The following is a 274,206-nucleotide window of genomic DNA, read 5'->3' on the forward strand; positions in this document are numbered from 1 at the left end:
TATAAGATATAGAATAGATCGGCCAGGTGTGGTGGCTCAGGCCTGTAATCACAGCACTTTGGGAGGCTGAGGTGGGTGGATCACGAGGTCAGGATGGTTGAGACCAGCCTAACCAACATGGGGAAACCCCATCTCTACTAAAAATATAAAAATTAGCCAGGCGTGGTGGCATGCGCCTGTAATCCCAGCTACTGAGGAGGCTGAGGCCGGAGAATCGCTTGAACCCAGGAGGCGGGGGTTGCAGTGAGCCGAGATCGTGCCATTGCACTCCAGCCTGGGCAACAGAGTGAGACTCCGTCTCGAAAAAAAAAAAAAAAAAGAAAAAGAAAAAGAATAGATCTTCCACAGAGATGCATCCACATATAAAATATAACCATAATAACGGTAAAAACATATTTACACAGTGTTTTTACTTTGCAGCACACATATATCATTTTATCCCATTGAAATCCTTGGCACATGGTTAGGGAAGACATTGTCCCGTTTTATAGACGAGGACACTGAGGAAGAGAGGGCTAGGTGGCATGCCTGCAATGACAGGGCCGGGTGGCAGCAGCACTGGGACAGGAACCAAGATCTTGTCACTCTGAGGCCCAGGCTCCCCAAGGGGCACACGGCAGGGCAATGCCGTCTTGACTTCTCTTTGAAGTCTCTCCATGGCCTTACGCAGGACCTGGAGGCGCTCAGGGCAAAGGCAGTCTTTGTGCACGCACACTTGGCCCACATCAGCCTCCTGGTGGGAAACAGAGACACAGAGGAAATGATGTTTTCTAACACAGGGAAAGAAGCACAGGGCCTGCCTTCAGAAATCAAGGTTGCGTAGACAGAGGGGAACTTTTTACTAGGGCTTCCTCTTGGCCAATTAAACGTAATGACTCATTTCCTTTTTCTTCTGAAAACATACAGCATTTTCTCCTACCGTCCTGAAGGAGGAGAAACCTGGAAGATCGCCACCTAGTGGCCCAGACCATCAAGACCGTGGCTCCTTCTCCCCCTGCTACCCCGCCCCCACTTCATAGGCCGCCTTGCCTATTAGAAAACTGGACGTATACCCCTCACCATGCAGCAAGATAATCTCAAATGGATCAGAAATCCAAAAGTAAAAAATGAAAACAAACAAGTATTAGGAGACACATCGGTGGACTTCTTTATACCCTGGGTGTGGGAAGTCTGTCTATGATTCAAATCCAGATGCAAACCAAAGGGCCTCTGGGTGCTTGCTCCTTCAGCTGAGAGAGGAGCTGGGGGGAAAGGGGATGTGTGTGCAATCTTCACCTCCATGTGGCATCTGCCCTACCCCATTAGAGCTAAGTGACTGTCCCCAACCTGGGCTCCTGGGATCACGCGGAGGGAAACAGATAAAAAACAATTAAACTGACTGGGCCTACTGCCCCCTTTGCCTTCTTGGCAGACAGGAAAAGAGGTCTCAATGCTGTGCCTCACAAAAAGGAAGACACTTAAGATATCAAGGGGCATGGAGCTGGGCACAGTGGCTCCCACCTGCAATCCCAGCACTTTGGAAGGACAGGCAGGAGGATCCTTTGAGTCCAGGAGTTTGAGACCCGCCTGGGCAAAATATTGAGACCCTGTCTCTACAAAAAGTAAAATAAAATAATTAAAAATTAGCTGGGTGCAGCACTGCACCCCTGTAGTCTCAGCTACTCTGAAGGCTGAGGCAGGAGAACCATCTGAGCCAGGAGGTCGAGGCTGCAGTGAGCCAAGATCACACCACTGCACTCCAGCCTGGGCCACAGTGGAAGACCTTGTCTCAAAAAATAAAATAAAAAAAAAAGAAGTTTTTTTTTTCAAATAAAAACTTTAAGAGAGGCATGGAAACCCAGTCCAGGCTCAGCCTGACACCAAAATGAATGCTTTTCTAATGAAAAATAAAATATTCCAATGGAATAAAATAAAGTATTAATAAATTCAACAACTTAAAAAAAAACCTGCTGCATGGCAAGAAAATGGGCACATTGTGAGAAATATTTGCAACATTTTCACAGAAACAGGTTAATCTGTAATATTAGGAATATAACGAACATTTAAATATTGAGGGGAAAAGGCCAAAACTTGATAGAAAATTAGGCAAAAGGCATGAACAAACAGTTCACACACACACATACAAAAATATGTAGATGGACCTTAAAATACAGAAAGATGTTCAACTTCACTCATTATGTTATAAATATATATTAGAACTACATTGAGATACCAATCTTTATAAAATTGACAGAATTTCAGAAGTTTGACCATGCACTCCATTGGCAAGGCTGTAATGATTCTCATAATCATTGGTGGGAATGCAAAATGATACACCCCTGTGGAGGGAATTTGGAAATATCTAGCAAAACTATATACGCAATTTACCCTTTGACTCAGTAATACTAATTCCAGGAATTTATCCTGAAAGTACACTTCTACAAATATAAAACAACGTATTTATAATGTTGTTCACAGAGACATTACTTAAATAGCAAAATATTAGAAACAATTTCATTCAATTAGGATAGTAATTGAATAAACTGTGATGCATTCACACAATGGAGTACTACACAGCTGAAAAGTGTTGGGGAATATTTCTCTGAATTAACATGTAGTAATTTCCAGGATATATTAAGTGAAAAAAATTAAAGTACTAAATAATGGATATATTATGCTACTTTTTTTGTCTAAGAAAGAGAGACACAGGAAGAATAAACCAAAAACAAGCAGTTGCCTATAGGGGATTGGCAGGAATGGAGTGGAAGTAATAAAGATGTGAGTTTACCCTTTCATATTAGTCTGTTCTCATGCTGATAATAAAGACATACCCGAGACTGAGTAATTTGTAAAGGAAAGAGAGTTAATTGATTCATAATTCAGCATGGCTGGGGATGCCTCAGGAAACTTACAATCATGGTGGGAGGGGAAGCGAACACGTCCTTCTTCAGATGGTGGCAGGAAGAAGTGCCAAGCAAAAGGGGGAAAAGCCCCTTATAAAACCACCAATCTTGTGAGAACTCACTCACTATCGCGAGAACAGCAGCATGGGGGTAACCACCGTCATGATTCAATTACCTCCCATCAGGTCCCTCCTACAACTCACAGGGATTATGGGAACTACAGTTCGAGATGAGATTAGGGTGAGGACACAGCCAAACCATATCAAATTCTGAGTATAGTTTTTGATATATAGTTATATATAACTACATATATAATTTTATATATACATATATATAGTTTTGACTTTTGAACCTTGTAAAAGTTTTACATATTTAATTTTTTTTTTTTTTGATGGAGTCTCACTCTGTCATCCAGGCTGGAGTGCAGTGGCATGATCTCAGCTCACTGCAACCTCCAGCTCCCGGGTTCAAGTGATTCTCCTGTCTTAGCCTCCTGAGTAGGTGGGATTACAGGCGTGTGCCACTATACCTGGCTAATTTTTGTATTTTTAGTAGAGATGGGGTTTTGCCATGTTGGCCAAGCTGGTCTCGAACTCTTGACCTCAAGTGATCCACCCACCTTGGCCTCCCAAAGTGCTGGGAATACAGGTGTGAGCCACCACGCCTGGCCCATATTTAAAATTTTTTAAATTTTGAGAGATTTGTCAAAAAGAAAATCTTAAAATTAAATGCAAATATAAACAAATGAACTTAACTGCATATAAAATTAATAATAGAACCATACAGAAAAAAAAAGGTTGAAATGACCTGTGAATACAGTATTCTGACTATCTACCCTTAACCGGATGTATTCTAAGAACAAATAGTACTACAAAGAAGTCTTGAACTTTTCTTAGGCCTGGTGTTGGAAATGGGCTTCTGCACTACCCAGAGAGGGGTCCATTCTGGCTTGTTCTGGATTCCTGTCTTAATTTAAAGGGAAATGTTCACAATGTCCAGAGCCCTTGATGTCCTGCCAGTGAAGGAGGAGGATGTCCTCAAGTTCCTTGCAGCAGGAACCCACTTCGGTGACACTAATTTTGACTTCCAAATGGAACAGTACATCTATAAAATGAAAAGTGGTGGCATCTACATCCTAAATCAGAAGAAGACCTGGGAGAAGCTTCTGCTGGCAGCTCATGCCATTGTTGCCATTGAAAACCCTGCTGATGTCAGTGTCATATCCTCCAGGAAAACTGGCCAGAAAGCCACGCCGTTGTTTGCTGCTGTCACTGGAGCCACTCTTGTTGCTGGCTGCTTCACTCCTAGAACATTCACTAACCAGATACAGGCGGCCTTCCGGGAGCCACAGCTTCTGGTGGTTACTGATCCCAGGGCTGACCACCAGCCCCTCACAGAGGCATCTTACATTAACCTACCTACCATTGCTCTGTGTCACACAGATTCTCCTCTGCACTATGTGGACCTTGCCATTCCATGCAACAACAAGGGAGCTCACTCAGGGGGTTTGACGTGGTAGATGCTAGCCTGGAAAGTCTTGTACATGCCTGGCACCATCTGTGAATGGGAGGTCATGCCTGATCTCTGCTTCCACAGAGATCCTGAAGAGATTGTAAAGAAGAGCAGGCTGCTGCTGGAAAGGCTGTGACCAAGAGGAATTTCAGGATGAATGGACTGCTGCAGCTCCTGAGTCCACTGCTACTTAGCCTGAGGGTGCAGACTGGTCTAAAGGTGGCAGGTGCCCTCTGTGCCTATTCAGCAGCTCCCTACTGAAGACTGGAGCGCTCTGCTTGCCACGGAAGACTAGTCTGCAGCTCCCACTGCTCAGCCACTAAACGTGTAGGAGCAATCACTGAATGGGCTTAAGCTGTTTATCCACAGGCTTTTAAGCACCATGAAAAGAAGGCTGACAGAAATAAACACCAATTTATTTAAAAAAGGAAATGGTAGGCTGGGCGCTGTGGCTCACACCTGAAATCCCAGCACTTTGGGAGGCTGAGGATCACCTGAGGTTGGGAGTTCAAGACCAGCCTGACCAACATGGAGAAACCCCATCTCTACTAAAAATACAAAATTAGCTGGATGTTGTGGCGCATGCCTGTAATCAAAGCTACTCAGGAGGCTGAGGCAGAAGAATCACTTGAATCCAGGAGATGGAGGTTGAGGTGAGCCGAGATTGTGCCATTGCACTCCAGCCTGGGCAACAAGAGTGAAACTCCGTCTCAAAAAAAAAAAAAAAAAAAAGGAAATGGTATTGGAGCAGTCATTGTGAAAGTATTTGGGGTTTATTGTAGAATAGAGCAAATGATTAAATATATTGATGTTTCCTTTTTGCTAATAGGTGTGTTAAAATAAACTAAATAAATGAATGTATTGATGGTGTTGGAAGTCAGAGTTCCCATTGTGGAGGAAGCAAAGATACAAATATGGAATGGAAAGATGAGGAGGAATCCTGTGGAGCTGGGTTTTAATTGGAAGAAATAAAAAAAAAAACACTAGTTTTCTAAAAGTATGCATTTCCTAGCTCTGTCCACTGAAAGGGTTTATTAACAATGGTATCCCAGTAGCAATGAGCAAACCTAGTGGCCAGAGCTTGGTTTCTGAATGCCATTTTCCACTAAAAGAAACCTTGGAGAAATGGCTGATTCCAGACCTGAAGCAGGGAAAATATGAAGTGAGCCACAAAGTAAGGAAGTGCTCAAAGACTGATGGGGTTATGTCAAAAGGATACTGACATCAGCTTGGAGGAACTTCCACTAACCAAATCTGGGACAATCTGACATCAAAAATAAGTTATTGTAGTAGATTGTAATGCAGACCTCAGAAGATTCGCCTCAAGATCCTGGGGGCCCTTCTGTAGGGCTTCTTGACAGCATGGCAACTGGCTTCCCCTAGAACAAGCCGTGTAACAGCTCCCAAAATGAAAACCGTAGTGTTTTTGTAACCTCATCTCAGAAGTGACAGTCTATAACTTCTCACTTATCCTATTCTTTAGAAGCAAGTCACTAAGTCCAACACATACCTAAGGGGAGGGGGAACCCAAGGATGTGGACACCAGGAGGTAGGGACCAATGGGGGCCATCCTAGAGGGCACCCACACCAAGTAATCAAGTATAACCACGTCACCAGTAATGGAACAAATTGACATTATGTGCCTCCTGATACACCACAATGCATGATACAGATATAGTATTCTTGGGAGAAAAGGAAGGACAAAGCAAACAGACAAATCCAGAATGTGGGACACTCTATGAGAGAACCAGTTTGAATTCTTAAAAAGTGTCAATATCATGAAAAAGATAAAATAATTGCCGTAAGTTACAGAAGACTAAAGAGACATGACAAATCAGTGAGATTTGTGACCCTTAAAAAGATTCAGGATCAGACGGGCGTGGTGGCTCACACCTGTAATCCTAGCACTTTGGGAGGCTGAGGCAGGTGGATCACCTGAGGTCAGGAGTTCAAGACCAGCCTGGCCAACATGGTGAAACCCCATCTCTACTAAAAAAAAAAAAAAATTGGCTGGGTGTGGTGGTGGGTGCCTGTAATCCCAGCTATTTGGGAGACTGAAGCAAGAGAATTGCTTGAACCAGGGAGGCAGAGGTTGCACTGAGCCAAGATTGTGCCATTGCACTCCAGCCTGGATGACAAGAGCAAAACTCCATCTCAAAAAGAAAAAAAAAAAGATTCAGGATCAAAAAACAAAAAAAAGCTATAAAAGACACTTTTGAACCAATTTGAACATAGACTACATATTGAACTATTAAGTATATGTTAAATTTGTTGGGTGTGATAACGGTATTACGATGGTGGAAGAGGATCCCTTTCTTCTAAGAGAAACATGCTGAAATATTTATGCGTCAAGTGTACAATATCTGCCAGTTGTTTCAAATAGTTCAGGAAAGCAAAACCAAAACAAAAAGCCTCTAATGTATAAATACATATATAAGTGTGTATATATGTTTGGAAATGTGAAGGATATACTCACGTTCATTGTTCTGCTTTTTCAATTTTTCTAAGTTTAAAGTTTTCCAAATAAAAGGTTGCCGAGGTGGAAGGTGGGAGTGGATATTAGGAATCTTAGGAATTTAATCAAATATTTATGGGAAAGACCCTTGGTATGTGTTGGGCTGCCCTAGGGATTCCAGGGAACCCACAAATGGTCTCTTGGTGGTGCCGTGTACTTGTTGGGGATTCTCTGAGCCAGTGCTCACTCCATGTTGAGAGGTGAAAAGGCAACGTCTTAGTCTGTTTGTGCTATAACAGAATACCTGAGACTGAGTGATTTGTAATGAACAGAACCTTATTAGCTCACAGTTCTGGGGGCTGGGAAGTCCAACTTCGAGGCACCAGCCAGTGAGCACCTTCTTGCTGCATCATCACATGGTGGACAGCAGAAGGGCAAAAGGCAAAAGGGGGTCAAACTGGCCCTTTTATAACTGCATTAGTCATTAGGTCCCATCATTAGCAATCACATTTCAACATGAATTTAGTAGACAAACATTCAAACCATAAGGAGTCAAAGCAGACCTGGATTCTAAACCTTGCTCTGCCCCTTCCTGGCTGTGTGACTTTGGGTAAGTTATTAATCTTCTCTGACCCTCAGTTTCCTCAATTGTGAAGTGAGAGAGATCATGCCTACTCAGCAGGGTTATTTAAATGAGCTAAATAAATAGTACTTCCCTCATATTCATTTCCTTGTACCACCTTCCAAATCACCAGTTTATTCATTCATTAACTGTTTATTGTTATTCCTTACAGTGAGCAAGGGATACAAATCCGAGTCAAGTTACTCTTTACTAACAAAAGATAAGCACTGGGTGTTAAGGAGTGAGGAGTTGCCCCAGAAGACTTCACAGAGGCTGGGCTGCAGGGCAGAGTCTAGGATCATGAGCTTGGTGGCCTGCACAGGTGATGGAAAAGGAGCCTAACCTGCATTGAGGGCCCTCAGGGGCAAAGGTAGTGGGTAGTTCAGGTGTCAGGAGGGTGGCTGGACTGGGGGCATTTGGCAAAGTGGGCAGGGCCAGGTTAGGAAATGGGTTGGGCCCCATGTGAGCAGTGTAGGGCCTTGTCTAGACTGACGGAGTGCCCCTAAAAAATGCATTTCCAAAGATCACTTATTACTGACCGTGACAAGCTTTGATGTTTGGTTCAGAAAATGCAGTAGGTGGAGCTCAGCTGTATTATACTGGTGAAAAACAACAACAACACTTGAATGGATAAATAGAAGGAAGCTATGGACCCTAAATTTTTTTGTGGCCTTTCTCACCACTTTCTTCCCAGAAGGGGAGGAAGAAGCCTGGCTAGGGGATTAGGCCTGACAAAATAGGGCCTGCCTTTGAGAAGGGTGATATTTTTCAGGTAGAGGCACACAAAGAAAAAAAGAAAGAAAGAAGGGAGGCATTGATTGCAGAATAAAGCTCTTCCATCACCTGTTGTCACCATCTCCTTATGCAGCCTCTGTCCACAAGCACCTAATGCCCTTACCCCCACCCTAGACTAGATTGCAGGGACTACCACTTTCTAAATCACATGTTTCTGTAATACATTAATTTTCTTTTTGCCGCCAATGTATATTACTTTTGTAATCTGAAAAAAAAATGACCAGAGAAAGAGAGAAACCCTAAACGTCCAATTCCCATACCAATCTAGAATGATCTTCTTGAAAGAGCTGCTTTCTCCCACATCAGTCCCTCCTATAATCCCTGCCATTGTTGGGCCTCCTCTGCTCCTTTCTCCATATCTAGATTGCCAGAAAGTAAGGGAGAGGAGGGGGCATCACAGTGGCCTGGCTTCAAGCCCTTGCTGGGGGACACATGGAGGACCCCAGCCTGTGCCAGCCCTGGTGCTGAGAACTCCAGGTTCCCAGTCCCTGCGGGGACCCCAGGGCTCACCACTGGGATCCTGGCAGAGCGGCCCCGGGGTGCCCCGGCCAGGGAGCCTCAGCCCCCGCCGGATGTGCACACGCAGAAGGAAGCTTCTTGACTCATGCTAAATCATTTTTCTAAGAACAAAAACTATGTACAAATGAATATTTCCATCTTTATTTCAAATTCTAGGTTTCAACTGCAATATTAATGCTACTCCACAGTGTAATTTACTTGTAATAATATATCATTATTTCTATTTTACAGTTCTCTTCTTAAAGTAGTAAAGCAAATGTTTAAAACAGCACAAATCCGAAGCCCCACAATTCTCCATTCAGGCTCAGAATTTGTGCTCTCCTTTCAGAATGGCACATAATTGAAAACAATGAAAACCCCCGATGTGCTAAATGCTCTAGTCATTAAAGCATTTTTTTACTTTGCAATAAAAGACTGTTCTTGTGGTTGTGGTTATTTATTTATTTATTTTTAGAAACCCCAAACACGCTGCTTCCTGTTCCCAGACTGACATCTGCTGGGGATGTCAGGCTGACCGGCTCCCCGCCAGGCCCGCAGCCGGCTGCCACTCGCGCCCACGAAGGGCAGCGGAGGGACGTGCCCAGGGCGCAACCCGCGGCCTCTGCTGGGCGCTTTCCCTCCGGCTGGCATGCAGGCTCAGGAATTGGCCCTGGAGTCCCCAGTTTCTTTCTGGCTTGTAGCAGCTGAGTTAAATCCCAGAATGGCACTGGCTTGGCACAGGATCCTGGCTGTTGGTGGCTCAGGTGAGGTACTGATGCCCAGGTGAGGATTTGGGGGCAAAAATAGGCACATGGGCAGAGTGGGTGCCCTCTGCATGCTGGATGCTCACGTTTCCTTGCTTTTCTGTGTATCTTTCACTTTTTTCTGTAGTGGTTCCTACGCCTTTGGTAGAACAACTCCCTGTTTAGGCAGCCCTGGGCATCGGGTCCTGTAAGGGAGGATCTCCATCCATCCTCATCAGATTCCAATCGGCCACCTTCAAGCTTAACAACCAGGAACCAAGCTTCCTGTTCCACCCAGAATGAATAGAATGAGGGCCCGTTTGTCTTCTCTTCTAACCCCTCCTGTGTCCCAACCTTGTTGTTGTTTACCCCGTGGCTGGGGCAGGGGGGTGAAGCTGTGAGGGGCTGGAGGAGGGCAATGTTCCTTTTCTGTCTCCTGGAGACGTCCTCCAGCTCTGGGAGCCTCTTACTGTCTGTGAAAGGATGGCACCAAGCCTGAGTCTCTGACGCTGCTCTGGGCAACCCGCCCTTCCAGGCCTTTGCAGGACATTTTCTTTCAAAAAAATTTTTTTAAATATATTTTTTACTTTTCAGGGAATGACGCAGAATATTGCAGAACATTTTCATGAGATGCCCTTGGCCCCTCACAAAGCCAGCATCCTGCCCCAGCCAGCCCCTAACACGCTCTCCTACTCACACCTCCAGGGGGTCTGCATTCCTGCCTCTCTGAACCCTCCCGTTCACCCACATCTGTCCCTTCCTGGCCGTCAGCCTGCCAGCCTGATCACTAGCCTTTCCCTCCCGCTCCCCCGTCTCTTTCCTCTCTGGCCAAACTTCTCACGCCCATCCACAAACAATACTCTCAACGGCAACCCCAACCCACTTAAACACCTTTAATGAAATCTCATCGCCACAGAAAAAGCCCTATCCTTCGGCTTGATGTCCAGAGACAGCATAGCGTAGCCCAGCCCAGCCAGGGTTTCCCAGCGCCTGGGAGCCTACCTTGGGGTCAGGGGAGGTAGATGAAATCATTTTGTGGGGATGAGGTGGGGGCATTAAGAATGGAGTCACTGCATGAGAAAGTGATTGTATTAGTTCAATTTCACACTACTATAAAGATACTACCCGAGACTGCGTAGTTGATAAAGAAATGAGGTTTAATCGACTCACAGTTTCACATGGCTGGGGAGGCCTCAGGAAACTTACAATCATAGAGGAAGGAGAAGCAGGTACCTTCTTCACAAGGCGACAGGAGAGACAGAAAAAGCCCAGGGGGACTGCCATTTATAAAACCAACAGATATCATGTGAAGTCCCTCACTATCACGAGAACGGCATGGAGGAAACCGTCCCCATGATCCAATCGCTTCCCACCAGGTCCCTCCCTCAACACCTGGGATTACAATTCAAGATAAGATTTGGGTGGGGACACAAAGCCTAACCATATCAGTGATTCTGTTATGGAGAAAGTCTGGTTTGGTGTGAGTCAGCTTTTCTTTTTTTTTAATAAACTTTAAATTTCAGAATAGTTGAAGATTTACAGAAAAATTGCAAGAACGTTACATACAGTTCCTAAATACCCAACACCCAGTTTCCTCATTGTTAACATTGCTAGTGGAAGCTTTGAACACCTCCCTGATGCCAGTGACTCTCCTTTCAACAAGGATGCACCTCTGTAGCCACAGCTGGGAGGCTGAGCTGGACTCTAAGAACAAAGCTTTGTATGCAACAAATATATTTTCTGTTACCTTCTAGTTCCAGCAAGTGAGACTACTCATCCACATTCTAAAATCTACAAATCTCTGAAAAATGAAAGCTTTTTTTGTAATGCTGGGGCCAAAGCTCCTTGAGGCAAGCTATATATAGCCTATATCCTACTTGGTATAAATATTCATACATTTCTCTGAGAAATATTTATTGATTCTTTGGCCTCTGGGGGTGTTAGCTACTGCAGGGCGTATGCTCTATATCTCCTTCCTAAATCAGAAAAAAATTTGAATTCCAAAACACATCTGGCACTATAGTTTTCCATTTTATGGTTGTGATATAGTTTAAAAATAAATTTATGCCAGGAGTGGTGGCTCGCACCTGTAATTCCAACACTTTGGGAGGCTGAAGCAGGAGGATCACTTGAGTCTAGGAGCTGGAGATCAGCCTGGGCAACAGAGCAAGACCCTATCTCTATTTATTAAAAAACAAAAATGAAAATCAATAAATAAATTTAGGTAAAAAGAACAAGTCACTTAAAGAAAAACAGTAAATTGTGAATACAAATTACCTGTATTTTTAAGTTTCTCTTTTACTTTTTCCCACTCTTCAAATAAACACACTAATTACTAGCACCAAAAACAGAACAAAGAATCTGCTTTGCCTTCAGGGTCCAATCTAAACTCCTCCATCCCCTGGCAATACCACGGTCCTGCTATATACCAGGCCTGTTCATGCCTCCAGGCCTTTACACGTTCTGCTAGTCTCCTTAAAATGCTTTTCCCACTTCTTTCCCTGGCAAACTCTAGGCCCTTCTTCCAAACTCAGCTCAGATGCTACCTCCTGCAGGAAGCCCTCCCTGGTTGCATCCAGTCTTAATTAAGTGGTCATCCTGTGTGGTCCCATGGTATGCTGCACACAATACTGTAGGTAAGGAAGGGGTTTGACCCCTAGCTCTGCCTCTTTTCAGCTGGATAATTCGGGTCACTTAATTATGCTCACTACGCCTAATTGGTAAGATTAGTAGTGATAGTTACTATTTATTGAATTCATGCATTATTCTAAATGCTTCACATGTGTAAATTCATGTAATCTTCACAACAAACCTGAGAGGTAGAAACTGTTATGATCCCCATTTAACATATTAGGGAATTGAAGCCCTGGGAGGGTAATTCCTTCTCAAAGTCACAATAGGCAGGGGCAGCCAGGACTTCTTCCCCTGTTTCTCTTATTCCCCACTGCAGAGTAGCTAGCGAAGAGCCTATATCACAAGTTACCAGGAGAATAAAATGAGATAGCCCAGGTCAAAGGCTTCATCTTTGCAGGCTACCCCTGGCCAAGCCTGTACTTGATACCCAAGACTTGGCAGGCACTTATTTATCTGCATCTGAAGCTAGCTCAGCCAGGGGGCTGCAAGCCGCTGTTCTCTGCTGCTCCTCTTGGTTTTATCATTGCCTCATTGGAATCTTCCTGCCTGGCCCAAGCTAGGTGGGGCCTCTCCACAGTGCTTTCTACTGTAATCAGTATTTACAATTTTGGCCTCTCCCTCTGAGCTCAGCTGAAAGAAATGTGCCCCACGCACATTTGCCTTTCATCTAGCACCCTGCACAGGGTTTGAACCAAAAGAACTTCATAAACATAAGAAGAATAAACGATGAAATAAATGCATGGATGAAAGGATGGATGGATGAACAAAGAAGGAACGGACACGTTTTTGTCTTTAGAATTTCTAACACATGGACATACCATAACTAGCGCAGAGTGAAAAACATTATCCAGATAACACTCTTCTAACCAGATGTTCAGAGACTGAAAACAAAGGGAAGGAAAGAAAACAGCTCTTTACACAGCATTGCACTGTATGTCTGCACTTGGAGTAAAATAATGTGGTAGTGATATTCAGCTCTCATGGTCCTCCCTTGAGATGGGAAGCTGGAAAAGGAACAGTTGACATTCATGATAAAGCTAAAACATCTTAACGGGCACTGAATAAGTTTGATGTTATAAATGCCATTTATAAGTGAATCTGAGGCAAGATCCTAAACAACAGAGAACAGCTGCGGCACATGAGCCCTTACTGACAGGCTCCAGGCCACACAAGCTCTGGATTTGACGACTGCCACGCTTCAGCACTGGGGCAGGAGCTGCTTATGGAAAAGCTGCATAGATGGCCCAATAACCACCTAAGACAGAAAGCCTATATTTCGATGATTTGCAAAAGGATGAAATGACATTGACATTCAGTTTATTAGATTACTGCTTCTTATCTCCTTTCTCCTCTTTTAAATTTGGCACTAGGAGGATAACATATTCACTAATGATTGTGGTTTTTAAAGGTAAAAATGTTTAATTATGAGATAAGAGGAAATTATTTGCTGGAGAGCACGGAGCAGCCCGTGTGAGTGCGGGAATGGCACCCTTAGGCACTGCTGTTTAATTTACAAGCTATTTATCTCCTCACCTACACCCAGCAGAAACAATTAGCACTTGGTAATTTGTTGATCTTATCTAAGTCATAGGATCTGTTATCATAGTTGCCACCACTGTAAAGGCTACACTATGTGAAATGAACAATTTAGAAATGGCTGGCTATTCAGTCATGCTCATTTAACTTGTTTTGAATTTATTTTAAACTGGTGAAGTCTTCACATTTTGGTCTCACTTCTAAATCAATGCATTAATTTTGGGAGGGATTTTAAGACGTTTTCAGAGACTTGTATTTAATACTATCACAGTGGGGACCAGACTCCTTTTCCAAGGAGCCACCCAGACCCTCAGAAAGCAGTACCTGTGGAAACACAAGTGAACGGCTGAAGAATGATGCGATCTTGTATGAAAGTTTTCAAACAGCCGCCAAGAACAGAAACTCCTCTCCCATCAGCCCTTGGCCCTCCAGGACTCAGCGACTCCAGGTCAGCTGGGATTCCCAGGCTCTACCCTCCCTCCCCTTTCGTACCTAATCCCTTGAAGGGCTGAGATGAAAGTATTTCCAGACTGTCTTACTGTCTGTCACAGACTGTGAGCCCAGAGGTCACTCTGGCACCTCCTTGGCACCCGCTGGTTTTGCAAGAGACCATGGGAAGCACTTGCAGAGTTTCCCTGAACTGTGCCCCACAAAACTGTTCCAAAGTCAAATCAGTGTGGTGGAGGGAAAGGGGGTTTTAGATAGCAACTTGTTTTCATCCCTCCCAATTCCATACCGTTCCTCCCCCATTGAAGCAGGCGGGGCACAGTGCTCATTACCTTCTGGAGGCTGCTGATGGGACGGGAAACAAAGCCAAAGTCCTTGGGAGAATTCAGCTGTTTCTCAAGCAAAGGCTGGATGAAGGGAGAGTGATTTACTCCAGCCTGGAAAGGGTTTTTGAGGAAAGAAGAAAAAGGGAAGGGGAGACAGGAAGAAAAGGAGAAAAGGGAAGGGGAGGAGGAATGCGGCAGGGAAACAGGAGTCTGGAAGAGAAATAGGGGGCGGGGAAAGGAGAGGGGAGCGGGAGGGAGCCAGGGTTTGTGGCTCAGGAGAGTCCCAGGCCCAGCCTGCAAGCAGAGCACCAGGGAGGTGGCAAAGACAAAGTGGTCAGGAAGTGCACCTAGACTGGGCTTGCAAACCCGAATGCTTTCAGGAGTCAGGCAGAACGGGTGAAACAGGCCTGAGAGGCAGTGGGAAATAGCAGAGGCTGAATCACAGGGAGGGAAGCATGCACCCCCACCCAGAGGACGAGGATCCCTTTCCCTCGAGCATCTCCCAGAAACTGAGCTCAGTCCTCAGACCTGGCAGATCCTGTGAACAGGGATTCTGGGCGTCAGAGCAGTGCCTGAGTGGATCTACGAGTGTGAACCAGGTGGTTGCTTGTTGTTGTTTTTTTACCTCATCAATCTGGAAGAAAAGGGAGTCAAAATCAGAAATTAAATAGCTTCTTAGACACTTGGGTCTGTGCACCAAAATTTATACCAACGTCCTATGTTTGGGAAATGTTTATTTCACAAAGTTAAACAAATTTCCTTATTGTGGGACTTCTCAGAAATTTTAACATGATAAGATACTACATTCAGGATCTCAGGGAAAAGGATTCAAAAGATCACTAGTGTGCTGGTAAATTATTAATAACCAACTCAAGGTTTAAATCAGGGATTTCAAAAATCCTAATTTGACTGGGTGCAGCAGCTCATGCCCGTAGTCCCAGTGCATTGGGAGGTCGAAGTACAAGGATGGCATGAGGCCAGAAGTTTGAGACCAGCCTGCTTAACATAGTGAGACAGCCGTCTCTAGAAAAAGTAGGTTAGTAAGGCGCAATGGCCTGTACTTGTAGTCTCAGCTACTCAGGAGGCTGAGGTGGGAGGACTGCTTGAGCCCAGGAGTTTCCGGCTGCAGTGATCTATTAATATGAGAGTGCCACTGCACTCTAGCCCAGGTGACAGAGCGAGACCCTGTGTCTAAAAATAACAACAACTCTGATTGGTAGCACGGCCAATTTTCATGGTGTAAATACTTTGATGGGCCATCCTAGCTCCAGAGCTTCCCTTGGGACTGGCTGAGGCCTTTGATGCTCCACAATTCCCTGATCCCAATGCTAGTTCGTTCGCTCCCCAACAAGCGGTGGTGATCCAGACGGTTCTTTTCCACAATAAACTTCTTGCATGCTAGTGTCTGCCTTGGAGATGTCTCCAGGCAACTTGACCCAAGACTGGTCCTTTTACTCACAGTTATGAGTTATAAAAAGAATTTGCTTCCTTTTTTTTTGAGATTGAGTTTCGCTCTTGTTTTCCAGGCTGGAATGCAATCGCGCAATCTCTGCTCACTGCAACTTCCACCTCCTGGGTTCAAGTGATTCTCCTGACTCAGCCTCCTGAGAAGCTGGGATTACAGGCATGTGCCACCATGCCCGACTAACTTTTTGTATTTTTAATAGAGATGGGGTTTCTCCATGTTGGTCAGGCTGGTCTTGAACCCCCGACCTCCGGTGATCCACCTACCTCGGCCTTCCAAAGTGCTGGGATTACAAGCATGAGCCACTGCACCCCTGCAGAATTTGCTTCTTGATTCATTATGATATTTCTGCATAGTTTGGGTTGATTATGCCTATGCCAGAATCTATGATCTATAAGGCATAACATACAGAAGGAATAAAAGACAGGGTCCCTGTGGTAACCAGCCTCTAAGATGGCCCCAAATGATTCCTGCTTCCTGGTATTCATGACCCTGTGGAGAACTGATCTAGGTACCCAATAGGATATTTTGGAAATGACAGTGTTTGACTCCTGAGCCTGGGTGATAAAAGACCTATGGCTTTTGCCTTGCTCTTGCTTGAGTCACTCACTCCGGAGAAAGCCAGATGCCACGTCATGAGGGCTCTCGAGTGGCTCTGGGAAGTAGCTCCACCAAACAGTCCACATGGTGAGAAGCTGAGTAGCTCCAGTTTGGTGGCCACAAGAGTGAGCTGCCTCGGGAGTACTGTCTGCAGCTCCAGCCCAGCCCTTGGATTGCTGCGCACAGATGAGCTGCTTCCACCGACTTCTGGCTTGCAAAAACTGCTAGATCATAAATGTTATTGTTGTTTTAAGATGTTAAATCTGGGGTGATTTGTTATGCTGCACTATATAACTAATATAGCACCTAATCTATAAGAACTTTATAACTTCACAGGGGAGAAAAGATGGATCTGAATATATAAAACTATGTGAAATAAGCCAGTATGTATGAATCATATACCAACTGTTACAAGTTCTGGGAAATGAGAGGAGGAAATAAAGAGGCTGTACAGTTGACAAACAAGGACCCCCAATTAGGAGGTCAATATTAGAAGAAAAGGGGGTTCGAAGAAAGGCAGGACCACATCTTGGGTTCTCTCCATTTTTGTTTTTTGTTTATTTTTTTGAGACAGGGTCTTGCTCTGTTACCTAGGCCGGAGTGCAGTGGCATGATCTTGGCTCACTGCAGCCTCTGCTCCCGGGCTCAAGTGATCCTCCCACCTCAGCCTTCCTAGCAGCTGGGATGACAGGTGCAAACTACCATGCCTGGCAATTTTTTGTGTATTTTTAGTAGAGACAGGGTTTCACCATGTTGGTCAGGCTAGTCTCAAACTCCTGACCTCCTGATCCGCCCGCCTTGGCCTCCCAAAGTGCTGGAATTACAGGCATTAGCTACCGTGCCCAGCCATTTCCTTTTTGAAGAAACCAAATTCTTGAGGAGTTTATGCAAATATTCTTTGCAAAATGTGAAATGCACTTGAAAATCAAGAATACATCTTTAGCTGGGCACAGTGGCACACACCTATAGTCCCAGCTACTCAGGAGACTGAGGTGGGAAGATTGCTTGAGCACAGGAGATGGAGACTAGCCAACACAGCAAGACCCCAACTAGGCAACACAGCGAGACCCCATCTCTGAAAAAAAAAAAAACCCCTAAAAATAAAAAAATAGATATATCTTTAAAACAACATGTAAGTCAAACAAACTACTTTTGGTAATGTAATTCAGCCTTATAAAAAGTGCAAAAAATTTACCAAAGCACAAAAGTGGTTTACCAGTCTGTTATATACCATCATCTATGCTGGGTTGAGAAATTAAAGGATATTTATGTATCAGATTGATTTAAATTAAAGAATAAAGTAACTCAGTTCCTGGTGAGTTGGTTTCCACATTGGAGCAATGGAGAGACTCCTAAAATAAAGCTAAAATAAAGGATAGCTATTTAGATGAGAGGAGGAAACAAAGAAATAAAAGCTCGTCAACCAACCAGAGAAAATTAGTCCCTTTTTCTAGTCTTCACTGTTTTTCATTTTGCTTTGCTTTGTTTTTTTCAGGAAATTTAAAAGATAGTGGAAGTCAAGATGGTATGGAAATGGTGGCTGGGAAAGCATCCTGGTGCCTTTTCATGTTGCCTGCATCTCGCTCAAGATATCAGTTTCCAATGGAACGAGGAAATCTGTGTTAACCAAATAGAATATTAAAACACACGAACAAACAGCCTGAAAAAAAAAAGTTCAATAAAGTAAATGAACAAATATATAAAACAGATAGCCAACTTTACCAGTAAAGAAATGCAAACTAAACCACAAGGAGATTGAAATGTTAAAAATCGATTGGATTGGTAAAGACTAAAAAGGTTGATAATGCTCAGTAGTTGGGCGTCTGGGAATCCAGCACACCATGGGGTGAGGTGGGAATGTTAACTGGTACAGCCATTTTATTTTATTTTGATTTATGTATATATGTATGTATGCATGTATGTATTTATTTATTTATTTTTAAGACAGAATCTCCCTCTGGCTCCCAGGCCGGAGTGCAGTGGCATGATCTTGGCTCATTGCAACCTCTGCCTCCCAGGTTCAAGCAATTCTCCTGCCTCAGCTTCCCAAGTAGTTGGGACTACAGGTGCGCACAACCATGCCCGACTAATTTCTGTATTTTTATTAGAGATGGGATTTTGCCATGTTGGCCAGGCTGGTCTCTAACTCCTGACCCCAAGTGATCTGCCCGTGGTGGCCTCCCAAAGTGCTGGGATTACAGGCATAAGCCACTGTGCTCGGCCATGGTACAACTGTTTTAGACAGCAATTTGACAGCACCCAGCAATGCATACCCTTTGATCCAGCAATTCCATTCCCAGGAATTTATCCTAAATGTGAAATTATATGTAGAAGCTCAGGCATATTCACTGCAGCCTTTTGGGAATAATGGAAAAATTAGAAATCTCAATGTACACAAGAGAGGGCTGGCTAAGTAAACAAATTAATGAGAACAAACACGTGGTGCCTGCTTAGTCTGTGCCAGCACTGTTCTAGGAGCTCTATGCACATGAAGTCACGTGATCTCTCAAGATCGCTTAGACTTGGTTCCTGTTTTAGGATAGTTCAGCCTTACAAACAAATATCACTCAGCCATCAAAAAGCTCAGGAATAGGTCCAGATGTGCTGACACAAAAAATACTCATAATGTGGAAGTGATACAAGGAAGTTTCAGGGAATGCTATGGAGCACAATCTCATTTATGATTTAAAAATAGACTGTGCATACATGTTTATATTTATACAGAAAATGCCTGGAAAGATAAACCAGAAAGAAACAGTTAACAGAGAAATCCTCTGGAGAAAGCCAGGGAAGGGAGGAGAACCCTCCGTTTTTACCTAATATCTTTCTTTTTGGTTTTATTTTTAAAAAATAAAGCCCAGAGTCAGCCAAACTGCAAAGGCTGAGGTCACAATTCCTAACCCTGCTTTCATTTTTGACACTAACCTCATCTTTGGGGGATTCCCCAAAGTACTCTCGGATTGGATAATTCACTAGGAGGACCTGCTGAATTTATTGAAAGCTATTATACTCATGGTTTTGATTTATTATAGAGAAAAAATACAGATTAGAATTAGCCAAAGAAAGAGACACACAGGGCAGTCTGGGAGGCTTATCAAACATGAAGCTTCCATTGTCCTCTCCTGTGGAGTTAGAACACATTACCTTCCTGCCATCTATGTGTGAGGATACACCTTGAGTACTGTCAACCAAAGAGGTGCAAGCAAATTTCAGTGTCCAGAGTTTTTATTGGAGATTCATTCTGTAGGCCTGATGGGTTTATTGATTGCCCACATGGCTGATCTCATTCTGAAAGTCAACTGACACTACATGACCCAAATTCTCACCCTAAATCACACTGCTGGGTCTTTCTGGCATGGCCAGCATGTACCCTAGGATCCAGTGTGGTTATCCCCTCCCCTAAACCAAGATACTCTTATAAGTTATGACTGAGGTTAATCCCAGAAGCTGAGGGCAAAGGCCAGATCACACTCTGGGCAAGACCAAATGCTTTACTACACATTGTTAGAATGAAGACATGGAATAGCCATGTGGCTAATTGTTTTTCCATGTACTGCCTGGTGCATGGGCTAGTTTCTAAGTTGTGTGTTTATGTAAGATGATTGATCTTCACTGAGACGCTCTGATCATGTGGACTTTTGTGTTTTCTTAGATTCTGTATTTGTCTGTTTGGTATTCATTAGTCACCAGGCAAAATTAACGGCCATGATTATTTCTATTTCCTCTGCAATCCAGCTTTCCCAGCTGCACAAAAATCATATTGCAAACCCTCTAACCAATCATTTGAGTCCATACTCCCAAACACTTCCTTATCTCACTCTTACACACCAGCCAATATTTCCTCTGCCTGAAATCACCCAGGGCCAGGTACCAGACAACTACAGACCACTCCTATAGCCCAGAGCCCACCAAAATTATTTGAAATAGCCAATCCTACACTGTTTCTCCTGCCCTGCCTTGTTTTTCCCAAGGAAACCACAACAAACGCTGTGGCCTGGGCTTTCTACTCACCACTTCTCCTTCCTGACCTAACCTGGTGCTTCCCCATGTGGCCCTGCATGCATGATGTGCCCTCATCCCTTGGCAAATACAACTCATAAATTCTTCTTCCAATGACATGGCCTCTCCATGTCATCACTCAATCCCCTCCCTGAATTAGAATCTCCAGTAAAATTGAAACAGCTTTGAAACCTCTGATCTACAGGCCTAGGTTTCAGTAGGTCAATAGTCCTTACTGCCTGGTGCAGGCCTGGGCTCATGCATACTTGTTAAATCTAATGAACAGTCTGGGTGTGGTGACTCATGCCTGTAATCCCAGCACTGTGGGAGACCGAGGACAGATTGCTTGAGCCCAGGAGTTTGAGACCAGACTGGGACACATGGCAAAACCCCATCTCTACAAAAAATATGAAAATTACTCAGGCATGGTGGCATGCACCAGTAGTCCCAGCTACTCAGAAGACTGACACAGGAGCATCACTTCAGCCCAGGAGGTGAGGCTGCAGTGAGCTGTGATGGGGCCACTGTACTTCAGCCTGGGTGACACAGCAAGATCCCGTCTCAAAAAAAAAAAAAAAATCTAATAAATTTTACACTATCAGTTTTTGCTCTAGTGATGCAGGAGATAAATTATTCATCTTGCTTAATGCAATCAGTACTTGACGTGGAATTTGAAAATATGTTCAATAAGCCACTGTCAGAAATCCTCATCAGCCTACATATCTGCACTGTAAAAGTTCCGTCCTAACTTGTTCAGTGTTCTGTCATCAGCCTCCTTTCTCCTCCTCCTTCTTCCCCACACCCTGCCCCTAATTCATTTAGTTAAGCAAATAACCTGTATCCACTGCCAATAACTAAATCTGCCTGGACCACCTTAGAAGCTAAAACCCAGAATGAAAAAAAAAAAAATTATGCTTCTTTCATTTGGGCTTGTTGCATGGTTTACTTTAGGCTCTGAGTAAGTGCTATTTTATTATTGTTTTTGCTTGTTACTATTGGGATTTCTGGAACTGATTTTAATATAAATGCCTTAATTGTACTCTCAGGAAAAGATATGAAAACAGAAAACCTGATAAACTAAAGATGTACATTTGATAGTTGATTCTGTAACTCTCCACATTGTTGTCAACTGTGAAACTGACTTAGCAGTCCCCAGGATGAGGTCTGGCCATATTCCCACATTTTCAGGGACACAAGGTGTAAAGCTATGAATGAACTGGAAAGGACAAAAAGTGTGAAAAAATATCAACAAATTTAAGCCTCTAGTGATAAATATGGGTAAAGTGCTGAAGTGATAAACAAGTAAGGTTAACAAAGGCCAAGCCATAAAGGATGAGGAATATTTTGGGTTTTAATAATACAGGTGAGTTTTTACAGAAAAAAAGTTACTGCCTCAGGCAAGAGTAACTGTTTATGGTGGGTTTCCAATAATTCTCAAAGTTTGATCCAATTAAGAACTCAAATTCTGAACCAGAAAATTTAAAAAACATTTTAAAGAAGAAAACCTTAAAATAGCTATTTAGGCTGGGCATAGTGGCTCATGCCTATAATCCTAGCACTTTTGGGAGGTCGAGGTGGGAGGATCACTTGAGGTCAGGAGTTTGAGACCAGCCTGGGCAACATAGCAAGACCCCATCTCTACAAAAAGATAAAAAAATTGTTGGGCATGGTGGTGGTATATGCCTGTAGTCCTAGCTACTTGGGAGGCTGATGCAGTAGGATCACTTGAGACCAAGAGATTAGGGCTGCTTTGCTTTTGTAATACTCTTGGGTTTTAACAGTACTTAACAAGCTAGTAAGGAACCATGGCTTTACAGTCAAGTGGGGGATGGGGAATTGTTTTCGCTAAGCCAGGATAAACAGTGTTAGTTATATATGCTCTTGAGCATAGCAAGTTCTGTGAACTCAGATGTATCTGGAGGCTTTTAGCTGCAAGTTACAGAATATTCAACTACAAGTGACTGAAATCATGAGGGCATTTAATTCTTATACAAAAGATGACGTCTGTGGGCGGCTGCTCTGATCCAGATTGGCTAAGGGAGTCTAGGGGCTGCTTCTCTGCCTCTTGGTTTTCCCCTTCCATAGCTCCAAATACAGTTCTTCCTCAAATCTATTTTCAAATAAAAAAAAGGAATGATGTCCAGAGGGTCCTGGAATTCACCCCACGCCCTCGCAGCAGCAGGAGAGCAAATGGATAGCTTGGCCAGGCACTGTGGCTCACGCCTGTAATCCCAGCACTTTGGGAGGCTGAGGCGGGTGGATCACTTGAGCCCAGGAGGCAAAGGTTGCAGTGAGCAATGCCTGCACTCCAGCCAGGGCAACAGAGCAAGACCCTGTCTCAAAACATTAAAAAAAGGAGACAAAATGGATAGCTTTTCTTGTCTCCCTTTTTGTATCAGGGAGGAAAAATTTCCCTGGCAAAGCTTTGCCAAGCCTGCTCCCCAGACCCTCATACTTTCCAGGCCAGAGCTGGCTCACCTGCCTAGCCCCATCACTGGCAAAGGAGGAGTGGGATATCATGATGAATTTAGAGCCATAATGATTAATTTCCTAAAGCTGAGCACACTTGCTGTCTATGGAGCAAAATGAGATTTTGTTGGCAAGGAAAAGGGGGGTGTGGTGGGTTTGTGAGATGGCGACGGTTAAACAATCGATAGTGTTTGTGATGTCTGGAGGCATCAACAGGTGAAAGGTGGGACCCTGGTCCCAATGCCTGAGTTCGTCATTACTATTCAACGAGTGCATAATAAGGATATACATCTTCCATTTGCTATATTGTCAAATTGGATAAAGCCCTCAGTCAAACCAGATATCCTACATGGCTTTGTAGGAGTTAAGCCACAGAATAGGCTCCTTCCTTGGAAATAAAACTTGACCAAGTCTCTTCCCTAGAAATACAGTTCTTCATTAAATCTGTTTTCAAGTTTAAAGCAGTGATGTCCCAAGGTCCCTGGAATTCACCCCAAAGTGACACAAATACAATAAGCCAAATGGCTGAAATCACTTACACACAACATTTGACCAAAGCAAATCAGCTTGCTCTCATGCTGTGATCAGAAGAGCAGCAAACTGGAGGCTTTGTTTGAAGCAAAAAGAACACTGAATTCTACAGACAAGGACCCTCAGTGGGAGAAGAGAGATATTAGTAAACAGGGTTAGTTAATCCACTCAGACAGGAGCCTCAAAAGTTCAAGCGGTGGTCTCTTGCCTGCACTTCCATAGGATTTCAAAGGATTGCAGTGAGAGGCCGCAAACCAAACACGTCACTCTCCGCAGCCCCTGTCCCATTTATATCATTGATATCAGCAGCCAGGACTGCTCTATTCTACAAAAGGGACGGAACTTTCTCGAAGAAGTGTAGTTGTCCCAAATAGAGACTGCTCAGATTTGGCGGGCCTCTTGAGAGCAAGAACTGAGGAATCTTATCACAAAAATGGGAAGATAAAAGGCAGAGCCTAAAGAGAGATGACTGAAACCCTCGTATTTTTTATTCCCTGGAGCAAAGTAAAGAATGGGCGTGGAGGAGTCAGAGGGCCTGGTTCTCCTAGGACTGACCCCCGCTGGGAAGCGCTGTAGACCACCCAGGTTGATAAAATGTTGTCACCCTGTGAAAGTAACACAATCCAGTAACTAAAGCGTTCATGAACGGGGCCCTGCAGGGTTCTGTGTTAGCTCTTGGAATCTAAGTTCAAAAAACAAAAAACGACAGGGCACTTTGAAGAGGGCTGTGTCAAAGTTTCTCCTTTCCCTTCACACCCACTCCTTCCACACCTGCTCTGCTGATGGCGTTCACTCCAACTTCATTAAGAAAATGGAAGCTACACATCTAGCCCTGCCTTCCCTTCTATTTACTGGAAGCATTCCTGCTTCTACCAAACGCCAGTCCCTCCACCTATGCTCCAGTTCTTATCCCCTGTAGCTTCTTAAGGACTGGTCTCTTTTGTCACCCCTCTCCCTCTTGCTTCATCAGCCTCCAGCTCTCCTCCTCTCGGGAACATTCCCCTCAACATCCAGACATGCCCTGGCACGCTCCACTGCTAAAAAATCTACAGCCAACCAACCAACCAACCAACAAAAAAACCTCTTTGCTTCCCATCTCCCCCATTTCCATTTCTCTTGTCCCCTTTATGGCAAAACTTCTCAAAAGAATAATCTGAACTTGCTTTCACATTAAACAGAACTTGTCCAGCAGTACCTTTTTTTTTTGAGTCAGGGTCTTGCTCTGTCACTCAGGGTGAAAAGCAGTGACACAACCATCACAGCCAGCTAATTTTTATTTTTTATTTTTTGGTAGAGACAGAGTCTTGCTATGTTACCCAGGCTGATCTTAAACTCCTGGCCTCAAGTGATACTCCCACCTTGGCCTCTCAAAGTGCTGGATTTTTTTTTTCTTGTTTTCTTTCTTTTTTTTTTTTTTTTTTGTTGAGGTGGAGTCTCGCTCTGTCGCCTAGGCTGGAGTGTGGTGGCACGATCTCGACTCACTGCAAGCTCTGCCTCCCGGCTTCACGCCATTCTCCTGCCTCAGCCTCCTGAATAGCTGGGACTACAGGCGCCCGCCACCTCACCAGGCTCATTTTTGTATTTTTAGTAGAGATGGTATTTCACCATGTTGGCCAATCTGGTCTCAAACTCCTAACCTCAGGTGATCCGCCCACCTCAGCCTCCCAAAGTGCTGGGATTATAGGCATGAGCCACCGTGCCCCACCCTCAAGCAGCACATCTTTCATCTTCATTTTTTGCAACTGTTCAGCAACATTTGCTCTCTTCTTGAAACCGTTTCTGTCTCCCGGTTGCTCTGACACTATCCTCTCTTGGTTTGTTCCTCTCTCATTGGCTTCTTCTTTTTTTTTTTTTTTTTAAGACAAGATCTCACTCTGTTGCCCAGGCTGCAGTGCAGTGGCACCATTTCTGCTCACTGCAACCTCTGCCCCCTGAGATCAAGGGATCCTCCCACCTCAGCCTCCTGAGTAGCTGGGATTACAGCTGTGCACCAGCACACCTGGCTAATTTTTGTACTTTTAGTAGAAAGGGGGTTTCACCATGTTGGCCAGGCTGATCTCAAACTCCTGGCCTCAAGCGATCTGCCCGCCTCAGCCTCCCAAAGTGCTGGGATTACAGGCGTGGGCCACCGCGCCTGGCCTTGGTAGTTTTTTTTTTTTTTTTTTTGCTGCGATTTGCTGGCCTCTCCTCTTTCCAGAGACGTTTTGCATAAGGCTCATTCCTGGACCCTCTCGTCTTCTCTTTCTGTTCTCACCTGTCTAGGTGAGCTATTCTAGCCCTCAGGTTTTAAGTAATATCCATATAGTAATGATTGTAAATTTATATACCTGCTTCCTCAAACTTTCCTCTGAGCTTCAGACACAACAATTGGTCTTGGTATCTACCCAGTCTGATATCTACCCAAGGGTGTTTAATGGCCATCTCCAACCTATCCTCAAGACATTTAATTGGGTTGTTCATTTTCTTATTTTTGAGTTTGAAGTTCTTTGTATATTTTGGATAACAGTCCAGAAATGTTCTTTATCAGAACGTCCTTTGCAAATATTTTCTCCCAGTCTGTAGCTTGTCTTCTCATTCTCTTGACAGTTTTTCACAGAGAAGGTTTTAATTCTAATGCAGGCCAGCTTATCAATTCTTTCTTTTGTGGATTAGGTCTTTCGTGTTGTATCTAAAAAAAGTCATCGCCAAACCCAAGCTCATCTAGGTTTTCTCCTGTGTTATCTTCTAGGAGTTTTATAGTTTTGTGTTTTACCTTTAGGTCTATGATTCATTTTGAGTTAATTTTTGTAAAAAGAGTAAGGTCTGTGTGTTGAGATTTGGTTTTTTGCATGTGAATGTCCAGTTGTTCCAGCACTATTTGTTGAAAAGGCTATCTCTGCTCCATTTTATTGCCTTTGCTCCTTTGTCAAAAATCAGTTGACTACATTCATGTGGGTCTTTTTCTGGGCTCTCCATTTTGTTCTATTGATTTTTTGTGTGTGTGTCTATTTTTCGCCAGCACCACACTTTCTTGATTACTGTAGCTTTATAATAAGTTTTTTTTTTCTTTCTTTTTGAGACCGAGTTTCACTCTTATTGCCCAGGCTGGAGTGCAATGGCATGATCTCAGCTCACTGCAACCTCTGCCTCCCAGGTTCAAGTGATTCTCCTGCCTCAGCCTCCTGAGTAGCTGGGATTACAGGCACATGCCACCATCCCCACCTAATTTTGTACTTTTAGCAGAGGCGGGTTTTCTCCATGTTGGTCAGGCTGGTCTGGAACTCTTGACCTCAGGTGATCCACCCGCCTTGACCTTCCGAAGTGCTGGGATTATAGGCGATTACAGGCGTGAGCCACCGCACTTGGCCTCTTTTTTTTTTTTTTTTTTGAGACACAGTCTCACTCTGTTGCCCAGGCTGGAGTGCCATGGTACAATCTCTGCTCACTGCAACCTCTGCCTCCTGGGTTCAAGCAATCCTCCTACCTCAGCCTCCGGAGTAGCTGGGATTACAGGCACTCACCACCACACCCAGCTAATTTTTATATTTTTAGTAGAGATGGGGTTTCACTATGTTGGCCAAGGTGGTCTCAAACTCCTGGTCTCAAGTGATCCACCCACCTTGGCCTCACGAAGTGCTGGGATTATAGGTGTGAGCCACAGCCCCTGGCTGCTTTATGGTAAGTCTTGAAGTCAGGTAGTGTCATCTACATTCAAAACAGACTCTTGATTCCCACCTCCGCACACACTCTCACACCTGTTTGACCCCCAAGTCTTTCCCATCTCAGTCAGTGGCACCACCATGCATCCACGTGCTTAGGCTAAAAACCTACAAATCATTCTTGATTCTTTCCTTCCCAACTTGCACCCAGCCCATCAGTATGTCTTCTCAATCCTTCCTCCAGGGAACAGTGCAAATCAGGTTGCATCTGTTTCTACTAAGTTCGAGAGTGAATCTCATTAGTACTACTATAACTGTTGTACCTTTTGTCCTCTACAATGGAACAGGCGTGAGTGACCACACTCGCCCCGAGTGGGTTTTTTATGACACGTTGAAATCAGATGGGGATGAAGCTTCAGTGTAAATCTCTTAGGAGAAAAGTAAAGCCCTGCACTGTCCAATTCAGTAGCCTCAAGCCATATGACATCACTGAGCACTGGAAACGTGGCTAGTTGGAATCCAGATGTGTTGTAAGTATAAAATATACTCTAGGTTTTTTTTTTTTTTTTTTTTTTGAGACAGAGTCTCGCTCTGTCGCCCAGGCTGGAGTGCAGTGGCGCAATCTCGGCTCACTGCAAGCTCCGCCTCCCGGGTTCACGCCATTCTCCTGCCTCAGCCTCTCCGAGTAGCTGGGACTACAGGCGCCCGCCACCACGCCCGGCTAATTTTTTGTATTTTTAGTAGAGACGGGGTTTCACCGTGGTCTCGATCTCCTGACCTCGTGATCCGCCCGCCTCGGCCTCCCAAAGTGCTGGGATTACAAGCGTGAGCCACCGCGCCCGGCAAAATATACTCTAGGTTTTAAAAACTTGCTATGAAAGTAAGTATTCTAAAATATCTTATTAATAATTTTAGGTGGATTACATGTTAAAATGACAAAATTTTGGACATATTGAGTTAATAAATCATTAATATGAATTTTGTTTCCTTTTAAAAATGTGGTTTTGCTGGGCATGGTGGCTTATGCCTGTAGTCCCAGCTACTGGGGAGGCTGAGGCAGGAGAATGGCGTGAACCCGGGAGGCGGAGCTTGCAGTGAGCGGAGCTCGCGCCTCTGGACTCCAGCCTGGGCGACGGAGAGAGACTCTGCCCCCCCCCCCCAAAAAAAAAAAAAAAAAAAAGAGCCAAAGCCAAAAATGTGGTTGCTAGGAACGTTTAAATTACATGTATGTGCCCCGTTATGGGTCTATCAGGCCACGCTGCCCTGGATAGTCATGGCCGTAGGCTGCAGTTCTCTGGCCCCTGACCTCCCTGCTCCCCTCGGCCTCTCCTCCTCCTCTCCTCTGTACGTCAGCCAGCACCTCAGCTTCGTCCTCACAGGGGGCTCTCACGACTGGAAAGACTTGGTAAGATGGCAGAGGGATTCGGAAGCCAGGTTATTTTTCAAAGTCTAGCTCTCATGTTCAAAAGCCTCTAATGGCTGTCTATTTCAGTTAGAATAAAATCCCAGTTCTTTATCATACATGCAAGGTCCTGCCTGATCCCCCTCTCTCATTGTGCTTCAGGCTCTTTCCTGTCTCACAGCCTCTACGTTTGCTGGTCCTCCTGCCTCGGAGGCTCCCACCACACTCGCTTTGACGGCTGGATCATTTCCACTTAAGTCTTGGCTTAAATGAATTATCATTTAACTTAAGTTATCAAATATGATGTAATAATTCTAGATGCATTTTTACATTGCTTTCAAATCTTTAGTTCAGCTCTTTAAGAGAAAATTACACAACAAGATATATAGGATGATCCAATTAATATGTAGATGTATACAAATTTGTAAATATATTGATAACTATTTAGAAGGATACATACCAGTTAACTGAGGTTACCTCTGGGGTCACACTTTATTGTTCTGCAAGGTACTTTTTCACAAAGCAGTGTGATTAAGAAATCTCTGTATGCCAGCTTATATAAGATGTAATTTATTCTTTTTTTTTTTTTTTTTTTTGAGATGGAGTCTTGCTTTGTCACCCAGGTTGGAGTGCCGTGGCGTGATCTTGGCTCACTGGAACCTCCAACTCCTGGGTTCATGCAATTCTTCTGCCTCAGCCTCCCAAGTAGCTGGGATGACAGGCGTGCATCACCACACCTGGCTAATTTTTGTATTTTTAGTAGAGACAGGGTTTCACCATGTTGGTCAGGCTGGTCTCAAACTCCTGACCTCAAGTGATCCGCCCACCTCGGCCTCCCAAAGTGCTGGGATTACAGGCATAAGCCACCACACCCAGCCAAGGATGTACTTGATTCTTTTAATGGCCGACAGTATTCTTTTGTATGGATATATTACAGTTCATGTCACCATTTTTCTGTATTGATGCACATTTAAATAGTTTCCAATTGTTTTTGCTACTACAATGGAATCTTACTATAACTGATATGTATTTCAATTCTTTGCATCATAGAAAATGATTTACCTTCTCTTCTATAGGAGCCAGTTCTTTATTATAGTTTGAAATCATATTATAGTATGAAATAATATACTCTGTTCAATTGTGAAGTGGTCATTCTAAGCATGAACAATTTTTTTGTGTGCACTTTATATATTGATATAATTTCTAGTCAACATCTTTAAAATTTTACTGAACCTATGCATTTTATGAAGCCTCAATATTCTCATTTCTTTAGGATGAGTACTCCCTTATGATTCTTCTGGTACTAATAATTTGGAGAAGAGAGAGTAAGGTTAAAAAAAAAAGAGAGAACCACAAGGATCTGTTTGTTTTCTCATCTCTACTTACCCTTAATCATTTACTTTTTTTTTTTTTTTTAAAAAGAAACTGCTTCTGAGTGTACTAGGCAGGATTCAATGGGAAAATCATGAATTGCTGAAAATTTTCAAGCTTATTTGATCAAAACTGATGGAATCTTCATTGTACTCACCCAACCTTGTTTTATTCATTAAGGCCAATATGAATCATTCAATGCAAAGAATGCTATACTGTACTGGTTTTAAAATTATGGACAATCAATCTTTCTTTTTACAGAGGAAATAATTAGCTCTGCAATTTTGGTTAGGTAATTTATCTGTATCTGTACAAGAAAATGAATAATGGCAGAGAAAACCAGAGATGTACACAGGCTGCAGCCAGATCATCAGCTGTTAAGCTGAGATGTTTGGACCTCCTGACTCTTCTTTTTTTCTTGGTTGTCCAAGACCCCCTAAAGCACTTCAGTAACACTGTGTTCAATAGAATTTTGTGGCTACTCTGAAAGTCTAATCACAATTTTCTGTGAGAAAATTAATTCCAACTTACAAATAACTAATTTATAAATTAATTTTTGGCAGTTCATTATTTCACTACTGGTCATTGTGGTTAGTATTATTTAATCTAGCTATGTGACTTCAGGTAAGCCACTTAATCTTCCGCCTTCTCAGTAACTTCTTTCACAGTAGATGAGTTAAGCAAGATACTCTCAAACGACATTTTCAGTCTGAAAATTCAATGATTTACCTGAAATCCTGACGTGTTATTAGCAAGATGTCAACACTTACCACTCAATACCCAAATTTCCTTTCAGAGTATTCTTTAGCAACATTAAAAGATTAACATTTCTTCCTCAGGGTAGGTAAAGTAACAGAAAAACATGCTCCGTAATTTCCTTGTGTGTTATATATAAAGATTGGGCCTGTTAATGGTGCTTCCTTTTAGGTGATGTTAAAAAGAACTGTACGGGAATTGGCATTTATTGAGCGGCTTATATCTGGAATTCTCCTCAGTTCTTTGATACACACATTAACGTTATCTTCATTATACATAGGAAGAATATAAGGCCGGAAGAGTTAACTCACACAAGATGATATCTAAGTGGTGGAAGTGGAATCTGATTCCAGATCTGATCAAAAGCTCTTTTCACTCTATAAAGCTGTGTTCATAACACAACAGGAGCTATAAACTCCAAATATAGTATAATGGAAACAAGTACAGAAAACGTGTCTACATATTTGCTAGCGTAAAAAGCTAAGCTGTTAACGACGGAAATATGGTAGCTCAAATACAGTAGCTTAAAGAACACTCAAATTCATTTTTCTTTTTCTTTCAGGTACCAGCCCCAAGGTAAGCAGCCAAGTTACTGGGTATCTCTGCTCCCCACAGTCATACAGAGACCCAAGTTGCTGCCATGCTGCTCCACTGTCCCCTGGGTGTTGTCACCGTATGCATTAACGATACGTGCTCTTCCAGAGCATGTGAGGGGAGCACGCATCCAGGTGTGTAAGATCTATCTCTGGAATCAGCCTGCATCACTTTGTTCATATTCCACCGATGAGAACTTAGCCATGTGGCCTTCATCTGGCCGCAAGGAATCTGGGAAACAGTCTGCAGCAGGACAGCCATGCATCCCTCTGTACTCTACTCAAATTAGAAAGAGGAACGCGTTCTGGTAGACAACTAGCACCCCCTCAGACCTGCTCCAATATCCTTTCCTCAGCATTAAATCAACATAGACAGGATCAAACAATCTGCAAATAACCCCCTTCAAACAGATAGGAGTTTATTATGATCCTGAACACAGTGTTTTATAAAACTGTATCAAGAGGACCAGGGAAATATGCTATCATGTAACTAAATGAAGACGTGACCTATTCCTTGTACCCTATGGCAACCAAAATGCGTTATCTCACCAGAAAAAAAAAAAAAGAAAAGCAATTTATAAGACCAGAGGAAGAAGAGTCAAAGAATAGGACATCTCACTGTTTGTCCATCTTTCCCAGGTTCTGTGGAAACAGAACGCACTGATTCACTGATGAGCTCCGTGGAGCTTCAAACACAGGCCACATACACAGGCATCTTATGAAGACTGCTTCCTACTTAGTTGCTTGCCAAAGTGTGAAAGCAACTCTATAATCCAGAGTAAGAAAGAAGATACAGAAATGTTCCCCTGGAATGGCATCGAATAAGCCATTCTCTGATACAAGCAGCATACATTTAGAATGAAAGGAGGAGATGGATTGGAGAATCCCAACTCATATGACTGAGTTCCTTTCCTTTTTATTTTTTATTTTTTGTAGACAGGGTATTGCTATGTTGCCCAGGTTGGTCTCAAACTACTGGGCCCGCCTCGGCCTTCCAAAGTGCTGGGATTACAGGCGTGAGGTAATGTGCCTGGCCAGTTCCTCTAAGGTTTCATTAAGAAGTCTGTTGCTCATTCTAAACCTGGTGGAATTCTGTGATGCTGATTAGGCAAATCGTTATCTCCTATTCTCATGTTTCTTTAGAAGAAATACCCATAATTTAGTATTTGTGCTCATGTTTTCATTGTGACCTTACAGAGAAAGAATAATAAACTGACTTGATTAAGTAGACAAAAGTATCCTCAATCGGGGACATCCACTGAGAGAGAGATCCTGGAAGTGATTTCCTAAAGAACATTAATGTTGCTCTCTTCTAATTTTACAAAGCAACATTCTATAGTTTTGTCTCTTGAGTGGACACAAGAAGCAAGCACCTCAAACAAGTGAAAAGAATTGCTAACATTTATTGAGCACTTAACTAGGTACTAAGTAGCTTTAGCCTTTTCCATGTATACATAAAGTTAATTTAACCCTCACAAAAACCCCATGAGAGTGGTCCTATTATCCCCATTTTACAGGCGAGGAAACAGATTCTGAATGGTTAAGTAGCTTGTATAACTAAGGTCACAGAACTAGGAAGTGGTACAGTCAGGTACAGATCCTGGCCTCCTGACTTCCGAGGATGGGCCTTAACCAGCATCTGTTACCGATATATCAGGAACATCTACTGTAAATGAAAAACTTGCCATTCTAATTTATAAATTAGGCTCTTAGATGTTTGGGAAGTGTTATAACACAGCATTGCTGAGCTGAAGAAAATCAGTTCCCAGACCTGCAGAGCCAAAGAGCAGATTAGATGTGTGGTTTGAGAACTCTGTGAAGTGCCTGCTGCCTGGGTGGTCACGTGAGTCCCTTTTTTATATTTCCTCATTGCAACACAAGGCTTTTCACTGAAGCACTAATTTACAAGTGGTTTGGGATATTCATAGACCATGAAGGTGATTCAAGAACGGTCAGTTTTTATAAGGGGCCCAAAACCAGTTAGGAGACAAAAAAGTCACTCAAAAGTCAAACCTAGCTCTTTTATTTTATCACCACAGTGTATTTTACAAGCTTAAAATAAGTTGAAATGAATTTTCCCAGCTAAAGTAGTTTGCCATTAGGAACAACCAATATTTCTCAAGTTTCTCGTAAAATAAAAACAGCATCAAGTGAATTTAAGTAGACGAATCAGAACAATAGAAGAGGCAGGAGGAGAAGATACCGTCTCTGACTCTGAATGAAAGGAGACGGGGTTGTTACAAAGGAGCTTTGGAAATATACGCAGACAACTAGAGACAAACATCAAACTGGAATTCTAATATAGGAATATTGATGAATCATGAGTAAGGGGACTTATTCCACCAATGAAACTGGCAAGTTATAAGTGAACAGAGGCTTCACTCATAACTAAGTTAGCGACGAAAACTATTTGTGCTTCCTTGGGAGATCTGGCTCTGCTCTGAGCCATGCACAAAATGCATGTTATGAAGGTAACATGATAAAACACAACTAAATGCTATCACAAACTTTCTTCAAGCATTGGGCACAAGCCTTCTCAAGTTTCTCTCTCTCTTTGGAGACAGGGTCTCACTCTATTGCCCAGGCTGGAGTGCAGTGGCATGATCATGGCTCACAGCAGCCTCCACCTCCCAGGCTCAAGTAATCGATCAATCCTCCCATCTCAGCCTCCTAAGTAGCTGGGACTACAGGTGTGTGCCATGATGCCCAGGTAATTTTTGTATATGTATATTTTTTTATGTAGAGATGATGTTTCATGATGTTGCACAGGCTGGTCTCAAACTCCTGTGCTCAAGTGATCCTCCCACCTCGGCCTCCCAAAGTGTTGGGATTACAGGTGTGAGCCACCACGCCTGGCCTCAAATCTTTTAACCATAAATTTGATTAAGATGGAGCTACAGATACATGCAAAAATATTTACATAACATCCTAAAATATATTAACTATATCAATATTAAGAGAGGGAAAACGTTTAGATATAGGCATACATGTGATTACATGTGTAACAGTTCTTGGAATTCTCGACTTTTGGAGAAAATGAAATTTTGTATATGTACATACAATGTTGCAGAACTTCTAACCAAATTAAACATTTTTAACATTTATTTTCAGCCGCTAATGAATGCAGTTACCTCAAAACTAACTCCTTTCTCTTATTAATGGTTCTGTTGTACAATGTGCAATTTACCACATTAGAAGCTGGACAAAGTAAAATTACATGATCCTAATGTCTTTTTACTGAATTCAAACTTCTTTAAGAAGTCTATGCAATTTACTTTGGAGAAGACCCAAAAGCAAGATATTTGATTCTTTCTTATACTGCTGAAATCCCTAACAAGCCACTAATCTACACATTACTCCAATACAGAAATAGATATAACACGGATTTTTCACAGCAAACTTTGTCAGCTATACCTGTAGCCTAGTTTATTTGTTTTACTTAGTTCTTTTTAAAAACGCTTTATTAGTTTTATTCTTATTTCTCTGCTGCAGTTTACTCATTTTTATGTTAGCAAAAGATCACTATTTGATCTTCTGCTCTCACTGGAGAGCTTCTAAATTATATTCACGACTCAACCTCATCCTCTTTAAATATCCTAAGTATAGCCAAATCTCCTTTAAAAAATCACCCCTTTTCTTGCCTCTTGTGCTACATTTGGTAACTTTCTATTTTAAGTTTGTGTGTGTTCTAATACTTCTGCATCTTTAAAGTCCCAAAGCGATACAGTACAGGCAAAGGCTGGCCGGGTATGAATCTGCATTCCATGGAAATGGTCCTGTGATCACAGAAGAGCACAAAAGGGCAGAGGATGAGGACAAGGAAGGGAGGTCTCACAGGAGTGGAAACATGGGAGAGAAAGGGAGGCTCAGGGCTGAGAGAGCTTTAAGGCCATCATCACCAGAGAAGGCTAAGTGGCAAAGGGTCTCCAAATTACCAATTTGTTCTAGTCTTTCTTTTGGAATTTTCTGCTACAATGTTAAGAAGTGCTTAACTTACCCATACTACCACTTCAACTGCTCTCAAGTATCTGAAGAGTAAGAATGAAAGAATTTTTAAAATTTTCGAAGTCTGATTTCAGTATTTCAAAATCAGTGTATGAACTTTTACACACATTGCTGAATTGAAGCAAAACATAACCCACCAGACATCAATGGGTCAGTTTTTACAATTTAATAATTTCAAAGGAAAGATTAAAAGTGAACCTCTTTTCAATATGGTCAGAACAACAATAACAAACAAAATTCTTTAATTTTTGAAACAGAATTTTCTTCTTTGTGGTCAGAGTCACCTATCTCATATCCCTCATAGTATCATTGCTATCATCTTTCAATAAATGTTGATCCATAAATTAATTAACTTTTTTGAGACAAATCCCTGGTATACTATTCTTCTGATTCCCATGAAAGACTCACTTTTAAGATACAATTGCAGCTGCCCCACACTGCCAGTTACTGTGTCACAGACACGCCTTAAAATTCTGTAATCAGCAACCACCAGGTGCCGTATCGCATTCAGCACACCACAGTCAGTCAATACAGACATCCCCAAACACACCAACGCTGGTTTTGTCAAATGTTTTATTGAGTGTAGACATCTGGAGTACTGTAAAACATGCATTATCTGTAGATTCAAAAAGGAGCAAGCCACATTGTCCTCACTGTCAAATGTGTCAGGCTTGGCATACATGATGGAGATTAATGAAGTATCATGAGAGTAATATGGTTCCTGAAAAGCTTCTACAATTTGGAGTAGGGTCTTAATCACGTGAAAAGCAAAGCTGTTCACATTTAGTGAACTTGCATTTCATGGGGGGGGGGGTACACAGTATTTTAATTTTAAAACAAATAAAAATGATTTGTTTGTCAAAGACTCCCATCTCCCCAACTTTATTTGTCGCATTGGTTTTCAGAAATTTTAATTTTTAAAAAATCAGATGCCTTTTGGAAGTGGTATGTTTATCTGAGCAATAACTAAATTTTATTTCTTCTTCGGTTGTTGAGGTGTGTTAAATTTGAAGAAGATAATATCTCCATCTTCAACAACATAATTTCTGCCTTGTTGCCTGTACTTTCCAGCAGCCTGCAAACAGAAAACATACAGGAAATGAGTTACTATTTTACAACTAAATACATGGGGTAAATGGTGGCAGCAGATATAAAAAGTATTATACTACTTGGGTGATATAAAAAAAGAAAAAATGAAATATAGGAAGGCATACAAGTTCAAAACTAGACTTGGAGAGAAGCAAAGTATTCTTGATTTGGGCAGAACTAGATTTTCCATATATACATAATCATAATGTATTCTCCACTAAATTGTTGGTACATAAATGTAATTATACCAATATCATTAAGTTTCATTACATGCTGTTTATGGTACATTTCTGATGTGTCTGCAAACATCCAGCAAGTCACTGTAACAAAACAGATCAAACCAGGCAGAAAGAAAAAGACTATATAACTAGTTAAAAGCTGCTTTATTTGCTTAAAGAAATCCTTTGGTGACACTGGTGATGCCAAAAATATAGTTGGTGTAAGGAAAATTATGATCAGTTGTTGTGTAAGATTCTGAACTATTTCCTTGTAGTTTTTAAAATTTAGTTTTGACAATGTCTATACATAGAAGTATGTACTAGAATTCATCATACGGTTTCCTGACTAATGGCCCTAGTTACAAGGAGACTCTAACAGGTTGCAGTTGCAAAGACAGATATTTCTTCCACTTGTAAATTAGTCGGCAAAGCAACTGATTCCACCTGCTGGTATGCAGATCCAGACAGGCGATCTGCTGGTAATTTTAATAGAAGCAAGCAGCAGTTCCAGAAAACCAGGTTTAGTCCATGGCATGAACTTTACTTCACCATAAGTAAAACAGGCTCTGCAGCACCCACACTTAACACCGCACACAGCTGACATGGTCCCACATGACCCCACCATCGACTCCTCAACAATAAGGACTTGAGGATCTTTTGGGGGAAATTCTCAAAAGTATTTCCCTTCTGTTAGAATGCATTGAGAAGAAACCTTTGCCCAACAGGATTAGTGCTTCTCTTTGAAGATATTGATAAGAATGTTCAAAGCCAAGTGAAATTATACTAATCTGTAACAAAAACACTAATAAAGATCATACATCTGAGGGTAAAATCAACAAACCAGATTGCAGAGCCCTAGTGAGCATATTTTCAATTATCTAGACCACATATAAAACTGTTCTGATTTTAACAGAATATAAATATATGAAGAATATATAAAGCTTATTTCTAAAAAGCCAATGTAACGTACCCTACAATTAAAGGCGTGTGTGTGTGTGTGTATGTGTGTATATATATACATACACACATATACATATATAAATACATATACACACATATATAAATACATATATTCACATGTTTTTATAAAGACATGCAATGTATTGAAGGCCATAAGCTACTTATTTCTAGAATCTATAGCCTGCTGTTATAAAACTATACAGACAATATAAATCAAGTACATATTGACATAACATATTAATGTAACTTTATATACTTTGTTACCACTCAAGTTTACTATTAAAAGTGACAGTGTTCCTTTAAATTCTCTAGAGACCATTTAATCCATTTCCACTGCTATCAGAAACACTGGTTGAAAAAAAAATCAATACCCATTTGTGAATCTTGAGTATGTATTAAACAAGACACGTCTAACCAGTTCATTTGCACTTGAAAGCAGCCATCTGTAGAAGCCAGCTTTGCCTAAGCAGATATGATTGCTAATAATGTGATATCCCTGTAGACTACAAAGCCCACACAGAGCTATTCAGTATATAGTTCACAGCGCTGGCATTAAATTAGTTATGCTGCACTGGTGTTAGAAATACATATACATACATACATACATACACATATACACAATCTTGCTCTCAAATCTAAAACCTACTTGATAATCTGCAAGTAAACATTTGTTGAATAAAGGAGTATAGAGCAATTCATAAATGCTTCATTTTACCTGGACTTCAAATTTTGAAATATTAGTTTTGGAGGTTAAAACAACGTAAAATATTTAATGGTATCCTAGGTGAAAATGTCAGAGCCAACCTTTTCCAATTTATAGTATAAAAGCTGCCAGTTCATGGTAAATCGTCTTACAAGCAGGAAATATTATTTTATTGGATATTATAAAGTTTCTCTCAATTGTTAAAGGAAATATTTACAATTCATCTATCAAGTTTATTACAACATAGATCTACTAAGGATTAGTAAACAGGCTTACCATTTTAAGAGTACAAAAAAAGAAGCATCTGATCTCTGAATTCTAGTAATAGAAAATATCCTCATTTTTATCTTCCTTATGAAAAAGAGATATGCCAACATGATGTAGCATGTTGACAAATAATCTGAGATTTTTGTTCAAGTCTAATTAGTATTCCTGACGAAGTTCAATCTCAGTATTTGCATACCTACCTATATCTATACAGATGCCACCATCTAAAAATTAACAACTGTGTTTACTTGTAAACTGTTACTCCTTCCACTCTTTTAAAAAAACAAAATGGTTCTCATTCAACACTGAACCGATTATGCCAAGATTTTCCCCCTCCTCTTCCTGGTGTTCCAACAGTTCTATTAAAGTCCTGCTGTTCGGTATGACCTTTCCAATGATACCAATGAAAATAAACTAAACCTGAAATAAACTTTCTTGTGTTCCTTTCAACTTATGAAATAGTAAACACAAGAATCTTCTTTAAATTCTATAACATTTACTATGGTAGTCTTCAAATACTAAATTAAAGAACCTTCCTACAATGTAAGTTTAACCAGCTAATCTATCTATATTAGAGATTGCTAGATTTCTCTAACATCTAATAAATCAAACAAAATTAATTTTGCAACAGAATTTATATTTAAAAAGTCATCTACTACTCATGTATAAAACTGCTTCACTATTAGTGTCTGCAAACCAAATTATCCTTATTAGCTAAAATAAAGCACAATTTTGGACCTGCCCTCTAGTGTTGAGAAAGCAAATCAAATCCCCAAGTATCTTTAAACAACAAACAAGTAAAAGCATGAAGTTTTAGAAAGAACAGCTTTTATTTAACTAAGTTTCTATCTCTATTCTTGAAGTAATTATAAGCATATATATTATACTTCAGATATTCAAATGTAATAAGTGTAATTTTTCACTGGCCATGAGTGAACAAATTCTTTGAAATTATTTACAATTACTTAAACCTAATTTATTTTATTTTCAATTATAGAAAAAAACCTCCACAAAACTGCTGACAATTCACACATTTTTAAAACGATCTAAAAGTATGTAAACATCTATAGCTCTTCAGTCAGTTGATAGTAACACTAAACGCTGATCATCTTATTACTTTATGTTAGACTACACTCAGTTTGAAAGATAATTATCATTCATTTTTATCATGAATAACTTCACATCAGTGGAAACATTGTGAAATACAAAAATAAAAATAATTCTTTACCTTGACTGCATTTTCAGAACCTTCCTCTTTAAAATCTTCGTATTTCATTACTTCAGCCATAATGAATCCCTTTTCAAAATCTGTGTGAATCTTTCCTGCAGCCTGAGGAGCCTTAGTCCCTTTCTTTGAAAAGAAAGACCAAAGAAAACTAATTGCATTTAAGATGATTGATTGTAAGCATAGAGTTTCTTTTCTCTGATCTGCAGTTGGGCTCAACTAGAACTTAGTTTAATATCTGTTAAGATGTCAGGTATACAATTAGTACATTTTCAACACTAGGTAGTATCTGTGCAGCAGGTTTAGCACAGATAGATCAGTAGATATTAAAGAAGCGTAGCTTTGTTTTTCCTGACAGTCATCCACTGTTTTATTGATTTAGAAGCAGTGGTCTGGTTTTGGTGTAGGTTTCATTTCGATTTTCTATTCTTCACAGTGGAAAAAAAAATAGATTTTTAAGTAACTTTCAAGCTGAATTATCAAAGGTTTTAAAAAGATAAAAAGCTCTCAAAATTTCAGCTCATCTAAAGAATATATAAAAATCAATATACAAAGGGACATTTTAAAGGCATTTCCAACAAATCATGTTGGAAATCTACATTCAGCAAATAATTGTGAAACTCTCAAAAAATTTCGATAATAAAATTTTTGAACATTTTGCATAATATTCCCTGCCTCTAACCATCATGAAGGAAATTCAAGTTGATATAGGGAGAGAAATGTCTTATAATTACCCCATATGTTATATTACAAGGATATATATTCCACACACACATAACCATGGAAAGAAATTTGAGAAATAACGGTGACCTAAAGGCTGCTTAATAAAGCATGTTAAAGTGATAAGGAGTCTGACACTAGAAAGCACAGTTTTTATAGTAAAAGATGTATTGGGTTAATATGGCTACTCACTGATGCTTACCTGACTAAATATCTTAGCACATTAAATCACGGATACTTACAATCAGCCTTAAGATAAACCAGCTTTCACATTTTCAAGCCCAGAACATGCTATCTTTCCTACCTCCACATACTTAAGTTAGAAAGTTTTAAGGCTTTAAAATACATCTTTAAAATATATAGTAAAAATAAATCCTGGCAATTTGTTTACCAACTTGGATTTGCTTTGACATTATTTTTTAAATCTATATAAAAGGACCTTGGTTAGAAGTCAATCAAACATTTTTTTACAAAGGGGAGAGGAGATAAAAGAAAAGTAAATCTCACATTCACACAAGGCATTTAACATTATGTTAACTGCCTCCATGTTTCTATCCATATTAAATCAAAATACATGTAACAATAAATTACAGTAGTCACTGAAAACAGGAATTAAAGCACCACTAAAATTTATCGTATAGCATATATTTAAAAAGTATAATAAAAGACTGAATAAGACACTATTTCTAAAAGTTCTGGTATTATTTTTATATTCTGCAACATACTATTTAGTATCACATATATTTCAAAATATTTTTCAATAGTAACTACTATGTTACAATATATTTAAATTTAAAAGCAAACCATTACAGTTCAGTTTCTATTGTCCTCTGGGAATAAATTAGTCATTCTCTGTGGTCGTATTCAGTATACATCAATTTTTAAAATACATATCACATTTTTAAAGAAGACTGAACATATAACACTAAAAATAAACATTACTTCTATGAATTCAAATTTAAAAAGGCATGAATTATTACACGTCGAGTTTAGCTTTTTGAGCCCAACTGTGTATCTATGAAGAGCATAATGATGTCATATTGCTTTTATTGCTGAAAATGTAATCCGAGCAAAGCAAAGGAGGAAAGAACCACCCGCAACCCAAACAAACTTAGCGAATACAAAATGAAAAGCAACATCAATTTCACTGCAGACAAACCCAGTCACACAGATTAAGCAAGCACAATACTGGTGCGTCTTATCTCTGACCACAGGAGGAGGGTAGACAGATTCTACAGGATGAAGAAATTCAGACTATGTAATAGGCAGAATCAATTGTTACCTGCCTCAATCAATGCCGCTCCACTTTCACTGTTCAGCAGCTCACAAATAATTAAAGTTATCCTGGACAAAAACCTCATCTGTAATGACTAGCTAACCGCCACCATGACAAACTTCAAAGTCAGTGATATCAATCTGAATTCAATAGTGTGGAACTGGATATAGCTGATGAATAAGTATGAATCTTACCCTGATGGTCCATGCACGCACTTCATCTGGGCCTGCAGTGAAAAAGTATTCTAGTTGGAGTGCTGCAAACCCAGCCTTAATGATCTTTGGCAAAGCACTGAAATCAAATGAAACAAATTCACCCAACACATAAGTTGATTGTGCCAGAAATTGGTTTAGAGCTAAAATTATTCATTTCAAGCAGAAAATGTTGAAGATATTAGTAAATGACCATTCATCTTTCAGAATACACTTGAAGGGGTCGGAAAGCAAGTAATTGTTTTTAAAAACCTCTCTTCTAAAATTGGTTTTAATTGTATTAGCCTGAAGATATTATTTTGAATTGTTTACTATTTAAAAAAAAGAAAAATTATGACTATTTTCATCCAAAATTAATTATATCCAGGACCTGGGCCACAAAAGCAAAATTATTTGATTGAAATCTGATATTTAAACAATATATTACTGTTACTCAGAAAAAATTATGGCAACTGATTCACCCTTTCCCCTCCCCCACTGAACATGACGAAAGAGTTTTGGCGATCATTCCTTCTCAAAAATATACATAACTAATACCTATGTTATAATTAAAACACTGTACGGAGATGACAGATGACAGTTAAAAACTTAATTTAAAATAAATCTTTTCACTCTGTCTCATGGTAAAGAAAGGAGAAGATTCCCTCTTTATAATGGTAATTACTCTGTCATTTATTATTCTATCAGCGCAAGCAATTAAATTACTGCAAGGAAATAGTTGATAATAAAGTGTAGGGAAAATGAATGCTAATTAACCTTTGTGTCATGTTCGCTTCCAGATACTTCTGTCTCTCCTCAGCACTCAATTCTTGCAACTTGAGTTCCAAGGCCCCACTAAAAGGAATGACCAAAGCACCTGGGTCATACTTGTCCACCCACTCTTTAATTTTTATCAACCTGTAGACAAAAAAGGGCACAACATTATCTTGTAGTGCATGCATGACTGTACCACATTCATTATTATCAAGTAGCACATACATATTCATAAGAATTGCACGGTTTTATGATGCCATCTTTTTGTGTATAGCTTTCCAAGGTCAAGGCATTAACAGGCAGCAACTGCTTCAGGTATACGCCATAATATTTTACTGTAACCTAGTTTTACTTTACCACATTATCTATGGAAACTATTATACAAATATTTAAAAACTTTTTTTAGTTACACTAAAATTGTTCAGCATTAACACCTGTACCCTTGAATAACACTTCCATTTTATAATTTTTTGTTTTCCTTACTTTACAAAGTAAATTTTTAAAAGGAGAAGACATAAAGTTCTGTTTGTACAGGAATCATACCTAAAAATATCAGCTAATTCTGAAGAGCCCTTCACAAATAAATAATTTGTTCCACCCAGATATCTATATGCCTGGTTTAGTTCCTTCATGGACTAACAGAACTCACAGTGGTCACTGGATTTGAGGAAGATTTTTGCTAGCCAGAACAAGCACGTGCAGAAATACAGATTTACAAATATAGTCGATCACGTATGCAGCTCTATGAACCTGACTTTTGTGAGAACAAGAATAACAGAACTGCAGAAGAAAGAAATTCCTTTAATCACAAAGGATTTGGAAAGCCAAATCAGTTAGGAAACTGATCCTAGTTGTTACCTGCAAAGACATTATTGAGTCATTTTTTTTTCCTTCCAAAGCATGGAGTATTTGGCAAAGTAGTAATTAGAACATAAATGAAATAAGTGTAGTGAATATATTAATTAGGTTCAGAGCCTAACACTTTCCTAGCTTTTTATTACTGGACAGGTTACTGAACGTTTCTAAGCCTCAGTTTCCTCACTTGTAAAAATAGAGATAATAATAGTACATATTATATTATAAGGAACCTAGAAAAGCCTGCAAATACAAAAGAATTAACAGGAGTTACTATTATTAATTTTCCTTCTCAGATAATCATAGCATACATTCCTATGAATCTGGAACTGAGTTTAGTATGAGACTATACATTCCATTACAATTTTTATAAAATTATGCTATAGGCTTACATAATTCCACTAGCCTGCTATATTTAGACACAAAGGTTTTAATAGTTATTATGGCAAAATGCTGTGGCAGAAGTCCTTTAAATAATTAATGTAAATGCTACTTCAGGGGAAAAGAAAAACAAGAACTAAGTCACAAATCCATCAGTGGCAGGGGAGCAGTTATCACAAAATTAAGACTATGGCCCACTGAGCAGGATTTAGGATGGGAGAAAGGAATGAAAAACAATCACACAAGAGTTTGTATGTGTTTGTTATACAAAGGTAACTATTTAATATGTTATTTGTGGTTTTCAATCTTCATAATAGTATTTTTTCTTTTGTTCATATCTCAAAAAATGGACCAAGCCCTACGATTTATGTTGCCTTTAAAATAAAATTCAAACTAGATGTTTTCTTATCCAAAATTATGAAGGACAGGTTAAAAAAAAGATGCGGGGACTGAAATTGGTGCTTCTGCCTCTGATAACATTATGGTATTCTAAGTTACTTCACAGACTTACACTATTCAAACAAAAGTCTATATTCAAATGTTATCATCAATGGTTTAGTAACATACTTTTATTATACAAGTTAAAATCAAATATGTAATTTTAAAAAAGCAGATCACATACCAAATAGATTCAATGAAAGTGAAATAAAACAAGCCCATGTAAAAGAAGAATATAAAAATATCACACACACTTTATTTCATAAATGTGGTCAACAGAACTAATAAAACTAGAACTGTTATGAAACAAGATAAGAAATAATTACTTTAGCTAACACATCAATTCAGAATAACAATAGTCCTACCCTGTCATTTTAACAGCCTTTCCTGCAGAGTTCTCAGAGGGATTATTTGCATTCCTCAGGTGTTCTATTGTACAATTCAAATGAATAAAGACTTACAAATCATTCCTCTACCGCCAATGTGAGACTTTGATCTGGTGAATACACTATTGTACCTTAACTATAATTGGCAAAAAACCTGACAGTGTAGAGCATCACAAGCTTAATAACAAAGGAGAATATCTCAAAGTGTTGACAGATGATCTTCATAATGCAGAAGCAGAGCTGGTACATTTTAGCAGTAAATGAGCACTGAGGTCTAAAGGTCTCTAAAGTGACTGACATCAGACCTGCTATAGCCTCACTAAAAGAAAAAGGTACCGTAGCACTCTCCCGTAAAGTGAGTTAGGCTCTTTGCCTGCCAGCTTCACTTTTGTGACTTTCACTATCATAGAAAACACAGGGAAGATGAAAAGTGAGTGAGGTTCTTTGGCTGTCTGCTTTACTTTTGTGACTTTCACTATCAAACAAAAGTGGGAAATGTCCCAAAGTGATTTTTAATTACATCTATGAAATAAACCTAGGGTAATTAACAATATTATTTGATTTCAAGAGTATAGACTGAAATATATGTGGTGTATCTATTAGGTCTGATGGTTACAAAAGTGTGATAATGAGGCCAAGATCACAAGTCTGAACCCCATGGGGACCAGTTACCTTTTGCAGAAAAATGTCTATTCTCTTGCTACAAACCATACTCCAAACTATAGCTAGTCATCTCAAAAATGTGTGCTATTGGCATGAGGGATATAGAAAATTAAAGTTGAGCTCAGTACCACTACTAGAAAAACAATTCCAAGCCATTCTGTCGAAGTGCCTGAATAATAATCTCTATGTACAAATGTTAGCAAATGTCTAAAGAAAGTCATCCAATTGCTAGTGATCAAAATAATAATGATATTGTCAAAGAATATCAAATTTTATGGTGGGTGGGAGGAGAAGGAACAGTAAAGATAGTAGACCCCTAAAGAGTTAAACTGTAAAGCCTTTCATAGACTTCATTTTGCAAATCTGTCTGAGCAGATTACTGCAAAGGGATCCATCCTTCCTCATAAGCAGCCAAAGCCACATTTGATTTCCTCAGTCTTAGGAGTAACAAATGGAAAGTGGAAATGCCATTAGTTGTATTTTTCTCCCCAGTAGTGATTCCACAGCAAGGGGACAAAGAAGGGACAACTAGTTTTAAGACGAAAAGGATGATACTTTGAGATACACTGGCAGGTTGTGGTCTACAGTAGGAGCCCTCAACCCCTGGACCATGGACCGGTACCAGGCCGTGGCCTGTTAGGAATCAGGCTGCACAGCAGGAGGTGAGTGGGGAACAAGCGTTACCACTTGAGCCCCGCCTCCTGTCTGTCAGATCAGCGGCAGCATTAGATTCTCATAGGAGCCCAAACCCTATCGTGAATTGCACATGCAAGGGATCTAGGTTGTGCGCTCCTTACGAGAATCTAATGCCTGATGATCTGAGGTGGAACAGTTCCATCCCGAAACCACGCCCTCATCACCCACCCATGGAAAAATTGTCTTCCATGAAACCAGTGCCTGGTGCCAACAAGGTCGGGGACCGCTGGTCTACAGATTCTTCGGCAGAATGAGACCATTAGTATTAAATTAATATCAAATTTCCAAAAGATCATGTCTCAAATTTACTTTTAGCCTTGTAATCTGACTTTCTTAGCCAGTCTTAAAATTCCAGATCCCAAAATTTGATTTTCCCAGGGTTAGTTTACATTGTTTTTTTGTTTTTTTTTTTTTGAGATGGAGTCTCGCTGTCACCCAGGCTAGAGTGCAGTGGCACAATCTTGGCTCACTGCAAGCTCCGCCTCCTGGGTTCATGCCATTCTCCTGCCTCAGCCTCCCGAGTAGCTGGGACTACAGGCACCCATCACCACGCCCGGCTAATTTTTTTGTATTTTTAGTAGAGATGGGGTTTCACCTTATTAGCCAGGATGGTCTTGATTTCCTGACCTCGTGATCTGCCCGCCTTGGCCTCCCAAAGTGCTGGGATTACAGGTGTGAGCCACTGCGCCCGGCCTTACATTGTTTATATTTCTTTTCCCAGACATGAATTTTATTACTAAACATTCTATTTGTTTCTTCTAGATCTACTTGCTTTAACTGGGTAATATTTTAAACTTGTTTAATACGTTCTTTGTCCCTTTCAACATTAATTTGCAAGTTCTTTTCAGACTGCTTTGACTTATAGTTTCTTGAGTATAACTCCCCTCTCAAATTCCCCTGTCCCCATTTGTCATCTGCTAATGATCTTTCAGGACAGTTGGTTCCTGCATATGGGCTATATTTGTGTATGTGTGGTCATTTTGGCAGCTGCAGTTATGTTCCAAGGGAGTTTGGTGGTCCCCAGGATTGAGAAGTATCTATGGGGTAGTCTCGTGGTTACTTCTTTTAGGCAGAGATCTACGGAGGGTCCTGGGATCCAGGGAAGTTTTATTAATGTTTTTAGGCTTAGTGTTTCTGCACTAGGTTATGGGTAATGCATCTTACAGTGCAGTCTCAGTTTCTAATTTCCTGAGAATAACAGTTTCCTCCCTTGTTTGGAAGCAGGGAGGGGTATTTTTCTAGTATCTGGTCATGGAAATGACAGCTTCTTCTGGGCTTTATGAGTGGGCCTCGCTCCAGTTATCTACAGCCTGGAAACTGTTCCTTGACTCTTATTCCTATGTGGACACTAAAGCCTCACATATGGTAGCCCCCATTTTTCCGATGGGGATATGTTTCAAGACCCTCAGTGGATGCCTAAACCCTCGGACAGTACCAAGCCCTATATATACTATGTTTTTTCCTGAAGCTGAAAACTTTCCACCTTTTCACTTAAAGGAAGCACTTTATGGCTTCTCTTTGGCATATCCAAATTGCCAGCATCATACACTTAATAATGCCTTTGGGGCCATTATTAAGTAAATTAAGGGATGCTTGAACACAAGCACCATGATACCTTGACAGTCTGGATAACCAAGACGGCTACTAAGTGACTAATGGGCAGCTCGCATCCACAGTGGATACGCTGGACAAAGGTACAGTTCACATTCGGGGGTGGTGGTTCAGGATTTCATCAAACTACTCAGAGCAGTGTGTAATTTAACACTTAGAAATTGTTTATTTTTGCCCATTTAGTATTTTCAGACTGTGGTTGACAGCGGGAACTGAAACGGCAGAAAGCAAAACTGCAGATAAGGGGGAGCTGCTATATTAGCTCAGTTTTCTCTGAAGGCCGTGCACTGTCAACTTCATTCTCTACTGTTACTGAGTTTCGTTCTTGTTTTTGGCACCTAGAGAGTCCTTTTCTTGCTTTCAAGTCCTATTGTATATTCTTTTTTCTTTCTTTCTTTTTTTTTTGAGACGAAGTCTTGCTCTGTCGCCAGGCTGGTGTGCAGTGGCGTGATCTCGGCTCACTGCAACCTCTACCTCCCAGGTTCAAGTGATTCTCCTGTCTCAGCCTCCCAAGTAGCTGGGATTATAGGTGCCCGCCACCACACCCAGACAATTCATGTATTTTAGTAGAGATGGGGTTTCACCATGTTGGCCAAGACGGTCTCGGTCTCTTGACCTCAGGTGATCCACCTGCCTCGGCCTCCCAAAGTGCTGGGATTGCAGGCATGAGCCACTGAGCTTGGCCCCTATTGTATATTCTAAAACTACCACACCATCATCAATACCAATTTTTTCTGGTTATTGTATCTGGTGTTTCTACGTATTAGGAACAAGAAGGAAGGAGGCTTCCGGTATTGGCCCAGTTCACCATCTTAACAGGAAGCACTTCATACTACAGTTAAATGTCCATTCTATAACGTTCTAATACAATAGCTTTCAAACTTTTTTTTGACCACATCCCCCTAGTAAAAAATAGATTTTACACTTTGACTCAAACATATGGTATACAAACATATTATTTTCACACACATTATAAAGGGAACAGAGAAATCCCAGTAGTGCTATTTGGTATTTTGCATAAAATCCAAAACTAAATTCTTGCAACTTAAAACACAACCCTGAAATAGTTTTCTCCAGCATATGTTAATAAGAAATTTATCGTATTATTTTCCCCACCTCATGCCTTTCTAACCTTTCAACTACCTCTAGCCACTCAAATTCTGATTATAATTTCTGAAAATCCTTTAAAGATGGGTCAATCGAACAATAAAGCCAAGTTATATTACCATTTATGGCATCTTTGTTGATATACATTAGGACATTCTCAAATTTGATTTTTTTAATACCAAAGTATACTTAAAATATTTTTTAAAATGTTGCATATGGTATTATTAGACATTTACAAACACCTTATATAGTTACCTGTTTGAACTTACATCTTCACTTTAAAAATAAATCAACAGTGATATCTTGCTTCTCTCATTGTATATAACTGGTGTCAAGAACCACATCTCAATATACACAAAATGATGCAACTTACATAAAAGAGGCTCCAGGGCTGGTTAATTAAGTAACTTAGCATCATTCAGTCATTAAGGACTTGGCTTTTACTAAGCTAGCTCCCCTCATGTTGTCCGTGGTATGGATGTACCATTAATCCAGGGGGTTCTGTTAAATACTGATGTCATTTCTACTTTTCTCCCTTGAAGGTTTACACTCATTTCTATTACAACTGCTCAGAGTCCCAAAGCATGACTTCAAGATATCAGAGTTCTCTTTACCACTTTCCAAATATGATTACTATAAATTAATGTCAGTTTACAGTATTAACCTGTAAACCTGTTACAGCAGGTTTATAACCTGTACTAAAATCAATACCACAAACAATATACAAACTAAAATATGTCATAAATAATATTCTTTCAAAGTCAAAATTCCAAAATTCTCAACTCTTCAAAATTCTTTGAATAAAATTATTAAAATTCAATACATCTTTACTTTTATTTTACTTCTGCTTATAACCATTTTTTGAACGGAGGTTATTAAGGAATTTTGTGGTGAAAATAAGAAGGAGAAAGAAGAAATACCAAAAAAGTAAATTCTAGTTTAACTGACTAATGTTTGAAAGTCTAATCCCTCTTCTAAAAGAGAGCTAAGGCCGGGCTTGGTGGCTCATGCCTGTAATCCCAGCACTTCGGGAGGCTGAGGCGGGAGGACTGCTTGAGCCCAGGAGTTCAAGGCTACGGTGAGCTATAAGAGCACAATCATACTCCAGCCTGGATGACAGAGTGAGACCCTGTCTCAAAAATAAATAAATAAATAAAGCTCCATCTTCCATACATGTAAGAGACTTCAAGTTTCAATGTTCTTGTCTGACTTCATGGAGTTGTACAGAATAACATAATTGCAACTTTGCTACTCAAAGCATGATCATATCACTTTAGTGTCTGATAGAAATGCAGGAATCTTAGCTGGTCATGGTGATTCGCACATGTAGTCCTAGCTACTTGGGAGGCTGAGGCAGGAGGATCCCTTGAGCCCAGGAGTTGGAGGCTACAGTGAGCTATGATCCTGCCTGGCCAAATGAGTGAGACCCCATCAAAAAGAAAAGAAAAAAGAATAAAAGGAAATGCAGAATCTTAAACCCCACCTCAGATCAGAATCTGCACTTTAACAAGCTCCCTGGGTGATTCATATGCATGCTAAACTTTCAGAAGCACTGAACTAAAGGACTTTGAAAATAAACGCACATGAACTGAAAGTACAAAAATATCTGAGATAACTATGCAGATCAACTGATAAACTAGAGGCAGCTATTGACTACCTATACTGCTGATAGCAGCAAACAATGAGGATAGGAAAATTCCTGCTTATATTTCCCAGGTTCAAAACCAGAAAAGGAAAATGTCACCAAAATTTCAGGAAGTATAAGGAAAATGTTTGCTCTGAATCCTCTGCAATGTCAAAGAAGTCTGGGATTCACATTATTATGGTCAACAGTGTCTTACTTTATAAGACATAATTATTGGCTGGGTGCAGTGGCTCATGCCTGTAATCCCTGGACTTTGGGAGGCCGAGGCAGGGTATTGCTTGAGCTCATGAGTTCGAGACCAGCCTGGGCAACATGGTGAAACAACGTTTCTACAAAAAATACAAAAATTATCCAGGCGTGGTGGCCCATGCCTGTAGTCCCAGCTACTCAGAAGGCTGAGGTGAGAGGATCACTTCAGCCCAGGAGGAGAAGGTTGCAGGGAGTCGAGATCATGCTACTGCACTCTAGCCTTTGCGACAGGGCGAGACTCTGTCTCAAAAAAAAAAGAAGGACATAATTATGCTTTTCTTATCCTAATAACCTCAATACCTGGAAAAACATCTGTAGTAAGTTAGCTTTGGAGTCTAGATTCAGAATATAAGAAGTGATTCCAGCACAGAGGACTGTGAAATCTAAATTTATATCAAGTGAAAGATATATTACCACAAATTGTTCCCTATGAGAACCTCACAGAACTGCTGGCTGAAAAACCCCATTCATTTTAGTGACTATAATAAGGCAGCATGTGTGTGTGTATGTGTAAGAAAATAAATTCTAGAGAAATGGCCATTTCTTTTGCAGCATATAAAAATTGGATTTCAGACTTTGTTTTGAGGATTAACACGCTTTCGGATTCTAGTGATAACTGGAAGGCTACCACAAAATTGAAACGACGAGTGTTACAACAGGCCAGCAACCTTAAAAGCAAATTAGAATGTTTAGCAAAAAGGCTCCACTTAAAAAAAGTTATTTACAATGAATAAATAAACAGGCGGAAAGAAAACATTAGGGTAAATTCCAATTAGTTTGAATTAATCATAGTTCCCCATTCTCCAGCTGGCAAACGGTTTGAGGGGGCATGTGAACCAGTTCTAATAAAAGGAGCCAATGGAGTTTGTGGGAAGGCCTGCTAAGGGACTTCAGGAAAAAGAACCAAAAGGCTCCTCTGGCTCTTAAAAAGAGAAAAGAAGAGGCTCTCTGGTGGAGACTATTTTCGATTTCATCCTTGGAACTCTAGTGGCCATTTTGTGACCGTAAGAAGGGAAGTGGGGAAAGATGGGAAAACCCTTGTTCTTGAAATCATAGGAACATTTAATTAACCAACCCAGGAGACAAACTACCTCAGGTCTTAGGTACTGGGACTATAATCTTTGTAGCTGAAGGCATCCCGATACTGATAGTGATGACATTTAGGGTTATCTTCATGTAAGTATATAACTGTAGCTCCTCTTAACTGGTCTAACTCTAATTTGTTCTTTAAGATAAGAATCTCCTCTAGAGCCTTCCCTGAGCTCCCATGTGGGCCAGAGCTATCACCACATTCCACTGTATACTATAATATTGTCTATAGTTTTCTGTTTATCTCTTCACACTATAGAAAACAATTTGTTGAGGTCGGAGACTGTGGCTTTACTCCTATTATATCCACAGAAATCTCCTAGCACAATGCCTGGTACATAGTGGATGCTCAATTTATTTTCTAAATAGATCATAAGGGGGAAAGAGTTTCAGCTAATACCAAGCTGAGTGACTCCAGGTGGTTATTTAACATCTCTTAGCTTTAATATACTGATCTGCAAACTGGTCTAGATAAGTAGTTTTCAACCTCCTCTGAATTCTGTAAAAGGATTTCCCAAAGTGGAAGGAAGAGAAAGGGTAGGGAGAAAAAGGGAAGAAGGGACAGTAAGGTTTTGGATTTTCCACTCTTGCATTTCAACCAGAAATGCTTCATTTTTATATGATGGGTTTCTGCATAAGACTTAATCTGAAGATTTTATCTGTCATCATCGGTTTTATCTGTTGTTTTTAATGACTCTAAAGTTCACTGGTTAAATTATCTCTTTCAGATGGAAAATTCTGTAACTTTATGGCATATGCCAGAAATTAAACAAGTACAAGTGCTGAAATCTTCAGGTACTTCATTCAGATTTCTGCTTAAATGTTACTTTTCAACATCTTTTAAAAAATAGCAGCCGGGTGTGGTGGCTCATGCCTGTAATCCCAGCACTTTGGGAGGCTGAGGTGGGAGGAACACCTGAGGTCAGGAGTTTGAGACCAGCCTGGCTAACATGGTGAAACACCATCTCTACTATGAGCTGGGTATGGTGGCGGGCACCTGTAGTCCCAGCTACTCAGAGGCTGAGGCAGGAGAATTGCTTAAACCTGGGAGGCGGAGTTGCAGTGAGCCGAGATCGTGCCACTGCACTCCAGCCTGGGAGACAGCGAGACTCTCTCAAAAAAAAAAAAAAAAAAAAAAGCCTCTCCCTTCCCATTTTCTGTCAATCTCTATTCCCTTACATTGACTTATTTTTATTCAGGGCACTTATTATATTATGTACTTAATGTTAACTGTCTTCCACCTGGCATTAGTGGATAGATAAATAGAGAATCGCTTGAACCCGGGAGGCGGAGGTTGCAGTGAGCCAAGATCACGCCTCTGCACTCTAGCCTAGGCAACAAGAGCAAAACTCCATCTCAAAAAAAAAAAAAAAAGAAAAAAGGAAAGGAGAGGAGAGGAGAGGAGAGGAGAGGTGAGGGGAGGGGTTATTGACCAGTTATTGAGCCAAGGAACTTTTTGAATATTTTGTACACTGCAGCAGATCTCCAGCACCACCTATAATAGTGCTTGGCATAAGCAGATGCTCAATAAATGTTGGATCCGTGAATATGAATGAATGAAGTTGAAACTTAATCTAAAAAAGACTAGGTAAAAGAACATTTAGGGCCAGGTGTCTGGGTGGTGGCTCACGCCTGTAATCCCAGCACTTTGGGAGGCAGAGGCAGGCGGATCATTTGAGGCCAGGAGTTTGAGACCAGCCTGGGCAACATGGTGAAACCCTGTCTCTATAAAAAAATACAAAAATTAGGTGTGGTGGCATGCGCCTGTAGTCCCAGTTACTCGGGAGGCTGAGGTGGGAGGATCACCTGAGCCCAGGAGTTTGAGGTTGTAGGTGAGCTGTGATCGCACCACTGCACTCCAGCCTGGGTGATGAGTTAGACTCTGTCTCAAAAAGGACATTCAGAGAAGCATGTATTATTCTTATATACCTTATCTACTTGTCTTCTACCAGAGTCAACCTTTAGAAATTAATATGCTTGTTTAGTTTAGAAATTAGTATGCTTGTTTTTTAGCTGGAACTGTGAAGTGAAAATCACAACAGGACCTGGGGAGGCATATCTGATTGCCATAAGGCTATATATAAAAAATTATAGTACAGTGGGGTTATTTTCATTCCCAGGTTATATCTGTTGCTGGACCTACTACAATTCAAGTCTGAACCATCAAGCTACTAACCACCTCAAGGTTCACTGTGATGTACAAAACAAGCACCTCAAACTTTTAGATCATTCCCGACTCTCTGACTTCTTACTCTGCTTCAAGGCTACTAAGACCTGTGTTCAGACTAAGTGGCCTCCAGCAGGTTACATTTTTGAAACTTTAAAGCAGTGTTTCTCAAAATACAGTTTGTGAACAACCTGTGAATCCAGGCTTTACAAAAAAAGCTAAATTGGCTGGGTGCAATGGCTCACACCTGTAATTCCAGCATTTTGGGAATTTGGTGGGAAGAAGGCTTGGGCCCAGGAATTCAAGAATAGCCTGAGCAACATAGTGAGACCCCATCTCTATGAAAAATAAAATAAAATAAAATAAAATAAAATAATAAAAAACATTAGCCAGGCATGGTGGTGAGCACCTACAGTCAAGCCACCCAGGAGGGTGAGGTGGGAGGATCACTTGAACCCAGGAGAGGCTGCAGTGACCCATGATTGCACCGCTGCACTGCACTACAGCCTGGGTGACAGAAGAAGACCTCTTCTCAAAAACAAAAAACAAAAAACCACCAACCAACCAACCAAACACCGCCAACACCAACAAAAAAACAACTAAATTTACGATCTCTAGAAGCAAGGAATATGCATTTAACTTTTACAACACTTTGTACTCAGACGTCTGAAAAATCACTATTTTTTAATCTGTATCGATTCCTTGTAATTTTATATTCTGGTTGTAAACATTGCACATAGAAACATTCTGTAATTATAGTTGTCAAGAGATATGAAGCCAATATTTGTATCTAGAGACTGTGAAGCTCAGTTAGCTGCAAGAAAATTTCCCAACCCTATATTACGTTCCTATATACAAGATAAAATTATATCTGGCCATGAGGCCCCAGGATAAACTATTTCTCTTTTCCATTTTTGTTCAAAGAGGACAACAACAATAGGCTGATGTAGTTTATAATCAAAATATAAGTTTATAGGGAGAGCCACAAATCTTGATTTAACTACCACTACATATCATTTTCTTAGAATGTGATCAGAGACGGAACTTCCATATCCAAACTATTTGTGAAGATGAAGAAAGTCAAAAGAATCCCTCTGATATATTGGGAGAGATGAGGAGAGGATGCTTAGAATAGAGAGGGCCTGCATCACAGCATGTGTGGCCCAGTGGTATATAAGGAAGAAACACTACCATAAAGAAGACAAAAATGTCAGTAGAGTCTTTCTGAGACTGGCTGAAACTGAAGGGTCTACAAATGACACAGACTAAATTGAGACAGAAATATATTTAACAAAAGAAGTGTAACACTCTTACATGGAAAACTACAAAGAATCACTGAAAGAGATTAGAGAACTAAGTAAATGGAGAGACATCCATGTGAGTAGACTGAAAGACTTAATATTAACACGGCAATGTTCCTCAAACAGATCTGCAGATTCAATGCAGTTCTTTTCAAAATCCCGGATTTTTTCCCCCAGAAACTGACAAGTAAATCCTAAAATTCATATGAAAATGCAAGGGCCAAGAATAGCTAAAACAATCCTGAAAAAGAACAAAGTTGCAGGGCTTACCCTCCCCTCTTTTAAAACTGACTATATAACTACAGTACTTAAGACTCGGCAGCACTGGCGCAAGACTAGATGTAAAGATCCGTGGAAGAGAATTGGGAGTCCAGAAATAAATCCATACACTTATGGTCAACTGATTTTTTAAAAAATTGGGGTAAAGAACACTCGCATTTACTATCTTAACACTTGTAAATTTACCAAGTATACAGTTCAACAGTGTTAACTATACTTACATTGTTGTGCAACGGCGTTCCAGAACTTTTTCATCTTGCAGATCTAAAACTCTATAGCCATTGAATAACACCTTCCTGTTCCCCTGGCAACCACTATTCTACTTCTGTTTTTATGAGTTTGACTACTTTAGAAACTGCACATAAGTGGAATCATATAGTATTTGTCTTTTTGTGACTGGCTTATTTCAGTTAGCATAATGTCCTCAAGGTTCATTCATGTTTTAGCATGTGACATGATTTCCTTAATTTTAAAGCTGAAAAATATTCTATTGTTTGTATGTCTATACTACATTTTCTTTATCCATTCACTTATTGATGGATATTTGGGTTGCTTCTATCGCTAGCTATTGTAAATAATGCTGTAATGAACATGGGTGTGTAAATATCTCTTCAAGAACCTGCTTTCAATTCTTTAGGATATTTACCCAGAAGTGGGTTTGCTGGATCACACAGTAATTCTATGCTTAGCTTTTTGAGGAACCATCAAACTGTTTTCCATAGTGGCTGCATCACGTTTTACATTCCTACCAGTACTGCACAAGGGTTCTAGTTTCTCCACATCTTTGCCAGCACTTGTTATTTCCTGGTTTTTTTTTGTTTTGTTTTGTTTTTGTTGTTGTTGTTTTTATAGTGGCTTCCTAACGGGTGTGGGATGATGTCTCATTGTGGTTTTGATTTGCATTTCTCTTATGATTACTGATGCTGTGCATCTTTTCATGCTTGTTGGCCACTTGTATATCTTCTTTGGAGAAATGTCTACTCAAGTCCTCCGCTCAGGTTTTTAATTGGATGGGTTGTTTGTTGTAAAGTTTATTTATGGTTAATTGATTTTTGACAAAGGTACCAAAACAATTCAATGGGTAAAGAAGAGTCAACAAATGGTGCTTAGACAACTGGATATCCACATACAAAAATTAAAATGGACCAAAGATCTAAATGTAGGAGTTAAAAAGTAAAAAGTTTATGTAACAAAAGATACTATCAAGAAAGTGAAAAGGCAGTCCACAGAATGGGATAAAATATTTGGAAATCATACATATGACAGAGGTCCAGTATCCAGAATATATAAAGAACTCTTATAACTCAACGATAAAAAGACAGAAATTAAGTTTAAAAATAGGCAAATAATTTGAATAGACAGGTCTCCCTGGAGAATATATAATAACAACAACAATATTATATAGCAATAATATAGCAATAAACATAATATAAATATAGCAATAAACATAATAAAAAGGTGTTCATCATTAGTCATTACAAGAATGTAAATCAAAACCAGTGAGATACCACTTCACATCTACTAGGATGATTATAATTAAGAAGACAGACAATAAGTAGTATATCCATACAACAGAATATTATTCAGCAATAAAAAGAAATGAGGTACTGATACACACTACAACATGGGTGAACATTGAAAACACTATGCTAGACACAAAAGGCCACATATTGTATGATTCAATTTATGTGAAATAGCCTCAACAGGCAAACCCAAAGAGACTGAAAGTAGGTTAGTGGTTACCAGGGATTAGGTTGGAGAGGCAATGGGAAATGCTTGTTAATGGGCATGGGTTTCTTTTTTGGGGTGATGAAAATGTTCTGGAATTAGTGATAGGGATACAACAATGTAAATATACTAAAAACCACTGAATTGTGTGCTTTAAAAGGGAGAATTTTGTGTACGTGAATTATATTTAAAAAATAAAACTCCAAAACTAAACTGAGAGCTAATCTAAGAGGCAGGAGAATGGCGTGAACCCGGGAGGCGGAGCTTGCAGTGAGCCGAGATTGCGCCACTGCACTCCAGCCTGGGCGACAGAGCGAGACTCCGTCTCAAAAAAAAAAAGATTACAAAACAGAAATGTTAATATTCCCCACATTATGATCATATGATGTCTGACCTTCCTTTGGAAATAGTCTGGGCCAATAGAAAAAGCAGAGATTTTGGAGTAAGGTGAGTATCAATTCAAATTACAGCTCAATTACATACTAGCTATAAGATCCTGGGGAAGCCATTTAAGCCTCCCCAGCCTCAGTTTAATCATATGTAACAAAAATAATACCTACCCTCACAGGTGGATGTTAGGATTAAAATCCCCCGACTGTAGGAGGCCTGCATACAGTAGCCCCCAATTTTAACTGTCTGCTGTCAGTGAGTGGATCATTCTCAATAGTTACCGTAGAGTTAAAAATACTGTTATATTGCCTATGAATAAAGAATGGGAGCTTTTTTTAAAAATCAGGTCTTGGTTGGGAGTGGTGGCTCACGCCTGTAATCCCAGCACTTTGGGAGGCCAAGGCGGGTGGATCACAAGGTCAGGAGTTCGAGACCAGCCTGGCCAACATGGCGAAACCCCGTCTCTACTAAAAATACAAAAATTGGCCAGGCGTGGTGGCAGGTGCCTGTAATCCCAGCTACTTGGGAGGCTGAGGCAGGAGAATCTGTTGAAACCGGAAAACGAAGGTTGCAGTGAGCCGAAATCGCACCACTACACTCCAGCCTGGGCGAAAGAGCAAAACTCCGTCTCAAAATAAATAAATTAATTAAAAAAAATAAAAATCAGGTCTTTATTTCTGAGAAGTCTTGCCTAACTGAATATTTATAGATAGGGAGGTAACTGGAAGGGAAAGAATTCAAGCACAATGACTGGAAAAATACATTTAAGCAACTACGTGCATTAATAAGCATTATGCTGGATCTTGAGGATGCAACTTTGAAAAAGGAGTGTAGGGGATGGGAAAGGAAAGCAATATATTTAATAGTCTTTTCAGTTACATATATAAAACTTTTTTAGGTTAAATTCAGTTAGAACAAGAAAAACAGAAAAGGAAAGGTTTTTGTTTGTAACAGAGCTGGGATTCTGTGGGGCCAGTAAGAAAGTAAGAAACTCCTGGCTGGGTGCAGTGGCTCATGCTTGTAATCCTAGCACTTTAGGAGGCCGAGGTGGGTGGATCACTTGGGGCCAGGAGTCTGAGACCAGCCTGTAATCCCAGCTACTTGGGAGGCTGAGGCATGAGAACCTGGGTGGTGGAGGTTGCACAGAGCCGAGATCACGCCATTGCACTCCAGCCTGAGCGACAGAGTGAGACTGTCTCAAAAAAAAAAAAAAAAAAAAAAAAAAAAAAAAAAAAAAGTAAGACACTTGCAAGGGAAAGATAAATGTGGATGTGTATGACAGAACCCACTTGCACAGACATCCTTTCCCAAGTGGATCTTTCTTCCTGAAGTTGTTATTAATTCATCCTCTGGAGGGTGCTTCCTTATTCTAATAAAAGAGTCCATTCCATGATCTCATTTATCCAAATCGTCTATTTACCATGTGGGGTATATGTAGTTTCATAAAGGAGTAGACACTGAAGGATACAAAGCCAAGGCAAACGGTCATTGTAAAAAGGGGAAAGTCACTCTTTCTGGATCTTTTTTTTTTTTTTTTTTTGAGACGGAGTCTTGCTCTGTCGCCCAGGCTGGAGTGCAGTGGCGCGATCTCGGCTCACTGCAAGCTCCGCCTCCCGGGTTCACGCCATTCTCCTGCCTCAGCCTCCTGAGTAGCTGGGACTACAGGCGCCCGCCACCACGCCTGGCTAATTTTTTTTTGTATTTTTAGTAGAGACGGGGTTTCACCGTGGTCTTGATCTCCTGACCTTGTGATCCACCCGCCTCAGCCTCCCAAAGTGCTGGGATTACAGGTGTGAGCCACCGCGCCCGGCCTGGATCTTTAGAGAAAAGGAATTTGAGCGCAGGGGAGAAACAAGAAGCACTAAAAAAGGACTGGTGGCTCTTATTCAAGCTTTAATAGTTACAAAGTTTCAATAGTTTAGTTGCAAATAGGCATATGAAACAATTCCTATTGACATATATTTTCAGTGGAACCATGTTAGATGAGAAATAAAATATTTTGGAAAAAAACATTTATATACTTTTCCCTACCAGCAGTATGCATGCAACCTGTGGCAAAACTTTCAGCTGCTTCTGAAAGACTTATTCTTTCTTAAAGAAATGTTTATTTTAACATAATTTGGTGTTTATAGTCTTATACAAAGTGCCACTGGCTTAACGGAATATTCTGACATGAGAAAAGGAAGGATTGGGAAATGTGTGAGGAGAATCATATCCACCAAAATTTGTAGTTGGCTTCATAGCTTATAGTTTTACAAAAAGAAAGAATTTTTGTAAATAAAATACAAAAGTTAATTTATTTTCATTAAAGAAATTCTATAATTAAAGGACTCCCACAAGCAACCTGTTTGCAAAGGAGGTAGTATGGAATATGGTTATAGAACACTGGGGCCAGACAAGAGGGATACTGGCCATGCCATGGAACTTTCTAAAGTCTCAGTTTTCTCACCTATAAATGGAGGTAATAACAGGAGCTACTTCAGAGGGTTATGATGATTAAATGAGGATGTACACGGAAAATGCTTAGCATGATATCTGATACAAGGTAAGTGCTCAACATGTATTAGCTATTATTATTATTTATAAAGTGAAGAATGGCTTCCACAATGTTCAGATCACATTTTCCTAAACAGAATTCTGTTGTATTTACCTGTGATGTGGCTATTAATCAATTTTATCTGAGAAGGCAGGTCTAAGCACTAATCACTTCAAAGGCATCTTTTCTTTCTTTTCCTTCTTAAATTATTCTGTCTGTTGTATAGACAAAGCAAGTTTTGCTATTCATTAAAAGTCACTGCTGAGTGATAATCCTGCAGTTTCTAAGAAGGGGCAAAAAAGCTATGTAGAGTTGCAAATATCGTACAAGAAATAGATTTGAGGTAAACCAGTAGAAAGCATATTTGACTTTGACTTTGTTATATTTTCTTTTTTTCTTTTTTTTTTTTTTGGAGATGGAGTCTTGCTCTGTCACCAGGCTGGAGTGCAGTGGTGCGATTTCGGCTCACTGCAAGCTCTGCCTCCTGGGTTCAAGCAATTGTCCTGCCTCAGCCTCCCGAGTAGCTGGGACTACAGGTGCGTGCCACCATGCCCAGCTAATTTTTGCATTTTTAGTAGACACGGGGCTTCACCATGTTGGCCAGGATAGTCTCCATCTCTTGACCTTATGATCCGCCCGCCTTGGCCTCCTGAAGTGCTGGGGTTACAGGCATGAGCCACTGCACCCAGCCGACTTTGTTGTATTTTCTAAATCAATACCACTCTAAGTAGCCAGTGAAGGAACTATTTGTTACTTGGCCCTGTGTATGAAAAGCTGTTTCATATACTCCATTCTCTGGCCATATTAGGAAAGACAAATACCAATGAAACATTTATTCCTTTGCTACTATCCCCATTGCAAAGTTCTTTCCATCATCCAGACACATTGCCTTTATGTTTACCTACTGTTCACATATAAATTAATTCAATTGAAAATAAATTGCCAAAATAATTTTATTAATGACATATAATAAGCATTCTTGAGTGGTTTCTCATACTTTAAGATTTCTGCTCTTAGTATCAAAATAATCATAAATGAGAAATCAAATGCTATGTAATTGACTTAAGTCCATTTTAAATTTTGTTCCCACAGACACAGAATAGGTTTCCATCTTCTAATAATTAGTCTAACAGTTATTAAATGCACCTTATCTTTCCATCGTAATCAAAGAAATAAAATGAAAACAATATATCACTATTTGTCTATCAAATTGGTAAAGATTAAAACAATAATAACAACCCAGTGTTGGCTGGGGTTAAGACAAATGTATTTTCTTGAATGGCTGCATGAGTGTTTAATGTATTTTATTTTTTAAAAAAGTAAATAACCAAAGCAAGAAACACTGCGGGACCTGGATCAATACCATGTAGTACATCAAAATAATAATATGTCACACAGCAATGAAAATATGTGGAAAAACACTCACGGTAAGTTGAGAATATTTATTCACACAAAAAGTATTTATTAAATATTTACTACGTGTCAGACACTGTGCTAGCTGGGTAATGGGTTGGTGGGAATAAGACAGACAGACATTGTCCTTGTCTTCACAGAGATGACCAAGTCTGCTGTTGACTGACCTCTCTAGGTATTTTGTATGTATATTTATATATACCTGGTAGCAAACAAGGAGACATTAATAACTTTTTTTTTTGGAAACAGGATCTCACTCTGTTGCCCAGGCTGGAGTGCAGTGGCACAATCATGGTTCACTGCAGCCTCAAATTCCTGGGCTTACCAATCCTCCCACCCGTAGCTGGGACTACAGGTATTCACCACCACACATAGCTAATTTTTAAATCAATTTTTTAAGAGACAGAGTCTCACTGTGCTACCTATGCTGGTCTTGAACTCCTGGCTTCAAATGATCCCTGCCTCAGCCTCCAGAAAAAAATATTTTCTATTGAGGTAGAATTAACAAATAATTAAAATGTACAGATCTTAGATGTTCTGTTGAATGAGTTCTGAAAATTTTATATGCACATATAACTATCCCCCCATCAAAGATATGGAACATTTCCACAGAAAGTTCCCCTATGCTCCCTTCCACGAATCCTCACCTTCTTTCCAAGTTGCTCTGTGTATTTTCTTGGTGAGGTGTATAATTTCCACAGCATAAATAGACCACAACTTATCCATTTTCCTATTGATAGACATGTGAGCTGTTTCCAGTTTTGAACTATCATGAATAAAGCTGCTACGCTGTGTAGTAAATGCATGTATAAGATATGAACATGTTTCTATTTCTTTTGAGTAAATACTGAAAGTTGGAATTACTGGATCACAGTATAGATATATGCTTAACTTAAATGAAAACGCCAATTTTCCAAAGCAGTTGTACTACTTTATATTCCCACCAGCAATGCATGACAGTTCCTTTTGTTCCCCTTCCTTATCCACACTTGGTGGTGTTATTTTTATTTTAGCCATTCTATTAAGTATGAAATAATATTCAATTATGATTATAATCTGCCTTTCCATGATGGCTTAAAGATGCTGAGTACTTTTCCATGTTTATTCATTTATCTTCTTTTATAAAGTATATGTTCAAGTCTTGCTCATTTTAAAAGCTGGGTCATTGGTCTTTATATTCTTCATTTGCAGAAAATTTAAAAATATACATTCTGAAAACAAGTCCTGTGTCAGATATTTGTGTTGTGAATATATTTTTGTAGCTGGTGGCTACTCTACTCATTTTCTTAATGATGTTTTTTGATGAACAGAAGTTTTTCAACATAATGAGGTCCATTTTTTTTTTCCTTTTATGGTTAGTGCTTTTTGTGACTTATCCAAGAGATCTTTGCCTATCCTGGGTTGTGAAGATATTCTTCTATGTTTCAATGAAGGATTCTGACATGAGAAAATGGCAGAGTGGAAGTGTTTGAAGCTAATCAGAATGCCCTGCAGAGGAAAAGAAGCAACAGAGTCAAGGACAGTAAGTTAGGAGGCAGTTACCTAATTTCAAAATGAAGTGATGCGGTTTTAGTCTTGCTTGACAAGCAGTGTAACTGAAGAGGAAGAGATGAATAAAGGTGAGATTTAGAAGAAAAAAACATGAAACTTGATTAACTGAATATCATATATAGAAGAAGATATGTTAAAATGATCTGAAGAGCCCAAGCCTAAATGATTCAGAGGGTGCCAATACTAACAAAGACAGGAAAGTCCGAAAGTAGACTCCATTGTGGATATTACTATAGAAAAAATAGGGAGTTTAGTTTTATACATCTTACATTTGGTACGATAAGAGAATATTCAAATGAAGATTTCTTGTTGACAATCAGGAATAATGAAACTTGAAAAGGGCAAAGAGGAGAAACTAAGGCTAGGTTTATAAGTCATTAGCAGAGAGCAATGCTTCTCAAAGTATCATCCAAGTGTCAGCAACATCAATATCACCTGGGAGCACGCTGGACCACTGTCAGGCCCCATCTGAATCAGAAACTCGGAAGGTGAGGTCCCGCAGTCTGTTTTAATAAAGCCTCCAGATGATTCTAATGCACACTAAAGTGTGAGAACCAACAGCACACAAGCTACAGCTGAGGCATAAGCACAGAAGGCAAGTGAAAAAAGTTAACAGAATTCCACAATTACTAATCCCTAGGGAAGAGTCATGGCAGACAGAGAAAACTCAGTAGAGACGAGATTAGAAATGAAAGGCTAATAAGCCTGTCACCCAAAAGCCAAGCAGAAGAGGGTGTCATGAAGTTTCTAAGTTTGGTTTATTCTGAGAGAGAAAGAGACAGAAAGAGAAAAGCACATAGAATGAAAGTGCTCTTTCTCCATTCAAGACCTTCACCCCCAAAATGAGGGTCATATTGTTTTGAGGAAGAACATTAATCATGATCTACTTTCCAGACTAGCTTTCCTTCGAATAAGAGAAATCTGCAGAGTAATAACAAAACATATACTGCTATACAGCCATATGTTTTTGAAAGGGAAAGGAGAAACTGACAGGCATTTTACATATGCAATTTCATTTACTACTTAATGATTTGAGATTGGTATCATTTGTCTACAGTGGTAAATGCAGGATTCAAGCCCATCTAACTTCAAAGTTCCTGATCTTCCTATTGTTTCAAGTTGCCTGTTTATTTTCAAAAACTCAACTTGTGAATTGAGAGCTATACTTTTCAAATGATATTTTTTCCTTCATTTGTACATAGAAGACTGCTGAGCTTTTTATGGAGGCCCAAGTGACAATGAGTAATATGCCACTTTCAAGGAGGAAGGAGAGAAATGAGCAGTAGTGTGAAAGGCAAGCAGGGTCAAAATACGTTGTTGTTCTAAGATTGGAGAAATAACATCATGTTTATATGCTACTGGGGAACATCCACTGAGGGAGGAAGAACTGATGATGCAGGAGAGAGAGATGAACTACTTCAGGAGATGAATGGAGATATATAATCATGTGTACATTTGTATCATGTGTATTTGGCTAATAGCATAACTGGGGGTTAAGCAAATCACTGCACACATTTTTGTGCAGTGAATGGCTTGTATGTTTTTAAATGACTTAAAAAAAAGAAAAATATTTTGTGACAGTGAAATTACATAAAACTCAAATTTCAGTGTCCATAAATAAAATTCTATTCGAACAACGACATGCCCATCTGTTTACACTATTGTCTATGGCTGCTTTTGCATTACAATGACAAAGTTGAGTAGCTACAACAGAGACTGTGTGGTCCCAGACAAAAATATCCTGATCCATTATAGACAGTATGTGCTAACCCTGTCATACACAGCCTATCCACCTGTGCTCTAAACGGTAGATGTATCTAACCAGAATAGATTGACTTCAAATCATCCAAATAGTTTATTAATGAAGACTAAAAGTCAGTGTTGAACAAAGGGGATAAATTCAATGGATTTCATCCAGCCAGCTATTTGATCAATCAACAATATTTACTGAGTCCAGTGCCAAGCATTGGAAATACAAAATGAACAAAACATGCATGGTCCTTATTCTCATGGAATTTAAATTCTTACAAGACAAAAAACAAACAAAACAAAAACAACAGACAAGTAACCAAGATGATACAGCTTGTGATAAGTGCTCCGAAGGAAAGAAACATGATGCTATGATAGAGAACAAAAGGGAGTCTGGGGGCGTTATTCTAGACAAGGCAGTCACACAAGGTGTTCCTGTGGAAGCACAGAGTCAACCATGGTGGGGGGAAGTGGTATGGGTAAAGCAGACCATTAAATACTCTGAGATTTCTGTAGACATAGAAACAGGAGGAGGGAGAAATTTATACATTGTGAAGAGCATATGCAGAGACTACTTTCCCTGATGAATTTTCCAATGGTATTTTTACTACAGAGTACACACGGTGTAATTATATAATGGGTCCAAATGGTTCAGGAACAAAATACAAATTAAAAAAAAAAAAACCACAACACTACATAATTACTTAATTACCCGAAGGATAAGAATGGTTCCAGAGAGCCATTTCTGCTTATCAGGTATATACAGTAACACTTTTGTCTTTTTTAAAATGGGGGAAAAGCATTCCACACAATGTAAGTTTTCAGGATGCTGGCAAATGTGCACATGACAAAGAAAGTATAAATGGTAGGCACTGCTTAAAATAACATTAAGCTTTTCCTACTTTTTAATTCTAAGAACACATTACAACAATTAAATATTGAAATGATCATAAAAGAATAAATACTAGAAAGAGTAGAATATTCTTTGGTTGTAATTCATACATAGCTAATGCAGCATAACATAGCAGTTGAAGCTTGACAAACGATAAGCTATGAACTTTGGGAAAGAGCTAGCGTCACTTGGTTCTTAATTTCTTTGTTGGTATATACCCGCATAACTACTTAAAATACAATCTGTCCATTTTGTGGGATGGTTATGCAGTTTTTTCCATGTTTTAAAATAAATCTTTCATTAACCTGTTTCTAGAGTACAACCAACTTTCTACTTAAAATTTAAGCAGTTTGAAGCAGCACAAAAACTGTTTAGTAGTCTTTTAAATATTTATAAAATAATTATGCAATTCTGGTTTATTTCTCCTGATGAAAAATGATAAAAACACATGATTTTCAACCACTTGAAAAGCCAGACACACGGGTCTATTGAAACATAGGTACAATTCAATGTAATGATTCATAGTGTCTCTAATAAAAAGATTCAGCAGTTCTCAATCGAGACCTTTATTCCTTCTCTGAATAAATGATGCCTGAAATTTTTATTCTTGTTCTAATGGAATTTCAATGGCCTTCACTGCAAATCTACTGGAAATTTTTGCATATTAAGTGGAAAAAATTAAATGATGTTAACCACATTTTAATGTGATTAAGGCTGACAGGGTCATTATTTCTGCTAATCACTCAGTTTAAAAAGCTCAAACAAAACTTTATAACAGACAAGGTTTTTAATTTTATGTATATCTTGTTGAAATAGAAAAAAAAAGGCAGAAGAAAAAGAAGGGAAAAACTACACTACAGTCCTTGAGAAAAATCAATGAGTAGTTCCTACAATTTGCAGATGGGTTTCATTATACTTAATCTGGTGATGTAAAAACAGAAATGCAAAACAATCTTATACTGCACATGATCCTCTGGTTTCTTTCCTTTTAAATATGAAGATGGCAAGAAAATGTACTTTGTAGAATTTTGAGTTCTGTGTTTCCTATTTGCTGCTAAATGAAAACAAATATAGTTTTTTCTTTAGATCTTATAGCAAACTAAAAACAGAATTAATGTATAACACCACCTCAAACAATTCTTCAATGTTCTGTTTTCTAGATTAATCTATGCCATACAACTACGAATATTTCAAATATGTCAGGGTAAACTGAAAATCTTCACTGACAGAAAATCTCCAAAAAGAGTGACCCTAACTGCTATCAGAAGAATAATAAGGATTCTAATGAACAGCAGTACTTATAGATAATCTGTTTGCTGATAAGTTTACTTTTCTCACTGGTTATTCTATACTAGAAGCTTAATATTAAATTAATTCTTTAAGATTGCAGGTGTATTTGATATAATTTTGGTGCTCCAATTGCAAAGGACTGTTTTTAAAAGTACATTATAATATTCTTGAAGCAAAAATGAATACGAACCTAGCCAAAAAGACTTAACCAGTATCTTCTCTAACTTTCTGAGCATTTCAATATTTTCCATAAACGGCAACAATTAAGCTAGGTACACACACACACAACTATACAAGAATGAATCAAATATCTCAGTATCTCTTTTTGTTGGCTGTCAACTGCTTAACCAATACTTGTTGTTGAAAATTATCTTTATCTTTCAGCTATTAAAATGGTAATTTCTAAAAATCATTTGAGGACATATGAAAGTAATATCACTATTCCTAATCTAGTAGTTATAGTGTTTTACAGAAACAAAATTAATTTGCTTTTTAAAAATATGACAAATTGTTTTTAAAAAGAAATACACACCTGAAGTTCAGACAATCTAATTCATACTGATTTATCCCAATCTAGTAAACTTAAACCAAATTCATTAACTAAAAACAAAACATCTCATATATAAACAAGCAAATATATTTTGTATTGTCGTTTTCTAAAGCAGTATGAAACTATGATCATTGCAAATAATAGTCAAACCAACAATTATAAAACTTAAGCTACAGGTGCAGTACCTTTATCCAAAACCCGATCATTCTTTTCATGGTAAATTACTCAATTGCATGCAAATAGATAAATGAGTTTACCTCACTGATCACAATCTAAGCAGCTAACAAAAGCAGAGCACCTGGCCACAAACAAGTCCTTTGAAATGCAATTTAGTATTAAAGTTTGAGAACTTGGTGTTCTGCTTTCATATTAAAAATCATAACCAAACTGTTTTCAGCAAGAAGTTCAGCCGTTTGTGAAGAGAAAGTGATTAGAGTCTAGTAGATTACATAAATATCAAGAAAAGAAGTCAATAATAATGCTGCATTGTGGCCATAATCTTTGGTGTCCATAGATAGAATTATTGTTGAACTATTCTTATTTTAGTGTGCTGCTATGCACTGGTGCATCAACTAATCACCCTCCAGAATTTCTGTGCTCATCTAAAAAGAGTCCCTGCTGAATGTTCTAATGCATCTTATTGTGAATCTTTAGCAAATAAAACTTCATGTATCAGCTCATGATGTGCTTTGCTGCTGGAAAGTCACAGACTCTGTGGGAGGCTCTTTATCTTCCCAGCAGTCAGTTCTCTGAGAACATCAGTGCAGCTACTGTAGTTACCTGTAGATTACTTGTATTTTCTCACATCTGTGTCCAGCAATCTAAACCATGATGATAAAGGGTCATTAGGTTTTGAGTGAGGAAGGGGATGGACTAGACAATTTGCTCTGATAAGCTCCTTGTTGGGAGCTCCAGTTTAGAATGTGAAATGTCGGTTATGTACAGTTTTACACTAAAAGGAAAAAAGGATTTCACTTTTCTGCATTAACAATTAAAAATGATGTGGTTTAATGCCTCACTCTTGTCTACTGACTCACATTTTTTTGGGTACTTTATAATTAAAAGTATTTAAGAGAAATAATTTTCTGTTTGTAAAATGGACGTCCACGCTCTATTAGCCACAAAGAATTCAGGTACAATTACTAAGATAACTGCTGTTTGGAGCACAGCAAAGCAATTTCCCGCAGTGGGACTTACAGTTCAATTTACCAGTTGGGCAAATATTTTGTGCTCTGTAGTGGCCTAGAGAGTTAAAAGCTATAGGTAACATTCGAGTAGTGTTATACTTGGAGAAAAGTTTCTTCAATCTAAATGGATGGTTTAGATTTCAAAGCAAAGACAGTATCCTAAAAACATTTCCCCAAATTAATAGTATAAATTTTAAAACCAACATAAAATACAGTTGTCACAGAAACCCTGACTGACCTCTCGTTCCCCTAAAACAGGGGCTGAGAATTTGGAACTTAGTTATTTTCATATTTGTATTGGATCCTAAATCATTCTGATACTTAATCACATTTTGGAAGTCATCAGCTGATAGAATATACTATATTCTTGATTAGATTATAGAATGAGAATATGAATTGCTTAATTGCAAATGGTTTAGGATAATTGTGTCAGATTATAAAAATATAAAAATAATTTGGACGGGGCATCCTTCAGATATTATATACCATATAGATAGGATAAAAAAGGGAGGTGTTTTAAAGAAAGATAGAGGGGCTTAAAATATGCTCTCTAAATTTACATTCATAATTTACCTCTTTATTTAGGTATGCTTATTGTAGTACAATATTATCTCTTTTCAAAATTTCTACCTATCATCCTTTGAAAGGAAATTTTAAGAGAAAATAGTGACTGCAACAAATAAAATACTGCCTTGCCTCAAAGAACTATGTTAAAATAACAAAAGTATGTGAATAAAAACGTACAATATTTTAAAATGAAACATCAGTGATTTGGTTTTTTTGGAAATAGTTTTAAAATGGTATTCATTTAGACTGTTTGAAGGCTTTCCAATGTTGCTAGGGAAGAAAAATAAAAATACTTATTTTCAAAATTGTTTGCTAGCACTAAACACAAGCAAGCAATATTTTCCAACAGATTAAAGATAATGTAAGCATTTAAAAACTCCTGTTCTTCCTTTCAATTACATGAATTGTCTAAAAGCCTTTGATGAAAGTCTGTAAGATAGAAGATATGTCACAATTATCAATATAGAGACATTTCTTAAAATAAAAATTATCATAAAATATAACATTTTGGTAACTAACATTAACATCCAAAGGCAATATGAGAACTCAAATCCATAATAATTATTCATACACCAAACCACTGTAAACCTAAATCATTTCTGAAGACCTGAATGTGTCAAGAACTTTGACAATTATGACTGGAGCCAGGAAACTGGAGCAGTGCAGAATTTCTTATGAATTTCTCCAGTTACTTTTTATAAATGCTGTCTTGGATGACAGCTTAATGTGTACCACATGCAATATTTATTCTTCTTCAGTGTCAGACTGTCTAGCCATCCAAGGGAATACAAAGAATGTCACTTATTAGGATAAAAGCACAAGGAAGGTAATCAAGGACATATGTAACATCAGCCAATCATGCCCTATTTCAACATCCTATTCCATTCATAACAGTTCAACAATTATTTGCTTACTGATAACTTGCTTTCAGGCTGTTTGTGTTCACCATAATGGTGGTTTGCATTTATTTTGCTCTTTAGAATTGGACACTTGCTGTGCCATACGTGTTTGTCAAAACTTTATATCTTCTGTCAGAAATGGCTTAGAATATCAAATAATTTCTATTTGTCAGGAACTACTAATACAACAATCAGTAACCCTTGATGTTAATAGGGCAGTGAAATAACTATAAAATAGCAAATGCGTAACTACTAAATATTTCATAGCAAAAAAAGTTCATTAAGCGATACATAGTAAGAAAGTAGGTATTATTAGCTAAGCCACACTCACATATCTTCTTATGGCTAAGAATGTTTAATCAGCATTGTTTTTTCTTTTTTTTCTGTTTTCCAAAATTATGAAGCCGACAGAACTTCCCAGTCTACTCCACTGGTCTTTATGCTATATATGCAAAATGTCCAAGATATAGCAAGTTGTACTAAAACTTATACTTGGCCACCAATACATATTTTACTTAGTAACAGATTCAAAAAAAAATAATGTCCCATCAAACACCATAATCATGAACTGTGTAATTGCTGAAACAATTATTTAATTGTGCTTAATCAGAAAATTTCAACCAGATATGGCTTTAACAGTGTATTCTAGTAACATTTAAAAGCTTTTACAAGTACTAATTTCAAGAGATCCACACAACTAAGATGTTTGTCTTTGAATACAGGAAAGGAAACAAATGGTTGATATTCTCCATATCCTCTTTCTTGGTCTCTTTCTTTTCTGTCTCTATTTCAACTTGGCCTGAAGCAGAGCAAGTTCTACGATGCAAGGAATATGCCATGCAAACTATTCTGTATAATTTTTCAAAATAAGACTCAGAAAAAAAAACACTTTTAAATAATAAAAGCATTATCACCCATTTTTATCTTCCAGTCCTAAAATATGATGACAGTTAACAAAATTTTTATTTTAGGTTTGGGGGTACATGTGAAGGTTTGTTACATAAACACGTCACAGGGTTTTTTTGTACCTATCACCCAGGTATTAAGCTCAGTAACCAATAGTTATCCTTTCTGCTCCTCTCTCTCTTCCCACCCTCTTCCCTCAAGTAGACCCCAGTGTCTATTGTTTCATTCTTTGTGTTCATAAGTTCTCATCATTTAGCTCCCACTTATAAGTGAGAACATCTGGTATTCAGTTTTCTATCCCTGTGTTAGTTTGCTAAGGATTTTTTTTTTTTTTTTTGAGACAAAGTCTTGTTCTGTTGCCCAGTCTGGAGTGCAGTGGCGCGGCTCACTTGGCTCACTGCAATCTCTGCCTTTTGGGTTCCATCTCCGCTCACTGCAACCTCCACCTCCCGAGTTCAAATGATTCTCTCATGTTTCAGACTTGCAAGTAGCTGGGATTACAGGCATGTGCCACCACGCTTGGATTTTTTTTTTTTTTTTTTGTATTTTTAGTAGAGACGAGTTTCAACATGTTGCCCAGGCTGGTCTTGAATTCCTGGTCTCAAGTGATGTGCCTGCCTCGGCCTCCCAAAATGCTGGTATTACAGATGTGAGACACCGTGCCCGGCCAATTTTTTTTTGAGATAGGGTGTCACTCTGTCACCCAGGCTGGAGTACACTGGCACAATCAAAGCTTACTGCAGCCTCGAATTCTTGGGCTCAAGCAATCCTTCCACCTCAGCCTCCCACATAGCTGGGACTACAGGTGCAGGCCATCACAAGAGGCTAATTTCTTTTTAATTTCTGTAGAGGCAGGGTCCCACTATATTGCTCAGGCTGGTCTTGAATTCCTGGGCTCAAATGATCTTCCCGCCTCAGCCTCCTGAGTAGCTGGGACTATAGGCGCACGCCACCGTGCCTGGCTAATGTTTTTATTTTTTGTAGACGTAGGATGTACCTATATTGCTTAGGCTGGTCTCGAAATCCTGGCCTTAAATGATCCTCCTGCCTCGGTCTCCCAAAGCACTAAGATTACAGGAGTGAGCCACTGCACTTGGCCTAATTGCAACGTTTTATATAAGCAGGACTCAGTTAAGAGAGTTTATTATGTAATTAGAACTGCCAGGAACTAGCCAATTAACTGTCAATCTATCTATGTTCATACACATACATATGCTTTTCTCTTAGAATTATGAGAATTAAATAAATTATATTTCAAGTCAAACGGATCTGACACAGAATAATTTCTGCCACAGGATAATTTCATTTAATATATGTAACATTTTATTTAATTCTCATAATTCTATAAGAAAATCATTACTCTCTCTGACAGGTGAGGAAACCAAGGGCTATAAGGCAACCAACCAAACAATCTTGAGTCATGCTTATACAAAATATTGCAATTATGTTTGCTCTCCGATAGGTATAAGTTTCTGTGTAATTTTCACTAGGATACAAACAACACAAAAAACTCTTTGTCTACTTTTGTTGCATGAAAAGCATGCTATAAATGCATAAAATGTTTTATACTTTCTCTCAGGAATTTGAGCTAAAAGAAATTTCCAAAATATTTAACTAGGTTTCTTACTTCACTTCTCTGAGCCTTAGGTTCTCATTAGTAAATGGATAGAAATTTGCCTTCCAAGGTTGTTATGGGGATTAAACGAAATGATAGAACATATGTAAACACCCCAAAGTCCAGCATATAATAGATGCTCAACAAATGGTAGTCATCAGTTTTGCCCGACCTGGATGTACATATACATATACATATACAATGTTCATTATATTGCTATGCACTAATATAGTACTAAACCAGAACATTATACAAATCATCCATTTGTATTTCAGCTAATAAAGGAGACATGTACAAACACACACACTCTCACACACTTCCCTACTCCCAAAGTAGTTCTCAAAAACAAATCCAAGTTAGTGAAAATGCAAGGAAACAGAATAAATCAGTACATGGTTAAAAACAAACACAAATAAGAAAAGTGGTTGAAGAAAGTAGTTTTCTTGAGAAAAGTAGCAATAATATGTATTTTCAATAGAAAAATATATAAACTGTTTTATGTACTGTCCCTACAATGGCTATTAAATTGGAAAATAGTTTTTAGAGATAAGTCCATAAAATTAAAGATACAATTTTAGGTACAATTGTTTAAAAAACACTACTCTCAGTTGGCATTTTCTAATTAGGTTATAATGAATTTTTAGTCTCAAATTTTATAGTGCATGAACTGTCTAACAACAAAACCTTACCTAAATGAAATTCACAGTAATAGGAAATGCGACTAGTATATGACATATTTCTCAGGCCTTGTCTGCCTTTCCAGCACCACCAATGCCCCAATGCTGAGATACTATGGCTTAGCAGTTAGTGAGGAACATGAGCTCTGCAGATGAACTGCTTACAATTGAATGTTGGCACCACTGACTGGTTATGTAACTTTGGCCAAGTTCCTTAATCTCTCCATACTTGCTTTTCATTTCCTTAAAATGTGGGTAATAATGGCACCTACTTTACAAGCTTGTTGGGAATCTTAAATATAACTGGCATAAGGTCAACTGTGAAGTGTTGACTGAATGACGACTACTACAAATACAACATTAGGCATACAAATTATCTGCCATTGCTCTACCTTATAGTGCTGTGGTTTGAATGTGCCCCCCAAGGTTCATGTGTTAGGAAGCTTAATCCCCCAATGCAATGGGATTGGGAAGTGGGACCTTTAAGAGGTGGCTAGGTCATGAGGGCTCACCCCTTATGAAGCGATTAACGCTGTAATCATGGGAGTAGGTTAGTTATTTCAGGAGTGGATCCCTGATAAAGAGTTTGACCCACTTTGCTCTCTGTCTCCCACTTGTTTCTGCCTTCTGCTCTTCTGCCATGGGATGACCCTCAGAAGATGCCAGTGACATACTCTCAGGCTTCCTGGGCTCCAGAACCATGAACCAAATAAATTTCTCTTCTTTATAAATTACCTAGTCTGTGGTATCTGTTACAGCAGCAGAAAACAAACTAACACATGTGATATTCTCTCATTTCCCTATTTATTTAACATCAACTCCCTCACCCCATCACTGAAGAATTATTATTATTACTATTTTTGAGATGGAGTTTCACTCTTGTTGCCCAGGCTGGAGTACAATGGCATGATCTTGACTTACTGCAACCTCCGTCTCCCAGGCTCAAGCGATTCTCCTGCCTCAGCCTCCCCAGTAGCTGTGATTACAGGTGCCCGCCACCAAGCCCAGCTAATTTTTTGTATTTTTTAAGTAGAGATGGGTTTTCACCATGTTAGTCAGGTTGGTCTCGAACTCCTGACCTCAGGTGATCCACCCTTCTCGACCTCCCAAAGTGCTGGGATTACAGGCTTAAGCCACTGTGCCCAGTCGAAGAATTATTTTTAACAAATTATGGTCTGCTATAACAGAAAAAGATAAATCCTGTTTATCATATCAATATATAAAAACCAATCTGTGGTTACAGGTATGTTTTTGGGGGGTTTATTCTGTACCACTATTTTAGACTTGGCAATTTCATATAATTTTTAATTTTGGTTTCAATAAGAGCCATTGTATTTTCTCCACCAAAATTTTTATACATGATATTGCTTAAAAATGCAAGCTAAGGTGGGTACTAAAATATATTGCTGTTGCCTCTTAACAATAAGTTATTAAATAGTTAATAAAATTACAAGACAAGGCAAAAACAGCAGCAGCAAATGCTTATTATCCTAAAAATAACACCCACAAATGTTGTCTTGAGGATTGTTCTTTTTAACTAAAATCCTAATTTAGTTTATTAACTAAACAATTAGATGGAAATTAAACTTTCCGAGATAAAACAAAGCAAAATGCTAAAGTTGCTAACGTGATATTTTCAAAGATTTCTGGAGATTCACAAACATATCTTGTACTGTCACTTAGCTGTCAGTCATCCTGTGTGGAACAGTCGCATTCAGGTCAAATGCATCTATTTCTACCACTTACCTGCTCCAAGAACTTGGGCATGTTTTATAATCTTTCCAACCACCTGCCCTATCTATAAAATGGGCATGATAATATCTGCTTGGTAAGTATAATATCATACATCTCAGCAATTTCCAAGCTCAGAATGCCCATCACATAGCAGGAACTCAACAATAAATAACGGTTTGCTATGTATGTCTTTTAGTTTGGTATAAGAAAAGCTAAATCGGCCGGGCGTGGTGGCTCATGCCTGTAATCCCAGCACTTTGGGAGGCCGAGACGGGCGGATCACGAGGTCAGGAGATCAAGACCATCCTGGCTAACACGGTGAAACCCCGTCTCTACTAAAAATACAAAAAAAAAAAAAAATTAGCCGGCCTGGTGGCGGGCGCCTGTAGTCCCAGCTACTGGGAAGGCTGAGACAGGAGAATGGCGTGAACCCGGGAGGCGGAGCTTGCAGTGAGCCAAGATCGCGTCACTGCACTCAAGCCTGGGCGACAGAGCGAGACTCCGCCTCAAAAAAAAAAAAAAAAAAAAAAAAGCTAAATCAATTATATTAAATGGAGGAAGGAGGGAAGCAGGACATACAAAAGAAAAATGACAAAACTTAAAAGTCATGTTTGAAAACTGCTAGTGACCTTCATGTTGGACATCCATATATGTTCCTGGGGAAAATCTTTTAAAATTTCATTTAAAAAGGCTAAAAATGATTACCAATGAACAGATGCTATTTGATCTTTTCCTTTTAAATTTCAAAATGGATTAAATCCAACAACATTTTCCACAGCCCATAATACATTCTTTTAAAAGAATCTCTAAGGAAAATGCTGATTATCACCCAGGAATACTGATGACTACCCCTTGATTTCAATCACAAATATTTAAAGTACTGAAAAGGCACTGCTAAATCTTTGCTAATGGAAAGACAAAGCTTATTTCTCTCTCTGTTGGAGTAACCCATTCCTAAACTAATATGCAGAACTCTTATTCCAGTGATGCAAATGCTTCATTTTGGCCAGGTATAGTGGTTCACACCTGTAATCTCAGCACTTAGAGAGGCCAAGGCAAGTGGATCGCTTGAGCCAAGGAGTTCTAGAGCAGCCTGGGCAACATGGGAAACCCTGACTCTTACAAAAAATACAAAAATTAGCCAGGTGTGGTGGCCTGCGCCTGTCAGGGAGGTCCAGACTGCAGTGAGCTGTGATTGCACCACTGCACTCCAGCCTGGGCAAGAGAGTGAGACCCTGTCTCTGAAAAAAAAAGAAAAGGAAAAAAATGCTTCATTTTAGTAAACATTCAATTCAAGACCAATGTAACAGTGTAATGAGGGCCATCTCGGAATTTGAGGATCAAATGAAATAAAAAAGCTGAAACACCATAAGGCTCTGGACAAATGTTGGCTGCTGTTATTTCTTAATAAAGTTCAATCTACTTCTTTGAAGTCATACATCGAGGGGCTTTTAAAAAGTGCTTCATAATTGGTAGCATGAATCAACAAGTCACTAGACGAGCATGGAAAAGGAAAGACGAAATTTGAAATAAATTGCAATTATTACTTTAAAGGCTGTTTAAAACATTTAGCAATCAAAAATATTTCTGGACTATAAGAAATCAACGAAAGCAAACTAGAAAATACATGATGGTTATTCTTAAAACCCAAATAAAATTTTAGAACACATTTAGAACATGTTTAAAATGTTTCAATGGAATGTACTTAAATAAAAACATATAAGTTCTTTTCAAGTGGTTGTCTTCACATTTTATTCCTTTTTGATGGCCCATTATGCTCTACATCAACTGACTCCTGTTTCCTTCTCTAACTTCTATTCCTATAACTCGTATTCTGTTTTATTCCATCTAGCTACCTCAGAGCCTTTGTACTTGCAGTTTCCTCTCCCTGGACTGAGCTTTCCATGGATTCTCTCATGGCATGCATGTATCCTTATTTCATAAGGTCTTCCCCAGCCGCCCTAACTAAAACAGTTTCCTCTTACTCTGCTTTGTTTTTATTCACGGTCCTAATCATTCCCTGCATTATATTAAATGTCTGTTTCTTGGATGTCTATTACTCCATGAGACTGTAAGTCCTCCAGGAGAAAGGGCTTTTTCTGTTCACCACCTAAGATAACATGACACACAGAAGGGCTTAATAATTCTTAATAATTATTTGCTTAAAAAGGAAAAAGAAAACAGTACCCACCTTCTCAATGAGCTCACAGTCTTCAAAAGGAACATAAATTTGAAATTTGCATTTATAATGACAGTTTTTTATCAAGTTTTGCTTTTCTTGATGTAAAGCATTAAAAAGATAGATTGTACAGCAATGTGCAGTCCCAGCCTTATATAAATAGGAGTATATGCAAAGTTCGTAAGTCGGTTATTTTAAAACACATTTTTAAAAAGCAGAATTTTAAAACTGGTGGTAAAAATGGTCACAGATACAAAAATATTTCTCAAATTGTTCTATTTCTACTACATTGTGAATTAAATAGGCTTTTGAGGGTGAGTGTCACATTCTAATATTTTTGATGGGAAATGCTTTCTAGGTCAATTTAGAATAAAGGAATGTAATAGTTTAAGTAATGTTACTGATCTCAAATACAGATATGCCAATTCACTTTGCTCTTATTCTAGCCAAAGCAACAGCTGCCCAATATGACGAAAGATGGGAAGAAACATGGTGAGACGCAGAAAAGGCTTATTTTCAAGGCCCTGAGATATGGAAGAGGGAATGAGAGTAGGAAAAAAGATCAGGTCTTATCTGTAATCCAGTCCAGAAAAGTTGCTCTTAAATTGGGCTGCAACCTCAGGAATGCTCTGTACACAATTAGGAAAAGTTACCATGGCAAACCTAGATATTTGCATGGGCATCTTTTCTTTATGAATTCATTACACTTCATTAAAATCATAAAATTCTAGCCCTGGAAGGGAAACTTAGAGATGATCTTTAATTCTTTACTAACTTGCACTGCCTCACCCCCAACATATACATACATACATTCATACTCAGAGAGACTGAGATATAGGAAATCACAATGAAACTGTTTTAAAAGGTTTTTAAAAGAATAAACAATTTTCTTTCAAAAATCATGCTACTGTAATATGATTTTACATAAAGACTGTACATATTGTAACAATGTAAACAAAGAATGATTTACTCTAATGGAAGCCAAAGGTGACAATAAAATCTTCTAAGCTGCAAATGGTGAAGTTATAGGGCCCAACCTGAAAGAGGGGATGGGGTTGTAGAGAACATGGCAGTGATATCATGGGAGTCTCACTGTTATATTTATACATGTAATAAATTTTGTTCCTTAATCCAATAACAGAAATAAAAACCGAGGTAATGTATCCAAAAGATGCATTCACAAGGCCAAAACAAGTCTTTTTTCTATTATTGAATACTTTTTGAGCTATAACTAAATTTGGGAAACATTATTTATACAGAACACATTTTATATAAACAATTTCAATGAATTACCTTCTACATGAAAGGCTAAGTAATTTAAATGGCCAAGTTCAAAGAGCTACTTATAGTAGCAAATAAAGACCATAGCACTTGTATTTCAAATTCTAAAGTAGTATTCTTAACACACCAACTCCTTGACAGTATCTACTCCCTAGGTTACAAATAGACCATATTCTCCAGTTTTTTAGGATTCATTTTCCTTATAGAAACAATATTATTAATGGTACCTAACATTTTGGGCTAGCCTTCAAGTCTATTTAACTCATCAAATAGTTACACTACAGCATTAAATCCAAAGGTAGATGCTGTGTCTGGGGAACACGCTGCACAGGAAAGAACAGTAGAGACAAATAATGCTCCTCCTGTCCCACACAAGCAGGACATATTAGGCTGTAAAACACTGACATTGTTCACCTTTCCTTTTCTCCACCCTTCTCCCAGGAAAACCTGTTATTCAAATCCTACAAACTATCTTGAACCTCCATTCTAAATCCTTCCCGAGGTCCTGCCCTATATTTCCCACTCCCAACAGTCCTAAGATTTCTGAGCTTCAAAATTTTCCTCTACCTTCTTCACCAACTACTAAACTCCTGTATTAGTCCATTCTCACATTGCTATAAAGAAATACCTGAGACTGGGTAATTTATAAAGAAAAGAGGTCTAATTGGCTCACGGTTCTGCAGGCTGTGAGGCATGGCTGGGGAGGCCTCAGGAAACTTCCAATCATGGCAAACGTAAAGAGGAAGCAGGCACAGCCGGAGAAGGAGGAAGAGAGCAAAGGGGTAGGTGCTATACACTTTTAAACAACCAGATCTCATGAGAACTCACTCATTATCATGAGAACAGCAAGAAGGAAATCCACCCCTGCAGTCCAATTGTCTCCTACCAGGCCCCTCCTCCAACACTGGGGATTATAATTCAACATGAGATTCGGGCAGGGACACAAATCCAAACCATATCAACTCCGGTTGTAAGAGTGTAGCTCATCCCAACTCAGTGTTTTGGTAACAAAATATGACTCAGAGATCCTTAATCTCTAGTGCAGATTTTTAAGAGGATTGTTTTTGAATTATTCAACAAAGTGAGTAGGGTAGGGAAGCAAAGAAATTCTTTGTGTAGATGAATCATTTGTAATTTGAAGAACACTGTATAGCTATAAACCAAACTTTATATTTCATTTCCTAGATCATAGATGTGTGTACACGTATAGGGAATATATATTTTAATTTCACATGACAGAATCCTAAGGAACACTTATTTTTTAAAAAGTACTTATAAACCTTTTAATCTGTGGAAGCTAGAACAAATTTTATAAAACTTTTCCTGTTTATGTGGAGTGAAATTCTTCAGCTAGTTTGAAAAAGATGAAAGTCCTGACATATTTGATAAATTACATCACTCACAAATCAGTAAGTCAGCAGATGGTGCTAATGAAGATTACAACGGGCACTCCCAAATGTATCACTTTCTTAAATTCAGTGAACCATCTGGCAAATAGAAATCATTGGCTATAAATAGTATTGCAAAAAATACAAACAGGCCAAGGGAAATTCCTAATATGCATAGGGTCAGTAGCATTATGTTCATATAAAAAAAGTGCTTTCGTATAGAATTATCTCTTTCATAAGAAACCAGAAGTGCACTACTGCATTGTTACCTCTTGATAAGAATATGAAATTGTTGAAAGAATATTCAAAACCCATTTAACGAAAACCAAATAGGAATTCACAAATATTATTACATGTAAAAATATATTCAAATGCAAAAGTACATTTGATCAAAAAAAAAAAAAAAGATTCCTGAATGGGCAAAGGTTTTTCCCCATCCCCACTTCTTTCAGCCTTCCATCTCCTGTAATAAAAAGATCATTTTTCTTTATCATATTCTTTTTAATTCTAAAGATTCTGATCAGAGAAAGAAGTAATTCCACAAAATTCATTCACCAAAAATTATTTGAAATCCTAATTCATAGTATAAATAATACTGTTAACAATAAGCTTTATCATAATACAAAGTAATCTTTCCAAAGCAGAATGTCTGTGTTATATTTCTAGTTTAAATGATCTTGTCAGAAACTGATGACCTCCAATACTTCTACAGAAAGTTTTTTATATTTATATGCATACATGTGTTTGTATATATATGCACACATACAGAAATAGGAAATTGTGTGTCAAAAATATACGCACTTCCACCTACATATATACCTGCTGAGATATAGTAGCTGTAATTTTTATAGGCAGCTCAAGAAATCAAGAAAATATATTTATTCCATGATTCCCCCCGAACCAAGCACATAATGTATAGTATTCCCAAACTATTTTTAGTTGTTGTGTACAGATTATGTGGAAAACTAATGAACACACAAAGATGGGAAAGGGGAAGGAACTGAATCATGGTAAAATAAGAATAATAAAACATTTTTCTATTTAAAATGCATTTAGTGAACTTGACACATTGCCCTCCATTATTAAACGACTTAAAAGACTTTCCAAGTATTTGTCTACCTATCTTGAATCAATTTCATCACTCAGATTAACTGACTCATATAATATTACCCAAAAGGTAATGTTAAATGACTATAAGCCCACCAGGGCATATGAAAATGTGTGTATAACACACACACACGCACACACACACACACACACACACACACACACAAACACACAGTCTGCATATCTAAAAGTTTAGTTATATTTTCCAGTTGAACATAAATATGTAGTATAATAAACAATAAAATATAATGATCCTTTATTAATAGCTTCAAGAAAGGTAGGATCACAAAAATGAAACATAATTGATGGCTGGTAGGTGTAAAAAATATCTAAAATTAGTTTGTTCTACTGATTTCATAATTGGATGGCATATTCTACTAACAGAGCAGCAAGGGTGCAAAGATTGAAATTTAAACCCCTAATTAAGCAGTAGTTTGACAGTTCTAATGTCCTGTACCTGCTTGACACCATGACTCAGTAAGCAATCTCAAATGAAAATTAATACCGCGTATAGTATAATCTTAGTTATAAGTAACAGCTGATCGTGTTTAGAAAATGAAAACCTCAAGTGTTCAAAAATGCTTGTGCTCACCAAAAACAACAAAAACTTCTATATAGTTTTATTCATTCAAGAAACAGCAATTTGTAATAATAAAAAATGGTTTGTGGATTCACTTACAACATCTTGATTACTGTCATTTGATCATAACACAACTGCAACCAACCCGGCTGCCATGTCAGCTTCTCTTCAGGGGCTAGGTCTTTAGTCATAAATCAATGAAATGACTAATTCAGTGACTAATGCTTGCAGCCATTCCAGTTTTTGCATCTTACAAAAGGTCAATATAGCTACTCAATAACACAATAGACTTATCTTTCAAAATGCTTCCTTCTTTTCTGGGGTTGAAAAATAACACATTACCATTTACATTTAGGGTGAACTTCAGTAAGTAAAGTGTTCAATACTTCTGAAATGGTGACCTGCTAAAATAACAACAGTTTTAGTCTCCTCTTGTGGACAAAGTCACAAACCTCTCCTCTCCTCTTTCTTGATGGTTTAAAATAGCTTTCCAGAGCTAAAAGACCCATGAAAGTATTTATTACTGTTTCCTGCATCAGTCTTATTTGCTATAGTAACATTACGTATTAATCTTAAAAAATAAAAGCTTTTTATTTTGCTAAAGAAGCAACTAATAATGCAAATGGAGCTTAGATGTAAACATTACCAAAAAACAAGATGCTAACACAATTAAAAGGATTTAGTAGTTAAAATGGATTTTAACTATTTACATCTGCTTTCAGTGTTATAAATGATGAAAACCTAGTGTTCATATCCTTCATAATAAAAATTTATTCTGCACTTTAATACAAAGGCTATGTTGCATAAACAGAGGATTTAAAGCTGTAGCAGAGTGGCTGAATGAAAGGAAAATGGCAATCTTTCTGGCTCCAGTAGATGCCATTCCCTATCACACAATATTTCCCACTCATAAATACATGACAAATACTTCCTCAATCATTTTTTACGAGCAGGGATGCACAGGGGGTAGTCAATGGCTAGCTTGAGGGAAAATAGGAACAGCAGGCGGCAGAAACTGTACAGAAAATGGCTATGTGGTAAATTCTCTTCTGGAACATCACTCAGTTACCCAGTCTTTGATCTTTCAGCTACAATTATACTAACTTCCACAAGATCTGGATCTCTCCCAACCCTCCCCCCAAGACATACACACACCAACCCCAAACCAGATCATTAGTTATACATAAAACCTATTAAGATTTGGTTTTATAAAATAGGATCATTCATACCTCTACATTATTATAAATTAAAATTTGCTATTTAGACAAGGGTTTACTTTCAATTGCCTATAACCATATCATCATCACAACTGGTCTCACAAAAAACATGGGGTGTCTGGCGACAGCTAAATCACAGACTGGCGTCTCCTAAGCAGTCTGTCTACCATTAGGGTCTGGGAAATGGTATTTACTATACAATTAGAGCCAGGGAGTTCTACCTGTAATCATCCAAATACAGGTGTGAGAAGCCCCTTTGGGCAAGGAAACTGACTCATCCCTTTTCATGTAAACTTTGATGTCTGTATTGTTTCAGAGCCTCAAGAAACCTTACCATTCATACCACAATGAGAAGATTTATTAACTGAGGTCAAGTAATAAATTTTAAAATTCATTCCTAAAGGTAACAATTTTTAACACATTAATCATCAAATTCATAAGAATTTGAAAGGAGACAGAACTGATTATTTTAAAGTTAATTACCTGATGGAGGATACTGACCAGCCTGAATGAAATCTTTACGTTAAATTTATGCTTTTTAGAACATTACCAATAAAGAGGCTAAATTCAGCTTCCTATCAGGAACACAAAATGTCTTATAGTAATATCAACAGGGCATTTTTAGTTGCAGTAATTTCACAGAATTTATTCTAATGATTTATTGGAGTTAACCATCTGACATTAATTATTGTTTTGGCTTCCAGTCTATGAATGTTTATTTTTCAGTTTAAAGCCTTCTCACTCTTTGATATCATATGGAAATGAGAATTTTTAATGGAAAATTGAAACCATGTGCATCTAAGTACTTAATGAAGTACAGGGAGAAACAGACAATATATTTTAGGAGAATTCAGATATTTTGCTTTGGATAGTTTTGATTTGTTTGTATGACTCAATAGTATAAAATACTTAAGAGTCCAGTGAGGCAAGTCAAAGTGAGTGGTATGCCAAATGTGGACATGCCCACAGGTACATGAACATATAATTTTCTGAAGTTATCAGTGATAGTAACAAATCTTGTACATTTTGGTTACATGCCAAAAATGACAATCAGTACATGAATGCATAGTTTTTACTTCGATGTACTTTTAAAGCATTTGAAACAGGTACTGGTCTTTCCCCACACACAGCCTTTTTTTTTTGTTTTTAAGCATTCAATTTAGATTTTAAAATTCATGCCCAGCTACAACCCCAAGCGGGTATTTTAAAGTCACTTGTAATATCAACACAGCTAGAAATTCCTAGTGTAAGAAGTTTTATTGTTGTGACTACATTTATTCTCATTTTGCAATGGAAATAATAATGTCTAATAAACTTACATTTGATAAGTAAATATATATAATTCGATATTGCTTACTTAATTCAGTTTTTCTTAAGTTCTCTAACTATAAGTCAATTAGAAGACTCATCTGTGAAGGTAAATACCAAGCACAGCTTTCTCATTCATTTTAAACTTTTTAATAATAAGGAGAAAAATATTAAAATTAAACATTGCCGTTAAGTACATGTATGTGGGTGTGTGTTTGTGTGTGTACAGAGATGATGCATCTGGGTACATCTGGTGAGGAAAAACTTACCATTTGTTTTTCTTTCTAATGTAGTCTTTTTCAGAAAGATTAACCAAGTAGACCATTGGTTTTGAAGTCAAAAATAAGTGTTTATTCAACACTTCAATCTAAAGTGGGAGATGGAGAAAGAATCCCTTTTAAAAGTTTGGTAAATATGGAGTAAATCACTGAAGAATGTGAAAGTAAACATTCCTTAAAACAAGTAGGCATTTTCATTTTTATAATTCTTGTTTCCAAAAGATTAGTGGTTATGAAATATCATGAATGGGGGAAAAGAAAAAAATAACAAGCCCAGGAATAAGCAATCACTGACAGAAATAAAAATTTAGATATAATGGTAAGTGTAAAATAATGACAGCTCTAATTTGTTCCCTAGCAAATCAAAGCAAAGGCAGTAATAGATGGCATGATATTTATAACTTACCTCTTTGTCATTCCAATCATGATAGAAGCGAACAGGTTTCTTTTGATCTATAACCCAGGATTTTACTTTGCACATTATATCCTACACATGATTGAGAAAAAAGTAAATATATATGAATAACTAAACATTTAGATACTAAATATTAAAATAAAAAGTTTTCAAATTTTCAAAATAAAAATAGATTGTTTTAATGAAAGGGGGCTAGGTCACACAAATAATTATTTTCAATATCTCATTTAAAAACCAAACACTAATAAAACATTGTGGCATTAAATTTTTAATGTATAAAATGGACAATATTAGCAAAAATTAGTAACAGCCTGAAAAATGTCAAGACAATTCAATTACATCAAAGACTAAATACAAGAGTTACTACCATTTCAATATTACCTAGTGATGCCATATAGAAGACAAACATGCTATTAGAAAATGGAGTGAGGGGATATACTGAAGAAAGACTAAATTATATTTTTCCCCTAAGAAGAAAAACAAACAAGACAAAATTGAGCCTATTATTGATGATCCAGCCTCCAAAATATTAAATCAACTGACCAAATCCCTTTTTATTTTAAATTAATTTTTTGCCAACACCTTCTCCCTGCCCACTTCTCCCGCAGCCGCACCCCCAATACCCCCAACTCCCCCACCCCCCCAACCTGCCAAAGCCTCCATTACACAATGGCAAGAGCCCTGCACTGGTGACCTCCAACCAGCTGCATTCACTTTCAGAACATCTCTCTCTGCTGGAAATCTAAAGGCCTTTTAGTTAGCAAGCTAGTGTGCATTCAGAAGGAGTAACTGCAGGAAGAGCCCAATGTGCTTTGTTTCTCTGGCCTTTCTTCACAGAAAGATTAATCATCTGTGAAATGGAAACGGCAAACAGCAAGTGACACAAACTGAACCCTTCAAGCCTTTCCTCATCAGTTTTGTGGTTCTGAATCTAAAAGCTGCGTGTGGCAAGGTTCTCCTTACAGGCAGGTGTTAATAAAAGGCTCTGGGGTCTGAAAGGTCAAATTTAGCTCTTCCAGAAGAAGTGCATTTGAGAGTCATCTGGGTTTCTGTTGTTGTTATTAAAGATAATTTATGGATATGTTTTAAATATGCATTTCTCAAAATTTATTGTAACACAATTATTAGTAATCAATTTCCTGGATTTTTTTTCAATGTATTTTACTTTACCATAATCAGTTATTCTCCTTTAAATATCCATTTGTATAAATTATCTCAATATTTAGTATACCTTCCTTCCAAATCTTGCTGTTACCAACAGGAAAAATAAGGAAAAAGCCTTATATCCTTAGATCCTGATTTGAGACCCTCCAGGCAAAGGACTTCCCACAGATTTTAACAAGGAAGGGGCAAGCTGAAAACTTTTAATGAAATCTAACATGTTCTGCTTAAGAATAATCACTTTTACTCTTCTATAACTGAATTTCACTCATAAATGTTTAAAAGTGGCTAATGTAACACCATTTCCTACAAGGAGAAGATCAAAGTGCTATATTACAAATGCATTATGATTAAAAAAGCCCTGTGCAGCCTTGCTATTAACTGTTCTTTAAACCCTAAAAGGCTTCCCATAGATCTCACTTGGCACTGCATATACAACCTTTGACAAGTAATGTAGACCATTTTTATTCATTGCCTAAAATTGTAGGCAATTATGTGCGTCACACTGGCCACCTGCAAATTCTGAATGCCTGCTCTAGTTGTCAGTGCAAAAAACTAATGTCGGAGGGGATTAATCTAGGGGGAGAGAGTCCTCTTTAATGGCTCCAGCAGGTGAAATGGCCCAGCTGGTTACTATGATGAGTGGCCAGAACAGCTTATGTAGAGACACGCAACAAGATTATACAAAAGAAAGAAAAAACAGTGGTACCATCTTATATTTGGTTCCATTAGTTTTTTCAATTAAAGAAAGAAAACAGACAAAAGAAAGCCAAACAAAAAATAGGGGAAGAAATTAAATTTTAATCATATAAAAAGTATAAAATACTTCTGTAACTATAAACATTTTTACAAAACCGCAGAGCCTCAGTAAGTGCTGATCACCAGTGAAGGAATTTCAGTATTTCTCTTTCATTTTAAATTAACTGGACCATTACTTCAGATATAGAAATCTTATCACGAAAGCATTTGGGCATTTGTTTTTTCTCACATTACAAATTATATTACAAATTAGGAGCACTCAAAAAATTTTTTGCAGTCAAGTTTTAATTAAATAGAATTCACTTATAATCAAAGTTCTTGAACAGCATAGTATTCCTTAAAGCCACATTCAAATATTTTTAGAGAAATTTATATATTATAACCTAGTTTTTGAACAGTTGAAATAAAAACATTTTGTACTCAGTGCTCTCTTAATTATTCCCACAAAAGATTTAACAGCCAAGAAAAGACAACTTAGATTTACTAAAAGATGTCAGTTTTGTTTAAGACAAATCAAAAATAGATTTCTTTTCAGATAAGATTATCTTATATAAATGATCAGTATATGGTATAGTTTCAATGTGCTCTTTTTCTTACATAAAGTAAAAATTAATTCTAATTTTAGCAAAAAATTAAAAGATGTTATATTCTTTATCAGAAAAACTTCTAAACAGATGAAAGAAAACATTTGGACTTGTTTGGATATAATACTTATTGGTTGACTGAATTTATTTCCTTATGTTCATATATATAAATACATATATAAATAACGATGGTTAGAACAATAAAAGGTTCCAGTTAACTGAACTTGGTTAACTGGAAAAAAAATGGAATACCCAATGCATTCAGAAGTTGCCTTAGGTTCCATACTTCTTTACTATCATTATATAGAAATACAGATGTAGGGTTACTAAATTGGGCTGTTTTCATAACTTTAACAAATCCCTCATTTTCAAAATAAATTCTGTACATTATAGAGATACATAAAAATTCCCGATCATTTGAACTTTTTGGGTAGACTGCAGTTACATGAGTGGACTAATTCAAGAGGTTACAGTATAATGCTTAAGCATGGGAATAAATCCTAGCCACTTACCAGGTCTGTGACCTACTTCATTGATAAAATGCAGAGGATGAGATCTACCTCCTAGGAAGTGTTGTGAAGATTGAAAGGGATAATGCATATAGTGTTTAGCACAGTTCTTGGCACAGAATGAATTCTCAATAAATGTGAGTAGTTGCCATTGTTGTTATGATTGCTGAAAGATTAAATCACAGTGATCTACAAAATGGCAATATGTTCTCTTGGGTGCTCCTTTAAAGCATATGTACACTTTTCCATCTGTATAATTGTTCACTAGTCCTTTTCTTCAAATTTCTGAGTTACTAAAAATACTAGCTTTTTTCATGAAATCTCAAGTCAGGCTTCTAATCTTACCATTCTGCAAGAACTAGCTCTTGCTAAACGACTATCTTTTAACTGCAAAGAAACTTAACCCAAACTCACCTTGAATACCTCACTCTTCTGCTTTGACTCTTCTTACTCAGAGCTTCACATTTAAAATTAGAAATGCTCTATTTTCTTGATATATTTTATTATTGTTATTGTTAACAGCAACTGTAATGTATTTAGACTCAGAGCTTCATGCGTGACTTGCCTAAATTTCCACAGCTAGTAAGTGGCAGAGATGAGATTCAAATTCAGGTCTAAGTGACTTGGAAGTTCATGTTCTCTTCCATACCCTGGCATATTTGTCTTCCTTACTGCTTTTATAACTGTTCCTTGTTTAGCCTAGACATCCCCCAAGGTTGTTATTCAAAATCCTCATTCTCATTCAGGCTATCAGAGAAATTCAGTATTCTTATTTTTATTATTTGGGTACAATAGCTGATCATTAATCCATGTATCACAAAAATAGTAATTTTTCTTTGCAGACAATTACATAATAATCCGGTCATTTATTATATATTCCTAAAATACTAGACTTCTCTATCTTGGTATCTTCAGTTCCCATAGCAGGAATTATTAACCTATGATCCATAAATAGATTTCAGGGGTTCCTTACCACCCTGAAACTGTACATAAAGTTCTGTTTATGTGCCTTTGAGGGAAGACGGCACATAACTTTCAAATGCTTTTCAAAGGGATCCATAATCCAAAAATCCAAGAACCATGGCTGTTAGTGACTCTGATGGCAATACTCAAATGCCCTACCAACAGCTAATTAAGTAAATGTTCTAGGTCCAGGGACTCCCAGACCAGAGGTTGAGACACTGACCCAAAACATGCTTTAGCCAGACCTTGCACTGAAAATTTCTCTATCCTGTCCAATACTGTACTGATAAAAATTCTTTTATAATGTTTATCTAACATATTCCAGTTAAAATCATAGTAGAGATGTTGGAGAATATTATATATTAAATATATCATTATTCTAAAAGAACTACTTGCTTGAGGGTAAAAAAAATGTTTAGGGAGAAAAATATGGGACTTGTCCTACTAGATATTAAAATAAACCATAGAACTATAGTAATTAGAATAGTATGACACTGGCACAAGAAGACAGATACAGATTAGAAACAATCTAAAAAGCCAGGCATGGTGGCTCATGCTTGTAATCCCAGCATTTTGGGAGGCTGAGGCAGGAGGCTGGCTTGAGGCTAGGAGTTTGAGACCGTCTTGGGCAACAAAGTGAGACCCCATCTCTACAAAAAATAAAAAAATTAAAAAATAACTGGGCGTGGTGGTGTGTGTCTGTAGTTCCAGCTACTCAAGAGGCTGAGGTTGAGGGGAGGATTGCTTGAGTCCAGTATGAGGCTGCAGCAAACTACGATCACACCATGCACTCCAGCCTGGGCAACAGAGCGAGACCCTGTCTCCAAAAAAATAATGAAAGAAATAAACTTTTTTTTTTTTTTTTTTAAAGAAAATCTAGGCCAGGCACAGTGGCTCATGCCTATAATCCTAGCACTTTGGGAAGCCAAGGCAGGTGGATCACCTGAGGTCAGGAGTTTGAGACCAGCTTGGCCATCATAGCGAAACCCCATCTCTACTAAAATAAATAAATAAATAAATTAGCTAGACGTGGTGGCAGGCACCTGTAATCCCATCTACTCGGGAGGCTGAGGCAGTAGAATCACTTGAACCCGGGAGGTGGAGGTTGCAGTGAACCGAGATTGCACCATTGCATTCCAGCCTGGGGGACAAGAGCAAAACTTGTCTCAAAAAAAAAATAAAAATAAAAATAAAATCTAAAAAACCATTAATTGGAGATTTGCTAATTAAGTTGTGGGGCACTGATACAACAGAACACTTTGTAGCCATTAAGATGAGATATATCTATATGTACATTTGCATGGGAAAATGTCCAAAATATACTGCTAAGTGAGAACAGCAGCTTTAGAACAATGGAATATGGTTAAGAATATGGATTTTGGCCATATTCCTCAAGATCTGAGTTCAAGTCTTGGTTCTAACACTTTCTGGCTGAGTAATTTTGGGGAAGTTACCTAACCTCTCTCAGCTTGTTTCTGTAAAACTGTATAACTCCAATAAAATATGGTGATTGTGAAAATAAAACAAGAAAATACATGTAAAACAACTGGCAAGTTCTAAGCACACAGTAAATACTCAATAAATAATAATATTTACGGAGCTGGGCACGGTGGCTCACGCCTGTAATCCCAGCACTTTGGGAGGCTGAGACGGGCGGATCATGAGGTCAGGAGATCGAGACCATCCTGGCTAACATGGTGAAACCCCGTCTCTATTAAAAATACAAAAAATTAGCCAGGCGTGATGGCAGTACCTGTAGTCCCAGCTACTTGGGAGGCTGAGGCAGGAGAATGGTGTGAACCCGGGAGGCGGAGCTTGCAGTGAGCCAAGATGGTGCCACTGCACTCCAGCCTGGGCAACAGAGCAAGACTCCGTCTCAAAAAATATATAAATAAATAAATAATATTTATGGCAGAATGCACAGTGTGATTCCATTTATGGTTCTGAAACTATATATAATATATATATATAGACATACTCAAATAATGAAACTGGTTAGATAACACACTAAATAATTAGCAATAGAAATCTCTAGAAGGTTAGATGCCAGACAGCTTTTCCCTTTCTGCCTTCTATTTAAAACTACAACATTTTAAAAAATTTTAACCAATAGATATCACTGTTATAATAGGAAAAAAATAAGGTATATTCACAGGGTAAGGAGAGAGGGGAAACTTCATCAATTCTCTGCCCACCATCTGTAATCCTAAAATTTGATGGCTAAATGGATAGACTTGGTGGTTTATCAAGGTGACTCACTCTTATTCTGTAATAATTATAACTTCCAAGCTATACTTACCTTCAGGAAAATCTGCCACCACAATTCTAATGCTGATATCCAGATGAACTGACTTATGCTGGTTAGGTAGCTTTAACAAAGACAGCCAACGATGCACTCAGACTACAAGAATTAGGGCAAGGCTTCTGGTTCAAAACAGTCGCTAGAAGTCCACTAATACAGCATCCTTCAACTATTCTCTTTAAACACCCGAAATTGCAGAAAAAAAAATCAAACTAAGCTTTCTCTTATAAAATAGACCTCCACTGTGTATTCTATTAATGACGTTTGGGATCTCTCTGAATCACAGTATTAAGCATTTGTTGCTCTACTAGATAAATGCTGCTATTTATGGAGGCTGGAGTACTGATCCCTGGACAACATCTTTCTATATACCTGAATGACTGAAACTCCCAGAAAAGGATTAGGCAATAATGAACAGAACTAGCAGTAATGCTCTACATGACTATGAGTGTATGGCGGTGAGGGGGACCCCCCAAGAATTAACACAATAGGATAATTCTAGCAATAACTTTGGTAGAATACATGCTGTCAATTGTAGGTTTTCAGTTATATGATTCACTGAAGTAGACAGTAAGACCACCCCCTGAATATAATGTTTCTGGCCCCTGTCTACAATAAAGTGGCAACCAAAATGGACATCAATTTACTTCTGAGGTATAGATCTCAGCAAAGGATCTGGCCATTAGTAAAGAGAAGAAGGCAACTGTCCCTATGATTCCTGAAAATAAGTTTGAATGCATTTTACCATGTTTGAGGAAGGGTCTGGAGGTTGTGGGGAAGCCAACAAATCTGATTTTAATAAAAGGAATACTGATAATTTATGGAAAGTAGAGTCATAGAAAAAACACATCTTTAAAAATGACTGAGAAACAAAAAAACCTCAATGAATTATTTGGCATACTTAGTAGAATGCAAAAAGATAAGAGCATCTATACAATAGGAGCAGATGAACTGACTTATGCTGGTTAGGTAGCTTTAACAAAGACAGCCAACAATCCACTCGAGGTCACAAAAAGATAACAGTGAAGTTAGAAAAAAATGGATGAGATATATCTAGAGAGTTGATAAAAGTACAAATATTTTTAATGAAACCAAAATCAAAGTAGGAAAATACAAGTCCAATCTGGAGACACGACTGATATGGCAGAAGATAATCAATGGTCTATAGGTCAAACTTGAGAAGGGAATATACTGAAGTATAACATACACTCAATATAACATATCTAAGTGCCCAAATGAACTACCAGAGAATGAACACATCTGTAATTATCACTCTGATCAACATATAGAAGATTATTAGTAGTAGAGTTACAATGTTCCACTCCTCTTCAGAGATAATCACTACTTTGGCTTCTTTGCGTCGCAAATTAGCCTGTTATTGAAACTTATAGAGATAATCACACAATATATATTACTTTGCGTCTGGCTTCTTCTGCTCAATATTATTTGTGAATTTATCCATGTCATTTCATGTAGCAGTATTGTGTTTTTCTCTGCAGTATAATATTTCACTGTAGGAATATTGCACAATTTATACGTTCTACTGTTAATGGACATCTAGGCTGTTTACACTTTAAGGCTATTAGGAATAAAGTTGCTATAAACATTCTTGTACATATATTTTGGTAAATTTGTGCATGCATTTCTCTTGAGTATATACCTAAGACTGGAATTGCTTGGTTGTAGGCAAGGCATTTACCCAAACTTCATACATATTGCTAATAAATTTTCAAAAGCAGATGTACTAATTTACACTCCCGTCAGCACTGTATGACAATTTCATTTGCTTCACATTCTTCTCAACACTTGGTATTGTCAGTCTTATTAATTTATGGCAAGTGTATGGTATCTCACCATAGTCTGAATTTGCATTTCTGTGGTGATTAATGAGGAATTTCTTCTTTTGTGAAGTACTTGTTGAAGTCTCTGCATATTTTTCTATCAGGCTGTCTTTTTCTTATTTATTTGTAGGAATTCTTTGTTAGATGCTGCAAATATCTTCTTTCTCTGAGGAATGGTCTTTTATGTTCACGAAAGAGATTCATCTATAATTTTTCTCTCTAACATTGTAAGATTTTGGTATCAGGACTATTCTGATCTCACAAAAGTGTTTCCTCTTTTTCTACTGTTTGGAAGAGTGTGATTGAGACTTTATATATATAGTAAAGTCATCTGGGTCAGGACTTTCCTTTATAGTAAGGTTTAAAATTATGAGTTCAATTTTTTCAATAGATATAAGACTATTTACATTTTTTATTTCTTTTTACACTCATTTTCTTAAGCAGTCTTTTAAATTTGCCCATCTATTTTCAAAATCATTGCCATAAATTGCTTATAATATCCTCTTAGTAGCCTATTGATGTCTACAGAATCTACAGTAACACATTTTCATTCATAATGCTAGTTTTGCTTTTCTTTTTCCCCCTTCACTAGTCTTGCTAAGAATTTATATTTTACTAGTGTTTTCAAATGACGAACTTTTGGCCTTTTTGATCCTTTTTATTACATGCTTCTTTCCTATTTCATTAATATTTACTTTCATTTTAATTGTTTCCCTTTATCTAATTTCTCTGGGTTCCTTTTATTGTTCTTTTTCTAACTCCTTCAGAAGAATACTTTCAGATCACTGATTTCACCTTTCCTTATTTTGAGACATATACATTTATGACTAAATTTATAGAACTTGAGTTTATACATTAGAAAACAACAAATTTTGATATATTGTATGTTCATTATCGTAAACTATTTTCTTTCCATAGTGATTTCTTCTTTGAAACATGACATCTTTTAGAATTATACTGCTTAACTTCCAGACATTTAGACAATTTCTAGTAATCTTCCCATTATTGACTGCTAAGTTTAATTCCATAGTGTTCAGGTAATATATTCTTTATGATTTCAATAATTTGAAATCTGTTTATTTGTTGTATAGCCAATGAAATGGTCAATTTTGGTAAATGTTCCATTTGTACTTGAAAAGAATGTACATTCTACTGTTGTTGGGTGCAGTATCCTATATATGTCAATTAGGTCAAATTCCTTGAGTTGTTTAAATCTTCTATATTCTTTACTAAAATTCTGTCTGCTTATTCTATCAATTACTAAAAGTATTAAGATTTTCTTTTACTACTACAGTTTTTGTTTTATTTTGTCTTTCAATCCTGCCACTTTTTGCACTATGTGTTTTGAGGTTATATTATTATGCATATACAAACTTAAGTTATTGTGCCTCCTGGTATACTGAACATTTGGCATTATAAAATGCCCCTTTTAACTCCTTTAAAGTCTACTTTGATATCGTATACTACACTAACTTTTTTGTTGTTGTTAGGGCTTGCACAGTATATATTTCTCCATTCTTTGCTTTCAACTTTTCTGCATCTTCAACTTACAATGGTTCGTTCGATTTAAGATTTTTTACTTTACTGGGACATAACCGCATTGTAAGTCAAGGAGAATTTGGACCTATGATGGTTTAGCTTATGACTTCTGGGTTTTATGATGGGTTTACTGGGGTATTAGTGCTTTTTGTTTTGACATACAATATTTTCTTTTCTTTTTGAGACACAGACTTACTCTCTCACCCAGGCTGGAGTGCAGTGGTGCAACCTCGACTCACTGCAACCTCCACCTCTCAGGTTCAAGCCATTCTCGTGCCTCGGCCTTCCAAGTAGCTGGGATTACAGGCATGTGCCAAAATGCCCAACTGATTTTTGTATTTTTAGTAGAGACAGGGTTATGCCATGTTGTTTTCTTGGCCTCAAACAATCCACCCACCTCAGCCTCCCAAAGTACTGGGATTACAGGCGTGAGCCACCGCACCAGGCTGAAATACAATATTTTCAACTTATGATGTAACCCCAACGTAAGTCCAGGAGCATCTGTATTTAAGGTGTGTTTCTTGTAAGCAACAGAGAGGTGGACTTTTAAAATCCAATCTGACATTCTTTGTCTTTTTTAATTTTTAAAAAATTTATTGGAGTAAAATACATAAAACATAAAATTAGCCATCTGAACATAATCTAGTACTAAAGCATTTCATACACTCACAATGTTATACAAACCACCTCTATCTAGATCCAAAACATTTCCATCACTCCAAAATAAAGCAATGTATTCATTAAGCAGTTTCTACCCATTATTCCTCCCCCTAGTCTCTGACAACCACCAATATGCAGTTCTGTCTCTATGGATTTGCTTATTCTGAACACTTCGTATATATGGAATCATTCACAATGTGACCTTTTGTGCCTGGCTTCTTTCACATGGCATAATGTTTTTGAGGCTCATGCACATTGTAGTATCAGTACTTCATTCCTTTTCTGCTATTATGAATATTGCCACTATGAACATACATGCATATATATTGTTTGAGTAACTGTGTTGGGTATATACCCAGAAGTAGAATTGCTAGTTCATATGGTAAGTCTATAATTAACTTTTAGAGAAACTGTCAAACTCATTTTTTTTCTTTCCCCAGAGAAAGTACATTTATTTGAAGTTTTATTTTTAACTGACACATAATAACTGTATATGTTTATGGGGCACACTGTGATGTTTTGATACACTTACACTTTGTGTAATGATAAATCAGGGTATTAAGCATATTCATCACCTCATACATTTATCACTACTTTGTAGTAAGAACATTCTTCTGGTTATTTTGAAATATAATCTTTGTCTTTTATTGCAGTATTATAACATATTTACTCCACTACCCTCTCTTACCCTTTCTGTATTATTATCATATATTTTAACTGAACTCTATACATTAAAACATGTTATCATTATTGTTTTGTTTTTACTTTTTATTTTGAAAAAATTTTAAACTTACAGAAAAGCTGTAAGAATAATAAAGGCACAAAGTTCCAGTATGAAATGATGAAAAAGTTCTGAAAATGTATAGGGGTAATGGTTGTACAATATTATAAATGTACTTAATGCTAGTGAATCGTACACTTAAAATGGTTAATGGTATATTTTATGTTATGTATAGTTTACTACAATAAAAAAGTTGTTTTTAAGGAATAGGGAACTTTTGCTTTAGGCTATGTCTTGAAGAATGAGTAAGAAATGGGAATGGGGCCGGACGCGGTGGCTCACGCCTGTAATCCCAGCACTTTGGGAGGCTGAGGCTGGTGGATCACAAGGTCGGGAGATTGAGACCATCCTGGCTAACATGGTGAAATCCCATCTCTACTAAAAATACAAAAATTAGCCAGGTGTGGTGGCGGGCACCTGTAGTCCCAGCTACTCAGGAGGTTGAGGCAGGAGACTGGCGTGAATCCAGGAGGTGGAGTTAGCAGTGAGCTGAGATCGTGCCACTGCACTCCAGCCTGGGCGACAGAGCAAGGTTCCGTTTCCAAAAAAAAAAAAAAAAAAAGAAATGGGAATGGAAGAGCACCAAACAGGTAAAGTTCTGCTAAATGACCTCATGTAAAATCAGTACGTTTAAAGTCCTAAGTTCACTGTCAGGAGAGTTGAGAAAAAAGTAATGGTAAGCCAGGCAAACCCAAATCACAAAGAACTTTGTGAGCCATGGCCTTTATGTTGGCACTATCCCATAGGAAATAGGTAATTTAATCAAGGGAATAACATGATTAGATCTTCATTTTATATTTGTGGAAAACAAGAGCAAGCTACAGACAAAAAGATCAGTTAAACTGCAAAAATAAATTAAGCATAAGTGAGGCTCAAACCAAAGAAGTAGTAATAAAAGAAGGAGGAAGAAAGAGGTATGGGGAATATTCAAGAGATAAAATCAACAGGATGAGATGTAGATGGTACAAAAGAGGAAGGAGTCACATATACAGCTTTTCTGTTAAACAATTTGGTTCAATTAACTGGAGATTATGAGGACTGAGAGTTCAGCCTTACCAAAAATTAGTATCATGTTCTTTTAGAAATGATCTCTTTAAGTCATATATGAATAGACCTGAAAGGACACACAACAGTCTAAAGAGAAGAAAGAGGTAAATGTGACGATAAAAGGAGGAAGAATATATTTTTACAGTACAACCATACCTCAGAGATACTGCAGGTTTAGTTCCAATAAAGTGAGTATCACTATAAAGCAAGTAAAAGTGAGTGCAATAAAGTGAGTATCGCTATAAAGCAAGTCACACAAATTTTTGTTTCCTAGTAAGCATAAGAGTCATACTTACACTACATTGTAGTCTATTAAGTGTGCAATAGCATGTCTACAAAACTAATGTACAAACCTTAATTTAAAAATATTTTTACTAAAAGATGCTAATGATCATCTGCACTTTCAGTGAGTTGTAATCTTTTTGCTGGTGGAGGGTCTTGCCTTAATGTTGATGGCTGCTGACTAATCAGGGTAGTGGTTGCTGAAGGTTGGGTGGCTGTGACAATTTCTTAAAATATGAAAACAACGAAGTTTGCCATATCAATCAACTCTTCCTTTCATAAAAAAATTTCCCTGTGACATGCAACGCTATTTCATAGCATTTTACCCACATTTGAACTTCTCTCAAAACTGAAGCCAAGTGTATGTGATATTCTAAATCCTTTGTTGTCATTTCAACAATATTCACAGCATCTTCACCAGCAGCAGATTCCATCTCAAGAAACCACTTTCTTTGCTCATCCATAACAGGCAACTTCTCATCCATTCAAGTTTTATCATGAGATTACAGCAGTTCCATCATGTCTTCAGGTTCCACATCTACATCTAGTTCTCTTGCTGTTTCCACCACATCTGCAGTTACTTCCTCCACTGAAGTCTTGAGCCTCTCAAAGTCATCCATGTGGGTTTGGAATCAACTCATCCCAAACCCCTATTAATATTGATGTTTTGACCTCTCATGAATCCTGAATATTCTTTTTTTTTTTTTTTTTTTTTTTTTTTTCCTGAGACGAGTCTTGGTCTGTCACCCAGGCTGGAGCGCGGTGGTGTGATCTTGGCTCAATGCAACCTCAGCCTCCCAGGTTCAAGCAATTCTCCTGCCTCAGCCTCTCGAGTAGCTGGGATTATAGGCACGTGCCACCATGCCTGGCTAAATTTTTTATTTTTTTATTTTTTTTATTTTTAGTAGAGACAGGGTTTCACCATGTTGGCCAGGCTGGTCTTGAACTACTGAGCTCGTGATCTACCCTCCTTGGCTTCCCAAAGTGCTGGGATTACAGGCGCGAGCCACCACACCTGGTCATGAATATTCATCTAGAATGGTGAATCCTTTCCAAAAGGTTTTCAATTTATTTTGCCCAGATCCATCAGATAAATCACTACCTATGATAGCTACAGTCTTATGAAATGTATTTCTTAAATAATAAGATAAGAACATCAAAATTATTCCTTGATCTATGGGCTGCAGAATGGATGTTGTCTTAGCAGGCATGAAAACAACATTAACCTCTTAGCACATCTCCATCAGAGCTCTTGAATGATCAGGTACTTTGTCAATGAGCAGTAAGTCTTAATGAAAGGAATCGTTTTTTCTGAGCAGTAGGTCTCAACAGTGGGCTTAAAATATTCAGTAAACCATGCTGTAAACAGATGTGCTGTCATCCAGGTTTTGTTGTTCCACTTATACAGCACAGGCAGAATAGACTTAGTATAACTCTCAAAGGCTCTAGGATTTTCAGAATGGTAATGAGCATTGGTTTCAACTTAAAGTCACCAACCGCATTAGCCCTTAACAAGGGAGTCAGCATATCCTTTGAAGCCAGGCATTGACTTCTCTTCTCAAGCAATTAAAGTCCTAGATGGCCTCTTCTTCCAAGGCTATTTTGTCAGCATTGAACATCTGTTGTTTTCATTGTCTTCATCAATGAATGATCTTAGTTAGACCTTCTGGAGAACTTGCTGCAGCGTCTACATTAGCACTTGCTGCTTCACCTTGCAGTTTTATGTTAGGGCTATGGCTTCTTTTCTTAAACCACATGAAACAACCCCTGTAAGCTTCCAACTTTTCTTCTGCAGCTTCCTCACCTCTCTCAGTTTTCTAACTCTAGAATTAAAGAGAGTTAGGACCTTGCTCTGGACTAGTCCTTCGCTTAAGGGAATATTGCGGATAGTTTGATCTTCTATCAAGAACGCTAAAACTTTCTTCATATTAGCCAGGCATGGTGGTACACACCTATAATCCCAGCTACTTGGGAGGCTGAGGCTAGAGGACTACTTAAGCCCAGGGATTTGGAACCAGCCTGGGCAACACAGTGAGACACCATGTCAAAAAAAAACAAAACAAAAAATCCCTTTCTCCATATCAGCAATAAAGCTGTTTTGCTTTCTTCTCATTCGTGTGTTCTCTGGAGGAGCACTTTTAATTTCCTTCAAGAACTTTTCCTTTGCATTCACAACTTGGCTAACGTGGTGCAAAAGACCTGGCTTTCAGCCTATCTTAGCTGTCAACATGCCTTCCTCACTAAGCTTAATCATTTCTAGCTTTTGATTTAAAATGAGAGATGTGACTCTTCCTTTCACTTGAACACTTAGAAGCCATCGTAGGGGTATTATTAATATTTGGCCCAATTTCAACGTTGCGTCTCAGGGAACACAGACAACCCGGGAGAGGGAGAGAGATGGGAAATGGCCAGTAGGTGGAGCAATCAGAGCACACCCAACATTGATCGACTAAGTTTGCTGTCTTCTATGTGCATCGTTCATGGCTCCCTAAAGCAGTTATAACAGGAACATCAAAGATCACCAGTCAAAGACCACTTTAACAGATACAATAATAACAAAAAGGTTTAAAGTCTTGTAAGAATTACCAAAATGTGACACAGAGACACAAAGGGAGCACATGCTGTTGGAAAAATGGCATTGAGTTGCTCAACACAGCGTTGCCACAAACCTTCAATTTGTAAAACAACTACAAAACCCCCAAAACCCACAATATCTGTGGAATCGAATAAAGTGAAGGTCAATAAAATGAAGTATGCCTGTATGCTACTCTGAATCTTTCAATGTTTGTTAAAAACAAATACCTTAAATATTTCAAAAGTTATGTTAATACCAGTTTTAAAAATTGCCTTAAGAATATAATAAGAAATCTGCTAATAGCTACATATTACTGAGGACATTAATTTTTTACTCAGATGTTTTCAGAAAAAAAGACTCATTAATTATAATTTCTGGTAGTCTTTAGCTCTTCAATTAGCTAATTATTAGTTCTATGAATATTTTCTAAGTATAATGCTTTCCAAATAATTGATGTAAAATAAATTGTTCCTTAAAGCCTCCTAACTTCATTTTTCAAATTTCATTTTTCCAAATGGGATGTACATACACTTAAATAGATTTAAAATTAACCTTGATCTTGATGACTTGATATTATAGATTGAATCCCATTCCTGATACTCAGAAAGTGAACTTATTTGGGAATTAATTAAGACGAAGCCATACTTAGAGGAAGGTGGGCCTTTAAGCCAATATGACTTGTGTCCTTATAAGAAGAGGGAAATTTGGACAGAGACACACAGGAAAGGGGGCCATGTGAAGACTAAGGCAGAGATTGGAGTTCTGCTGTCACAAGGCAAGGGACACCTGGAGCTACCAGAAGCTAGAACTTCTCCCCCAGAGAGGCTTCAGAGAGAGTACGGCCCTCCAACACCCTGACTTCAGACTTCTCATCCTTCAGAACCGGGAAAGAAGACATTGTTGTTTAAAGTCATCCTGTTCGTGGTGCTTGTTACAGCAACCCTAGGAAACGAACACAGTTGGCTGATACCAAGAGAAAATGCTTATCTCACTCCTGCCTTCTTTATTTAGTGCCTGGGTTTTACTTCAGACAGCAAGACTCACTACAAAAGGTGTATCTTGGCCGGGCACAGTGGCTCACGCCTGTAATCCCAGCACTTTGGGAGGCTGAGGTGGGTGGATCACGAGGTCAGGAGTTTGAGACCAGCCTGGCCAATACAGTGAAACCCTGTCTCTACTAAAAATACAAAAATTAGCCGGGTGTGATGGCATGCACCTGTAGTCCCAGCTACTCAGGAGGCTGAGGCAGAAGAATCACTTCAACCAGGGAGGCAGAGGTTGCAGTGAGCCGAGATAGTGCCACTGAACTCCAGCCTGGGCGACAGAGTGAGACTCAGTCTCAAAAAAAAAAAAAGAAAGAAAGAAAAAGGTATATCTTATGTCAGAGTATATCTACCTTGCTCTCAGGAAAAACTCTGCTTTAACATTAAAAAGTCAGCTCATGTTTCATGCTAGAGTACATTTAACCTAAGTCTTTCACGCTTATTGACATAAAAATACAAATGGCATCCAAATCTAGAAACTGGAAACTTAATAGGAAAAGAGGTTTGAATGTTGAATTTCTGAAAGATTACCCAGAAAATAAAGATACATTTAAATGAGCAGGAAGAATCAACATCATTAAAGAATAATAGGTAAATACCTGGTAAACAAAATGACCTGCCTATCTTTCTCATAAATTTCAAGTAGCTATCTCTTTTATATCCATCACATTTTTGTACCTTTAGACCATTTGCTAGAGAACATAAGAAATATATTTCTAAAAGAAACTTCCCTACAGTAACTAGTTGATATCATAATCATATAGGTATCCCTTTTCTTTCTTTTTCTTTTTTTTTTTTTTATTGCTCACTCTGTCTCCCAGCCTGGAGTGCAGTGGCATGATCTCGGCTCACTGCAGCCTCCACCTCCCAGGTTCCAGTGATTCTCCTGCCTCAGCCTCCTCAGTAGGTGAGATTACAGGTGTGCACCACCACGCCTGGCTAATTTTTGTATTTTTAGTCGAGATGGGGTTTCACCATGTTGGCCATGCTGGTCTCAATCTCCTGATCTCAGGCGATCCACCTGCCTTGGCCTCCCAAAGTGCTGGAATTACAGGATTACCCTGCCCAAAATCCCCTTTGCCATCATGGGTCTAGTACATGGTGATGGCTTAAGGTAAGCATCTGTTAGTCTAACTAAATTCTATGCTCAAACCACAAAGACATCAGGCACCAAAGAGTTAACACTCCTAGGAGTAGCCCATAGCCAGTTACTGATATACATTGGTTGACAATTACCCCAGCTTCCTTACTCTTGCCAATGGGGGTAACCTGCTCATTTAGATACTTTGCATTGGTTACTGTCTCTTACTAGTTTCATTTTATTTTATTTTTAAATATATTTTATTTATTTATTTATTTGAGACAGAGTCTCACTCTATCACCAGGCTGGAGTGCAATGGCACAATCTCGGCTCACTGCAACCTCCGCCTCCCGGGTTCAAGCAATTCTTCTGCCTCAGTCTCCAAAGTAGCTGGGATTAGAGGCACCTACCACCAAACCCAGCTAATTTTTGTATTTTTAGTAGGGACAGGGTTTTGCCATGTTGGCTAGGCTGGTCTCAAACTTCTGATCTCAGGTGATCCACCTGCCTCAGCTTCCCAAAGTGCTGGGATTATAGGCGTGAGCCACCACGCCTGGCCAGGGTACCGTTTCTTAAATGCTAAAGACAATTCAATCATATGTAAACTAAAAGCTTCAAGATACATTTTGGAACATTTATTACAATGTTACTAATAATCATTCATTATAATGTGATAGAAAACACATTTGAATATTAAGAACAATGAGGCATGTTTTCATTCCATAAAATATTAAAATGATCTGTCTACTTTAAGAGTGTATTCACTTAGTCAACCCCTATGGAGAACCAGGTCTTTGTATAAACCACTTCTTCAAATCCATGAAAACTGTATGAGTCATTTCGCCAAATCCAGTAAGTTTTTCATCATAAACCACACTTTATTAACACTAAAACTTGAAGACCTACATAGTAATCATGTAAACACTCACTATTACTGCTAACTACTGCTTGCTTAGAACCCCCTAAATAGTGTATCACCATGGCCCTTGGTTGTTTAAAAATAAAGTTTCTTAACAATTTTTTTTAACAGAAATAACTCTTGGTTTCTAAAATTCCATAACAATATTAGATATAGCATATGCATTATTTAAAAAATTTAATCAAGAAAAATAAACTCTTGAGTATCTAAAGAAGCTGTAAATTTTTACTTACATATTCAGGTTTTAGTTTTTTATCTCCTCCTCTCACAGCCACCTTTTCTAGTTTGTCTATAATGGGCCCAATCATTTCCTCATCTTTAAGCTGAAGCTCTTCATGTATTATTTCTATATCTCGAATAGGATCTACACTTCCTTCAACATGCGTGATATCATCATCTTCAAAAGCACCTAAAATGAATTAAAGGGAAGCAATTCAATAAACAAATAATACAGAGGGTTCATTATGATTAGAGTGAAATATTCCTAGAAGGTTAACAAATAAATATAATAAACTACTCTGGCTTCTTGGCAAGTAGGACATAGCATTTTTTCCCCATTTAGTAATACTGAGGCTACTGGCAATAAAACAATAGTTCAAGAGCCTCGATACTTCAAAAATTGATTTAAATAAATAAAATTACGGTCTTTACAAAAACAAGATTATGTTCTAGAACTACTGGCATTTCCAAGTTTGGTATATTAAATGATACTGAATTCCAGGCATGAAAGACGAAGTTCCAAACTGCACTATTAGGGTTTCCAAGGGAAACCAGATTTAGGGAGGGGGGGGTCTGAAATCATCTGGCAGACCTCTTCCCTGCTTCAATCTACTTTATCACTGTGGTTCTGACGGTGATTAGATAATGAACCACTCAGACACACAATTTACACAGCAGCTAATTTCATCGGCCTGATTTGAGGGTATGGTTTTTAGGGGGCTATCAAAGAAGCAGATGAAGGTGCATTTGTCATATATGAGTGACAACCATTCACACTATCTGAACAAAATGATGCTGGCCCTTATTAGAAACACATGCTATTATCACATATTTAAAGTGCAGTTGAAGCCATAATTTCAAATTGCCAACTGGAAACATAAGGGTAAAACAACCAGATATTACTGAAGCATGTGTACTGACTTTATGCCCTTTTGAAGACATAATGTGGCAACATAATTCAACTGGGATTTACTCAAATTACCAGATAAAGAACAGTATCATAAAAAATGAACAAATACTAAGAAATATTACAAACAGAAAGCAATGATATATCCACCAAACAATATGCACATTTATAAACAAATTAATTTCATTAAAACTACCAATTAGATTATAGTCCCAAAATGAGATGTTTTCAAACATAAAGTATCAATTATTTTAGACAGAGGTATCAAAGAAATCATGAGAGAGTTTGATTGAGTTTGGTAAGAGAAACAGTGAACATAGCTCATTCTTAAATACCAAAAACCAAGATACTCTTGATACAAGTTATAAATTGTTTTTAAATATAATTTCCCAGAATTAAAAATAATTAAGTTGTATCTAAATGTGGATTATTCAGTAATAATAATAAAACATAAATATACTATTACAATTAAAGTATAGATATGTAAAGTAATAATTAAGTTTTTTGCATACAAATAATATACTATTTAATGTCAAATTCATATGAGCAAAATTAGCAGAAATGAGGAGCTACATTATGTTTTACTAATAAACACAACAGACAGTGGTTTAAGTAAATTTTTTGAATCTTTGAAAATATGAAGGAAATCTCCCTGAAAGCACAACATTATTTACTTCTTGTCAAGATTTGAGGTATCTTATGCAAATAGCACGATAAAATAGGAAAATAAAAATGGAAGCTTTCTGGCAGTCAAGCAACACAAATAACACTGTAACTTATAGGAGTGACTAAGCTTTCTGTGACACTCAGAATGAAAAATATCCTATATAGTTGTCTCTATGCAGGGTCCAATGACTAACCATAGTGATGTCCTCAACAACATCCCTACAGTAAATGCATTAGCAGGTTTTAAATGGCAATTCTTAATTACAATCCCCAATTTTAACCAAGTGGATAATAGAGAGAAACTTAGTAACTGCAATTCTTCTGAAAGCAAAGAAAACAAAGCCCTCCGATGATCTAAACAAATCCAAAGAAAAAAACAGAATAAAGGAGGAAGGGGAAGAAATCACGTGTCTATCTTGCAACCTTCAAATTATCTTTCAGGTTGGGTGTGGCAGCTCACACCTGTAATCTCAGCTCCTTGGGTGGCCAAGGTGGGAGGATCACTTGAGCCCAGGAGTCCAAGACCAGCCTGGGCAACAAGGCAAGATCCTGTCTCTTCAAGAAACTTTTTAAAAAATATAGTTGGGCATGGTGGTGTGCGCTTATACTCTTGGCTACTGGGGAGGCTAAGGTAGGAGGACTGCTTCAGGTCAGGAGTTAGCGTAATAAGCCATGATCATGCCATTACACTCTAGCCTGGGCAACAGAGCAAGACCTTGTCGAGCAAAAATAAAAACCCACCAAAAAAACCCAAATTATTTTCTAGATTGTACCTTACCTAGACTTTGCCAAGGACTAGCCTAGGAAAGGAGTTATGACTGTATCATCACTAATCTATTCCCCCTACTATAAGAAAAAAACTCAAACCACACACCTTACATACTCTGGTGGCACTGTTGCTCCCTGCCCCAAGGTTAGTATTATGTTATATTCATTTGTATTGTGAGGTGGTAACATAAGTAGAATTTAAATTTATTTCTGAAAAAAAATTGTCAAATATTAAGATAAAAATTAAGTAATGGGAACACTAAGGCTATCCTGTCAAATGGAATACCCTAGAACGGGCCTAGAACAGCCATAAAATAAAAGCTTCCATAAAATTTGGTGGCCATTTGGGTAACTTCTCATTTCTTGGAGCTAAAAAATTGGAGATTCTTTTCCAAAGACATGCTTCTGGGTCAACCAACTTCATCATACACTTAAGTCATAGCATTTTTTTTGCATCTTGCCTTCTTTAGTACAAGATTTAGTGCTTAAGAATATAGTCTTTGAGGCCTGGCATGGTGGCTCACACCTGTAATCCTAACACTTTGGGAGGCTGAGGCAGGAGGATCGCTTGAGCTCAGGAGTTTGAGTCCAGCCTAGGCAACATTGTGAGACCTCGTCCCTAAATAAAAAAATTAGCCATGCATGGTGGTGCACGCCTGTGGTCTCAGCTACTTGGGGACCTGAGGTGGGAGACTGCTTGAACCCGGGAGGTCGAGGCTGCAGTGAGCTGTGATCACGCTGGGTGACAGAGTAAGACCCTGTTAAAAACAAAACAAAACAAAACAAAAAAAAAAACAAAAAAAACCATATATATATATATATATATATATACACACATATATATACACATATATATACATATATATACACATATATATATATACATATATATATGATCAGCAAACCTTTCTGAGTTCACAGAATATATTCCACACACTCAGAAAGGTTTGCTGATCATAGAATCTTAGACAAATTACCTAACCTCTATAGATCCTATCTTCGCATCTTTAAAATGAGGATGCTTCTACCTCTCAGAGAATGGATATGATTAAATCAGATAATATATGTCAAGTGTTCAGCAGAGAGCCCAACACACAAAATTCTTTCAGTGATTGGGGAATATACTATTTTTTTATAATGTAGAAATTACTAATTTAGAAGAATTCCTCAGCAATATACTCAAAACATTAATTTTGAGTAATATAGTTTCATGCTATTCAATTCACCTTGGAAAGGATTAAAATAAACAGAGTTTCTAGGGTTTTTTTTCCCCCAGAAATTCTCACTAGTTCACTAGCACACTTTTACCCTAGTCCATGGCCTAAGTTATTTCAACTTCACATTAACTAAAATAGCATTTAGTTTTAGTGCACTGGTAAATTCAGAGGACAGACTACACTACATTACACTGCAATGCTCGATGAGAAAGTTACTTTCATTACAATTCTCTTTCAATTTGTCTATGTCAAGAAAGTCTCAGTTTAATGCTGTTGGTCTTTAATGTTTATCTTTTTCTCAACAGAGCAAGCCTTAGTCTCAGAGCTTCTGAAAATTAAAAAAAATTAAAAACTGCAATTTTCATTGTATTTATTTTTATTAGCTTCAATTTTGACAAGTGATACTAATTTTCCACTTACATTAGTGACAAAGTTCCCTGTTTAAATAAATTTAGCCAAAAATGTGAGGAATTACGTATAAAGTAACAATCATATATTCTGGTAAAATAACTCCTATCAAGAGAAATGCCTGAAAATACTAACTATAATCATATTGATGATGATAGGATATGAAACGGTTTTTGTGAAATTTATTTTTGGTGCCAGTCTATATAAAATAGGGTAATATGATAGAACACGTATGTGTGTGCTGAGAGGAGTGAAGAGTTGTGCAATACTTCAGCTAGGATAGGCAGGAAGATTTCTCTGAGATGACATCTGAGCCAAATGGCCAGAAGGAGGCAATAATATGAAGATCTGAGGGAAGAGCGTTGTTCTTCTAAGTATAAAAGCCTAAAAATAGCAATAAATTTGAAGTGCTTCAGAAAGAAATATGGTCAGTATAGGTGAACCACGGCAGGGGATGGAAGATAAGAGTTTAAGGTGGAGAGGTAAAGCAGTTCACATACATTTGTAAACCATGAGAGTTTGGATTTTATTCTAGCTGTAATGGGAAGTCTGGATATTGACTGGATAGTTTTAAACAAAGGGAAGGCAGGGTGATAAGATAAGACTTATGATTTAAAGAGGACACTTTAGCTACTTTAAAAAGAACAGATTCCAAGAGAGGAGGCAAGAGTGACTGCAGACAAAGTTAGGAGGTGGCTTTAGTGGTGCCAATGAGTGATAACCAGATGAGTGGTATTCAAATAAGACTGTGGAGAACAAGAGGAGCGTTTGTACTAGGACTATATTTTAGAGACAGGCTAGATGTAGGATGTAGGGTCATGAATGAAGATATAAAATTGACAGTTATCAAATGTGTTTAAAGTAACAAATCTGAGTGACATCACCTAGAGAGAGCACTCCAACACTCAGATGTCTGAGGGAGGAGACGAACTTGGCAAGAGACTGAGAAGGACTGACCTAAAATCAGAGAAAAACTAGGAGTATGCTCTTATGAGAGTGAGGGGAAAAAATGTTTCAAGAAGGAAGGTGTATTCAACCGTCAGATACTATTTAGAGATAAAGACACATACAATTTCTTATAACTCAAGAGTCCAAAAGAGCTAAATTTTAGCTTTTCTAAATTCACTGAGTTTTGAGAACATTTCCTCTTTCTATAAGTGCACTAATTATATAAAGTAAGAAACCCTAAGATTTCCCACAGTCTGTGAAAGTGATCCTATCAGTCAAGAAGGTGGCCTACTTAGAAATCATAGCCACTTCTTTCAAAGGCTCACATTCCAAATAAGATGGCATAAATAAACACCAAAATAAAAAGTATACTTGACCAACTGCAGGATGGTCAACCAACTGACACCACACATACCATCAAGAGCAGCAGAAGAAAACTACGCTCATACAAGCATTAAAATCAAGTCACACATTTTCAAGTTGGGTGACTGAACAACAACAACAAAAAAGGCCAGGTGCGGTGGCTCACGCCTGTAATCCCAGCACTTTGGGAGGCCCAGGTGGGCGGATCACCTGCGGTCAGGAGTTCGAGACCAGCCTGACCGACATGGAGAAAACACGTCTCTACTAAAAATACAAAACTAGCCGGGCATGGTGGTGCACGCCTGTAATCCCCAGCTACCCAGGAGGCTGAGGCAGGAGAACTGCTTGAACCCAGGAGGCAGAGGTTGCGGTGAGCCGAGATCATGCCACTGCACTCCAGCCTGGGCAACAAGAGCAAAACTCTGTCTCAAAAAAAAGAAAGAAAAAGAAAAAAAAATCAAGTCCACATAAGGCTTCAGAATTCTCTCTTTTGGCCTAAAGGATCATTTAAGAACCTATCTTTTGTAAAAATAAAAACATAAAAAAAACCATACCTGAGGTTCAATAATTTCTTCTGTATTATTTCTTTTTCTTTCAAACTCAAAATAAAATTTAGTAGTCTATTTGAAATAGCACATACACTACATGATCACATTTGTATGAAGTCATTTCTCTCTCTTAATGACACTGACCAAATGCTAATGAGAATTTCTGGGAAGTGAGCTACTGAGTAATTTTTAAAAAACTTCTTCATCAGTTTTGTCTCATTTAAACTTTTTATAATAAACATGCATTGTTTATACAAAAACAAGTCATTTTTTATTGTTTGTTTGTTTATTTATTTATTTTTGAGACAGAGTCTTGCTCTGTCGCTCAGGCTGGAGTGCAGTGGTAGGATCTCAGCTCACTGCAACCTCCACCTCCCAGGTTCAAGCAATTCTAGTGCCTCGGCCTCCTGAATAGCTGGGATTTCAGGTGTGTGCCACCATGCGCGGGTTTTTTGTACTTTTAGTAGACAGGATTTTGCCATGTTGGCCGGGCTGGTCTCGAATCCTGGCCTCAAGTGGTCTGCCTGCCTGGCCTTTTTAAGTCACTTTTTAAAAAACACAATAGGCCGGACGTGGTGGCTCACGCCTGTAACCCCAGCACTTTGGGAGGCCGAGGAGGGCAGATAACCTGAGGTCAGGAGTTCTAGACCAGCTTGGCCAACATGGTGAAACCTCATCTCTACTAAAAATACAAAAAATTAGCCAGGCTTGGTGGCATGCGCCTGTGGTCCCAGCTACTTGCAGGGGCTGAGGCAGGAGCACTGCTTGAACCTGGGAGGTGGAGGTTGCAGTGAGCCAAGATGGCTCCACTGCACTCCAGCCGGAGTGACAAGAGTGAGACTACATCTCAAATAAACAAAACAAAAAACACAATAAACAAGTTTAATTTGCACAAGGAGAAATACTCACATAATGGGTAACTAAAATGTAAACTCTCATTTAAAAAACTATTCGTTATAGAAAAAAAATTAACCATAATAGGTTAAGCCGGATTCTATCACAGAGATTTCTTACCCAGCAATCCTACAGTGTTTCCTTTCACAGCAAAGTACTCTTTTCAAACCTTCTTGACTTCTCTCACATTTCTAGTGCTTTCTAGTTCTCCCCTGCTACCTTAACCTTCCCCACTTCACAGGGAAATGCATGCCATTTCTGGAGAGCCAACCCCCTTTTTGTTGTTACCTAACTTTTCCTTCTTCCCAGCAGTAAAATGGACAACATCACCCCTTCTACTATTTCTGGTTAATCTCTCTCCCATCTCTGTGCTGGATATTAGCCCCTCCCAAGGGAGTTTGCACCATAGATTGTTGCTTCTATTTCCTCAGACCTCAATCTATTACACCTCTCTCCTGTATTTGTATCTCCTCCATTTCCACTAATACTTTCTCATCAACATTTAAGCATGCTTAAGATTCTGCATTAAATCAATCATGTCATTCACCCTGGACATTAATTTCCCCACTAGTTATTGCTTTCATTCCTCCAGTTCAGAGCCAAGCTTCTTGAAGTGGCTGTCTACATGTGCTCTCTCCACTTTTTCCGCCTATTTACAACTCAATCCACTATAGTCTGACATATGCCAGCACCAAGCTAACAAACTGATCTTAGAAGGGACATCAGTGATTTGCCTTAATGATTTTAAATCTAACAGCCATTCTATAGGAATCTTGAATGACCACTCAGTAGCACCTAACTTCAGAGCACTAAAATAGTAGTCTCTTTCATTGCTTCTTTCTAACTGCATTCTCCTGATTTTCTTTTATTTTCTCTGGTCATTTCTTTTCTTGTTATAACTTCCCCATAAATGTTGATGTCTTTCTTAGCGCTCTTCTCTTACCCCTCTATTACACTTTCACTAACAGAATCTCCAACTCAGAACTCCCCTGAGTGGCTCCAATATACTCTGAGGCAGTATCAAATGAAATGAACCAAAAAATATTTTTAGTTAGTTATATAAACCGTTTCTAATATAAAATCTATTCACTAAGTGAATAAATGCAAAATGTCAATGCTTACTCTAAAATTATGACTTTTCTAATTTCTGTACCTCCCTTACTGAGGTCCATTCAAAACACATATTTACTTGGTGAGATACATTTGACTATTCCTATGGTACTGGACATTCTGCATGCCACTTATTTATTGGTATGATTTGGCAGAAATGATGAGTTGGCTCTTTTCAATGATTATAAATGGACTGAAGATTAATCAGTTTACTCATTCACTCAAGGCCTGTTCTTACTCCATAAAGATGTGAGTAAAAAGGATAAATCTACACTCTGTTTAGGATGCTGAATCTAACCTGAAGGACTTCAGAAACAAAAATATACTTTGGAAATTCAGAACTTCAGTGAACCGCTTTCCTATATTACTACTGAAACTTGGGTTGTATTCAGTTTTTAGAGTAAAGAATCCCTAGATAGACACAGAAATACATGATGTATTGAAGAGTACAGGCTTTATTCACAGCAATACTTATAAACCATCTGTCATAGAAAACCTGGGCTATAGTTTCAATGTGTTCCACAAAAGTTCATGTGTTGGAAACTTGGTCTCTAATGCAGCAGTGTTGAGAAGTGGGATCTCTGGGAAGTGACTGGGTCATGAGGGCTCTGCCCCGACAATGGATTAAGCCATTCATGGATTTTTGGGTTATCAAGGGGGTGGGCTACTTATCACCAGAGTGGGTTTGTTATAAAAAGTTCAGCCATCTCTTATGAGCTCCACCACCATATGATGACCTGTGCTGTGCTGCCTTGGGACTCTACAGAAAGTCCCCACTAGCAAGAAGACCCTCACCAGCTGCAGCCCGCTGACCTTGTACTTTCCAGGCTCCATGATTGTAAGAAATAAGTTTCTTTTCTTTTTATAAATTACTCAGGCTCAGGTATTCAGTTACAGCAAGAGAAAACAGATTAAGATACCTTGATATTCCACATAGCATGTCTAGAGTTTTCTTGGGAATAAGAGGGTATGTAATCAAAATAGACCTATTTGACTTATGCTTTTTCCATACTCTACCACTATACAATACAGAGATAAAGAATTCCTTGGTATATAAACCACTGCATAAACTGCCACCCTCTCAACACATATGCAAACCACAATATGCCTTGTTAAATATAAGTTTCCCAATTGGAGAAAGCCTCCTTATATATCCAACAATGTGCTAAGTCTGTGAGAATTAAAAACAAAAGTCAAAATAAAAGGATCTTAATCTCAGTAACTGGACAATCTGGTTAGGAAACAAATTGAACCTATTAAAAAGGGAGAGCAATATTCACTAGAAAAGACTTTAAATATAAGCATAATTAATAACAGGTAAGCAGCAAGGCCTTTAAAAATAGAAAAAAATTAGAATAGTTTAAGAAGATGAAGAAAGGCATGACAAGCAACAGGAGAAAGCATCAGATAAAAAATAAAATTTGAAATGAACAAAGCTTACTGGAGAGCTGATCACAGTGAGAAATTGTGTTGAAGAGTAGAAGATGATAAAAGGTGGGCATGGAGGATAGGGAAGTCCAAATATCAGGGTAAGTCTGGAGCTCATCTTCTAGTCAATAGGGAGCCAATCATGAGTGTTACATGAATGAGTAATATAGAAAGCAGTATTTTAGAAAGACTAACCAGAAGTAAAGAACCAGCCAAAAGGGAATCGCTGTTCTCCAAATACAATCAGAACGGCATTAGAATTCTGATGGGACACATGAAAACAGGATGAACAGTGCAAATTAACTCAAGAAAATGATGTCAACCAGATAACCACTTTTCTAAAATGCAAACTTCGGAAAAAGAAATAAAATTATTAGACAAGTACATGGTCATATCAAATCACAGCACCAAAACAAACTATATGCTACATTATTTTACGTTGCTTTCCAGTTTGTCCTATGCGTTAACAGTAAATGTTTTGAGTATTTATATTCTAATCCAGAGTCCCACCACAATCATTCAGAGGTTAGGGGCCAGATTCCTAAACCAATAGAAGATCAATTATTAAATACAATGTTAGAAATCAAGACAAGAATATCCTGCTAAAAAAAACTTTATGTTTTCAAATTTCCAATCCATTCTTCAGAACAAAGTATTACCTTATGTCAGAACTCTGGTTCCCAACTTCCTTATAGTTCTCTAGCTCATTAATATTTCAAGAGGAGGGAGAGAGCTAAACATGCATTGGCAGTTCATTTAATATCTATAGTTTTATTAATAAACACTTGAAAATACAAACTCCTATTTATTTTCCATAAATTACATGACAAAAATTCTTTATTGCATTGGAGTGGGAGTGGGGATGTGAACGGGGCGGGGGACGAGGTATAAAAGCTAGTTATTGCACACTCCAAAAGCTCTGATTTGAAAATATAGTTTAAGCCCTGGTTTACAGAAACACTTTAAAACTCTAGTCTTAATCTAGATAAAGCTCTTTACCATCTTGGCAACAAAAGCAATTTGAGCAAAACCATAATCTAATTTATAGCTCAACTTAAAGCTTGTAATATGTATCTTTGCATTAAGTAAGACGTGTAGTTTTAATCACTTTCCTTAAGTTAGAAAGTGGGGCCCAGCGCAGTGGCTCACGCCTGTAATCCCAGCACTTTGGAAGGCCTGGGCAGGCAGATCACCTAAGGTCAGGAGTTCGAGACCAGCCTGGCCAACATAGTGAAACCCTGTCTTTACTAAAAATACAAAATCAGCCGGGTGTGGTGGTGCCTGTAGTACCAGCTACTCAGCAGGCTGAGGCAGGAGAATTGTTTGAACCCGGGGAGGTGGAGGTTGTAGTGAGTGGAGATTGGGCCACTCCAGCCTGGGTGACAGAGTAAGACTCCGTCTCAAAAAATAAAAATAAAAAAAAGTTAAAAAGTGGGAGAAGAGCATCTCAATTTATTTATTCACTTCAAAAATCAATTTTCCTTTCTTAACAATATCAGGGAACAAGGCAAATTTTAGAATACACAAAATAACTAATAGCACATTCTGCTAACAAGATTCCACTCAAAAAGATGTAGGTTTATGTTTCTAGTCTTCAGAGTTTGAAACAAATGAAAAGAGTTGTATTAATCAGTGAATATATATTTAGATCTCTGGAGAAACAAAGTATTTTGTAAATATATAAAAATGGAAATAATTGGTCTAGTAATGTAAAGTGTTAATTACTTGATGCAAAAGCATAATGGAATAGTATAACTGGAATTGGTAGGTTGTACTGATTTCAATAAGATATCAATCAAAAGTAATCTCTAAAGTCTTTTTGTTTTCCATGGACAAGTCTATTAAAATAGATATAACAAAGGCCATAAAATAATCCAGTCTGTGCTACTGTCTAATCCAGTCTGTCTAATTGTTTAATGCTGGAGTAGAAAACAGAACTACAAGTAGCCAGAAGAATTGGCTTTTGCTTTGCTTCTCTCCCCTCTCCTCTTCCTTCCTCCTCTCTCATTACAGGATAACAGCTCTAAAACTGAATCTAGACCAAGAGGAATAAAACTACCATCCCTTTGACATATTCAAAAGTTGATTAACTTTTCAAAAAGCTTAGTAAAATAAAAGGCATATGTAGCTGACTTTGAGGGACTAGTCCAAAATTAAAGAAATTATAAATGATTCCTACAGGACTTTTACACAAAGTAAACTTATATGGGAGCAATCAAGCAAGGCTGTAAGTAAAAATAATTCCAAATCTTGAGATAAACAGATATTTAGCATAGGAGAGAATAATAAAGTGGGTCAATTCATTTCTGAGAAACCTTAAAAATTGTTATTTTCTTCTAATTTTGAGAGTTCTCTTAAATTAAAAATAATATACCTTTAAGCAGTGAAAAACAATATTGAATAGTAAGATGAGATAAAGAGAAAAAAGCAGGTAGAAAGACATGAAAAACATTAAAATTGGAGCTTATATTTAGTATAGTAGCAATCAAAAAAGCCTTCTAGTTATGACTGACACCACTTAACTGACAAGAAGCAACACATTACAATATTATACAGTGTAATTCTTCTAAATGTATAGAACACCAGAAAATTCTGCCTAAAAGTTACTGGTATTATACTTATATTGTAGATAATTAGACATCCACACCATTAAAGAATCCTTAAAGTCACTTAAAAGTTATGAATTATAACCCAGAGTCAACACCTGTACTTAATTATATTCAATTGCTCAAGGGTTTTAAATTTTTAGTTGCTGCAACATAGCAACTCTTTTCAAAGAAGTAGGCAAAAAAGAAGTATCTTAATGAGAACTAGCATTCGGCTTTCAGCAAGATTTTTCACTTCTTATTCCTTATTATGTAACAGATACTTTAAATGTGTAAAAGGCAAAATTAACCAATGTTATTTTGTTTTTGTTTTGAGACGGGGGTCTTGCTCTGTCGCCCAGGCTGGAGTGCAGTGGCACAATCACAACTCATTGCAGCCTTGATCTCCTGGCCTTAAGTGATCCTACTGCCTCAGCCTCCTGAGTAGGTGGAACTACGAGTGCCTGCCACTGAGTCTGGCTAATTTTTTTTGTTTGTTTTCAGTAGACATGAGGTCTTGTTATCTCGCCCAGGCTGGTCTTGAACTGCTGGGTGGAAGCAATCCTCCCGCCTCAGCTACCCAAAGTGCTGGGATTACACGTGAGCCACTGCACTCAGCCAATCAATGCTATTTTGAATTAATATTGAGATTCTGCCCTACTTCCAATATTGAGCTGACTGTTTCTGTTGTATTTACTCTTTGCAATAGCCATCTCGCTATTTTCTTGACTTACAAAACATCACTTAGCCTTCTGCCTGTAGAAATAGCCCTGTATAAACTGACCTTGCCCTCACCCTTCAAACCTTACCATCACCACTCTCCAGAAATCCTCAGCTCAAGCCAAACTCTTGTGCTGACTCATGAAGGTCAGAAAGTTCCTCATGTTCAACTATCACTGTATTTTTTTCCCACTGTGTTTTTTGGGCCTCAAAGATAAAAAAAATCCTTTCTTTCTATTACAAATTACATCCGTCCTTAAAATGTATAGTTTAGTTTCCCCTCATTTACAAGGCAATTCTAGAGGAATTCAGGTCTAAGAGGTCTCTACCATACCTGAGTCATAGAGGAGTTGTAGAGACTTGTTTGGAATAAAGTACAGTAAAACTGGTGGTTACATATTTTACCTTAAATATGGCTTCTGAGAAAATCCATTTTTACACCTTTCCAAGGAGTCATATTACAAGGAGGAAAAAAATGCAAACACAGAAATTAACAAAAACTAGAATTCTGTCTTTGTTAGCAATACTGTAAGATATGGATAAAGGGGACATGTGAACAATTCATTATTCAAGAAATAAACTAGAGCTTTAATTTTTCTAACATTGGCACCCACAATACCCATTTTCAATCAAACTGAATTACTCTCAATGCTTTCACTTCTCATATTCCATGCTGTTACTCATCCCTCTGCTTGGAATATTCTTCCTCCTCACTTCTGCCTTTCAAAAAAACCTTACATATCTTTCATGGCCTTAATGAAACGTCACTGAAATGGTATCTCCATAGCAATATGCCTTCTCTAACCATACCCTCTATTTGAACTGCCACAATAATCTATCCATTCTATTCATCTGACCTATAGCATGTACATCTAGTGTTAGAATATCTGATTCTATGCCTAGTTACCTAAACTTGGGGATTACGTGTATCTTAAATGTCTTTCTAGTTCCCACCAGTGCCCTGATCAGAGCTGATGCATAACAGGCCCAAAAAAGGGGTGAGCAAAAATACAAGTGAAGACACGACTGAAGAAGGAATCAATGAATGAAAGAATGCCTCGAGCAGTTATTGGCACTTAGAATGAAAAACTGTTAGAGGGAAACTACAGATTCTAGATGAAGCTAAACATGCAGCACAACAGAAAAAGATCAATTTCACAGCACACAATAAGACATTTAGTGAGCATTTCAAAGAAACTAGTGCTAAGCATATCAATCACAAAAATTACTAGAGAAGCAAAGCATAAAACATGGCAAACTACAGACTGCAATAGAAGACACAAGAAATTTCTTGTTATCTCTTCATCCCTGAATTGCTTAACTATTAGTGAAGGACAGACAATTATCTTCTGAAGACTTCTTGGGTGTTTGCATTAGATTACATATTTTAGTAAATACAAACAATTGTTTAAACGTATAAGTCAAATTAAGGAGTGGGAACACATACCTACATACTATAACTAAGACCAATGAATGTAGCAATAAAAAAAGAGAAAAAAGAGAGAGAGAGAAGGGATAGATCAGCATGAATCAGGATTAAGGAGGGGAGGCCCGCATAAAGACGAGGCCTTTCAGGGACAGATATTTGCAAAGGGACGCAGAGAGTAAAGAAGACATTCCAGCAGGATGGAAGTATAACAGAAGTGATTAAGGGTACATACTCTGGAATCAGAACATCTGGATCCAAATCTGGATTTCAGACTGACTGACTAGTTGTTGGATGAATTTCTCCATGCCTTAGTTTCCTCTGTAAAACGTACACAATAACAGTACCTACCTTCTAAGACTGTCCTGAAGATTTACAGTGATAACGTGTGTAAACAGCTTAGGACAGGACCTCATACAAAGCAGGCCCTCAATGTATTAACTATTAAATATATTTATAAATGAAAAGCTAAAGACAAGGTATATACCAGGGTTCCTCAACCTTGGCACTACAAACATTTTGGGACAGATAATTATTTGTTGTGAAGGGCTGACCTGTGCATTGTAGGATGTTTAATGGCACCCCCTAGCCTCTATAAACTAGATGCCAGTAACACACACACACACAAGCACCCCAGCTATAAAGATAAAAAACCTCCAGACATTGCCAACCTAAGTTGAAATGCACTAGTACATACTGAAAGACAAAAATTGTGCTATGTAGTAACCAAAAGATATTACCATAGGTTCAAATGTGTAGATGTCAATTGATGGAAAGGCTCTAACACCGAGCTGAGGAGTTGAAATTTAATCTCTTAGATGAGAAAATTCTATGGAGATTTTCAGAGACGTATTCTTGTGATCTTGCTCATGCTGGCTTGTTTGCTCCCACACTCTTTTTTTTTTTTTTGAGATGGAGTTTTGCTATTGTTGCCCAGGCTGGAGTGCAGTGGCGTCATCTTGGCTCACTGCAACCTCCACCTACTGTGTTCAAGCCATTCTCCTGCCTCAGCCTCCTGAGTAGCTGGGATTACAGGCACCCACCACCACACCCAGCTGATTTTTGTATTTTTAGTAGAGACAGGGTTTCACCATGTTAGCCAGGCTGGTGTCGAACTCCTATTGTCAGATGATCCACCCGCCTCAGCCCTCCAAAGTGCTGGGATTACAGGCATGAGCCACCATGCCCAGCCTGCTCCCACACTCTAAATGATTCTGTCAATTATGTTCAAGATCTAATAGCTTGGAGAGAGACTGACGGTCACAAAGTAGTTGACTGTTGGGTAGTAGTAACAGAAATGACATCAAAATGGTCAAATCTAAAAAAAAAAAAAGAAAACAAAGTAGAATTTACAAAGTTTTTTGGTCTGGTGGACAAGAAGAATGATAACAAACTGAGAAGAAATAAAATGTGGCCTGTCATCCACTTGGAGGTGTATAAATAGTTAAAAAGATATACATTTTAAGAGACATATTTAACAAATGTTTACTGGATGTTAATCACAAAGAGAATGGTGCCAGGAGCTGGAAGGCAAATTTCTGAGATAAGAAAAAGCAGAACACAACTAGTTTCTGCTTTCAAAAGTGATTACAGCCTAACAGGGGAGACAGATCAGTATATAATAAAAATAAGAAAGTAAACCCAAGATGAAGGGGAACAGGGAAGGAGTCAGTATTCACACAAGTTGATGGAAAAAGACAGCCCTCAAGGTTTCAAATTGGAGCACTGGTGTTATGTAGATGCCATTTAAAAGTTATACTAAGAGTCATGTACAGGTTTTGATGAAAGTATAACTATTTTTTAATCCCATATTTAAGTGTATTTTGATGCTGTGAGAAGAGAGAAAATACTGTCTCTGCTGGAATTTGAAACTAGTGTTTAAATGCTTGGAAAATGTAAACATGGGACAGGTATTAATCAGTCAAGTAAATGCATGGCTATTTAAAAATCTATTTTATAACCTTTATTCATAATGTCAACAGATTTTGACTTCTATCTAATTTTTCTAAGATATAGAAGGGGGAATACAGAAATGTAAGAGGGATGACTCACCAAGAACACCTAGTGTTATAATAGGAAGATGATGGTTTGACTAAATCCACATTACACAATAGAGATCACATTCTTGGGTCCAGATGAAAAGTACTGTGATGGTAGATGCCCTGAAACCAGATAATATACCTCACAAAATACACCATTAAATGCATTAACACACAGTTCTAAAATGAGAGTAGAAACATGTAAGAAAGGATAAGACCTAGGGAGATGAAGGACAAGCAAGCAACCACATCCTTTGGGAGCAGACTGTGTAAGGGAGGCCACTGCATCCCCAATACTTTTCTGATGTAACCTACCTCAACTGGCCCAACAAAATGGGTACGATCTACCTGAGATCTTTCTAGAATTTCTACTGCAATCTTATAACATCCTAGTCAGTCTACAAGATCTAGTCCTCAATAGTTAAGCTAGAGCTATCACCACCAGGTGGTGCCAAATCAAAGCCAGTATCAGAATGGATTTGGATGGGCCAGGACCTTGTGACACCCCTTATTCCCCTGTGGTCAGCTGTGCAGGTTCATCCTGTCATTTCATTCACCTAGAAATAAAGTGATCCCATATTTTATGCAAATGAAACTTTTGGATCCACACAACACGTTATGATACAGAAGGGGTGATTATTGTATTATATTCTTGGTGGGAGACAGGCAGTACAACCGGGCTGTTTTAAGACTAATTACAAATGAATACATTTAAAAAATTTCTTTCCTGCTTTATGCTATATTTCATTAATATAAACTCAGATACAGTCTTGAAAGTAATCAGAAAATCATAAATAAGAATGCAGTGTACAAAAAGTTCTGACATCATCAAGACTTTAGTTAAATATGAGTACATTTAATGCATCAAGACTCTTACTGAGGAGCCATGATCTTTACGCCATGATTTTCCACAAAAGTGAAAGGATATTATCACTGATCCTCCTGCAAAAAGTTCAGTGATCCCATTAGCTCTTTTGTCTATAGAACTATTTTGTCTTTAGAGCAAAAGCAGGGGGACTATTGTAATAAAGTAGAGAAATCTCTCCACCTATTTACCCAATGTAAAATCAGAACAACAAAAAAACTATGAATATTTATTTAAAGTCCTCTAAGAATCACCTCAAATTTTCCAGTAAAAGACTTCATGGCAAACTTATTCCCCTCCATTTCCATCTAATCCCCCCCACCATGGGATTTTAGCACTGCTAATATGTTATACCTGTCAAGATCTGATGACTGTATGTTATGTATTCATCTGAACAGAACCACTACACTTAGTTACAGGCTATCATCAACCAATTCATTCTCTTGCTAAAATCAAGTCATCCAATTACTCCTTGACTAATCAAGGCTGTTTTGGCTTTTTCTTTTTTCAAAAGGTACTCAACAGCATAAACAGTTCACTTACAAGAAATGGAAAGGGGCTAATCAGCAGAATTATTGTTTTGCTGCTACAATTTGCAGTATTTAAATTTAGTTGCTGATTGGACTGAAAGTTTTATGATATAGCATATGAAACTAGTTTAATACAACTGTGAAGCTGTGTAGCTGTATTGTCTTGCCACGGCTATATTGGTCTACTTTGTAGGATAAATAAGTGACTACTTTGTTTAAAATAAGGATATTTAAAAATAATAAGTTTTAGTGTACTTTCCCACATACACTCGTTTTATAAACAAAGGTACACAGCTATTCATTCCCCAGTATTGTTTATAAGGTTAGCACCTGCATGCAACACCATACACGTGTGTGTTACATGTGTACAAAAAAACCCACAACTGCTTTGGTTTTTCATCTACATTTATTTTGGATTTTAAGCAATAATAAACTAAGGACAGAATTATCATTTAAGAAAATAAGACTTATCTAAATGTTTAAAATAAATACATGTTACCGCTTATATAATAAAATGATTAACATTACTTCTAAAATGGGGAGTATTACAATTATAAGAACAATTCTGGGTGCCATAAACTATAAAATTATTATCCATCAGTATTGCTATACTTATCTATACAGAATGTCTGAGAGAACATCTAACAGAATGACTAATGTTGGAATATCAGACTAAAGCCTTGAGTTATATTTATTTTATATTTATGTTATGTATATATTTATTACAAAGTATTTAAAGAAAATGTTTTTATATGTCACACCTTGATTAAAATCTTCAGAAAATTTTGGAAAGAGATGAGATCCAGTCTTGAGACTGAGATTTATTTATTTCGTTAAATACAGCGATATATTAACCAAACTAACGAGTTTTACTTCATAGGAGAAAATAAATTTATAAAATGCTATTATATAAAAATAATTTAACTTTTTAAAACCTTAAACCATAAATTCTTTATATCTTGAAATAACAATATACATTAATCATCGACAAGAACATACATCTTAGAAAATACAACATACAAATAGGATTAAAACAATTTCTGAATTTTTTATACATATGCACATACAAGTAACATTTCATATAAGTAATCCTCCATAGGCTTATATTTTGCATATTAAAACCTATCTGGAAATGAAATTCTATACAAAATTGTAAAACTATACTTCCGCTAAATGTCTGATAGGGTTATTCAACTTATAAACATTTCAGAAAAGTCTTGATTTCAGAAATGCATTAACAAGGCATATAAATGCCAGTACATTTCAAACAAATTATTCTCAATTTTTTAAAAATTGCTACCTTTTAATAATATTTTTGAAAAAAGATTCAATCTGGTTATGCTGAGATTCAAAAAAGCAAATAAATTAAAAACCAAAATAAATGAACAGAGAACTAATATTCTTTAAAGATGAACACTTCTCAGAGTAGGCACACCTGCCAATATATTAAAAATAAGTAAAATCAACTACAAAAGTAATAAATCAAATGCCATGGTAGACTTGACTTCTCGAGACAGCATTTTCAAGCCGTCTTTGTGGCTTTGTTTGGCGCCATGGTCCTTTAAGTTTTGTCTTCATAAAGCCCTAACTAGTTGTAATCATTTGCAGCCTAATTGTGGACATTTATCTGCTTTTCTTATGCATAGAACATAGCTATTAAAGCTGAATGGTGATGGTGTGAAGTATAGGTTAAATTGGGTGAAATTAAAGCAAATTACTCCGGGATGTGGAAATCTGAAAATAGAAACCACCAATGATTTGCAACCCTCTTGATGATCAGCTTCACAGAACCCTAAACGACAAGAAAACTTACATATTTTAAAGTTAACTAGGTTTTTAAAAATAATATGTATAAATGTATTTTTAACTACAGCACCTCTTGGTAATGGTGGAAAGATTATTTGTTTAACTCAGCTGCAACGTTAAAAAGATCATGAGTTTCTATTTTAAATAGTGCAGTTCATTTTTTAAATAAGATTTCCATTTCTTCATATAAATTTTTACCTATAAGAATGCATCCAACTATATCACATACATAGTTAATACAATGCCATATAATATTTTGCTAGCTAAGTTTTAATCCTGAATAAAAGTATAAGACACAACATCAGTTATAGTAACAAAAGCAAACTAACAATGTAAACACAAATGTATTATATGTCTATAACTTATATAGGCCTACTTATACACATGCTGTATATAAATACGCATGTGACTAGCATAAAGAAAAATACGCAGTGGCCTAGAAAGAGATGTAAAACAGTAAAATATAAGAACTTTATTTTCATTTATCTAAAATCTTATTGCTTGACTAACAGATTTGGATAAAGACAATAAAAACATATATTGACCAGGAGCAGTGGTTCACGCCTGTAATTAGCGAGGTATGGCAGCACACACCTGTGGTCCTGGCTACTTGGGAAACTGAGATGGGAGGACTGCTTTAGCCCAAGTGTTCGAGGCTGCAGTGAGCTATGATGGCACCACTGCACTCCAGCCTGGGTGACAGACTAAGACTTTGTCTCTTTAAAAAAAAAAAAATACACACACACACACACACACGGATAGATAGACAGACACACATACATATATTTGCACCCTGCATATTCTCTTAGGTAACCAAAGTAGTCGAAAAAATGTACTAGACCACATCTAGATAAGCTTATACTAAAGTAAGAAAAAATTTCTAGCAATGAAACTGATATCCTTCCTTCTTTTATTGACTGCTATGTAAAAAGCATATTTTAGGTACCTAGGGAGAGATGAAATTAAATGACATGGACCATACTGTCAAGGAGTTTACAGTCTAGTTGGACAAATAAGACAAGAATATGTAACTAAACCATGGCATCAAAAAATGATCCTACATGAAGAAGGCTCCTAATCTCAAAGGCAGGAAAAGTGAGCAAACGGGGGACAGAGGGAGTTCACAGAGGATATGGACCTTAAAGGACAAAACTTAGCTACAGGTACAGCAAAGGCAAGGGTGGAATACATAAGGTACATTCAGGACACAGAGTAAATATGTCTGAGGAAAATTTAGAACAGAAAAGAAAGCACTGGAAAACATACTAATGTTTAACAATGAAAAGTATTGAGTACCAGGCAGAAAATGGAATTCCCAGGAAGGCACGAATGTTTTACAAGAGGCAGTAACATAATCAAATGCAATGACCCTCAAACAGTGATACATCTAATTTCTCAAAGGCCATATCACAACTAAAGGTGATATGCCAAAGATGTGGTCCTCTGGAATAACAGCAATACTCGTGGACCTTAAGTCCTTGTCCCATACCAGGCTATGAAGGTATTATTGCTTCCTATTTAATAACTGTATGCTTATGTGTTATCTTTTTGTTTTATAGTTAGTATAGTACAAAATTAAATATTCACTGTAATGTTCAGCTACTGGTAGATTTTTATTTGTGTATATTTTTAAACCATGGCAATCATATATACTTCTAAATAATACTATGATGCTGATAAAACTTAAGTTAGAAATTTAACAAAATACACATAATTATTTTCTGTTTTGTGAAAAATAGACTTTTAACCCCTCTATGGTATAGGAAACCAAGTACTGGGGCAGATCACTAAGTGATATAATTATGGTTAAGAATCACTGCTCCTGTAATCCCAGCACTTTGAGAGGCCGAGGCGGGCGGATCGCTTGAGTACGGGAGTTTGAGACCAGCCTGGGCAATGTGGCGAGACTCCTGTCTCTACAAAAAATACAAAAATTAACTGGGTGTGGTGGAGCGTGTCTGTAGTCCCAGCTACTCAGGAGGCTGAGGTGGAGAATCGATTGAGCCCAAGAGGTCGAGGGTCCAGTGAGCCTTGATAGTGCCACTGCACTCCAGCCTGGGCAACAGAGTGAGACTGTCTCAAAGAAAAGAACCACTGCTCTTAAAGGAAGAGACTGGAAGAAGAAGAAAAGACTGTAACAGTTATTCTCAAAAATCTTCTAGTGTGCAGATGATTCCCAGCCCTCTCCTTGATTCTGGATTACTAGGGAGAAGCCTGAGATTCTGCATTTTAAAGCAAACATATGTCTGAGACAAGTGATTACAGGGTCACACTGATCAGAAAAAGAGAGCCCCAGCAACAATTTATTAGTAAGGGCAGTTAAGTGGTAGTGAAAATAGAATAAGGCAAAAAAAGAAGTACTTCCAGAAAAGACTGATAGAACTTGATGACAGATAACAGCAATAATATAAGGTAAATCAATTTTATTAATTAAAAATAAATAGGCCGGGTGTGGTGGCTCACACTTGTAATCCCAGAACTTTGGGAGGCCAAGGCGGGGGTATCACCTGAGGTCAGGAGTTCAAGACCAGCCTGGCCAACATGGTGAAACTCCGTCTCTGCTAAAACTACAAAAATTAGCTGGGCATGGTGGCAGGCGCCTATAAATCCCAGCTACTTGGGAGGCTGAGGCAGGAGAATCACTTGAACGCAGGAGGCAGAGGTTGCAGTGAGCTGAGATCGTGCCATTGCACTCCAGCCTGGGGGACAAGAACAAGACTTTGTCTCAAAAATAAATAAAAATAAATAAATAAATATATAATTAAATAAATGTTTGGGTGCCTGCTTAGAAAGCTGATCCAAAAAAAAAAAGTTTTTTCATTTAGAGTATAAAACTACTTTATTTAACCAAATAAATAGACTGTTTAAAAATAAACTGAAATGAAACTTTTAAAACGTGGTGGTACAATTTGGCTGTGTCCCCAACCAAATCTCATCTTGAATTGCATTACCCACAATCCTCATGTGTGGTAGTAGGGACCTGGTAGGAGGTAACTGAATCATGGGGGTGGTTACCCCCATTCTGTTCTTGTGATAGTGAGTTCACACAAGATGTGATGGTTTTATAAGGGGCTTTTCCCTTTACTCATTCTGTCTCCTGCCGCCCTGTGAAGAGGTGCCTTCCACCATGCTTGTAAGTTTCCTGAGGCCTCCTCAGCCTCATGCAGAACTGTAAGTCAATTAAACCTCTTTTCTTTATAAATTACCCAGTCTCGGGTATTTTCTTCATAGCAGCATGAAAATAGACTAATACACATAGCATTTAATGAAGTTTCAATTTATCCTATGCCCTGACTTTCTCCCACATGGACAAGGTTAGAGTTGGCACTACACAATACCATTCTGTTTTATGTTTGGTGATCCCACAAAGTAATATATCGGTTTCATTTTCATGAACAATAAGCTTCACCACATATTTAATGAAGAGGAAACACTTTTATTACAATTCTGGTAATGAAATTTCATCAGAATTATACTGCTCTAAGTCTCATAATAGTGTGATGTTTTAAACCAGTATTATGAGGTATTACCAAGATGAGATAAATGTATTTTCAAGGCAAGAATCAAAGTAAATAGGTTCTTAAAATTTTTTAAACGTAAAATTTCACAAGTATTTTCTCCCCTCTCCAAATTCACAGAATTATCAATAACAATTTCAAGTTTATCACTGATAGGTAGAGATTTGTTGTTCAGGCATCTATCTATGCTCTCTTCTAGCTCCCCAACTGCTGCTTAGGAATTTATGTAACTTCAGGTAAGATTATTTTACCTGCTCACAGTGACTACTGAAGGATTGATTGGGCATGTGACTTAAGCTGGCCCAATGGAGGAAATTTCAAAATTTATTGCAAGACTTGAACAAAGTCACTCTTTTTCCTCTGACAGATGTGAAGTAAAAACCACATGGCCAGTGAAATGCAAGAAGCCATGTTACAACCATGAGAGGAATCAGCCAAAAGATGAGTAAAGCTGGCCAAAAGGTAGAGACAGAAAGAAATTAAGACCTTAGGGAAAGTTCTGAGTCAGTGCGCTGATCATGTATTGCATGAAACCATGTATCTTATTTTCTCAGTAATTGCAAGCCAATATATAGACTACCTTTATTTTTTAAGCCATTTTGAACTGGAATTCTACTGTAACTGAAAGTATTACAACTCATATATTAGGCTTCCTACCTAAATAAAACATTGTAATAATGAGTATCTAATGTCCCATATTTAAAATGAGATACAGCAAAAATAAAGGTGGAATGCATAAGGTATATTCAGAAAACAAATATGTCTAAGGAAAATACATCCAACTGACATAAGAGGTGAAAGAAAGGGTATGTTCAGGCCAACAACAGTCCTGTCTTCAGAAATTGTGAGTTCCGCCATTAACTTGCCCAAGGTCATATAGCTAACAACAATCTTTTTCAAAGGTTTCTCCATTTCCAAACACTGATAATATGTACTGAAAAAAATTGTGAAGCAAAATTTCTGACACAAAGAAGGTATAGAACGAATGTTGATCCTATTCTTGCCTTTGCTGGAGAGTCCACGCCAAAGAAATTCTTGTTCCCTTTCATCTAACCAAAGCCTATCCAGTTTAAGTTTTCTTTCTTAAACGTAAAATAATTTGTTTAAATAATGTTTAAGCGCTTATCATATGCAAGAGTATCACCTATCAAAGGACTGGATTAGCTTGTCAAATTAAATAATTTCAGTAACAGAGACAAAAAGAAACACACGTTATAAGAATGAGAATGCTGTTCCTTTATTCATTGTCTAGCAAATGATTTACCATTCATAACTCAAACGTCAGGCTGGGTGCGGTGGCTCACGCCTGTAATCCCAACACTCTGAGAGGCAGAGGCAGGCTGATCACTTGAGGTCAGGAGTTCGAGACCAGTCTGGGCAACATGGTGAAACCCCATCTCCACCAAAAAATACAAAAAAAGTAGCCGGGCATGGTGGCATGTGCCTGTAGTCCCCAGCTACTTGGGAGGCTGAGGCAGGAGAATCACTTGAACCCGGGAGGCAGAGGTCACAGTGAGCAGAGATCGTGCCACTGCACTCCAGCCTGGGCAACGAGACTCCATTAAAAAAAAAAAACAAAAAAACTCAAATGTCACCTCCTATTACTTATTAGAAGATAGTATCTGATAAATTTGTAACTAACTGATGAACATTTAATTTTTGACCTAATTCAGAACATTTCAATTCACATACTAAAAATAAGCCAAATTATTTACAAGTGGGACCAAAATTTACCACCTGCAAAGGAAGAAAATATGACAGAACCTCTGAGAAGCAGTTTCTTAGACAGACTGAGTTTCTTAGACAGAACAGATACTAGATTTGAGCAAGCAGATACAATAAGACAAGGAAGCTCTCCTTAGAGACCCAACTGTGGGAGTCGCAGTACTGGTTCACATACTTGGGAAACATGATCTGAACATGAACTCTCAACAGTAACAACAATAAAGATTGGCAGCCAATTCAAATTCCTTCTGTGTATCACAGATCTAGGTAAATGTTTACTTGAATGGGTCTCTGATCTCCTAGAGGAAAGTCATTTCTATTACTACTATAGCACTGTGCAATAGTGCTTCTTTTTGTCATTTTGCTAAGTATTGCCATTTATATGATTTTAAATATCTACAAAATTCTGTTCTGTAATAACACAGATGTCTACAAAATTTATCTAAGTGAAAATCATAACTATTATCTTTAAAGTATGCGGGCATAAAAATGTGGCAGATTGTATTTCTTGTACTGTTGATTTACCCAACTACTACTCCACCTTATGGCCCCAAATTACCCTGCTAAAATATTGTATTAACTTCTTTAGGAGAATTTAATAAGGGGCCTTCTTTATGGGAAAAATATTTTTAAGTTCCCCTTCTTTCTCCTATAACCCCCGTTTAGTTAAGAATTCACTTAATATCTTTTTTTGTAATAGTGTCATAATAATTGTTATGCAAGATAAAGATTAACTAACATTAAAAGGAGTCAACAATTATGTCTTAAAGAAATTTTGAGTAAACTGAAAAAGAAGAGAGGGAAAGAACCCACAAGTCAACACAACATTTAGCCTATCCCCAGCAAAAAAAAAAGTGCCCCATTAGACATCAGTAAATATAAACTAGTTACAATTTAGTCACTATCATACTGGACTGAATCTTTTACATCTTCTTCAATTCATCCTCAAAGGCTACATGAGAGATAGGACTCTGGCACAAGTAAATTCAGAATTTATAGAAATACAATCTTTAGGCCAGGCGCGGTGGCTCATGCCTATAATCCCAACACTTTGGGAGGCCAAGGTGGGTGGATCATTTGAGGTCAGGAGTTCAAGACCAGCCTGACCAACATGATGAAACCCTGTCTCTACTAAAAATGCAAAAATTAGCTGGCATGGTGGTGCACGCCTGTAATCCCAGCTACTTGGGAGGCTAAGGAAGCAGAATCGCTTGAACCTGTGAGGCGGAAGTTGCAGTGAGCCGAAATTGCGCCATTGCACTCCAGCCTGGGCAACAAGAGCAAAACTTCGTCCAAAATATACATATATAATCCTTATAATTATTGGTTATTCACTTGATAAAATGTATTACATAGTAATTAAGGTGTGATGGTAATAAATTAATACTAAAGATTAAATAGTATGTAATAATATAAGATTATGATTATACTTGGTAGTAAATTAAAATTAACTATAAATCACAAATATTTTTTCCTTAAGGTTCAAACCCCACTGTCTTAGTATGCATGCTATCACTACAGGAAGTAAAGTACTGGTATATAAAACTGATAAGAAGAAGTACTACTGACTTACTAGATAGCCTAAAATTCCAACCAAGGGCTTTCATTTTCAATAATGGCATAGTAAGATCTCACTGGAAAACTACCATTGACCACCCTGGTGGGGAAAAACACTATAAAACACAGACAAGATACAAAAAGCAGCTACCTAAAGGCACTGGAGAGCAAAGGAAATTAGAAAGACTGGTTAGGAGTACATGCTCAAAGAAGGGGAGTTATATGAAGGAAATTCATCTTTTCAAAGCTTTTAGCTCGCAACCAAGTATTGCCAACACAGGGCAAGCTACAGATAAATCACAGTCTTTCTGTCCTGGAGAAGCAGAAAATCAAAGCTAGGGAAACTGTAGTGATGGAAGAATGCAAAGGGAAGAGAAAGAGACAGGAAAAATAGAAAAAATCCCCTCAGTCTACCCACCTCTTTGATTGATACCAGAACCATGCATAGGCAGGTGAGACTCAAAGCAGACCAGCTAACGACAAACTGAAGTGAGACTGGAGCTGCCATCTAAGAAATCGAGGTTGCAGTTCAAGTCCAACTGTCAACTAATACAAAATCAAAAAAAAAAAAAACAAACAAACCCACTACACATATAAGAGAAAAACTGGAACCTAGAATGACCATAACATAACATTCATAATGTCCAGGATACAATCCAAAATTACCTAAGAAAAATCAAGCATAATGCTATCAGAAAACAAGTGAGATTGAATTTGAGATTATCCAGATGCTGAAAGTAGCTGATAAAAAATTTTCAGTGTCTATTAAAACTATCTTCAATAAATAAAAGTAAATTATGCACACAATGAACTGGGAGACAGGCACTCCCAGCAGAGAAATAGAAATGGTGGGAGAGAAGGAAGAAGAGAAGAAAGGAGGGCAGGGTGGAAGGGAGGCAAATTTAGAACTGATAAATACAATATGTATATCTATCTATCTATCTATATAGATATATGGACATAACAGCCAAATTAAGATGACTGAGGAAAAGAATATGTCAAAGATAAATCAACAGAAACTAATCTGAACACACAGAAGACAGAATAAAAATGAACAGAGCCTCAGGGACCTACTAGATAATATAAAATGGTCCAACATGCATACAATTTTTCTTTTTTTTTTTGAGACGGAGTCTCGCCCTCTTGCCCAGGCTGGAGTGCAATGGCGCAATCTCAGCTCACTGCAACCTCAGCCTCCCGGATTCAAGTGATTCTCTCAAGTAGCTGGGATTACAGGCACGCACCACCACGCCCAGCTAATTTTTTGTATCTTTAGTAGAGACGGGGTTTCGCCATGTTGGCCAGGCTGGTCTCGAACTCCTGACCTCATGATCTGCCTGCCTCGGCCTCCCAAAGTACTGGGATTGCAGGTGTGAGCCACTGCACCCAGCCCCAACATGCATATAATTAAAGTCCTAGAAGGAGAAGGGAAAGAGATGGGGAGAAAACAATACTTGAAGAATTAATGAATAAAAATTTACACAATTTATTGAAAGCAATTTACAAATTGAAGTGCAATGCTAAGACATACAATAGCAGAGGTATGACACAAATGTCGAAGGTAAAGAGCAATTCTTGAAAAGGGCAAAAAAAGTTTCAATTAATCATTGATTTTTTCATTACAAATTAAGGACAGAAGAGAGTGCAACAATATTTTTAAAGCGCAGAAAAAAAATTAAACAAACCTGTCAACCAAGAATTTTATATCCAGCAAAAATATTCTCAAAGAATGAATCTTGTAATAAAAACATTTTCAGATGAAAAAAAAACTAGGTGAATTTATTGCCAACAGCCCTGCGCTATAAATTAATGCTATAGAAAGGTCTTCAAAGTTAAAAGAAATGATAAGTAGAACCTAAGATTCTCAGAAAGAAAAGAAGAGCATCAAAAATGGCAAATATCTAAGTAAGTGCAAAAGCCTTTTTGTTTTTCTTTTTATGGATTCCTCATAATACAAATATATGTTTAAACAAAAGCCATTTATGATGTACTAAATGCCACTGAAATGTACATTTTTAAATGGTCAATTTTAGGTAATGTAAATTTTATCTCAATTTTTTAAATTGTGGGATTTACAAAATGTGTAGAGTATTACATACAACTATGGCATAAAAGACAGGGAGGGAATATGGGATTATATACTTCCAAGTTTTCTATATTTTACATGAAGCGATACAATATAAACTGTAAACTAACACGGTGAAACCCCGTCTCTACTAAAAATACATAAAATTAGCCGAGCGTGGTGGCGGGCGCCTGTAGTCCCAGCTACTCCAGAGGCTGGGGCAGAAGAATGGCGTGAACCCAGGAGGCAGAGCTTGCAGTGAGCCGAGATCGCGCCACTGCACTCCAGCCTGGGCGACAGAATGAGACTCCGTCTCAAAAAGAAAGAAAAAAATACAAAAAATAAAAAAATAAAAACAACCACAACAACAAAAAAAGGGCACCTGTAAACAAACTGAAAAGTTAAGGATGTATATTGTAATCACTAGAGCAATCACTTAAAAAAAGTGAAATCTAGTTGGAATCCAAGATGAATATTAAAATAAAATCCTAAGAGATATTCAAATAATCAAAAAAATGTAGAGAAACAGAGGAACAAACCACAGAAGCAACAAATAAAACACAAATAAAAAGATACAAATCCAAACCTATCAAGTCCGTTAGACAATGAAATAAGCACTTTAAAAGGTGTTGACTACCAGAATTGATAATAAAATAGAACACAATCATATGTTCTGTATAAGAGATACATTTTAATATAAAGACATGGCAAGCCCAGTGGCTCACACTAGTAATCCCAACACTTTTGGGAGGCTGAGACAGAAGGATTGCTTGAGGCCAGGAGTTCAAGATCAGCCTAGGCAACATAGCAAGACCCCATTTCTACAAAAACTTAAAACTAAAAAATTAGCCAGGCATGGTGACATGAGCCTGTAGTCCTACTTACTCAAGAGGCTGAAGTGGGAGGATTGCCTGAGTCCAGAAGTTTGAGGCTGCAGTGAACCGTGATTGTGGCACTGCACCCTAGCCTGTGTAACAGCACAAGACTGTCTCCAAACAAACAAACAAACATGGATAGGTTGAAAGTAAACGGATGGAAAACAGTAAGTGTAAGACAGCTATAGTAGCTATATTAATATCAGATTAAATTGATTTCAAAATAAAAAGTACTGCATATTTTTAAATGAGAAAAAAGTAAATTCATCCAAAAGGCATAATATTCACATAAGGCATAATATACATATAATGTGTATGTGCCTAATAACAGCTTCAAATTACAGGAAGCCAAAATTAACAGAGGTGAAGATGAAATGAACAATTCTACAATCAGAACCAGAGATCTTAACACCCTTCTCTTAACTAAATTGATGGAACTAGACGAAAAAATCAGTAAAAACGCAGAAGATATGAACAATGCTATTAATCATCTTGAACGAAATATTTATAGAACATTACATTCAATAATAACAAAACATATTCTTTTCAAGAGCATGTAGCTCATTTGGCCCAGACTACGCATAGCCAAAAAACAAGTCTCAAATTTAAAAGGACTGAAATCACACAGAGGATGATCCCTAACTATAAAAAAAATTAAATTAGAAATCAGTAACAGTAAGAATGCTAGAAAAGCTCCAAATACTTGGAAATACACAAACATTTTAAGAATCAACAGATCAAAGAAGTCACAAGAGAAATAAGGAAATATTTTAAATTAAGGGATAATAAAAATCTAACCTATCAACGTATGTGGGATGCAGCTAAAGCAGTGCTTAGAGAGAAGTTTGTAACTTTAAATAATCATATTAGAAAAGAACCTCCAAAATTAATAATCTGAGTTCTCACCCTAAGAAATTAGAGAAAGAAAAAGTAAATTAAAATCAAACAGGCGTTTGATGGGCAGCAGGAGAGGAGACTGGACTCCAGAGAGCCCTGAGCAGCCCCCAACCACTACTGCCTTCGGTGCCTCACACGGGAGGAGCCGCAGCTGGTGCAGCATGCCCACTCATCACCTCCGCAACCACTGGGGAGACCCAGCAGCCGCCGGCGCCCCCGCCCTCAGCGCTGCCAACAGCCAGCCCAGCACCACGGGCAGCGGCACAGGGAGTGGGGCCCAGGCGGTCTCACATAGACCAGCAGGGACAAGAAAGTCATCACTGTAGAAAGCTGAAACTGGATCCCTTCCTTACACCTTATACAAAAATGAATTCAAGATGGATTAAAGACTTAAATGTGAGACCTAAAACCATTAAAATCCTACAAGAAAACCTAGGCAATACCATTCAGGACATAGGCGTGGGCAAGGACTTCATGTCTAAAACACCGAAAGCAATGGCAACAAAAGCCAAAATTGACAAATGGGATCTAATTAAACTAAAGAGCTTCTGCACAGCAAAAGAAACTACCATCAGTGTGAACAGGCAACCTACAGAATGGGAGAAAATTTTTGCAACCTACTCATCTGACAAAGGGCTAATATCCAGAATTTACAATGAACTCAAACAAGTTTACAAGAAAAAAACAAACAACCCCATCAAAAAGTGGGCAAAGGACACGAACAGACACTTCTCAAAAGAAGACATTTATGCAGCCAAAAAACACATGAAGAAATGCTCATCATCACTGGCCATCAGAGAAATGGAAATCAAAACCACAGTGAGATACCATCTCACACCAGTTAGAATGGCCATCATTAAAAAATCAGGAAACAACAGGTGCTGGAGAGGATGTGGAGAAATAGGAACACTTTTACACTGTTGGTGGGACTGTAAACTAGTTCAACCATTGTGGAAGTCAGTGTGGCGATTCCTCAGGGATCTAGAACTAGAAATACCATTTGACCCAGCCATCCCATTACTGGGTATATACCCAAAGGACTATAAATCATGCTGCTATAAAGACACATGCACACGTATGTTTATTGCGACACTATTCACAATAGCAAAGAGTTGGAACCAACCCAAATGTCCAACAACGATAGACTGGATTAAGAAAATGTGGCACATATACACCATGGAATACTATGCAGCCATAAAAAATGATGAGTTCATGTCCTTTGTAGGGACATGGATGAAACTGGAAAACATCATTCTCAGTAAACTATCGCAAGGACAAAAAACCAAACACCGCATGTTCTCACTCATAGGTGGGAATTGAATAATGAGAACTCATGGACACAGGAAGGGGAACATCACACTCCGGGAACTGTTGTGGGGTGGGGGGAGTGGGGAGGGACAGCATTAGGAGATATACCTAATGCTAAATGACGAGTTAATGGGTGCAGGAAATCAACATGGCACATGGATACATATGTAACAAACCTGCACATTGTGCACATGTACCCTAAAACCTAAAATATAATAAAAAAAAAAAACTATGAGAAAAAAAAAAAAAAGAAGGTCATCACTATGAAAGTTTGGGAACAGTAAAACGGTTCAATGTAAGAAAAGGATATGGATTCATCAACAGGAATGACACCAAGTGAGATGTATTTGTACACCAGACTGCCATAAAGAATAACCCCAAGAAGTACCTTGGCAGTGGAGGAGCTGGAGAGATGTGGAGTTTGATTTGAAGGAGAAAAGAATGCGGAGGCAGCCAATACTGCAGGCCCTGGTGGAGTTCCAGTTCAAGGCAGTAAATATGCAGCCAACTGTACCTTTATAAGCCCCTGTCTACCTCCTAGGGGTCCTCCAGGCAACTGCCAGCAGAATTACCATAATAGTGAGAGTGGCGAAAAGAACCAGGGAAAAGAGTGCTCCCAAAGGCCAGGCCCAACACGCAGGGCCTATGGAAGGAAAAGTTCCCACCTTCCTATATGCGGGCAAGGAAAAGTTCCCCACCTTCCTACCTCCTGACAAGAAGTTCCCACCTTCCTACATGCGGAGACCCTATATGCGGGGAGAAGTGCTGGAGGGTACCCACAACCAGTGGGCAGGGGAACAAGGCAGACCAGTGGGGTGGAGTAGGTATCGGGGAGACAGACCATTATTCTGCAGGCACCCTCTGCCAAAGGTAGTCTAGAGAGGACGGAAATGAAGAGGATAAGGAAAAATCAAGGAGATGATACCCAAGGTCAGCAGCCACCTCAGCAACAGTGCCACTACAACTTCAAGTACCAGTGCAGACAACCTGAAAACTCTTGATATGGTTTGCCTGTTTTGTCTCCTTCAAATCTCATGTTGAAATGTAATCCCCAGTGTTGGAGGTGGGGTCTGGTGGGACATGCTTGGGTCATGGAGGCAGATCCCTCATGAAAGACTTGGTGCTGTCCTCATCATAAGGAGTTCTTGCTCTGAATTCAGTGCGATCTGGTTGTTTAAAGGAGAGTGGCACTCTCTCTAGCTCCATCTCACTTGTTCCCTGTCTAGCCATGTGATATGCCACCTCCCCCTTTGCCTTCTGCCATGACTGTAAGCTCCTGAGGCCTCACCAGAAGCAGATGCTGGTGGCATGCTTCCTGTACAACCTGCAGAACCATGAGCCAAAATAAACTTATTTTGTTTATAAATTACCCAGCTTCAGGTGTTTCTTTATAGCAATGCAAAAATGGACTAACACAACTCTAAACCACAAGACAGCAAAGTGGCGAAAAACGTCAGATCACCAGCAAATAAGGCTCTCAAGGCTGTCTACCACCATCCTGTTCAGTCTTCTAACAAGAAGAAATGAATATAAAGTTCCGGCAATAAGAAATGAACAAAAGATTGGAGCTGAAGACCTTAACTACTTGCTTTTCATCGAATGATCAGATAACTAGAACTATTTGCATTACCTATACAGCGTGAGGTTTTTATTACTTTTACCTAAATGTTTCTTTCTGTTAATAACAAACATATTTTTAAGCCTGTTTTTTTTCTCAATCTGCCTTTAAAGAAAGGTTTTTAAATTGTTTTATATTTGTTCAAGTTAAGATTTTTAAGAACTTCATTTTAAATCTGTGATAAAAGTTTACAACTTGATTTTTTTTGAGTCAAAAAACTGCAAGCACCTGTTAAAAAAGGTCTTAAATAAGTTTAAAATACCCAAATAGGTAGAAAGAAGGAAATAATAAAAGATATGAGAACAAACTGGTGAAATAGGAAATGAACAAAGAAAAAAAAATCAACGAAACTCATAGTCCTTTAAAAAGCTCAATAAAATTGATAAGCCTCTAGATAGACTAATCAAAAAGAAAGACAAAAATTACACTTCATTCTAACATCACAAAGGAAGGAGGAGACATTATAGATCCTAAGTCATTAAACATATGAGAATATTAATAACTTTATGCCCAATAAATTTGACAGCTTAAATGAAGTAATCAAAATACTAGAAAGACAAAAATTACCAAAACTGAACTAAGAAGAAATAGAAAACATGAATAGTCCTACATCAGTTCAAGAAATTGAATCTGAAATAAAAACCTTCCCACAGTCCAGGTGTGGTGGCTCATGCCTGTAATCCCAGCACTTTGGGAGGCCGAGGTGGGCAGATCACCTGAGGCCAGGAGTTCAAGACCAGCCTGGGCAACATGGCAAAACCCCGTCTCTACTAAAAATACAAAAATTAGCCAGGTGTGGTGGTGCACGCCTGTAATCCCAGCTACTAGGGAGGCTGAGGCATGAGAATTGCTTGAACCTGGGAGGCAGAGGTTACAGTGAGCTGAGATCGTACCACTGTACTCCAGCCTGGGTGACAGACTGAGACCCTGTCTCAAAAAAAAAAAAAAAACAAAAAAAACAAAAAAAAACTGCACGCCTAGATGGCTTTACTGGTAAATTTTATCAAGCATTTAGGGGAGAAATAACATGAATCCTCCATAAACTCTTCGAGGAAATCAAAGATAAAATACTTTACAAGTGATTTTACAAGGTTCATATTACCCTGGTATCAAATTCAGACAAAAATTACAAGAAAAGAAAACCACAGAAACAATAATCCCTCATTAATACAGATGTAAAAATCCTTTAAAACATTTTTAGCGAATCAAATTCAAAAGCACACAGGTTTATTTATAATGATGGAGTGAGTTTATCTTGGGAATAACAAAAGCTTACCAATCAAAAATCAGTCTATGTAATTCACCATATTAATAGAATAAAAAAGAAAAACCAGATCATTCCAATAGATAAAAGAAATCATTTGACAAAATTCAACACCTATTCAGGATAAAAACTCTCAGCAAACTAGGAATAACAGATAACTACTTCAACCTGATTAAGGGCTTCTAAAAATAACCTATAATATCACTTATAATAGCAGCAAAATGTTAAATACCTAGGGATAAAATTAACAAAATATGTATAAGATTTGTATTCTGTAACCTATCAAATACTGTTGAGAAGAGACCTAAATAAATTTAAAAAGTTATCACCTTCATGGATTGGTAGTCTCCACTGACAGTTTCAATACAAAGTCAAAAATCAATGAAATTCCAGCAAGCTTTTTTTTCAGGTTCTTAAATTTATACAGAAATGCAAAGAAACTAGAAAAGCTAAAGCAATCTTAAAAAATAGGAAAAGTGTCAGAAGACCTACACTATCTAATTTTAAGACTTACTCTAAAGCTATAATAATCAAGACAGTATGGTATTGCCAAAACAAATAGATCAATGGAATAGAATAGAGTGTGTAAACTGACCTGCACTTGACCTCCTAAACAGTGAATTGATTTTTGACAAGGTGCCAGGTTAATTCAGTGAAAGAAAAGATATTCAACAAATGATTCTGGAAAAACTATGCATCTGTATGGAAGAAAATTAACACCTTACCTCAAGCCATATGCAAAATTAACTAGAAAGATGACAGGCCCGAATGTAAGAGCTAAAGTTATTTAAAATTAAACTTTAACAGAAGAAAATATCTGTAACACTGCGCTGGGTAAAGATTTCTGAACGGGACACAAAAAACACAAATATCAGATAAAATCAACTGATAAAATGAACATCCTAATGAAAAATTTTGTTCTTTCAAAGACAGAATTAAAAAAAAAAAAGCCAGCCATAGACTAGGAGAAAATTTCATATAATGTATACTTGACAAAGAACTTGTATCCAGAATATGTAAAGAACTCTTTCCACTCAAAATGAGACAAACAATCCAATTAAAAATGGACAAAAGATTTAAACTGATACTTCACCAAAGAAGATATACAGTTTGGAAGTACGCAAATGAAAAGATGGTCATCACTAATAGGCTGGAAAATAGAAATGAAAGCCACAATATTCTCTATAATGCCTAAACTAGAAACAATTGACAATATCAAGTGTTAGAAAGGATGTGGAGGAACTGGAATTCATATTGCTGGTGAGAAATCAAAATGTTACAGTCACTTTGGAAAACCATATGACAGTATTTTATAAAGCTAAACATGCAGTTACCATACACTTCAGCTATCCCATTTCTAGATATTTACCCAAAAGAAATAGAAACATATATCCATACAAACATTTCTACACAAATAATTCATAACAGTAAAAACTGGAAACAATTCAAATGTCCACCAGTTAATGAATGGATAAGCAAAGTGATAATATTAAAGGCTACATAGTAATAAGAAAGTATTAATGTACACAATACGAATGAATATCAAAAACATTATGCTAGGTTTTAAAAAAGTCAAACAGAAAAAACTACATACTATATGATACTACATGAAATTCTAAATATGATAAAAATGCAACAATGAAAGCAGATCAGTGAGTACTTAAGGATAAGGGTTAGGGGAGAGGATCAACTACAAAAGGACACAAAGAAGCATTTTAGGATGATTGAAACATTGTGTATTTTGACTGTGACGGTAGATCTACGACTGTGTAGAATAAACTTCATCAAACTGTACACTAAGAATATATGATTTTTGTTACATGTATATTTTACCTTAATGATGTCTGGAGAAGGCACCATACAGACAAACTTGATATACTTACATTATCTTTGATAAGGTTTCATACTTGATCACTAAAGTTCAACATTATAGGCTGATATGAAATTAACTAAGATGGAATTTTACCTATTTTGAAATCTTAATATGGGAGAATAGCAGTTTATAATTTGCTGTTAAATGAATTTCAAAAATTATTTTGGCCTCAGGTTTCTGGAAATAAAAACGAAAGTTGATTTAATAAAAACAAAAATTGGAAAAAATATCAATTTAAAATACATGTCACAAATATGCATAATAAAAAACAATTTGAGGGGAACCAATCTGCTATAGGGGATTAATTACTTTCTACTTCTAATGATTTGGGGACTTTCCTAGACTCATTCTCCATGACCGGGGGCTTTTCTAAACCCATTCTCAGGTGCTCCGTGCTTATGCAAGAAGGCTCTTGAAATAGTACTCTAGGATATTAAAAGCTAAACATTTCACCATGGTAAGGTCTTACACCTAGAGAGACAAAGAGCTTTTTATCACAAAAAAGTGGGAGGTATGGGGATGAATTAAAATAAAGTAAACAATGCATGTTTCTGCAAAAACTTTATTTTCAAAAAGAACCATTTTATTTTAGATGCTAAACTCATCAATTCAAAATTTTGTTTTCAAAAGATTCCCTCAATAAAGCAATTCATTTCTGTGCTATTTAGTTTGCTGTATTTTTACAAGCACCAGACTGAGCAAACCATGATTGAGAGAAGCCATCTTATGCACATTGCTGTTGTCCCACATCATTCAGAACAAACCTTTTTAGATCGTTAACTACCACAGGAGTGCTGATTACACAGGCACCAGCAATTTCCTAACCAATGACCACCTGAACAATGATGTGTTCAGCTTCTCAGACCCTGCAGCCTTTCAAAGGTGAATCATTTCACAGTTTGGAACTAGATCTCCATAGCAACTTCCCTTTGAGGGTTTTAGAATCACCATCCAGTAATTCTATGATCATCAAGCTCAACCATTCCCAATGGTTCTTTTCACAGCAGATGGAAAAGGAAGCCTTGAAATTTTACAGTCTATTTCAAGCAATTCATCTGGCAGCCTATTAGAATTCAAAATATTTCGACCTTCAATCACAAAGCATGTTATCTGAAGCTGTGGTGATCTCAAGTCAAGACAAGCAGACGTTTTAGTCTAATCATCCATGATGAGAAGAGACTGACAAAAACTCTTAATTCAACCACCATCAAAATGCTTATTTTAACTGCATGAAAGTCTTTCAACAGGCAATGAAAACACACCATGTACCATTTTATCACAACCTTCTGTTCAAGGAAAATATGAATTCTGAATATTGACATGCATCTCTGCACTTCTTAGACTGCTTGGAACAAATATGTTTCTTAAAAGTTAGCATAAATCCAATTTAAGAGCACTATTATTCACTGTTGCAAAAGCTAGAAACCTTAAGCAAATAGCAATGGACTTTTGACAAAGTCAGCTAGCTTAATAAAATCAAGTACATTTGGATTTCTTAAATTTTTTTCAGACTTTTGACAAAGTCAGCCAGCTTAATAAAATCAAGTACATCTGGATTTCTTAGTTTTTCCAGACTTTTGACAAAGTCAGCCAGCTTAATAAAATCAAATACATTTGGATTGCTTAAATTTTTTTCAGACACAACCTAAAATGATTAATCAGAAAATTAATATCAACTCCTTAGGAAATTAACATCAATTAAAAGGAAAGAATAGATCTAAAAAAAAACTTAATTTACAAAAAGTTGTTGACTTTTCCCCAATTCAACTAATTCTCTAGTGATTTCAAAATATACTAGCCCTATTTTTAAAACATTGAATTAAACCACATAAAAAAGCTGTACATTTCAAATTGCTACTAAACTACAGTTAATTTATCCAAACTCTCTTTATACCTAAAGTATAAATGCTTTTTGGTATAAAAAGATATAAAAAAACTATGTAATAATTTCATTAATGTTCAGTATTTATTATAGGTATTAGCCAAATACAGGTATTTATTTCAGTATTTATTATAGATGTTTGATGGCATATTATAAGCCTATGCAAAAGTTAAAAACACCTATTTTCTATTTATTACTTAAATCAAAACACAGCTCTCTGGGAAGAACTAAACTAATTTTATGAATAAACTAAATCAAAATAAACACTGGTAAAACAAGACAATTTTAGTTTATAAATCCACTCCTTCCACAAAGGAACACTATAAATAATCACCAGTTCTAAAGCCTCAGTGATTTGGAAAAGAAAGATTGAAATTTAATTAATTTATGAGCAAGAAAAAATATAGTAAACTTACTCTACTTCCTTAAGACAAACATACACTTGATATGATCAAATTGTTACTACTTTCTGCATGCATTATGTCAGCTAACTTAAACTGTCTTTACATGGGCCTATGAACAAAGTACATTTCAAATCAAATATATAGTATATATGCTATTTTCTATTCAACATCTTTAACCTAAGCTTTATACTTGGTTTAAATGTCTAATCACAAAATGAGAAGATAGCAAAATTATTTTATGTTGTGAAACTAGTTCCAAAAAACTTGTACAAACTTGATAAATTCATGACTTCTGAAACTAAGTACAAATTTGCAAAGAAATAAGAAATTTATCAATTATTTCAATAAGAGCAAAATTAAAACTTTGCTCCTCAACAGTATTGACTTTTATTTTCAAAAGTTCTACTTCCACCAGAAAGGAATGAGTACAGCAAGAAAGATGCCATACCTTATCCATTTCTTACTTGCCTTATTTTGTATTGGTTTAGTTTATGATCTGAGCTATATAACTTATGTTAAAACTATATTCGATATTTTAAAGAGCAAATGTGAGTAGAGATTTTAACCAAAGATAAGGCTTAAGTTAAAAGGATAATGAATGAGCAGAAAATTATATGCACATGCATGCACGTGTTTTTTAACTGTAAGTAGTTTATTTTACACATATCCAGGATAAAACATAACCATGAAAAAAAAAACTTGCTAACGAAATTCCTAAAGTACAATTTTATGGTTACAGTTTGATAAACTGTGAGAAATGACTGGCTATTAGTACAATACATCAAAGTTTAAATAAATAGAAACGTCTCAAAATAGTTACGCATGAGTACTCAGTATAATACACTGACTGCAGTTTATTAAAGATTCAAAACTTCATGTCCATATGCTATTCAAATATATATATATATTTGTTAGACTAAAGGCTTATTTGTGGGAACCTTATATTAACTTAGGAATACTTCTTTAAAAAACTCTTCAATATCAACAATATCAATTTATAGGTTCAATACGGAACCTATAAATATTTTTGCCGAATTATCTGAAAAACAGAAAAAGACTCATGTGGGATAAACATATAAAGGTTTTTAGACATATCTACTGGATAACAATATTATAATAAATTTCCTAAAACTACATGCTCCTTACAAAGCAGATTTACTAACATTTACTTACTGACTAAATCTGAATTGTAAAGAAGTTCATCATTTGTCTTAATTGTTCCACTGGGCTTCGAACTTCTTAAGGACAGATATATTATGAATTTTACTAACCCAGATCTTAGGGTTTTACATCTGACACTGTGAGCACTTAATAAATGTTTGCTATCAATTATTAGACAGTAGTGATAGCTGTAATTGAAACATTCCTTGTTTCTGAAACATTCTGCACTGGCAACTTTTCACTTGCAAGTCACATAATGAGAACCAGAAATAGAAACAGATTAATTTAATGAAAAAGCATAATAAAATAGAAAAATATCTTGATAGAGCTTCATTTTTTACTTTTATCTTCTCCTTTCCTCACAAATTTATAAGAAATCTGCTTCTAGGTTACAAGCTAACATAAAACTACTGAGTCTAACAGCCTAGGGCAACCTTAAGTTTATTTTATAACATATAATCAAGCAACATACTGTAATTGAAGCACACTGAAAACAGCAGTTACTAGCTAATTAACATTAGCAGAAACATTTTTCTCAATGAAGTTTAAAAAAATCTAAAGATTCCATAATAAAATATAGTTTGTTATAAATATTATATTTATGTGGAAAACTATTAATATTTTACCTTCAGTCTAATACTGAGACAATTATAAAACAAATGTATCCATTTCTATTCTTATTAATAGCTTTATCTGCATTTTGACTACAAAATGCTGGGATCAGATAAGTAAAACCAGACTACTCAGCTTTAAGTACAGCACCAGAAATCCAGCCATATAATCTGAGTACAAATTTGTTGTATGTGTGTTAGTGCTCTATTTCTTCAATCAATATAGCAAAAGTGTAGTTACCACAGTACTTGACCTCTGACTGGGGCAGCAATCTAAAGGAAAGCACCTCTAGCAAATGTGCTATTCCTCAGATAAGACAGCAGGATGCAGTATAATGGCTAAAACCTTTTTTCCTAAAGACAGTCATGCTGCTTCAATGACATTCTAAGTCTCCACTGTCCTGTAGACACAAAACTTGAGGAGAACCCTTTTCTACTGGCCTACCTGGCCCTAACCGAATATTCAAGTATTTTCATACTTTCATAATTTACACTGGAAATTCTGCATACATCATTTGATCCTGGCAGTCTGGGAAAAGACAGAAATCAAAAGTAGTAAAATAATCTGTTTTAAGAAGTGTCCATGATAAATGCCATAGTTTTAAAAACAAACAAATCCTAACTGCATGTTTTGGTTAAGGAGGTTGCTTACTAGCAAGTAATAAAAGCCCTTAAAAATGCACACACCCTTTGACTCAGTACTTTTAGGAAATTATCATTTTAGTACCTTTAGGTATTTATCTCAAAGGAAAACAAATCAGGCAAGAGGACAATGGCACATATAAGGAATGTACAAGGAGGTTGGTAGCATCAGTCACTCAATCATTCAACAAATATTGAAGAGCACCCACGTACCTATGGTCTTGGATCTTACATTCTAGTATGGCAAAACAAATAATAAACAAAAAACAACATGATTTGCTAATACTTAATCAGAGAAAACTATGGAAAAGGAGCATCTGGCAACATAGAGGTCACTGGTGACATAAACAAGGGCATTTTAAAATGCTCTTTTGGGAGCAAAACTTCAGTGGAGTAGGTTTTTAAAAGGAATGGAATGTGAAGAAGTGGAGACGACCTCTTTTTAGCTTTGTTGTGAAGGCGAACAAAGAAATGAAACAGTAGCTGGGCAGAGGAGGGAATGAGGGCCAAGGGACTCTGTTGTTTTGGTGTTTTTCTTTTATGTTCATTTTTTAAAGATGGGTGATATTACTGCATGTTTGCAAGCTCATGGGAACCAACTAGAGAGAAAATGTGAAACAGGTAAGAGAGGGCATGACAGCAGGATCGTAGTCCTATATGACAGAGGGAAGCAGATTTCACGTGCAAGAGGATGGGGTTGGCCTGGGCAGGGACAACTCACTCATGATCAAAGGGAAAGGTAGAGTATATGATGCAAGTGGATGTAGGGTGACAGAACTCAGAAAGAGCAGGCCTCACTCAGCTTCACAGCACTCACATTTGCTGTTGCCTCTGTTTACAAATATTTACGTGATTTGTTCCCTTACCTCCTTCAGTTATTTACTCAACTGTCAACTTCAGTGAGTCTCTCTCCTTGCCTTTAAAACTGCAAACTCCACCCCAACACTTACTATACTATGCTCCTTCCCTACTTTTTCTCCTCAGTATTTATTGCCATCTAATATACAACATACTTTACTTTTGAAACACTTTGTTTATTGTCTATCTCCCTCCTTTAGTATATAAGCACTTTGAGGGCACAGATTTTTGTTTCGTTTGTTCACTATCATATCCTTGAGTGAATCAATTGTGGGAAAAGAGGGAGGTAATTCTTTTCTGACTGCTTCTGTTTTCTCAATAAAATAAGGAACTGAAAGAGGGAAGAAAGAGTTAAATACCTGAAGAACTAAAAATCTGAAATGACCTAAATATCCGTCATTTAAGTAAACCGTGGTATGTTCCTATGATGGAATGCTACATAACCATTAAAAAGAGTAAGAGTGATCTACATGTATTATATGCAATTTAATTTCTTTTTAAAAATCTCTTTTGGCCGGGCGCGGTGGCTCACGCCTATAATCCCAGCACTTTGGGAGGCCGAGGTGGGCAGATCACCTGAGGTCGGGAGTTCAAGATCAGCCTGAACAACATGAAGAAACCCTGTCTCTACTAAAAATACAAAAAATTAGCTGGGCGTGGTGGCACATGCCTGTAATTCCACCTACTCGGGAGGTTGAGGCAGGAGAATCGCTTGAACCCAGGAGGTGTAGGTTGTGGTGAGCCGAGATCGTGCCATTGCAACTCCAGCGTGGGCAACAAGAGCAAAACTCCGTCTCAAAAAAATAAAAATAAAATAAAAAAATCTCTTTCAATTTCTGTGAGGTATAAATGGGTGTTGAGGAAAGTGCACACATGCGACAGCAATGGGCCACTTCACCTACAATACAAATGTATTACTGTGGTCATAATTAGACAGAAAATAATTTTTGTTTCTCCCAAATAAAAATACCCATTGTTTTCATCCCTCAATTCACCATCTTTTCAACAACCTTCCCAAGCAGGTCTCTCCAGGTAAGGGCTATGTCTTTTTATCCTGTTTTTATAAGATGCCATGCAACATGCAAGATGTTTTGAGTTGATCTGATGGTGACAACAAAACTGTCAGTTACTCCATCCCCAATTACCTCATCTAATTGTGGGAGTTAAACTAAAAGTTTTCCATAAATGCCAGAATCTCATTGTTTGTCAAAGAATTTAGTTCACTGAAAAGTAGGTGTGTACTGCCTCAGCTAATAAAATGTTAAAGAGAGTTTCACCCTTAAGTGGCTCCATACGATCTCTAAAAATGTCATTTTTTTAAGTCCAGCATCACATCTTTAATAAAATGGGACACTACTTCAGCAAAAAAAATGGTCAATTTTGGCTTATTGTAACTACTGTATCTGCACATAACTTACTCCCAGAAAAAAACACAGTAAGTGCAGTTCTGAGGGAGAAATTAGTTATAATGTGTTGGCATACCAAAACCCGAAGTTAGCAGAAAGTAGGCCACTGGCATCAGAATGAGCTGGCCAATAGCAAAGTCAGACTTGATAATCCAGCCATCAGCTGTGCAATGATGAGCCAAACTAAGACCAGAAGAGTTCAGTCTCTCATGGGTTTCTTCAGATATTTTAGGAAGTATGCACTAAGGCAGAGAAAACAGGTGGAAAACAGAGTGCACAAGATCCAGGTTGGAGAAGAGAGAACCCTAGCTGGAAAATCTGAATTCACCACTTAGCATCAGTGGCCTTTATCTCTCCATGCTATCTGTTCAGTACTCCCAAATAGCTACCTTATCCCTCTATCGAATACCATACTCCTCTGATAACTAGATTGTTCTCATTGATGTAGAACTAGTGGTACTGTGATGTGTAAGAGGACAAAAGCAAGCAAACAACGATTTTGATCTGGATGCTACCACTGCACGTTGAAAGTGTTAAGCAAGTCAAAATCTAAGTCTCAGTTTCCTCATTTGTAAAATGTAGATAATAGTAGTACTTTCCTCTTAGGATTAAATGAAATGATTCATGTAGAAGGCCTTGCAGAGTCCTGACCTCAAGTGGAACTCAATAAAGGGTACTCAATATCTCTTCTCATTAATACTACCAGAAATGTTCGGGTCTCTAAAGATAGGAATTTAGCTTTGATTTCCAAATCAAGATGACCAATAGAAAAACTGGGGCTTTGGTGTTGAGACACAGGTATATTCTTTGATTTCATTTCTTCCTCTCTTGTTCTCAACCAGCAGGCTGTACTCCATGCAACTAAAGAAAGAAATTCCGGCCTGATTCCATGCTGGCTGCTCAGCTGTCCATAGGATGAAAGTTTTTTATAAAAATCCAAGTATCCAAAGTTGGTCTGGTGAACATGAAAACTGACACCTATCAAATTAAATTTAGCATTTAAGAATGAGTGTTTCCTCCTCTGCTTTAAGAGTGGCCTAAGTTTATCCTGCTTCCAAAAGAAAAATATAGAAAGGAAAGAACAGTAACTTCGCAGGGGAGAAACCTGACCAACATTACCTTAACCAAGCAAGGAAGATCACTAACGGCATGTAGTTATCATGTACTCCAGGATATGATGTGAAGTATACTTTACCTCTATAATATTCTTTCCAAAAACCCGTAACTCCAGTTTAATCATGAGGAAGATACCAGATGAGCCCAATATAAGGAATAGTCTATAAAATATCTGAACAGTGAAGTATGTCAAGGTTATGAAAAATAAAGAAAGACTAAGAAACTATCAGGAGAACAGAGAAGACTAAGGAAACATGACAAGTAAATGTAATGTGATATCCTGGATTGAATCCTGGAACAGAAAAATGACATTAGTGAAACTGGTGAAATCTAAATGAAGTCTAGAGTTTAGTTAACAGCAATATACCAATGTTGGTTCCTTAGTTTTGACAAATGTGCCACAGTAAAATGATAACATAAGAGGGAATTGAAACTCAGTGAGGGGTATATGAGAACTAGATGTATCATCTGTGAAACTTTTCTGTAAATCTAACACTGTTCCAAAATAAAACATTTATTTCAACAAAATGGGCAAGATATTCAGACTATGTTAAACAAGAAAAACAAGTTTAAGCATCATATGCATAATATGTTCTCAAGTTGTTTGAAAAATAGCTTTTTTTAAAATTATAAAGTAATATGTATGTATACAATATATGAAGAAAATACAGGTATATTAGCTAGGATAAGTAAGGCTATGGAAGTAAAAGGGATTCCAAAATACTGTGGCTTAACAAACAGAAAAGTTTATTTCTCTTTAATTTCAATCTTAACATAAATGGTCCAGCTTGGTGGAGCAGCTCCCCGTTCCTTGTAGTCATTCACAGATTCAGGTACTTTCCAAGTCATGGCTCTGCTCTTCACTAAGGCACTGACCATTCATCATCTGAATGGTCCCAGTACTTCCAATTAAAACAGCATACAGGCCTGCCTTCCTTCCTTTCCTTCCTTCCTTCCTTCCTTCCTTCCTTCCTCCCTTCCTCCCTTCCTCCCTTCCCTCCTTCCTTCTTTTCTTTTCTTTTCTTCCTTCTCTGGCCCAGGCTGGAATCTAGTCAGCTCGCTGCAGACTCCCTGCCTCCGGCTCCCGTGATTCTCCTGCCCCGGCCTGCGGGCTGCCTGGGATTGCCGGCGCGCACCATCACCGCTGCCTGCTTTTTCTCCTTTGGCTGGAGGCGCGGTTTCGCCATGTTGGCCAGGCTGGTCTCCAGCTCCTGACCGAGTGCTCTGCCCGCCTCGGCCTCCCGAGGTGCTGGGACTGCAGACGGAGTCTCGCTCAGTCGGTGCTCGGTGTTGCCCCGGCTGCAGTGCGGTGGCGTGGTCTTGGCTCGCTGCAGCCTCCGCCTCCCAGCTGCCTGCCTTGGCCTCCCAGGGTGCTGGGATTGCAGCCCCTGCCCGGCCGCCGCCCCGTCTGGGAGGTGGGGAGCGTCTCTGCCTGGCCGCCCACTGTCTGGGATGTGAGGAGCGCCTCTGTCCGGCCGCCACGTCTGGGAGGTGAGGAGCTCCTCTGCCCAGCCGCCACCCCGTCTAGGAAGTGAGGAGCGTCTCTGCCTGGCCGCCCATCGTCTGGGATGTGAGGAGCGCCTCTGCCCGGCCGCCTATCGTCTGGGATGTGAGGAGCGCCTCTGCCCGGCCGCCTATCGTCTGGGATGTGAGGAGCGTCTCTACCCGGCCGCCACCCCGTCTGGGAAGTGAGGAGCGCCTCTGCCCGGCCGCCCCGTCTGGGAAGAAGTGAGGAGCGCCTCTGCCCGGCCGCCCGTCTGGGAAGAAGTGAGGAGCTCCTCTGCCCGGCCGCCCGTCTGGGAAGAAGTGAGCAGCACCTCTGCCCGGCAGCCCCGTCTGGGAAGAAGTGAGGAGCGTCTCTGCCCGGCCACCCCGTCTGGGAGGTCTACCACGGAGGCCAGAAGCAATGTGGGGGCTGGACGTGGTGGCTCAAGCCTGTAGTCCCAGCACTCCGGGAGGCCGAAGCGGGTTGATCACTTCAGGCTAGGAGTCCGAGACCAGCCTGGCCAACACGGCAAAACATATGAAAAATACAACAGACAAACCAACCAACCAACCCAGCGACAACAAAACAGGTCTACCCCTGGAGTCATACTCTAATTTTTTCTATTTTCCTCCCTTTCTGATCCTTTATCTCACTTTCTTTTTCTTCCTCTTCCTTCTCCTTCTTCTTTGTCAAATAGAGGATTGAGTTATTATCATTGATCCATACAAAGTCCCTCTCTCATTTATTTTCTTTAATTCCCACTCCCCATTTCTATTCCCCATCTTCCCATGTGCAACCTTCCTAATGTTTGATACACGTCTTTTTGTTTGTATGTATTTTTAGAAAATGTTTATTGTTTTGTGTGCAAAAAAAATTAATAAAAAAATAAATAAACCCTTTACTCTTAAAAAAATAAATAAATAAATAAAACAGCATAAAAGGAAAAGAGCAACTACCAGGAAAGGCACAATGTCTTGAGATCCAGGCCAAAAAGTATCGCATACCAATTCCTTTCACAACCCATTGCAGAAAACACAAACACATATTCTCAAGGTTAACTGGGAAATGTAGTAAAAAATAAAATAAAATAAAATGTAGTAAAGATGAGCAGCCATGTGCCAAGAAGAAGGAGAGCATGGATTATGCTTGACAACTAGTAATCACCATTAAAATCGGTAGGCAAAAGAAGAAATCATCTAGAAATCTATAAATAACCACTGTCAATATTCAAATACTTATTTTTTGAGAGTATTTTTTTGTATATTCAACCTATATATTAGTCTCTAAGGAAGAAAGAATATTTTTCACATTTTCCTTAGGTAATCTCTACAGTACTTAATAAAGAATTATGCAAACAAACTGATCTTTTAAAGTATTTTTCAGGCCAGGCACGGTGGCTCACGCCTGTAATCCCAGCACATTGGGAGGCTGAGGCGAGTGGATCATCTGAGGTCAGGAGTTCAAGACCAGCCTGGCCAACATGGCAAAACCTCGTTTCTACTAAAAATACAAAAATTAGCCAGGTGTGGTAGCACATGCCTGTAGTCCTAGCTACTTGGGAGGCTGAGGCAGGAGAATCACTTGAACCCAGGAGGTAGAGGTTGCAGTGAACCAAGATCATGCCATTGCACTCCAGCCTAGATGACAAAGCAAGACTCCATCTCAAATAAATAAATAAATAAAGTATTTTTCACATATAAACAGCAATCAGAAAACATAACACAAGAGAATAACACATTTACAATACCAACAAAAAAGAGACAAGACATCTAGAAATAAACTTTATAAGAAATGTGCAAAACCAACATGAGAGAACTTTAACACTTTTCTAAATGCTCTAATAGTAGGCTTCAACAAGTAAAAGAACATATCATGTTTTTGAATGGGAAGATTCAAAACATGTAAGTAAGTTAACGTATAACTTTATTGTCTTCACAATAATAATTCCAACAAGATTACTGCTTGTAGGATGAAGAAAGCCGATTCTTAAGTTTGTATGGAAAAAATAAACAAGTAAGATCAAACACTCTGAATATGAAAGGAAATAAGCTTGACAAGATACAGGTTGAACTCCATAATCCAAAAATCTGAAATCCAAAATGCTCCAATATTCAAAACTTTATGAGCTCCAACATGACAACACGGGTGGAAAATTTCAAACCTGACTTCTGTGACAGCTCACAGTCAAAATGCAAGTGCACAGCACACAGTTTATTCAGCATCCCCAAGAGAAAAAAAGACCGTCTTAGTCCTCTTGAGCTGGCGTATCTTTTCCGATCATATCCAGATTCTCCCATGCAAGCACATCCACAAAGAGTAGTAAAATGGCACGTGTTGTGCAGGCGGGACACACAGGTTTCCTGCTGATGTTCCTACCTAAGGCCAAGACCTATGTGCATTACTCACTATTTTTTTCGCTTATTCTGTGCTCTGTGGTGTAAAAATATTCTCGAAAATGTCGGAAAAAAGGCCTGCAGATGCCCCTATAGGTAACAGTGATAAGAAAAAAAGGAAATGTTTATGTTTATCTATAGCACAGAAAGACCTGGAGAAACTGGACAGTGGTGTAAGTGTGAAACATCCTACAGGAGAGCATGGTGTTGAAATGTCCACCATATATGACATGAAGAAACAAGGGTAAACTGTTGACACTCTATACCAAAAGTGACGAACAGAAGTTAATGAAAAACAGAAAAATACCAAATAAAGCTAAAAATGAAGATCTCGATCATGTATTGAAAAAGTGGATCCATCAGTATCACAGTGAACACATGCCACTTAATAATATGGTCAAAAAACAAAGATTTACATGAAGAACTAAAAATTAAAGGGAATTGTGAATATTCAACAGTCTGGTTGCAGAAATTTAAGACACTCTATTCAATTTTTAAAATTTTGTAGTGATAAAGTATCTGCTGATCACAAATCAATGAAAAATTCACACATTTGCCAAGGTCATCACTGATGAAAATGTGATGCCAGAACAAGTCCATATTGCTCGAAAAAAATCACTACTGTTTTGGTGTTATTGCCCCACAAAGATACTGACTACAGGTAATAAGACAGTTCCCAAGGAATTAAGGATGCTAACAACAGAATACCTGTGCTAGGATGTGCTAATACAGCAGGCACACTTGCTGTGAGAGCCAAAAGCTTGCATCCTTGCTATTTTCAAGGAGTGAACTTCTTACCAGTCCATTATGCTAACAAAAAGGCATGGATCACCACAGACACCATTTCTAATTGGTTTCACAAACATTTTGTACCAGCAGCTCATGCTCACTGTAGGGAAGCTGGATTGCATGACACTGCAAGATTTTGTTATTCCTTGGAAACTGTTTTGCTCATCCTCCAGCTGAAATTCTCATCAAAAGTAATATTTATGCCATGTACTTTCCTCCGATGTGACTTCTTTAACTAAGTCATGTGACCAGGGTATCCTTAGATCAACAAAGAGTAAATATAAAACACTTTCTTGAATAGCATGCTAGTAGCAGTTAACAGAGGCATGGGTATGGAAGGTTTTCAAAAGGAGTTTAGCATGAAGGATGCCACATATGCTGTTGCCAATGTTTGGAACACAGTAACTAAAGACGTAACCTCTGTCCTGTGACTATGCTGAGTGATGATGAACAAGGTGGTGACTGTGAAGGATTCTGTATGTCCAATGAGAAAAAATGATGCCTGACCTCCTTATATATGCAAAATATATACCTTCAGAGTCTGTCAGCAAGCTGGAAGAAGCAGATATCAAAGGAGTTTTTAACATCAATAATGCGGCTCCAGTTGTTCATTCATTGACCAGTGGTTAAACGGCCAAAATGGTTCTGAATCAAGGTGATCATGATAAAACCAATGATGGAGAGGACATTAATTCTGCAGAAGTACATATGGACCACATGGTGAAAATGTGTGATGGGCTTATAGAAGGACTAGAACAGCATGCGTTCCTAACAGAACAAGGAATCATGTCAGTTTATAAAATCAGAGAGGTTGCTAAGACAAAAAAATGTTGTTAATGAGACAGATGATCTGGAGCAAACATTTTAAAAAGCTATCAAGCAGAATGTCTCCTCATGCCTACAAAACCCACTTTCTGGTCCTTTAATTGCCTCTAATGTTTCTTTTCTCCTAATAATAATAATAATAATAAATACAGTATACGGTAACCTTTTTATCAAAACACAGCATCAATAGATAGAGACTGAAAGCCTGCTGCTGTTGGATGTTGTTGTCTAACAGCTGACAGGGGTATTCTGGTGATGCTACTGTGCTGCTGAGTTACCCTGAACACATTATCTTTTCACATATTAATGATATGTTATATTTACTGTTAAGTACTTAGATGTAAATAAGTGTAAGAAAATGGCTGCTTATCAGCAGCATTTAAATTCAGAGTCAGGAAGGATGGTGATGCAAAACAACTACAGATTGTCTCCACGGGTGGTTGAGATAGTGACACCTTTGCTTTCTGATGGTTTGACATATACAAACTTTTGTTTCATGCACAAAATTATTAAAAAATACTGTATAAAATTACTTTCGGCTATGTGTATAAGGTGTATATGAAACATAAATAAATTTCATGTTTAGACTTGGGTCCCATACCCAAGATATCTCATTATGTATCTGCAAATGTTCCAAAATCTGAGAAAATCCAAAATTCAAAACACTTCTGGCCCCAAGCACTTCAGATAAGAGATATTCACCTTGTATTACTATATCTTAATTATATAAAAGGTGTGGCATTAAGAAAAATACATTGGCATATTGATGAAACAGAATAGGAAGATCCGAAATGGCCCAAATACTCATAGGAATCTAGCATATGATAAAAGCAGCTCAAATCCATAAATATACTTTTTAATAAATATTAATGAACAACCAAAGAGCTGTTTTCAAAAAAAATAAAAAGGTAGGATCTATGTCTCAGTGCATATAAACTGTAAGTGGATTAGAGATTTACAAAGAAAAAAATGAAATCATAAAAGTACTGAAAGAAAATATAAGTAAATTATTTTGTAACCATGGGTTGAGGAAAACCTTTCTGATAACTCAGTTCAAAAAGTAACTTGAATAGCACAAGACATCACAAAGAAAGTTAAAGCACAAATGACAAACATGGAAAAAAAATCTGCAACTCTTACAACATAGGGCTGATATCTATAAAGAAGTCTTAGTTGTTAAGAAATTTAAAAATGAAAGAAAGAACAATACAATAAGGGGCAAGAAACTTGAACAGGCAATCCATTTAAAAAAATAGCTCTTAAATATGAAGAGATGTTCGGTCTCACTCACTCATAATGAGAAAAGCAAAGTAAAACTATACCAACATATCAATTCTCTCCTAGCAAAGTGCAAAAATATGCAGGTTTAACACATTCTGCTGGCAAGGTCATAGAGAAATAGGCATTCACATACACTGTTGGTAGCAGTACAAAATGGTATAACTCCTAAATGGGAAACTTGAATATCTACCATAATTACTGATGCATTTTCTCTTTGACCCAACAATCCCATTTTTGTAAATCTATCTCCCATTCAGTATACATGTATGAAATGGCATATATACTGAATTAGGAATTTGGCCTTGTGGCATTATAATATAATCAGAGCAAAAAAAAAAAAAAAACACAACTGGAAATCATTCAAGTACCCACCAATACTGAATGATCTGAATAAACAACATTACAGCCATACAATGAAATAAAGTGCATCTGAGAAGAAAAATGAAAACAATAACTCTGTGCTGCTGTGGAGGCCCTCCAGGAGACTGTAAATGCCAAAAGTAAGGTACTTCAGTGTACCTGGTAGGCTATTTTTCATTTAAGAAAGAGGAAAAAAAAATGTTGAATTGCATTTGTTTATATTTGTATAAAGAAATTACAGAAAAATAAATAAGGAACTAGTAAAAATAAATGCTGTGGGCGTGAGCGGGGGACATGGTAGATACAGACAATGAGTAAGCCTTCTTGGCGTATACCTTTATGTCTGTTTTACTTTTGTGCCACATACGTAATTATATGTTCAAAACAATTACTTTTGGATTTAAATTTGTTTAGTATTTCTCAGTAATTAATATTTAACATATATCTCATTTAATTATGACTATAAACCGAATATGAAAATCATCTCCATTTCACATATGAGGAAACTGAGACTCACGAAGCTTAAATGTTATTCCTTGCACAAAACTAGTAAGTTACAAAGCCGGGACTAAAATACACAGACCTATTTCCAAATACTGGGTTATTTGGAATATATGAAATATATTCTATATTTATATATTTTATAGAATTTCACAGAATGAAATTCTATGTTGGATATATGAAATTCTATCTTCAAAGGCAGTAAGTACTGCTTCAAATGATTTACATGAAAGTTACAAGCACAATATTAAGAACAGATTTTGATCAACCACACATTAATAATTATCAAAGAGTAATGTGGAAGCATTCCTATTTTAGTACATTCAGCAGTATTCCAAAGGAAAAGAATATATCTTAGCTCTAGGAATAATGGGTGTGTACCTAATAAAAGATTATGTTTCACAAATCAATTCTGAAAACTTCTTACATTAGAAAGTAACTCTGGGTCAAATGGCTTGAACCCGGGAGGCAGAGCTTACAGTGAGCCGAGATTGTGCCACTGCACTCCAGCCTGGGCGACAGAGCAAGACTTCATCTCAAAAAAAAAAAAAAAAAAAAGTAACTGTGCGTCAAAGGATATAAAATTTCAGTTAGACAAGAAGAATCCATTCAAGAGCTCTATGGTACATAACAGTGAGTATAGTTAATACTACATTTGTATCCTTGAAAATTGCTGAGTAGATTTCAAGTGTTCCCCCAACCAAAAAAATGACACGTGAGGTAATGTATACATTAAACATCTTGATTTAGCCAATCCACAATGTATACATATATGAAAACATCATGTTGTACAACATTAATATATAATTTATACTTAAAAATATATGTATATACAGAAAAATAATTCCTGATCCAATGTCATTTAGGAAACAGACAAGACAGAACAGCTTCAGCATATGTTTACAATAACACTTTCTCCTTTATTTCAGAAAAGTCTTCCTAAAGTCTAAAACACAATGTCGCCTTTTATCTTTACCCACATTCACCCAAGTCAATTTTTTCCCCTAAAATGAAAATTCTTTTCTTTTTTTTTTTGTGAAGACACGGTCCTGGCTCTGGCTCTGTCGCTCAGGCTGGAGTGCAGAGGTGCAACCACAGGTCACTGCCGCCTTGAACTACTGGGCTGAAGTGATCTTCCCGCCTCAGCCCACTGAGTAGCTGGGACTGGAGGCACCTGTCACCATACTCGGCTAATTTATTATTTTTTAAAATTTGTGTAGATACGGGGTCTCACTGTGTTGCCCAGGCTGGTCTCAAACTCCTGACCTCAAGCAATCCTCTCAACTTGGCTTCCCACAGTGTTGGTATTTCAGGCATGAGCCACCACACCCAAACAAAAATTGTCTCTTGAAAAAAAAATTACCAGTAAACTGGTGGATCACACCGTGCATTATCTAAATTCTTCCTCATGCACATGTTTATGGCTATCTAAATTCTAGATGCGCTCTAAGTCCAGGAATTCTCTCGACCACAGCACATGTGTACAAACAAATGAAACTAGCCAGTAGCAGTTTGCCAATCCCTGATTTAGAATATTCACATTTAATATTATTGATATGACTGGACTAAAATCTACCATCTTGCTAGCAATTTTCTACTTGCTCCAGCTATTCTTTCTTTCTTCCTCCTTCTCTGACTTGTGCTAAGGATTTTTTTTATAATTCCATTTTATCTCTTCTATAGATTTATTATTATGCCTCTATTTCAAAACTTTCACTAGTTGTCCAAAGGTTTACAATATACATTTTTCATTAATCTGAGTCCACCTTTAAATGATATTATAAGTATCCCTTATCCAAAATGCCTGAGACCAGAAGTGTTTCAGATTTTGGATTTATTTTGGATTTTGGAATATGTGCATTATACTTACCAGTTAAGCATCCATAATCTAAAAATCCAAAATCTAAAATGCTCCTACAAGCATTTCCTTTGAGCATCATGTCAGCCCTCAAAAAGTTTCAGATTTTGAAGCATTTTAATTTTGAATTTTTAGATTAGAGATACTTAGCCTACACACTACTTCATATTTGGTATGTGCTCATTCATTCATTCATATTTCACATGACAACTGCAAAGTTGAGTAGTTTCAAAAACTGTATGACCCTCAAAGCCTATAATATTTATTATCCAATCTTTATATAAAAAGTTTGCTGATTCTTGTTTCAGAAGAATTAGCAATAAAATATCAATTTTTTCCTTCATTTATTCCATCTGCCTAAAGAACTTGCTTTAACATTTCTTGTAGAGTAGGTCTACTGGCAATGAATTCCTAGACTTTGCTTGCCTATGAAAGACTATTTCTGTTTCATTTTTGAAAAATATTTTCATTAGGCATAGATCTCTGGGCTGAGTGTTTTTCTTTCAGCACTTCAACAGTGTCATTCCACTGTCTCCTAGCTTCCATAGTTTCAAAAAGTCAGCCATCACACAAACTTCCTATCATTGTTCTCTATACATAATGTTATCTTTTTCTTTGGGTGCCTTCAAGATTTTCTTTTTTCTTTTTAACTTTCATTTTAAGCAGCTTGAATACTACATGTCCGTGTGTAAGCATATGTGTGTGGTATTTATCCTGCTTGTTATTCTCTGAGCTTTCTGGACCTATGGTTTTGTGTCTCATTAATTTTGGAAAATTCTTGGTCATTATTTCTCAAAATATTTCTTTCTTTTTTTTTTTTTTTTTTTTTGAGATGGGGGTCTCGCTGTTGCCCAGGCTGGAGTGCAGTGGCACAATCTCAGCTCACTGCAACTTCTGCCCCCTGGATTCAAGCGATTCTCGTGCCTCAGCTTCCCGAGTAGCTGGGATTATAGGCATGCACCACCATGCCTGGCTAATTTCTGTATTTTTAATAGAGATGCGGTTTCACCATGTTGGACAGGCTGGTCTTAAACTTCTGACCTCAAGTGATCCACCCACCTCTGCCTCCTAAAGTGCTAGGATTACAGGCGTGAACCACTGCACCCAGCTGTCTAAAGCTAGTTTCAATGATTGCTTTATCCCTGAGTGTGTTTTTTCTTGCTTTTTAAATATATCTCATGGTTTTTTGTTGTTGTTGTTATTGGAAGCTGATCCTCTTGTGTGCAACGGTAGAAACTAAATAGTTTTTATGCCTAAAACGGGGCAAGACTTTTCTTCTCCTAGGCCTTTACTGAAGGGTTAGAGTTTATCTAGTTAGGAACTGGGCTGGGTTTGAAGTTAGCACTATTGTTAACCTCAGTATACTACAGGCTTTAAACTCCTGTAGAAATATCTTGTTTTTATGATGGGGATAAATTTATCGGAGTAATGTCTATTCTATTGTGAGTTCAGCTCTTTCCTTTACACCAGGAATCGTTGTCTATTCTTTTTTCCTCTCGTGTCTCTAACCCAGCAGCTGTTAATTATTATCAGAAACCTGTTAGTTTGATGGTGAGAAATGGTTGGGGGCCCAGACCAATCCTCTGTTGTTCTGAGCAAGCCTCAGCCTTAGTCACATGTCAGCCTGGGTCTTGAGGATATAGCTGTATCAGTTATCTATCCTCCTGCCCTAAACTACAGTTGTGGGCCCCGCATATTCCTGACACTGACAAAGTAGACACACACACGTGCACGCACTTTCCTCTCTCCAACTGCAATGAATTTCAGAATTTCATCAAGGCCCTAAGACTTGCTGTGCTTACTACTTCCTTTCCACTCCACTGTTCCCAGATGACGGCTTTTGTTGTATAGTGGAGAGAAGGGAGAAACCACCTGTCACTGCTGTTCTCATCCCCAGGGTGTGTGCCACATTGCATACTTTTGGGGACTCCTTCCCATTTCCCATCTCCTGGGATTCTTACCCCATCCACTACTGAAGAAAGAATATACAAAAGGGTACCAGGTTCCCCGATTTCTGCAGCCTTCATGGATATCACAAATTCTTGCTGGCCTGGACTCAACCTTCACTAATCTGTCCCAATTCTAGCTGAACTCTTCTCACTGGTGTCCCGTTGTGTCTATCCAAGTTGAGTGTGTGTTCATGTCTCCTCCATCCCCATAGGCACTGTATATCCTTACGTTTTAAAGTTAGTCAGGCTCTTTTTCATTGTGAGGGTGGGAGTGATACTCCTTCCAGCTCTCTACACCCCAGGGCAAAAACTAGAGGGCCTCACAACTTTTTAAAATCCCTTTTTAAAATAAAAATATTTCCTGATGACTGGTCTATATTTCAAAGATTTAAAAATCCCAATATGTAAATTAATATATGCCCAATTCTTATTCAAACCCCCATATTCTCCTTTAATTACACTCATTATTTTCTTGTAAAAAAGTTTAATTGAACAGCTAAGTATAAATTTTCGAAGGAAAGAAGAACCAATTTCTTCTTTCGATTGCACCCTTTAGTGAAAATTAACTATGATCACAAGAATTTGTCTCCTGTGGCTTGTTGATTATAAAGAATAAAACATACATACATTTACCACAACTCTATGTCATCATCGTCTGGTATTCTACAATGTGCTCTTGGTTAGGAGTTTTTATCTTGTATACAACATACAAACGTGCATATTCACATTCTCTCTCTCTCTCTCTCTCTGTCTCTGCAATTTTGAAACTATGGTAATATTCCAGATTGGAAGGGACCCACGATATGGTCTTTAGTTTCAGTTAAACATCCTATCTGAATCCTGCTGTGCTTCAGCCTTCATCTGAATTTATGTCCTGTTGTAATACCGTTATTTCTAAGAATATTTCCTCAGGTAAGACATTAAGATTTATGGGTCTGTAATGTAAAATCCTACCATAAATAACCATTTTAAGGCATATAAAAGTTAAAATTTATACACTTATTGCTATCCTTTATTACTATGCTCAAAAAAAATCACTGCTGTAATTTTTTTATTCCAATATCACAGGCACAAATTTTCCAGTTGCATGCATGAAAAAAATTTTTTTAAATATGCTGTCTTCATATAGTAACTAATCCAAAATAGAAAACTATCCTTGTACCAACTGAAGTCTCAGGGACAGATGCACTGATTAGAGACTTCAACAACATAACTCATGCTGTCTGAAAGGCCTTCTCAGGCAGATGTTCCGTCTTATGACTCATTTAATCATTTACTTATATACTAATGTCCACTACATTATACCGCTCACATCAAAGCAACCAAGCAGTGAAAAAGAAATGCCAAATCTTGTTCCTGCAAATATAAAGTTCCCATTTAGATTGTTTCTAAAAAGAACAAAAAGGTGTTATTTTAAGTAGTTTTCCTGCTTTTTAATCACTGAATTCATGTAGAGCTTCTGTATGCCAACTATTATTGAGGTTTAGCAAGCCAATTATATTGCAGAGGCATACCACTGGCTACTTTAGAAAACATCCTTATACTATACCTTTTACCTGTTATTAAAATTAAAACTAAATATGCCTTTTACCTGTTATTAAATAACAGTGACATTCTTAAAGCTTTTTACAAAGTACAAGATAATAAACTTACTTTAAATGAGTAATTTTATTCCATTAGTCCCGAAACATGTTCACTGAAATAATTATCTAAAAATACTTGTCAACTCAAATAATGTCAATATACTAGTACTGTTAACTTACTTAAATAAATTATAACCAGGATTATTTAATAAAACATCAAAGGAAAAAAACTCAATTACTTAGAATCCATTGGTAAGGTTCTCCAAGCATCTAGACTGCCGTGTAGAGTTAATGCTCATGCAAATATAAAAGAAGTTATCTAACAGTCTAAATATTTATTCCAATATCAATCTTAAGTTTTAATCAGTTATATTTTGTTCCTTTTTAACAGAAGGAAATGAATTAAAATGAGTGCAAAATGCTTTTAACTGGGAATTTAAAAATTAGAAAAATACTATTAAAGTGATGATGAATGTATCATATTAAGAGTATTAAATTTCATTTGAAAATCAAATTGTATAATTGAAGGATTTTCACATACATGGGATTTTCCACATTTTATCTCTTAATGTAATATTTATTCAAAGTACATTTTAAAATTAAGAAATACCTTTAATAATACAACCACCTTCTTATTTGCTACCAAAATAAGGGAGAGATTTTTATGAAACTGTCATTTTAAATAATAGTCAATAGCTGCACACATTAAGTAAACAAATTCAGTTCAAGGGAAGAACTACATCACCATTTGGTGGTTGTAATTTAGATTATTCTAGCGTGTAATACTTTAATTGTATAAAACAAAGCTGATGTCACAAATACAAAAGAATTTCTTGCACAGCAAGTACCACAAGTAATTTCTATGCTGCCACTGATGGCTGACAAGTGATGAGCACTTTGTTCAAATATATATGCAATGCACATAAGACAACAGGTGGTTTATAAAAAGAAAATACTGAAGAGAAGCTTTTAACATGTTCACAATCAATGTTTTTATAATATGCCCTGTCAGAATATCTGCTATAATCTTTGAATAACTAAAATAACTTTTAAACAGGGAAATATAATATTCTCAACCTAAAAAAGAAGCTGAATCAGACAAACTAGAATTAATGCTGGGCTAAAAATGCTTATATAAGACAATGTATTGATACATTACCAAGGTAGTGATATGTTGCCAGTGTATTCTATAGGTTAATAATTTATGTTACAATATTTTCAAATATTTTTTAACATTTGTCCTATTAGCCCATTTACACCAGAGGTGGCAAGTTGTTTTTTTGTGTGAAAAATCAGACCATGGAGAAGACCTTGAGCAGTAGGATATAAATAACTCCCACAAGCTTAGTGTTCCAATAATGGAACACTTAGGCATAAATAGGTTAATTGATATCTGGCTACTGTTATTCAGTGCTGGAGAAAACCTTCCCATAGAAGATAAACAAAACAACAAACACCCAAGCTCTAAAGGCCTAATTAACTGCAGTGTTGGAGGCAGTTTCTCACTGATGGCAAAAATTGAAACAGATGGCAGTGTCCCGAATGACTAGCATTCCCCTCTATTACCACCACCTAAGGATTTAACCTTTTAATAAAGCGCTAGAAGCTGTTGTTTTGATGTTGTTGGTTTGTTGTTGTTTTTTTTATGAGAATAATTCCAAGTCAGAATGAAATTAAACTTCAAAAGTCTGAAACATAGGTACTCACTATCCCACCCCCAACTCTAATGAAGCCCAGAGGGGGAAAATTTTTGATTAGGAATGAATTACACTGTGAAGGATTCTTCCCACTTCCCTACCCCTAAATGTTCCTATACACAAAGGATCCTTATTTCTCTTAAGTGATTTTAGCTGTTCTAGTTCAAAGGGTGACAATTGCTGTAGTTTAAAGGGTGAAGAGGGATGGAATTAAGCTACTAAGAAATGAAGAAAAAACAAACAGGCAAATGTGATCTACAACTTCTCTTACAGTCACATTAATACAAGCAAGGAATACCTCAAACTCACATTAAAACTGTTTACTTCTGGAGTGTAGGTTTAACACCCAATTTATTGACACAGCATAGCCAAATATTAATTTGTAAGCAAGGGGTTCAAAACATACAATAGCTATTCAGTCTTTTCAAATGATCATGTAGCTGAAAGCTCTGCACATTTGCAAAAAAGGTTTGTTTTGTTTTGTTTTGTTTTGTTTTGAGATGGAGTCTTGCTCTGTCGCCAGACTGGAGTGCAGTGGCGTGATCTCGGCTCACTGCAATCTCTGCCTCTCAGGTTCAAGCGATTCTCCTGCCTCAGCCCCCCTAGTAGCTGGGATTACAGGCGCACCACCATGCCCAGCTAATTTTTATATTTTTAGTAGAGACGGGGCTTCACCATGTTGGCCAGGATGATCTCGATCTCCTGACCTCGTGATCCGCCCGCCTCGGCCTCCCAAAGTGCTGAGATTACAGGCATGAGCCACCATGCCCAGTCTGCAATAAAATTTCATATGCAATGCTTGCAAAGCAAAAATGGTAAAACTGAGTTCTAAATTAATGTCATTTACATGCACTTGTAGAAACTGAAGAAATCCGAGTTAAAAACAAGAAAGTGGGCAGATTAATAAAGACTAATATAGGCTTCTGGATATTTTCAAGTAACTTAAAGCAGGAGTTCTTAAAGTATGGTCCATGAACCCCTGGCAGTCTTCAAGGTCAAAATATTATTTTAGGCCAGGCACAGTAGCTCATGCCTGTAATCCTAGCACTTTGGGAGGCCAAGACAGGCAAATCACTTGAGGTCAGGAGTTCGGAGACCAGCCTGGCCAAGATGGCAAAACCCTGTGTCTACTAAAAATACATAAATTAGCCAGGTTTGGCGGTGGGCACCGGTAATCCCAGCTACTCAGGAAGCTGAGGCACAAGAATTGCTTGAACCCGGGAGGCGGACGTTGCACTGAGCCAAGATCACACCACTACACTCCAGCCTGGGTGATGGAGTGAGCCTCTGTCTCAAAATTTATATATATATATAGTTTTACATATATGTAATTTCATAATAATATTAACATGTTATTTGCCTTTTTCACTGTATTGACATCAGCAGTCATGGTACAAAAGTAATTGTGAGAAAAACTGCTAGTATCTTAGCATGAATCAAGGTCATATTGTACTTGGTCAATGTATTCATCACAATTAAAAATAAACAAACCAGTTTCACCTAAGGAAGTCCTTGATGAGTCAGTAAGGGCTATTAATTTTATTGTATCTCAACCCTTGGGTACACATCTCTAACGTGCTGGGTGAGGAAACAGAAGTATGCATAAAATGTTTCTGCTACATACCAAAATAATGGTTGTCAAAGGAAAGCATTTGGGTTGCAAGCCGAACTAGCCACTTTTTTGTAGAACCCCATTTCTATGTGAAAAAATAACTGACATTCAAACTATGGTTATTTAATCTTTTGTATCTGGCAGCCATTTTCTTGCAAATTATAAAATTCAGGCTCTCAGCCACCAGGGGAAAGCTCAGGACGGGGCAGACACAGACCATACCACCCAAAAACATTCCCATGTTCCCAATTCCCTGAATTACACACTAGCAGGGGGCAGCTGCTCAAACACAGCCAATGCTCCATTCCTTGTCAAGTGTTATAAGACCTGGCAAGATAGTGGGGGGCTGAGAGGTGGCAGGATTCAGGCTTTCAAGTAAAAATGATAATTTTTGAAAATGTGCATTTGCCACTGTGAGCCTGACAACTTCCCAATATTTAAAGATTTTTCTGATGAGATCTGTGGTGATATCAACAGATTTGATTTTTTTGATACTGTATCACATAAAGTCTCAAGATTTGGAATATCTGTATCACTCACCAAGAATCAGTATTTTCCAAACAACCAAACGGATAAAAGAGTCACTCAAAGTACAAGATAGACTAAGGGACTTTAATACGAGTATAGAATGTTCATTGTTATAGCTGCAGATTCCACATTCCGATTAACTTTTAAGATACGATTATTTGTCAAGTTTTGATGTAGTATCAAAGAAGAATATTCACAATTATCTGAAAGGTTACCAAAATACTCTTCCCTTTTCTAACCACATATCTGAGGCCAGGTTTTCTTTATATACCTCAACCAAAACAACATACAGTGTTAGATTAAATGGACAAGCAGATATAAGAATCCAGCTGTCCTCTCTTGTGCTGGACATTAAAGAAATTTATTTAAAAAAAAAGCAATCCCTCTTGTCTCATTAAATATTTTTGTTTTAGAAAACGTAATCATTTCTCAAAAAATATATTATGTACACATATAATGGGTCTACTGTGGTTTTAAAATGAATTAATAAGTCATTTTAAAAATCTTAGTTTTAATTTTTAATATGGTAAATACTGATTGACATTTACCTACAAAAGCAATAGGTTTTGAGAGCCCTTAATAATTTTAAAAGTTTTAGAGTCTTGAGATAAAAAAATTCGAGAACCATTACTTTGGAGGCTATTAATACCAATTCCTTCCAAGATATATTTCTGTCTTTCCATAGGAAGACAGGTGGATGAAGAGTTACATTCTTTTTTATAAAAATACATTTTTCTAGGAGCTACAAAGGATAGTTGAGTGAGAAAGACTATAGCAGTTAGAAAAAGAAACCAAGGATCCTTGGACACTTGGCTATTTCCAGAACTGGGGAAGATATAAAAAGATAGGCCTGGAACACCCTTGAGGTCATACCAGACAGCAAGAAAGCTATCAAAGACCACTAATGTGGCATCAAAAGTGCTCAGGAACCAACTTGAAGAGATTCCCCTGGAACAACTGGAATATCAATATGGATAACTGCAATGGACAGAAACATAACAAATGTTTAAACCCAGGAGTTTAAAGAAATCAGAAGGTATCATTATCTACCTTTGGAGAAGCCTAATGAACCAACTCATTATTTTAACAACTTTACCCAAAGAAAACATCAATATAAATCTTTTTTTTTTTTTTTTTAATCCCATCCACATCTCCAAGGAGTAAGGGGAGGAGGCTTAAAACAGTAAAGCATTTCAATGAAATCCTCATTTGGTAAAAATAAGATCTTGTAACCCTTAAATACGATTGTTTAAATTCTGCAGAGAATACTGATTCATTGATACTAATTAATAGTAAGCATCTACTTTCTAAAGTAAACTATATTTCCCTTACCATACATAAATTGCCTTCAAAGAAACCTACACCAAACACCTACCTTTAAGAACCAAACAAAATTACAACTTGTCTGACTAAAGATGATCTCTCTTGCCCTCTGCACTCTATTCCTAGAAATGCTTGTCAGCATCAAAGTAACATCATGAGTATTTTAGGTTCAAAAAGAGAATGTGAAGATTTTCTTAAGTAAATGGGTTGTAAGGTAGAGGAGACTAAAGGCTTAAAGCATGTAACCATGAGTGTTGGTCAATTAACTAAAAATGCACACAACATACAATATGAGAGAAGTTAAAATGATGGGTTTCAGGTCACAGATCCTAGATTAAACTCTCAGTTCTTCCATTTACTAACTTGAGCAAGTCACTTCACCTCTTTTTTTAAGAGACAGTGTCTGGGTCTTGCTTTAATGCCCAGGCTGGAGTGCAGTGGCACAATCATGGCTCACTGCAGCCTCAAATTCCTGAGCTCAAGTGATCCTCCCACCTCAGTAGATCCTCAGCCACCTGAGTAACTGAGACTACAGGCGCATGCCACCATGCCTGGCTGATTTATTGTTTAGTAGAGAAGGGGGGTCTCACTATGTTGTCCTGGCTGGCCTTGAACTTCTAGACTCAAGCGATCTTCCTGCCACAGCCCCCTCAAAGTACTAGAATTGTTTCTTTAGTATGCAAAATGGGAATAGTAGTGTGTACTTCACACAAATCTTGTGAGAGGTAATAGATGTAATAATAAAGTCTTTTTTTTTAAAGGATTTAATCCAGTATTTATTCCACACTCATGATGGTTCTCTGTAATCAGAATACAAGTCATAAGAACAATCTACAAATAATTTGCTGATAGTCTTAAATAATGCAGCACAGCATTACTTTTAATACTCCTCTGTTCTAGATTAAGTTTAAAAACTCAAACAGCAATCTCCATTATCAATAAAAAAGTTCTGAATTTTAAAAAAAGGACACTATATCAAGCTGTTCCATAATTTAAGGATTTTCCATTTATAAAAATGCTTTGGAAGCTTGAGGCTTGAATCTGTTTTTCTACTCATCTGCCCCACCCTCTCCCAATTACATGTTAGTATAGGGTTCTGCAAGAATGCTAGGCTTTAGACATTAATTTTTTTCTTTAATATAGTACTTTAAAATCTGAGAAAGAATTCAAGAAAAAAAGTTACATGTCATGTAGTTTTTCAAATAAAAAAGGAAAACTAAGTGAATAAATTTTAGGCATACTAAGTGTCCCTTTGAGGTAGAATGCTAAAAGGACTTGATGAAATCACAGCCTAAAAACCTCTGCATCAGAAACTAACTTCTCATAAATTCTCTCTAAAGGTAACTGTGGAGAATATTAAGTGTAACATATTAACAAGAGCCTTCCAAGATAATATACAGTGGACAAGAATGTTAATCCTACAATGCTGCCTTCATGTACATTGGCAGCACGTATTTCTCCTATAATAGACATCCGAGATCCATTCTCAAAGTCTTTAGCATTCTATTACAAAAAGCACAGCCATGCTAACTTCAGTACACAAACCATAATCTCACACCTACAAAACAAAAATAGATTAGTGGCAGTTTATTGCCTTATACAAATTTAACCAACATGGCAACCATGCCAAAGGAATTAAAACATTTTCAGGACATATGTACAGACTGTACATTTCAAAAACAAACAATAAAAATGCAAGAACAATCTGTGCATCATGTATCAAACTTAACAATTGGGGGAAAACACCAATGCAATAAATGGAATTACAAAGGCACTTCCCTACACAAAAGAGGAAATGAAAATGCAGCCTACAGGGAGAGCTTGAGGAGTGCGAACTACTGCACAATCTCAACTTGGGGGAAAAGAAGCAGATTTAATCATTTATAGGATTCAATGTGATCCACTTTTACAAAATATTTTCACACAGTCTCATCTTTGTTTTTATGCTGTTTTTCTTGGCTCTCTTGTTCTATACTTTGGCTCCTTCGATGATCATGTTTGACTGGTCCTTACTATCACTGTGATCTCGTTTGTGGGAACTTTGCTTCCACTACGCTTTCTAGATTTTTCTTTGCTGGGACTATGTTCCCGTTTTTTTGATTTTTCAACACCGTCAGTTCTTCCTTGACTGCCACTTCGACTTCGTTTATTTGATTTTTCTTTACTTTCATTTCTATGTTTACTTGATTTCTCTTTGCTTCTACTTCTACTTCGTTTCCCTGCATTTCTACTTCGACTCCTACTTCTGTGTTTCCTTTCTCTGCTTCTGCTTCTACTGTGTTTTTTCTCTTTCTTGGAATCTCTTTTGTCATCTCTGTGCAGCCTATCATCTTTGTCTTCTTTATGTTTCTTCTCTTCTACCTCTCCCCTACTTCTCTGTTCCTTGGACCTTTCTCTTGATCGCTCTCTCTCTTTTTCTCGTTCATTTCCTCTTTCCTTATCATAGTCACGATCTCGTCTTCTACCTCTCTCATTTTCCTTCTCTCTTTCTCGATCCCTGTCCCTTCTATCCCCTTTCCTATCACGACTTCGACTGTGACTTCTATGCCTTTCCCTACTTCTGCTGCACCTACGTTCCAACCCCCGGTCAATACTTCGGGATCTTCGCCGTTCTTTCTCCCTTTCTTTGGCTTCACGCTCTAGTCGCTGGCGTTCTTTCTCTCTTTCTAATTCTCTGTCAAAACTAGAAGACCCATGGCCCTCCCGATGATGACTTCTACTTCTTGATCTTCTTGGGGACCTCCGTGGACTCAGAGATCTCCTTGGAGACCTTGAACGTCTGCATTCAACATGTCTGTCTATTTCCTCAGCACCTTCCTCCCCATCTTTCTTGATTTTTCTAGGTCGGGTTTTAATCTGTTGATCAATATTCTTTTGAACTGGAACTGGAATTCTTGGAAACAAGGTAGAAAACCACTCCAGTTTTGTGAGAAAAGATCGTAGCATTTCTCCAATGGTCATTACACAGCCTCCACCAGCCTTCACATCTAGGTCCTCTTCATCATCAAGGAAGGATTCAAACCAGTCCCATAGATCTTTAGGGGGCTGTGTATATCTGATATACATAAATCCAAGCGCTCTAATATATGGAGAGTCTGTGTGTGTTATAAGACCCATCACTTGCTTTCGAGTTAACTTTAGGGTAAATAATTTGTATAACAGGCAAAATGCTGTAGAAACAATTCCTCCTGTTCCAACACCTCGAACTTCTACTTACCCCTCCGCACATCCCTGTCTGGCCAGCTGTTTTCCTGCTTCCTTTCTCCCATGGTTCAACGTGCGTGACCTTAAAGTAGATCTCGTCCACCACCTCGTGGTAGGTCTTGAGCTCGTAGAGCTGTATTTTGAAGCAAGGCAATGACAGGATGTTGGTCAGGATCATGGGGTTGAAGTTCATGGTCTTCTCGTCGCCCCGGAGAGGGAGCACATTGCCCTGCTTGCCGCAGACCGCCGGCGCTACGCCGCCGCCGCCGCCGCACTGCTGCTGTTGCTGAGCCGCAGCAGCGGCCGTCTGGTGCTGCAGCTGTGAGTTGCCTGTCAGCGCGGGGCTGTTGTTAGCCATCTAAAGTCTTTATTATACTGCTTATAACACATTAATCCTCAATGAATAAAGCCTCTCGTAAAAGTACATTGTTACCATTCATATCGTGTAATGGGAAAGAAAGAAGATGATGGGAAAACGCTGGGTAAAACAGCTCCTTTTACCAACTATCAAGGGATATCATTATCAGTCCAATAAAGGTAAGCTACCATTTTGCCTTTAGCAAGTATGGGTAGTTATAAAAATGACATGGAAATATAATACAATTGACCCTGAACAACGTGGCTTTGAACTGAGAGGGTTCACTTCCCTGTGGATTTTTTCAATAAACATATTCTTAAATTTTTGAAGATTTGCAAGTTTGAAAAAAACAGATAAACGGGGTAACCTAGAAATACTGAAAAATGTTTACAGTTACGTATGTCATGAATGCATAAAAATATGCAGACACTAGTCTATCATCTACTAACATAAAATATATATAAATTATAAAAACAACAATTTATCAAAATGTACACATGTGCACTTAGATTGTTACATGACACCATTCACAGTTGAAAGAAATGTAAACATAAAGATGCAGTATGAAATCATAACTGCATAAAATTAACTGTACTCCATACTGTACTACCATAATAATTTCACTGCCACCTCCTGTTGCTATTGGGATGAGCTTGAGTGTTGCGAGTATCCGCTTAAAACACTGTGAGACATTAATCATCTTCCCATGAGCAGTTCAACTCTCCCGAAAATTGTGTATTACAGTAAAAAGTGATCTCTTGCAGTTCTTGTGTTTTTTTCATTGTGTTTAATGCTATATTGTAAACCTTGAATAACACCATGGGAGCCATACCAAGTGCCACTAGTGATGCTGGCAGTGCTCCCAAGAAGCAGAGAAATGTCATGACTTTACAACAAAATGTTGAATTGGACCACAGATTAGACGGTCCACTTAATAGGGACCATAGATTGAGATCTACAGCTGTGGTTGCTACCATTTCAGAAGACTCATCTTGTAAACAGATAATATGAACTTACAGTATCAGAAGTACAGTACTGTAAATTATTTTCCGTATGATTTTCTTAATAATATTCTTTCCTCTAGCTTACTTCAAGAATACGGTATATAACACATATACAAAATATGTGTTAATCAACTGTTTATGTCATTGGTAAGGCTTCTGCTCAACAGCAGAGATTTTGGGGAGTCAGAAGTTACACACAGTTCAACTGGGTGGGAGGTCAGCATCCCTAACCCCTGTGTTGTTCCATCTGTAACCATACTATCTGAAATGACATCAACTTTGTCTCCTTTTCTAGATTTAATAAAATATTATCGAACATGTCATTTACTGAAAAAAAAAATAGTGACGTTTAAAACATAATGATCCTTCTATGTAAATACTCAGTATAAACCTTCTATTTGCAAGTAAAATAGGCCAGTCTCCCAAGGCTTCTCAAATCAAATGAAGCAAACTTTAAAATTCTCTCGCCATAAATTACAATGTTAGCAAAGAAAGAGTGATGAGAAGAACAGAAAGGGATTATAACAAAGACGGATTAAAATTCAAATTTAAATTATGGCCTTATCTTTATTTACATCAAATTCAATTCATAAAGATTAACTGCAACACCCTGCCAATTACAGCAAACCAGGTACAAACCATCACCCTAACAAATTCAAGTGCATTCACTCCTAACTACTGTCCAGCTAACATCTTTTTTTTTTTTTTTTAAGAGACGGGGTCTTGCTTTATTACCCAGGCTGATCTCGAACTCCTGGCTTCAAGTGATCCTCTTGCCTCAGCCTCCCAAAGTGCTGGGATTACAGGCAGAAGCCACTGTGCCCAGGCTCTATCAGCTTTAGAAACAGTTCTATTCTTGGGACTTCTCCAGCTGTTTCCACATGATGGTTCCCCAGCTCCTCCATTTTACTCTAGATAGGGTAAATAGATGCTTTGTTATTTTATTTTACTGAAATACATACACTTTAAATTATTCCCTATTGTATACTGTACAATTTTATATTTACAGTTGGTTAAATGGAGTATGATTTTTTTGTTCTGTTTTGACAGCGTCTCACTCTGTTGCCCAGGCCGGAGTGCAACAGCACGATCTCGGCTCATTGCAAGCTCTGCCACCCGGGTTCAAGCGATTCTCCTGCCTCAGCCTCCCGAGTAGCTGGGATTACAGGCGTGCACCACTGCGCCAGGCTAATTTTTGTATTTTTAGTAGAGACGAGGTCTCACCATCTTGGCCAGGATGGTCTTGAACTCCTGACCTCGTGATCCACCCGCCTTGGCCTCCCAAAGTGCTGGGATTACAGGTGTGAGCCACAGTGCCCAGACAGTAATTATTTTTAAAAAGCAAATTTAGGCCAGGCGCAGTGGCTCACGCCTGTAATCCCAGCACTTTGGGAGGCCGAGGAGGGCAGATCACGAGGTCAGGAGATCGAGACCATCCTGGCTAACATGGTGAAACCCTGTCTCTACTAAAAAAAATACAAAAAATTAGCCGGGCGTGGTGGTGGGCGCCTGTAGTCCCAGCTACTCAGGAGGCTGAGGCAGGAGAATGGCATGAACCCAGGAGGCAGAGCTTGCAGTGAGCCGAGATGGCACCACTGCTCTCCAGCCTGGGTGACAGAGCGAGACTCCATCTCAAAAAAAAAAGCAAATTTAATAAATCCTTTTGGAAATCAACATGGTATTGTATAACAAGAGCCACTAAAAGAGAAATATAATCTTTGATTCATTAATTTATCTCCAATAAATATTTCGTAAGGAAAAATTCAATAAAGATAAAAATATAAATGGATAAAGTCACTCACTAAAGAGCTACCTATAATAGCAAAATAACTGAAAACATCCAGCTGTCTAAAAATTAGAGAATGATAAATTTTGCACCATTGATACAATGAAATATTATTCCTTCACTAAAGCTATTATTAATAATAAAGCTATTCCAAAACAAGAAAAATGTTTTAAGATATAATATTCATAAAAAAACTTTCAGAAATAGATACACAGTAGCAGGAAAGATAGAAGTTTTGCTAAAAATCTTGATTCTGCCACTTAGCAGCTGTGTGATTTTTCGACAAATTTTTAAATTCCCCAAGAATCAGTTTTCTCATCTCTAAAATGGGGTAATAATATGAAATTCATAGGTTCCTAGAAGAATCAAATTATATCACCATAAAGTCTCTGGCCCCGTAACATCAATAAATTCCCTTCCCTATTACTCAGTTGACTCCCTTCCCATTACTGCACCATAAGTATATAAACAGCAGGTCATATCTAAAATGGTGTTAAAGTGATAAGATTGTGGTTCTACATTTAAATTATCACATATAGTAAATTTCCTTATTGGCATATCTTCCTCAGTTCTTTAAAAGTCATCAACCCCTGGTATAGCTGTTACCCTGAATATAACACTGCTTCAATTGTTTTAAAAATCATATTCAAAATAATTTCAATTTAGAGTTCTTTCCCAAATGAAATTGTTACCTACAATACACAAATCAGAATTCAGCCTATATATACAAAAATGGGGAAAAAAACAAGTTAGGAAAATGGGCGGAGAAGATTTCAAGACACCTGCCCTGTACCTTCACACCTAATACTTTTTAAAAATATATTTGAACATTGAGTTAATTGGAAGATAAAGAACACTATTCCCAGAAATCTATAAAGTAATCCCTAGTTTTTGGTTCTACTCATCTGGCAACCTGAAATGCAAGAGAAGACCTTCACAGCTGAACTGAACAGAAGGTGGATACAGTTGTCCTTTTCATCTCAGGAACTAGGGAAGAGGAATAAGATCATCTTCCCTGACCCAACCCCTTACCTGTGAGAAATACAAACAAAATATCTCAATCTCTGCTGGTTCAATGGGGTCTTCCTTAGGTACTATGGCAAGAGCTGAGTCAGTCAAGTCCAGGACAGCCAGGTAATGTTCCTTCCTGCCACAGAGTGAGCAAGGACAGCAAAGACAGAGTTGGAGTGGGAGGAGAAGATGGACCAGTCAAGGGGACACCATGGCCCTGAATAAACAAATTCCAGGCACATGGATAGTTTGGGGATTCTGAGGGGAAGCCCTGACATCACCAACGTAGAGAGAGAAAACTTGTGATTATTTTGACCAGTCCTGCAACACAGCCTACAGCCCATAGAGCCTTACAGCCCTATAGCCCTGCCTTTCCTTCAACTGCCAGGGCTAGCAAGTGGCACTACCAAGTCATAAGCTCAAAATTATAAGTCACTGACGTAGGAAAACTGTATCTGGCATGCAATGAGTGGTGTAAAGGCATCAATGTAAAATTTGAAAAAGGACAGTTATAAGGAAATGAAGATTCACTTTAATAAAACACAAATGCTCAACTGATTTCATTCATCCAAGTTACATATAATAACGAATGCCTTCATTTTCAAAACAAATCAGTCTCAATACTTACATTTTTAACTTATAATGACAGAATTCTGACAAGAAAAATGAGGTTCAAACTTGATGCTAAGTTGGGCACAGTGGTGCAAGCCTGCAGTCCCAGCTACTCAGGAGGCTGAGGCAGGAAGATTGTTAGTGTCCAGAAATTTGAAGACAGCCTAGGCAACATGGCGAGACCTCATCTCTTAAAAAAAAAAAAAGAAAAAGAAAAAAAAACTGATCATTAAAGATCAAGAGACTCTCCAGTACCTTAGAAGTCGCCCTCACATCCTTGAGGAATTTCAAGATACGAGAGTTTCTAAAAGAACCCAGTCAGCTATTTTGGGCAGAGAGGACAGGAAACAAGACCTTCAAAAATATGTCAGAAAAGATATTCCAGAAAAAAATACAAATGCCTCAATCACCAATCACTTAGATATAAGGCCACCATGAATGAATATAAGGATATATTCATGCAATTAAATTGTAAATAGCAAGTAGATTAAATAGCTTCATACAATATTACAATGCAAAGTAGAAGGAACTGCTTCCTACTGCTGCAATATTTTCCACCGTAAACAGAAGTTGGTTATTAGAATGCATTGTATATGTAGATGAGAACCACTGCATAATTACTTAACCCATTGAATTTGTACTGAAGAAACAAAGAAAACATATGGTTTTTGGTCAGATTGTTTACTGCAATCCAATACTAGAGTAATTTAATAAATACTGCTGAAAAAGAAAATTACAGGACCCAAGGAAAAAACTCCATTATTTTGGGATACAATCAAAGACAGCTTTATATTGGCAATTTGTGTCTAGGCAAAAATGTGTGACTCATTTAAAACTTTTAAATGATGTGCTTATGGGAGAGGAAGGTGGGCTCTTGAAAACAGTAATTTATGTTCATGGTTCCTAAAGGTGATTTACAAGACATATAAACAACACCTAACTTAACCTAAGTTGAGGGGGGGAGCAATTAAATGAAGGCATTTTTACCTTCTCATTTAGCAGTTCAATAAAGTTGTAATGCCTTAAGGGCTACAATTCCATATAAACTAAAAAGGCAACTTAGAAACTATTTTTTCATCAGTGCCACCTTCACCTCTTTTTAACCAAACACCCACAACAAAACTAAAGTAGCTCTCTGGAATCTTATTTTTAAAGCCCTAAGCAATTTAAACATATGAAATTCAAACAGATACAGAGGAACAGTGATATAAAACAGAATGAAGTCACATCTGTCATTAATAACAAAGGAGAAAGGATAAGGGCTTTTATTTTTCCTAGCCAAAAATTCTAATCATTTGCACAAAAATCACCTACATCGATTGATGTTAGTTCTATTTCCTTAAGAACTTGTCTGACCAGCCTATAAGTGGTGAAGGCCAAGGGAGAAGTGAAATCAGTCAATGGTGAATATCACATTTGGGGAGATGGGGGCAAGAGATGGAATTATTTTTCTAATAACTATAAAGCTGTATAGATCTTTCAAAATAAAGAGTGACATCAAAACTAGTACAGCTAGCAGTTATTCAAAAAATTGATATGCTCTACTTACTAAAATAGACTCTTTTAAGGAAAATACAGATTGAAAAGTAAAATCAAACAGAAATTAAATTATTGGCTAAAAAAACTTAAGTCTAACATTGCAAATATCATTAAGAGAAAATAAGTAAAGTTGACTCTTGAACAACACAGGTTTGAACTGCACAGATTCACTTAAACACAGACTTTTTCAACCAAATGTGGACAGAAAATACAGTATTGGCCCAATGCAAAATATAGTTACTCGTGGAACTGATCTCCCTACATATAGCGAGGGATGACTGTAATGCATTTCTATGTTACAAAATTTGCACACTTTATTTAGATTTGCAAAGGACATTAAGGCTCATAAATTCAGTTCACCTATAACCTCTATCATCCACGACTTTGTAAATACAGCAAAAAAACTGATGCTACTGCTGGGAGAAGGATGCGTAGAAAATAATAAAATCATCTGCTATAATCACTTGGCTAATCAGCCTCTGAGCTCTAGCCATTCAAATTAATGGGTCAGCAAAATTACAAGTAAATATCATGTCCTGTATCTTCAGAATCGCTTAAAAATAGTCCAAACCATTATTATTAAATTAGAAAACGTCAAGGGTCTACTATAATGCCTATATTTCTACTTTCCCTCAACTTCTTTGCCCCAAAAAGGGGAAGAAGTATGAATTTTCCTCCCTCTGAAAAATGCACCTCTGAAAATGCACCTCTCTAATCAGCTATACAACATACCACGTAGCAATCATCTTTGCTATTCATGACTCTCTTCCTCTCACCTCAGAAGAATATAGGGCTTGGTCTGTCCAAGATGTTTCAAAACCGAATTCGGTGTTAAAGCTTCTTTATGGTCACCCATATCAATTTACCATGTGATGGGAGCAAAGCAGTACCAGGACTCAAACTGAAAATTTTAAAAGCTGAAAGTAGATTATACATTTCCCTCTTATTCAAAGCTCTCCCACCAAACCTGATGTTCACCAATGTTACTATCAGCATAAGATGTGCTCTGTTCACTCTATATATCTGTACTCCCTCCTCCATGCATATCCATCACCAACTTCCACACACACAACTTCTTATCTATTCCCTTAGCCAGGTTCTTTTCTCAGAACTTTGGCAGAAAGGACAATAGCTTTAATGTATCAGGGCATCAAATAAATGGACAATACACAAAAACTGCATAAAGTTAGTAAAAACAATACCATCAACTCTATACTCACGTTACGAAGCTATACACTTGCCAGCATAAAAATCAATATATTCTACTACTCATAAAAATAATTCTGTATTTTCATCCTGATATCTATATAACCTGACCCAAACTATCTCTAGAACTTCTATCCCTCTCTGATATATGACTAATTTTATGTACCATTCATCTGGCACTTATCACATGCTGTTTTTCATATCCCAAGTATACATAATTTCTAATTTTTTTTCTAAGCAAATGAAAGGGCCCAAGAATCCTGGGTCAGGCTAGGTTTCCTGAGCACACAGAGTGGGCACATTGGGCTAGCTGCCAAATCAAGGCTCAGCAAGAAACATCAACTCCAAAGGGGCAGGGAGAGATTAAAAACTTGGGCTGAAGCAGAGGTAAACAATTTAAGATAAGGAGATTCAAGAAGTGGGGGCAAAAGAAACTCTATTGGTAGCTGCATACAGTAGAATCTTGGGCTCTAAAGAAAAAATAATCATAATGTTGGTTCACTGTCGCCTCCCAGGTGGCCTGATAAGACTGTAAAGGTGAAGTTCTTAGAATTTTCCTAAATGAAGAAATAAATTGATGTGATTATAGATTGATACATTTTTAGAATAGTAATTTCACTTGGGATCTATCCTTCAGAACTATTCACATAAGTTTGCAAAAGTATAACGTGAATGTTCTGTGTAACAATGTTCACTTCAGAATTGTTTATAAAAATATTATAAGGAACTATCAACCAATGATATATCCAAATAATGAAATCTGTATAGCTGCTAAAAAATAAAGTATCAATATTGACAAGGAAAGATGAAAAAATTATATCAAAGATCAAATTAAATCATCAAGGAAGTATATACAGAATTATTCTACTTGTGGGAAAAAATTAATAACAATTTACATTAAGATATATTCAAGAATAAAAACAAACTTGGAGGCATATGCTCCAAAACTGACAGTAGATGTCATAGGATTTCACTTTCTACATTATATCTATCATATTTTAATTACTGAAAACGAATGCTGTACAACATACATGTGCTACACATGTAATCAGGAGAAGAAAAGCATATGTCCTTTCTGATTTTAAAAACAAGGAAAAGCAGTTACTTCTAGAGACTAGGAACAGGGGTAAACATGAAATTTTATTTTGAACCTTAATTATTTCCTATTTTGTTTAAAATAGGCATACATCATTTAGAATTTTTATATATTACATATACATTTTGTAATATGTATTACAAAGTTACAATTAATTTTTTTAAGTAATAGCATTTGTTTGGTCATTTATAATCAAAAGGAGTGCAAAACTGATAAAACCAAAACTGTCTACTCATAAGGTATAAGGGAAAGGGGTGTAAACACATAATTAAATCATAACTTTATATGTACCACAGAATGACCCTCATTTTTTCTAAAACACAAGTTTTTGTACCTACATTGCATACAGTTAAACCTACTATAAGGGAATGCTTTTTGCTAGCAAGTAGATGACTACTGATTATAACAAACAACAGTGGCTGGCATAACTAGCGTAGGTTTTCCTTTGCTTTGACAAATCAAGAAAACAATTTTGTTTAGGTGATTCTGCACTTCGTATATTAAAACAACTGGTATAAAGACAATAAGATTGCTGAAATCTACTTAAAAGGCTGTGCTTCTTCCTCTATCATCATTCTTACCTTTGAAAAAGAAAAGGCCATATGAAATGAAATACTGAATTCTCAATGATGTTCCCTCCAGGTTTGCATCCTTCTAAGTCCAGCTTAAGTTAAGTGGCCACTTCCTGGCTCTATCTGGCAGAGGATAGATAAGGCCCCCTCATACTCCTGAGGTGGAAGGAGGAAGCTGGATAATATTCCCTCACCAAGAATATACAGAATAGGGAAGAGGCAGTTGCGTGCAAAGAAATTCGTTTGTTATTAGGACAAAGAGGTAAGGGCAGCTGTCCCTTCCCTTAGCCTCCCTTCCTCCTCCCCACAACACACACACACACACACTCTCTCTCACACACACACACTCACACACACACTCTGTCTCTCACTACACTAAAGTTTCTTAGAATATCACTTTATGGTAGAACAGAGTGTACAAACATAATACTATGAGAACAATCAAGGAAGTAAGTTCTCTAACAACAGAACCCACTAAGTTCATTATCTGAGAGTAAACCCCTTACCTAAATCATCCTGGTAGAACCACCATGATTAGCCCAGCTTAAAAAACAAACATTTTAGAAATACATTATTGATAACCCCATATATCACATCATTCTAAGCCAAAATCATCCTATAATTGTTTTAATGCAGAACTCTTGAGAATTATATTTGAATCATTTGTACATATCATATCCAAAACTGGTATTTAAAATGAAAAATTCCTTATATTTAAAAATCAGAATAATACATATTTTAAAAGCAAAGGGTCTAAAATAAAAAATAAAAGTCACCCATTTCTCCTTCCATCCCAGTTCTATTTTTCAGAAATCTATCAATAGTATAATGTATCTTTTTCAAATTTTTTTCTATGCTTACAGTACAGGACTTGGCTGTCCAATACTGTAGCAAGTAGCCACAAGATATTAAGTACCATTAAGTTATTAAGATATTAAGTACTTGAAATATGGCTAGTCCATACTGACATATTGGCATATTGAAATATTTTTGGTTACCTTACATATTATTAAAATTGATAGATTCAGAAATCTATCAATAGCATAATGTATCTTTTTCAATTTTTTTCTATACCTATAGTACAGGACTTGGCTGTCCAATACTGTAGCAAGTAGCCACAAGATATTAAATACCATTAAGTTATTAAGATATTAAGTATTTGAAATATGGCTAGTCTACACTGACATATTGACATATTGAAATAATATCTTTGGTTACATTAAATATTATTAAAATTGATTTCACCTGTTTCCTTTTAACTTTTTTAATGTGGCTATCAGAAAAATTTTACATTACATATGTAGCTCACATGTATGGCTTTTATTATAGTTCCATTGGTCAGCACTGGTACAAAGGCAAACAGTGCTGTTTTTAGAGTCAGACTTGCCTTATTGAGTACTACTCCCAACTACAGACGTGAATTGCTTAATAACGGGGACACATCTGAGAAATGCATCTTCAGGCAATTTCATCATTATGTGAACATCATAGAGGGTACTTACACAAACCTAGATGGTATAAGCTACTACACACCTAGGCTAAATGGTATAGCCTATTGCTCCTAGGCTACAAACCTGTACAGCATGTTACTGTACTGAATACTGAAAGCACTTGTAACACAATGGTAAGTATTTGTGTATCTAAACATGTTTAGGCCGGGCGCGGTGGCTCACGCTTGTAATCCCAGCACTTTGGGAGGCCGAGGCGGGCGAATCACGAGGTCAGGAGATCGAGACCACGGTGAAACCCCGTCTCTACTAAAAATACAAAAAATTAGCCGGGCGTGGTGGCGGGCGCATGTAGTCCCAGCTACTCGGAGAGGCTGAGGCAGGAGAATGGCGTGAACCCGGGAGGCGGAGCTTGCAGTGAGCCGAGATTGCGCCACTGCACTCCAGCCTGGGCGACAGAGTGAGACTCTGTTTCAAAAAAAAAAAAAAAAAAAAAAAAAAGTTTAAATATAAAGTACAGTAAAAATGCAGTATAAAAGACAAAAAAAATCATACATCTGTATAGGGCACTTGCCATGAATGAAACTTACACACTAGAAGTTCCTCTGGCTAAGTCAGTGATTGAGTGGTGAGTGAATGTGAATGACTGGAACATTGCTGTAGACAAGTGTAGACTTTATAAACTGTGTACATTTAGGCTATTCTAAATCTATGTTAATTTTTTTCTTCAATAATCAATTAACCTTAGCTTAACATAACTTTTTACTTTATAAACTTTTTTTTTTTTAACGTTTGGACTCTTGTAATAACAATTAGCTTAAATCACAAATACATTGTACAACTGTATAAAAATATTTTCTTTATATTATCTATAAGCTTTTTTCCATTTTTTAAATTTTATTTTTATTTTTATTTTTAAACCTTTTTGTTAAAAACTCAGACACAAATACACACAGTAGCCTAGGCTTACACAGGGTGAGGATCATCAGTGTCACTGTCTTCCACCTCCACATCTTGTCCCACTGGAAGGTCTTCAGGGGCAATAACACCCATGGAGCTGTCATCTCCTATGATAACAATGGTTTCTTCTGGATAGCTCCTGAAGGACCTGCCTGAGGCTGTTTTACAGTTAACTTTTCTTTTTAATAACTAGAAAGAGTACACTCTAACGAGAAAAAGTATAGTGACTAAAATTCACACAAAAAGTTCAAAATAAATCCATAGGCGGAAAATTTAACTACAACAATGGGTGACCAGAACTCAGGAAAGAATAGGCCAATATATTTCCTACCCCCACCATCACCGTCAAACACACATACACACACACATGCACACGCAAACTTAGCTGAAAATAAATTATATTTGAAATTTTGTTTTCCACAACTATAACTAATTATATACCAGTCCCATATATGAGACCCTCCTACCATACGTTTCTAAACTGGGAAGAAAACCGTCCCATAGCTCAGAAAGCAGCACTCTTGCTTCTAGTCTCCAAGGTCATATCTCTAAGTACCTATTGAGAAACCTTAACAAGTTTTATCTGTGAATAGCCTGACAGTAGGTACAGTGATACTGCCAAACGTGCTATGCTTCAAGTAACACACAAATGTCTTAGCTTCCTGTTGAAATGTAACTTCAAAACTTCTAACGACAGCTTTAAAAAGTTAAGAATCTTTACTCAGTGATCTTTACGTGTCAAAAGGAAAAAAAAGGCTAAGGATTTGGTGAAATCAATAGCTTCATCATATTCAAATATTTAAAAATCCAGCAATAGTAAGTTATATTGCTTCCAAAAACTGGCGAAGTTGTATTGGCTCAATGAGCCCTAGAGAAAAAGTTAGTGGTTTTTCCAAATAACGCACCCTGCTTTCAGATAAGTTATTATATGTATGAATTTAAAAAGAATTTGCTTCCTATAATATGACTGCTGTTTCCTTCTCCTGTACTTAATCTTTGGCAGGCCGTTTTATCTGAGCATGATTTTGTTTACTGAAGATGAAAGAGAAAAATCTATCATAAAAGTTTTTTTAAAAAGGGTATTCATTAGCAATGTCATTTGTAATTTTTTAAAGTACATCTGAAGGTACTTAATGCCACTGAACTTTATACTTAAAAATTATCAACGTGGCAAATTCTGTTATGTATATATTACCACAATTTTTAAAAATATAAAACATTAAAAAATGTGTTGAAATTTAAAACCTATATTCACCAAAACAAAACAATAATGCATCATTAAAAACAATAAAGCAAGGCCAGGTGCGGTACCTCACACCTGTAATCCCAGCACTTTGGGAGGCCGAGGCAGGTGGATCATTTGAGGTCAGGAGTTGGAGACTAGCCTGGCCAACATGGTAAAACCCCATCTCTACTAAAAATTCAAAAATTGGCCAGGCGTGGTGGTGCACGCCTGTAGTCCCAGCTACTCAGAGGGCTAAGGCATGAGAATAGCTTGAACCCAGGAGGCAGCGGTTGCAGTGAGCCGAGACTGTGCCACTGCACTCCAGCCTGGGCAACAGAGAGAGACTCTGCCTCAAAAAAATAGATAAATAAACAGTACTAACTAAGCAAAGTGCTATAACAATATTCATTATTATTATTGTAAGTTGCATTTAGTAGTTTGGACAGGTAGGCCTCTTGGTTGCCCTAGGGTTATATCTTAACCTAAGATCCTGCCTCTCAAACTGGGGACTGCTGGAAATACAGAAGAAAAAAACCCATGAGATTCTAAAAACTTTTCCTTGAAGTAAAGTGTGTGGCACTATACCACGTACCAAAAGTCATCATGTTCCTTATCCTTTGTGGTTAGGGCCCTTGGGTGGAAAAATTTAACAAACACAAGAGTCTTGCCATTTTCATATTATCCTGTATTTTCCAGACATTTTATATGTTTCAGAAATAGGCAGCTCTGCCCATTAGGTCAAAATTTAGTTTGGTTTAACACAAAATTTTGTTAAGCATTTTAAAAAGGGGCTGGGTGCGGTGGCTTATGCTTGTAATCCCAGCACTTTGGGAGGCCGAGGAGGGTGGATCACCTGAGGTCAGGAGTTCGAGACCAGCCTGGCCAACATGGTGAAACCCCGTCTCTACTAAAAATACAAAAATTATTCAGGCATGGTGGCAGGTGCCTGTAATCCCAGCTACTCGTGAGGCTGAAGCAAGAGAATTGCTCGAACCCAGGAGGTGGAGGTTGCAGTGAGTCAAGATCATGCCATTGCACTCCAGCCTGGGCGACAGAGTGAGACTGTGTCAAAAAAAAAAAAAAAAAAAAAAAAGAATTTTTAAAAAGCAAACTTTGGAAGAAAATAAGAGCAATATTTCTAAAACGCCAAGAATGAAAAGAACATTCTGGTATTTAAAGACACCTAAAAGATCCATAAAAGAATGTGAGTAGAAGGGAGTTTTTGAGGTGATGAAAGTGTTCTGTAGCCATACTGTTGTGGTGGTTTTATGAATCTATAAGCATGTTAAATTCATAGAACTGTAAACCCAGAATGTCTACTTTACTGTATGACAATTTGTAAAATAAAATATGTACACTCCTGAACTTTACAAATATTTTTAAATGCTTTACATAACAAATTTACTAATAAACTTGTCAATAAATACTTCAGTTCATCCTTGAACTTAGGTTTGAATTTCAAGGATTCACTTATACACAGACTTTTTTCCAATAAATATAATGGAAAATTTTTTGAAGATTTGCAACAATCTGAAAAAACTTGTAGATGATACATGTAGCCTAAGAAATATGGGGAAAAAAAAGAAAAAACTAGGTATGCCATGCATGCATAAAATATACATAGATACTTGTCAATTTTATCACTTACTACTGTAAAATATATACAAACCTATTATAAAAAGTTAAAATTTATCAAAACTTAGACACACTTACAGACCATACATGGAGCCATTCACATTTAAGGGAAACGTAAATAAACTAAAAATGCGGTATAAAATCATAACTGCATAAAATTAACTGTACTCCATATTGTACTACCATAATTATTTCACAGCCACCTCTGGTTGCCATTGGGATAAGCTTGAGTGTTGCAAGTATCCTTATCTTAAAACACTGTGAGACATTAATCATCATCACGTGAGCAGTTCATGTCTCCAGTAAATTGTGTATTGCTGTAAAAAGTGATCCCTTGAGGTTCCTGCATATTAATATTTTTCATCATGGTCACAATACTATAAATGTTGAATAACATAAGCCGGGCAAGTGGCTCACACCTGTAATCCCAGCACTTTGGGGGGCCAAGGTGGGAGGACTGCTTGAGCCCAGGAGTTTGAGATCAGTCTGGGCAACACAGCAAGACCCTGTCTCTACAAATATATATATATATATATATATATAAATTAGCTGGGTATGGTGGTGCACACCTGTAGTCCTAGCTACTTGAGGGGCTGAGGCAGGAGGATAACTTTAGCCCAGGAGTTCCAGGCTGCAGTGAGCTATGATTGTACCACTGCGCTCCAGCCTGAGCAAGAGATAAACCCTATCTCTAAAACAATAATAATAAAATTAAAAATAACATTATGGGACCTATACAAAGTGCTACCAGTGATGCTGGAAATGCTCCCAAGAAGCAGAGAAGAGAAAAGTCATTGACAATACAGGAAAAAGGTGAACTGCTTGATATGGACTATAGACTGAGGTTTGCACCTGGGGTTACTGCCATTTCAGACAAACAATTCATCTTGTAAATAGATGACAGTATCGATAAAATACAGTATAGTACTGTAAATGCATATTCTCTTCCTTTTTTTTTTTTTTTTTTAGACAGGGTCTCACTCTGTCACCCAGGCTGGAGTGCAGTGGCACAATCACAGCTCACCACAGCCTCAAACTCTTGGGCTCAAGCAATCCTCCTGCCTCAGCCTCTTGAGTAGCTAGGACTACAGGTGCATGCCACAATGCTGGCTAATGTTATCTTTTGTAGATGTGGATCTCTCTATGTTGACCAGGCTGGTCTCAAACTCCTAGACTCAAGCAATCCTCCACCTTCAGCCTCCCAAAGTGCTGGGATTACAAGCCTGAGCCACAGCATCTGGCCATGATTTTCTTGAAAACATTTTCTTTTCTCTAGCTTACTTTATTGTAAGAATATAGAACATAAATATACAACATACAAGATATGTGTTAATTCACTGTTTATATTATTGGTAAGGCTCCCAGTCAGCAGTAGGCTATTTGTAGTTAAGTTTTTGGGGAGTCAAAAGTTATATGCAAATTTCAACTGTGCAGGGGTCAGCTCCCCTAACCCCAGTATGTTCAAAGGTCAACTGTATTTTGGAATCAAGTTTAACAAATTCTGTAACTGAAAAGATTTTGTACTTCCAAGACTGATGTGTGAGAGAGAAATAATTTCACTATAATTGCACCAAAACCCAAAGTTCTTCACAAAATTTTAAGGCTCAAAAATAATCAAGTTTTATTTTTCCTTTTATTATTTTTTTCTAGAGATGAGATCTCACTGTGTTGCCCAGGCTGCTCTCGCACTCCTGGGCTCAAGTAATCCACTCGCCTCAGCCTCCCAAAGTGCTAGGATTACAGGTATGAGCCACCATACCCAGCCCTATTTTCATTTTTAAATCAATACAAATAGCTGCACCAACCTGCTAATTATTATCTAAAAGTATGACATTATTTCCAACGCTTACACTGCTGAAACAAAGTACAAACAGAGTACAAACAAACCTCCCCTAAAAGGATAAGTATAAGAAAAGTTTTCTTTCCCACTTTTTTTGCTTTAATGAGGTGAAAGTGACATATAACAAAATGTACAAAAGTGTACAGTCAGATGTATACATGTCTTGACATATGCCTACATCTGTGAAACCATCACTACGATCAAGATTATGAGCATATCCACCACCCCCAAGAGTTTCCTCACAGCCCTTTATAATCCCTCTCTCTGCCCCTCCCCCAGGCTACCATGATCTGCTTTCTAATTAGTGTGCATTTTCTAGAATCTTATATAAATGGAATCATAGTATATGCTCTTTTTTTGGACTGTCTTCTTCCACTCAGCATATTTTGAGATTCATCCATATTATTGTGTATAGAAAAATTCTTAATGCTGCATCTACCTGCTATATAAAATTAGTCCACATTTGCTGCAAACTGGGCTTACACACAAGATGAGGATTTTCAATTAGCTATACGTGAAGTTTCACCTAGACAGCAGATTATTAGATCATTCTTGAATCAGTATTCTCTTTCTCTTTTTTTAAAGAAACAAAGTCTCGCTGTGTTGCCCAGGCTACAGTGCAGTGGCTAGTCACCGGCACAGTCATAACACATTACAGCCTCAACTACTGGGCTCAAACAATTCTCGGGCCTCAGCCTCCTGAGTAGCTAGGATTACCAGCATATGCCACTGCACCTGGCTTTGAACCTTTTTTTTCAGCTCCTTACTATCACTGAAGAACCAATATTCTTTTGGAAAAGTAGTCCAAGGATTTAAACTAGGGCAAGAAAAATAAGTGACCCTCCAATAAATGAAGACTCTGATTCTGTTTTCAAATTAAATTTAATAAGCAGACATTCATTTGTACTATAAAAATACTTCTCACAAAGCTTTCCTGATAAAAAAAAAAAACCACCAGAATAAAAGATGAGCTCTTGTAATTCCTCATGCAAATCCTGACAGTTGTTATATTTATTGTCAAAATAAGACCTAACTTTCACCTCAGCAACACTTGTTTAGTGAAAGATAAACTCCTGTTTATATAGCTGAATCCATAGTTACAAGTTAGCATAGAGTATACTTTAATATACTTTAAAAAACTACAGTAACTCCAGATCTGCACATATTCAAACAAGAAAATAATCTTTCATGATTTCTACTATCTTGCGTGTCCTCTTTGCAAACAAGAAAACTACTGAAAATAAAACTTCAGCGAGAACTCTAAATGACTAATGGGGGTAGGGATCTGAAATACCTTTACGTTAGGCAGCAAACCCCAGCGGGTGGGAGGGGACGTTATTTGGGGGTAAACAAACTAAGTAATGTGTACAGATTCTTTTAATCTTTCTTATTTTTTTAGAGAGAGGATCTTGCTGTCATCCAGGCTGGAGTGCAGTGGTGCAATCACAGGTTATTGCAGCCTCGAACTCTTGAGCTCAAGTGATTCTCCCACCTCAGCCTCACAAGTAACTGGAAGGACAAGGCACAGGCCACCAAGGCCAGCTAATTTTTTTTTTTTTTTTTTTGTAGCAATGTGGTCTCCCTATGCTTCCCAGGCCAGTCTTGAACTTCTAAGCTCAAGTGATCTGCTTAGGTCTCCCAAAGTGCTAGGATTATAGGCATGAGCCACCACACCTGGGCAAATACATTTCGTGTGTGAAAGAAGCTTTACACATTACTGGCCGGGCACGGTGGCTCATGACTGTAATCCCAGCACTTTGGCAGGCCAAGGCAGAGGACTGCTTGAGTCCAGGAGTTCAAGACCAGCCCCGATAACATAGCAAGACCCTGACTCTTTAAAAAAAAAAAGTATTCTACATTGTTTATGCTCAAACATCATCTAGGGAAATCATTATCAGTATCTTGGAAATACAGTTTTATACAAAATGAAAATTCAAACTATTGGCAACTTACTCCATTTTTATTTCCCTTCTTCTTTTTTTTTTTTTTTTTTTTTGAGATGGGTCTCATTCTGCCACCCAGGTTGGAGTGCAGTGGCGTGATATTGGCTCACTGCAACTTCTGCCTCACAGGCTCAAGCAGCCTTCCCAATCCAGCCTCAAGTAGCTGAGATCACAGGCACACGCCACCATATCCAGCTAATTTTTTGTATTTTTGGTAGAGACAGGAGTCTCACCATGTTGCCCAGACTGGTCTCAAACTCAAGCAATCTGCCCACCCCAGTCTCCCAAAATGCTGGGGTTACAGGCATGAGCCACTGTGCTCAGCCCATTTTGATTGGTTAAAACATTAAAAGTGCAACTCAACTGAATACTGTAATTGCAAAATAAGCTACTGGAACAATTTCATCTGCCTCCATCCCCACCTCAACTGTCCATTTAAAATCCTTTATATTTAGGCCAGGCACAGTGGCTCACACCTGTAATCTCAGCACTTTGGGAGGCTGAGGTGGGCTTATCACTTGAAGTGAGGAGTTTGGGACCAGCCTGGCCAACATGGTGATATCCTGTCTCTACTAAAAATATAAAAAGTAGCCTGGCGTGGTGGTGTGCCCCTGTAATCCCAGGTATTGGAGAGGTTGAGGCAGGAGAATTGCTTGAACCTGGGAGGTGGAGGTTTCAGTGAGCCAAGATGATGCCACTGCACTCCAGCCTGGGGAACAGAGCAAGACTTCGTCTCAAATAAATAAATAAAATCCTTTATATTTAAGCCATTTGAGATGGATATCTTTAATATGGTGAACTTAATCACATCCCTAACTATAACCCTGGGCTCTTTTCCATCGCTCCTACTCCTCATTATTCATTCTAACCACCACGGCAGTTCTTCAGGCAGCAGGCTCCTTTCTACCATAGGGCCTTGAAACAAACCATTTACTCTGAATAATCAATCTTTCCTTTCCTCCTTTTGCTAACTTAGCTCCCATTCAGCTTTTACCTCTCAGCATAACTGTCACCTCCTCAAGGTAACACTGCATACTCACACACATATTCTTTTCTCCTTGTACACAACTGGAAAGACATCTAATATTTATGTGACCATCTTATTCAATGTCTATATCCTCCAGTGGATTAAAAGCTCATGAGAAAAATGGTCACATCTGTTCTTACTCACCAATACATTCCTCAGCATCTAGCACACTTATAAGAGTCAAATGGGTCAAATGAATAAGATAGAGTGATTTAAAGATTTAAAGCCAAAGCAAATCCACCAAGATGAGTATTTGCATTTTAAACAAGTATATGTGTTTGCAACAATGTATATATTTTACATATTTCTAATAGCCAAGGGAAGTAAACTAGGTGAGGCAAAAGTTAATTTTTAAAAATTAATCAAATTAATGGAGAGAAACATGATATTAATAAATTAAAATTCAGTGATAAACTAAAACTTCTCATTAACAATTTTTTCTGTCCCCTAACTTTTGGATGTTCTAATAGAAAGCTGAAAAGTACTCTAAACACTAACATATATCTGACTGTTGAAATTAAAGAATTATCAATTTTCATAGCCTCAAAGTAATCCCTAATCTTTCTAATCTCAACAAGTCTCTTTTTCTGACTATAAATCTAAGGATTTTTTTAAAATTCTGATTATAAATGTATCATTCAGTGTTCTATGTACTATACAATAATATATACACTGTATTTCATCAATTCTAAGATGCATATTTTGGCACTTTCACATTCTGACATCAATCACTCTAAGAGAGCATAGTATCTACTTTAATCTATTTTCTTTCCTTCCTTAATGATGGTATCTTCAGCCTGACTTAAATACAGTATAGTATGTATGCTCCTCACCAAATTCATTTCCTCCTCCAAGGGTTAGAAAACCACATCAAATGAATATTATGTAAGAAACAACAAAACCAGACATCTTTATTACCAACATCATCAGGACCTTACCATCATCCTAAATTGCTCCGGCTTGGAAAATTTTAAGTCAAATATCCCTCCCTAACCACACAACACCCTTACACTCAACTTACCTGTTATGAAACCTTATCAGGGAATCAGATCCATAAGCCTTCCATTTTTCAGTGCTCTCCTATTTTCACTCCCACTCTATTTTAAGTTATTGTCCACCCATCAACTCACTCTCTCATACCCAAATCTTCAGTTCTCTTGCCCCGATCCTTCTGTCACGTGTGTCCTATCAATTCTACTTTCTGACAGACACCTTGTATCAAGATGCCCCAACTACAAAATTTTTAAATTGTCCCAAACTGAACTCATCATCATCTCTCTCAATATCTGCTAGTTTTCTGTGTTTAATGTCTCAATGAATGGTATCACAATTCATTCAAGTGACCTGGTCCAGAAATCCAGGAGTCACACTTCATTCCATCTTCTCTTTGAAATCCTCACATCAGTCACCAAAACCAGAAGAAAACCAGTCAGGAAAACAGAGGTTCTGCCAATGTACAGGCTTTAGTTAAAACTTCTCTACAAAACTGGATCACTTCCCCATCACAGCCTCATTCTTTATCTAGACTTCCCAGAGGTCTTACCATACCTTCACCCAAATTTAAACTACCTAGATCAATGCTTCTCCAATTGTCTGTCATGGGGTTTTGTAAAATACAATACAAATGAATTATATGGTTAGTACAAAAGTAATTGCAGTTTTGGGCATTATGTTGGCAAAACTGCAATTACTTTTGCACCAACCTAATACTAGGCAAACAAACCTTTTTTCTAGCCAGCTTATGCAAACCACAGAGGTAAATGGTGTTTTATAAAAGGCACACAAAAAGTACCAGCAGAATTGTATTATTACTTTATTCAAATGACCAAAAAATTAGTCAAATTGCTGTATTTTCTAAATGCTCACTCTCAAGTACTATAGTTATCTAGTTGAGGACCAGAAACAAATGCACTTAACCAGACCACAGCCGGCCGTCTCACCTCTAACTTGTGTTTTCTTTGTTTCTATTAATTTGCTCATTATAATACTATTAACACAAAGTACAGCCTTGACCTAAGCCTTAACCTACACTCTATTTTGTCAGAAAATTACTATGCGATTGGCTCACTTTTATAGTCGGTCAACAGAGCCCAAACTAAGCCACAGTTCTATTTTTTCTCTTTGCTTTATATTCCTCTCTCCATAAGGACTAGCTGATCTATAGTTTCTCTTTAATCCTTTCATCTCTAATAGATAACCCAGAAGCCCTTCTCTCTTGTTAAATAATCAGAATGCCCTTCTCTAACAATTCTGCCTTCTTAACACACAGAAAAGCAATAAAGTTCCACAATTTAAGACAATTTCAAAATGTCTTTACAATGAACGAAGTTCCATGTAGAAACACTTCTTGATTGCTCTAATCCAGAACAGGGAATAAAGTTCAATTCGAATACAATCTCAATGCAGCATATACTTGCTATGGAATAAGCCTTCAGATACGGAGGTGATACTAAGTAACATTAAAGTCACAGATTTACAGACAAACCCAAGATTCATCTGGTAAAGCAAAGCAATCTTCCATTAGTCATTTCTAATTTTATTTGAGCACTAATGGAAAGAAAACACCGATCTGAATGAAATCAATGATTAAATAAACTGTACTTACGTGTTAGATGAAAGATGCCATCACAGGCACTAATATGAGATAAAAAAGCATTCCCCAGGCCCTGCCCATTGTGAGCTCCTTTCACAAGGCCAGCAATATCCACTACATTTAGAAAGGCAGGAATTTTGCTGAAAAACAAAAGATGGCTTTATTATAAAACAGTACTAAGAACTTATCTATTAACCAAATGAATTCCCTGAACATTTCACATAAATTCTTTCCTTTCTAGAACAATGGAACAATAATGATTTGATAAATGAATATCCACCCCCCCCAGAAAAAAAAATTAGAAATGGCCTTGTAATACATTTGGACTTTCTTACCTAGGATAATGAGGGAGAAAACTAAAACAGGATAAATGTATTTATCATGTTCCTGAAATTAAAACTCTTATTAATTTTACTATAAAGTTCTATTGGCACATGCACACACACTCAAAAGTGGTGAAGAATGTTTAGAGTATGCTGAGGTAATCATCATAAAATGAGCCAACTAACTTTGTGCCAGACACTAAATTAAGTATTTTACATGTATTATCTCACTTCAAAGTTCAAATCAACTCTATAAGATGGATACTATTTATTAAGTCCACTTTAAAGATAAGGAAATTATGCCTTAGAGAAGTTACGAAATCTGTTGCATTCAGGATCACTCAGCCAGCAGTGACAAAACTGGGATTCAAACACAGGCTGTCTGAGTTTGCATTTGATCACCCAAGTGTTATTAGACAAAAAAAAAGCATGTGATGCTGAGAACCAGTTATCAGCATAGTGATAACCTAGTTGTTGATAACAGCAACCAAATTAGGCTATATACAAAATAACCTTTGCTTTGCTAAATAAAGGCACATTTAATACCAGTTAAAAACCAAGTTAGGAAAATCAGTCTGCCATGTAAAAATGGAGATTTAAGTATATCAATAAATAAAAGCTACTTTTAATGTCATATGACAAAGGTATATATAATGTAATTTTGTATCCTTTGTCAATTTTCAAGAGCATTCATTTTTCAGAATGTCAATTTCACTACCTGATAAAATACAACATAAAAGTTCCACAAAAGACTTCCCTATTATTGGCATGGAAAATTAGTCCTTTCAAAATAATTATGCTATAAAGAAGTATCACAGATTGAAATTACTTGATTATTGTTACCACCAAATCCACTAAAACCACATAAATGTGGTTAGTTTGTGGTTGAACACAGTGACTGCCTCCCCAGCATCCACCGTCCCCTCTCTTGGTACCTATACTGATTTTCATTTTGGTAGCCATTCCTCTCCAGCAGAGCCCAAAGCTTTGGAGAAGCTTGCTCTACCCCTAACTCTAGAAGTGGGGCATGTAGCTCCGGCCTTCACTACGCAGTTTAATCGCATTCCTAGGCAAAGTAAAAAAATTCTAGGACCTTCACCTTGCCCTAATTGCCTCAAAGAACTTAAGAAGCCAGGCATGGTGGCATACATCTGTAGTCCCAAGTATTTGGAAGGCTGAGGCAGGAGGGAGGATGGCTTGAGCCCAGGAGTTCAAGTCCAGCCTGGGCAACATGGTGAGACTCCACCTCTTAAAAAACAAAAAAGACATGAAAAGACTTAAGACGTTTACTGGAGGGGGTATAGAAGGCTCTTAAATAGAAGCTCATCAGTCTTCTGGGAGAACTTCTAGAAGCAATCCCATTTCACTCTGAACATGGATGAGAAAGTATACAGATCTATCCTGTGACCACAAGCGGAAGACACCTTATGATCAAGTTAATAAAGTAAACTGAAGAGGGGAAAGAAGCCAGGCCTTTGATGATATCGCTGAGCTAAACACTGCTACCCGTTACTAACTCAATAAATCAGCTCTTTAACTCACTGTGTTAAGGGCAACTAAATTCATCCTAAATGATATTTCTAACAACTAAAACCACCCATATGATAAATATGAAGTTGATATAGTTTGGATGTTCTATCACCTCCAAAACTTATGTTGAAATATGATGCCCAATGGTGGAGGTGGGGCCTGGTGGGAGGAGTTTGGGTCACGGGGGTGGATCTCTCATGAATGGCTTGGTGCCCTCCCCATAGTAATGAGTGAGTTCTCACTCTGTTAGTTCACTGGCGAGCAGGTTGTTTAAAAGGGTCTAGTGCCTCTCTCCACTCTCTCTTGCTCCCCCTGTCTCCATGTGACACACCCTTTTCATCTTCTGGCCATGAGTTAAAGCTTCCTTGTCCAGGTGCAGTGGCTCATGCCTGTAATCTCAGCACTTTGGAAGGCCAAGGCAGGTGGATCACCTAAGGTTAGGAGTTTGAGACCAGCCTGACCAACATGGAGAAACCCCATCTCTACTAAAAATACAAAATTAGAAAGGCATGGTAGCACATGCCTGTAATCCCAGCTACTCGGGAGGCTGGGGCAGGATAATGGCTTGAACCCGGGAGGTGGAGGTTGCAGTGAGCTGAGATCGCGCCATTGCACTCCAGCCTGGGCAACAACAGCGAAACTCCTCAAAAAAAAAAAAAAAACAAATTTTGAGGCTTCGCCAGAAGCCAAACAGACGCTGGTGCTGTGCTTGTATGGCCTGCAGAACCATGAGCCAAATAAACCTATTTTCTTTATAAATTACCCAGCCACAGATAACCCTTTATAGCAATACAAAATGGACTAATGCAGAAGTCCAGTAAGTAGCATGCATATGGGTAGAATGGCACTAAATTTGAAGTGAGAAGCCTGGAGTTCTATTTCTGGTTGACATAACTATAAGTGTGACCATGAACAAATTATTTCATCTTTCTAGGCTTCAAGTTTCTTTTTACGAGGAAACTAGACAGGAGGATATTCAGCTCTGAGATTCTATTTTCTATTGAAAATGAGCTTCTCAATTCTGATTTGTGATTTATGGCTAGGATAAGGTTTAAACTATTAATACAATATCTCAAAAAATTAAAACTTGAGATTTAATTCAGGGATTTCTGATGTATTACACCAATGATCTCATGACTACTTGAACAAAATACTTCTAGAATAAAATACTACTTTAGAACTCTCGAGACTAAAATGATGTTAAACATCTTTTTAATCGCTATACGGTAATAAACACAGACTACCAAAAACATTTATTAATGTTCTTCTTTTTTTTTATTGGCAGGAATTTCTTTTTTTTTTTAATTTAACAAAAATATTTAATGCTGCCAAAAAGTAGTATAAAAATACAGTAGGAATGGCAGTACAATACAAAGTAATCTCTCCTAATTTATTTCTTGTACATCTTTCTACATTTCATACACTCATTAAAAACACTTAACACATCCAATTAAAGGTTCTGCAAAGTCTTCTGCTGGTGGGTGCTCTTCATCCCCTGGATGTAAAGTTTACTTTGTAAACAAACAACTGTGAGGCAATCTAGAGGGTTGGCGAGCCTCACTTTAGTTTCCAGAGTGGGCTTCAGGTCTTGCTTTGCACATCAATGGTTCAAAATTTATAGCTGCAGAATATTCTCAAGTCATGAATATTAGGTGTCTGTCAATCTTGGCCTTTTTCTTTTTCGTTCATTCTCATTTAGCCTCTGTTTCATCTGCTGCACCTTCTGAGCTGTGGTGGCCTTTCTGTCCTCTCGAATACGTTTCCGTAGAGCACTCTCACTGTTCTCCTCCACTGTATCTTGCATTTTAGAGGAAGGTCCTGTACGTTGGTCACCTGTCAGTTTTTCTTTTTCTAGACCTATTCTCTTCCCATTGTATTTTTCAGTCATTATTTTGTTTGGTGAATGATCAAAGGCAGGAGATAAGTGTTCCTTAGAAAGTTCTTTCCATCGTTTCTGTATACCAGAATCTCCCTTTATACATTTTGCTCCTTCTATTATAGCCATGTATGAGAATCTCAGTTGATCTGGGGTCTGAATAAGACCCATTCGGTATTTTCTCATGTTCAATAACACTTGTTTAATGTTAATATCATCTCCTTTTTCCATCAAAACAAGACAAGTGTCTACCAGAGAGAAGGTGCCAGAGCGCCCAATGCCTGCACTACAGTGGATCACCGCAGGCCCATGGTCAGGGTTCAAGGAGCCAGATTCTCTCACTTTAAACAAGAAATTGAGAAATGAAGCTGGTGATTCAGGGACTCCAAAATCTGGCCAGGTGGTATAATGAAAGTGAGATATTGTTCTGGTTTCACCACTATTGATATTTTCTAATTGTAGTAGAGGTACTGTATAATACAACTTCACATCTTCTGACAAGAGCTTCACACTGAATCCTGTTTCTTTAAACAGCATCTCTTGGTCATCTGTTGGCCAGTACTGTGCACATTTAACCGATTCTTTCTCCACAATGCGGTTCAGCATGACAACTGCTTTGGTCTTCTGCTGCCAAACCATAAGCCAGAAATGGCAGCATGTGTTAGGAAGTGGACCCTGTGTTAAGATGTAACTCCTTTGTGCCTCTTCTAAGTCAACTAAACTGGCATTAATATAATCATTCTCAGCATTTTGCAGTTTAACACGACTGTGATCATATGGGCTTAGATCTCTGTATCTGTTTCGAAATCTGTTTTCTGGAAACTTGGCCACTCTATGAGGATAGTCATGGGACTCATTTCGAATTTCCAAGTACAGCGGCTGCCAGCGACGCTGAGTTTCCAACTCTTCGACGGCAGGAATTTCTGTCGTTCTCTTTTTGAGACGGAATTTTGCTTTTGTTGCCCATGCTGGAGTGTAATGGCACCATCTCGGCTCACTGCAACTTCTGCGTGCCAGGTTCAAGCGATTCTCCTGCCTCAGCCTCCTGAGTAGCTGGGATTACAGACATGGGCCACCACGCCCGGCTAATTTTGTATTTTTAGTAGAGATGGGGTTTCTCCATGTTAGTCAGGCTGGTCTGGAACTCTTGACCTCAGGTGATCCGCCCACCTCGGCCTCCCAAAGTGCTGGGATCACAGGCGTGAGCCACTGCGCCCAGCCTTATTAATGTTCTTCAATAGAAACAGGCTGGTGGGGCTGGGCACAACTTTGGGAGGCCAAGAGGGGAGGATTACTTGAGCCCAGGAGTTCAAACCAGCCTAGGCAACATGGCAAGACCCCATCTCTACAAAAAATTTAAAACTTAGCCAGGCACAGTGGCATGTGCCTGTAGTCCCAGCTACTCAGGAGGCTGAGGTGAGAGAATCATTTGACTGTGCCCAGGAATTTGAGGCTATAGTGAGCTATGATCACACCACTGCACTCCAGCCTGGGCAACACAGTAAGATTCTGTCTTTTAAAAAAAAAAAAAAGAAAGAAAGAAAGAAAAGAAAGGCCAGGCACAGTAGCTCATTCCTGTAATCCCACCATCTTGGGAGGATGAGGCAGGAGGAATGCTTGAGGCCGACAGTTCAAGACCACCCTGGGGCAACATAGCAATACCCCATCTCTATTTTAAAAAGAAAAGAAAGGAAAAAAACAGAGATAAAAAACAACTGAACAAATACATGATCCTGGTTTAGATGCAACAAAGCATATTATTGGAACAACCGAAAAAATCTACATAAAGTCTATGAATTAGATGGTAATATGGGATCAGTGTTAATCCCGTAGTAAACTACCCTGATTTTGATGGTTTACTATGGTTGTGTGGGAGGATATCTTTGTATATAGTAAATACAAACTAAAGAACCAAAGTATAATATGGCATCATGTCTATAACTTATTCTCAAAGGTTCTAAGAATCTGGGTATGCAAGGGTATATAAGCACTTGTGTACTTTTGCAGCTTTTATATAAATTTAAAATCATTTAAAAATAAAAAGGTTTTAGAAAGGACACTGAAATCAGCCTGAAGAGCAAATCTGAGGGATATAATTTGAGCATCAAATCAATGTTTGTGACAGATTAAAACCAATAAAATAACACTCATCTGAATAAATACATGAATGAACAGATGAAGATGAGAAAGCTTTTCCTTACATTACAGTAGTAACAAATGAAGGAGGAATGATAGAATTACAAAATCACCGTGTGAGAATCCTCATAGTAAAAATTAATTCATTAAAAAAATCAATGGATGCTACAACTAGTAAGTGAAAGTGAGAAAAGTGAATGAGTTCAGTATATACTTTGTAGTTAGAACTCACAAAATTGCTGATAAGACTGGATACGGGGTGAGGGGAGAGAAGAATCAAAGATAAATGGTGGGCACTGATTTAAGCAACTGAGGAAATGACAGTGCTATTTATTGAGTTATGGCAGTCCTGAAGAAGAATTTGGTGCAAGAAGGTGAAATCAAGAGGGCATTTTGGACATATCAAGTCTAAGGCACCTATCAGACCTCCAAGTGTCAATATCAAGGAGGCAGTTAGAGATAGAAATCTGGAGTTCTGCAGAGTTCAAGAAACGAGACAGAAACTTGGGATTTATCAGGACATTAAAAATAGTAAATTATTAAAAACAAACTAAATTATCAATAATAAGCAAATGGTAAACTGTGCTACATTCATATAACATAGCAATAAATATAAGTATTATATTAGAAATTATTACTTAAGTCTGTATTGCTTAATCCAGAAAGATATTAATAATATCCCAAGTAAAACAAGTATTCTATTTCTGTAAGTAAGTGTGCACAAAGTCAGGAAATTATGGAAGGATATATCCCCAAAGTATTTACAACTGTTATATCAAGGTAGAGGAAGTACAGGTGGTTTTCACTCCTCTCATTATACATTTCCCTACTGTCTGAACTTCCTACAATGAACTTAAACTATCTCACTTTTTCCTAATAAAACAGTTTTACTTATTTTTTTAATTGAAGACATAATACATGCTTATTGTAAAAAAATTCAAACATAGAGGAATATAAGAATAAAGTAAAAATCACCTAAAAATTCCACTGCCCAGAGATAATCATCAGTTAGTCTATGATCATTTCATACATTTTTTATGCATAAAAACAAACGCATTTAGTTTTACATGAATGAGATCACATAATACAGACTAATTACTACCTCTATTTCATACTCCCCAGAAAAAAAAAATTGCAATGTTAACAACTGGGTATACCCTTCTACACCCTTCTCCATACTCTGCATTATGTTTTTTCTTTTTGAGACGGAGTCTTGCTCTGTTGCCCAGGCTGAAGTGCAGTGGCGTAACTCAGCTCACTGCAACCTCCACCTCCTGGGTTCAAGCAATTCTCCTGACTCAGCCTCCCAAGTAGCTGGGATTACAGGCACCCACCACCATGCCCGGCTAAATTTTGTATTTTTAGTAGACAGTGGTTTCACCATGTTGGCCAGGCTGGTCTCAATCTCCTGACCTCGTGATCTGCCTTCCTGGGCCTCCCAAAGTGCTGAGATTACACGTGTGAGCCACCGCGCCCAGCCTTCTGCATTACTTTTATAATCACCCAAAACAATAATGCTACATTAATTTTAAAAGAAAAACTCTTCTATATGACTTTAAACATCTGCCCAGTCTACACAAAACCACCAAATAAATAGCATAAAATATCTCTTACCTTGCTGGTTTGTGGTATTGGCAAAGAAAGTCAAACCTTTCATCTGGCACAGGTACTCTGCTCTCATTAGGATCAATAGTGCAGAATGGGAAGTTTTCTGCTGAAGCCTGACTGTTGGTTAATACATTGAAGAAAGTAGATTTCCTAAAACGAATAAAAGCAATTTCAATCAATTCTTAAGTTAACACCAAGAAAAATTTATCTCACTCTAATTTCAATGCTCAAATAAGATCCATGAGGAATATAAAACCAATCTACAAAGAGAGGGAAAAAGGAACAATACATTTTTTACTAACAGAAGTGAATGAAATTTACAACGGTAAAGCGGCAGCTCATGACTTGTAATTAGGTTATTTCCCCATCACAGTCTATCTGAAACTTGAAAAGCATGTTCCCAAAGAATCTTTGTTATAAGTTAGAGTTTCATGTCATACTACAAAATCTATTTTTTTTTTCATAATATACCTGATCGTACCAGCATCACTTCATCTATACCTAACAAAACCTTCTCTAGCATGAAATGTAGAAGGCATGTCTCTAGTTAAGTCAACGACTTTCCAAAAACTCTGAATTGGGAAAGAGATGCTAAATGTCTAGTATCTGATAGGAAATGGGAGGTTGGCCCTCAGAACTGCCTTCTAATCATTAGTATGTAAGGATTACTGGTGAGTCTAGAATTGTGAATTATGAAAGTCAAAATGTGAATTTTATTCAAGGTATGACTTAAATCAAGAAAATATAATATCTATCAATATGGAATAAACTAGTCACTACTTTTCTAATCATTTGACTGCTATCAAGTAATACATGCTCAGAGAAAGCCCACTCACGTTAACATCAGCCATGTTTTTTTTAAAAAATGTGATAATACTTTATCATTCATGTCTTAAAAAATGAAAAAAGAAATAAAATTTTAAAAATAAAAAAATATGATAATATGGTGCCAAATATCATATAGAGTAAAATCCAAAACAAAATTTTAAACTCTCAGTGGCCATCTTTTAAGTACGCTAGGCGATTAATTCTTTGAAGACTGTTAAAGTGGTTACCGTGTCTTTCCTATACAAACTGTACTTTCAGAATAACCAATAGTTATGAAAAGAAAATTATTTTATAGACATATTCCAGCCAATAAATGAGGAAAGAATAAAAACTTAGAATAGCACCATTCTGCATCCCCTAACAAATTAATGGATCTTGGTAATAATTACCAATGAGAGTGAGTGCTGCAAAAAGAGGAGAAAAAAATAGTACCTCCCGAAAGAAGTATATACATCATCTGTCATCTTAATCTGACTGACATTTTACATATTACTGCTAGTTTACAGAAAATACAGAGGACAGAATAACATATTAAATGATACCACAGGGATAAAGTCAATAAAATCCAGACTCTGGAAAATTTTGTAAGACTGAAAACCAGATTTCTTCAACAGGTCATCTGGGGGCTGGAAGTAAGTGAGAAACTTCTTCTGGATGAGATGTAAAAGCTAACAGCAGGCCAACAATCCCAACCAGAACTAGAAAAGCCATCTAAAATGTGGGATACAGAAGTCATCTGTTTGAAGGGTCTGGGATTCTGAAAATGAAAACAAAAAATTTGGAAGAAGTGATTTGACCTCCACAGCCTCTTTTACCCTGGGGACCTGTGCCCATTCTGGGCAAAAGAAGGATGCAAGGATCCAGACTTTACACCCATAGAAAGCTGATGCTGAAGGAGAAAGAAACCAACAAAACATTTGGAGGAGACTTGGAGAACCTCAGGTACACCACCAGTTTTTCCGCTGGGGATATTTTCCTCAAGAGAAAACTACAAAAGCCTACTCAAGTAATTGGTAACACAGACTGGCCCACACTCCATACCTTCTTCCCCTCTCCATGAAAAAATTTAAAATAAAGAGTGATAGTTAAGTTGCCAGAAGAGTCCAGGAATCCTTATTTATCTAAAATGTAATGAAAATATTGTATACCTACAATGAAAATATTGCAGAATAATGTTGTAATAAAAGTACTTAAGACAAAATTTAAATCTATTAATTTAAACATTTATAGGACACTTGGACCTAACGTTATGAAGACAAAATAAAATGCTATTGCATTTTTGTATACTGTAGTTTAAAAACTGCTCATTGCTATTACCACAGTCAATTGCAATTCTAAAAAGGCCATAGGTTGTTTATGGAGTTTTTTTCAAATTTATGGCGATTACTGTGTACAGTATTTTATATCGTCTACCTGGACAAAAATAAGTATGTTTTGTGATTTTTTTAAATGTATCCCTTAAAACATATTATATGGTAAAATGTAGCAAAAGAAAATTCCTTAGGCAGAAAAAGTTCTTACATACATTCAAACTAAACTTAGAAGACAAATATCCATTTTCACAGACTGTCTCATTTTAGACGAATTTTAAATTTCATGAAACCCAAGTCATCTGTAGCTTCTAACAGCTTTGCAGGTATAAAAAAGTAAAAAGAAATAAGGAAGAAGGAAAAAGAAAAATTTATAAGGATCATTACTACAGGCTTCAGTGACAACTAAAGACATTTTGATCTATTCAAATCTATTAAGAAAAGCCTTGCAAAAGCAAAGAATTTGAAAGTTTTGCCCTATGCCTGAAGTGTTAAAGCCCATATGCTTTTTGTAAAATGAGAACTTTTTAAACATACACACACACACACACACACACACCTAGATCCCTTGAGGTTAATATTAAAGCTTAAAAGTAGGAGAAAGATTCAAAGTTGTAGGAATTTCTCTCATGCAAGAATGGGTTTACATAACTTATTTCAGCAATGATAGCATTAAAAGAAAAAAAACACAGTGACTAGACTAAATGTATGCCCCCTAGACTTAGGACCTAAATACTTTATTTTGGAAATTACTATTTTACTCTATTAAGTCAATCTGACTGAATAGATGTTTTATGTAAAACTTTACACAAAATTGCGGCATGTAATGGGAAGTAGGGATACCAGTGCAAATTCCCACAGCATTCTGAATTAACCATTTATATATAATATCCATCCAAAACATGGGAAAAGAAGTAGAAAGTCCTTTCGAAATGTTTTCAATTTAGATATAACTAAACTGTTAAAAGCATCTATCTAATAGATACACAAACACGTAAGATGACAGAAATAAATACCAATCCATGTATACATGGGTGAGTATAATTACATATTTTCTAACTCCATCGGAGAAGAAGGCCTAAAAACAGCAACACTTCAGCAGCAATGATCACACCTAGAGAAATGTCTACTCTCAACAGATTATTTCTCCAAAGAGACACAAATGGCTAAAAAAATATGAAAAGATGCTCAACCACTAATCACTAGAGAAATGTAAATCAAAACCACAATGAGATATAACCTTACAATTATTAGGATGGCCACTATCAAAAAAACAGGATAACAAGTGTTGGCAAGAGTACAGAGAAATTAGAACTCTGTGCACTGCTGGTAGGAATGTAAAGTGGTATAGACACTATGGAAAACAGTTTGAGGTTCCTCAAAAAAGTAAAAATAGAATTACCATATGATCCAGCAATCTCACTTCTGGGTATATATCCAAAAGAGTTGAAAGCAGGATCTCAAAGAGATATTTGCAAACCCATGTTCATTTATACATTATTCATAATAGCCGAGAGGTAGAACCAAATGTCCATCAACAGATGAATGGATAAAGAAAATGTTATCTACATATGATAGAATATTACTCAGCCCTTAAAAAGAAGGAAATCCTGTCACATGCTACAACATGAATAAACTTTAAGGACACTATGCTGAGTAAAATAAGCTAATCACAAAAGTATAAACACTTTATGATTCCACTTATATTCATATACTCATATATTCTACTTATATGAGACATCTAGAGTAGTCAAAATCAAGGAAACAGAAAGTAGAATGGTGGTTTCCAGGGGCTGGGGGGAAAGAGAAATGGGAAGTTGTTCAATGGGTATAGAGTTTCAGATATGCAAGATGAAAAAGTTCTAGAGATCTGTTATACAACAATGAATATAGTTAACACAGTTGAACTGCACATTAAAAAACAATTAAGATGGTTAATTGTATAATATATTACATGTTTTATTTTGAGACAGAATCTCACTCTGTCACCCAGCTAGAGTGCAGTGCCACGATCTCAGCTTACTGCAACCTCTGCCTCCTGGGTTCAAGCGATTCTCATGCCTCAGCCTCCAGAGTAGCTGGGACTACATGTGCGTGACACCACGGCCAGCTAATTTTTCGTACTTTTAGTAGAGATGGGGTTTTGTCATGTTGGCCAGGTTGGCCTTGAACTCCTGAACTCAAGTGATCCTCCTGCCTCAGCCTCCCAAAGTGCTAGGATTATAGGCGTGAGCCACCGCGCACGGCCATATATTATGTGTTTATTACCATAATTTCTTTAAAAAGTATCAAACTCAAATGGATAAATATTATACAAAATACCTAACCAGTACTCTTCAAAAATAAACCTTTAAAGGTCATGAAAAATAAAACATTCAGAAACTGTCAAAGATTAGAGGAGATAGGAGACATGAAGACTAAAATGCAACATGGTATTCAACACAGGAAAAGACAAAGGACATTAGTGGGAAAACTGGTGAAATCCAAATAAAGTCTGCGGTTTAGTTAATAGTAAAAAAGCAAATACAGTTAACCCTTGAACAACACTGGTTTGAAATGCATGTTCAAAGTGCATGTGTCTACTTATACACAGATTATTTTCAATAAAATTTACACTGAATGTGCCTGCCCCTCCTTCCTCTCCTTCCACTTCCTCTCTGTCTTCTGCCTCTGCCACCTGAGACAGCAAGACCAAACCCTCCACCTCCTTCTCCTCCTCAACTCACTCAACATGAAGACAACAAAGACCTTTATGATGATCCACTTTCACTTAGTGAATAGTAACTACATTTTCTCTTCCTTATGATTTTCTTAATAACATTATTTTCTCTAGCTTAGTTTATTGTTAAGAATACAGTATAGAGTAACATACAAAATATAGCTTAATCAACTGTCTATGTTATTGGTAAGGCTTCCAGTCAATAGTTGGTTATTAGTAGTTAAGTTTTGGGGGAATCAAAAATTACATGCAAATCTTTGACTGGGCCAGGGGTCAGTGCTCCTAATCCCTGAGCTGTTCAAGGGTCAACTGTAATTGCTTTTTTAACTTTCTTATTTTTTGGAGATAGGGTCTCACCTTATTGCCCAGGCTGGAATGCAGTGGCATGAACATGGCTCACTGCAGCCTTGACCTCCCAGGATCAAGAGACCCTCCCGCTTCAGCCTCTCAAGCAGCTGGGACTACAGGTGCGTACCACCACCCCTGGCTAGTATCTGTATTTTTTGTAGAGACAGGGTTTCACCCTGTTGCACAGGCTGGTCTTGATCTCCTAAACTCAAGCAATCCGCCAGCTTCAGCCTCTTAAAGTGCTGGGATTATGGGTGTGAGCCACCATGCCCAGCCCTCAACTGTACCTTAATGAGCAAAAAAAAAAAAAAATTATTTGAAATTATGTGGTGATACAGCAATATAGACTAGAATTCTGAAAAAGAAACTCTTTTAAAATTTTAAAACTAGGTGGGGCATGGTAGCCCAAGCCTGTAATCCCAGCACTTTGGGAGGCAGAGGCAGGCAGATCACTTGAGGTTAGGAGTTTGAGACCAACCTGGTCAGTATGATGAAAGCCCATCTCTACTAAAAATACAAAAATTAGCCAGGCATGGTGGCACATGCCTGTAATCACAGCTACTTGGGAGGCTGAGGTAGGAGAATTGCTTGAACCTAGGAGAAGAGGTTGCAGTGAGTGGAGGTCGCACCACTGCACTCCAGCCTGGGCAACAGAGCGAGACTTTGTCGTCGGAAAAAAAATACATAATTAAAACTTAAAACCCATTAATCTATGAAGTACCTCTAAGGCACACAGTTACTGCTGAATACTAGGAAAGAGTGATTAGGAAAACAGATCTGTTATTCAAAAAGATCATTCAGAACATATTAAAAAGAGAAAGTAAATAAGTCCCAAATCATAGATTTCTATGAAAGAACAGGCATTCTGGAATATTGACAAGTCGACAATAAGATTTAAGTTCCATTTAAAATGGTATTGGGGAGTTTTGCTTCCCCTCTGCTACAAGAACTGCCCTCCTGCTACAAAGAGCTAGAAAACCAGACAAAATCTATGAAATAATAGTTTTCACACAAAGGACAATATGCATCACAGGACTGTGTTCCCTGAGAGAAGAATAACAAATAAACTAAGCTCTACAATTGCTCCAGCTTACTGCCTACTGATGCTTTCAAAGTCACTATTCCAAGAGGGGAAACCAACAGCACCCAGTAGTCACACCAAGTTGAAGAGACTAAGATGAGAGTTAGGAGGCCAAGGCAGCTAGAATTTATGGGAGAGTATACTAGAAAGGCAGGAGCTGCACAGAGAAAACGCTCTGAAGAGCTGCAGAGGGTCCCTTCAAGAACACAGCTAAGTAATGATTTGCGCATGAGTAAATTCAATCACTACAAGTCCAGGGAAAGAATCACCCAAACAGAGTAGGATGAACAATTCTCAGGGGTCACACAGAGATTGGAACAGTTCACACTCCTATGAGCCACAGTGGAGAGATCTTGTAATAAAAGGGAATTTGGATAGAGTCCTCAGAAGGGTCAGGTCTTAGTACTAGGGCTTAAGTAGCACCAGAACACAAAATCATATTAATCCATCATAAGAAGACTCAAAACAATTAATCTGATACATAAATAACTAAATGCCATACTGAGGTCCAATACTCTTCAAAGGAAAACAACAATATTTAGCATTTAACATAAAATCCACAGTGTATGGAATCCAATAAAAATTGTGAGACATGCAAAAAAGCAGAAATATATATACCAAAATCAGGATAAAAGTCAGTAAATACAAATATAGTAATGAGAGATGAAGTAGCATAAAAGGACCTTAAAATAAATGTTACAAATCTTTTAAAATTTTTCTTAAGGATATAAAAGCTAATATAAAGACAATGAGGAAGAAAATGAAACACATGATAAATATCCAAATAAAATTATTGTTAAAAAGATACAATATTTGAAATAAAATGAAATTGAAATGAAAAATACACTGGACATGATTAGCAGCAGATAGGACACTGCAAACAAAAGACCTTGAAGACAGCAATAGAAGTATCCAGATGAAGCACAAAGAGAGAAAAAGACTGGAGAAAGAAATAACCGGAGCTTCAGCAGGATACTATCTAGGGAAGAACATGCATTTACAGTCATGCATTGCTTAATGATGGAGATACATTCTGAGAAATGGGTCCTTAGGCAATTTCATCATTGTGTGAACATTATAGAGTATATTTACACAAACCTAGATGGTACAGCCTACTACACACCTAGGCTATATGGGATAGCCTATTGCTTCTAGGCTAAACCCGTACAGCATGTTACTGTACTGAACACTGTAGACAAATGTAACACAATGGCAGGTACTATATATCTAAACATAGAAAAGGAACAGTAAAAATACAGTATAAAAGTGATATAGGACGCTTACCATGAGTGGAGCTTGCAGGCCTGGAAGGTGCTCTGGGTGAGTCAATGAGTGATGGTGAGTGAATGTGAGGGCCTAGGACATTACTGTACACTGCTGTAGACTTTATGAACACTGTACATTCAGGATACACTAAAATTATTTTTTAATATTTTTCTTTCTTCAATAAATTAGCCTTAGCTTACCAATACTTTTTACTTTATCAACTTTAATTTTAACTTACTCTTTTGTAATAACACTTAGCTTAAAATACAAATACACTGTATAGCTGTACAAAAATATTTTTTCTTTATATGCTTATTCCATATGCTTTTTTATATCTTTAAAATGTGTGCTTTTTTAAAACTTTTTTGTTAAAAACCAAGACATAAACACGTACATTAACCCAGGCCTACACGGAGTCAGATCATCAATATCACTGTCTTCCACCTACACATTTTGTCCCACAGGAAGGTTTTCAGGGGCAATAACACACATGGAGCTGTCATCTCCTATGATAACAATGCCTCCTTCTGGAATACCTCCTGAAGGAACTGCCTATGGCTGTTTTACAGTTACTTTTTTTTTATAAGTAGAAAGAGTACACTCTAAAGTAACAATAAAAATTACAGTATAGGCTGGGCATGGAGGCTAATGGCTGTAATCCCAGCACAAAGAGGATGAGGCAAAGAGATCGCTTGAAGCCAGGAGTTCAAACCAGCCTAGGCAACACAGAAAGTCCCCATCTCTACAAAAATGTATCTTTTTAATTACCCAGGTAGGGTGGTGTGTGCCTGTAGTCACAGCTATACTCAGGTGGCTGAGGCAGGGGGATTGCTTGAGCCCAGGAGCTCTAGGCTGCAGTAAGCTATGATCAGGCCACTGCACTCCAGCCTGGGCAACGGAGCAAGACTCTGTCTCAAAAAACAAACAAACAAAAATTAACTATAGTAAATACATAAGCCAGTAACTGTCATTTATTATCAAGTATTACGTACTGTACGTAATTGTATATGCTATACTTGTATACGACTGGCAGCACAGGCTTGTTTACACTAGCATCACCACAAACGTGAGTAATGCCTTGCACTATGAAGTTACCACAGCTACAATATCACCAGGTGATAGAAAATTTTCACCTCCGTTATAATCTTATGGGACCTCCGTCATATATGCAGTCAGTCATTGACCAACATCACTACGCAGCACTTGCCTGTAATAGGCATCCCAGAAAGGGAATAAAGTAGAAGATTATCTTCAAAGCACTAGAATAACTGTTAACCTAGAATTCTACCCAGTGAAAATATCTTTCAAAATGAAGAAGTCATAAGCACATGAAAAGATGTCAATATTCTTAGCCATCAAGAAAACACCAATTGGCCAGGCACAGTGGCTCATGCCTGTAATCCCAGCACTTTGGGAGGCGGAGGCAGGCGGATCACCTGAGCTCAGGAGTTTGAGACCAGCCTGGGTCAACATGGTGAAATCCTGGCTCTACTAAAAATACAAAAATTACCTGGTGGTGGCGCACACCTATAATCCTGTTACTTAGGAGGCTGAGGCAGGAGAATCACTTGAACCTGGGAGGTGGAGGCTGCAGTGAGCCAAGACTGTGCCACAGAACTCCAGCCTGGGCAACAGAGTGAGACTCTGTGTCCAAAAAAAAAAAAAAAAAACAGAAAAAACACCAATCAAAAACTTCACAACTTGGCTATAATCAAAAAGATAACAACAGAAGTGTTGACAAGGATGTGAAATATTGGAACCCACATACACCGCTTGTGCGCATATAAAATGGTGCAGCCACTTTGGAAAACAGTTTGGCAGTCCTCAATAGTTAAATATACAGTCACATGTGACCCAGAAATTCTACTCTTAAATATATACCTAAGAGAAATAAAATCATATATCTAAATAAAAATTTATGTACCCTAAGGCTGAAGCAGACAGAGTACAAATAACATATTGTACTGAAATATAAAATATGTTGTATATAACTGAAAGATACTGTGGTGTCAGAAACTAGAAAGCACTCAAAAAATAAAGAGGACATGTCAAAAGGAATATAAATGAACATAAAGGCTCCTAATCACCAAATATGGGCAATTAGAGTGACAAAATAACAACAGTAAAGGATTATAACCAAAAGAGTAAATTAAGAATCTATACTGATATAAATAAATTATAATCAAATACATGAATAAATGGGAAACTTTTGTACAATAGGATTTTACACAATAGAATTTCCATTGTTCCTTCTATAAATTGTTTCTTCTAAATGTAGAAGAAATAAGGGATATTTTTTAATCACCATTTGGCAAACACCACAATAATAACTGTTTCAGGAAGAATCAATAACACATGCCAAAATTAGGGGGCAAACGTATGAGAAACAATATTATGTACAAAATTTCAAAGGACCCCCTACAAGATGCTTATTAATTGCAATGGGAAAAATAATAACCCTTTCATGAAGAAATCTGTCAGATACCAACGAGCAATCAAAGTTACCATCACCAAAAATGGACAAATCAACATCATGTGCTTTCTAATACACTGTATTGAAAAGCATATGTTACTTCTATATTTCAGATATTAATCTGAAATTAATTATGAGGAAACATCAGACAAACCCCAAATGAGAGCTGTACACAATAACTGGCCAGTACTCTTCAGAAGTGTCAAGGATATCAAATATAAAAAGAGACTAAGAATGTATTCCAGGTTAAAGGAAACTAAGGAAACAAAACACTTAAATGCAGCTGGGCACAGTGGCTCATGCCTATAATCCCAGCACTTGGAAGGATGAGGTGGGAGGATCACTTGAGGCCAGGAGTTTGAGACCAGCCTGGGCAACATAGTGAGAACCCATCTCTACAAAAAAAAAAAAAAAGTTAAAAATTAGCCTGACATAATAAAATGTGCCTGCAGTCCCAGCTATTCAGGTGGCTGAGGTGGAAGCATCACTTGAGCCCAGGAATTTGAGGCTGCAGTGAGCTATGATCAGGCCAAGGTACGCCTGCCTGGGTGACAGAGTGAGACTCTATCTCAAAAAAAAAACAAAAAACAATTAAATGCAACATACAATTAGGGATTGAATCTTGGACCAAAAAAAGGACATTAGAGGAACAATTAGTAAATCAATGTTTATTTCCTGATTTTGATCATTGTATTATAGTTATAAAGATTTTAACACTTAGGGGATCCAAGCAGAGGTTAAATAGGAATTTTTAAAACTATTTTTCCAACTGTGAGTTTTTTTAAGCATGAAATTATTTCAAAAGAAATTTTTTTTCCATATGGGTCTTGCTATATTGTCCAGGCTAGAGTGTAGTGGCTATTCAGAGATCTCACTACCCATCAGGACAGGAGTTTTGATCTGCTCTGTTTTTGACCTGGACCAGTTCACCCTCCTTAGACAACCTAGTGATCCTCCACTCTGGATAGGTCACCATATCGATGCTGAACTTAGTGCAGACACTGGATCGCCACTATGGGTGGCGTTGCAGACACCCAATCAGCATAGCACACTACAGCCCAGAACTCCTGGGCTCAAGGGATCCTCCCACCTCAACCTCCTGAGTAGCTGAGACTACAGGTGGGCACCACTGAGACCAGCTCAAAATTTTTTTAAATTTAATCTTAAGTGAAAAGTCAAGCAAACTGGCAAGAGATCATTGTAATACATATCCAACAAAGAACTCATATCCAGAATAAAAAACTAATCAAGAAAAAAAAGACTTTTTACATAAGATATCCAATAACATATGAAAAGATGCTCAAAATCACAAGCCATCAAGAGATATCTCTGATATCCATAGATACCTGTCTTCTCGGTAGACATGGGAATCTGACTCTGAGCTTAACTTTATCAGCTCTTTAGAATGAAAATACTCAGATTACCAGTATTTGCAGCCTAGAGAATAATTTTCCTCCTGTGAGTTCCTTTGAGCAATCAAGAATGGAGCTTCTAAAAAACAAGTGAGCTAAGAATCAACTAGGAAGACTTCTAGGAACACACAGACATCACGTATTTTGTATTAGGAAAATAGTGGACTGCAGTGGATTGAAGATGGCCACACATTTTTTGTCACTCCTCCCATCAAGAGGTAGAGTCTATTTCCCCTCTCCCCATCCCTCTGGGCTGGTGTCATGACTTGCCTTGACCAAAAGATTTCTGTGTAAGTGTGCTGTGCCACTGCCACACCTCCGTTCTCTCGAGAGCCAGACACCAAGATATAAGGAAGCTTGGTCTAGAGACCATTTAGAAAGAGAATGAGGCCAAGTATAAGAGAAGTGCCCCAGACTTCCAGCCAATCCTGCTAAGGCCCCACATCTGTTAAAATGGCCATCTTGGATCTTCCAGTCTCAACTAGCTGCCAGCTGAATGCAGTCACATGGGGGATCCCAATGAGACTGGCAGAAGACCTATCTAACTCACTACACTCCCGACGAATAAAAATTGTTACTATTTTAAACCATGAACTTTTGGAATGGTTTGCTACACAACAACAGATAACTAAACAATGGTGATAATTCTCTTGCGATTTTTTCTTTTTTTTTTTTTAGCATTTTCTACAACCTTTTCCCTCAGCAATAGCAAATGGCTTTCACAGACACTGTGACTGGTCTGTAGAAAATTGGGAGAAGGCAATTTGCAGGGACACCAAAATGCATTCCCAGAAGGATCAGCTAAGCAAGACAATTACTCTCCTGGGGCAGTTTGTGACTGTTTGAACAGAGTATACTAGTTGCCCATAATATCCATTTTCCCCTTCTTTCAGAGTAATCGTTTTTTGTTTTTTCTTTTTAAGACAGAGTCACGCTCTGTGGCCCAGGTTGGAGTGCAGTGGCGCAATCTTGGCTCACTGCAACCTCTGCCTCCCAGGTTCAAGCCATTCTCCTGCCTTGGCCTCCCGAGTAGCTGGGATTAGAGGCGTGCACCCCCACACCCAGCTAATTTTTGTATTTTTAGTAGACATGGGGTTTCACCACGTTGGCCAGCCTGGTCTCAAACTCCTGACCTCAAGTGATCCTCTTGCCTCAGCCTCCCAAAGTGCTGGGATTACAGGCGTGAGCCTCCGCACCCAGCCAAGAGTAACAGAATTTTTAACTGAACATGTGGCTGTCAAAATAAAGACTACATTTCCTTGACTTCCTTGCAACTAAATTCTTGTGACTAAATTCTGGACAAAGGGATGTTGGCAGAAGTATGGTATGGCAGTTTACAGGAAAAAGGCTGCTAGTCAAGTTTGGCCCCTTGACCCTTCGGATAACCAGCTGCCTGGAATTCACAACACCTTAGACCAGCAGCCGCCAACATTTTTGGCACCAGGGACTGGACCATGAATTGGCTGACGGAAGCCAATTTTTCCACGGACCAAGGGGGATGGTGTGGGGGATGGTTTCAGGATGAAACTGCCCCATTTTAGATCATCAGGCATTAGTTCGATTCTCATAAGGAGCGTGCAACCTAGATCTCTTGCATGCGCAGTTCACAACAGGGCCTGCGCTCCTCTGAGAATCGAATGCTGCTGCTGACCTGACCGGAGGTGGAGCTAAGGTGGGAATGCTCACTCGCCTGCTGCTCACCTCCTGCCATGCCACCTGGTTCTTCACACGCCACAGATCGGTACCAGTCCCCAGCATGAGGTTCGGGGACCCTAGCCCCTAGAACATGAGGATGAGGCCACATCCTAGGGATTGCCAAGCTGTGAAGTGAAAGGAGCATGGGTTCCTGAGGACTTCATAAAGCAGGTCCACTATACCAATCTATGACTGCAAAATGTACATTTTTACATGAAGAAAAAAACTGGTTATCTGGGGTTTTCTGATGCTCTTAATTGAATCTAATCCCATCTGATGCAGTGGATAGCAACAAGAAGAGCTATCCCTCACAGAAATAAAGAAGTTTGGAACACTGTATCAAAATGTATTTTCCCCCCAATATTCTCTAAGCCTCACAACCACAATAATACACTGGTCCAACAGGAGCTCATTTATAAAGGGTCACTCGGGTAAGAAAAAGCAGTACAGAACTAGAAACCAAATCTCCATATTCTTTCTACTTCATTAAGAGGCCATTTAATTGCCCAGCACGGTGGCTCACACCTGTAATTCCAGCAGGCATGAGCCACCACACGGGGCAAGGAGACAGGCTTTTTTGTTTCTTTGTTTTTTTTTCAGACGGAGTCTCACTCTGTCACCCAGGCTAGAGTGCAGTGGCACGATCTCAGCTCACTGAAACCTCCGCCTCCCAGGTTCAAGCAATTCTCCTACCTCAGCCTCCTGAGTAGCTGGGATTACAGAGGCGTGCCACCACACCTGGCTAATTTTTGTATTTTTAGTAGAGATGGGGTTTCACCATGTTGGCTGGTCTCGAACTCCTGACCTCGTGATCCATCTGCCTTGGCCTCCCAAAGTGCTGGGATTACAGGTGTGAGCCACCGCGCCTAGCTGGAGGCATGTTTTAATGGGAGACATGTTTTGGGAGGCTGAGGCGGGCAGATCTCTTGAGCTCAGGAGTTTGAAACCAGCCTCAGGGCAGCATGGTGAAATTCCATCTACAAAAAATACGAAAATTAACCAGGCACGGTGTTTTGTGTGCCTGCAGTTCCAGGTATTCAGGAGGCTGAGGAGTGGAGACTGCTTGAGCCCAGGAGGTTGAGGCTGCAGTGAGCCATGATCATGCCACTGCACTCCAGCCTGGGCAAGAGAATAAAATCTGTTCAAAAAACAAAAACAAAAACATGTCTCCTTATCACTAAATCTACATCCAGCCGTCAAGGGGGAAATATGTATCCCATTAACAAATAATTACTAAATAGCTACTATGTTCCTAACACCATCGTATCCCGTTAACAAATAATTACTAAATAGCCACTATGTTTCTAACACCAGTCTAGGCACTAGAAATATACCAATAAGCAAGAACAAGACAATCGGTAGCTTCCTACCTTCGCAGAATTTAAATTGCAATGGAGGGGAATGTCAAACCACTTATTAAATTAGATAATATATATAAAGCACTCAAAATAGTGATTGGCATATAGTAAATGTTCAATATCTGATTAGCTATAAATATTGCCTCTAAGTTTCTGGGTCATCAGCCTTATGCAGACTAAAAAGTAAGCCTTCCTATTCACCCAGCTAAAAACCAAGAGATTCTCTAGATGGTTTTGTACTGAATGTCCTTACTTTTGATCAGCAGGCCATCCTTTAGAGAACTGTCTCCCTCCCACAATCTATATCTTGTAGACCTATACAGAAGCACACAGGTCCAGTCAGATTTCCTTACTCAGGAATTGGAATTACAGGAGAGACAAGAAATGAGACACACCCAGAAGTCCAGGGATTCACATGGCTGAGCTCCACATGGACCCGTTTCTGCCAGCACCATTTGGCTCCTATCCCTCTTGAGGCCTGGCTGTTCAGATCCTAATTCACTTATTCCAATAAACCTCTTTTTCTTGCTGAAAATAGCCAGAATTGTGTTGCTTACAAAGAATCCTACCTGATACAGTTGTGTGAAGTAAGATCATTCTACAAAAAGTAGTGTTTACAACCAAATACAATTGCCGAAACTCATTAAACTGTACCTTTAAAATGAGTGAATTTTACTATTTGTGAAGTATACCTCAATGACACTGGGCGGGGAAAGCATTTTATTTAAACGTGTAAACAGCACACTTATTCTGAATAATAAAATATTTTTAGGTTATTTCCACGTACATTAATTTCATTATGCTCTATGACTAAAAAGCTTATATGGTCATCCCTCCATAGCTGCAGGGGATTGGTTCTAAGATTCCAGCAGATCGAGTCCCTTATATACAATGGTGTAGTATAATACCTAATGCAATGTAAATGATAGGTAAATAGTTGTTTACTGTATTTTTTTATTGTTGTATTGTCATTTTTTATTTAATTAAAAAAAGTTTTTTTTTTTTTTTTTGAGACAGAGTCTCACTCTGTCACCCAAGCTGGGGTGCAGTGGCGGGATCTTGGCTCACTGCATCCTCCACCCCCCGGGCTCAAGCTATTTCTCCTGCCCCAGCCTCCCGAGTATCTGGAATTACAGGCTCCTGCCACCATGCCCGGCTAATTTTTGTTGTGTTTTTTTAAAGTAGAGACGGGATTTTGCCATGTTGGCCAGGCTGGTTTCAAGCTCCTGACCTCAAGTGATCCACCCACCTCGGCCTCCCAAAGTGCTGAGATTATAGGCATGAACCACCATGCCCGGCCAATTTTTTAAAAAATATTTTTGATTTGAGATTGGTTGAATCCAAGGATGTGAAACCACAGATACAGAGGGTTGCCTATATGTACAGAAAACACTTAATATGGCCCATTTTAATATAGCCCCATTTAAAATCAAGTTGTAGTAACTGCAACAATTCTAGAATGAGAAGTATGTCAATATCTAAAAACGATAACTTCCTTACTAGTGCAATAAAGCTCACAACATACATAATGATCATACCTTGCTTTCACATTTATTGATAGCACCCTACAGTATTTTAATTAATTATTTGTTTTGCTTACATTTCGACTCTCTACTTAGTCTTACTCTGCAAGCAGACTATATCACAGCAGGAAACCCCTTCAAAATGAAAACCTCTTCAAGCTCCAGGAAAGACTGAAATCAGGACAGCCATACTTGCTCATGTTTTACATTACATAAATTTAAGACATGCCTCACTTGGTCACACCATGCTCTATTCATTGAGGAATCCCTGTGACAGGAGCTCCTCAGAATACCTAAGAACATGATTGTCCTACTTGCCACCAATCTAAAAGGCCACCCTTGATCATTTTCACAAATCCACACTGAATCTGTTACCTATTAGTACACCCTAATCACTTTTGAGATGTTTTATATTTTAAGGTTAGTGAAAGGTTAAATAATGAAAAAGGAAGACTTGGACCGGGTGCAGTGGCTCACGCCTGTAATCCTAGCACTTCGGGAAGCCAGGGCAGGCAGATCACCTGAGGTCAGGAGTTCAACACCAGCCTGGCCAAGATGGTGAAACCCCATCTCTACTAAAAATACAAAAATTAGCCGGGCGTGGTGGCACATGCCTGTAATCCCAGCTACCCGGGAGACGGAGGCAGGATAATTGCTGGCACCTGGGAGGCAGAGGCTGCAGTGAGCCAAGATCACACCACTGCACTCCAGCCTGGGCAAAAGAGCAAGACTCTGTCACAAAAAAAAAAAAAAAAAAAAAAAAGAAGACTTTGAACACTTAAGTTGCATGTGTATAGATTTATGATAAACCCCACATGTATTTCCTATCACTCTCTTATTTGCATCTATTCAATTCACTGTAATTTTGAAAACATTACAGCCAGGCTCAGTGCCTCATGCCTGTAATCCCAGCACTACGAGAGGCTGAGGCAGGTGGATCATCTGAGGTCGGGAGTTCGAGACCAGCCTGGCCAACATGGTGAAACCCCGTCTCTACTAAAAATACAAAAATTAGCTGGGCGTGGTGGTGCGTGCCTGTAATCCCACCTACTCAGGAAGCTGAGACAGGAGAATCACTTGAACCCAGGAGGCAGAGGTTGCAATGAGTCAAGATCATGCCACTGCATTCCAGCCTGGGCGACAGAGTGAGACTCCATCTCAAAAAAAAAAAAAAAAAGAAAGAAAGAAAAGAAAATATTACAAAAACTCAAATTTCTGCTCTCAGAACTTTCAGATTTAGACACTTTATAACAGCAAACCTTTTACAAGTTCCACTACGAAATTCAAACTGTCACCTCCTTCTCCATCTAGCTTATGGTGGAGCTTTCAAATCGACTTCCTAAAGTATCCTACTGCATGGCCTTTGGTAGCCAGCCTATGTAGGTACCACACATAGCCAACCAGCACTGAAATCAATAAAATACATCTAAACTAAAGCCTAATTTTGCAACATTAATAGTCCAGCTTCCTGGCCTCTTTTCTTCAATTTAAAGTTTAATTACCTCACGGTTCCCATTTCTACAATAGGACCCAAAATATTTACAAAATGAAAATCACAAAAGCCCCAACGTTCACCTACCCAACATTTGGCAATCCAACAATACCAATTTTCAGTGAGGTTCCAAATCTTCCAATGATTGGGGGTGGTTTAATTCCATCACCTCCCTTTTTAGGGGGCATCTGAAATACCAAAGCAAACATATGAACAAAACTTTTTACTATCCACATGGACCCAAAACACATTTCATCACATAAAATATATTATTGAATTAAGATTAAGAACAAAACATACTGTATATAGCGACCCAAAACTAACACAGAGCTAAATCCACTTTTTTTAAGCAAACATTTTTTAAAAGTTCTGTAAACATATCTGTTGTCAAAAAAGTCATTGCTGAGAAGTCCCAGAAAGACTGATCTAAAATCAGTATTTGTTGGGCCGGGCACGGTGGCTCAGGCCTGTAATCCCAGTACTTCGGGAGGCCGAGGTGGGCAGACTGCTTGAGACCAGGAGTCGAGACCAGCCTGCCCAACACGGAGAAACCCGTCTCTACTAAAAAGAAAAAAAAAAAAAAATACGAAAAAGTAGCTGGCCGTAGGGCACGTGCCTGTAATTCCAGCTACTCGGGAGGCTGAGGCTCGAGAACTGCTTGAACCCGGGAGGCGAAGGTTGCAGTGCGCCAAGATCACGCCACTGGGCTCTGCCTGAGCGACAAAGCTAGGCTCTGTCTCAAATAAATAAATAAATAAATAAAATCTTTGTGGCACCAGGAATCAAAGACAAACTTAGAGCTTAGCTATCAATCTTCCATCCAGACTGCTCACAAAACACTTTATATCTTAACCTGATACATGGTTATATGAAAGAAAGCATTTGGAAGCAAGTACACAGAAGAGAGTCAAAGAAAATTCCATTGTGGAACCACCAGCAACCAAGTCACCCTTCACACCGAACCATTCCTCTATAATCTGGAATCTTATCTTTCCCATTCGCCACAACCCCCATTTTTCACATAGATGAACACCCACCAGGTACTGGGGTCCTTCCACCAAGTCCCTCCCACCTTTGGCACTGAAGGTACGGCTCATCAGTCCCCATAAACAACCTCCAAAATCTACACTATGGTTCCTATTTCCAATGGTAAATTAATCGACGGAACCTTTTTATTTACAAGTCGAAACTTTCTCTGTCCCTTACTAGTTCTGTCTCCAAATCATGCGTGCAGAATTAGTCCCACTCTCGGACTGCAAAGTGAAATCACAAGGACCGCTAAGCTCACGTCTCAGAAGCTGGGAACTAAAACTGTCCCAGTCTTCTGGCTGAGAGTTGTACCTCCTAGGACCACGCTAGGGCCCTGCCCTTGTAGCAGTATTCCAGCCTCTGATCCCTGACCCCGAGGGCCAGGAATTTCCCTTCTCAGCGTCCTGACACCTGTTCCTGGCCAACCCACAGGCCTCCAAAGAACAGATACATGAACAGCTCCTGTCGGGTCCTCTGGCCTACCAAGAGGTAGCCGGCAGCCCACCCAAAATAGGCCCCACCCCCCATCCTCCTCTCTGGACTGGGCCACCGGGCGTCCCGGCATCGGGAGAAGGCTTTCCCTAGGGCTTTCCCGCGTGGGGCGTAGGCCGATCTCCCGACGCGCGGCCTAGTCCGACAGCGCCTCATTCATCCACACACCCCCAAGCCACCCGCTGCCCTGGCCCCATCTTGGCCACTGGGCCCGGGCCCCGCGCCAGCCTCAGGGCAATGAACCCGGGCGCCGAAGACCTGGCGGAGATCGCGCCCCCGGGCTCCCTAAGGGCCTCACCGTGCTCGGCCTGGGCGATGACACGGGGTCGCAGCGGCAGCGAAAGAAAGGTCCTGCCGGCAGCCGGAGGCGGGGAGGAAGGAGGAGAGAAAGCAGGCCCGTCCCCTCCGCCGAGCGGCACGCACGACGGCGGCGACAGCAGCGGAACGGGCGGGCCGGGCGCCGAGCTGCACCTGCGCGCAGACCATGGTCCCCGCCCCTCCCCGCCTTGCCCGCGCGCCCCGCCCATTGGCCCAACCGGCCGGGGAGGCGGGAGTAGGGCGGGAGGAGCCCAGGGTGGGAGGAGCCGCGCGGCAGCAGGGAGGGCTGGAGGGGGAAGGCGCTGGCTAGGCCATTCCCGGGAGCTCTAGTCTTCCGCTTTGGCACGTGGGCTTCTCGGTTCCAGGTCTCCGCTTCCGTCTGGCTGCGCGGCCTGGGTTACCTGCTCACGTTCACTCGCGGGCCTACAGCCCCGCGCTTCCCCAGCTGGACTGCGGAGCGCCTTGGGCCCTGACTTCCCTCTGGGAGATGCGGGACGTCTGAAGTCAGGCAAACAGCCACATCAGCCCCTGGGACCGCGTGGCCACTAGCCCATCTCCCTTTTCCTATAACTTTATTCGCTCAGTCCGTGCGGAGAGAAGCTGTTAACTAAACGTTCTTGAAGGAAAAGGGGCTAAGAGAAACTTTGGTCTAAGGATTTCTTCCTCGCCTTATAGTTAAAGCGTCGCACACAGGTACTGGATCACAGAATGCATTTAATTGAGCCAATTTCCCCCCTTTTCCTCTTGGTAGTTGAGAGCAGGGGCCTTTCAAACTTGGGGATTTCTAATCTGGATTCCGCCACTCATTGTATGACCCTAGACAAATTAACTTCTCTGGACTTCAATTTCGTTCTGGATAAAATGAGGCTATTGAAACCACCTTATGAGGTTATTCATGTGAGAATAAAATGAGACAATGTGTGTTGAGCTCGTAACAACAGTACTCAGCACATACAGAAAAGGCTTGTGAATAGTCGCTGTTGTTAATATTAGGATTTCATCCCATCTCACCCACATCATGTCAACACCATGAGCGCCACTGGAGAAGGAATTCTTTCACTTAGGTCCTGGCCTTCAGATGCCATTCAGGTATTTGTTGTAATGAATATAATACCTGTCCAAAAATTGTGACACTAGAAGCTCCTTTTAAAGGGATTAGTTGCTATTAATATTAAAGGATGTAAATTGGTTGCTATCCCCATTTTACAAGTGAGGAAACAATATCAGAAAGGAAGTCACACAACTAGTAAATGGCAGCAGCATATTTCAAACCACAATCTAACTGAAAATCCGGCCGTAATCCCAGCACTTTGGGAGGCCAAGATAGGGGGATCAGTTGAGCCCAGGAGTTGGAGAACAGCCTGGACAACGTGGTGAGACCCCATCTCTACCAAAAAACAAAAATTAGCTGGGTGTGGTGGCACATACCTGTAGTCCCAGCTACTAAGGAGGCTGAGGTCAGAGGATGGCTTGAGCCTGAGAGCTCAAGGTTGCAGTGAGCTATGATCACTGCCACAGCACTCTAGCCTGGGTGTAGAGCAAGACCTTATCTCTAACAAAATAAATACAAATAAAAAGTAAAACTAAAATTTCTGAAAAATCTGTTTCCTTTCAGCGAGAATTCATTCATTTTTATTTTTTGAGATGGGGTTTCACTCCATCGCCCAGGCTGGAGTGCAGTGGCGTGATCTGGGCTCACTGCAACCTCCGCCTCCCGGGTTCAAGCAATTCTCCTGCCTTAGCCTCCTGAGTAACTGGAATTACAGGTGCACACCACCACACCCAGCTAATTTTTGCATTTTTAGTAGAGACAGGGTTTCACCATGTTGGTCAGGCTGGTCTCGAATTCCCGACCTCGTGATCTGCCCACCTCAGTCTCCCAAAGTGCTCTGATTACAGGCGTGAGCCACCGCACCCAGACGAGAATTCATTCAAATAGAGACTCCCTATAAGCTCTGAGCCAGTATTCATAATAAAATTATATTAAGGCTTTTCCTTAGCCCTGTAACGGTGCTCTACTGAGGTGAGTTAAAGAGTTTTCTCTATAATTTTGGAAATTCTCAAGGACATAGGCAACTTGATTTGGTTTTGTATTATTTTTTCTTAATATTATATATAAATATGCTCTATTTATATTATTGGTCTAGTACCCTTGTCACCAAAACTATATATGTATAAAACAGCTATCTTGGTGCACTTTCACTATGAAAAAGAGGGCTACCTAGCCCACATTTTGTGGCCACTGTGAAAATAACTCTCAGGAACAGCTCTTCAAAGTGATTCCTGAATCATGTACTGGTATTTTAGTAATGAAGCTCTATAGTGGATTCACACTGCTGCTTGTGGAAATAGCGAGGAACCATTACTTAAAAAGCTAGCCGGGCGCGGTGGCTCACGCTTGTAATCCCAGCACTTTGGGAGGCCTAGGCGGGCGGATCACGAGGTCAGGAGATCGAGACCCCGGGGAAACCCCGTCTCTACTAAAAATACAAAAAATTAGCCAGGCGTGTGGCGGACACCTGTAGTTCCAGCTACTCGGAGAAGCTGAGGCAGGAGAATGGCATGAACCTGGGAGGCTCAGCTGGCAGTGAGCCGAGATCACGCCACTGCACTCCAGCCTGGGTGACAGAGCGAGACTCCGTCTCAAAAAAAAAAAGAAGCTCAAGAGGCCAGGTCTGGTGGCTCACACCTGTAATTCCAGCACTCTGGGAGGCCAAGGCAGGCAGATCACCTGAGGTCAGGAGTTCAAGACCAGCCTGGCCAACATGATGAAACCCCATCTCAACTAAAAATACAAAAATTAGCTGAGTATGATGGCGGGTACTTGTAACCTCAGCTACTCGGGAGGCTGAGGCAGGAGAATCACTTGAACGTGGGAGGCAGGGGCTGTAGTGAGCCAAGATCACACCACTGCACCCCAGTCCAAGCAATAGAGCAAGACTCCATCTCAAAAAAAAAAAAAGCTCAAGAATCCCACAGAGCCCTCTCTGCCCAGCAACCAGCCACTCCAATACTGAGTGAAAATGTTCCCCAGTCATGGAGTACTAGGATCATCTTCAACTTATCACTGTCTTTTGGCCAAATCTAGCTACTGCTTCAATATCAGAATCTCTCAGATCTACCCATTTCCTTAAATTTACACTATCAAGTTCTTAATCACTTGTTTCTCTATAACTACATCTTTCTTACCTGCACTTTTAACCACCTTTAAAGTGCCTTGCCAAAACAGGTTACACAAATCTCAGGCAGAATTCAGGAGTGGCCAGCTACTGCTGCCAACACTTGCCTGATAATAGGACTCCGTTTCCAACTCACTGTCACTGGCGGTAAATTTGTATTCACAAGAAAGAAGATCTGATTGGCCCAGTTCCGGTAAAGTTCTAACAAGGGTCCCATCAGCCATGGCTACGTGGGTAAGGTCACATAGTCAAAAAGCTGTATGAGTGACCTCTCCCTGCCTACCAACGAAACTCATAGTTCTCAGAAAAGACCCTAGTGGGTATCTACTATTCTACAATGCTAAAGGAAGACTCAGTGAAACAAACAGGATATTAATAGTTAACACTGGCGGGGCACGGTGGCTCACGCACAGTGGCTCACGTGTGTAATCCCAGCACTTTGAGAGGCTAAGGTGGGCAGATCACCTGAGGTTGGGAGTTTGAGACCAGCCTGACCAACATGGAGAAACCCCGTCTCTACTAAAAATACAAAATTAGCCGGGCATGGTGGCACATGCCTGTAATCCCAGCTACTTGGGAAGGCTGAGGCAGGAGAATCGCTTGAATCTGGGAGGCGGAGGTTGTGGTGAGCCGAGATTGCACCTTTGCACTCCAGCCTGGGCAACAAGAGCAAAACTCTGTCTCAAAAAAAAAACAAAAAACAAACACACAAAAAAATAGTTAACACTAATGCCAAGCCTAAAAAAGGGACTTTGAACAGAGAAAAGCATGTTTTTGAGCCTTTGCACAAAGGGAAGTCTATTTAGTACCCATTGGGCTCAATGATTAAGTTAAACCTAGAGGAAAGAATCAGATGTGGTTTAGAATGAAAATTGAGCAAAATATTTCAGTCAGAGGGGGAATGAGAACAGACCATCAGGTCAGGTCAACAGAAGGTTGCTACTAAGGAAAGATCAGTGGAATGAAAAAAAGTAGAGCCCATGTTTTCACTCTTTGCTGTCATTAGCCTCTCTGGATTTTTCTGTCCTTCCCAGGCTCAGCCAATGACCAGGGATCAAGTGAGTTGACCTAAGGTCACAAAGGATCTAGAGAATGGTTTGGGGTCAGTAATTTATCCCCAAATACAGAGTAGCTCTGCTGGAAATTCAGAGATTTATTGATCCTGTACAGAAAGCTAAGCAACAGGAGACAGAAAGAGTACACAAAGAGACAGGATGAAAAGGAAAAGAGGAAAATAGCAGCAACATATTCACCATGTGCTAGCAAGGCCTGACTACACCTGTTGGCCAGCCCTGTCCACATCTGTGAGGGGCATAACAGAAAACGAATAATAGTAATAACTACACTAGAAGGGAAGTTGAGTCCTGATAATAACTTTAGGAGGGGAAGGGGACAAGTTGCACAAAAATGACTACCCTATATAGGAAGTTAACTTAAATTGCACTTTTCTCTATTACCTGTATCAGATGTTTTTCTCTCTCTACACTAAGCTTACTATCATATCCAGAATTCAGATGAAGGACTGGGATAGTCCTATATGCTTAGAATATCCTACTCTGAACATTTTTGTTATTGTCATTTATATAAAATTATGTTCTTGAACACCTACTCCATCCCAGGCATTGCTATAGGCCTTGGAGTAGTGAAGAATAAGATAAATACGACTGGCCGGTTGCGGTGGCTCACTCCTGTAATCCCAGCACTTTGGAAGGCTGAGGTGGGTGGATCATGAGGTCAGGAGATCCAGATCACCTTGGCTAACACGGTGAAACCCCATATCTACTAAAAATACAAAAAATTAGCCGGGCGTGGTGGCGGGCGCCTGTAGTCCCAGCTACTTGGGAGGCTGAGGCAGGAGAATGGCATGAACCCAGGAGGCAGAGCTTGCAGTGAGCCGAGATTGCGCCACTGCACTCCAGCCTGGGTGACAGAGTGAGACTCCATCTAAAAAAAAAAACAAAAAACAAAACAAACAAAATATATGTATATATATATGATCTTTGCCCTGAAGGAGCTAGCAATCTAGTGGAGTAGACAAATAAGTGACTACACAAATAATTACATAAGAAGCTGGTAAAATATAGAGAAGGATACCTAAATACTTTAACTACAGTTTGAAAGTTTAAAATAAACCATCTTGGTTTTCACTTACCTTCACAACTTCTGATATTATGTACGAGGCAGTGCCTAATCATCATCCCCTTTCCTTTTCCATCACCAGCAATACTCAGACCCTGTTAGGCATCAGCAAAGAAACAGATTTTCCATTTTCTTTCTTTTTTTTTTTTTTTTTTGAGACAGGGTCTTGCTCTGTTGCCCAGGCTGGAGTGCAGTGGCCGGATCACAGCTCACTGTGGTCTCGACCTCCTGGACTCAAGCAATCCTCCTATCTCAGCCTCCCAAGTAGCTGGGACTACAGGTGTGCCCCACCATGATAGGTCATTTTTTTTTTTTTGTATTTTTTGTAGAGGCAAGTTTTCGCCATGTTGCCCAGGCTAGTCTCGAACTCCTGGAGTCAAACGAGCCGCCCTCCTAAGCCTCCCAAAGTGCTGGGATTACAGGCATGAGCCACCGTGCCCGGCCCAGATTTTCCATTGTCATTCTTATGCTTGACAGAGTCTGTTTTTTGAGTTATTGATATTGGACTATAAGTTACCAGTGAAGTAAAACACAAGTAATCAATTGCTTCTATTCTAGAATTTCTCATAGTATTTGAAAGAATGCTGATTAAAAGAGCCATGTATCCTAGAAACTGCTGGAGTTTTGTTTTGTAATATCTACTGTAATTCATGGATTAAAATTTAGGAATCATTTTGTTCTTGTTGTTAAGATACAAAGTCTCCCTATGTTGCCCAGGCTGGATTGGAGTGGCTATTCACAGAAGTGCAGTGGCTATTCACCAAGGGCTGTTCATAGCACACTGCAGCCTTGACCTCCTGGGCTTAAGAGATCCTTCCACCTCAGCCTCCCAAGTAGCTGGGACTACAGGTGCATAACACCACACCTAGCTAATTTATTTTTCTTTGGTAGAGACAGGGTCTCAGTATGTTGCTCAGTCTACATTTGAAGTACTAGGGCTCAAGCAATCCTCCCTCCTCAGCCTCCCAAAGTGTTGGAATTACAGGCATGAGCCACCATGACCAGCCTCAATTTAGGAATTCTTAAAAGAAAACTATATATATTATTTTCTCAGAGGCAACATAAAAAGACATATCCTAATCCAGGAAAGTAAATATATTATCATTGTATTAGCTAGCTAATACTTTGAGATATAAATACCAGAAGTTTTGATTCAATGAAAATGTATCATATATAACAGAAAGTACAGAGCGGGAGAACAAGGCTGATAGATTCAATAGCTCAACACTATTTTCAAGGAGACTAGTTCTTTCCATATAATGTCCCTGTCTTCCTTGGGCTTCCCTGGTTTTATTCTTAAGCTAACAGCAAGCTGACTGTGATAGCAGTTCTAGGCCACATAACCAGAATGACAATATTGGGGTAGAGTGGGACCATCTCTTTCAGTAGCTCTCTTTTAGTAAAAAGGGAAACATGTTTTAGATCTCTCCAGATAACTTCTTCTATTTCACTGGGCAATATTGGGTCTCATGCCTGTACCTGAACCAGACACTGGCAGGGAAAATGAACTTACCCTTAGACAATTTAGTCCATCCCTGGGACTACAGGAGAAGTCAACTTCCTCTGAGGCACATGGCTGTGTGAAGTATGGATAGATATCTGAGCAAAAGCAGGGTTGTATAAGAAAAGGACACCAGCAGTATTCACTTCCTGAACCATTTTTTTCAAGATAACACATTGAGCAGAATATGGTAATTCTGGAAAATATCAGTGGCATTGGTGGTCATCTGATATGATATATACAAATTGTAATACAATAAACGTTGGCACACCTAGTTCACTGAGAAAACATTGAAGAAAACTGATCATCGTCTAACAACACTTAATGGTGTTACAAAATGACAGAATGTGAAAATAATATGTCTACTAACCTTTACAAGATACTAGAAATTCCCATCATGGGTGTGGAAGGTTGCTTACCAAAAGGTGTCACAATGGTCACATTAGTTGAGCTGGAAATTGGGGAAACTTGTGCATGGGCCTAGGTCACCCAATTCATGGCCTCTCAACATCAGCTCAGCTTAATGTATCATTTTCATTGCAGTTTTGAACCTGTGTTGTTCATTTCAAAGAATATTTGTACTACTCAGAATAGGCTATATAATAATATAATAGCAGACAACTCCAGAATTTGAGGGGCTTAACAGAATAAAATTCTTTTCTTCCATTAAGTCCACTGGAGATCTGCCAGCTGTCCATGAATTGGCCCATTACTTTTCAGGATGCTTCCATCTCAAAACCCTTCCATATCAAGGTGCTGTTACCCAAATGTAACATGTCATTGGCCAAGTTAAATCACTTGGCCACATCTAATCTCAAGGGACTGGGAATCCTCCTTGTACCCAGGAGTAGAGGAAAATTAGGTATTGATAAATAGTGATAATGCCTAACCCACTATTCATTCAGAAATAGATTCATGAAGGACATTCTTTCTAAATGAATTTGGTATTGTAATGCACATTGGGTATCCCTTATCCAAAATGCTTGGGACCAGAAGTGTTTCAGATTTTAAATGTCTTTAAATTTTGCAATATTTGCGTATATGTAATGAGATATCTTGGGGAGGGGACCCAACTCTAAACACAAAATGTATGTTTCAGGCTGGGGGCGGTGGCTCACACTTGCAATCCCAGCAACTCAGAAGGCTGAGTCAGCAGCATCACATGAGGCCAGCAGTTTGAGATCAGCCTGAGCTACATAGCAAGAACCCATCTCTACAAAAAAATTTAAAAATTAGGCTGGGCGCGGCGGCTCACGCCTGTAATCCCAGCACTTTGGGAGGCTGAGGCGGGTGGATCACGAGGTCAGGAGATCAAGACCATCCTGGCTAACACGGTGAAACCCCGTCTCAATTAAAAATATAAAAAAAAAATTAGCCAGGCATGGTGGCGGGCGCCTGTAGTCCCAGCTACTCGGGAGGCTGAGGCAGGAGAATGGCATGAACCCGGGAGGCGGAGGTTGCAGTGAGCTGAGATCGTGCCACTGCACTCCAGCCTGGGCGACAGAGTGAGACTCTGTCTCAAAAAAAAAAGAAAAAAAATTTAAAAATTAGCCAGGCATGGTGGTGCATGCCTGTAGTACCAGCTACTCTGGAGGCTGAGGCAGGAGGCTCACTTGAGCCCAGGAGTTCAAGGCTGCAGTGAATTGTGATTGCATCACTGCACTCCAGCCTGGGCAACACAGCGAGATCCTATGTCAAAAAAAAAAAAAAGAAAGTCCACAACACAAAGAAATGATAAATATTTGGGGTAATGGACATCCCACTTACCCTAATTTGATCCTTAGACATTGTATACATGTATCAACGCATGTACCCCATAAATATGCAGAATTATTATTTTTTTTTGAGATGGAATCTCACTCTGTCACCCAGGCTAAACTGCAATGGCACGATTTTGGCTCACTGCAACTTCCACCTCCGAGGTTCAAGTGATTCTCCTGCCTCAGCCTCCCCAGTACGCTGGGATTACAGGTACGTGCCACCACGCTTGACTAATTTTTGTATTTTTAGTAGAGACGGGGTTTTGGCCAGGCTGGTCTCAAACTCCTGACCTCAGGTGGTCCGCCCACCTCAGCCTCTCAAAGTGCTGGGATTACAGGCCTGAGTCACTGCACCCAGCCAAATATGCAGAATTATTATATGTCAAATTTTAAGTTTCAGATTTGAAAATATTTTAGGTTTTCAGATTAGGATGCTTAACCTATATATGAAGCACTATAATCAAGGCTAGCCTTCTAAGATGATTCTTCTTTTTTTTTTTTTTTTTGAGATGGAGTTTTGCTGTTGTTGCCCAGGCTGGAGCCAATAGTGCAGTCTCGACTTACTGCAACCTCCGCCTCCCAGGTTCAAGCCATTCTCCTGCCCGAACCTCCCAAGTACCTGGGATGACAGGCATGTGCCACCACACCCAGATAATTTTGTATTTTTAATAGAGACGGGGTTTCACCATGTTGGCCAGACTGGTCTCAAACTCATGACCTCAGGTAATCCACCCACCTCAGCCTCCCAAAGTGCTGGAATTACAGGCATGAGCCACTGCACCTGGCCCTAAGATGATTCTTAGAAGTCATGACTTTGGTGATGCCTATCATCCCACAACCCCTTCACTCTAAGAAGAGTTCCTTTTCCTCATCAAACTGAGACAAAGCTTTTCTGCTTATAACACACAAACCCTCCAGTTACAGTAGATTGGACTAGGGATGGACGAAAACCTGACCCAAGCTGTGCAAATTGAGATTCTCTTTCTCTGTAGAAGCTGGACTTAGAACATAGCAACAAATAATATCTGCTTCTTAAAAGGGAACATAGAATCAGGTCTATGTCAGACAATTTCTTCACAGGTAGATACTCTAAAGAAAGAGAAAAATAAAATATGCAGGGAGGAAGAAGGGTACTTAATCAACCATCTATATGGTCTTTGGGAAACTGAGAGAGGATAGAGTCATCACAAGTTCTGAGTTTCCAGTTCCAGAGTCTAGTTCTCCTAAAGCCCTGTGTATTTTCTGGCCTTGGACTCTGTGAGATAGCACTGTGTTCTACCAAGAATTTCCATTTTCTATTTAAATACATTTGCAGTGATTTCTGTTTCTTATAGCCAGACAATGGTTGCAATGGCCAAAGCAAACAAAAATGTATACTCTCCTGAAAACTGTTAATATGTTTTGGGGCATATTGGTCCAATGTTCCTCTTAGTTGTAGTTTTTTCTTTTGGTCTGTTTTTTGTAGAAAGAGTCTTGCCATGGTGCCCAGGCTGGATTTGAACTCCTGGCCTCAAGCCCCCCATCTCAAGCCTCCCACATTAGTATTGGGATTACAGGTGTGAGCCACCACACCCGGCCCCTCTTACCTGTAGTTTTAGGTTATGATATTATTTCCCACAGTGTATTCTGTGGAACAATGACACTCCATGTTGCTCTGTGAAATAAGAGATGCAGGATCAGATTACTTTAGGAAGTGCTGTAAAACTCCTTTGGGAGACTGATAATGTGTATTAGTATATTTAAAGTTTTGAGAAATTCTGCAGGAAAGGAAGATCTGTTAACACCCCTTAACCCAGCATTACCAAATGTGTATAGCCTTCTTGATATAATGAACACTAAAATCTCTTGGAACACGTACTCTCTGGAGAGCAACTCTTTGAAGGTTGCTACTATAGTGATTTAGGAGAACTTTTGTTGCAGAAAAAAATATTGAAGAGTGCTCTCTTCCCTTGCCTTTTAACAACTAACAAACAAAATGATTACTTAACAAGGAAAAAGAAAAGTGAGTTTCAATCCTAAGGAAAACAGTGCTCCCACAAGGTGTCTATCAAGAAAAAATTTAAAATTAGAATTAAGAGTCTGGCCGGGCGCAGTGGATCACGCGTGTAATCACCAGCACTTTGGGAGGCCAAGGCGGGGAGATCATGAGGTCAAGAGATCGAGACCATCCTGGCCAACGTGGTGAAACCCTGTCTCTACTAAAAATACAAAAATTAGCCGGGCGTGATGGCGCGCACCTGTAGTCCCATCTACTCAGAAGCCTGAGGCAGGAGAATTGCTTGAATCTGGGAGGTGGAGGTGGCAGTGAGCCGAGATAGCGCCACTGCACTCCAGCCTGCCAATAGAGCGAGACTCCATCTCAAAAAAAAAAAAAAAAGAGAGAGAGAATTAACAGTCTTGAACTATATTTCATTCTGGATGAGAAAATGTGTTTTCAAGTGGAGTAAAAGATCTCCCAAGAGTAGGATGAAATTTGTAGCTTTTCTTAAATGACCTTGTCAAATTAGGGATCTCTCTCTAGAAACTATCTTTAGGATGTCCTGTCTGACAGCCAGTACAAGAACCCCTGATTAGAATAGCCACTTTCTAAAACTATTTCTGTGCCCTGTAAGAATTAGCAAGACTAAAAAGATTGCTTAATACATTGGCTTCCTGCCCAACTGAAGTAATAAGTAAGGGCTCAGTTTGGTACTTCTTTTAAATTACAGCTGGATTACACAAATGACCTAAAAATCCAGGGAGGACGGTACTAACAATCATTCTCAGGATCAAGCCATTTTTTCTGTTTATGTTTGCCTTAAGAGGTTTTTAGGTTGAGAGAAAGATAATGATGATTAAACCCCTATTGTATGAAATACTGTGCTAGCCACTTTACGTTTGGGATCTAATTTACTGCTCAAGATAACTTTCTATGAGTATGTATTATTACAACTCGTTTACAGCTAAGGACACAAAGTCTGTAAAAAGTTGGGAAATTGTATTAGTTTTATTTATTTATTTATTTATTTATTTATTGGTCAGAGTCTCACTCTGTCGCCCCCGCCTGGATGTAGTGGCGCCATCTCGGATCACTGCAACCTCTGCCTCCCAGGTTCAAGCAATTCTCCTGCCTCAGCCTCCAGAGTAACTAGGATTACAGGCATGCGCTACCATGCACAGCTAATTTTTGTATTTTAATAGAGACGGGGTTTCGCCATGTAGGCCAGGATGGTCTTGAACTCCGACCTCAGATGATCTGCCTGCCTTGGCCTCCCAAAGTGCTGGGATTACAGGTGTGAGCCACTGTGCCCGGCCACTGTTTTTATCAACTTTTAACAACTGTTAGGTTGCATAAAACCAGTTCCATCTGACTTCAGAGTTCTTGTACTTTCTATTTAAACATGTTTTTCCAACAGTAGCCAAATGATGTTACATAGTATAGTAAACAATGCAATCTGACTAACAGTATAGATGAAAAAAAAGGGACTACACACCTATTAGAATGGCCAAACTCCAGAACACTGAAAACATCGAATGATGGCAATAATATGGAGCAACAGGAACTCTCACTTATTGCTGATGCAAGTGCAAAATGGCACAGCCACTTTGGAAGACAGTTTGACAGTTTCTTACAAAATTAAACATACTTTTGCCATACAATCTAGCAAATTGCACTTCTTGGTATTTACCCAAAGGAGTTGAAAACTTACATTAACACAAAAACCTGCACATGGATAGCAGCTCTATTCGTAATTGCCAAAACCTGGAAGCAACCAATATGCCCTTCAGTAAGAATTCTGGATAAATAGTGTTACATCTAGACTATGGAATATTATTCAGTGCTGAAAAGAAATGAGTCATCAAGCCATAAAAAGACATGGAGAAAACTTAAAATGCATATTACTAACTGAAAGAAACAAATCTGAAAAGGCTACAGATTGTATGATTCCAACAATATGACATTCTGGGGAAGTCAAAAACCATGGAGTCAGTGAAAGGATCAGTGGTTGCTAGGGTTAGGGGGAAGGGAGGAATGAATAAGCAGAGTACAGAGCATTTTTACGGCCGTGAAATTACTCTGTATGATACTATAATGGTGAATATTTGTCAGTATGCATCTGTCCCAACCCACAAAATGTACAACACCAAGAATGAATCCTAATGTAAACTATGGACTTTGGGTGATATTGATGTGTCAGTGTGTAGGTTCATCAGTTGTAACAAATGCACCACTCTGGTGAGGACGTTGATAATAGGGAGGTTACGCATGAGTGGGGCAGGAGTATATGGGAAATCGCTATACCTTCCTCTCAATTCTGCTGTGAACCTAAAACCACTGTAAAAAAATAAAGCCTGTTTGTTTGTTTGTTTTTGAGACAGAGTCTTGCCCTGTCGCCCAGGCTGGAGTGCAATGGTGCGATCTCGGCTCACTGCAACCTCCGCCTCCCAGGTTCAAGCAATTCTCTGCTTCAGCCTCCCGAGTAGCTGGGATTATAGGTGCCCACCCCCACACCCAGCTAATTTTTGTATTTTTAGTAGAGACAAGGTTTCACCATCTTGGCCAGGCTGGTCTTGAGCTCCTGACCTCGTGATCCACCCGCCTCAGCCTCCCAAAGTGCTAGGATTACAGGCGTGAGCCACGGCACCTGGCCAGTCTGTTTTTTAAAAGAGAAGACAGCTGGGCATGGTGGCTCACACCTGTTATCCCAACAGTTTGGGAGGCCAAGGAATGCAGATTGCTTGAACCCAGGAGTTTGAGACCACCCTGGACAATATAGTGAAACCCTGTCTCTATAAAAAATACAAAAATTTAGTTGAGCATGGTGATGTGCACCTGTAGTCTCAGCTACCTGCAGGCTGAGGTGGGAGAATCACCTGAGCCCAGGGAGGTTGACACTGCAATGAGCTGTGATCGTGCCACCGCATTTTAGCCTAGGTGACCAACTGAGACCCTGTCTCAAAAAAAAAAAAAAAAAAAAAAGGAACATGTGTGGGTGTGGGTGTGGGTGTGTGTTCTTTTTACTGAAGCAAAATATTAATTCAAATATTTTATGTAAAAAAAAGAATTGACCTCAAAGGGAATTTCTGGCTAGGATTTCTGTTTTTAATCATGACTATTTCAGTTCTGTAAATATGACTATTAACAGTGTTGGAAGACACATTCAATAGATCAGTAGGCTTCGGTATTCAAAGAGAAACAAGAGCCTAGAAACATTAAGGCTTCAATGTTCATGATGTGACCAGGATTATCTAAATTGAGGCAATGATTAAAATGTTTTGTCAGGGAGCAGTTTATTCAGGGAATCCTGGATGAATTGCCGTGAAATCAATGGTGAACTATTAAATGATGCATATAAGTATGAAGATGAGGTCCCAGATGGTTTTGTCCCATTTCTTCTGTCTTTTAACCTCAGTTCTCATTGCAGCTTGAAGACAACTATTTTCTAGTGATGCTTATAAAATAAAACAAAGAACATTGCCTGAAAAAGTACCAAAAAAAACTGTTCTAAAATAAATAAATTTAACTGTGTATCAAGTTGACATAATTAAAAAAAACTGTTCTAAAACAAATGAATTCAACTGTGTATCAAGTTGACATAACCATAAAGGAAAGAACTATTTACAATTATTTTAGAACATAAGACTTTGACTATGTATTCTTAGAAATATGTATTCTAAGGTCAAAAAGGTGAATTTTTTTTTATTTTTATTTTTTTGAGACAAAGTCTCACTCTGTCGCCCAGGCTGGAGTGCAGTGGCATGATCTTGGCTCATTGCAACCTCCGCCTCCCGAGTTCAAGTGATTCTCCTGCCTCAGCCTCCTGAGTAACTGGGATTATAGGCATGCACCACCACACCCGGCTAATTTTTGTATTTTTAGTAGAGATTGGGTTTCACCATGTTAGCCAGGCTGGTCTCGAACTCAAAAAGGCTAATTTTAAACTTCATTTAGGCCAGGTGCAGTGGCTCGCGCCTGTAATCCCAGCACTTAGGGAGGCTAAGGTGGGCAGATCACTTGAGGTCAGGAGTTCAAGACCAGCCTGGCCAGCGTGGTGAAACCCTGTTTCTACTAAAAATACAAAAACTAGCCGGGTGAGGTGGCACACACCTGTACATCCCAGCTACTTGGGAGGCTCAGGCAGGAGAATGGCTTGAACCCAGGAGACAGAGGTTGCAGTGAGCCAAGATCACACCACTGCACTCCAGCCTGGGTGACAGAGCAAGACCCCATCTTAAATAAATAAATAAAATTTTAAAAACTTCATTTAATAGTCTAATGGTTAGCAAATATATATATGTGTATGTATCATTTTGAAACTTTTGTAGCTATTATAGTAAAAATGATTATGTTAATGTGTTAGGTCTAAAACTTTCCATGTGAGAGATGAAAGATACAAATAGAAAAACAAAGAAGTAAAAGCCCTATAATCTTTTATTTCCTGAAAAAGCTTAGATGCAGTGGCAACCTAGTAGCAATGAACAGTCATATGCCCAGATTATACAATGATCCCCCTTAACCATGGTTTCAATTTACAAGGTTTCAGTTACCCATGGTCCAACAAATATTAAATGGAAAATTCCAGAAATAAACAATTCATAAGCTTTAAACTGTGCAATGTTCTGAGTAGCATGATGAAATCTTGAGCCGTCCCTCTCTGTCTTACCCAGGTTGTGAATCATCCCTTTGTTCGGTGTATCCATGCCCCGTATGCTACCTGCCCATTAGTCATTGACATCATCTGTTCCTGACAGCCAACCATTGCCACTGTCACCGCTGCGTGATCCAGGATCACCCAAAGTAAATCCTCCTTCTTTTGATGTATTTTCAGAAGGTCAATTGTAGTCTAACACTAAGTTACAATGCCTATGTCATTCACCTCACTTCATTTAATCACATAGGGATTTTATCATCTCACATCCCCACAAGAAGTATTGTACAGTACAGTAAGATATTTTGAGAGAGACCATATTCACATAACTTTTTTTTTTCTTTTTTCTGAGACGGAGTCTCGCTCTGTCGCCCAGGCTGGAGTGCAGTGGCGCGATCTCGGCTCACTGCAAGCTCTGCCTCCCGGGTTCACGCCATTCTCCTGCCTCAGCCTTCCGAGTAGCTGGGACTACAGGCGCCCACTACCACGCCCGGCTAATTTTTTGTATTTTTAGTAGAGACAAGGTTTCACCGTGGTCTCGATCTCCTGACCTCGTGATCCGCCTGCCTCGGCCTCCCAAAGTGCTGGGATTACAAGCGTGAGCCACCGTGCCCGGCCATGCTTGTAATCCTAACACTTTGGGAGGCCAAGGTGGGCAGATCACTTGAGGCCAGGAGTTCAAGACCAGCCTGGCCAACATGGTGAAACTCCATCTCTATTAAAAATTCAAAAATTAGCTAGTGTGGTGATGTGTGCCTGTAATCCCAGCTACTCTGAAGGCTGAGGCAGGAGAAAGGCTTGAACCTGGGAGGCAGAGCTTGCAAAGTAAGTTGAGATCGCACCACTGCACTCCAGCCTGGGCGACAGAGTGAGACTTTGTCTCAAAACAAAAACAAAAACAAAAAACAAAACCAAAAGAACCCTACAATGTATGGCTTTTTGTATCTGGTTTCCATCACTTAGTGTATTAGTCAGGGTTCTTCAGAAGACAGAACCAATAGGATAGATGGATATAGATAAATAGATTAGATAGATGAATAGATGGATGATTGATTGATAGGCAGATGATTCATACCATAGGCGTCAAATGAAAAAAAAAAGATCAATAGATGGAAGATATTTATCATAAGGCATTGGCTTATGCAATTATGGAGACTGAGACATCCCTCGATCTGCCCTCTGCAATCTGGAGCCCCAGAGATGGTATAAATCCAGTTGAGGGCAGGAGGAGACATGTCCCAGCTCAAGCATTCAGGCAGAGAGAAAGAATTTCCCCTTCCTCCACCTTTTTGTTCTATTTAGGGCCCCACTGGATTGGCTGATGCTCACCCACAGTGGGGAGGGCAGTCTTTTTTGCTCAGTCTCCCAATTTAAATGCTAATCTCATCCAGCAACACCTTCACAGACACATACATAAATAATGCTTAATCTGCGCACCCTATGTCCTGGTCAAGTTGACCTATAAAATTAACCATCACACTGAGCATGTTTTCAAGTCTCATCCGTGTTTTAGCATGTATCAGTACTTTACTTCTATTTATTGCCAAGTGATTTTCAATTATATGGATATACCACATTTTGTTTATTCATTCATCAGTTGATAGACAATTGGATTGTTTTCACTTTTTGGCTATAAGAATAATGCTATAAACATTAATTTATAGTTTTATTTACTTTAAAATAAGGATTCCTACAGAATATTTTAAATAAGGTTAATATTTGTTTCTGTTTTTAGTTTAGTTTCTTTTTTCTTTCTTTTTTTGGGGTGAGTTTTACTTTAAGATCGTAGACAATATTTTAAAAAAGAACACTGTCTAAAGAAAAACCGATTTCTGGAGGGAGAAATTGGGGCTATAATGAATACTTAGATGAAGTGTAGAGTGTGAAGTTAGAAATTACAGGTCCACTCTACTAATCAAACTCATAACCCCAGGAGGATGACAAGAACATAAAAGAGAATTCAAGCTGTTTTTCAGAGGTGGGGGGGGATTTATATAACAAAACTTATATAAAAGTTCTCTTGTTTCAAGATTTATAGGAAGTATAAACCAAATAAAATTGCCTTGTTATGAAGATTTGGGCAAAGAATTCTTTTCCAACTAGTTATTTAACATAGCAACAGACAGAGTGCTTACCTCCCCATCCTGTTTCTTGTTCTGAGAGTGTTTTGTTTTTACATGTAATTAACGGTCCCCAGATGTACTTGCTTTTCGGAGCTTTATCTTCTCACTTTCATCTTCCTTAGGGAACAGAGGTTTCCAATATTTCCTTAAGCCTAAAGTTAAAAAGGACCAAACAACAGAGCCATGTTGATAGAACTTTTACGAAATGTTTCCTTTAGGTCTAATATAAATTTCTCTTATGTAATCTCTGCACACAGCTCCTCTCATTTAATACTGACTTTAAGACCTTGTCACTGTCTGAAACTGCTCTTCCTCTGAAATCTTTCAGCAGACACCTCACTTTTTCACCACCACCGCCTAGGCATCTTCATTCCATGTCTATCCTGTCATGAAACCTGCTCTTCAGCCTCATCTCTACCCCTAGTATCTTAGATGTTCAGACTTCTAGCCCCCTCCTGCTTCCTTTCCTTCCCCTCATGCCTGGATCCCAAATCATCAGCCACCCTTTCCCCAGCCCCCTCAATTCCCTCAGCCCAGGATTTTGGCCCCCTCGATCCTGTCAGCCGTACAAACAGAAATCAACCCAGTTCAATTTCTTGGGTCCAGGACTGCTGTCCTCTGGCCTCTTAGCACCCTTAAGAGAATCTTACCTCTGCTGGGGTTTCAGTGTGGCTCAGAAATGCTTATTTTCCCTTTCTACTTACAGTGACTACTCCAAACACTGGTATTCTCTCCAATCCCAGATTATCCACCATTCTCTTGGTAGAAGCAAAAGCAACAAAATAGAGGCCATCAGGCTGGGATTTTAAGATTCTCACCCATTTACGAACGGATTTGACCCTTTCCTCATCCTCACTTTTTTCCTCCTTTTTTCATTGATCTCTTTCTCTGTGCCTTCTGTGCCCCTTTCGTTTCCTTCGGGACTTTATTCTGTCAACTTCCTCATTTATAGTCTCAGGTACTTCCACACCATTTCCTCCCCTACAGTGTCTGCATGCCATCCTAAAAACCCTCTCCTTCTAGCTTACCTGGCCTCTCCAGATTCACCTTTAACTTCTTAGCTTCTCTGCCTTCAAACATTTTTCCTTTCTACAATCCAGTCCCTACAATGCAGACAGAGCATTCAAAATGTGGTTGTGTTATTTCCATAATTTAAATTTTTCTATGGCTCCTCATAGTCTTCAGGATAAAGTCTAAACTCCTTAGCTTGGCAGGTAAGGCCCTTAATCCTATGAGCCCCATCCACCTGTCCAGCCCCATCTCTCCTCCCTCTTCCAGGAGCGCATTATGTTTCTACCATAGCAAACACTCAGTGATCATCATGTGCTTTCACGTCTTCATGCCCCTGCCTACAATACTCTGTTATGGGCTGAATTAGGTTGAATTGTGTTCAAAATTCATATGTTGAAATCCTAGCCTCCCAACCTCCACACCTTGTAATGTGGCTGTATTTGGAGACAGGGTAAAAACATAATTAAGGTAAAATGAGGTCATACAAGTTGTTCAAGCCAATATGACTGGTGTCCTTATAAGAAGAGGAGATTAGGACACAGACAAAAAAGGATGACAATGTGAAGACAGAAGGAGAAGCTGGCCATCTACAAGCCAAGGACACAGGCCTCAGAAGAAACCAACCCTGCTGTCACCTTGATCTTAGACTCATAACTTCCAGAACTGTAAGGAAATAAATTTCTGTTGTTTAAGCCACCCAGTCTGTGGCACTTTGTTATTGCACCTCTAGCAAACAAATATATTCCCTGTGCACTCCTCCAGAATCTTCTTTTAAATACCTATTATATAGGCCACCTACTCCTTCCTTCAAACTTTGTGAAGGGCCTGCTAACACATGGCCCTCTTATCTGGAGCTGCATTTTTCCGGGGCTCCTGCACAACCAATAGGCACCATTACATTATCACCATCATCTGTCATCAGCGTTCTGTATGCCTCAGTTGATTTTTAACCCAGAAGCAGCTAAAGGCAGTATATGTATTACTGCTGTGATCAGACTTTTTCTCTGGACACTGACTATCTAGGACCATATATTTCTTTTTCTGATAGAGATACCAGTAGGCTTAGAAACTATCAAAATTTCATTCACATCCATATGAAATTTTCTCTGTATCTTTCATTAGACCCACAACTTGATGTGGTCTGAAAATATATTATGTCATACAAATGTTCATTAAAGAAGTTTCAGTTGACCTTAACTGAAGGTTAAGGTATAATTAATAACACATATGTTATTTACCATGTATAATTAATAACATGTTTATAATTCTTAAACTGAGCTTTTCAGATCTTATTTGTAGCCTTTACACTCCTGAGTGCATTGTTGAGCCTAGTGATTAAGGACTTGGGGGGAATTTTACATAAGAAAACAGGTGGTTATAGAGTGTTGCTTTTATAAAGACACCCCAAAATAAAGAGTTACAACCTTTGTTGGACCAGCTGGAGTTCTTACAAGATTGCAAAAGGCATCTTCCTTTAAAGATAGCACTTTCTGCAGTAACGATGGAGACAGAATCTGGCTGCATGCTATCTGAGGTCAGAGGAGTAAAGAGAAAGGAGCGGTGACATGTGTCTGTAGCCTCACTCATTAGAGCCGGAAAGAGCATCCTAGGCAGACATACAACAAAAGAGACTACAGGAAGATCATCTCTATCATGATGAAGGCATTGGGAGAACCGTGTGCTTGCTATACAGTTTGAGGTTGAAATCATCTCGCTAAAGCTTTGCTTCAAGCACTTTTCAGGATGATTGTATGGCTATCCAGCTTTCTTGTGACTCGATTCTTACATTTTAAAGGAAATGAAGAATTCGGTACACACTTCAACTGTAGAATTTAAAGGCAGAAATTCCATTTTGCAAGTAGAAGACAACACCTCCAAAAAATCTAGTCTTTTTTTTTATTATTATACTTTAAGTTTTAGGGTACATGTGCACAACGTGCAGGTTTGTTACATATGTATACACGTGCCATGTTGGTGTGCTGCACCCATTAACTCGTCATTTAACATTAGGTATATCTCCTAATGCTATCCCTCCCCCTCCCCCCACAAAAATCTAGTCTTTAAAAAACAAACAAAAGACAGCTCAGGGAATTATGGAGGAAGACTTGCCACAGAAAATAATACATGGGAGACTATAGAGTGTTATTTTCATTGCTGCAAAATACTCTGGAGCAGTAAAGGAAGACAGTGCCATTTCTTGGCCTGTGCCTTCCTCACTTATTGCTTGAGTCACTGTCCTCTTCAGTTTCCAGCAAAAACTTCCTCACTTATTGCATAAGTCACTGTCCTACTCAGTTTCTAGCAAAAAATCAGTCTAAATCCAATCTGGATTTTGTACTAACTCTGTTACCTTGTCTGTTTCTGACTTTGCATTATCCATCTTCCATCCTATATAAATTGCAGTATGTTATTAGTGTGGAAGAGGCGAGTGACTTAAGCAATTGGAAAAGTCATGGTCGACATAATGGGACAGCTGCCCTTTGTTCTCCAGGGCTTTTTTACAGCAACGGAAATGAGATTAGGGGCCATGCTTCTTCTTCCTTTGTGGTAATCAATGTCAGATTTCTCTCTTTCTTGTCCTCTTTTCCTCTCATTTACGAGCCAAGATTGTGCCACTGCACTCCAGCCTGGGTGGCAGAGTGAGACTCCGTATCAAAAAGATAAATAAATAAAAATAAGGTTTAAATTTTTAGGTGTGAAGAAAAGGATATCTGGGGCAAAGTAACCAAACTGTAGTACTCCTTACCAACCCTTTATGTGATCATATGTTCTGTACATTTTTCCATCCTGTTGGTAACTTTACGTTATATCTGTGGAAAACACCCTGGACTCCGAATCTGGATTTAAAGTTTAAATTTAGGCTGGGCGCAGTGGCTCACACCTGTAATCCCAGCACTTTGGGAAGCGAGGCGGGCAGATCACCTGAGGTCAGGAGTTCGAGACCAGCCTGGCCAACATGGTGAAACCCTGTTGGTGTGCCAGGCGTGGTGGCACTTGCGTGTAATCCCAGCTACTCAGGAGGCTGAGGCAGGAGAATAGCTTAAACCCGGGAGGCAGAGGTTGCAGTGAGCCGAGATTGCGCCACTGCACTCCTGCCTGGGCAACAGAGTGAGACTCCATCTCAAAAAAAAAAAAAAAAAAAGTGTAAATGCATTGGCCTGCACTCTTCATCCTCCTAACTGTCCCAATTGCTGCCCTGCTGTGTGTTGCACGGTCTCATAGGCAATAACTCATTTTGTTATTGTGACCTTCAAACGAAGTGATGTATTGAAAGCTCTGTATAAACTCACTCGTTATACAAATATTAGGCCAGACGCGGTGGCTCACACCTGTAATCCCAGTGCTTTGGAAGGCGGAGGAGAGTAGATCACTTGAGCCCAGGAGCTTGAGCCAAGCCCTGGTAACACAGTGAGACCTTGTCTCTACCAAAAATACAAGAATTAGCCAGACACAGGAAGCTGAGGCAGGAGTTCGAGGTTACAGTGAGCTGTGATTGCTCTACTCTACTCCAGCCTGGATGACAGAGCAAGACACTATCTCAAAAAAAACTAATATTAGTAGTCATTTTTATTGTTATTGTTCTAACATGTCAGATACACTGGAAACAGTGCCCTATAATTCATTTGTTTCTTCACACGTTAATTTATTCATCAACAAATTGTTGACTTCTGAGATACAGAGGTAAATAAATATGTTTTATAATAATAGCTACCATTTCTTCACTTTTACTTTGTGCAAAAAACTGTATAAATACTTTATATAATTTATTTTATTTAATTCTCACAAAAACTCCGTGGATAGGTATTATTCCTATTTGCATATGAGGAACCTGTGGCTCCTATATAACCCAAGATCTCATAACTTTTAAATGGCAGAAATGGTTCTCAACTAGTCCTTTTTAAAAAGTTGTGGTAATGTATGCATAACATAAAATTTACCCTTTTAGCCATTTGTAAGTGTACAATTTAGTGGCATTACACATGTTCATATTGTGCAACCATCACCACTGTCCATCTCCAGAACTTTTCCATGATCCCAAATTGAAACTGTATACATTTTAAGCAATAACTCCTCATTTTCCCTTTTCCCTACCCCCTGGTAACAACTGTCGTACTTTCTGTCTGCTTTCTGTCTCTAGGAATTTGACTATTCTGTGTATCTCATGTAAGTACAATCACATAATACATGTCCTTTTGTGTCTGGCTTATTTCACTTAGCATAATGTTTTCAAGGTTCATCTGTGTTGTAGCATCAGAATTTCATTCTTTTTTAAGGCTGAATAATATGTCATTGAATGTATATACCATATTTTGTTCATCTATTTATCCTTTGATGGACATTTAGCCTAGGTCTTTTGAATGACAAACCTCTTAGCCACTAAACCAAGCCTAATTGTTATTCTAATTGCTGTTATGCTGACGGATTAAAGCTAAACTGGTGCCCTCAGAATTTTACCCTGGGTGAATCTGGGAATCATTTAATTTCCTTAGCGTGGTTGGACATTAAATTTAATAGGGGCCAAGCATGGTGTCATGTACCCATAATCCTAGCTACTCAGGAGGCTGAGGCAGGAGGATCACTTGAGCCAGGAGTTTGAGGCTACAGTGAGCTATGACTGCAACACTCCACTGCAACCTAGGGGACAGAGCAAGACCTCATCTCTAATAAATGAATGAAGAATAAAATAGGATTTCTAGTCTAATATTATAATGTGAACTCAGATTATCAAGGACAGTAGGAAAAGAATACCTGGCAGAATTGTATCATTCCAAAATCAGAGCTTATTTTGGAGAATTACTTTTCTTATTTCAAAGTTAAAATCTATTAGCATATTGGCAATTGGTTCTGATCACCAATTCTTTCTTTTTTTTTTTTTTTTTTTTTTTTTTTTGAGACAGAGTCTCACTCTGTCACCCAGGCTGGAGTGCAGTGGTGCAATCTCGGCTCACTGCAAGCTCCACCTCCCGGGTTCACGCCATTCTCCTGCCCCAGCCTCCCGAGTAGCTGGGACTACAGGTGTCTGCCACCACGCCAGGCTAATTTTTTGTATTTTTAGTAGAGATGGGGTTTCACCATGTTAGCCGGGATAGTCTCGATCTCCTGACCTCCTCTGATCACCAATTCTAATTGTATACAATAAGAAAATGTTTCATGTTCAAAAACAGATAATCTAATGGTAGCATCGGAATTTAGCCTAATGGAAACTTACCAAGGGGGAGGGTGATCTTGACCAAATTCTGACCTCTTGTGTTTATCCATCCACAGGAAATCCTAACCCTGATGACATTCCAATTATGATCTTGAAGACTTCTGACAATATCATCTGGCAATTACGTGTTCGATCTTCAGAAATTGGATATTTATTTATTTATTTTGAGATCAAGTTTCACTCTGTCACCCTGGCTGGAGTGCAGTGGTGCCATCTCAGCCCACTGTAACCTCCACCTCCCAGGTTCAAGTGATTCTCCTGCCTCAGCCTCCAGAGTAGCTGGGACTACAGGCATGCACCACCATGCCCAGCTAATTTTTTGTAATTTCAGTAGAGACGGGGTTTTACCATGTTGGCCAGGCTGGTCTCAAACTCCTGACCTTAGGTGATCCACCCGCCTTGGCCTCCCAAAGTGCTGGGATTACAGGCATGAGCGGCAATGCCCAGCAGATCTTTATGTTGAGGTATAAATGACATACAATGAACTATATTTAAAATGTGCAACTTGATAAGTATACACACATTCATTGTTTTGCATGTGGATATATAAGAGTTCCAGCATCATTTGTTGGAAAGATTATCTTGAATTTCCTTTATACCTTTGTCAAAAAATCTGTTGTCCATATAGTATGGGCCTATATATCTTAACTCTTTTCTATTTCATTTGTCTATATTGTGCCAATATACCTGAACGTATACCTCAAAGTACACTCAAGTAATTGTCTTGGTTACTGAAGCTTTATAAAGCCTTGAAATCAGATAGCGTAAGTCTTTCAACTTCGTTCTCTTTTGGTTGTTTTGGCTATTCTAGATCTTTTGCATTTTCATGCAAAATTTAGTGTCAGTTTGTCAATTTCTACAAAACAGCCTGCAGAGCTTTTTATTTTGATTGCATTGAATCTATAGATCAATTTGGGGAGAAATGACATCTTAGCAATGTTGCATTTTCAACTCCATGAACAAAGTATAACTTTTCTTTATTTAGATCTTCTTTAATTTCTTTCAGCAGTATTATGTCATTTTTAGTGTAATTGTTTTGTGGGTCTTTAGACAAAAACATAGTTTTGATGCTATTATAAATGCTTCTTTTTCTTAAAAAGTCAAATCTTTATATTGTATTAGTTCATCTTTAACTATAGAATATTTGAGTATATAAGAATATGGCTGTGGCTGGGCACGGTGGCTCACACCTGTAATCCCAGTACTTTGGGAGGCTGAGGCAGGTAGATCACTTGAGGTCAAGAGTTCGAGACCAGCCCGGCCAACATGGTGAAACCCCATCTCTACTAAAACTACGAAAATTAGCCGGGCATCATGGTGCATGCCTGTAATCCCAGCTACTCAGGAAGCTGAGGTGGGAGAATCACTTGAACCCAGGAGGCAGAGGTTGCAGTGAGCTGAGATTGTGCCACTGCACTCCAGCCTGGGTGACACAGCGAGACTCCATCACACACACACACACACACACACACACACACACACACACACACAAGAAAAACAGAAAAAAAGAAAAGAATATGGCTGTATGTTTTGGGTGTAGATGTGTTATGGGTTTTAATGTCAAGAATCTGTAAAAGTTTCCATATTTCTGGTTCTTTTTTTTTTTTCAAGATGGGGTCTGGCTCTGCCGTCCAGGCCGGAGTGCAGTGGTGCAATCACAGCTCACTGCAACCTCTGCCTCCTAGGCTCAAGCGATCCTCCTCCCTTCTGAGCCTTCTGAGTAGCTAGGGGCTACAGACACACACCACCATGCCCAGCTAATTGCATGTGTGTGTGTGTGTGTGTGTTGTGTGTGTGTGTTTATTTTGTGTGTGTGTGTATTTTCTGTGTGTATGTGTGAAGATGGGGTTTCACCATGTTGCCCAGACTGGTTTTGAACTCCTGAGCTCAAGCAATCCGCCCACCTCAGCCTCCCAAAGTGCTGGGATTACAGACGTGGGCCACCATACCCAGCCTAGTTTGGTTTGTTAGGGCTAAGAAGTAGAATAAATGGTTTTGGTGGAAAGACTTCATCCAAATGGCTAAGCATTTCAGTCCTTATGTATAGTTATACCTTCCCACTACAAAGAAAACTTACTTCTCTTTGCTGTCTCTCTCTGTTTTTTCTTCTTTTCTTTCTTTCTTTTTTTTTTTTTTTGACAGAGTCTTGCTCTGTCACCCAGGCTGGAGTACAGTGGCATGATCATAGCTCACAGCAGCTGACAACTCGTGAGCTCAAGTTACCCTCTTGCCTTATCCTCTAAAGCAGCTGGAACTACAGGCACACCACCATGCCTGTCTAAGAAGAAAAAGGTCTTCTTATGTTGCTTAGGCTGGTCTCGACTTCCTGGACTCAAACGATCCTCCCATCTTGGCCTCCCAAAGTACTAGGATTATAGGTGTATGCCACCACTGCACCCAGCCTTCTTTCTTTTTCTAAGAAACTCATGAACAATATATATATATATTTCCGTGGGAATTTTGGAGCCAACTTCTATTTTCTTTTCTTTTTTTTTTTTTTTTTTTTGAGAAGGACTCGCTCTTTCACCCAGGCTGGAGTGCAGTGGCGCGATCTTGGCTCACTGCAAGCTCCGCCTCCCGGGTTTATGCCATTCTCCTGCCTCAGCCTCCCGCGTAGCTGGGACTACAGGCGCCCACCACCACGCCTGGCTAATTTTTTGTATTTTTAGTAGAGACGGGGTTTCACCGTATTAGCCAGGATGGTCTCGATCTCCTGACCTCGTGATCCGCCCACCTCGGCCTCCCAAAGTGCTGGGATTACAGGCGTGAGCCACCGTGCCTGGCCGCCAACTTCTATTTTCTATTTTTCTGTTGAACAAAAACATTTCCATCGAATAAAAACATTTCCATCTTTCCATCCCAATCCTGGAAGGTGCTTAACAAATACTTGTTTTGAAGGAATGCATCAGTAGCACATGAAGTGCAAAGGCTCTCTGGGAAGATGCTTTCTGCAATTGGAGGAGTCAAGTTCTTTTATCAAAGCTCTGCCTGGGTTTTATCATTTCACACAATTTAGCTGTACTCACTACTTGGTATTTCAAAGAACCTTTAAAATGAGAGACACTTGAAAATGCTTAAATGTCGATAGAAAGGAGCCAGTAGAGAGGGATTAAAGTTAAGAAAAGGAAAAAGCAGTAACAGTTCAAGTTCTCTGAGAAAACAGAGGAGAATGGAATCCAGGGTGCAGATGGAGGGGTTGGCATTACACGGGAGGGGAGTGAAGTTGGAGGAATGTGGGTTATAGATGCAGTGTAGGCTGTAGGTGTGTTGCCAAGACATCGAGAGACCCAGACTAATGGCACCTCCTTTCTCTGAGAATGAGGAATGGGGTGGTAAGGCAGGAGAACAGGAAAGTTCTGTAGGGAGAGTCCAGTAGAGAAAAACAGCATCATATACTACACGGTCTATTAATGAGAGGTTTATGTTTAGACTACAGAATTATTCTGTTTTCTTCTCCCCACCACTATCCCAAACCTTTGCCAAGATGTTGGTCAGGCTACAGTCATATGAAGGTTGCCTGGAACTAGAGGACAGCTCATTCACACGGTTCTTGACAGAAGGCCTCACTTACTCCTGTGGGCTGTTGGTGGGAGGCTTCAGTTCCTCACCCAGGAGGGCCTGTCCATAGGACTGCTTGAGTGTCCTCATGAGATGGCAACTGCTTTCCCCAGAGTCAGTGTTTCAAGGGAGAGCAAGGATAAAGACACAGTGACTTTTATGACCCAGTCTCTATAGGCAGGACCCATCATTTTCATCACATGCTATTTGTCATTAAGTCCAGCCAGCTATCAAGGAGAGGAGAATTAAATGCCACCTCCTGAAGGGAAGAGTTCCAAAGAATCTGTGAAGATATTTTAAGATGACCACAGAGCTAATATTATTTCCTTATGGTAGTGCAGAGAGTAAAGCTTTGTAAAAGGACTTCCTAGTGGCTGGGCGCGGTGGCTCATGCCTGTAATCCCAGCCCTTTGGGAGGCCAAGGTGGGCGGATCACCTGAGGTCAGGAGTTTGAGACCAGCCTGGCCAAAATGGTGAAGCCCTGTCTCCACTAAAAATACAAAAATTAGCCAGGCGTGGTGGCAGGCACCTGTAATCCCAGCTACTCAGGAGGCTGAGACAGGAGAATTGCTTGAACCCTGGAGGCGAAGGTTGCAGTGAGCTGAGCTAGCGCCACTGCACTCCAGCCTGGGCAACAAAGAGTGAAACTCTGTCTCAAAAAAAAAAAAAAGGACTTTCTAGTTTAAGTTCCCACCCATCTTTTTTGGGGAAGATGGTGAAGAAACCGGCCTTACAGGGGCTGTTTTGCGCCAGACATGACTTGCTTTTCTAATTGTGAATGGGAAGTAGTCCTCACTATGCTCCTCCTTCCCCTCCAAGCAGGCTGTGGCTCAGCTAGTGGTTAAAATAGCTCGACAACCTGCAATCATAAATGTTGTAGAGCTATAGGAAGAGAGAAAAAGCTTGAAGTGGGTGTTATTTTCTCCCTCTGTGGTATACATAGCGATGGAAATGCCAAGTGGAATTACCACAAGACATTGCTGCATGGCTCCAGGACCTGTGCAACCAGAGGCCAGCACTCCATAGCCCCATAGCCAATGGGCATATAAGCATTCACGTTTTAATAAAAACACCTTCATTTTATAAAACTTGGGACTGTGGCATCCCTTTAAGTAGCCAAGACAATTAGCACATTTAAACTATTTATTTTAAAATTTGATTTATAGGGATACATGAGAGATACATGAGAGCTCTAGGAGCCTATCAAAGTTGTACAGTTTCCTAAAGCATCTAGTTTATAAGCAGCAAGTAGTTTAAGTAGTAAAAGCATTGGGCTGATTCCAGGGCTGCCTTAGCTGACAATCTGAAGGGAAATTGAGTGCAGTACAAGATGGAATCAAATTCTGATCTTTCTTCGAATGCCTATTGTCCGTTTTATCAGACATTCGATATTGACAGTACAGGCTATTGAGTCTCAATAAAATCTATTATTCACTTTCTTCTACCTCATCTGCAGACTGTTGACATTTTCTTTTATTTCAACACTGATGTTTTTCTTTTACATGGGAGATTTTAGCACTGATGTTGTAATTGCTTATCACACAGCTGGCCCTGTTATGATGTTCTCATGAATGTCCCTTCATTTTCCTGATGGTCCTGTGATCCAATCTACAATCCATTTAAAAACAAAACATTTCATGTGCCATTTTATGCGGTGGCTCTTTTGGAGTTCCATTTCAGCTTCATTAATATTGATGCTGTCTGTCTGCTTGCTTATTTCAGAAGATTCTTTTAAATTAATCTTCAGAATTTGCTGTGATTTGTTGCTGTTTTGTGCGTCAGCCCCAGTACAGCTTGTCTCTCGTTAATTTTGTTTTTCTTTATTTTTATGCGTCTGCTATGACTGTTCTCCTACTTGTACTACTGATGTGTGTCAGGTCCTTTATGGAATCCTGGTTTCGTCTCTGCTTTTCACGGTGATTTTCCATCATTAGGGACCTCTTGAATAAAAATGTAGCCGTTGTTTCTGACAGAGTCCATGTTCCTTTTCTTTTCTTTCTGTGTGATTTTCCATCATTATGGTTCTTAAATTTCTTGAATAGTGATATATACATGAACAAACGGACAGAGCAGTAATGGCTTCATCGGTGTTTTCTAAAATATATCTGCAGCTTTGAGAGCACACATTGCCACATTAGAATCTACTATGTATGTAAAAGAATTTTTAAGATAGATTTTGCGGTCTGTTGGCGACAATGCTATGGTGCATTAATAATTCACATTCTTGCTTACAGCATCTGCTTATTAGATGCCAGTTCCATGGCAGCCAGATTGGAGATTAGCCTTAGGTCTGAAAGTCTCTGAGGAAAATTGGTACAACACTGTCTCTGCTTTTCTTTCTATAACATTTTCAAAGGTAGCCAATATTTCTTTGACCAAGAATGCTAAACTGGCAATTGCACTAATTTCAAAAAATGAGGTAGATGAAGTCAAACTTTCCTAGTTTGAGATATTTTGTCTGTTGGGTCAATTAATTTCATTGACCACTTCTGAATAAAATAATTCCATACCTTCAGTTACAAAGAGGCAAGGGAATATTATAAGTGATAGAAGAACAGGATTTAGATCTAACAATTACTATTGACTAAATCCAAGTCAATAAATGCAGTGAAATAAGAGGGCAAAGCTCAAGTATTGGCTGTCCAATCATTGCTATAAAAATAAGAAGAGAAAGTAATACTAAAATAAGACATGTAAAATACACTTTTCACCATTGGTTATATATGCTTGCTTCACGTTCAGAATACCAATTACCAAGTGAAGAATTCAGAGTCAGCTCAAGCAGTTTGCTCTTTGAAAATGCCCTATTTAAACTATAAAAACCTATAGCCAGCAGGACATTCAGAGAGTTATACAAATCTATGATGCTCAAGTGATTACAAAATTAAGTGAAAAATATTTAGTGGTTTCCCTTAGATGAAAACCAATGTAACTTGGACTTGAACCTAGAAACCAGAAAATTCTGAATCTTCAGTTTTGTTGTAAATACTGTATTTCATTATAATTGTATTAGTTCTTTTATCAACACTTTCCATGTTTTAAATAGAAGCAAAAATACAAAAAATTAGCCAGGCATGGTGGCGCACACCTGTAGTCCCAGCTACTTGGGAGGCTGAGGCAGGAGAATTGTGTGAACCCGGGAGGCAGACGTTGCAGTGAGCCGAGATCACACCACTGCACTCCAGCCTGCGTGACAGTGCAAGACTGTCTAAAAAAAAAAAAAAAAAAGAAGAAGAAGCAAAAATGCCTAGAAAACAAATAGATATTCAAATGCAAAATAATGAAGTTGGATCCTTGTCTTACAAGATATAAAAAAATTAATTCAAAATGAATCAAAGACCTAACTGTAAGAGCTGACACTATAAAAGTCTTAGAAGAAAACATAAAAGTAAATCTTCATGATCTTGGGTTAGGCAATGACTTCTTAGCTATGACACGTAAAGTACCAGCAACAAGAAAAAGTAGATAAATTGGACCTTAACAAAATTAAAAACAATTGTGTTTCAAAGGACATCATCAAGAAAGTGAAAAGACAAACCAAAAAATAGAAGAAAGTATTTACAAACCATATACGTGATAAAGGTCTAGTATCTAGAATATATAAAGAACTCTCATGGCTCAGTAATAAAAGACAGCTCAATTTTTTTTTTTTCTTGAGACAGAATTTCACTCTCTTGTTGCCCAGGCTGGAGTGCAATGGCGTGATCTCAGCTCACTGCAACCTCCGCCTCCCAGGTTCAAGTGATTCTCCTGCCTCAGCCTCCTGAGTAGCTAGAATTATAGGCATGCACCACCACGCCCGGCTAATTTTGTATTTTTAGTAGAGATGGGGTATCTCCATGTTGGTCAGGCTGGTCTCAAACTCCCAACCTCAGGTGATCTGCCCACCTTGGCCTCCCAAAGTGCTGGGATTACAGTTGTGAGCCACCCCATCTGGCCGACAGCCCTATTTTTAAATGGACAGAGGAATCAAGAAACATTTCTCCAAAGAAAATATACAAAAGGCCAAAAAGCACATAAATGGTGTTTAACATTAATCGTTAGGGAACTTCAAATCAAAATCACAAGGAGACACCACTTCACAACTACAAGGATGGCTATAATAAAAAAGATGGACAATAACAAGTGCTGACAAGGATGTGAAGGAATTGGATCTTTCATACATTGATGGTGGCAATGTAAAATAATACAACTACTTTGAAAAACACTGGCAATTTCAAACGGTTAAACAGAACTACCATATAAGCCAGCAATTTCACTTTTAGGTATATACCTAAGAGAATTAAAATATATCTTCACACAAAAACTTGTACCTTGAAAGTTTACTTGAAGTAAGCATATTAATAACTTTTTTTTGAGAATTCTTAAATTATGTGATAAATCAGACGTAAGGAATCAGAAAGTGAATACTCTCAGTTCACAGTCCTCCTTTGAAGTTCCCAGGAATGCTCTCAATTCAGTGCTACATTCCTTTCTTCCTGCTCCCAACAGACAAGGCCATCAAATTAGCAGAACAACTTCTGGTGAGCAGCTGAATTCTAGGGCTACCATCTGGGCTCCTGGCTTTTGGCACAAGGTGACAGATTCCTGGTGGAGATACCTCCAGTGATCCTAACAGCTCCTCACTGTGGCAGCCTCCGTTACTATAGTCCACCACCAAGTCTGAAGGCCTGAAAGTGGGTCTCATACTATACTCTTAACTTTACCACCCTTTTTGTCACCATTATGACTTAAGGGTCACCTTCCCACCAATGCAGATTTGCTCCTTAAGGGAGCAATGTATGGGGAGGGTCTGAAAGTAAAGTGATTTACATGATTCTGATCCTTTCATCTACCACAAAATAGGCTGCAGAAGGCTAGCAGCAGACAAACTGGAGTCCTGTGTGGCACTTCAAAGGAGACAGGATAGTTGGGTGCAACTTCCAGAAATTCATCCAAATTAATTTGTAGTATTCACCAATCTTCAAATGGATCTTCTGGAATCAAATGCCTCCTGGATATTATCTTTGTGACAGCAGAAATAGAGAACGTGCAGGGAGCAATATATACTCATTATCCTTTAAAAGAAAAGGCCTGCTGGAATAGGAAGGACTGTGGAACAGCTGTTTTCTCCCCAGTTTTACACATAAAAGAATTCTATATGTAAAACACCTGCAGAGCAAGGATTATCTAACAGGTTTATTATAGATCCACTACCCGATATATTGTTTATCCCATCATGAGCCTGAGCAAACACTTATACCATATGAAAGCCTACCATCTGTAGACCTGGAATCTGGCCACCACTGGAAACATTTGTTAGCTCTGAAAATATTGCCCTTTATTCTTTGATGTTGCCTATGTGAGAGTGAATTAATTCTCCCCAACCAATAGAATGAAGTCAGATTGGGAACAGGTTCAGGTTGGTGTATCCTAGTTCATAGAAATTTCCAGGGCACAAGAATTTTTTTTTTAATGGGGTCTCATTCTGTCACCCAGGCTGGAGTGCAGTGACATGATCTCAGCTCACTGCAACCTCCATCTCCCAGGCTCAAGCAATCCTCCCACCTCAGCCTCTCGAGTATTTGGGACCACAGGTGCAGGTCACCACACCTGGTTAATTTTTGGTATTTTTCATTTAGATGGGGTTTTGCCATGTTTCCCAGGCTGGTCTTGAATTCCTGAGCTCAGGTGATCCACCTGCTTCAGCCTCCCAAAGTGCTAGGATTACAGGCATGAGCCACTGCATCCACCTAAGAAAGACTTTTTAAACTAATTAAACATGTAAGTAATTTTACCTGGACCAAGCAAGAATACTTAATCCAGAAACTAAAGTATCTAATGAAAAAGGATAGAGAGAAAGATGACCCAGCCTTCCCCAAGTAGGCAGACCTGAGCTCATTTATCCCTTCTGCTGCACGAGTGAAGAGAAAGTACCCCAAAAAAGCAAAATGTCTACTTGGAGCAGAAGATCCTATCATGGTACAAAAGCAGGGAAAAGAAAAAATTTCATGTATTTAATCACAGTGACACCTGCCCACAAAATATTGTGATCTAGTAAGTTTCTCTGAGTCTGGTTAAAGTATCAACTCCTTCTCCCTGGAGAAAGGGGCAGGAGATTTCCCTGGCTCTTTTAAGAGTTTAGAGAACAGATTATGCCAAATTGTAAAGACTATTGATGCTAGGAAGAAACTGCATCAACTAACGGGCAAAATAACCAGCTAACATAATAAAGACAGGATCAAATTCACACATAACAATATTAACCTTAAATGTAAATGGGCTAAATGCTCCAATTAAAAGACACAGACTGGCAAATTGGATAAAGAGTCAAGATCCATCAGTGGGCTGTATTCAGGAAACCCATCTCATGTGCAGAGACACACATAGGCACAAAATAAAGGGATGGAGGAAGATCTACAAAGCAAATGGAAAACAAAAAAAGGCAGAGGTTGCAATCTTAGTCTCTGATAAAACAGACTTTAAACCAACAAAGATCAAAAGAGACAAAGAAGGCCATTACATAATGGTAAAGGGATCAATTCAACAAGAAGAGCTAACTATCCTAAATATATATGCACCCAGTACAGAAGCACCCAGATTCATAAAGCAAATCCTTAGAGACCTACAAAGAGACTTAGACTCCCACACAATAATAATGGGAGACTTTAACACCCCACTGTCAACATTAGACAGATCAATGAGACAGAAAGTTAAAAAGGATATCCAGGAATTGAACTCAGCTCTGCACCAAGCGGACCTAATAGACATCTACAGAACTCTCCACCCCAAATCAACAGAATATACATTCTTCCCAGCACCACATCACACTTATTCCAAAATTGACCACATAGTTGGAAGTAAAGCACTCCTCAGCAAACGTAAAAGAACAGAAATTGTAACAAACTGTCTCTCAGACCACAGTGCACTCAAACTAGAACTCAGGATTAAGAACTCACTCAAAACTGCTCAACTACATGGAAACTGAACAACCTGCTCCTGAATGACTACTGGGTACATAACGAAATGAAGGCAGAAATAAAGATGTTCTTTGAAACCAACGAGAAGAAAGACACAATATACCAGAATCTCTGGGACACATTTAAAGCAGTGTGTAGAGGGAAATTTATAGCACTAAATGCCCACAAGAGAAAGCAGGAAAGATCTAAAATTGACACTCTCACATCACAATTAAAAGAACTAGAGAAGCAAGAGCAAACACACTCAAAAGCTAGCAGAAGGCAAGAAATAACTAAGATCAGAGCAGAAATGAAGGAGATAGAGACACAAAAAACCCTTCAAAAAATCAATGAATCCAGGAGCTGGTTTTCTGAAAAGATCAACAAAATTGATAGACTGCTAGCAAGACTAACAAAGAAGAAAAGAGAGAAGAATCAAATAGACGCAATAAAAAATGATAAAGGGGATATCACCACCAATCCCACAGAAATACAAACTACCATCAGAGAATACTATAAACACCTCTATGCAAATAAACTAGAAAATCTAGAAGAAATGGATAAATTCCTGGACACATACACCCTCCCAAGACTAAATCAGGAAGAAGTTGAATCCCTGAATGGGCCAATAACAAGCTCTGAAATTGAGGCAATAATTAATAGCTTACCAACCAAAAAAAGTCCAGGACCAGATGGATTCACAGCCGAATTCTACCAGAGGTACAAGGAGGAGCTGGTACCATTCCTTCTGAAACTATTCCAATCAATAGAAAAAGAGGGAATCTACCCTAACTCATTTTATAAGGCCAGCATCATCCTGATACCAAAGCCTGGCAGAGACACAACAAAAAAAGAGAATTTTAGACCACTATCCCTGATGAACATTGATGCAAAAGTCCTCAATAAAATAGTGGCAAACCGAATCCAGCAGCACATCAAAAAGCTTATCCACCATGATCAAGTGGGTTTCATCCCTGGGATGCAAGGCTGGTTCAACATACACAAATCAATAAACATAATCCAGCATATAAACAGAACCAAAGACAAAAACCACATGATTATCTCAATAGATGAAGAAAAGGCCTTTGACAAAATTCAACAACCCTTCATGCTAAAAACTCTCAATAAATTAGGTATTGATGGGACGTATCTCAAAATAATAAGAGCTATCTATGACAAACCCACAGCCAATATCATACTGAATGGGCAAAAACTGGAAGCACTCCCTTTGAAAACTGGCACAAGACAGGGATGCCCTCTCTCAGTTCTATTCAACATAGTGTTGGAAGTTCTGGCCAGGGCAATGAGGCAGGAGAAAGAAATAAAGGGTATTCAATGAGGAAAAGAGGAAGTCAAATTGTCCCTGTTTGCAGATGACACGATTGTATATCTAGAAAACCCCATTGTCTCAGCCCAAAATCTCCTTAAGCTGATAAGCAACTTCAGCAAAGTCTCAGGATACAAAATCAATGTGCAAAAATCACAAGCATGCTTATACACCAATAACAGACAAACAGAGAGCCAAATCATGAGTGAACTCCCATTCACAATTGCTTCAAAGAGAATAAAATACCTAGGAATCCAACTTACAAGGGATGTGAAGGACCTTTTCAAGGAGAACTACAAACCACTGCTCAAGGAAATAAAAGAGGACACAAACAAATGGAAGAACATTCCATGCTCATGGATGGGAAGAATCAATATCGTGAAAATGGCCATACTGCCCAAGGTAATTTATAGATTCAATGCCATCCCCATGAAGCTACCACTGACTTTCTTCACAGAATTGGAAAAAACTACTTTAAAGTTCATATGAAACAAAAAAAAGAGCCCCCATTGCCAAGACAATCCTAAGCCAAGAGAACAAAGCTGGAGGCATCACACTACCTGACTTCAAACTATACTACAAGGCTACAGTAACCAAAACAGCATGGTACTGGTACCAAAACAGAGATATAGACCAATGGAACAGAACAGAGCCCTCAGAAATAATACCACACATCTACAACCATTTGATCTTTGACAAACCTGACAAAAACAAGAAATGGGGAAAGGATTCCCTATTTAATAAATGGTGCTGGGAAAACTCGCTAGCCATATGTAGAAAGCTGAAACAGGATCCCTTCCTTACACCTTCTCCAAAAATTAATTCAAGATGGATTAAAGACTTAAGTGTTAGACCTAAAACCATAAAAACCCTAGAAGAAAACCTAGGCAATACCATTCAGGACATAGGCATGGGCAAGGACTTCATGTCTAAAACACCAAAAGCAATGACAACAACAGCCAAAATTGACAAATGGGATCTAATTAAACTAAAGAGCTTCTGCACAGCAAAAGAAACTACCATCAGAGTGAACAGGCAACCTACAGAATGGGAAAAAATTTTTGCAATCTACTCATCTGACAAAGGGCTAATATCCAGATTCTACAATGAACTCAAACAAATTTACAAGAAAAAACAAACAACCCCATCAAAAAGTGGGTGAGGGATATGAACAGACACTTCTCAAAGGAAGACATTTATACAGCCAACAGACACATGAAAAAATGCTCATCATCACTGGCCATCAGAGAAATGCAAATCAAAACCACAATGAGATACCATCTACACCAGTTAGAATGGCGATCATTAAAAAGTCAGGAAACAACAGGTGCTGGAGAGGATGTGGAGAAATAGGAACACTTTTACACTGTTGGTGGGACTGTAAACTAGTTCAACCATTGTGGAAGACAGTGTGGCAATTCCTCAAGGATCTAGAACTAGAAATACCATTTGGCCTTGCCATCCCATTACTGGGTATATACCCAAAGGATTATAAATCATGCTATTATAAAGACACATGCACATGTATGTTTATTGTGGCACTATTCACAATAGCAAAGACTTGGAATCAACCCAAATGTCCATCAATGATAGACTGGATTAAGAAAATGTGGCACATATACACCATGGAATACTATGCAGCCATAAAAAAGAATGAGTTCATGTCCTTTGTAGGGACATGGATGAAGCTGGAAACCATCATTCTCAGCAAACTATCGCAAGGACAAAAAACCAAACACCACATGTTCTTACTCATAGGTGGGAATTGAACAATGAGAACACTTGGACATAGGAAGGGGAACATCACACACTGGGGCCTGTCGTGGGGTGGGGGGAGGGGGGAGGGATAGCATTAGGAGATATACATAATGTAAATGACGAGTTAAAGGGTGCAGCACACCAACATGGCACATGTATACATATGTAACAAACCTGCACGTTGTGCACATGTACCCTAGAACTTAAAGTATAATAATAATTAAAAAAAGAGAACAGAGGCCAGGAGCAGTGGCTCATACCTGTAATCCTAGCACTTTGGGAAGCTGAGGTAGCCCAACCACTTGAGGCCAGTAGTTCGAGGCCAGCGTGGCCAACATGGAGAAACCCTGTCTCTACTAAACACACACAGACACACACACACACAAAGCCGGGCATGGTGGTGCATGCCTGTAATCCCAGCTACTTGGGAGGCTGAGACAGGATAATCATTTGAGCCCAGGAGGCGGAGGTTACAGTGAGCCGAGATCCCACCGCTGCACTCCAGCCTGGGCCACAAAGTGAGATTCTGTCTCAGAAAAAAAAGTTTACAAAACACAAATTCCTTATCAAAAAGACCTAGCTTTCAACCCAGGTTGGCTTTGACTAACACAGCCCTTCTTTCATACTTTATTCCTGCCCAGTCTTAGTTAGACACTTGGTGAAACTGCTCAGACAGCTAGCCAGAGCAAGATCTGGCCAGGTACCAATACTAGAACTGACAGAATTTTCTGTCTGTTCCAGAAATTACCTGCTGGTTCTTATCACAGGGTGTAGGCCCAAGGCCCTAGCCAGTTTCACCAGCCACCTTGTCTCTTGAGTGCTGCCTTTTGCTAACCCCTAGAATAGGAAGGGAGAGAATTCCTTCTCTGGTTTAAAAATTTCCTGTTTGAGTTGATTTTTGTGTATGGCATTTGGTAAGGATCCAATTTCATAATTTTGCACATGGACATCCAGTTTTCTCAATACCATGTGTTGAAGAGACTATCCTTTCCTCATTGTGTATCCTTGGCACTCTTGTCAAAAATCGTACATATAAAGTTGAACAGAAAAAATTTATATCTATGAAATACATGTAAATTTATAAAGTTTATATGAATGAAATAAGTACATACATATAAAGTTGATTGACTTTATATGTATGAGTTTATTTCTTGATTCTTTATTCTGTTCCATTGGTCTATGTCTGGCTTTATGCCAGTACCATACTGTTTTGATTACTGTAGCTTTGCAATATATTTTGAAATCAGAAAATGTGAGGCCTCTGGCTTTGTTTTTCTCACCCAAGACTGCTTGGTTATTCAGAGTCTTTTGTGGTTCCATATGAATTTTAGGATTGTTTTTTCCTATTTCTGTAAAAAAAAAAGCCATTGGGATTTTTTTTTTTTCTGAGATGGAGTTTCACTCTGTTGCCCAGCTGGAGTGCAGTGGGATGATCTTGGCTCACTGCAACCTTCACCTCTCAGGTTCAAACGATTCTCATGCTTCAGCCTCCCGAGTAGCTGGGATTACAGGCATGTGCCACCACACCTGGCTAATTTTTGTATTTTTAGTAGAGATGGGGTTTCACCCTGTTGGCCAGGCTGGTCCCGAACTCCTGACCTCAGGTGATCCACCCGCCTTGGCCTGCCAAAGTGCTGGGATTACAGTTGTAAGCCACCATGCCCGGCTGCCATTGGGATTTTGATAGGGATTTCAATTAATTTATAGATTGCTTTCACTAGCATTGACACTTTAATAACATTAATTCTTCCAGTCTCTAAACACAATATATCTTTTATTTGTGTCTTCTTTAATTTCTTTCATCAATATTTTATAGGTTTTAGTGTACAAGATTTCATCTCCTTAGCTAAGTTTATTTCCAAGTATTTTATTCTTTTGATGCTATTGTAAATGGGATTATTCTCTTAATTTCCTTTATGAATAGTTCATTGTTAGTGTATAGAAATGCAACTGATTTTTGCATGTTGATTTTGCATCTTGTAACTTTCCCAAATTTATTTATTAGTTTTAACAGATTTTTTGTGGTCTTTAGGTCTTTAGTGTCTACTATATATAAGATCATGTCATCTGCAAACAGAACTTGTTTTACCTCTTCATTTCGGATTTGGATGCCTTTTATTTCTTTTTCTTTTTCTTGCCTAATTGCTGTGACTAGGCCTTTTAGTACTAGTAACCTTAATCCTAACTCTTCTATTAATAGTACTATTCCAGTACCCTCCCACTATGGTGAGAGTGGGCATCTGAAACAATAACACTTCTAGAAGAAAGCATAGGGAAAAAAGCTTTTTGACATTGTTCTTGGCAATGTTTTCTTGGATATGACACTGAAAGCACAGGCAACAAAAGCCAAAACAGACACGTCAAATTACACCAAACTAAAAAGCTTTTTCACAACAAAGGAAACAATCCACAAAATGACAAGGCAACCTACAAAAAGAAAAAAACATATTTGCAAACCATATATCTGATAAGGGGTTAATATTTAAAATATATAAGGAACACCTACAACTTAACAGCAAAAGCAAAAACTAAAAACAATCCATCTTTAAAATGGGCAAAAGATCTGAATAGCTATTTCTCCAAAGAAGACATACAAATGGCCAACATGTATACGAAAAGGTGCTTAACATTAACAAAACATCAGGGAAATGCAAAGCAAAACCACAAGGAGCTATTACTCACACACATTAGAATGACCATTATAAACAAAACAAAACAAAAAAACAAAAGTGGTGGTGAAATAGAGAGAAAAGAAAACCCCCATACATTGTTAGTGGGAATGTAAATTGGTACCGCCACTATGGAAGATAGTATGGAAATTCCTCAAAAAATTAAAAAGAGAACTACCATATGATCCAACAATCCCACTTCTGAGTATATATTTCTAGAGGAGCTGAAATCAGTATGTCAAAAAAATCTGCAAATATGTATATATTGCCGTGTATCCAAAAAATATATATGGAAGTAACCTAAATATCCATCAGCGTATAAATGGATAAAGAAAGTATGGTATATGCGTAAAATAGGATATTATTCAGCCTTAAAAAATAAAGAAACTCTGCCACTTGCAATAATATGGATGAACCTGGGGGATATTATGCTAAGTGAAGTAAGCCAGACATGGAAAAACGAATAACTGCCTGATCCCACTTATATGAGGAATCTTGGATAGTAACACTCATAGGAGCAGAGAGCAGCATGGTGGTTTACAGAAACTGGTAGAAGGGGAAATGTGAAGTTGTTGGTCAAAGGGTGCAAATTTTCAGTTACACAACTTGAATAAGTTCTGGAGATCTGCTACACAGCATAGCGCCTATAGTTAACGTACTGTAATGTATACTTATATATTTGCTAGGAGGGTAGGTCTTATGTTAACTGTTCTTAGCACAAAAAATAATAATAAATAAATAAAGGGAGAGGAAGAAAACTTTTGGAGGTGATAGATATGTTTATGGCCTGGATTGTGATGATGGTTTCAGGAGCGTATACATATTTCCAAATTAATCATTATATACATTTAATATGTACAGTTTTTGTGTCTCAATCATACCTCCATAAAGTGATTTTTAAAAATTCCTTGGAGGAATCCTGTATTGACTGGCTAGTCAGTCCTTTCACATTGATGAAGATGGGCTGTACCTTTTTCATTTGATCCTCTTTTTCCATCCCTTTTCGGGTTTCTGAAGCCCTTTTGCTGGTGTATTGTGAAGGCTTTTAAGGAACATTTGCTTCCTCAGCAATGTCATTCATCCAGGTTTCCATAGTGAGTGTTCCATCTTATGTCAGCATCCCACCAGGGCAAGCAGAAGAATTTATGACCCTTCAAGTTCAAAGTTTATGCCTCTCTGTTGGATCATCCACTCAGTTGCTCATTTTTATCTCTCAGAAACCTCAAACTCTTCACTCATGTGCCTGGGAAAGATCACAGGCAAGTTCTTAAGCCCAAAGAATAATCTCACCTTTACCTACTGTATCAGGTCTACCTATTGCCCAGAATCTCTTTGATGACTCATCTCACCCAATAATAATGATTGACACTTTTCTCTCTAAAGATAATATGAGAGTTTGGGGAGTGATTCTCCCATATGCACTAAAAAGCAAAATTAAGCAACAGTATCAGAAAGCTCATCATATCACAATGGAAACTGAAAAACAGGGTGGCATCAAGCAACAGACGAAAATTTAGGTATTTAAAACTACAGTGGGCTCAATCTCTTTCAAAAACATATAAAATCTGATATCATACCAAAATTCTTGAAGCATAAATGAAGACTTAGACAATCTGTGTGGTGGCCAGGCGCAATGGCTCACACCTGTAATGCCAGCACTTTGGGAGGCTGAGGTGGGTGGATCACTTGAGGTCAGGAGTTCGAGACCAGCCTGGCCAACATGGTGAAACCCCCCTTTTCTACTAAAAATACAAAAATTAGCCAGGCATGGTGGTGGTCATCTGCAATCCCAGTTACTCGGGAGGCTCAGGCAAGAGAATCGCTTGAACCTGGGAGGCAGAGGTTGCAGTGAGCCAAGATAGTGCCACTGCACACCAGCCTGGGCAATAGAGCGAGACTCAGCCTCAAAAAACGAACAAACAAAAAATCTGTGTGATAGCTGAGCTCATCAAAAACAGTTCCAGCTGGGCACAGTGGCTAGTGCCTGTAATCTTTGCAGGCACGTGGTGGGGAGGTGGGAGGATTGCTTGAGCCTAGGCATTTGGGACCAGCCTGGGAAACATAGGAAGACTCCATCTCTACAAAAAAATTGAAAATTAGCCAGGTGTGGTGGTGTGTGCCTGTAGTCCCAGCCACTCAGGAGGTTGAGGTGGGAGGATTGCCTGAGCCTGGGAGGTTGCAGCTGTAGTGAGCCACGATGGCGCCACTGCCCTCCAGCCTGAGCAACAGAGCAAGACCCCGTCTCAAAAGAAAACCAAACAGGCTGAGTGTGGCAGCTCACGCCTGTAATCTCAACACTTTGGGAGGCCAAGGCAGGTGGATCACTTGAGGTCAGGAGTTCGAGACCAGCCTGGCCAACAGGGTGAAACCCCATCTCTAACTAAAAACACAAAAATTAGCCAGGCGTGGTGGTGCGCACCTGTAATCCCAGGTCCTCAGGTGGGTAAGGCAGGAGAATCATTTGAACTTGGGAGGCAGAGGTTGCAGTGAACTGAGATCGCACCATTGCACTCCAGCCTGGGCAACAGAGCAAGACTCCGTCTCAAAACAAAACAAAACAAAACAAAAAAAAACAACAACAACAACCAAACAGCTGGCCACAGTGGCTCAAGCCTGTAATCCCAGCACTTTGGGAGGCCGAGGTGGGTGTATCACTTGAGGTCAGGAGTTCGAGACCAGCCTGGCCAACGTGGTGAAACCCTGTCTCTACTAAAAATACAAAAAAAAAAAATTAGCCAGGTGTGGGGGTGCACACCTGTATCTCAGCTACTGGGGAGGCTGAGGCAAGAGAATCACTCAAATCTGGGATGCAGAGGCTGCAGTGAGCCGAGAACACACCACAACACTGCAGCCTGGGCAACAGAGCAAAACTCTGTCTCAAAAAAAAAAAAAAATGACAACCAACCAAACAAAAAACAGTTCCCTGCAGAAGACATGAGACGTGGACGTGGTGGCATCAGGGTAACAGCTAGCTCTGGTAAGCTAAAGTAGGGGTGCAGGATGATTACCGCCAGAAGAATTGCTATAGGGATATACACTGACATTCTGCTTGAATGTGGCATCTCAGTAGAATACTGGAAAAACATCAGTGACAGTGCTTCCTGAGAAAAGATTTTGAGTAGAGGATACATTTTAAGGGACAAAGTAACAAATAGTAATAAGGACTGTGTAAGGGTGGTGACTGCTATACATTTAAAAAAAACATGTGAGCCATATGTGGGAAGAAATGCTTTGTGCATTGCTGTTAGAGAGAATGGTCATTTCTTTGGCAGAACTAGTGACTGGTTCTGTTAAGGAGGTTTTTCTCCCCTATCTTTCCACATAAAAAACACCATAGCACTGAGTAGCAAGGGTTTGTATTTCACTATAAGATGCATGATTCTGAAATTGAAAGTGCGGTGATAAAACCTGAAAGGATATTACATAGACCACCAAGTTGGTCTTATTTGAATGCTGAGATCAGAACAGTCTGTTGAATTATTTCTTCATTTGACGTATCTCTTTTAATAACTGTGGAAGATTGCATTTTTGTTCTCGATTATTCCCCCACACTTCCCGTAAGTGAATTTTATATCCTACATATTTCCAGGTGACTTGCAGTGCCTTCCTATAGGTGCAGACTTCCCCACTCTATTAAGGTTAGGTTTACCCATGTGATTTCCTTCAGCCATTGAAATGTGAGGCATAAGCCATGTGTACCATCTAAACAGGAATTAAAGAGACATTGCATGGCTTAGCCATTGTACTCTTTTCCCTCTGTCACAGTAACGAATGTCTTTAATCTGTGTTACTCCATCAACCTGGATTCTGAAATGAATACCCATTGAGCCAAGCTGCAGCTGACATGTACCAAGAGGGAGAAATAAACCTTTGTTGTCATAAACCACTGAGATTGGGGGGTGTTTCTTATTGCCACATAAACTAGCAAGAGCTCATTAATGCAATAATCTTACAAATTAGCACAGGAGCTATCCACTGACAGTAGTTATCAAGTATGCAATATACATATTCCAGATGAAGTGCTAGAGTCCAAATAGCTAAGATAAAAACATGCCTCACAAAGAAATGTAATTGATATTAATCTTAATTTTCTACCTAGGACTTTTCTTCACGTATTTGGTAGGTTGATAACAGGTTGTAGAGTATAATATTTCCAGCTTCTGCATGCTCATTAAAAAGACTTCCATTGTACTCCATCAAATTAAGACTGTAATTAACGTAACATGTCTCCAAATAAAAACCAACTTTTTCTGCTGACTTTTAAGGAAAGCCTCACTTTCATTCAAAGATTCCTAATTCCAGAGGTGAGAAAACAATTTGCATTTATGACTTTGAATAAACAATTCAATTTACCTCCAACCTTCCCAACAGTTTCAAAAGCAAAATCATACATTAGAATATAACACAAAAGCACTAGGAGCCAGACAACATTCCATAGGTTTTAACAGCCAATGAAACTCCAGACCATAATTAGTTCCTCTCTCCATATTTTATCCTAAGAGCCTAAGAAATTTTTACAATTTCTAGGCTTGATATCTTTTAAGGCCAAAGAATGTAGCCTGGATAATTTTTTTGTATTTTTAGTAGAAACAGGGTTTCACCATGTTGGTCAGGCTGGTCTTGAACTCCTGTCCTCAAGTGATCCACCTGCCTTGGCCTCCCAAAGTTCTGGGATTACAAGTGCGAGCCACTGTGCCCAGCCTACATTTAAATCTTTAATCCATTTTGAGGTTCATTTGTTTGGGTTTTTTGAGATGGAGTTTTGTTATTTTGCCCAGGCTGGAGTGCAATGGCGTGATTTCGGCTCACTGCAACCTCTGCCTACCGGATTCAAGTGATTCTCCTGCCTCAGCCTCCCGAGTAGCTGGGATTACAGGCAGGTGCCACCACGCCTGGCTAATTTTGTATTTTTAGTAGAGATGGGTTTTCTCCATGTTGGTCAAGCTGGTCTTGAACTCGTGACCTCAGGTGATCTGCCCACCTTGGCCTCCCAAAATGCTGGGATTATAGGCATAAGCCACCGTGCCTGGCTTTTTTTTTTTTAATATGGTGAGAGACAGGGGTCTAGTTTTATTTTTTCACATACAAATATTCAGTTTTCCAGCACCATTTATTGAAAAGATTGCCCCTTCCCCAATAAATGTTCTTGGCGTCTTTGTTGAAAATAAGCTAACTGCAAATATGTGGATTTATTTTTGGGCTCTCTATTCTGTCCCACTCATCTGTGTGCCTGTTTTTGTGCCAGTGCCATGTTGTTTTGTTACTATAGCTCTGTAGTATATTTTGAAGTCCAGTAGTGTGATGCCTCCAATTTTGTTCTTTTTGCTCATGATTGCTTTGGCCATTCAGGGCTTTTTGTGGTTCCACAGCAATTTTAAGATTTTTTTTTCTATTTCTGTGCAGAGTGTCATTAATATTTTGATAGGGATGGTACTGAATCTGTAGATCACTTTTAGTAGTATGGTCATTTTCACAATATTCTTCCAAGAATGTTGGAAACATGAACACGGGATGTCTTTCCATTTCTGAGTGTGTCCTCTTCAATTTCTTTCATCAGTGTTTTATAGTTTTCCTGTAGTTTATAGAGAAAGATCTTTAGCTTTCACCTTCTTTGTTAAATTTATTCCTATGAATATTTTTTGGTAGCTATTGTAAGTTGGATTGCTTTCTTGATTCCTTCTTCTGCTTGCTCACTGTTGATGTATAAAAATGCCACAGAATTTTGTATGTTGATTTTGTATCCTGCAATGTTACTAAATTTTTTTTTATCAGTTCTAAGACTTTTTGGTGACCCTTTTAGGGTTTTCAATGCATAAGATCATGTTGTTTGCAAACAGGGGCAATTTGACTTTGACTTTCTCCTTCCCAACTTGGATGCCCTTCATTTCTTTCTCTGGCTAGGCTATTGTCTTTTTTTTTTTTTTTTTTTTTGAGACAGACAGGCTGGAGTGCAATGGCGCGATCTCAGCTCACTGCAACCTCCACCTCCCGGGTTCAAGTGATTCTCCTGCCTCAGCCTCCTGAGTAGCTGGGACTACAGGTGCATGCCACAGGCTTGGCTAATTTTTTTGTATTTTTAGCAGAGACGGGGTTTCACCGTGTTAGCCAGGATGGTCTCGAAGTCCTGACATCGTGATCTGCCTGCCTCGGCCTCCCAAAGAGCTGGGATTACAGGTGTGAGCCACTGTGCCTGGCTTATCTTTATAAAATATTGAAATAATAAGATAAAAATTTTATTTATTTACCTATATAGTTACCATTTCCATTGCTCTTTGTTCCTTCCAATGCTCTTTGTTCCTTTAGGTAGATTTATATTTCCAACTATTCTTTCTGCCTAAAAGATTTCCCTTAATATTTTCTGTAACGTGGATATTCTGGTGACAAGTCCTTTCAGCTTTTTAATGTCTAAAAAGGTCTCTATTTTGTCTTCATTTTTAAGATATATTTATTTATTTAGAGATGGGGTCTAAATATGTTGCCCAGGTTGAACTCAAACTCCTGGACTCAAGTGATCCTCCTACATCAGCCTCCCGAGTAGCTGGGACTACAGGTATGCACCACCATGCCTGGCTTAAAAGATATCTTAATATACAATTTTAGGTTGACAGCTTTTTCTAAGTACTTTAAAGATGTTGTTCCACTATTTTCTTTTGTTTACCTTGCCTCTAACAAGAAATGTTCTGTCATCATTATCTCCGTGCTTCTGTACATGTCATATCTTCTTTCTCCTCTGGATACTTTTTTTTTTTTTTTTTTTTTTGAGATGGAGTCTCGCTGTGTCACCCAGGCTGGAGTGCAGTGGCGCGATCTTGGCTCACTGCAACCTCCACCTCCCGAGATCAAGCAATTCTCCTGCCTCAGCTTCCACAGTAGCTGGGATTACAGGCACCCACCATCACACCCGGCTAATTTTTGCATTTTTAGTAGAGACAGGGTTTCACCCTGTTGGTCAGGTTGGTCTTGAACTCCTTACCTCAGGTCATCCGCCCACCTCAGCCTCCCAAAGTGCTGGGATTACAGGTGTGAGCCACCGCCACCATGCCCGGCCCTCTGGCTGCTTTTAATATTTTTTATTTATAATTTATTTTAAGCAACTTGATTATGATTTTGCCTTAGTGTAGTTTTCTTCACATTTCTTGTGCTTGTGGTTTGTTGAGCTTCTTGGATCTGTTGGTTTATAGCTTTTATCAAATTTGGAAATGTCATGGCTTTTATTTCTTTTGAGATATTTTTTCTGTCACCCCTTTTCCTCAGGACTCCAGCAACATATATGTTAGTCCACTTGATGTTGTCCCACAGCTTACTGATGACCTGTTTCTTTTTTCTTATACCCCAGACTTATATTCTGAGTTTTATTTTGCATAGCTTATATTGACATGTTTTAAAGTTTTGTAGAGATGGAGTTTCGCCATGTTGCCCAGGCTGGTCTCAAACTCCCGGGCTCAAGGGATCTGCCCGCCTTACCCTCCCAAAGTACTAGCGTTATAGGCATGAGCCACCGCGGCTGGCCCTTGTCTACTAATGCTATCATCTATGTCCATTTTATTTAGTTTTGATTAATTGATTTTTTTCTCATTATAATTTTTCTGCTTCTTTGCATGCCTTAGAGTTGTCTTTTTTTAATTAAATGTCAGACAATGTAAATTTTACTTTGTTGGGTGCTGTATACTTTTATATACCTGTAAACATCCTGGAGCTTTTGAGATGCAACTAAGTTAACCTGAAAAAAGTTTGATCCTTTTGGTTCTTGCTTTTAAGCCTCATTAGGTGAGATCAGAATAGCATTTAATCTAGGGCTAACTTTCCCCTACTATGAAGGCAAGACCCTTCTGAGTACTCTCCCCTAATATCCCCTGAATTACGAGGTTTTCAAGTCTGGATGGGGGAATTGGCACTGTTCCTGGCCCCACACGAGCTTCTAATGAGTAGTTCTTTTCATGTGTCGTTTTCTCCCGTGCATGTGCTGATAAGCAGTTAGCTGAGTACGTGAGGGAGAACCTCTGGACATTTTGGTGATTCTCTCTCTGAGACCCTTTCTTCTCTCCGGTATTTTACTCTGCACACTCCAACAGCTTTGGTTTTTTGATCTTCCCCAGCACCATCTCTTCAACTCTCAACTCTTCTCCTTAAGTCCGGGAGGTCACTGCATCTTGCCTGGCTTCGCCTTAACTCCCGGTGCACTGCAGCCTGGAAACTCTCCTCAGGCACTAAGCCTGGACAATCACTGGGCTCACTTGACTAGCTTCCCATCTCTCAGGGATCACTCTTCTTCATAGTCTCGTGTCCAGTGCCGCAAAAGCCATTGTTTCATAGATTTTGTCTGATTTTCTCAGTGATTTCAGGCAGAAAGGTAAATCTGGTCTCTGTGACTCCATCTGGGCTGGAAACAAATCTGTACCGCACTTAAGTTTTTAATTTACCTGGAATTTATATGGCTTTTAAATCTTCTGAGTTATTAAATTTCTGAGAATAACTGTGCTTTACTCTCACTCTTGATTGAAAAGTTTGAATGGAAATAAAATTCTACACTTAAAATAACTTTCACTCTAAACTTGAAGGTATATTTTCTGTTTTTGAGCATCCAGTGTTGATAGGAAGTCTGATGTTTGTTTGATTCTTGCTCCTTTTTTTCCAAGAGAATTAAATTGTTTATTGATTACACATGATAATGGATGATACACAACCTTCATTCCCATCTATTATTTTATCTGATACCATTAATCAATTTAGATATATTGCATAGGATGTGCCACCAATTATTTTTATAACCAATAATTCCATGATTTTCTTGGGTAATCCCTTTTAATGGTGAATTTCAGGTCACAACAGTAACTATCACTGTTGTGATAGTTACTTGAGAAACTACACCAAGGTTTCTCAAGACAATGGCTTCTCCACCCAGGCAGGTTGGATATAAATTCCAAATATAACCTGGCATCACCCTGAAGGAATTCTAACTTCACACTGTTGGGGGAAATTTACCAAGATGGCTTCCGAGTAGACTAACTTTAAACAGCATATTAAAGAAAAAAAGTCGTTTATTCAGCGTCATGATCAGACTATTACATTTAGCAATCAACAGCATGGGTGCAAAAATAAATCTATATTAAAGCCCTTTGTCGAAATGCTTTACACTTTCCACAAAACAGATACTAAAATAACCTGTTATACCATTAGTCACAAATACAGTCCTTGAGTTTTTTGCCCATACGCAAGAGTATTTGTCTAAAACATGTATTCTTTGTAGCAGCTAGCCCCTGCCACCACCGTGCTTGGCTGAGTTCACAAATCTGTTGTAACCTGTGCCTTCCCTGTCACTTCTCTGGCTCTCCTCTCCTGCTAAGCTTTGTGTCCTAATTAAAATATTCTGCCACTGCCATAGTTACTGCTGCTACTGGAACCACCATAGCCACCTTAGTTTCATGGTTTGGCAGAGTATTAGCCTCTACCACCATAGGGGCCAGAGCTTCTGTCTTCAAAGTTTCCTGCCTTCATGGGTCCAAAATTTGAAGACTGATTGTTGTAACTGCCAAAATCGTTGTAGCTTCCACCACCTCCAAAATTGCTTCCATCATTATCAAATGCATTATAGCCATCCCCTCTGCCACCGTATCCACCACCACCACGGCTGCCATCAAAGCCACCAGGACGATTAAAGTTTCCTCCACGACCAAAGTTGTCATTCCCACCGAAACCACCTCCACGACCACCACCAAAGTTTCCAGAACTACTTCGACCTCTGTGGCTGGATGAAGTACTCACCATCTCTTGCTTTGACGGGGCTTTCCTAGCTTCTCAGTTGTGGCCATTCACAGGATGGTATTTCTTTTCTTTTTTTTTTTTTTTTTTTTTTTTAAGACGGAGTCTTGCTCTGTCCCCCAGGCTGGAGTGCAGTGGCGCGATCTCGGCTCACGGCAAGCTCCGCCTCCCGGGTTCACGCCATTCTCCTGCCTCAGCCTCTCCGAGTAGCTGGGACTACAGGCGCCCGCCACCACGCCCGGCTAATTTTTTGTATTTTTTAGTAGAGACGGGGTTTCACCGTGGTCTCGATCTCCTGACCTCGTGATCCACCCGCCTCGGCCTCCCAAAGTGCTGGGATTACAAGCGTGAGCCACCGCGCCCGGCCACAGGATGGTATTTCTGAATGACAGTCTTATCCACAGTCACGGTTGTCAAAGGTTACAAAGGCAAAGCCCCTTTTCCTGTCACTGCCTCGGTCAGTCATGATTTCAATCACTTCATTTTTTCCACACTGTTCAGGATAATCTCTTGGGTGATGATCTTCAGTGTCTTCTTTAAAGCCACCAACAAATATCTTCTTCATAGTTAAGTGGGCACCTGGTCTTTGAGAGTCTCCTCTTGAGACAGCTCTCTTTGTCTCCACAACTCTTCCATCCACCTTGTGTGGCCTTGCATTCATGGCTGCATCCACCTCCTCCACAGTGGCATATGTGACAAACCCACAGCCCCTGGGGCGCTTGGTGTTTGGATCTCTCATTACCACACAGTCTGTGAGCATTCCCTGTTGCTCAAAATGGCCCCTCAGGCTCTCATTGGTTGTTTCAAAGCTCAATCCTTCAATGAAGACTTTCCTCAGCTGTTCAGGCTCTTTAGGAGACTCTGACTTAGACGTGAGGGCAGGGAGAAGAGAAACTTTAACGATACTTCTTCGGTGGCGTCCATGATTTTCCATGGGAAAAAAAAGGGAGAGAAAAACACTCAGATCCCTGATGATCCGTGGAGTCACCATATCAGTTTGGAAGTAAACTTTTTTCTGCACTTCAGGCCAATGTTCTGTATTTTGGTTTCTGATTGCTTTCAAATCTGCAGCCAAACAAACCCTAACTTATACACATTGCTCTATAAATCTTTCCCCATCGCTCAATTATGGTAGAACTAGACACAGAGAAAACTGGATTTGCTCTGAGCTAAGGCCTCCTCATCTAACATAACTGTTAACTCAGATGTATTCCATTAAACTTAATGTTTTTCTGTTTTTGGGTTTTGTTTTAGAGACAAGGTCTTGTTCTATCACTCAGGCTGGAGTGCAGTGGGGCTGTCACAGCTCACTGTACTCTGAAACTCCCGGGCTCAAGTGATCCTCCAACCTCAGCCTCCTGAGTAGCTGGGACTACAGGTGCACACCACTGTATCACCCTAATTAAAAAAAAACTTTTTTTTTTGGTGGAGATGGGATCTCACTACATAGCCCAAGCTGATCGCGAACTCCTGGCCTCAAGTGATTCTCTTGTGAGTTGCTGGGATTACAGACACAAGCCACAGCACCCAGCCAAACTTAATGTTTTAAAATGAAAAATGTTCAACTTCCAAAACTCTTTTCCCTTAGGTCTGTCCTTGCTATACAATCAACATCTCCTCTGCCTTCTTAATTGATTGGCTACTCAAATATAGCAGTTTCTTGGTTCTTAAAAGTAGTGTTCTGGCCAGGTGCTGTAGCTCACACCTGTAATCCTAGCACTTTAGAAGGCCGAGGCTGATCACTTGAGCCCAGGAGTTCGAGATCAGCCTGGGCAACATGGCAAAACCCCGACTCTAAAAAAAATTACAAAAATTAGCCGGGCATGGTGGTATGTGCCTGTAGTCCCAGCTACTTGGGAGGCTAAGGTGGGAGGATCACTTGAGCCTGGGGAGATTGAGGCTGCAGTGGGCTGTGATTGCGCCACTGCACTCCAGCCTGAGTGACAGGATGAGACCTTGTCTCAAAAAAAAAAAAAGTAATGTTTTGTTCATATGGTTTGCAAAAAAGGATTTGGAGAAGGCTAGAAAAGATCTGAAATATTGAATGAGTAACAGTCACTGAATGCTGGAAAAAGCCCAGCCTTGTTACCTTCTCTGATCTCTGAAAATACATCAGCAATTGCAGAGCTAGTGCTGGTGAGCTACAGTGAGCTGTCACCATTGATGTAGTCATTATTAGAAGATCACAGTATATGCACAGAAGTTCAAATATTGTTAACAGGTCTACATTTAAAAGGTTTCTTATGTAATTTTACAGCTGATAAATCAACCCCTGATGACACAGTGAAATAGGACCAGGATATTAAAGCATTTAAACATAGGTTTTTAATTTATTAACCAAACATTAGGACACTTCCTCAGTCTCTTTTCATATTTAAAAAAAGGAAAAGAAAAAAATACGTGCGGTAACAAAGAAAAGTATTAAGGTTTCTTTCAAAGATGCAGTTTGATTTCTAATATTCCAAACCTTTGAATTACATAATGAAATGGGAGCTAATAAAAAAGAATGCATACCTAACAGATTGAATATTTTTTATATGATTAATAATTCTCTATTAAAGCAATCTATTAACTTTTATTTTAAAGAGATGTGAGTGATCGAGTTATTAGATCAGCACCCTCAACTTTGGGCCAAATGAGAAACTCCTATAGATTTTGTAATTCTGGACATCTCGTGAGCTGCTGTTCATTTGCTGATGAGGTGTTTAAAGAATTGCAATGCACTAAATTATACATGTAAGAGCAAAATGTTAATCAAAACACTGCGGCCAGACATGGTGGCTTACACCTGTAATCCCAGCACTTTGGGAGGCCGAGGCAGGTGGATCACTTGAGGTCAGGAGTTCGAGACCAGCCTGGCCAACATGATGAAACCTTGCCTGTACTAAAAATAGAAAAATTAGCCTGGTGTGGTGGTGTGCACCTGTAATCCCAGCTACTCGGGAGGCATGAGAATTGCTTGAACCTGGGAGGTGGAGGTTGCAGTGAGCCAAGATCAAGCCACTGCATTCCAACCTGGGTGATGGAGTGAGACTCCGTCTCAAAAATAATAATAATAATAAAATAAAAATAAAAAACAAAAAAACTACAAATCTTACACTTTCAAGACATTTATGGAAAATAATTCCTAATAAAGAAGGCATAGGGGATATGTAAAATTCTTCTTTATATCTTAGTCTTTGAGGAAATACTTTAAATTTCAACAATCATAGACAGTGAAAAATAACTCTCAGATGCCTATTCTTTGCACTCTGTTAGATGCTCCCTTTATGTGTTCATATATGTTTTATTGCAGATTGTATTTTCCCAAAGTGGCTGAAACAATATCTGCTATTCCAAGTGCTCTTTTTATAAAGTGACCTTAACATTTGTCTTACGGATAAGTGGAGTTTATGTCTTTTCCCCTTAAACTTAGGCAAACACTTGCGACTGTCTCAATAAGAGAGTACTGGAGAGTGATGTTACGTAAATTTTGAGGCTAGATCACAAAAATGCCATGTTTCATCTTGCTGTCTTGGGACACTCCATACAGGAATTCAGCTGTATGCTATAAGGAAGCCCGCACTCACCCATGCAGAGACCACATGGTAGGTGTCCTGGTTAAAACCCAGCATGCTGCTGGGCGCAGTGGCTCACGCCTGTAATCCCAGCACTTTGGGAGGCCAAGGCGGGCAGATCACCTGAGGGTAGGAGTTTGAGACCAGGCTGGTTAACATGGTGAAACCTTGTTCCTACTAAAAATACAAAATTAGCTGGGCATGATGGTGCATGCCTGTAACCCCAACTATTCGGGAGGCTGAGGCAGGAGAATTGCTTGAACCTGGGAGGCGGAGGTTGCAGTGAGCCGAGATAGTGCCATTGTACTCCAGCTTGGGCAACCAGAGCAAAATTCCATCAAAAAAAAAAAAAAAAGCCGGCATCCTCTGCCAGATAAGTAAGTGAAGTCATATCCAGGTGATTCCAGCCCCCAATTGTTGAGTTACCCACAGCCTTTGAGTCTTCCTGACTGAGGCTTCACATATGGTGGAGTGAAGACAACCATCCATATCCACTGTACCCAATCTGAATTCCTGACCCAGAGAATCTGTGAGCATAATAAAAAGGTCATTTTATGCCACTAAGTTTTCGGGTAATTTGTTACACAACGATGGTAACTGGAACATATATGTTACCTACAAGCTATATTAATGACAATATTTTCAATTTCTTATAAATTTCCCCTGGATAAAACCATACAATAAGCCTCATGTATTTTCAAAGTAGTCTTCAAATGTGAAAGAAGAATAATAGCAAATGACCCTAAAGGGAACCAAGATATGAAAAAGTTACAATTCATATATTAATAGAATCACATGACTTTTCATTGGCCAGAATTAAGACCTTTTGCCTTTCAGAATTAGCCTTTTCCTCAAAATCCATGTCCTCAAACAAATTAGTCCCACTTAGTTTTTTCTTCAAATTGTTATCTTTCTGAGTAGTCTCTTTCTTGAGTTCTATATCCTTGACTCTCAGTCTGCTGAGCTTTTTTTTTTTTGAGATGGAGTGTTGCTCTGTTGCCCAGGCTGGAGTGCAGTGGCATGATCTCGGCTCACTGAAGCCTCTGCCTCCCAGGTTCAAGCAATTTTCCCACCTCAGCCTCCTGAGGAGCTGGGATTACAGGTGCACACCACCATACCTGGCTAATTTTTGTATTTTTAGTAGAGACAGCGTTTCACCATGTTGGCCAGGCTGGTTTTGAACTCCTGACCTCAGGTGATCCACCTGCCTCGGCCTCCCAAAGTGCTGGGATTACAGGGGTGAGCCACCACACCTGGCCGAGCTTTTCTGCTTAGACATTCCACCATTCTCTCAAACTTAGTGGTCTCAAACCAAACCCATGTCTTCTTTGAAAATCTGAATCTTCTGAGAGAGTAACAAAGCAAATGATGCAAAATGTTAAAACCTGGCGAATCTCCTAAAAGATAAACAGGAATGTTTCTTTGTAAGATTCTAGCAACTTTTCTGTAAGCTTCTAATTATATTTCAAAATAAGGAGCATGTTAAAACAGAAAAGAAAAGGGATAAGGACTGGAAACAAGAGCTGAATTTACTACACAGCTCTCTAATTCTGGTAGTAATGTCTGTTGTTACTGGTGCTTAAATACTTCAGAGTAATCCTTCATTCCAGATTTCCTCAGCTCTTCTAATTCATCAATATTAACTGGTCTTTCTTTTTTGCTATCTGTAGTTAATATTTCTATTTCTCTCTTCCCAAAACCCAGCACCCCTCCTTATGCTAAAAGTGTCAAGATTTTCCTCTGGAGAGCCATTCTTCTCCAGTTTTAGATTTTACATAAGGGTGGGATTCAAGAATGAAAATGCAACCCAGGTATAGCGTCTTGCAGATGGTCAACAAAGGAGTAGCAAGTTCCTTTAATAAAGTTTAAGTAGTTAAGAAAAAGTCCTAACTGATCTTGCTGGTTTTGCTCTCTTTTACATTTTGCTTTAAAAAAATGTGCTTATTAGGACTTTATATACTTTATATAATATATATGTATGTGTATATATATATATGTGTGTGTGTGTGTACATCTTTTTTTCCTTGCTGAGTCTTACCTACTTCACCTCCTTAAAATGCCAACCCATGGGCTGGGTGCATTGGCTCACGCCTGTAATCCCAGCACTTTGGGAGGCCAAGGCAGGCAGATCACAAGGTCAGGAGTTCGAGACCAGCCTGACCAACATGGTGAAACCCTGTCTCTACTAATAATACAAAAATTAGCTGGGCATGGTGGCACGTGCCTGTAATCCCAGCTACTCAGGAGGCTGAGGCAGGAGAATCGTTGAACCCAGGAGGCAGAGGTTGCAGTGAGCCGAGATCGCACCATTGTACTCCAGTGCTCCAGCCTGGATGACAGAGGAAGACTTTGTCTCAAAAAAAAAAAAAAAAAATGCCAACCCATGGTTTATCAGATCTACAAAACTCAGTGCAATGTGCATCACCCCCTTTCTTCTTCCTTTTTCTCATTAACTAGCATCATTGCCCTCTTTGGCAACCACACAATTACCAGGTATTGCCGGAAAGATTCTATAATAGACTATTGGCTCTTCTGCTCACTTTTTCTTCTTGCTAAGCTTTTTTTTTTTGAGATGGAGTCTCGCTCTGTTGCCCAGGCTGGAGTGCAGTGGCATGATCTCGGCTCACTGCAGCCTCTGTCTCCCAGGTTCAAGCAATTCTTCCACCTCAGCCTCTCAAGTAGCTGGAATTACAGGCGTGTGCCACCACACCTGGCTAATTTCTTTATTTTTAGTAGAGATGGGTTTTCACCATGTTGGCCAGGTTGATCTCAAACTCCTGACCTCGGGTGATCTGCCAGCCTTGGCCTCCCAAAGTGCTCGGATTACAGGTGTGAGCCACGCACCCGGCCTTTTGCTAAGTTTTTAGGGACTGTTCTAATACCTTTTAACCATCCCTCCTCTTTTTTTTCTTTTTTCCCCCTTTTTTTTTTTTTTTAATAAATGAAGACTCTAGATTTGTTTTAGTTTTTCTTCTCACCTACAAGCTCCACTGGCAGGTTGAGGCCCTTGTATGGTATCCAGTGATAGACGTTGAATCCATCCTTACTGGTATTTGCTCCTTGGAGGTGAAAAAAATAAATGTTTTATAAAGCTCGAATTGGCCTTATCAAACAAAACATCTGCTAGATCAGTGAATGACTGGTGACAGCAGGAGACAGCAGTGCTGGCCTCTCCAATAGAAGTCACTGCAGTTAATGGAAGCTATTATGGGAAAATTCTGGCAAGAAGTTTTCTTTTTCTTTGTTTTTTTCTCCTTCAGACAGCTAAAATTTTTTTAAAGAAAAAATGTATTCAGTTGCTAGGGTAACTGTGGTTTCAAAACTACCATAACAAAAGCCAGATATCACATATCAAACTACCAAATTGTTAATTTGACTGGTATTTTAAAATAATTGCTTGAAAGAGATGTTTTCTCCTTATCTTAGCTATACAGAACAGAGAGAAAGGGAGATCAGGAAGAAAAGAAGAAAAAGGGAGAAAAAAAACTGATAGATTTGTTAAGAAATGTTTTTGCCTTGCTAAATATTTGTTGGAAGTAAAAATTCTTTTATGTTATGGATACATTTGCATGCAGGATTTATTCAGTCAGATTCAAAACATAAGGAGGATACTGGGTTATTCTGTTTTCAATTTCTCTTCCCGTATTTCAAGCCTTGCCTGGGTTTTAAGCGAACAGTTTTCCATGGGTACTTGGTAAAGGAACTGGTTACTTAGGGGAGTCAGGCATGTTCTGAAATCTTTTGTGAGT

General features: G+C 38.5%; 2 protein-coding genes and 3 pseudogenes across 5 annotated transcripts; 1 reads left to right on the forward strand and 4 right to left on the reverse strand.

Moving 5' to 3' along the window:
• Window positions 1–3,873: 3,873 nt before the first annotated feature.
• On the forward strand, window positions 3,874–4,401 carry LOC100606820 (40S ribosomal protein SA-like). The gene has a single exon (XM_012499379.1). It carries the CDS (start codon window positions 3,874–3,876, stop codon window positions 4,399–4,401), a length of 528 nt encoding a protein of 175 aa, XP_012354833.1.
• A 31,434-nt stretch (window positions 4,402–35,835) lies between these two features.
• Window positions 35,836–217,500, reverse strand: OLA1 (Obg like ATPase 1). 2 transcript variants are annotated; one of them, XM_003253728.3, is made up of 11 exons: window positions 217,321–217,500; window positions 215,589–215,689; window positions 198,003–198,146; window positions 190,536–190,663; window positions 103,286–103,461; window positions 84,998–85,078; window positions 84,583–84,680; window positions 42,706–42,846; window positions 41,932–42,028; window positions 39,745–39,867; window positions 35,836–36,354 (listed from the first exon to the last, which is right to left on the reverse strand). In XM_003253728.3, exons 2-11 carry the CDS (start codon window positions 215,687–215,689, stop codon window positions 36,253–36,255), a joined length of 1,191 nt encoding a protein of 396 aa, XP_003253776.1. In that variant the 5' UTR covers window positions 217,321–217,500; the 3' UTR covers window positions 35,836–36,252. The 2 variants fall into 2 exon arrangements, with proteins under 2 accessions (XP_003253776.1, XP_004092018.1); XM_004091970.3 differs by lacking the exon at window positions 215,589–215,689 and having other exon boundaries at window positions 217,321–217,482.
• Window positions 166,578–169,179, reverse strand: LOC100607506 (annotated as a pseudogene). Its single transcript, XR_001114271.2, has one exon. The product of XR_001114271.2 is annotated as a pre-mRNA-splicing factor 38B pseudogene (transcript).
• On the reverse strand, window positions 193,681–197,565 carry LOC105738203 (annotated as a pseudogene). The gene is made up of 2 exons (XR_001114002.1): window positions 197,491–197,565; window positions 193,681–195,185 (listed from the first exon to the last, which is right to left on the reverse strand). The product of XR_001114002.1 is annotated as a tyrosine-protein phosphatase non-receptor type 2 pseudogene (transcript).
• Window positions 217,501–266,498: 48,998 nt separating the features above from the next.
• LOC100596013 lies at window positions 266,499–267,765 on the reverse strand (annotated as a pseudogene).
• Between the last annotated feature and the right edge of the window lie 6,441 nt (window positions 267,766–274,206).

Source organism: Nomascus leucogenys, chromosome 22a (genome assembly GCF_006542625.1).
Source record: "Nomascus leucogenys isolate Asia chromosome 22a, Asia_NLE_v1, whole genome shotgun sequence".
Taxonomy (NCBI): Eukaryota; Metazoa; Chordata; class Mammalia; order Primates; family Hylobatidae; genus Nomascus; species Nomascus leucogenys.

Coding starts and splice junctions, on each gene's coding strand:
- OLA1 (XM_003253728.3), bottom strand. CDS start 215,689: ATGCCCCCTAAAAAGGGAGGTGATGGAATTAAACCACCCCCAATCATT. Junction 42,029..42,705: donor GAAGCGAACATGACACAAAG/GTTAATTAGCAT, acceptor ATTTGATTTCAG/TGCTTTGCCAAAGATCATTA. Junction 36,355..39,744: donor GTTCTGAAAATGCAGTCAAG/GTAAAGAATTAT, acceptor TTCTGTTTGCAG/GCTGCTGGAAAGTACAGGCA.
- LOC100606820 (XM_012499379.1), top strand. CDS start 3,874: ATGTCCAGAGCCCTTGATGTCCTGCCAGTGAAGGAGGAGGATGTCCTC.